The sequence below is a fragment of the Lytechinus pictus genome, chromosome 10, assembly GCF_037042905.1.
Source record: "Lytechinus pictus isolate F3 Inbred chromosome 10, Lp3.0, whole genome shotgun sequence".
NCBI lineage: Eukaryota > Metazoa > Echinodermata > Echinoidea > Temnopleuroida > Toxopneustidae > Lytechinus > Lytechinus pictus.
The window spans coordinates 22,507,701-22,796,058 of record NC_087254.1 but is presented as its reverse complement, the minus strand read 5'-3'; the positions used below and the strand labels follow the sequence as shown (position 1 = coordinate 22,796,058).

General features: G+C 35.5%; 16 protein-coding genes across 31 annotated transcripts in view; 9 read left to right on the top strand and 7 right to left on the bottom strand.

Moving 5' to 3' along the window:
- LOC135155684 (uncharacterized) overlaps positions 1–3,406 on the bottom strand; it is a 5,606-nt gene extending 2,200 nt beyond the window's left edge. The window contains exon 1 of the mRNA XM_064105591.1: positions 3,258–3,406. Coding sequence (XP_063961661.1) covers positions 3,258–3,309 — 52 coding nt within the window. The 5' untranslated portion in view covers positions 3,310–3,406. The remainder of the gene's footprint in view (positions 1–3,257) is intronic.
- Positions 3,407–14,054: 10,648 nt separating this feature from the next.
- On the top strand, positions 14,055–44,852 carry LOC135155683 (putative pyridoxal-dependent decarboxylase domain-containing protein 2). Of its 3 annotated transcripts, XM_064105588.1 has the most exons (23): positions 14,061–14,294; positions 21,983–22,059; positions 22,795–22,878; positions 23,456–23,536; positions 25,838–25,993; positions 26,604–26,793; positions 27,408–27,476; positions 27,967–28,130; positions 28,640–28,688; positions 29,101–29,172; positions 29,696–29,725; positions 30,129–30,254; positions 31,374–31,424; positions 32,255–32,338; positions 32,925–33,089; positions 33,533–33,638; positions 34,345–34,403; positions 34,758–34,870; positions 35,780–36,035; positions 36,638–36,730; positions 37,709–37,808; positions 38,225–38,447; positions 42,786–44,852. In XM_064105588.1, exons 1-23 carry the CDS (start codon positions 14,178–14,180, stop codon positions 42,862–42,864), a joined length of 2,544 nt encoding a protein of 847 aa, XP_063961658.1. In that variant the 5' UTR covers positions 14,061–14,177; the 3' UTR covers positions 42,865–44,852. The 3 variants fall into 3 exon arrangements, with proteins under 3 accessions (XP_063961659.1, XP_063961658.1, XP_063961660.1); XM_064105589.1 differs by lacking the exon at positions 22,795–22,878 and having other exon boundaries at positions 14,055–14,294; XM_064105590.1 differs by lacking the exons at positions 14,061–14,294; positions 21,983–22,059; positions 22,795–22,878; positions 23,456–23,536 and adding an exon at positions 24,934–25,458.
- A 4,468-nt stretch (positions 44,853–49,320) lies between these two features.
- LOC135155682 (small ribosomal subunit protein uS2) lies at positions 49,321–57,008 on the top strand. Its single transcript, XM_064105587.1, has 7 exons — positions 49,321–49,426; positions 51,860–52,026; positions 52,329–52,447; positions 53,333–53,578; positions 54,224–54,352; positions 55,100–55,237; positions 56,258–57,008. The coding sequence occupies exons 2-7, from the start codon at positions 51,894–51,896 to the stop codon at positions 56,477–56,479; spliced, it is 987 nt and encodes a 328-aa protein (XP_063961657.1). The 5' UTR covers positions 49,321–49,426; positions 51,860–51,893; the 3' UTR covers positions 56,480–57,008.
- Positions 57,009–65,761: 8,753 nt separating this feature from the next.
- Positions 65,762–70,549, bottom strand: LOC135155681 (uncharacterized). Its single transcript, XM_064105586.1, has 4 exons — positions 70,389–70,549; positions 67,885–68,038; positions 67,380–67,755; positions 65,762–66,766 (listed from the first exon to the last, which is right to left on the bottom strand). Exons 2-4 carry the CDS (start codon positions 67,994–67,996, stop codon positions 66,259–66,261), a joined length of 996 nt encoding a protein of 331 aa, XP_063961656.1. The 5' UTR covers positions 67,997–68,038; positions 70,389–70,549; the 3' UTR covers positions 65,762–66,258.
- A 2,206-nt stretch (positions 70,550–72,755) lies between these two features.
- LOC135155806 (uncharacterized protein DDB_G0290685-like) lies at positions 72,756–74,983 on the bottom strand. The gene is made up of 2 exons (XM_064106057.1): positions 74,975–74,983; positions 72,756–73,673 (listed from the first exon to the last, which is right to left on the bottom strand). The coding sequence occupies exons 1-2, from the start codon at positions 74,981–74,983 to the stop codon at positions 72,756–72,758; spliced, it is 927 nt and encodes a 308-aa protein (XP_063962127.1).
- A 4,682-nt stretch (positions 74,984–79,665) lies between these two features.
- LOC135155805 (uncharacterized protein DDB_G0290685-like) lies at positions 79,666–83,142 on the bottom strand. The gene is made up of 3 exons (XM_064106056.1): positions 81,733–83,142; positions 80,923–81,642; positions 79,666–80,832 (listed from the first exon to the last, which is right to left on the bottom strand). Exons 1-3 carry the CDS (start codon positions 83,140–83,142, stop codon positions 79,666–79,668), a joined length of 3,297 nt encoding a protein of 1,098 aa, XP_063962126.1.
- Positions 83,143–83,473: 331 nt separating this feature from the next.
- LOC135155680 (uncharacterized) lies at positions 83,474–87,953 on the bottom strand. 3 transcript variants are annotated; one of them, XM_064105583.1, is made up of 5 exons: positions 87,823–87,946; positions 87,006–87,131; positions 85,992–86,367; positions 85,417–85,539; positions 83,474–84,893 (listed from the first exon to the last, which is right to left on the bottom strand). In XM_064105583.1, exons 2-5 carry the CDS (start codon positions 87,109–87,111, stop codon positions 84,575–84,577), a joined length of 924 nt encoding a protein of 307 aa, XP_063961653.1. In that variant the 5' UTR covers positions 87,112–87,131; positions 87,823–87,946; the 3' UTR covers positions 83,474–84,574. The 3 variants fall into 3 exon arrangements, with proteins under 3 accessions (XP_063961653.1, XP_063961654.1, XP_063961655.1); XM_064105584.1 differs by having other exon boundaries at positions 84,304–84,893; positions 87,006–87,212; positions 87,823–87,943; XM_064105585.1 differs by having other exon boundaries at positions 84,316–84,893; positions 87,006–87,426; positions 87,823–87,953.
- A 2,759-nt stretch (positions 87,954–90,712) lies between these two features.
- LOC135155679 (uncharacterized) lies at positions 90,713–96,691 on the bottom strand. 4 transcript variants are annotated; one of them, XR_010294861.1, is made up of 6 exons: positions 96,428–96,690; positions 96,154–96,279; positions 94,910–95,285; positions 93,640–93,762; positions 91,297–91,892; positions 90,713–91,112 (listed from the first exon to the last, which is right to left on the bottom strand). XR_010294861.1 is itself a non-coding variant. In XM_064105582.1 (5 exons), exons 2-5 carry the CDS (start codon positions 96,257–96,259, stop codon positions 91,574–91,576), a joined length of 924 nt encoding a protein of 307 aa, XP_063961652.1. In that variant the 5' UTR covers positions 96,260–96,279; positions 96,428–96,691; the 3' UTR covers positions 90,713–91,573. The 4 variants fall into 4 exon arrangements, 1 of the variants encoding a protein (XP_063961652.1); XR_010294863.1 differs by having other exon boundaries at positions 91,361–91,892; positions 96,428–96,590; XR_010294862.1 differs by having other exon boundaries at positions 91,309–91,892; positions 96,428–96,558.
- Positions 96,692–97,983: 1,292 nt separating this feature from the next.
- LOC135155678 (uncharacterized) lies at positions 97,984–106,660 on the top strand. Of its 2 annotated transcripts, none has more exons than XM_064105581.1 (5): positions 97,984–98,084; positions 100,790–100,939; positions 101,743–102,118; positions 103,620–103,742; positions 104,338–106,660. In XM_064105581.1, the coding sequence occupies exons 2-5, from the start codon at positions 100,834–100,836 to the stop codon at positions 104,654–104,656; spliced, it is 924 nt and encodes a 307-aa protein (XP_063961651.1). In that variant the 5' UTR covers positions 97,984–98,084; positions 100,790–100,833; the 3' UTR covers positions 104,657–106,660. The 2 variants fall into 2 exon arrangements, with proteins under 2 accessions (XP_063961651.1, XP_063961650.1); XM_064105580.1 differs by lacking the exon at positions 97,984–98,084 and adding an exon at positions 98,261–98,445.
- A 957-nt stretch (positions 106,661–107,617) lies between these two features.
- Positions 107,618–112,766, top strand: LOC135155677 (uncharacterized). 2 transcript variants are annotated; one of them, XM_064105577.1, is made up of 5 exons: positions 107,618–107,910; positions 108,958–109,107; positions 109,399–109,774; positions 110,367–110,489; positions 111,380–112,766. In XM_064105577.1, exons 2-5 carry the CDS (start codon positions 109,002–109,004, stop codon positions 111,696–111,698), a joined length of 924 nt encoding a protein of 307 aa, XP_063961647.1. In that variant the 5' UTR covers positions 107,618–107,910; positions 108,958–109,001; the 3' UTR covers positions 111,699–112,766. The 2 variants fall into 2 exon arrangements, with proteins under 2 accessions (XP_063961647.1, XP_063961648.1); XM_064105578.1 differs by having other exon boundaries at positions 107,809–107,910; positions 108,991–109,107.
- Positions 112,767–115,034: 2,268 nt separating this feature from the next.
- On the top strand, positions 115,035–124,332 carry LOC135155676 (uncharacterized). Of its 2 annotated transcripts, XR_010294860.1 has the most exons (6): positions 115,035–115,152; positions 118,023–118,216; positions 118,975–119,350; positions 119,998–120,120; positions 120,927–122,591; positions 122,832–124,332. XR_010294860.1 is itself a non-coding variant. In XM_064105576.1 (5 exons), the coding sequence occupies exons 2-5, from the start codon at positions 118,108–118,110 to the stop codon at positions 121,234–121,236; spliced, it is 918 nt and encodes a 305-aa protein (XP_063961646.1). In that variant the 5' UTR covers positions 115,035–115,152; positions 118,023–118,107; the 3' UTR covers positions 121,237–124,332. The 2 variants fall into 2 exon arrangements, 1 of the variants encoding a protein (XP_063961646.1); XM_064105576.1 differs by having other exon boundaries at positions 120,927–124,332.
- A 4,541-nt stretch (positions 124,333–128,873) lies between these two features.
- LOC129269301 (neurogenic locus Notch protein-like) lies at positions 128,874–182,061 on the top strand. Of its 4 annotated transcripts, XM_054906788.2 has the most exons (53): positions 128,950–129,384; positions 136,123–136,236; positions 137,632–137,985; positions 139,308–139,421; positions 139,962–140,075; positions 141,533–141,646; positions 142,038–142,151; positions 143,136–143,249; positions 143,856–143,969; positions 144,478–144,588; positions 144,870–144,983; positions 145,766–145,879; positions 146,168–146,281; positions 146,974–147,087; positions 147,718–147,828; positions 148,249–148,362; positions 148,850–148,963; positions 149,456–149,569; positions 152,130–152,243; positions 152,888–153,001; positions 153,291–153,404; positions 153,679–153,792; positions 154,427–154,540; positions 155,114–155,227; positions 155,592–155,705; positions 156,269–156,382; positions 156,624–156,737; positions 157,079–157,192; positions 157,909–158,022; positions 158,592–158,705; positions 159,332–159,445; positions 159,746–159,859; positions 160,392–160,505; positions 160,792–160,905; positions 161,358–161,471; positions 162,164–162,277; positions 162,955–163,068; positions 164,011–164,124; positions 164,557–164,670; positions 164,969–165,082; positions 165,623–165,733; positions 166,419–166,775; positions 167,338–167,463; positions 168,543–168,659; positions 171,720–171,824; positions 172,262–172,369; positions 172,763–172,885; positions 173,491–173,607; positions 174,414–174,524; positions 175,551–175,664; positions 175,997–176,132; positions 176,697–176,873; positions 177,970–182,061. In XM_054906788.2, exons 1-53 carry the CDS (start codon positions 129,312–129,314, stop codon positions 178,052–178,054), a joined length of 6,540 nt encoding a protein of 2,179 aa, XP_054762763.2. In that variant the 5' UTR covers positions 128,950–129,311; the 3' UTR covers positions 178,055–182,061. The 4 variants fall into 4 exon arrangements, with proteins under 4 accessions (XP_063961645.1, XP_054762765.2, XP_054762763.2 ...); XM_054906789.2 differs by lacking the exon at positions 168,543–168,659; XM_054906790.2 differs by lacking the exons at positions 146,974–147,087; positions 147,718–147,828; positions 148,249–148,362; positions 148,850–148,963; positions 149,456–149,569 and having other exon boundaries at positions 128,876–129,384.
- A 3,361-nt stretch (positions 182,062–185,422) lies between these two features.
- Positions 185,423–189,670, bottom strand: LOC129261630 (uncharacterized). Its single transcript, XM_054899684.2, has one exon. It carries the CDS (start codon positions 189,668–189,670, stop codon positions 185,423–185,425), a length of 4,248 nt encoding a protein of 1,415 aa, XP_054755659.2.
- Positions 189,671–192,272: 2,602 nt separating this feature from the next.
- LOC129269300 (mitochondrial Rho GTPase 1-A-like) lies at positions 192,273–213,573 on the top strand. 2 transcript variants are annotated; one of them, XM_064105573.1, is made up of 17 exons: positions 192,273–192,322; positions 194,770–194,881; positions 196,837–196,898; positions 197,543–197,624; positions 197,971–198,014; positions 198,496–198,711; positions 199,321–199,521; positions 200,219–200,327; positions 201,186–201,306; positions 201,882–201,966; positions 202,436–202,581; positions 203,018–203,121; positions 205,756–205,967; positions 206,267–206,392; positions 207,642–207,838; positions 208,892–208,972; positions 211,371–213,573. In XM_064105573.1, exons 2-17 carry the CDS (start codon positions 194,839–194,841, stop codon positions 211,489–211,491), a joined length of 1,950 nt encoding a protein of 649 aa, XP_063961643.1. In that variant the 5' UTR covers positions 192,273–192,322; positions 194,770–194,838; the 3' UTR covers positions 211,492–213,573. The 2 variants fall into 2 exon arrangements, with proteins under 2 accessions (XP_063961643.1, XP_063961644.1); XM_064105574.1 differs by lacking the exon at positions 208,892–208,972.
- A 10,756-nt stretch (positions 213,574–224,329) lies between these two features.
- On the top strand, positions 224,330–242,579 carry LOC129269299 (uncharacterized). 2 transcript variants are annotated; one of them, XR_010294859.1, is made up of 5 exons: positions 224,330–225,658; positions 234,409–234,489; positions 236,744–236,887; positions 237,909–240,891; positions 241,129–242,579. XR_010294859.1 is itself a non-coding variant. In XM_054906786.2 (4 exons), exons 1-4 carry the CDS (start codon positions 225,406–225,408, stop codon positions 238,109–238,111), a joined length of 681 nt encoding a protein of 226 aa, XP_054762761.1. In that variant the 5' UTR covers positions 224,330–225,405; the 3' UTR covers positions 238,112–242,579. The 2 variants fall into 2 exon arrangements, 1 of the variants encoding a protein (XP_054762761.1); XM_054906786.2 differs by having other exon boundaries at positions 237,909–242,579.
- Positions 242,580–245,451: 2,872 nt separating this feature from the next.
- Positions 245,452–274,940, top strand: LOC129269298 (H(+)/Cl(-) exchange transporter 7-like). Its single transcript, XM_054906785.2, has 22 exons — positions 245,452–245,554; positions 247,450–247,573; positions 249,325–249,426; positions 250,174–250,233; positions 253,422–253,487; positions 254,169–254,307; positions 255,021–255,130; positions 256,322–256,465; positions 256,860–256,943; positions 258,784–258,942; positions 259,595–259,711; positions 261,161–261,282; positions 262,670–262,811; positions 263,740–263,833; positions 264,579–264,745; positions 265,308–265,365; positions 265,970–266,183; positions 267,782–267,896; positions 268,489–268,560; positions 269,964–270,140; positions 270,725–270,805; positions 273,441–274,940. The coding sequence occupies exons 2-22, from the start codon at positions 247,514–247,516 to the stop codon at positions 273,534–273,536; spliced, it is 2,379 nt and encodes a 792-aa protein (XP_054762760.2). The 5' UTR covers positions 245,452–245,554; positions 247,450–247,513; the 3' UTR covers positions 273,537–274,940.
- Positions 274,941–288,358: the final 13,418 nt, after the last annotated feature.

Genomic DNA, 288,358 nt, shown 5'->3' with positions numbered 1-288,358 from the left:
GATTGAATTGAACATTAAATTCTTTAGAAGTAATCTCTTATGATGATCCACTTTGAATTCTTAATTAAATAACATTGAGCAGAGTAAGTATGTATGTGTTAATACCTGTTTTAATTTAAGTTATCTGTTTTTGGAATATATATCATTTTTGTCTTATAGATGTTGGGTCAACGCTCAATAAGGCTATGTGCTCTTTTTTATTTCCCCCTCATTCTCATAAATATGTTTTTTGTATGTTGTGACAATGTTTTACTTATGTATGTTGTTCATGTTTTTATTGAGACTGTAAATAAAATTGAATTGAAGCTGTAAGATTAGACAAAAGTAAGTACTCGAGCCAAAGAATGCATGAGACGTGTTGCTTCCACAGACTTTGTTAGTACCCCCTCACCATTTCGTTCACTCTAACAAATTTTCGAGCTAATGTGTCAATATTTACAGACATGACAGAGTATATATTCTGCTTTCAAATGATACCAATTTCAATACCTCTGATTACACACTTGATATTGGACGTTATTGTTAATAACAAATTGGAAAACGCAACCAGTGTTTTGTGGGTCGGGTAACCTTGAGTTTAAAAAAACATGACCATGCTATTTAAACACTTGCATGGAAATGATTAGGAGCTGACATTGGCATGACAGGCACTGAGTGTCATAATAGTCCATGACTGTTTAGTGATTTCATCTTTTGTTTGGAATACAAACAACACAAAATGCACAACCTGCATGACCAGTACTTAGTGACTAAGCAGTAAGCTACATGCATTCTAATGAAATGCAACTGTCTCACATTAACACAAACTTACAAAGAGAAAATTAGAATACAGCTCTGTGATGAAAATATGATAGATCTATCATCTATTCTATTTCAACAACATCACAGTGCTAGTTATATTATAGCCATCATGACTTAGTAGTAGCTTATCCTGCAGCCCTGTCTACTACCATCGTGTCCTGGGGCCATATCCTGAAAATTGTCTTAAGAGGAATATTTTTGTATCTTCAGTTACAATAAAATCTGTATTCTGCAAATTCTAGTATCTTTTCTAGTGACTTTCGCTGAACACGTATGTCAGAGCTAGAATTATGCGTAAAGTTAAAAACGGCGCATAAATATCTCTGTGCACAAGATAACATATCGAGATAAAAGGTATTCTGGAAATTCTCTCATCAATGTGTTCTGTTAAATTCTTTGCAAAATACAAGAAAAATTACAAGAGGTAGGTGGCTATTGAATGTTGCATGCAATATTTGTCCATCTGCAATAATAATTTCTTGCTGCATCCCACAAGAAGAAGATCATGTTTTACAAAAGGAGACATTCCAAAGACTTGTTAGACTTTCCAGCAAATTAAAAAATTGGTATTCGGGATGATAAATCTTATTTTTAAGAGGCGCTTCTATTGGTTAACCTTTAAAGTTAAACATATAAAAAGGGCGCTAATGCAGTTTTGCACCGGCCGATTACCAGCATACCTCACCACCAATAATTGTTCACAAAAGTCATGACAAGTCTCTCAGTCATATTTCGAGGTCAATATATAATACACTCACCGCTTTTCCAAATATCGCGATCGGGAACGGCTGTATTTCGATCTCGACGTCGTCGTTTGAATCCTCAGTCAGACATCACTTCGCTTGGATTCACCGTGCGTGTAATGTTGATACGGACTGAGGTTAGCAACCAAATTATGCGAACATGCGGCAAACGAACTGCCGGCATGCCGCATGCAAATCTTTTGGTCGCTAACTTCAGTCCATATCAACATTACAGTGAGCAGCGAAGCCAAGCGAAACAATGTCTGAGCCTTTCAAACAATCGATGTCGTCGAGATCGCAGTCAAAATACAGCCGTTACCAATTGCGATATTTGAAAAGTGGTGCCGGTGGGTACATTGACCTCGAAATGTGACTGAGAGACTTGCTATGACATTTGTGAACAATTACAGGTAGTGAGGTACTATGCTGTTAATCGACCAGCGAAACTGCATTAGCGCCAATGTTTATTGATTGGTTCTTGGGGATGGGGGTGTCACTGTGTCAATACTGACAATAGCTTAGCCAGGGGTAGATCAAAAAGCTTCGGTCTCTGTTATGTTGGTTGTTCCGCTGAACTCCGTTGGCTCCACTCACCAAATACAGAGACCGAAGTTTTAGCTCGATCTGTACAGGGGACTCAATGGCCATATGTTTATGTGTTAAGTTCTGATAAAACAGGGAAGTGAAGTTGCGCGACAGCCGAAGTAACTCACTGTTTTTTCCCCCTTTTAAGTTTATTTTTCAGGCGAAAACGGAATAATTTTTATTTTGGTACAGTTCTTTTTGTATATTTTTATGAAATAAAGACAAAAATCGACAAGCCCTGTTGGGGGGATTTTGCATTGTTACCCCCTAATGGTGGCTGCACGATAGCGAGCTGTCTGTGTACGAGGAGAAATAAAAATTAAAAAATGTTAAAAAACTCCTCGAAATAAACGGCTGCCAGCTGCCTAAGGCTAAGCCAGGGGATGTCCTTACACTTTTACAGAGATAAGGCAATTTTCAATTTCAGAATAATATTAATAATAATATATAGCATTTATGAGGCGCCGATTTATCTAGTTTCATATTCAATGGCGCACTATAATACCCCGTACTAGCTCCAGCTGCTAAAGGCGCTTGGTGCATTCAAGGAATTAATCCTGCCGAGTACCCATTTACCTCACGTCACCTGGGTTGAGTGCAGCACAATGTGAATAAATTTCTTGCTGAAGGAAAACACGCCGTGACTGAGATTCGAACCCACGCCCCTTTCATTGAAAGACAAGATTCATAACCGCTGGCGCTAGACCACGATGCCCCCACTGGCATGGCACTGAATACCGATTTTGAGAACATTTTAGCGAGCTGTTAGTGTTATCTTGCTGAGTTACAAGAAAAGCTACAAGAATATTCAAGACAATTTTCAGAATACTACCCCTGCATTGCTGGTTTCTGTAAAAAAAAAAAACCAGCGGCCTTTTCCGCATGGTCCATGGAGGACCTCGGCCACGGGATCGGGAGGAGGGAGCGGAGCTCGGAGTCACCAAAGCTCCGGCTCCGCGGGATAGTCCGCAGCGCGCGCCTAGCTAATAATACGGTACTTGACTGAGTCCAAGACAAGTTGCAACTTGTGGCTCTTGTCTTGATTCAATGATTGACGTTGATCGACTGGACTTCATATATCTGTCGTCGTGCCATGCCCATGCTACTGGTCGCGTACAAAATAATTACCCGATTCATCTGCGAACAATTCAAGTCCTTTCCGCACTAATGAAGATGACATCTTCAATCTTTGTCAGAAAACAGGAAAAAATAGAAAATACAGCAGCAGACGAGCGCCCCGATCTAGGTAGGCACTTATGATCCAAGTTTGAAAGGAGACTCGTAAAATGACGTCAGTCTCGCCGATGAATATTCATTAGATCGTGGTCGTGCGTGTTCAATACACACTGCGTGCAGGCATGCAGATAGTTATATGCGAGGAACTTTGGCTCCAGAGACAAGTTGTCAAATAACGTGTGTGTGTGTGCGTGTGTGTACCATCGGCTGGTAGTATGCCATGCTGTCTAAGACTTCAAACGCGTCGGAGAGAGTGCATGGCAATTCGGTAAAACGAAGTTTCCGATATAAAGAGATAATAAAATAACACTATGTACAGTACGCCCGGGGGGGCCACTTACATTGACGAGTGGATACCATGCGCGACCAAAAAAACACGTAAAAAGGATGTCTTTTTCAAGAGAGGGCACGTTACGTACGTAATTAACGTGATAAGGGTGTCAAAAACACAAAAATATTGAAAAAAGGGTATCTATATTTCCAGTACGTTCAGAGGCAAATGTCAGATCAGGGGAGGCAGGAGTACAATCAGGTTTTTTTAAAGGGAAGAATAGTGTAGAATAAAAGGTATTATATATAGCCAAATGATCTAGGTGAGGGAAGTGAACAATGATGTTTTTAAAAAAAAAGAATGAATATACCTTACCTGAATATTATGGTGAAGCCAATATAAAAGGAGGTGAGACAAGTTTCAATGGAGGTTTTAAAAAAGAATAAACTGTATTATGGTGAAGCCAATTTAAAAGGAGGTGAGGCAAGTTTTAATGGAGGTTTTTTAAAAGAATAAACTGTATTATGGTGAAGCCAATTTAAAAGGAGGTGAGGCAAGTTTCAATGGAGGTTTTTAAAAAGAATAAACTGTACTACAAATTATGGTGAAGCCAATTTAAAAGGAGGTGAGGCAAGTTTCAATTGAGGTTTTTAAAAAGAATAAACTGTACTACAAATTTAAAAGGAGGCGAGGCAAGTTTCAATGGAGGTTTTTAAAAAAGAATAAACTGTACTACAAATTATGGTGAAGCCAATTTAAAAGGAGGTGAGGCAAGTTTTAATGGAGGTTTTAAAAAAGAATAAACTGTATTATGGTGAAGCCAATTTAAAAGGAGGTGAGGCAAGTTTCAATGGAGGTTTTTAAAAAGAATAAACTGTACTACAAATTATGGTGAAGCCAATTTAAAAGGAGGTGAGGCAAGTTTTAATGGAGGTTTTTAAAAAGAATAAACTGTATTGGTGAAGCCAATTTAAAAGGATGTGAGGCAAGTTTCAATGGAGGTTTTTAAAAAGAATAAACTATATATGGTGAAGCCAATTTAAAAGGAGGTGAGGCAAGTTTCAATGGAGGTTTTTAAAAAGAATAAACTGTATTATGGTGAAGCCAATTTAAAAGGAGGTGAGGCAAGTTTCAATGGAGGTTTTTAAAAAGAATAAACTGTATTATGGTGAAGCCAATTTAAAAGGAGGTGAGGCAAGTTTCAATGGAGGTTTTTAAAAAGAATAAACTGTATATATGGTGAAGCCAATTTAAAAGGAGGTGAGGCAAGTTTCGAATGGAGGTTTTTAAAAAGAATAAACTGTATTATGGTGAAGCCAATTTAAAAGGAGGTGAGGCAAGTTTCAATGGAGGTTTTAAAAAAAGAATAAACTGTACTACAAATTATGGTGAAGCCAATTTAAAAGGAGGTGAGGCAAGTTTCAATGGAGGTTTTTAAAAAAGAATAAACTGTACTACAAATTATGGTGAAGCCAATTCAAAAGGAGGTGAGGCTAGTTTCAATGGAGGTTTAAAAAAATAAACTGTATTATGGTGAAGCCAATTTAAAAGGAGGTGAGGCAAGTTTCAATTGAGGTTTTTTAAAAGAATAAACTGTACTACAAATTTGAAAGGAGGTGAGGCAAGTTTCAATGGAGGTTTTTAAAAAGAATAAACTGTATTACAAGTTATGGTGAAGCCAATTTAAAAGGAGGTGAGGCAAGCCTCAATGGAGGTTTTTGAAAAGAATAAACTGTATTATGGTGAAGCCAATTTAAAAGGACGTGAGACAAGTTTCAATGGAGGTTTTAAAAAAGAATAAACTGTATTATGGTGAAGCCAATTTAAAAGGAGGTGAGGCAAGTTTTAATGGAGGTTTTTAAAAAGAATAAACTGTATTATGGTGAAGCCAATTTAAAAGGAGGCGAGGCAAGTTTTAATGGAGGTTTTTAAAAAGAATAAACTGTATTATGGTGAAGCCAATTTAAAAGGAGGTGATCACATCCTACCCAGGACCAAAATCCAGTTAAAACCAATTAGGGCAAAACCAATTGAAACCAGTTGGCCAACTGGTTTCAATAGGGAAATTGGAACAACTGGTTCCAATTGAAAACCAATTGCCAATTGGTTCCAGTTAAAACCAACTGGTTCCAATTGAAAACCAGTTGCCAATTGGTTCCAGTTAAAACCAATTGGGCAACTGGAACCAGTTGGCAATCGGTGTCAATTGGTTCCAGTTGTTCCAATTTCCCTATTAACACCAATTGAATCCAATTGGAGGCAACTGGTTTCAATTGGTTCCAGTTGAAACCAATTGGAGGCAACTGGTTTCAACTGGAACCGGTTGAAACCAATTGGTTTCCAACTGGATCCAATTGGAACTAATTGGAATGAACTTAATTAGTTACAAATTAATTAGCATTTGCACTAACTATTGCTCATATGCCAACACAGAAGCAGTATTATATGTCTATTGATACCAATGTAAAGGGCATTGATAAAATACAGACTTTCATATGTATATATTATATGGAAGATCTTCAAATATATGTATTTTTATTTGATGTAATTTGGTAACAGTTAGTGGTGTACTAATTATCCTTTAATCTGTTTTAATTATAATCTATAACATTTATGAACATTTTCACTGCTAAGTATTCTAAATACTTATCTTTAAAAAGTGTGGCACTTGAAATTGAAAAGAATTAAATAGATACATTGTTAATGATGATGAATCTCATAAAACATTAATCTGTGCACACTGGCAGATAATATGCAAATTAACTGGTTTCAATTGGATCCAGTTGGGTAACTGGAAAATTTCCAATTGGAAACCAATTGGAAATCATTTCCAGTTACCCAACTGGTTCCAGTTTTATTTCCAGTTACCCAACTGGTTCCAATTAGAATTCATTTCAAATTACCCATCTTTCCAGTTAGAAGTCATCTCCAGTTACCCAATTGGTACCAGTTAGGATTTCCAGTTACACAACTGCATGGTTCAAGTTAGGATTTCCAGTTACCCAACTGGTTCCAGTTAGAAATCATTTCCAGTTGGAAGTCATTTCCAGTTACCCAACTGGTTCCAGTTAGGATTTCCAGTTGCCCAACTGGTTCCAGTTGGGATTTCCAGTTACTCAACTGGTTCCAGTTAGAAATCATTTCCAATTGGAAGTCATTTCCAGTTACCCAACTGGTTCCAGTTAGGATTTCCAGTTACCCAACTGGTTCCAGTTAGGATTTCCAGTTACCCAACTGGTTCCAGTTAGGATTTCCAGTTACCCAACTGGTTCCAGTTAGACATCATTTCCAGTTGGAAGTCATTTCCAGTTACCCAACTGGTTCCAGTTAGGATTTCCAGTTGCCCAACTGGTTCCAGTTAGGATTTCCAGTTGCCCAACTGGTTCCAGTTAGAAATCATTTCCAGTTGGAAGTCATTTCCAGTTACCCAACTGGTTCCAGTTAGGATTTCCAGTTGCCCAACTGGTTCCAGTTAGGATTTCCAGTTGCCCAACTGGTTTCAATTGGTTTCAACTGGAAATTGTTAAATTCCAGTTAAAACCAATTGAAACCAGTTAAAACCAATTGAAACCAATTGAAACCAGTTGGAAATCCAACTGGTTTCAATTGGATTTTGGTCCTGGGTAAGCTGTAAAATGATTTATCTTGTTAATATTGATCAATAATATCCCTCGCTAGTACTTCATTGAATGCAGAAGAAGTTTGGTGAGAGCTTCAACAAATAAGAGAACAAGATTTGGGGTTCACTTAAGCATGCGATGTGTAATATGTAGTTCAACTACTTAGCAGTGAGCAAAACACGGATATCAAAGTCTTGTATTTTGTCTCCAACTTTTACAACCTCACATTTTGACAGTATGAAGAAATTTCTTTTTTTTTTCGGATAAACCAATATTCTAAATATGCGTTTGGAAAACTGAATTACTATTTTGGTTATTTTCTACGAACCTTCCCTGGCAACTTATTGTTGATATTTGGGTGGCTGGCCACATTTGTTTTGAGAAAAAATATCAAAGAGTATATGAAAAAAATATTTATGTAAAAAAGCTTGCCTAGCTGTTGGTATTTTCTTCTATTGTACTTTGTCATGTAACTCTGGTAGATTTCATTTCGTTACACAAAATGGGGTTCAGTATTCAGAAAAACCATTAACCTTGCCTCAACCACAACAGTACTTGCCAAACTGGATAAATCAACATTTTATCAAGCTGTGTAGAAGAACTTAATGATCATGTAGATACCGTTAAGTGCATACATATATAATGTCTTTCAAGCTGTATGACAAAAATATTCTTTTCCATCCAACATCAGCTTCTACTATTTTTTAAGGTTAGTTTTTATTGTCATGTTGGCAAATTGTGAAATAGTTCATGTTGAAATATGTTGTATTACCTGTCATGCATTTATAATGTTATTTTTTTAGAATATATTCTGTCATCATTTTCAGTACATAAAAGTTTATTCAATGTATGCCTTTACCAAAGTTGGCCATAAGCACAGTGGGTACCAACTATCACTGAAGACAACACAACAATTACTCAAAATATATGCATAGCCTTATGAATGTACAAGTCAATAAAATCTACTATGACTACATAGCTTTTTTTTGTGCAACACAGTCATATTTCATTTGGATCAATTCAAAATTGAGTGATGTTTTGGGGGTAATGCTATGGTAACTGCAGTTATGTTGTCCTCTGACAGTTGGTGTTGTAAGGATGTGATTGGCAGTGTGTGGACGTCATGTTATAAGAGAAAAAAGAAAGTTAAAGTGAGAGTGTTGGCTTTGAAATGGACTCAACCTATGAAAGTTAAAGTTTGTGCTGCAGAAACTGGTGTGGTAGTGGGATGATAATGATGATGAGAAACAGGGCCGGTATTCAATGCTACTCTTAAAGCCACAATTTCAAGTATATTTTACTCAGTATTTTGCAAAAGTAAAATACTTATCCATCTTTGGTATTCAATTGCATTTTTTTTTGGCTAAATATTTTGCTTAAATGTAAGTCAGCCATCTACTAGACTTAAGTCTACATATACAAAAATGATACGCACAGAAATACATTCACACATTTGGCACTATTTGGCTCAAAATTTATAACATCACAATGGGTATTAGTATTTAGTTCAATTTGGATAAGGTAAATTCTGAGATCTGATCTGCATACAAGTTTAAGCATTTTGATAAGCCAGCCAAATTGCTAAGTAAAATACTTACAAAATCAAAACTTAGAATTTAATAGGCGGCCGAGGTATTATTTTCTTTCAGAGGACATGTACAGATTTCTTGTTGACAAAGGATGACATGATGATTATTTTGCAAATATGGCTTATTAAAAAATATATTATGTATATTCCATTTCAGTGACAATTGCATTTTTGGGGAGGGGATATTACGTATTTGGGAATGGAAAAGTTCAAAATTAATGCAAACTTAACCTATTTACGCAGGGGGGGGGGGGCTCTGAGCTCTGCGATTAAAAAAAAAAAGTCTTTTGCATGTTTTGAGACCAGTTTTGCGAAGCCCGGGTACTGGGTTCTGAAAATTACCAAACAATTTGTAAGTGCATATCAGACAAAAATGGCTCAAAATTGTGATATTTGTGTACCACGTCAATGGAATATGCGTTTTCAACCAAAATTCATGAATGCCTAATTGTTTTTAGTTTTGTTGAACTAAACTGATTTATTTTATGCTGTTACGAGAGTCCGAGCATCGTTGAAAAAAAACAATGCAATACAAAGGTAAAAACACAAGAAATACATTATCGAAGAACACCACAAAGAGTTTCTAAACCAAAAATTAGAACATTTGGAGCTTTATTTAGGGAGTTAGAGGAATAGGTATAGTATACTAATTATGCACAAATGAGCATAATCAATTAATAGCAATTTGCATGAAATAAATAACTACACAATTTTGTGGATTATTAAAAGCAATCTTTTTCTTCACTATTCATTGTTTTTAGAAACCTCATTGTAGACTTGCCTCATGCACCTCTCAAGATGGCTTCATCATTTGAATTATATTCTACACTTATCATTATTTAAAAAAAAATAATTGTAGACATGCCTCACCTCCTCTCAAATTGCCTTCACCATAACTTGTAATACAGTTTATTCTTTTTAAAAACCTCCATTAACTAATTGCCTCACCTCCTTTTAAATTGGCTTCACCATAATTTGTAATACAGTTTATTCTTTTTAAAAACCTCTATTGAAACTTGCGTCGCCTCCTTTTAAATTTGTAGTACAGTTTATTCTTTTTTAAAAACCTCCATTAAAACTTGCATCACCTCCTTTTAAATTGGCTTCACCATAATACAGTTTATTCTTTTTAAAAACCTCCATTGAAACTTGCCTCACCTCCTTTTAAATTGGCTTCACCATATACAGTTTATTCTTTTTAAAAACCTCCATTGAAACTTGCCTCACCTCCTTTTAAATTGGCTTCACCATAATACAGTTTATTCTTTTTAAAAACCTCCATTGAAACTTGCCTCACCTCCTTTTAAATTGGCTTCACCATAATTCTTAGTACAGTTTATTCTTTTTAAAAACCTCCATTAAAACTTGCCTCACCTCCTTTTAAATTGGCTTCACCATACACAGTTTATTCTTTTTAAAAACCTCCATTGAAACTTGCCTCACCTCCTTTTAAATTGGCTTCACCATAATACAGTTTATTCTTTTTAAAAACATCCATTGAAACTTGCCTCACCTCCTTTTAAATTGGCTTCACCATAATTCTTAGTACAGTTTATTCTTTTTAAAAACCTCCATTAAAACTTGCCTCACCTCCTTTTAAATTGGCTTCACCATAATTTGTAGTAAAGTTTATTCTTTTTAAAAACCTCTATTGAAACTTGCGTCGCCTCCTTTTAAATTTGTAGTACAGTTTATTCTTTTTTAAAAACCTCCATTGAAACTTGCCTCACCTCCTTTTAAACTGGCTTCACCATAATACAGTTTATTCTTTTTAAAAACCTCCATTAAAACTTGCATCACCTCCTTTTAAATTGGCTTCACCATAATACAGTTTATTCTTTTTTAAAACCTCCATTGAAACTTGTCTCACCTCCTTTTAAATTGGCTTCACCATAATATTCAGATAAGGTATATTCATTCTTTTTTTTAAAAACATCATTGTTCACTTCCCTCACCTAGATCATTTGGCTATATATAATACCTTTTATTCTACACTATTCTTCCCTTTAAAAAAACCTGATTGTACTCCTGCCTCCCCTGATCTGACATTTGCCTCTGAACGTACTGGAAATAGATACCCTTTTTTCAATATTTTTGTGTTTTTGACACCCTTATCACGTTAATTACGTACGTAACGTGCCCTCTCTTGAAAAAGACATCCTTTTTACGTGTTTTTTTGGTCGCGCATGGTATCCACTCGTCAATGTAAGTGGCCCCCCGGGCGTACTGTACATAGTGTTATTTTATTATCTCTTTATATCGGAAACTTCGTTTTACCGAATTGCCATGCACTCTCTCCGACGCGTTTGAAGTCTTAGACAGCATGGCATACTACCAGCCGATGGTACACACACGCACACACACACACGTTATTTGACAACTTGTCTCTGGAGCCAAAGTTCCTCGCATATAACTATATCTGCATGCCTGCACGCAGTGTGTATTGAACACGCACGACCACGATCTAATGAATATTCATCGGCGAGACTGACGTCATTTTACGAGTCTCCTTTCAAACTTGGATCATAAGTGCCTACCGGTCTAGCACGTGAGATCGAGACGATGGTTTTCTTCACAGGCGTTAAAAAAGCATACAAAAATATAATAGAAACTTTCGAAATATTTTCAAACCATGAAAGTTACTAATGAATTCTAAAAATGATTTAATATTCCTATTAATATATCTTATGTAAGGAAAATCCCTTTGGCGGCCTTTGTCCCATTTTTGAAGGAACATAAATGTTCTGTAAATTTACATGAGTCTATTTAATTTTAGACTACAAACAAGATTTGCTCATCGATTGCTGCCACGAAGCAATCTTTACTGAATATATCGACTAAGTTCTGGCAGAGGAAATGAAATTCCTCGAGCCAAGAGTTAGTGAAACAGGGGTGTCACCGTGTGGTGGGAATATAAACATTTACAGAAATGGGAGAAAGAGGGTGGAAGAAGAAAAGAAAAGAAGGCGGGAAAATAGAAAGAATGAAGCAAGGCAAAAGAAGAGGATAATGAAGGGTTTTCCTGTTTCTTCTTCCCTTTTCCGTTTTCTATCATGCTCTGCATGTTGTATTATTTTTCATTTCTTTCATTTTCTTTCTTTGCCAACTTTCCATTTTTTCTCGCAAATTAACGGCATTGGTAAAATTGTGGACAAGTTTTAAATTTAATTTAGACCATCATTGAAAAAAATCTTGAGCTCAGATGCCTGCCCCTATATAGCTCGTACGAAATTGATTATGTTTATAAAAAAGAGAAACATATGCACTTCCCAAAAAATGAAAAGTTCACCCGTATTAGTCTGATTTAATTTTAGAATAAACAAAGGCATATAATTGTTTGCGAATAAAACATAGGCATAGCAATAGCCTATAACTAGGCAGGCAGCAATCTCTCCAGCAAATAAAGATCGAGATGCACATATATCCCGCGGCCGCTCATTTTGCGCTCGTATATGATTTCCCTTTTCACCCTAGAAAAAATACCCCCTATAAATGTGTTCGTTTTATCATTGCTCATATTCTTGTATAAATTGTTTTTTCACTAATATATGCCCCATTAGCGGCGTCTTCCTTATTCAGCGCCCTGGGATTCAGCGTTAGCTGTTTCCTCCCGCAAGTTAATTGCATTTCTTAGTTGAATGAACGTCCTATATGGCGTTTCTTGCCCCTTTTATTAGCTCGAGTATCTTGATAGTGATCTTTTACAGTGTGCCTCCTGCCCCGTGTGCCCCATTTAAATATGCCTTATTTTCTTCCCTTTTCTTTTCTAGTTTTTTTTCTCAAAATTTCAAGTTCACGCTTTCTTTTTGGTGGGGGCTGACTCGCTGATTGGGGGCACTATAGTCCCTTTCCCATATAGGAAAAAAAAATCCCCTTTTTTGATATGGAATGTACGTGCCCTTTGGGAGGTAACGCATTTTTTTTTATGTTTCCATTTCAATATCTGAATTTATATTTCATTTTCTAAATTTTCTTTTTTCACGCTGTTGAAAAGTTTTGAAAATTAAACCACAAAAATATGTATTTCAAAACTATAAGAATTAATGAAGAGTATAACGCATCTAAATGCAAAAGAGAAATTAAAGAAAATGAAAGAGAGAAGTTATAGGGTGAAATATGATATTATTTTCTGAATTTCATATTTTAATCTATCACAAATTGTATTTTTATTAAAAATAAAAATGTTGACTTTGCTTGCTTGTTCACAAGAAAAAAAAAAATTCGCCCGATACGCCATACTTGGCCGTAAATTTGTTTGGCTCATCGGTAGGAATTAATGAACTTGACACTCTATATCACTAATTGACAAACAATGCAAATGCAAATCGCGAGATGTTTTTTTTTTTTAATATCCTGCATGATCTAAAAACGGCACATTTTAAGCGCTATTTGAATTCATGAGTTATAGGCCTGCCGTATGTTTAGGTATTGGTGTTTAAGTAATGTAAGTGCAAATTAAGCACGAACTGAAATTTCATGATCTAATGGTCGACCCATTAGGGATATTAATATGCCTAAATGAAATTTAATAAACGCAGTTTTTTCCCCAATAATATAGGCCTAATGATTTGAAAAACTAAGGGACATTAAGGACACTAGCTTAATTTGAAAAAGAAACTTGTATCTCACTATATACAAATAATATGAGCTGATTTTTTTTTTCTTTTCAGGATATTCAGATCTGAAAACAGAACATTTTCAGCACATTGTATGCCCCGGGCCATAAAACGAATGAGAATTTTATTTTTTTGCATGCTCATTTATCTTTTCTTTTTGTTTTTGATTTTTTTTTTCCTTTTGGGGGCTAGTTTTGTTTTCAGATGGATTTCATGTTTTAAAAATTATCTTAATTCCAGCTGGCAGTGTTCCCAGCGTTTAATATTTCATATGGATCTGACAAAGCCCAAACCTTTATGGTGACACGACATCTAGCTGCTCCTGCGACAAGTGCTCCGGTCTTAATATCTCAGAAGGCATATGATTAGAGTAAGGATTGTGATAGAGTTTTTGGTTCAGAATATTGTAATGATTACGATTAGGGTTTATTGGCATGCCGGTTTATTTATAGTTTTGGAGGTTAGGTTTTATGTTTTGCTTAATGTGTAGATTTTCCATCGGAGCAATTGTCGCCGGAGCAAATGTCATGGTATTCACTCTCCGGTATTTTCCTCAAAATCGTCTCCTTCTTCAGTTTGCCGGGACTCTGCGCTGCACTTATTGCCAGCGTGTAAATTTGACATGAAAGTCGTACGTAGCCGTAGGGTCGAATACGCGTCAACTACTTAGAGATCGAGACCCGTCGTAGCTCAATTCATCGCTGAAAAAGTGTAATTATGGCGGCTTCTGTGACAATCGGAGAAGGGGCCACAGTTCCTGCCTCGGGAAATATTACAGGAAAAGGACAAGGCGTTGAGAAATCAGGGGGAAAACGAAATGGTCGTACCAATAAGGTAAGCAATATTTGCCGAGCATGTAATGAATATATCCGGGGATTTAGCTCCTGTGCAATTCAAGTGGATTTATCACAGAATCGTGATGAGCTAATTGGATATATGTGCACAAGAATTGCATGCGTCCCTAAATGTAATGGCTTCATGTGTGGTCAAAGGGTAAAATTTATCCAGTGCACTCTGATACAAAGTTGGTAAAGTAAAAAAAAAGAAGAGAAACATTTTATTGAAGGTCTTTTTTTGTGAAAATCCATGGACATGGGATCAAAGAATTCATTAAAAATAAAATAGATTCTATTAATGATTAAAATTTAAAGTGTCCAAAAAAGCAACATTCAATATCAATTTTCATATTGGAGAGTTCCAAAATAAAGATCATGGAGTACTCAGTAACGTCAGTTTAGAACTGAGCCTACGTGCGCGGCCTAGGCCTAGCCCGCTCACACAACATGCGAGCTTAGTATACTAACCTCGCACAAGGCATGTGATTTCATTGTTCATTTTGACGTTTTCATTCATCACACGAATGTCAGGGAATGAAACACGCCAAAAAGTTCAACATATTTCCTAGACCAAAAGCTTCGGTCTCTGTTATGTTGGTTGTTCAGCTGGGGCCTGTTGCAGGAAAGGGTCTTTCGTAGAACCATTCTACGTAAGAACGAGATATCGCTCAACTGTTTCACAAAGCCGATTTGGGCGATACGAAGAATGGTCCTTGGAAAGACACCTCCAGACATGTCCTACGTAGGCATGATCTTCTTTGCGCACCGCCCGCCACCGTCGGCATTGAGAGAAAATGCATTTACGGCAAGCCACACTGACATATCACCTCTAAACATTTTTTTGGTTGCACTCTGATGCATTTTATCTGGGATGGCGCCAAGTTATTTTTTATATGGGGGCTAGTTGTAATAAATTTCATGTCGTCTTTTTGCACGGCAGGACGACCAAAAACGGATGTCATTTAAACTTCTCCGGGGTACATGTATTATTCCCGGGGGTAATGTATAGGGCCAAATATTTTTTTTAATATGTTTTCTTCTATTCTCCCTCCGTCTTATCCCCACCCCTTTTCTATTAAAAATATTAAAACTTGAAATACTTGAAATGGGCGGCACTATATCTCTTTAGCCGACCCCTCATGCTTTCTCATTATAGATAAACAACAAATTTCTTTAAAAGAAATTATGTAAGGTAAAAAACGTGTTCAATAACATTCAGCAAAAAAAAAAACAAGACAAACAAAACTAAAATGTTAAACATGCTAAATCATTTATTTATTTTCATTTTATTTTAATTACAATTATTTTTTTTTTTGCTGAGATTTATTTTAATCAATGAAAATTAATTGTTGGATTTTAAACAGTGAAACAAAACAAAAAACCTGCAGCTAATATTGAATTTAAGGTATAGATTAAGCCTATAGCTTACGAATCCATCACAATCATTACAAATGAAGATAAGTTCATTAAAGAAAAGATTATGGAAAGTCCATACGAAGAGGCGCATTTTAAATCTTAGGGTAGGCCCCTTTCGGCCCTTATGTCATAGCATATAGTCTCTATACTCCTTAACTTTGAAATGTTGAACATATATATTTTTTATGTTATTTCTTAAACCTTATATTTTTATATAAACTTCCATAAATTAAGTGATCATCGTTGTCATATTTAGCATTATTTCTGTAAAAGTATTTTTTCCATTGCGGATTGATTCACACCTTTTTCTATGTTCTAATTATTATTGCAAAGTACTACTTTATCCACTTGGACATGTTTACAGCAATTTTCATATTTTCATTTTCTTCTGTTACTCATCATGCAGCTGAGGTATGTTTATACTCTAAACACTCACATTTGTATTTCTTGCGTTATATCTGACAAATAAAATAAATAAATTAGATTTTTCACACGCAGCCTCTCATATTTTCCTTTTTAGTCTCATACAATCAGACACTGTTGATTTTGTTTACTCCATTCAAACCCTATATTTACCTCAACAAATAACATATTAACGCATAATTTGCAAAATTATCATTATATACAAGTATTCTATAAAAATACAGAATATTGAACTAATAAATGTCGAAATTACTTAGTTAAATCAATTTTATGTCGGACAAGGGTCTCTTTCGTTGAAATATCAATAACAGGTGTCTCTAAAAAGACACCGTGTTCTAAATAAGGGAAATAATGAAAATTTCGATTTTATTTAGTTATGTTTGTGAATCTTTAAAGTTTTTTCTCTTTTAACCTCATAAAGTAAGCTCCATACATCGATTCTACTATCAGTAATAAGTAAAACATTATTTGATCTCCTTTTATTGAAATATCGGATTTTATGTAAAGTCGTCATTCAGAAATAAAAGGTTCAGGTGAAGATGAAGACTAAATATTTTTCCGATACTATCGATATCAAACGATGTCGCGGACTTGGAAGACAAAATTGCCTTCGTGAAACGGAAAGCGCTGATTTGTCGCCAATCTTCCTATCTCGGAAGAATGGTCCTAGGACGTTCCTACGTATCGCTCATCTCGTCATGCAACAGGCCCCTGAACTCCGTTGGCTTCACTCACCAAATACAGAGACCGAAGTTCTAGCGCGATCTGTACAGGGGACTCAATGGCCATATGTTTATGTACTTAAGATCGGATAAAACGGGGAAGTGAATTTGCGCGACAGCCGAGGTAAGTCACTGTTTTTGTTCCTTTTAACTTGATTTTTCTCCGTTTTTTGGCAATTAATGCCAAGAGGGAATATTAATTTGCATTTTGGTCGCGTTAATTTTCAAATTTTTTATTCATTAAAGACAAAAGTTGAAGAGCCCCGACGGGGGGATTTTGCATTGCAAGTCCCCTAATGGTGGCTGCACGCTAGCGAGCCGTCTGTGTACGAGGAGAAATAAAAAAATAAAAAAAAGTTAAAAAACTCCTCGAAACAGACGGCTGCCAGCTGTCTACATATTTCCTATCAGTAATTTACAACAATCAAGTAGCTTTATTTTATAGATTTATTCGAAATTATTTGTAAAAATTATTTTTTAATGCTTACCTCCAAATTTTGGCCAAGATACTCCATCTGTCCGTCCAAGTACTGCGGTGGAATCACGCAAACAACAATTGAAATGCGATGTTGTTGTTGTTAAACTTAAAGGACAAGTCCACCCCAACAAAAAGTTGATTTGAAAAAAAGGAGAAAAATCCAACAAGCAAAACACTAAAAAATTTCTTCAAAATCGGATGTGAAATAAGAAAGTTACGACATTTTAAAGTTCACAAATCAGTTATATGCACATCCTGGTCGGTCTGCAAATTGGCAGACTGATGACGTCACCCACTCACTGTTTCTTTGTATTTTATTAAATGAAATATGAAATATTCTAATTTTTTCCTCGTCAAGTGAAACAAAGTTTTATTTCTCCCTGAACATGTGGAATTTCCATTATTATAACAGTTTATGCTTAAGTTAAGTTAGTCTTTATAGTCAAATCTGTAAAAATTGAAATATTGTGTTATTCAAACAATAAAAAACAAAAGAAATAGTGAGTGATGGACATCATCGACTCTCTCATTTGCATATCGCTGAGTTGTGCATTAACTGTTTTGTGAAAAATAAGCGAAACTTTGAAATGTCATAACTTTCTTATTTTACATCCGATTTCGATGAAATTTGCAGCGTTATGTTTGTTTGATTTTTCTCTATCGATTCAAATCAACAATTTTCTGGGGTGGACTTGACCTTTAAAAAGGTTTTAAGGCGCGTGTCATTCAGATATGAATATTTACGCGATTTTTCCTATCGAACAGTCTCGATTTAAGTCGTCGGCGCATAGGAAATTGTAGAGAAAAAAAATCAACAGGTTGCATTTCATGTATATACTTATAGGTAAAGTGCGCCATCTTTTGACAGATGATGAAAGTGGATTGAACGAGCAAGAAAATAATGCTGAGCGCCTAGAATGCAGCTAGCAGTATAAGCTGCAGACAAACTGTACAAACCGGCATATGAATAATATCGCGCGCCCTCTTAAGGCAAAAATTGATATCCACGCTGATCAGGAGGCATCTACGTGAAGATCAAGCAAAAATGCTTTTTTTTTATTGAAAAAAACAGCAAAGAGAATTCAACAAACGATCCATATGGTTCGGTAAGTGTCATAGCACAATTAGAAATCTTAGCTATAATGGTATGTCATAGTTATTTGAGCAAAAAGGGTGTGAAAGATTCGCGTGCACCAGGTGCATATGAATCCTTTGCACGCGAGATGAATTGAACCCATGGGTGGGCCTAGCCTTGACTCAAGGTCAGGCCACGCATGTACTCCATTTTTATTTTGGAACTCTCCGATATGAGGACTCCGTGATGATGTCTTTTGATAATATTTTTACATATACTTTCTCTCACATGACACGGAGCCTTGAATTATTTGAAATGGTCGCCATGCATGCATATCAACACGGATGGATTTCCCTAGGAAATCCATTTAGACTAGAGGATGAAATTGGTTTGTTTCCCCTGATTTTATTTATCTATGAACCTTCATACGCCTAATGCGTATGAAGGGGTAACAAATATGTTAGTATAAATGTGAAAAATGAGAGGTTTCTTACCAGACCGATCTCGTGTAGATTTCTCGATCCATTCGTAACTACCACAAATACAATAGGCTTGTAATGACCCTTGAACCGCTTCAATATGACGTAGCTTTGAGGAGCTATGTTACGAAAGTGCCGTTTTGAAGATCAGTTCATAGATTGAAATTATTATTTATTAAATAATGAAATTTAAATATTGATTGTAAATTTTTATTATTTGTCACTGGTTTTTGAGAGCGAGTATTTGTCGCCCGATGGTTCGGGTAGGTGTAGCGGAGGGTAGTGGTAGTGAAGTGTGGTGGAGCCTACAGTACACGAACCATCGAGGTACATCGATCCCAGGAGTTCTATTGATTTTGAGGTCAGAAGGTCAAAGGTGAAGTCGCCACCTTCCACTTATCTTGCTTGACCAATATCTACATTTTCTGCGTTATAGGCGAGCGTATTATGTGCTCGCCTTAGCGACACTCTTGTTTATTGTTGAAATTCCTTATTGTCTTATCTAATTTTCAGCAAAATATATCCAATTGTCATCAGTTTGTAACAGAAAATATTAGTAGAGTAGGATTCGAACCCATGTTATTGTTATTAATACAAAGTAGAACTTTTAGCACTCACCCATGAACACTTGATGGCAAATGCAAACTAAGGTTTCATACCTCTGCTCTAAATTGAATAAGCATGTCCCTCTGCTTTGCCTCATTTTGTCCATATTCTAGATAGGATTCTATGTGGGGACAGCGATTGAAATTTCTGCAAGCCATTAATCAGAATCATATTGCCTTTATGAATGACCAATTGTAGTCTGCAAGGAATTGGGTAGTCACTAAGTCAATTAGCTTAAAGGTCAAGTCCACCCCAGAAAAATGTTGATTTGAATAAATAGAGAAAAATCAAACCAGCATAACGCTGCAAATTTCATCAAAATCGGATGTAAAATAAGAAAGTTATGACATTCTAAAGTTTTGTTTATTTAAAAAAAACATTGATATGCACAACTCGTTGACATCCAAATGAGACAGTCGATGATGTCCCTCACTCACTATTTCTTTTGTTTTTTATTGTTTGAATGATATAATATCTCATTTTTTATAGATTTGACCTTAAGGACCAACTTGAACTTGACTGAACCATGTAGTATTGAACAATGCTTATTCCACATGTTCAGGGGAGAATAAATCGTTGTTTCACTTGACAATCATGAGAAAATTAGAATATTTCATACAATAAAATACAAAAGAAATAGTGAGTGGATGACGTCATCAGTCTCCTCATTTGCATACCGCTCAGGATGTATGTGCATATAACTGTTTTATGAAATTAAGCAAAACTTTAAAATGTCATAACTTTCTTATTTTATATCAAATTTTGATGAAATTTTCAATGTTATGTTTGTTGGATTTTTCTCTTTTTATTCAAATCAAATTTTTGTTGGAATGGACTTGTCCTTTAAGAAAGATTCAGCGAAGCATACTTATTACACTGCATATTTCTACTGTTGGCTTTGAACATATTATTTTCAAAGGTAATGTTGCTGTAACTCCATCCATTTAACTTGTTTTTTTCTCAAAAGAGGATTGCAAGTAACATGAAAGTATTTGATCCGTGATTAAGTTTGCTTCTCCCCTTCCTGCAAAGTTTTCATAAGCCTGTATTGAAAGGTTTACATACATGATATGTTATACTCTACCTGCAAGTTTAAGACTGGTGCCAAGTAGATAAGGTAGGAGGGGGAAAAAAGTAACCTTAGTTTGTGGCTTGGTCCAATAACCTTTGCAGCAGAGCCCTGAAAATCATAGTTTGCAAGAAAGAGAAACACTTTCTACCATTTCAATGTGCGGTTATTTATTTATGAAAATATTATTCATGAAAAAAAAATACTCACTAAAATGACACAAAGGTTGTTCTGGTGGAACCTCAGAATCACTGTTTACACAAGTCACATAGAAATTCACTAATTTTTACTTGTGAAGACATTCTCTTTTAATTTGTAGTACTTACATGATATTTATTTTGAAGAAATGTTGATAATTTGAAGCAAAATACTAATCTACCATGCAATTTAAAGAATATATCATGCATCATCTCAAAGAGATTAGAATAGGAACAATGGGGTTTATTGCCCAGTAAATTGTACCTGCAAGTGTAAGAGTGTCAAATTACTTGACAGTGACACCCAAGAAGACTATAAACTTCTATGAATACCTCACTGAGGTCCACACTTTCAAAGAATCAGAATACTTTGTATCTTGTCTGTGCTTCTGGAAATATCTTTTTGTTCAAGGCGTAGAGCTCTTGTACAAGTCACGTAGTACTTGTGTATGTCTATTTATTTGCCATTGAATTCCGTTCAGATTGTGGAAGATTTCTGTTCACACAAGTTTGTCAAGTCATTCAAGGGCAATCTCTTTATTACAATTTTTTTTTTTAATTTTGAAACTTGGTTAAATATGAATTTATAAATCAGTAAATGATCCTCTAAATGTGAATGAATTTACTTAAGAATAATATTATGTACCTTCAATTTTGCTTAATGTACCCCTTCTTTTCTTTTCTTTTCACACTTTTTTATGTTGTGATATTTGTGTTGATCCCACCACACCCCAAGGAGAGAAATAATAATAATAATATAGGGTATTTATATTGCGCACATATCCACCTTGTTAGGTGCTCAAGGCGCTCCTATATTACCCGGCTAAGCTAGGCGTTCATAGCGCACATAGCTTTTTAAGGAATTACTTCCTACCGGTACCCATTTACCTCACCTGGGTTGAGTGCAGCACACTGTGGATCAGTTTCTTGCTGAAGGAAATTACGCCACAAAAGTACTTGTAACATCATGTCACATTTTATGTGTAGCTTTCACTCATTTATTAGGTCATCCATACTCTTTTGTTTGGGCAGAACTGAATTTTATTGAAATTTAGCAGAAGTTACATTATATTTGTGGTCACTGCTTTGGTTTCTACTCAATGTAAAACAACTGACCTTTTAATGGTCATCATACATGTATATCTTCAACTTCTGTGGTAACAACATCTAATTATATGACTCACTGAATTTTTAATATTTGCTTAATTTTTTTTTTTTCAGCTAATGATTGAACCAAGTTTGCGAGAGATGTCAGAAGGACTGAAAGAAGTCATGGACCTAATGGATTCATACAGCAAGTAAGTATTCATTGTTTCAAGGACGTCTGCATTTTATGTATTGTTTTGGTCACAACAAGCTTCTTTTGGTAAAGATCTGAGGTAAGTGGATTTAAGCACTACATGTAAAAGAATAGAATATGAATAAAATCAAATAGATCATAAAAATGAAAATTATAAACACATTTTTTTTTTTTTCAATTTCTATAGTTGATCTAGAAAATTGAAGACTTATAACATTTTCATATTAGGAATGTGAGTACAGTATGCATTATACACCACAAATTTAACATAACATTCTTACATGTAAGTCTGTAGAAGATTATGTACTTCTGTAATTCAGTTGAGTTTATGTTTGATTTTCCTCATTTTATTAATGTCGAGAAAAATATTGAGCATTGCTTGTGTCAGGCACCAAGTCACATGACCCATTCCTATAATTTTCTCTCTGTGTTGCCATTTATTTTGTATGTATTTTTTAAAATACACTGTAATTGTTCCAGTATTGAAAATGTAATTTGTTTCTATCTCAAATAGTAACATGAAAAGGAGTAAGGAAAGTCTCAATGGACTTGGGGTTTAATTGGCTAGAAGGGGGGAGGGGCGATGTGGTGAGAATACTGTAATACAGTGTACGATGTTCCCAGGAAATAAATTTCAATGACAGGCTTATGTAGTCAATTCAACTCTTTGTTTGGGTCAACTTGGTCTATAATTGCAAATAGGTAACAATATCTAAATGTATACATGTAACAGGCAGCTTGACAAGGAGCGAGATGAGAGATTCAAAACATTTTTGAATAAAGTAAGAAGAAAGCTACCTGGACCAATATCTAACAGGTACATGTACAATTACAAAGCATGTTCATCCTCTCCATACCATCACTACCATACCCATGGGAATTAAGGTCTGTTGGAGTAGACTAGTCTGCATATATTATACATGTGTCATGAACATAGAATTTAAGTCTGTTTCACTAGACTAGTTAGTGTATTGCATGTTCTTTAACACTTCACTCTCCATTCATGTGTTTCAAATCGACATTTTTTCATCATCTCTGTAATAAGTTGTGTTGCTTATTTCCTTCATTACAAACATGTGTTGTACACCATTTATGTAGTCCCTTAAACATTCCTTCGAGAAGATTTTTTTATCATTTAAGTGTGACAATATGTGCACAATTGGACTGGCAGTACTTATCTCAACAGATGACACACATAATACTAATCACAGGAATTTATTTCATACTATGAATAATAAATATATACCATTAACATCTCTGACCTTATTAGTTCAATGACTCAGTCCTTTCCTTATACTCACCAAATGTAGTGTATTCTCTCTTTTTTTATCTTCTCTTTTTCCATTCTTTTATCTTTACCTCTTGTTTCTCTGGTCGTGTTTGGTACCGACCAGTGGTCAGAAATTGGATGCAATCATTGAGCAGCTTCAGAACATCATTGTTACATCAGATCAGGATGGTCCAGGAATACCAAGGTAATGAGAGGGTATATTGCCACTTGACCTACAACTGCTTTGTCTCTGTTTCATTTGGTCTAAGAATAGTCTACTTACCATTTGTTCTCATCCCACCTGGGCCCCGTCTTACAAAGAGTTGCAATTGATCCGATCAATCGCAACTGTGGACGGCCAGCAACTATGATGTATATTCATGCATTCATGATTTTCTTGAAAATTAACTGTGCTTCTCTATGTTAACAAAGGAAATTGTGCCAATTTCCAGTAGAAAAAATTATGACACTGATGGATTTCCATAGAGACACAATTGATCGGATCAATCGTAACTCTTTGTAAGATGGGGCCCTGGTCTAATAGTAGTTTGTCAACAACTACATGTAGTTTGTCTACTGGACTAACTTGGTCCAATTGCCATTTGGTCCATGTACCCTTTTGTCTAATTTCCACTTACGCTATACCTTCCCATCTCATATCTAAGCTTGGTGGATGTTAGCAGTCTACCAAAACTTAAGTCCGGATGATATGATGAGCTGTATTTGAACCAAATTTTCACATGTTAAAGTGCCCAATAATAAGAAGACAAAGTTGAAATTAGTCCATCTTGGCATTAGACTAAATGACATTTAGACCTAGTGAGTATAAGACAAATTGATGGTAGGACCAAACTGATAGTAGACCAAGAGGGATTAGCCATGATTATATTAAGAAACTCTGATAATGAGATGATCTGCTAGTAGACCAAGTGGGATTAGCCATGATTATATTAAGAAACTCTGAAAATGAGATGATCTGCTAGAAGACCAAGTTGATGCAAACCCATTGGATACAAATAAATGAGAGACAGTTGGATCAGTTTAAGGTTTTCTGGAACCAATTTTTGTTTAGTGTTGACGAATTATTACTTTTATAGCATTAGTCCACAGATCACATTCACAGATCATTTTAAAGTTTGAGTAATAAACCATTGCTATTCCCCTGTCTATCAAAGACTGCACAGAGCTTCCAAGTCTCCCGGATCCTGCGGGAGAATACTGGATTGCGATCCAATCTCCCGTTCTCCCGACCCCATGCCAAAATCTCCCGGATAATCAGGATTTTTAGCTGTTAAATTGTAAAATTCATACAAACGACTGTTTAACGAGTCTAGCATGTTCAATTCCCTAACACCCACGTGGAACCTCCTTATCACATTTTCATTTTACCCAGTAACTTCTACCAGTTTTTGTATAATCGTACATTGATTTCCCATGTAAATGAAGATAATTTTACTGAACGACTGGTGAAGTAGTCTAACAAGCCATTTTATTTCCGGGTTCTGCAATGTGTGATGAAAACTCTTAAGCGGTACTCTATGCACATGGCCCCCGATGCGCCCCGGCGGGGCTCCAGCCGGCCGCGCTGCGCCAGGAAGCTCCGAGAAGGAAAGTTCACGAGCACTGCGAGGCATTTCTCGTAAGCTTGCTTGCGCCTTATTCGAGCTGAAACTGTGGATCAACGATGGGATTAACAAGTGGATTACTTTTACACCTCGACTTTCAGTTTCAGGAATAATTTTATTGACAATCCTGAAAAATTAGAAGCAAAGTGGAGATTTTTTCGCCTACTTTCACTTGGGTTGATCGGATTCGAACATTTTCTCTTTCGTGAGTGAGCTAGCCTGGCGCTGGCTCAGTGGCTGGCTGAGCTGTGCGAAGCACGCCCCGTCCCGATTTATCCACACTACAATCGCATCGCCAGTGACCATGGAGATCATGGAGATGGAGTCATCCAAGACCAAGACGACAAAATACTTGTCGAAGTATAAAGATACTTTTCAAGCAGAATGGGACTGTGTGACAGTTTTCACAGGAATCCCTCAGAGACTTTAAACAGTCCACATATAAAGCTCATTTACCATGTTTACCACTACTGCAGCCCCTTCCCACTCTGGCCAATTAAAGGTATTTTCATGTTGAATGCATTCTTTTATGAATTATTTAAAAAATCTACTGTATTGCCTGAAGTGTATATTTAGTCAATGACAATTCATGAATTCTCTCTAATGTGCATTTCATCTATCAGAATTTTTTTTGATGGTTTAGACAGCTGTCGGTTACTATCAAATGTTGTTTCTTAATGTGTTTTGCTACCCAAAACTCCCATCCGTGGGACAACGTTCCGCCACTCCCTCACAAAATCATACCTCCGCGAAATCTACTGGATTCTATCATCCCAATGTTGGCAGCTCTGACTGCAGCATGACTGGTTGTAACAGCTGGAAAGTTTTATCAATTTTTCGAATGTTTACAAATCAATTTTTTTTCCTTCAATATATGAAAGGATAACATCACCAAGCATGCTAGATAAAGCAGCTCACATTGCAATGACAGGACAGAGTTTGATGGCATATATTTCGACCTTTGAACTCAACCACCTTCGTAGAATAGCAACAAGGATAGTCTCTGATACCACACTCTGGCTATCAAGGATATTCAGGTATATTTTATTTATAAATCATGATTTAGCATCAACCATTGAGCTATTTATAGATTTTTTATTCCAGTTTTGTAAATAATTTGTAGTGAAGCTCATTTTGGACTTCAGTGATCTTGAATAATTTGTGGTCATACTTTGTTGAATTGGACTATAAGGCACCTGGGTCTAGCAATTATGTTAACAATGTTGAATTGATATGAATCCATCATGTAAAGAAGTATTTTTCTGAGCAGGAATACATGTATGTGCCATGCTGGAGATTAATAGGAAAACTCTTTTGGTCAGATATCAGGGGCTTACAAAGCGTGTACTGGACAAATGAATCATTGCAACAAAAAAAAAACAAATTGTTTTGTCCGGAAGCATACAAATTATACAAATCATTAACTTTTTAGAAATAACCTGATTATTACATACTAGATAAAGGGATATAAGTCCCTTTCTGATGACTTTATTCTAATACAAAGCAAAGTAAAAAATAAAAGAAAGAAAAAAATTGATATTGCAAACTATTGTCAGGAGAGTCACAGTCTTTGGCTGAAATAGGCAGATAATAAGCCCCTTTACAGAAAATGATATTCATTATCCCTCTGATTTGTATTTGTATTAGATTTGATGAATCATCAGCATACTACCATGTGGATGATCGGGAAGGTCTAGCGAGGGTTTGTCGACTGGTTCTTAATAATAAATATGAGAAATATGGTACAGAGGGTTTCAACTGCCTCTACACCAAACCACCAATCATCTATATCAGTGCTGCATCACGACCTGGACTAGGACAATACATCTGTTCACAGGTAAATGTTAGAAAAAGTGCAACAATCAAAACCTGCCCTCCACCTCACCCTCGTTGATTAGGTTGATAAAATTGAGGTTGACTTCTTGCTTTGATATTTTTTCACCGTTTTACTCATTCTAAACTGAGTTGAGTAGTTAAAGCTTTCTATTGGTTTGTAGGTTTAAATCACATCTGTCACCTGAAATTCAATGCAATTCTAATCATTATCTGTGATATAGGATGTTTGTTTGAAATGGACCTACATTGATTTGAGAACTATTTTGACAAACTTCCCCCAATCAAAATTTGAAAAATAGCTTGTTTCAACAGCTATCTAAATTGTAATTATATTTATACCAGACTTAATTTTTGCTGTGACTCTGACTTTTACAGAAATGTATTAATCAGATGTGATTAGGTACATGTGTGGACACACCTTTACTATCACCATCAGAAAGATGTAACATAGGACTTGTACTCAAATGTATGGATCAGTTTGTTACTTCTACAAGTAACTGGGTCTCAGGAGCATACCTCAATACTGATATTTGCATTAGGCGTTCTGCAATAAGGTGATAAATCCATTGATTTGAAAAAGAAACAAGTTTTGATTTTTTTCTGTTTGTCTTTCAGCTTGGTCTTCCACAATCCAGTTTATGTACAGTACCATGTAACACAGTCTTTGGATCCCAACACACTATGGTAAGTCTTTTCAAACATTTATGTCAGTGCAGGTTGAGAATGATAGAAGGTATGTTGTAAGGTTTGTGTGTATAGAGAAAAGAGCATGAGTTCACTCATGAATAAAATGCATGGCCGTGGGATACAAGTACCACTTTTATGTGTGCAGTAAATTGCCTTATGTTAGACCATGTGGGAATATCACTGCCATATGTTTTTTTAGCCTAGAGATCGGTTTATAACCAAAATGGCTACCATGCCTCAAAAAAATCTTATCATTATTTTTGTTATTACTATTTTTTTGTTATAATTAATTAGTAGTTCACATTGTAATATATTATTTCTAGATAGATGGTGTTATATTAATGCCTATTATCATCATCACTATGATTTAAGATTCATCATCATAATCATTGTTTATTTCATTTACTGTTTATTATTGTGTTATTGTTAAAACTACTTTCATTGTACCACAGTTGTAACAACATTTCTTTTTATTTATTTTTTCCAGGATATTGCTACATTAGAGAGATTGATCAAAGACGACGAATCCTCTTCCAAGACACCTCTGATGGTGGTAGCGAATGCAGGCTCCCCCATGGCTGGTCATACTGATAATCTCAACAGACTAAGAACTATCTGTGATGATCACAATCTATGGCTTCATGTGGAAGGGTAAGGTTCATCACAATCACTCATATACCAAGATACCATTTCAGTCATGATTTACCGCCAAGATTTACTTCACTAGACAGACGTATCTATCCGTTGTACTAGATTTCCAAAATGTGGCTTTGATCAAAAGAAATTCCTTTCAAAGTTATTCGTTGCCCTCTGAAGTTGAGATAAAGCCTGAGATATGAAGTGCGATTAGATGTCCTTGATCGGTATCTGATTAGTGCCTTATGCCTGTCAGGTTAACTCTCCCTGTGATTCCTTATGAATTTAAACTCTAAGTGTCCCTATTTTACTCATTATCGCTGAATCATTTTCATTATTGGTCATATTAGTTTCCTTTTGATAAGTACCCCTTTATACTTGTATATTACATATTTATACTTCTTTCCTCATCACAAACTTTCCATTTCAATAAGTGCCTCATCTTATTGTGCCTTATAAAAGGGTCTTTGAAAGACTCCCAACTGACCCTGATGTCATTGATGTTTTTTCCTCCTTCCATGCAGGCATAATCTAGCCACCCTTGCTCTAAGCACTGTGCCTTCATCAATATTGGTAAGTCATAATAATCTCATTCTGCTACCCTGTGTTTCCAATATTTACCTTTCCTTGACAGGAGGTACTTTTTTTATACTCTTAAACAATAACAGAGGAGAATTATGTTAATGTGCAACTTGATAAGTGATACAAAGATGAAATAAAGTTTAATTATGGGAAATCGGAAGGAAAATCTTTCACACTTTTTCCTCTTTATCAATCTACCCCTGTATAAGTCCAGAGCAGCCCTTGTGTTAGCCTAAGGGGACAAGGAAATTGTATTAGGTACCCACTTCACCTGCCTGGCTGCTCTAAAATGTTCATTCTTAAAAAAAAAACTGCCTTACCATTCTGCAGGCTTACTGCAAGCACCTACTCTGACACTACTGAATCTAATCTTTGATCTTTGTCTATTCAACTGCAATTACAGGCTGCTAAGAGAGTGAACAGTATGACCATCCTGCCTGGCGTGTGGCTGGGTCTACCTGGTACTCCGGCCGTTGTATCCTTTCATTTCAAAACCTTGATCACAAAGGAGGGTTGGAATACACTTTCGTCGTATACTTTGTCTATCCTGAATTCATGCAGTCACTCATGGAATATGACCAGGAAGAGAAATCTACTTTTGGAAAAAAAATTATACCATATTCATTGCAGTATATTTATGCTGTTACTGTATAATAGCTGTTAATCTTCATTTAACCATTGCACTTTCAAAATTGGCAGAGCAATGAAGACATCAGAATATCTTTTTAAAAAGGCAAATCTAATATTTTTTGTATTCTATCCCATAAAATGTATGTTTTATTATAATTATACAATATAATATTATGTTGTAATTATGTTACATCTTTACACAAGGCCCTGTGGAGAAAAATACTTTGACATATTTACATAGTAAACCCACAGTAATGAATAAATAAATGACTTTACAAACAACTCTATATGAAAGAGTGAAATATCTTTTTTGTGGTGCTATGATAAAGCATAGTATTTTTTCTTAACGTATATTATTTTTTGTGAAGACATTGTACAAGACAGCCGATCCTGCTTTGGTAAGTAGGCCTATACATGTATTTATTTTTGTATTATTTTATCCTCTTGTAGGTGGAATCATCACTGAGTTGTAGCAATTTTTTTAGACCCAATAGGGCAAAGCAAGCAAAATATTATGTAAATTAAATAGATTTCTGTGGTCTCAAGAGATTTGACTTGTGTCTCTGTGTGGCCAAGACTGGATTGATATGACCTACCTGATGTTGAAATGTTGAACATAACCGTTTAAGTTATAAAAGAGCAGCTGTGTCTGACTGTCAGATGATAACTTGTTAGTGCTTCTCACATTCATGAACCAGCCCCCAGGTCTATATTGTAAAATAATCGTCTTCACCTGTATTTACATCAGTGTTGGAAAGCAGGGGTTGGTGATGGTGTTGTCTTATTCTTTCTTTTATACAGAGTCTAGCAGCAGGACTATGTTCATCTCAACCTCAAGAGAGATTAGGTGCCCTACCTCTCTGGCTTGCCCTTCAATGTATGGGTCATGATGGTATCGTTTCTAAGCTACACCATGCTGCAGAACTAGTAAGTCACTTGTCCTATAAGATTGGTTGATAGATTTATAGGTAGGTTTTAAGGAGAGGGGAAGGTTTGGAGGAGGGCGTAGGTGTCCAATCAAAGAGATCTCTTCCTGACTTGCCCTTCAATGTATGGATCATGATGGTATCGTTTCTAAGCTACACCATGCTGCAGAACTAGTAAGTCACTTTTCCTGAAAGATTGGTTGATAGATTGATAGGTGGGTTGGGGGGGGGGGTGGTGTCCAACCCAATAGATCTGTTTCTGGTTTGCCCTTCAATGTATGGGTCATGATGGTATCGTTTCTAAGCTACACCATGCTGCAGAACTAGTAGGTCACTTGTCCTATAAGATTGGTTGATAGATTGATAGGTAGGTTTTAAGGAGAGGGGGAGGTTTGGAGGAGGGTGTAGGTGTCCAATCGCAGAGATCTCTTCCAGACTTGCCCTTCAATGTATGGATCATGATGGTATCATTTACAAACTACACCATGCTGCAGAACTAGTAGGTCACTTGTCCTTAAAGATTGGTTGATAGATTGATAGGTGGGTTTGGAGGGGGGGGGGTAGGTGTCCAACCCAAGATATCTGCTTCTGGCTTGCCCTCCAATGTATGGGTCATGATGGTATCGTTTCTAAGCTACACGATGCTGCAGAACTAGTAAATCACTTATCATTGTTGAAGATTGGTTGATAGATTGATAGGTAGATTTGGAGAAGGGAATAGGTAGACCTGGTAATGAAAGTCACTTATTCTTTTTAATTTGTCTATCAGGTTCAAAGAATGTAAGTGTTTGACCCAAGAAAAGCTAGGTGCACTTACATGCACTTCGATACATGTTATCCTGGATTGACTTGATTCAGCAAATCTTCAAGCCCTTTTGATTGGTTAATTGATGCATCTGTCCAGTAGGTTTGGAGATTAGTATATCTCTCCTGTCTGGTTTGCCCCAAAAGTATAGATCTGAGATCATACTTGGATCCCTTTCAAGCAGCAACATGCTACAGACCTAGTTACCCAGTCATCCATGTGAATGGATTTCCCATTCATTGTCATTTCTTAGTTCAAACTGTTTTCGTATGATCTGTACATAACATTAACTTTCTATTTTTCTTTGTTTTACAGAGTCAACAGATGTCTCAGAGACTCAACTCCCTTGGTGCTATTAATCTGGCAGTAAGTATTCAAAAACATGCACAAGTGAGGACAGTAGTATGAATTTCATGCACTGTGTACCTTTGGAACAGTTCTAACACACCTGAAGCATAGATAGGGTCATTTGCACTGTTTCAAAGGTAACAAGTGTGAGTAATTAGGAATGCCCTTGCAAATTCATTTTTAAGATGGCTCCTTTTTGTTACTTGATAAAACATCGTCATCCATAAATCATGATGGGTCATTTTTACTTTACTTTGTATTGTAAGTATATTTACGCATAAGGCAAAATAAATATCTGGTGGGTGTTTCATAAAGCTGTTTGTAAGTTAAGAGCGACTTTCAGAACGACGGGTGATCCTTTTTATGGTGAATGGTAGATTCATTGGCGGTATTTTAGCGCGTAAGAAAGGATCACCAGTCGTTCTTAAAGTCGCTCTTAACTTACGTACAGTTTTATGAAACGGACCCCTGGTCAAATGCGTGTGTGTAACCAGTCATTGGATAAGGATCCACTTCTTCATCTTACAGTAAACACCATTCCATCATCATAGTGCTATGAATATCTCATTAAACACTCAGACCTTGAGGTAGTCTTTGATGATTCAAATAAATTCTGCGCTTGTTTGGAGTACAAATCTTTTCTTCTAGAAAATCTTGAATTCTCGTCTCCAGTCTAATGCTGTAAATTCATGCAGGTCTTAAGTGTGTTTGGTATAAGAAATTTCTCCACAAACCAAAATTCAAACACTTGGGTAAAACAAAATAAGCAAATCACATAAGTAATTGATGATTCCATCAAAGTCAAGTTTTTGAATAAATTTTGTTTTGTTTTGTTTTGTTTTCTGTAGGATAAGAAACGAGCACGACCAGACAAGGAAATCACGTTAGAAGGATCACTATCTGAAGTCATCAGCAAAACAATACAAGTCTTTGTAAGTATATAACTTTGCATCAGAATCCTCCACTCACATGGCATTGATTTTTGTAGCCTCTCTGAAGGGTTATTATAGTAACCCCATCTTTAAATAAAGAATTGTGAATGATCCAAATTTATGTAGTTTGGGTGTTTTAGAGCAATATTACTCTTAGTTTGATTTGAATATGTTGCATCTCTTTGTAAGATGGGTTCCAGGTAATCTTTTGGTTGTCGGCAACCAGTGTGTTGGACTGTACTGACTCAGAAAAGATATGCATTTTCAGTCATCAGAATACAGGTATTTATAAGGTTGACATTCTAGGGCCCTATAGAATAGAGGATACAAGCAATTACAATTAAGTGTGAATGTAAGTCTTTGGCACATCATGTCTCATTAGCTACAATCATTTGATTATGTTATGCAGTGTCTGCTGTTAAAGCAAATTTATAACTAAAGCGGCTCCCCTGAGTAAATATAACCTAATATTATTATTGCTTGTTCAGATTGATTTTGTTAGGGCCCCTGAATAAATCCTTTTCTGAGGACATGATATATTCCACGATCATGTAAAAGTAATCTATTTTCCTTTCTTCCCCATTAGTCTCAAGTGGATGTTGTGTCACCTGTGGTTGTCTTCAAATATGATGACAGTATGGAAGCTCCCGGTAAATCATTTGCTCAATACGCTACAGCACATGATGAATCAGATGAAGGGAAGCAGCAAAATACACTACCCAAGCCTACCCTTGATGCATTCAATGACTGGGTAAACTTACAATTATATTGAAATATTTTCAAACTGTTGGAAGCTCTTAAGAAAGCATTTGCTCAATATGCTACAACACAAATGAATCTTATACAGGGAAGCAGCAAAATGCATTATCAAAGCCAACACAAGACGCATTCATTTCCTGAGTAAACATACATTCAAAGAAAAATATTATCTCAGTTTTTAATATGCGGTGACTCTACCTCAAATTAGGTTGATAAAAGATGTCAAAGAAAAGGGAAACAGAGGAATAAATAGTCGAAGTTTGAAATGAATAATAAGAAAGCTGATAACTGTTTAAACTGATCAATTGCTCACTAATTAGTAAATTAGATGCATGTAATAATAGTGACAGTGAATTTTGAACTTGTGATATGAATGATCATCTGCCTTTCTCTAGACTAAGTAAACTGGATTTTATCTTTTTTTGTTTCTTGTAGCTTGGAGCTGAGCTGAATAACCTTGAGCCAAAAATTGGTCTAGACATCGTTGAAGGAGACCAAGAGGGCGTGTGCATTAGGTTCAGCCCAATGACTAGTGCCCCATGTAAGTCTATATTTCGTCTAAATTGGTGTTACTGACATTGGTCTAGACATTGATCACAAAGACTGATTAGGTGTGTATTTGGTACAAGATTAGTTAATGACATTACAGCACAAAATATGAATAGTGTGGTCAGTTCTAAACATAGATTATCAGAAGTAGGAATATTCAATATACCTAGAACTCCTCGATATTTTTCTGCAAATCATCCTTGTTGAAAGAACTGTTTAAAAAAAAAAGATGTTCACCATATCCTAGGACAGTCTCTAGGTGCAACTGTCTTCCAACCTACTTTAAGAACATCACCACCCTTGGGAATTGAAAAGATAATATATACAAAAACTAAGTCCACTTTTAGAATTAACCCATCAGCTCAGTTCTCTTTTTTGGAAATAGTCATTCTGCAGAACAGTTGACCTGTTGGCCAGCTGAAAAGTTTATGCAGTAGTCCTCTAGCCTCTGGATTATAACCATATTTTAAGTATCATAATGATAATTGTGCTTCTTGTTAGAATAATTCATAATCTAGTATTCATATTCTTTCTTTCTTTTTGTAAAAGAAATTGTGTGTGTATATTTTCTGAGAGGATGCAAATATGGACTACACAAATTTAAATATCCTCACTATATTAGCACACCAAATCTCTATTTGAAATGTTTGAGTTTTTTGCATCAACCATCTTAATTCATTTCTGTATATCACTTGCAGATAGAGGGACTACATCAGAACATATAGACTCATTTGTTGAAACCCTGAAATCACTCATTGTAAGTAAACAATTCAAGTTATTCATAAGTGTTTATATGAATAAATTTGATCATTAATTTTGATTATCAATTTTGCTTCCTTTTCATTTGAATATTGCTCTTTTGATAGCATTATTTCATTTCAACGAGATCCATTAACCTTTACACTTGGACATTTAGACAAACCTGTAAGAAAACTCCATGTTTAATAATGATAATAATGCTATTAAAAATATCTTTACCTGATGAAATATATTACCTTTCTTTGACTGGATTTGTTAATGTTTATACTCAGCTCCTTAGAATTTTCTTCTTGCGTATTAAGTACCTAGCCATTTTTATTTCCCTCTACTATCTATTTATTACTTTTTGTAGTCCAAGCTGAATGTAACGATAGAGCAGAGAGGACCATTCCATGAATTATCATCGGCCAAACAGAATCTGACGGTAATTGATGGTGAGAACCACGCCGGACTGGGTATTGTGCAGTAAGTCTACCAAGCATTTTTATATTTCCAATGCACCAGCTTGGGTGTGTGTTTAAGGACTAATGGGGTATTGCAAGAAACTTGTAATTGATTGCCAATTTAATTCCAGGGGCCTATCTTACAAAGAGTTGCGATTGATCCGATCAATAGTAACTCTATGGAAATCCATCCATGTCATAATTTTTTCTAGAGGAAATTTGCAAAATGTCCTTTGTACACAAAGGAGAACACACCAAATTGTCAAGAAATCAATGAATTTATGGATAGACATTTATATCTAGATTTTTTTTTTAACAAACATGCATTTTATATGTTGACTTTGTTGGCTTTCCATAGTTGCGATTGATTGGATCAATTGTAACTCTTTGTATGATGGGGCCCTGGTCCCCAAATCAATCATAATTCTTGTAATCGATTGCAAATTTTTAATAGATCATTGGTTTGCTTTTTGTATCAACAAATATGAATTTATCTGTGTTAGTTAAAATTGGTCTACCACTCGAAAATTTGCTAATGATTTTTGCAACTGATCGCAAATATATTTTTGCAACACCCCCCAAGGCTTGTGAACCGTGATGCCGATCTAAAAGACATGTGATGTGTATATTGAGGCCAAGTATGGCATGATACAATATATGTCTCAGTGTCACATAATGTTGCACCAATGCGCATTGTTGCTGCAATCTTCTCACATATGCATGATGTCACAGCTGCTATGATGTTTGTTAACGAATGTAGTGTTAGAGTTAAATATATTAAATATGTTTTCACTAGGCATTTGTTCAAGATCTGTCAATGGAACGTTTTTTATTGAGGTGGGAATGGGGTATTAGAAATTTGACACAGAGTGAAAGTAAGTTTTATATAGAGCAACTGTTTAATATTGTCATATAATTTTGCTTCCCATAGATTCATTCCAGATTATCTAGCTAACCAGGACCCCGAGTCCGAGCAGACCAAACGAGAGGTCACTAAAATCAACACAGAACTGGTACAAAGGCTACAGGCTGGTGAGGACGCCACCCAAAGGGGGCGCTATCAGGTGACACAGACGGGAGAGGAGACGGTGGCTGTAGCGATAGGTGTGGTGGATGGTGATGCCAATTTGGAGGAGGTCCTCGATATGATCTGTGACATTGGCAAAGAGCTGGAAGATTCATCTCAGGTAAAAAAAAAGTTTATTTTGCTTTGAAATCTTCATCTCCATAGACCATAATCGGGTCACAACTGACTGGGGATACAAGCTGTTGGCTTTTATTGAAAGTTTTTTTTTTCATAAGATTTAGGGGAATTTGAGATTTTTTGCAATGTTTCCTTTGGGTGAAAATCTGTATAACATCGGGTGCATTTGAGTGGTACATTTGATATATTGCTTTCTCCTTGCAGTATTTGTGCAAGTAATTCAATATTCCGCAAATGAACATCCATTCCATTATTATCAGAACCAAAAAATTAAAGTGCACTCATTTTATTGTAGAAATTAACATTAAATTTATCCCAGAACAGGAGATCATTAAGATGAATTGTGATGACATGGTTACCGAAATCTCGTGCTTGCGATGATCACAATTAATATATATTCAGCTTTTGTACTATCTTGCATCTAATTGAGTGTTCAACAAATTGCAGTATTGCAATGATAATTCACAAATATTGTCATTCTGATCTGTGAGGCTAACAATAATGAGCTAAATCAAAATAAGGGACTCAAATTCATGGTATTTTGTGTAATAGTTCCATGTATTTATCTTTCTTTCTTTCTTGCAGTTCTTAGAGACAATGTCAGAGCTAATCCTCAAAGGTATCATGGAGGCTGAGAAACAGCTTGAACAAGAAAATGAAAACAAGCTACTAGAGGAGGTCAGTATTTTATTTTGCTATTAAACATTATACTTTGTAGCTCTGCTATGTATAATTGAACAAGATAAGTTAAGATGCCAGGATATTTAGATGCAAGAAAATAAATTGCATTTATAGCAGCACAACATGTTCATATCAATGTAAAATTGTATCATATAGAGTGAGACAAACGATGCATGCGAGATAAAAAGAATTCATGGTTTTACTAAAACATAGAAGCATTGTGGTAAGTATATTGTGCTTAAAAGGACATGATGGAATCTGGTTAATTATAAATATGCCTGCTGAGAAATTTGAGTCTTACATACTCAATGGAGCAAACTTTTTATAACCTAAATAAAATATTGATAAAAAATAGCATAGTTCTCATTCAAATGCTTACAAATAAGAATTGTAATCTAAAAAGATTGCTTTTTAATATTAACTGATAGGAATACAAATGATTGAGAGTCTGATTTGGCACAAGAAAGGATCATTAGTCGTTCATAAATTGTTGCATATTTAATGAACAGCTTTATGAAACACCACCCCTGCCACATGTGTGGTTCTGACCAATCATTTGATTGAATCTACTTTATCATCTTATGAATATTCATATTCTTTTCAGGGTGTATTAATCATTTGATTGAGTTCTTATTATCATCTTATGAATATTCATATTCTTTTCAGGGTGTATTAATCATTTGATTGAATCCACATTATCATCTTATGAATATTCGTATTCTTTTTTAAGGGTGTATTAATCATTTGATTGAATTCACATTATCATCTTATGAATATTCATATTCTTTTCAGAGTGTATTAATCATTTGATTTAATCCACTTTAACAGCTTATGAATATTCATATTCTTTTCAGGGTGTATTAATCATTTGATTGAATCCACTTTATCTTATGAATATTCATATTCTTTTCAGGGTGTATTAATCATTTGATTGAATCCACTTTATCATCTTATGAATATTCATATTCTTTTCAGGGTGTGTTAAGACAAGTTCCTCTAGTGGGGTCTCTACTCAACTGGTTTTCACCTCCTCCAGAAGCTATCATCAAGGGAAGAACACTTAATCTTTCTTCAGGTAGTTAACATTATCTCAGTCAACAATATACAATGAGAGTAGATCATGTTAGATTCTATTCTATATGTGGATTAGATTAGGGAATGTTAAGGGAAACTAGATTGGATTAGATTGTATTGAATTTGTTTAGGTTGGATTATAATAGATTACGAGTATATCAGGTCAGGTCAGATTAGATAAGAAAACTTTTTTCTATCCATATATTAATGTATGTTGAAATAGGCCTCCACAGATATGATGACAAAATACAATTAAGTTTACAAATTGAACACAAAGAGCAAATAATATTGCATTGTTAGAAGTATTATATACCAAACCCAGTAGGCCTATACAAGAAAACATGAACACCAAAAAGGGAATACAAGATAAAATAAACATTGATATTGAAGATAACTAATATTGATTTTTTTTTATAGGTTCCCTGGAGAGTACAGAGAAGACCTACAAACTTCACATGCAGGTCCAGGAGGAGTCTGCCTCTCCTATCAAACAACGTCCTCCCAAGTCTACTCCTACCACACCAGCGGAAGAGAAACCTGTTCAGAAACGTGACTTAGAGGGCGCTCTTGATCCTGCTGCAACCTTGGAGACTGAGAGTCCAGTGGCGAACAGTGTCAGTGAAGGCAGCAATGCTACAAGGTAGGCATGAAGGTTGTGATGGACATAACGGGCAGAGAACCTGGGTGAAATTTCATAAAGCTGTTCTTGAATGTTGTGACTTGCTTTATATAACGACATCTCCTGGGCCCCGTTGCATAAAACTTATCATTATGGTACATTTGCCATCCAATGGTAACTACCATGGTACAATGATCAACAGCCAATCAGAATCAAGGATTTCAGAAGAGTTACCATAATGGTAACTTTTGTGCAATGGGACACCATGAAGCCAGAAATTGCAAAGGCAGTACACACCATGGCATGATTCTAGAAGTTCATTGATATTCATATAGTTCCGTTTGAAAATATGGAATTTATTGACAATTGTTTCAGATGAATGCCATAGAATATGCCAGTATTTTCAACTCTACTCTCTTTTCCTTTTCTCTGACTTCTTCATCGCATTCTTTCATGGGTGTAACCAGGATGCATAACGGCTTGAAGTTGAAGAAAGCTTTATCACCGAGAGAGATCTTTGCTAAGGTCGATCTCTCAAACTCGATTCTCTCTTCCATGGCTGGAGCTCAAAGTTTTGACTATGACAGTGATGATAGTGTCTTCATCAAATAGAAATAATTCTTATATTCTCATCTTGTCAGTAGTGTCTGAAGGTAATTGCTTGGTATGAGACTGTTTGCACCTAGTGTTATGCTTGTCATATGAACACCTAGTAGAGCCGCATTGCTTGTTTCTCCCTGACACTCCACCCCACTCACGTTTCAGTTGATTGTCTTTGGTTGGCACTCTGACATACACTTTTATCTTTTAGAATTATATGTGGCAATTCTCACCCTTTTGTGTTTACCAGTTACCGTTCGTAATTGTTCCATTGAGTTTTTACAGGAACACGTAGTAAACCATATCTTGTTTTCAGGTACACACACACATCATTCTTCCCCATGTCAGTTGATTGTCTTTTGTTGGCACTATCACTCTCTCATGCTTTGACGGCTTAGAACTACATGTAGTGATTAAACTCCTGTGTTTGCCATTTGTTGTCCATAATTGTCCAGTTGAATTTTTATTACAGGAACACATACATGTAGTAGAGCAAGATATCTCTTTTCCAGGGTAGAATTAAGGTTTCAAACTCATATCAGGGTACATATTGCAGTTGATAAACACAAGTGTGAAAAATCCTTTTCAAATTGTGCAAATCTGTGCGATGTGAAACATTGTTTGATCAGTAATGTGACAGAAACAAGTTAGCAGCCACATGCCAAAACAAAAAACATATGCCTTACATTAATCTAATCCATGATTCAAGTGGTGCACTGCAGCTGCACAGCCTCAATCCTGGTTTCTGAATGTGTGATGAGATGATAAATGCAGCTCTTTGAGAAGTTGCGGAACATAAATCTTTGTACCCCCTCTCACTTCATTCTACTCCCTGTCTCAGGTTGGCATTATAATTTCTCAGTTTAATGATTGAACTCTTGTTGCTGCTTTATTGTGTTTTAATACTTGAGTTTATTCTACATAAATACCATGTAGATCAGCATTTTATTTTCTTCCTATCACCTTGGACTACCTCCTCTCTTACTTTCTCACTCCCGATTGTTTGGCATATGATCTGTCTGCTGTAGCAATTGAACTCCATTTGTTACTGTAGTAACTTTATGTTCACTGAAGATTTTTACTGGAATACCTTATAGAACATTGTGATGTTGTTTTTCTCTTGTTTGGTCTTTCTGTGCCTCTGTCTAAGTTTAACAAGATCTCTAGCAATTGAACAATTGTCATGTTGTTTTTCTTGTGTTTGGTCTTTCTGTGCCCCTGTCTCAGTTTAACGAGATGTCTAGCAAGTGAACTCCTTGTTGCTTGGTGTCACTTTTTGTTTACTCGAGCTTTTTACTGGAGCACCTCATAGAACAATATGATATTGCCCCCCCCCCCCTGTTGCCAGGTCATTCTATATCCCTAACTCAATAGCAAGATCTCTAGCAATTGAAATCTGTTTGCTTATCGTCACTTTATGTTTACACAAGCTTTTTGCTGGATCACCTCATAGAACAATATAATATGAGGTGTCCTCCTGCCAGATCAGTCTATATTAAATAGACCTTAGTAGATCTCTAGTAATTGTACTCCTTTTGCTTATCGTCACTTAATGTTTACTCAAGCTTTTTACTGGAACACCTTAAAGAGCAATATGATATTTGTTTTTCCCCTTGCCAGGTCATTCTATATCCATGTCTCAGTTTAGCAAGATCTCTAGCATTTGAACTCCTTGTTGGTTGTCATCACTTTATGTGTACACAAGCATTTTACTGGAGCACCTTATAGAACAATATAACATTGTTTCTTCCCTGCCAGGTCATTCCATATCCCAAACTCAGTTTAGCAATATCTCTAGCAATTGAACTTGTTTGCTTGTCATCACTTATGTGTACACAAGCTTTTTACTGTGGCACCTTATAGAATAATATAACATTGTTTCTTCCCTGCCAGATCATTCCATATCCCAAACTCAGTTTAGCAATATCTCTAGCAATTGAACTTGTTTGCTTGTCATCACTTCATGTGTACACAAGCTTTTTACTGGAGCACCTTATAGAACAATATAACATTGTTTCTTCCCTGCCAGGTCATTCCATATCCCAAACTCAGTTTAGCAATATCTCTAGCAATTGAACTTGTTTGCTTGTCATCACTTCATGTGTACACAAGCTTTTTACTGTAGCACCTTATAGAACAATATAACATTGTTTCTTCCCTGCCAGGTCATTCCATATCCCAAACTCAGTTTAGCAATATCTCTAGCAATTGAACTTGTTTGCTTGTCATCACTTCATGTGTACACAAGCTTTTTACTGGAGCACCTTATAGAACAATATAACATTGTTTCTTCCCTGCCAGGTCATTCCATATCCCAAACTCAGTTTAGCAATATCTCTAGCGATTGAACTTGTTTGCTTGTCATCACTTCATGTGTACACAAGCTTTTTACTGGAGCACCTTATAGAATAATATAACATTGTTTCTTCCCTGCCAGGTCATTCCATATCCCAAACTCAGTTTAGCAATATCTCTAGCAATTGAACTTGTTTGCTTGTCATCACTTCATGTGTACACAAGCTTTTTACTGGAGCACCTTATAGAATAATATATATTCTTGTGGGTTTTTTTCCTGCCAGTTCATTCTGTACCCCTGTCTTTGTTTATCAATTATGATTTCTCAGCTCTAGCAATTGAACTCCTCTTTGTTTGTAGTCACTTTGGCCTGTATTATCAGAAGGGTTTCAATTGTATCATGGTACCAAATCATGGATTGTGCAGATTTCACGTATTACCGCTCTTCCCTTTTAGAGCCCTTGTCAAAAGCACACATTTCATTGGATTTCTCTTGTGTACGCAATGGAATGTGCGTAATAATGTACGAAAATCTGCACAGTCCATGTTTTTGTACCAGGGTACGCTTCAAACCTCTTCTGAGAATACAGGCCATTGTGTTTACTCAAGTTTGTCACAGAGCACCTAGTAGAAGAGCATAATTTTTTTATGATTTTCATGCCAAATTATGCCATTATGCTTTTGACCAGAATTATTATTATGCTTTTGAGGTAGAATAGGTATGTACACATTAAATACACCTAGTAATACATTGCGCAGTTGTAAAATTTACACGCCCGACTAGGCAAGCTAGTGCATCACATGAGTAATGTACATCTAGCACCCTGGATGAATATACATGATAACCCATCATGTAAGGTTGGCAAACTTGGCATTTATGAACATTGTGCATCTGTTCTATATACATATATATTACCTCTTCTAAGAAATTTATAGTACTGCATGGCACGTATGAAATTATGACTTTTTATCTTAAAATTGTGACTTTTGAGCTGCTGGATTACTACTTTTTACTTGTAAAGGTTGGCAACTGATGTTCAGTCAACATGTACAGGTACCCCCTGCCATGCTATATGATCTGTTAAATAGTCAGACCTAAGTAGATCCATTAGTTATTGAACATCCCCATTTCACGCTTTGATAATACATTCAGGAAAATTTGCAGTGACTTTTATTTAGAAAGTGTAGTTAAGTCTGCATAAAGTTGAATAGTCACCCAATTAAAAGTAGTTTTTCAGACCAGGTAATGAAAATTATGTATTAGTTATGTCTTCCAAGTCGAATTTCAAGCTAAGTTAAACAGATTTACTTGGTCCCAAAAGCATTTACTAAAGCAGACTTGCCTGGAATTCATTGTGCTTTATTTATTTCTTCTTAACTCAAAGCATTATGAAATTGTAATATGTCTATACTGTTGTCTAAAAGATTGTTCTTCTTCTTTTTCTAACACCCCTTTTCTTTTAGTGGTAGCAGCTTCCAGGAAGTTAGTGCAGTGGACATGAAGGAACTGACCACTGAGAGTGAAGGGGAGGATATAAAATGAGGGGCAGGTATCTCATGGTAATCTCAAGAGAAGGAAGTGCATCAGTCTCATACAGACCAAATCTTTTCTTCCTCAGTCCTTGCATCATTATCGGTTAAGTTTTGACAGTCACTTAGCACTGTATTTATTAAATATGTTTCAGCAACTTTTCTCTCTGACACTTTTTTTTCTTTAAGTGAAGTCTTGTGAGTTATCACCCTGCTATCCGCTGCTCATAGACTTTTAGTATATCATTTTGATTTTCTATGAGGATCTGGTGACATGGTACCCATCCAAGTACTCTTTTATCATGAAGTTGCACAATATTTTTCTCATACTTCAAAGAAAAAAGAAATTGTTGACTTGCAGGTTTTTGAAATTAGGTCACTTGTAGTATAATAATTGGTGGCAGATCAATTGTGAGACATTAATTCTGAGAGCAATGTTGAACCAATGTCCCCCCCCCCCCTCCCTTCACCTACCCCTATCTGGCTTGGCCTTCAGTGCTGTAAGACAGCAAAGTGAATTCCATTTGTTAGTATCTCTGTTATTTGATTTCAAAGTGTCACATTTAGCCACATTTTATTTGGGCACCTCTACATTAATTTCATAATGAATTAGTCTATTCATTAAGAAATAAGATTACTTGTATCAGTTGAGTTCATATTTTCATTTGTTCCTATGAATATGAATAAATAGATAAATAAATGATAAATCAATTTCAAATCTTAAAGGTATAGAACAATGACCAAGGAACACCCATACAAGTAAAGCAATGATATAGGCATCTGAGTTATAAAAAAAGGGAACAAGTGCTAGATTCAGCTAACAAACTAACAGAACAATTTGAACTTTGTGACTAGATTGTGACAAGTGGTAGGACCTACTTTCTTATTTGTCATGTACTTTATTATAAGTATAAGGAAATTCTAGTATTTTCCTTGAAGTATTACTCCCCCCCCCCCCCCCCCCCCGGCGATAATGAAGTGTAGCATAGATTACATAATGTATTGATGTAAATAATGAAAATAAAGGAACATATAATTTCAAGTAAGTTTTTAAAAAGATGACATTCTAGACATTTTGTGTATTAGATTAAATAAAGTAGTAGTCCTTACCCTACATCACAATGGCATCACCTTTGTGGCCAATTTAAGATCTCCATAGGTATACTTTATAGTGATTACAGTTTTTTTATTAACTTTAAGAAAGTAAACACTTTATTTTTCTTCTGATTTCATTCAAACTTACACCTGTGTACTTATCTGATGTTTTCTCATTGCTTTAAAGCAATTTTCTATGTAGGTTGGATTTTCTTTTAAGAAATTTGATAATATTTGCTGATGTAGCTATTTAAAATGATATAAATACCATTCCATGGAATATGTAACCAGAACTTAATGTTAGAAGAATTTATTATTTATATTTACAGTCTTTGATCAACATGTCCAAGTCTATTTTATTTTGTTTTTATTAAGTATGATTTTTTTTTTACTTATAATTTTAAATTGTCATAATATTGATATTGCCTTTAGGTTTAACAACTTTTTGATATGTATATTTGGTATTTGTTTTCTAGTAAGTTTTCTATACGAAGGAGTCTTATTTATGTTGCTTATCATTGTGTATAGCATTTGTATTAGTAAGTAATTGTTAAGTCATTCCATTATATCCCATCAAATCATTGTATTTAAGTTATTGGTTATAATGTTTTGAAGATATGTTTCATTGATGTGCTTGGAACAAAACTTTTTCATGTGCCAACAAAATGTTCTATCTATTAATTAAGATATAATACACACCATACATTTTATTTTTTTTAAACAAGCATGTTCATATGTTTCCAACCAGTTTTCAAGAAGCTGCAGTTTCATGCATTTGCACAAGTTTTCTTGTTTGCCAGCAATTGAAATTTTGCCTAGAATTTACATAATAGAAAGATATATTTGAAATGTAAATTTGAATCTATGAGAGCATTGTTGATATTCAAACTTACCTTATATTAAGAATAGTATTTATTTGGTCTGTTTCATAGAGTACTTATGATAATGGTAACTTCTTCAGTTACCAAATGCCAAATATAAATCATAAGACCTATTGAAATAGGCCTGGCATTTCTTTGTATCAAATTTGTAGACTTCCAACACATTCTTCCAATTTTGGAAATGACACGACTATAATTATACTCCCGCCAAACGGAAATTTGAAAGGGGTATATTGATTGAAATCAGTTTACGGATGGGCAGTTGGTTGGTCTGGCGGTCGGTCCGTTGCAAATCTTGTGCATCGAACTATCCTCAGATTTTAACCAATTCTCATGAAACTTGGCTGGCACTCATATTGGTTTTGGGGTAAAGATGTGCAAGACACTTTTTTTTGTATGTCTCAGATATTGGGTTGCCATGGTAACAGTATATGATGGGAAAAATTAAGTAAACATCTTGCAGTTCGAACTACTTCTTCAGTTTTTAACCAATTCTCATGAAACTTGCCTGACGCATTGATTTTGAGGTAAAGATATCTGAGACACATATTTTGTGTATGTCGAAAATCGAGTTGCCATGGTAACAACATTATATGCCCCAAATTATGTAAAAATCTTGTGGTTTGTACTACATCAGTTTTCAACCACTTCTCATGAAATTTGGCTCACACATTGGTCTTTAGGTAAACATGTGCAGGGCATATTTTTCATGTGTTGGAAATTGTGTTGCCATGGTAATAACATGTATGTCAAAAAATTAGGCAAAAATCTTGCAGTTGGAACTACTTCATCTGTTTTTAACCAATTCTCATATTCAGCTCACACATTGGTCCTGGGGTCATACTAGGCAAGACATATTTTCCATGTGTTGGAAACTGTTGCCATGGTAACCGCATACAGCCTTCAGTGATATTTCTAGTTTTTAAATTGTATTTGTTTAGGAGAAGAATGAGTGCTGAGAAAGTACACATTTCAAGTTGAATGAATTAAATTACATTTAGAAACTGAATCAAGTGCAAATGTTTAGAAAATTTATATACTCAGAAAAAATGTATGTTTTGAGTGTTGCATGTTATTCTAAATTAAAAGTTTAAGTTCTTTCGGGCAAGTGATGCGAATTTGATATTTTAAAATATTGTTTAAAAGTGATTTTGGTTCTTTGAAAATACCTTGTGGTCTGGAAGTTGTATTTTCATTGTTTTTAATAAATGATTTGTATGTCAGTTATGTGGGGGTTTTATGTTGAAGGTCTGACTTCAAACATCTGAATTGAATAAAGTTTCTGTTTTATTGTAATGATGGGTCTTTAATAAATTGTAAAGTACCGTAACCCTAAATTGTAATTCATAGATATGTAATATGCTAAAGTTCTCTATAACATGAATATATAACTGATGTAAAAAGTTTATTATGAATAAATAAATGAAAGATATGATATCCATGTATATTTCATAATGAACAATTCACATAGCATGTATGATAGGACGTTAATCAATGTATTAACTACATGAAGTGTAAATACATGTATTTACAAAAATGGTTATTTGTATCCCAGCCAACCTTGTAATCATGATTTCAAAGCCAAGCCAGCATTGAAATATGACTGATGAAAAAAAGCATTACAGTAATGTTTGCAGGTTACACTTCGTAATTCCGAAGGTTCTTTATTCTGAAGGTTCGTAATTCCGAAACACGTAAATTGCCTATACCTCGATGTACGTTAATCCGAAAACGTAAAAGGGTTTGTTAATCCGAACATTTGTGGCGTTATTCCGAAGGTTCGTTTTTCCGAAGGTTCGATAATCCGAAAACGAAATAAGGTTCGTTGTTCCGAAGGTTCGTTAATCCGAAAACGAAATAAGGTTCGTTGTTCCGAAGGTTCGTTAGTCCGAAAACGAAATAAGGTTCGTTAATCATTTCGTTTTCGGACTAACGAACCTTATTTCGTTTTTGGATTAACGAACCTTTGGAATTACGAACCTTTGGAAATACGAACCTTCGGAATAACCGAACCTTCGGAATAACGAAGCTTCTGAATTACGAATGTATGCGATGTTTGCAATATGATGAAATATCTGTTAAAAATTGTACAGCGAATTGTAAAGTACAATCATTGTATTCAGATATCTTTCATTTCAATAGCTACGATTAAATACACTTATTTATATATTTTGTATAATAATAATTTCTTCAACAATTATTTGTAGAAAAAGTATATGAGGGATCAATAAAAGTTCTATTCACTTGTAGAAAAAAAAACTCATGTAAATGATGTTCCTTTTGTCTCCCATTCCCATTTGGCCCGTTGCATAAATTGTAGTGTTTTAAAGGTCAAGTCCACCCCAGAAAAATGTTGATTTGAATAAATAGAGGAATATCAAATTAGTATAAAGCTTAAAATTTCATCAAAATCGGATGTAAAATAAGAAAGTTATGGCATTTTTAAGTATCTCTTATTTTTCACAAAACAGTGATATGCACAACTCAGTGGTTTGCAAATGAGTCATTCGATGATGTCCAACCACTCTTTTGTTTTTTATTTGATTTATACAATACATTTTTTTACATATTTGACAGTAAGGGCCAAGTTGACTGAACCGTAAAGTATTAAATAATGCTCCTTCCACATGTTCAGGGAGGAATTAATCGTTGTTCCACTTGACATTAAGGAGAAAATTAGAATATTATCTCATATATTGAAATACAACAGAAATAGTGAGTGGATGACGTCATATCAGTCTCGTCATTTGCATACAGACCAGGATGTGCATATAACTGTTATGTGAAATTAAGCGAAACTTTAAAATGTCATTTCTTATTTTACATCCGATTTTGATGAAATTTTCAGTGTTATGCTTGTTAGATTTTTCTCTTTATATTCAAATAAACTTTTTGTTGGGGTGGACCTGTCCTTTAAGTTATAGATGTTACTGGAAAACGAACAAAAGTAAACTAATGCAAATCCCTGATGCGTTTCTTTGATAGGTTGAACATCATGTTACTTTTGTTAGTGTTTTTTTCAGTAATATTGAAATGCAGCAAGTATTTGTGCAACTGGCCTTAAAGGACAAGTCCACCCCCCAAAAAAGTTGATTTGAATAAAAAGAGAAAAATCCAACAAACATAACACTGAAAATTTCATCAAATTCGGATGTAAAATAAGAAAGTTATGACATTTTAAAGTTTCTCTAAATTTCACAAAACAGTTATAAGCACATCCTGGCTGATATGCAAATGAGGAGACTATGACGTCATCCACTCACTATTTCTTTTGTATTCTATTATATGAAATATGAAATATTCTCATTTTCTCCTCATTGTCCAGTGATACAATGATTAATTCCTCCCTGAACATGTGGAATTAGCATTGTTTGATACTATATAGTTCAGTCAAGTTGGTCCTTATTGTCAAATCTATAAAAGAAATGAAATATTGTATAATTCAAACAATAAAAAACAAAAGAAATAGTGAGTGATGGACATCATCGACTGACTCACCTAGTTGTGCATATCACTGTTTTGTGAAAAATAAGCAAAACTTTAAAATGTCATAACTTTCTTATATCTTATTATACATCCGATTTTGATGAAATTTTCAGCACTATGCTAGTTTGATTTTTCTCTATTTATTCAAGTCAGCATTTTCCTGGGGTGGACTTGACCTTTAAATGTTTGGTTCTTACCCTCTTTGTTTGAATGTGCTTTTTATCAAGTCAAAAAAAAAGAGAGGAAGATCACATCTACATCTAGTTTGACCATCTATCATAACACTAAGGATTGCATCCGGGGATTGCATTCCAAAGATTGGGTGAAAAAAATGGAAATAATTGCTGTGAGCTATTTATTTATTTCTTGACATGATATCTAGGAATAATATGAAAAAATGGTACTCTGCTAGAAATTCAAATGACCTTGGCTTGCATTCAATATATAACAAACACCTTAGTGTACTCCAATACCTTACATGGTTATCTGTAAGCAGTAAATGTGACTCTCAGAATCGAGTCAAAATGCTTTGCTGCAAACACGAGTTTTCAGGTGCAAAGCACGGTGAGAAAAATTCCTGCATTCCCCAGTAGGCCTAAATGAATAATGGGAGCTTGTGATGAGCATGTGACGCTGCAAGAGTTAGAGCACAATTTTCATTTGTCAACTTTGCATTAAATTTGTACATTCTATCTATCTATCCATTCATCCCTATCTATCTATTTATCTTTTTGTCTGTCTGTCTCTCCCTCTCCCCATCCTCTCTCTATCAATATATCTATCTACCTATCTATCTATCTGTCTGTCTCTCCCCTCTATCAATCTTTCTATCTATCTATTTGTCTATCTGCCTGTCTGTCTCTCCCCCTCTCTATTAAAATAAATCTATCCATCCCTATCTATCTGTCCACCCATCCATCCCTATCTATCTATCTATCTATCTATCTCCCTATATCTACGGTACATGTATGTATTTTAGCACTTTTACAATTAGCATTGTAAATATTGCAGACGTTCGTTCAATTTCGACCCATGCACGTCGTCCGTCGCCGCGCGCTCGATCGATACATAGCACATCCTTTTCACCAAAGCTCCATACGGCTTGAACGAAGTGTAAGATTTTCTTCCTGAAATAATCCCAATTTTAGAAAAATGTATACTATTTTGTAATCAAGCAAGTTAATATCATGAAACAATAATATTTTCCCCATCTATTAAGAATGCAATTGTTGTTTTATTTGTATGCCTTGCAGAAATTAAGATTAATATTTTGCTCCGACAACTAATTAATTGACATTGCCATGAATTGTACAGGGAAGACGCGAGCAGTTGAGTGAGCGACACACGTGGCCGCGGTCGATGACGATGGCCTGTGGCTGTGGCGTGTGAGTTTGGCGCGGGGCCGATGTCTCTAAGTCTAATGACCAAAAATGTTATTCAAATTTGTAAAGCAAAATCATTCCCTGCCTGGGCTGTGAGTGTGGGAATCATCACTGTGTCTGTGTTGACTGTTAGTGTTGACAATTTGTGTGCACATGGCTAGGTTAGGTACCTACTCTCGGCATTGCATTGTGATGCTAAAGCCTAAAGTCTAACTTAATTACAATACAATTACAAAGATCTAGGCCTAACGTTAAATCATTCATTGCAAACTTAAGTAAATATGCACTGGCCGACTTTCCCCCAGGAAGGTAGGATATCCCTGCCACAATTCGCAAATGTCACTCATACTCATAGCAAGTCTCGGTCAGATTCGCTTATATTTTATATTTTGCCAAATATCGTGATCGGGAACAGTTGTAATTGTAGTCGACTTTATTTTGGCTCTTGCCGATCTCGATGCGATTATCGTATATCGTTCGAACTCAGTCTGTCGACTCAGACTCAGTCAGACTTGGCATCGCCGTAGTAACTTTGATATAGACTGAAGTTATCGACCAAAAGATTTGCCTGCTTCAGCTTACCTGTAGTGTTAGGCAGCATTATTTTGGTCGCTAACTTCAGTCCATAGCTAAATTAATGTGCAGCAAAGTGATGCGTGACTTTGATTTTGAACGATGACATCAAGATCAAAGCCGAAATATACAAACGTTCCTGATCGTGATATTCAGAAAAGTGCCAGTGGGCATATTGACCTTGAAATATGATAGAGGGACTTACTATGTCATTCATAAACAATACTGCTGGGAAATTTGCTCAAAGTTGGTTGGTGCGAAACTGCATTAGCGCCTGCATATCTTGTGCCCTGCATCATTAGTGGATCATATTTCTGAACTCTTCATTCAGTCATATTATCAAATGCATTCAACAAATTTGAATACAGAAATACTTCCAAATAATAAAGATTTAATTTTTGCGGAGAACAGTTTTTTCTCGATATCAGCTGCCAGTTGCACCCCTTTTCGCATGTGAAATATTTTGGTCACTTAAAACCAGACATGTTTTCTGTGGGAAAAGTTTTGAAATTCACAAAATGGCTGCCGGGGAATAGGGACTTTGAAAAGTGCATTTTGTCCTTTTCATCATCTTTCTATTCCATTTCCTTGGGAAGGATGTAAAGTGTTTAGAAACACAACCTATGAAGTGCTATTTAAGTGAACTATTTTTTGAAAATTTGAAAATTTCTCTTCATAAGGAAGTGTGAAATAATGTTTTCATTAATTAAACAAAACAGTTACAATATATGTTCAATTGTATATATTGGTATCTTAGTACGGTAGGTAAATGAGGGAACCTGTGATGTTGGCCACTTGCTCTTTGGTATTTATTTCATGAAATTTTTTTCATACCCAGAATGGAAAACAGATTCCTCCCTGAATATATCATCATTACCATAGATCTGATTTCATGCTAGTTAAATGATGAGTTTCGTTATTTTCACATCTGCAAAAAATGAAATATTGTTCAATTTAAGCCTGCAATACAATATAAAAGAAATAGAAAATGACTATTTTTACCACTGTGTTATGCATATAGGCCTAAAGCCTAGGGGATTTATTTTGGGAAAAAATAGTGAGATGTTTCAACGTTTTGTATTTGATATTAAAGTTTTTGATGAATTTTAAGTGTTATGCCATTTAATCAATAAGGAGAATGATGTTAAGATATTATCCATTATTATCTGTATCATCTACCAAGACTTCTGGAAGTGCCATATATTTTGCAAATATTACATACTGATGTTGCTTTGAAATTTACAAGCATATTTTTGTGATTTTATTTTTTATTTCCTTTTCATCCACTTTGCCTTCAATGCCTTACCAGAAAATGCAACAAAATATTCAAGGTATACGCTAACGGGAATATGTAATTAAAATTCCCATAAGAAATCTTGTCACAAATTAATGCAGGGCTTAAATGAATCTACACGTATGGGCTTGGATGCCTATTAATTGGCCTCAATGCTCCTCATTGGCCTTGATTGTGCCCTTTTGAATTATTCCCATTTGTGATTTGATGTAGAAATATTCTCGATTAGAAAATCTTGCCTTGTCGTAAAAAAAATATTGAAATTTATAAAGGGCTTTCTGATTGTTGATTTGACAGGTTGATCACCATCGTTAACTAGATCAGCAGAACCATGTCCGGAGGTTTGGATTGTCTCGCCCTCAAGGAGGAGGATGTGCAGAAGTTTCTTGCTAGCGGAGCTCACATTGGCTCTGGCAACCTGGATTACCAGATGGAGCAGTATGTCTACAAACGAAAACCAGATGGTAAGAATAAGCCATTCCACAATTTCATTGTAACTTTATTTGTTTTGTTTCACTGAATTCTCTTTTCAGAGTCATTATTGTATAATGAATTCATTTAGCCATTGGAAATATCAAATAAAAAGTATACTCTGTCAGATATTTTAATGATTTTTTTAACCTTTTTTTTATATAACCAAACTTCTTGCGTGAATCCATACAATTGGAAGGGAAATGGTTGCCAAGAAATGTGAAATTGTGGAAACGACTAACCACTTGTGTCATAGAACACTCTAAATAATTCAATATTTTTTCACTTTTGACAGGGAGTTACATCATCAACCTGAGGAAGACCTGGGAGAAGCTTGTGTTGGCTGCACGTATCATTGTAGCTGTTGAGAACCCAGCTGATGTCTGTGTCATCTCATCTAGACCATATGGTCAGGTAAGTCTACTCCCTCTCTATCATTCTTCATGTTAGATCTGTTCATTTGCATTGCGTTTGAGCATGCTTTAAATTGTGATTATTAAATTTTCGAAAAAGAGAAAATTTTGATGAGACGATGGGTCCGTAAGTTATATCCTTTGTTTTTCTTGTTACATTGGCGTTGAGTGCAAGAAATGGTCTTACATCCACAGATAGACATGAGGCTTTTTACTCAAGCAGAATGCAATTGGCATGCTCCCAAGCACAATGTGAAAGGAATTTATTTCATGCTTTTAACATGCCTTCTTTGGTTTATTTTCAAATGGTCTAATGCCAATTTGTCCAATTACCAACTTTTCTTCTATTTGGTCTACCATCAGTCTGTCCACTATTCATATGGTCTAATTGCCATTTCGTTTACTCACCAGTTCTAATAAACAGTTGGTCCAATAGCCATTTGGTCCATATACCATTTGGGCTAATTGGACATAGTGTTAATTGGGCAATATAAATGAAATTAAAATTGGTATTAGACCAACTGGTTTAGAGACAAAATGGTCATAGACGAACTGGTGATTAGACGAAGTGATGACTGGACGAAATGGTTATTGGGCCAAATGGTTGTTAAACGAAATGATGATGGACAGAATGGCAGACTAAATTAAGGTAGACAATAGACAAATTGGCAATTTACCCCTTTGTAAAAGCTCAAGATATGCTGCCCAATGAGATTCACAGCACCCTTGCCTTTGGTTTGGGAGAAATGGTGATATGTATATTAATCTGTGAAGGCCAAGGCCTTGCTAAATGTCACATTTCCAATCTGTGTTTTGATTTTTTTTACCAGATCTTTTGTAACTGTGGTGTCAAGTATTACACTTCTACTTTTTTGTCCCTTCTTAGCGTGCTGTGCTCAAGTTTGGTGCCCACACTGGTGCCACCCCTATCGCTGGCCGTTACACACCCGGTACATTCACCAATCAGATCCAAGCTGCTTTCCGTGAGCCTCGTATCTTGATTGTGACTGACCCACGCTCTGATCATCAGCCGGTCACTGAGGCATCCTACGTTAACATCCCAGTCATTGCTCTCTGCAACACTGACTCGCCTCTTCGCTACGTCGATATTGCTATCCCATGCAACAACAAGGTAAGTAGCACAATACTTCAGATCTTTCAAATTGTCTATTTTTTCCATGATTTTTTACCAAGTATCTGTGCTTCCAACTTCATTCTTGAAAGATGTGATCAATGTTTTCCAGGTCCAATGCATCAAATATCAAACATTCATCCTTCCATTTATCCCCCTTAATTTTAGATCAAAGACCCTACAAGTAAGATGATTTGAATTATTATTGATATCATTATCAATAAGTGCAATGCTGATTTCTTATTCTCCCATCCACTGTGCTCAGTATTCCACCTTGTAAAACAAAGATTACACTACAAGGTGACCATGCCTTTGTTAGTGCTGAACCCAAACTCTGGAATAGTCTTCATTGTTAAATACACTGTTCTAAGCCAACCTGAAAATGCATTTTTATAAAGAAGTAAGCTTCCTTGGTTTGCCTTTAGTGAAAACTATTTATCTATCTTGTTGCCATGTGAGTTTCTCATGGTTTTACTAACTTTGTATTTGGGGATGCCAGTCTTCATCATTGTACAGCACATATGTATGGGGCTGTAACATGTTTTAGCTTCTTTTCAGGACCAATGAGTAAAACTGACTGGCATTCCTGTGTGTTGTATTGTGCTTCATGAATTCACAATTATTATTATTATTAACTCCTACCAGAGCATCCATTCTATTGGTCTGATGTGGTGGATGTTGTCCCGTGAGGTACTCCGTCTCCGTGGAGCTATCAGCCGTGATGTCACTTGGGAGATCATGTGCGATCTTTACTTCTTCAGAGATCCAGAAGAGGTAAAAATTGAACCTCTTAAATCTTTAATGCTTTTGATGTCACCAATAGGGCTGCAAGATATGATATTAACAACATATTGTGATATCAAAATTTCAGTGAAGAAATGGATGAAGTTGGGTCCATGATATGTCACTTATCGCTATATTATAAATATATGAGGTTTTGATGTGCTTCTGACAAGAAATCTGCCTTGATATGCTATCATACACATGTTATCCCAGTTACCTCAATCCAAACCTACCAGGAACCTAAGAAAAGGGTAATGAAAATGTCATCCACATCCTATATTTTATTCCCCTATCTCCACATCTTTTTATGAAATAAAAATGGTTGTGAACCATTAACTCTAAGGACAATGTATTGCGATGTTTTTTTCACAGCTGGTTTATCATGTAGCTCCAATTTGCACCATGTAAGACACACATGGGTTCCTCATAGAGCTATGATTCTAAATCTATGCCAATGTGATGTGATTAAAATTAGTCCTTATTTCATGAAGCATATTATCAATGGTAAGTGGAAATGAATTGGTGAAAAATGCTATTTTCATTTTTAAATGTTTTTTCAAAAAAGAAGTTTGTGATACAGTAGGGGTATTTAATCACACCTAATCAATGACATTTCAGGTGTAGTCTTGTCTTTCAGACTGAGAAAGAAGAGCATAAAACTCCTGGTTGAATTCAGAACTTTGTCTGATTACTTTCCTTCTAGAAACTCAATGTATCTGTTTTTTTAATGTTTTTCAGGCTGAGAAGGAAGAACAAGAAGCCCGCGACCGTGCTACCGCCGTGAAGGAGGAGCCAGCTCAGCCCTACGCTGAACAATGGAGTGCTGAGCCTGTAGCTGTACCACCAGCAGGACAAGTTGTGGGAGAAGTAACTGATGTAAGTACCCTGGCATTGCACATCGTCAATCTACTCTCCCATGCATATATACATGCTTATCAAAGCATATACTTTGTAAAAGTGAACAGGGTGATGAACAGAGCTGGAATTTTTATAGGTTAATTTTAGTTGTCCTGACCTATCACCCAGGGAAGCATATTTCAATTTTTCTTTTGAGCCATCCATGTGTACAGGGGTCCGTTGCAGAAAGAGTTGCGTTTAAACGCAAGTCAAAAAATCAATCGCAAGTCCCAAATGCACGCTGTTGATTGGTTGAAAATCGAGTTGCGCATGATTTTTAAAGTTGCGATTGATTGCAACTCTTTCTGCAACGGGCCCCAGATCAACCTCAAACGAGGCTAGTGCATGTATATGTAGTGCCGATGATCTTGATTATTTCAGGGTCATTTGGTTAAAAGTCAAAGAATATGCAGTTTCCCCTCAATCAACCAGGGGGTCAATGTATATTATGAAGTATTATCAATGGTCTGAGCTCTGTCCAATTATATTAGGTATTTGATGTTATGTCTATTCAGAATTTATTGTTTCTTTTTATTCATGGCACAAACATCTCAAATGGTGGCAGACAGCGAGTGGTAATTGGTCACCAGTCGTGATAAAGGAACGTTCACACATGTGATCTATCACCACTGGTGACTGATAGTGCTATCATGAGTAGCAAAAATGTTTGAAAGATGGATAAAGTCTCTTTCCTCCACATGCTGGAAGAAAATTAGATACCAAACCAGACTAGATAACTAGTAAATGAAATTATTTTGAATTTATAGGTCCTACTTGACTTTTGAGATAAAAAAGTGACTGAGATTGAACTAAGAATTGATAAGTCTTGGAAAATATTGCAAGAAACCTATTACACATTTGGAATGATTTTAGCTCCAACAAATTGATTTGTTCATTTTCTTGTGAGGAGACCACTAATTGATACAAATTTTCCTCTTGATTGCATTTCATCTGATTGCAAGATGTAAGATTGATTCTTGGATATTTTCATTGTTACAGTGGGCCGCTGATTCCGCCAAGGTTCCTGTGGCTCCCGGAGGAATCGGCACCTATGGTGGCCCCTCAGAAGACTGGGCCGTTGCTGATGCAACCCCTGCTGCTCCAGCTGCTGCTGCTGCCGCTGCTGCTGCAGCTCCTGCTCCTGCTGCACCCAGCCAGGATTACACTGGTACTGATGACTGGGGTGGTGCTGCTTCTAATGACTGGGCCATCAGCTCATAAGATCAACATCACATCCCTTGCTGTTGGATGACCAGTATTGGGTAGAAGCTAATGTGATTCGAAAAACCAATCTGCGTTGTGGCAAATTGGAATATGATGAAGCATTTTTTCATGTCATTGGATCAATTCTTTCTACAGCTCACAAATATCAACTTTCATTATCAATATATCATGAATTACAAAAAAAAACACATAAGAAGGGTCAATTAGGAGGCCATTGCCATAAGCAGCACATGTAATTTCTTGTGCTTGCAAATGTCATAGGGAAACCCATGTTGCTGTGGTACAAGTATTGGCATTGCCTAGAACTTAATCACCATAATAAAGCATATCCATTGTTCAAGGTTAGTATAATACCCTGGTAATAATTGTGAGCTGAAAAAAAAATTACAAATGAAAAAATTATTAAAATTAATTATGATCCATTTGATACCTTAGTCCTTTTTGCCATAATGCTAGCTTGAATATCTGCACATCGTTCTCCAGTCAAAATAAATAACCCACGAAGAGGTTTCATGTGAAACTTAAATTATTTGTACTCTTGCCTCCTTTGAATGGTGTTGGTGATGCATAGATAGTGTTGAGAATTGATTTCAATTTGATGTACATGTATTTCTGTTCCAAAAATATATGGACATTGACATGAAACTTACACAGATGACTGCCTAAGTCAAATCTTTTCGCACCACAGAAATCTGTTTGATTTGGGCAAAATTTAACTTGATGTTATGAGCACTTACTTTGCATATTCTGTGCCCGCCGCACAGAAACGTTAGCCTAACAGAGCGCTAACATTAAGCCCAGTCACATCTTCAGTGTGCAAGTAATGCATTGTTGTAACGTTAGGCATCGCTGCCACATTGCCGGTTGTAACATGGCCTCTGTTAGTGCTAACAACGTTTCTGTGCGGTTAGTACAGGTTTCAAGTAATGCCTTGAGTCGCACAATTATTCAATAATATGCTTTTTAAATGTGGTTTCAGGCAAATGAAATACAAATGTTACTGATATATGACATTTAATGACAAAGTATTTTCATAATTTTGAAGTGGGGTAGTTATCGATTAATGCCCCCCACCCCCACAAAAATAAAAAATAAATAAATGTTCCAGAAGTAATCGGATTAGAGTTTAGACCATGGTAATATATGATTAAGCTGTCATACATTGCACACTGACTCCAGGACCTGTCCTTGTGTAAATGAGTGGGATTGAATTTCCTCTAACCCTAATAAAAAAAATGTGCGACTGTACGCTTATGATTGTGGAAGTAGATGATAAAATGCACATATAGGTATGATGATAACTGATGATGATAGTGATGGTTATTTTGATGGTTATAAATAGCTGCCAAGTAGTACTGGGGCCTGTCTTAAAAAGAGTTGCGATTGATCCAATCAATCGTAACTCAATGGAAATCCATCAGTGTCATAAATTTTTCTACAGGAAATTTGCACAATGTCCTTTGTAAACAAAGAGAAGCACAGTAAATTTAAGAGACAATGCATGAATATACATCATAACTAGAAAATATTTTGAACAAGCATGCATAATTACATGTTGATGTTGCTGTCCCTCCATAAAAGTGATCCAAACAAATCTCTACTCTTTGTACGACGGGCCCTGGTTTTCAGTCATTCCTAGAAATGAGAAGAATACTGTCGGTTTCTTGCAGAATACCGATTCCTGAAGGTCATTTTCATTAGTTGTATGGTATTTCTCTGAAAATACCGATATACTCAGAAAAAAATACTGATTTTCAGCTTTAAAAATACTGGAATGCTCTTGTACAGGTTGGTAGCTCTGGTTATGGAGATTATGGCGGTTATCATGATGGTGATGGACTGATGGTCATGGTCATGATATCGGGGATGTTGAAGATAAGGTTTGTGATGGTGATAACAGTGATGGTGGTTATGTTGATGGTGACCAAACTGTCAATGAAGCAGATACATCCTTTTCTACCTTATTCAAATGGTTAGGAATCCATGGTCGGGCCAAGGTTTGTAACCATCTTTTCCAATAGTATGTATTTCTTCATTCATTTGAACCTACGTCAAAAGCATGTCGGGTCATGTTACCACTTGGTTCAATCATAACCATTTCAATACACAGTCTAAATCAGAATCTAATCAAATCACCTTTATCACTTTAACATACAGGTTCCAGAAGTAATTGGATTAGACCATGGTTATATGTGATAAAGCTGTTCATACATTGCACACTTCAAGGGACCCGTTCTTGTGTAAATGAGTGGGGTTTAATTTCCTCCAACACTAATAAAAGTATTTTGATATATTTTCACTTTGCAATCAGATAGAATACAACCTACAAACCATCCGATTTTTACTTTAGCTGATGAATTTTAAAAAGATGGATAATCTAATTGAGCACGCAAGAAGAGTTTGCCAGTTGTGCATAAGGTGGTAATTTGTAAAATTGTCTTAACTTTAAATAACAGCATCATGAAACATCCCCTTTTCCCATCACAGTACGTTATGTGTAGAATGATACCAAACTAGCATGAGAAAGGATGCTATTACTAGACCAAATGACCAGTTACCATATGAGATTCGTTATCTCTGCAATGCCGAAATGCAAAAGCTCTGTTTCATCAGGGATGTGTCAGAAAGGATAGGAATGTACCAGCCTGCTTTAACCCCATGTGACGAGCCGACGACAAGATAATGTGTATCAAACAGATGTTTTAACAATGACATACAAATGTCAATAATACGAACATTTTTTTTTATTTCAGGCGACAGTTTCTCGGAGCAACAAGATAAAGTCAGATTCCATTTGGCTTGTCCAGTTCTGATGCATCATTACTTTTTGTGGGCATAATGGGCCGGTATCAGCGAACAGAAAGAACCATAATTCGAGTAATATTAAAAGTTAATTATCCCAGATTCACGCAAGAACACGCATAAATTACTGTACAAATTATGTTCATAATTATACATCTTTCATTATGAGTGAGCTCTGAAATAGCGCAAATTGTCGGAAGATGCTGATATTAGTCAATTTTATAAGCAGTTTAAAAATTGTATAAGTCTTCTTTTTTTTAACGAATCTTTTGTATTATTTTGGCATGCAAATATCACATGGGCTTTTCTTTTTGTTGTCCATAACTTATTTGAAATTTGCAAAAGAAATTGATCCAAACCAATGCTTCTAGAGACAAAAGTAGTAAATACTTATATTTTGCTTCTGCAGAAGCCAGTCGTCTCCGAAGGGTTAACATCGGCACGCCACATGGGGTATCAAACCCACGTGGAATGCTTTGTCAGTGATCGGAATTCCTTTGTATTCCGATAGATTTTCAAATGCATTGTGTCTGAGTTTCCTATCCTTTCTAACACATCCCTGGTTTCATCAACCAAGGCTAGGAGAAGGTGCCGAGTCCAAGTGGGTTAACCCTGAAAGGACTGGGGGCATCATGCCCCCCCCCTCAACGCTTCGCACGATATTTCGAAACGCAAAAAGACAGCGCCGCAAAATTTTATGACTTTCCTTTGAAGTCTTGCGCAACTTCCGAGACCAAATGCGCGACATACGGTTATAGTATCGCGACGCCACATGACTTTTTACAAGGCAATGTCATACCGAAAATTATACGTTTTTATAATTTGTGTACGAAGTCTATGAGGGATGAAATTCATAAAAAGGTGATTATTTTTGTTCTTATTAGTCTGCTTTATTACATTGGTTGTTAGATATGCAAATAATGTTTTTCATTAATAAATTTGCATATTTCATTCATAACAAAAAAAAAATTGTTTTTATACTGGCTTGTAGTTTATATGGTAAAAAAAATGTGAGTGCCGAATTTCGGCGCGAACGGCGGCCGAGATCAAAAGGGGCATGATGCCCCCCCCCCCCCACCCCTCCAGTCATCCATACATCTCAAATAGCCCAGTCCTTTTAGGGTTAAGCGATCGATCTCGTGGACTTCGGAGTTCGAATTCATTAATACTTTTTGACTTTAGAAAAAAAACTGCGTTTCCTCTTCCACTTTTAGACAGGGAGTTAGTTGACTGCTCCCCCCTTCCGCGCCCTTCTCTCTTGGCACCTATGTCATTTGAAATAATTGCCCCTTTTATCATACCACTTCCCCTTTTGGAAGGGTGGGTGAAACTATGTCCCTATATAAATGGCCATATTAATCATCATTATTATATGTTACTATTAGAATTATTATTGTTATTATTTTCATTGATTATCATTAATATTATTTTCATTATTATTATTGTTGTTATCAGAGTAAAGACCCAATAATTGGAACAAATTTCTGTGCCCCCCCCCACAATTCAGTAATTCTAGCTCCATCCCTGGATGTTCCAATGTGAAACGAGGATGTTTTTTTATTTTATTGTTTTATTGATCACCAATCATTGATCGCTCAGTAGCTTTTGTACCTTTCCATCGAACTGTATTTTATTGTCCATGACGTCAGTATCCAGTTGATAAGATGTCACGTGACGAGTCTATATTTGCGGCAGATGATATCAGACTCCAAAGTCCACACAAAATTTCCACTGAAAAAAACAACCAAGCAAAATAACTATATCTAAGAATGCTGCTTGCACAATATCCATTATCAAGGTCGTGAGTTTTCTTTGAGATATAATCATAGAATGAATCGTTTTTAAACACATTTTATGAACTTGTGTCTACTGCAATAATGACCTGTTGTAAAAATCGTTTACATTATGTGATCATTTACACTATTAGCTTTGGATTTATAGCGTTCAGCTTTCTTTTCGCGCTGCTTGCGATTTTCTTTCATTATCCAGTATATGTTTCAAGTAAAGGAGATCAAATAATGATGGAGAAACAAGAACCTTACATATTGTACAATCAGCGACCTGAAAATCTTCCTCATTTTTGCAGAGGATTCCGGGTGCTTCTTCTATTGGATGGTGCTTATGATGGCATCATCACTCATGCAACAACATCGCGTGAACGTCCAGTATACTCCAACCATACATCTACTTATTCTTTCACAGAAGACATTTACCTCCAAGGACCAAAACTCAGAAACCTGTCCTATTTTCTCCCAAGTTCATCACGTGTTGACGTCACAAGCTGTGGTCAGAGGTTGCGCGGTGAGGACGCAACGTTAACTATTCCTATTTTCAGTGATCACGGGAAAATGAAGAGATGGTCGAATTCGAAGGATCAAGATCCAGAATCTTCAGATGTCTTCCTCTACGCCCAGTTCCCTCCCTGCCCGTCAGTGACCACAGTCTCGTTCAATACGAGTGGATTCTTGGATCAAAGATGGTATTTCCTTTTGGGAGTTGGACGTCAAAACGATGAGGATGTCTTCTCGGCCTCCCTGGACCTCCAGTTCACCAAACGTCAATTAGAAATACCGAATCCGATAGGTAATTGCACGGCTTATACTGACACTTACTGTGAACTTGATGCACCTACAGGAAACGATGTCTATCTCGTATTACAGCATTCCATCAACTCAACTTATGCATATAGCTCTTGGACACGCGTGGTATGTTACAGATACGATCCCTATCTTAGTGTGATGTATTTTCTCGTTCTCCCGTTTGGGATGTCAATATGTTTTCTCCTCCTTTACTGCGTTCTTCTGAGTTTGGGATACTGTACTCCGGATGAGGAATCGAGCGATCGCGAACCAGAATTACCGGGTGTGATGTATTGTGATGCCGGTACATGGAGGGCATACCGAGAAAGCCCCCGTGAAGGTGATGAACACTCCAGCCAACCGAATATCTCGCCTCCAGAATACGATCGCGCTCTGGACTTTCCTAATGATCCCACGGACCATTCGCTCGTGGAAAATTTCTCGCCGGAGATAAATCAAGATGATTCCTTTCATGCCTATATTTTGAATGAGCATTACGACAGACCTACAGAAGATCCCATGGTAACCGACGTAGACAATCCGCCTGACTACAATTCGTTATCCCGATTCGATAGTCAGTCAGGACAAGGTCGGATCACAGCGGAGCCACCTCCTGGATATGACACAGTTCTTGAAGTCAACAGGATGGATGTTTCCAGCAGGGAAAGTGATAGTCCACCTGCATATGACACTGTACCTGTAAGCCATCCTCCTAATCAACTAGCAGACGTAGACTAGGAAGCGGAACCATGTATTGTAATTTATTTATCCTTTTCAATAACAGTATTTTATGTACAGTAAGTTACAATCTAACATACAGTGCGTCCCACAAAATGGAAACCCGTCTTTAGCGAAAGTTATCTCAATAATTGAATATTTTCGTTCATGAAATTAACATTAATCGTAAGAATGGAATCTCTTCTTTGATTCTAGACCAAATTACTTAGTGAACTGTTCACACATTGCTGAGTAAAGACAATATGTATTATGAGGTATACCAGAAATGATTTGCGCATGGACATACGTGTAAATCTAAATCCACTCTCTTTTCATAGATTAGTTAACATATTTAAAGGTCAAGTCCAACTCGAAAAATGTTGACTTGAATCAATAGAGAAAAATCAGACAAGCATGCTGAAAATTTCATCAAAATCAGATGTAAAATAAGGAAGTTATGACATTTTGAAGTTTCACTTATGACATAGTTATATGCACAATTTAGTCACATGCAAATGAGAGAATCGGATGATGTCCCTCACTCACTATTTCTTTTGTTTTTTATTGTTTGAATTATAAAATATTTCAATTTTTACAGATTTAAAAATAAGGACTTACAAAGTGACTGAACTATACCATGTTAAACAATGGTAATTCCACACATTCAGGGAGAAATAAAACTTTGTTGCACAGTATATTGAGGAGAAAATTCGAATATTTCATATTTCATATAATTAAATACAAAAGAAATAGTGAGTGAGTGATGTCATCATGATCAGTCCCCTCATCTGCATACCGACAAGGATGTGCATATAACTGTTTTGTGAAATTAAGCGAAACTTAAAAATGTGGACTTATCCCTTTAAGAAAGTGTGTAAAGAAACTTCTGTTTGTGGTAAACTCCCGTAGGAACTCGGCAGGACAGCATTTTTTGCTGGTAAACGCCAAGCTGGTATATAACCAATTACCTTGGAAACATTTTACGTCTAGGTTAATCAGTCATAGTGGCTGACGTAATAGACGACAGATATCACTCTTGGGCCTTTTTATCAAAGTGGAGACAATGGCAGAGTTGGGATTCAAACTCACAACCTTGCGATTATGAGTCCAATGCTCTAACCACTGGACCACACGACCCTTAACAAATGAAACAAAAGATATATGCTAACTAGCTTTCTTAGGTTGTAGCGTCATAGACAAATCTGGACCCACTTTTTTATGCAACTTGGTTTTGACATTAAATTTTCAAACTCTTTATTGGTATTAAAATTATTAAGAAAAATTGACTTTTATGACAATGTAATGAAAGACCATAAATAATTGGGAACCTCGGTCTCCTTTTTGTGGGACACATTGTGTCATAGATTACGGGAGGAGAAGAAATATGTGGTGACCAAGAGAAAATAAAGCTGCTTAATTAGGTCTCTCAGAAAAAAAAAAGTCGAACCACTCTTCAAACAACTTGTAGTGAAGATTAAACTCTAGTACTTGACCCACAGAAACGACATAATTATACCCTAGAAATCTCGAGCCCGTATCTCAAGTAGGCCTATATGCTCAAAGGTGACAATTACATGACATGTCGGAGAAGATCGATGTTCGGAATTATATTTACTTGCCCTTCCATTCTATACATCCCCTTGACAATGCGCCCTCTTTTGTCGATGACGCCACCGATAATAAAAAAAGCCCGCCCTGCTGGCATCTGCCACTAAATCTGGTAATTCATCATCCAAATTTCTAGCGATCAGGATGGCGTCTTTTTGTTGTTTCTCTGCAACCTGACATAGTATTAGCAGTTTTCTGAACCGAGGGAACCCCCTGTATTTTACATTGTTTGTCTTCGGGGGATGTCCAAAAGGAAAGGGATTTTTGGTCAGAAAATAATTGGTTTTCGTTCCATTTCCACAGAGTAGCATACCAACATGATTTTTTAGGGGGTGATGCCTATGCCATGGTGCATAACATACGCAGAACCCCCAGAAAATTTTGATGCACCCCCAGTACCCGCGATTCCTAGTGCTATGGCCATGGCTATCTGTTAAGAAAAGTCAATTAACTCGTGGCTTCGTACTTTGTACAGTATTTATTTTTGTACATGTTAAATATCGACGCTAAGAATTTGGTTGTTATGTTCCTTTTCCAAGAAAATGAAAAATTTTATATATACATATATATATATATATAGCATAATTTTAAATACATTGGCTTGTGCAATTTGGGAATGCATCGTAGATAAGTGGATATACTTGCATTGTGTTTTTAACAAAATATGTAAGAGCTGTCACATATATCAGATATCCAAGGTTCATATTCTGTTATATTTATTTGAAAGATTTATACTTTATTTTACATCGACATTCGTCAATTCTGAAAGAAGCACTGTTAATGCACAGATGCAAGTATATATTGCTTGAAATTATAACAACATAAGACATATGCCCTATGATTTTTTATACAAAAAATAAACATGCAGAGTTGATATGTAATTACAGATAATTATGAATAAGCGGATAATGATAAGAGAGATAAATGTCTGTGATGAACGCGCCGATGGTGATGCTGGTGATTGTTGATTACGAGTAATGATGATGATGATGAAAACGACGGCGACAAGTTACGATAATGATGATTTAAATGAAACCAATTAAAAGATTATATCATTATTAATATTGAATTTTACTCTAAAATTATTAAACCAATCGTGTGGTTTTGAACGGTATTTTCTTCTTCACATTGTTTTCGTAAAAAATATGAACTGGTGAATATTGAAACCATTGGCTTGTGCTATAGGGAACCTGATTCACATGCTATGCGTTTAGATGTTTCCTTCATTATAAGCTATTAAGTGACATAATTATTCTCATCATTTAATTTGAATTTATTTCTACTGATGATTTAAAAATGTGAAAAAACTTATTTATTTTGCTGTTATTATGAAGATAAATGAAATGAAAATAACTAAAACGAAAATGGTTTAAATATGACTATTTGTATAAAGTATATGGGACTCATGTATGCCTTCTTGTCTGTTGAAAGATAAAAGGTATCAACCATCGAATTTGTGGTTGATGAGAACGAAATTATGTGTGTGGAAAGAGAAAGAGGGGGGAGGGGGGAGAAAACTCATCGTTTCGCATCTAAAAAATAAAATGAAAATAAAGCAAAACAAATACACAAGTTTTAAAATTCATAATGAATCATTGATTATTTATGTTACATTTATTCATTTACAGAGGTTGTTTGTTATATAATATTTGACGTTGAGATTCTAGATTGGTGCGACGCTATATACAAGAGGCCAGAAACAAACGCCCCTATGATTTTTCTAGTAGTCACAACAAATAAATGAGCAAAAGGAAGAAGAGGATAGAAAGAAGAAAGAAGATTATCAAAAGAGATGTATGTGTCGTGCAATTCTATATTAACCCACTAATTAAATCTAATATATAGTACATATAAGAAAATGAAGACACGGATGAGGTCTTCTTCTGTTCCTCCTCTTCTTTTTCTTTTTCTTTCTTTTTCTTCTTCTTCTTCTTCCTCTTCTTTTCTTCTTATACACTTTTATCATTTGTAGGACAACAGCATCCCGACTCCTGCCCGGTCGCCCTGCGTACAACAATGTCCGCTTTGTACAAAGAAAAAAGAGTATTCCTTTCAATTACATGTCTCTGTTTAATTAACTGCATTATCGTAAAGCTTCTTATTTGTCATTGTGATACTCGGCACGTCACTTTCCTCGTCATTTAGCATGTACTTATTAACTTTCCCTGATGATTGTGGAAAAGGTTTGGAATCCAACTGGTCCCTAACAAACACCACCAAGACTATCTTAATGACGAAACATAGACATCCTACTGCCAGCAAAACGGCGTTGAAGATCGATGTCTTCGTGTCCTGGTCCCAATTCTCGGACAGGACCCCGGACAGGGCCCAAATGACGGTGGGGTAGACGGTGAATGTATAACGAAGGTATCGGTCCCAGTAGAACGTATCGATGACGAAATAGACGACGACCTCGGCGGTGAGGATTGAGAGAGAGATGAGACTAGCTGATATGTTCTTGACGTCAGCAAGGTAGGTGAGGGCGATGGAGAGATTGATCAGTGTTGCGATGGTGGTCCACGTTGCGTATACAGCTAAACCATTCTGAAGAAGGATTCGATTGCACCACAGATCTACCCTGAAAGATGAAAAATACAAAATAATTCATAGAATCACTTATAATTCATTTATGATATGGGAATGACTTCTCTCATTACACAGAATCAATGAATTCTGACCTGCCTACATAGACCTACAGTTTAAACACAATCTCCACTCTAGAGAACATTGTAACAATAAATCGTTAAGTCGCTCAAATAATCTAACAAAGTTAACGTACACATTTTAACGGGTATGTGACAAACACACAAATGACTACGCACACTTTACCATCACCCTACATAGTCACACTGTGCCCCCCCTCCCACACACACATATCATTACATCTTCCCATCTACTGCTGATGTGAGCATGGGCTAAAGCGATATAGTGGTGGATCCAAAGTGGCAAGCCGCACTCGTTCCATCTTCTAAAAATGTTGCCTCTGGTATCACATCAGACGATTGGCCTTCCTCTTTCTTGAGGATACTTTGGTTTTAAATACCTCTCTCTCTTCTTTTTTGTGCGCCCCAGAAAATATCGTCCACACACAAGTCCATCGTCATCCTCTAGATATGCCACTAGCAAGAGGGCGACACACTCAACAACTTCCACCTTAATATGAATACAAGTCATTATGATTATCATCTTACTTGTGATTAGTTTCCATGACGTCACGATATTTCTCCACGTTGCGATGACTGATCCAGAGACAGATATAGGCGGAGAACGCCAACAGGCACGAATCGGCCAACGACCAGGCGAACTCCCCCCTACTGAACAAGAACAACCAAACGATGTTGAAGGCGAGGTTCAGCGTGAAGAAGGCGAGGAAGTTTGCTGTGATGACGGGTGGGTTCATGTAGACCGGTCCGTTCTTGTTCCTTCGACAGATGGTGGTAAGGATGTAGATGACATAGATCAGCATCCAGATGTAGATGACAGCCCAGACTAGGAAGGTCCATCCTGCTGGGGTAACCAGGACCGGGTACGCATCGGACACTTCTTCGGTGGTGTTAGGAAACCAACCTGAAAGAAAAAAACGTAATTGGTTTTATGTTTGATGACTTTCTTGAAGGGATTAACAAACCTATAACAGATTTTAAGATAAGCATAGCCATTTGATAATGATGATGTATTGTTGCCATGGTTACTTACCAGCTGGATCCCCAGGTACAGTAGCTAGAGCACTGAGGACTTGTGTTAAAATAAACATGACGAGCGAGAAGAGCGCCAAGAATAAGAAGAGGAAATCATGCTCGGACGCCATGGTTGATTATCAAGCCGATTTGTCAACCTTCTAGTCAAAATACTGAAATAAGAAATGAAATAAAGAGCATTATAACAATTAAAGTGTTTTGGATTCTTTGCACTTATTTACTCATCAATTGATATTGAAGGCTATATTATAACCATTGGGCGTTAGGGTATTTTAATCTGGTACAAGGGGACCTAAGGGTCGCGTAGTTTTTTTTCTCTTAAAAGGAGTATTTGTTCTATGAAACAGTACCCTCTTTTCAGTAATGTTCTTCCCTTGCCTTCCCCTTTATAATAATTTTCTTCTCATTTTACTTTGACGACTTAAAAATCTATGGGGAGTTCACCCCTTGCCATCCTATGGCACTGGATCTGTTCGTATTTGAAATTGACATCTATTTACAATTATCATGATGACTGAAGGTGAAGAAGGGTTTATATACTTATTGCTTATACTATATATTTATTTAAGGACCTGCTTTTCCATAAATGATTTATGGGTATTTTATATGACGAAAGACAAATGCTTTCGAAAAGAAAACGTATTTACAGATAATTGTACCTTGTACCTTTCTTGGCTAATATATTTATTGAATCTGCCCGAACTTACGATGGAGATTGAAAAAAAAATAACTGAATTTTGATTAATCTCGAATCATGGAGCTATTATTATCTGTTAATAGCTCTATGCTCGAATGATGAATTTACAACCATGTTGAAGAATAAATGATTGACAGAGAAAAACTGTTTTAGCGTTTTTCCTGACTTTCTTTGATGGGTGCGCACTGGAAGGAGTGAGGACGAGGTAAAATATTGTTTAAAAACACAACATATTTCAAACGAAGAGGGCGACAACGACAGATCCTTCTATTCAATTTAAGCGAATGATCTGTTTCACACTAATTTAGGTAAGTATTTTTAATATCTATTTTAATGACTCATGCACACTTCACTTAACATGCTTAATTTTATTGTTTTATTGCTCTGGTTGATAATACAATCACCACTTAAACTCAAACGATGAATAATGCACATCATGTTAAATGAATTGTATCATTTGTTAATATCAAACTAGTGGTCTCCCTCTAGCCTGGACCTGCAGAGATCACCGGTCAGTCCGCGTGATAGTGTTGATTTAGTTTATGGATGATCGTCCTTAACGATAATTACATTCATGCGCAAGGACACGAGTGTAAACAAATTCAAAGCTGTTGTATTTGATATAAGGGAGGTATCCTATCAATATAAATCGAAATGTGGTAATGGCATGCAAGTTCCATGGCATCTTTGAATATTCATACATACCAAATTAAATGTACACTCCTTACAAAGACGTTATCTCACTAACAATTCACTGCTATAATATGGGCTATAATAAACAATGAAAATATATTTAATAAAAAATCAACGTGTTTCATTATCAATCCATGTCATTCAGGCGAATGGGAATGGAGCATAGAACACACCAATCAAAGTGACGTGCAGCTGCTTAACAAATTCAATAGTAGGCCTAAATTGCACATATTTATGCACGCTATGTGCTTGTTAACTAACTCTAAAAAGGTTTACCCAATATTGAATAAAATGGGAACATGCAAGTTGGTTAGGTAAAAAGATATGTTGTAAATTATTTTTTAAATTTGACTCAATGTTGCGTTGAAATTGGCCAATATTGGCTTTAAAACATGCCCAGCAAACATGCATGCTCCCTTTCTACCACTAGCGTACCTAAGGGGGGGGGGGGGCAGATTGCCCCCTGACGAGTCACAACTGATCCAGGGGACGTGCCCCCCCCCCCCTTGAGAAGCATAATTAATAATTTGTAATGTAAAAATGCAATGAGAACAAATGTGTGCCCCCTCTTTTGAACTTGAAGACCTTTTTTTTTTTGCTTGTCAAATTTTTTCGCGGACGAAATATCCTCCAAAAAATGTACCCCCCTTTGGGAAAATCCTGTGTACGCCGCTGCTTTCTACCCAATATTGGGTAAAATTTTACTTATTGTTTTTAGAGTGCTGGTTCTTTGAACGATTCTACACCTATACATTTAGCATTCCCCTTTATGTACAAAAATATATTTCTCCTTTAAAAGGCATATAAACATATATTCAGGGTGACGATATAAAAATAAATGATTTCCATATGCATCAATTGAGTGTAATCTATTCTATCAACTTATTTACAATGAACAAACCTCAAAGATTACTGACGAATGCATGTTTGCATTGTAAAAGAAAGGAAATGAAAATCCGAAATGAAACGGTACAAATCTCTTTCACATTTCATACACAAATGACGGAATAAATAATGACCATGCACTACACCATGGACATAATTAAAGATATGATTCTGTTTGAATTTAATCGTAAAAAAATATCAAAGCAATTAAAAAAACGATCTCTCACCTCTATCCAATTATTTCTATCCCGTCTGCTTCGGATGAATATCAATTCACAACTATTCCCAAAACCCTATTTTTATAGATCTTTGTTTACCAACTAGCCTTCTCAAATCTCAGTGGATCCATAAATGATTAAGCCGATTGATTGGTCGATAAACATGGAATGGGAGGTAGGCCTATACTAACTTGAGATAGATAAGGGACCAAGGCTTCCAAATTCGCTCATCGTGATTATGATTGGTTAAGTAATCAGGCTTTTGTTGATTTGTATTATCCAACTGTCTTGTTTCATAATTGCAATAATTTGGGATATGAATTTGCAAATTTGTTTAGGCTACTAGCGACGATTTAAATGATAAGGTTAGGAATATACACTAAGTGATAAAACACATGAGAACCCTATTAGATTAGAATTTTAAAAAATAGGACAATGAAAATCGTTTAGTATCATATCGAATGTGTTGCATTCTTGCATTCTATGTACTATAAAAACACAGTAAATTAGCAGTAAATCGTTAAAAACGAAATTGGCAATAAGATCATTGGTACATGCACAATTTGTTCAAAATTGATAACCAACCTGTAATGGCAATCAATCATAATCGCTTTGAATTTTCTAAGTTGTCGCAAAGATTGATGTGATACGGGGCCTTGTGTACATTATAGAAACATTGTTTAAAATTTTAAGCAACGCTGTTTTAGGTCGTCACTATAACAACTGTTGTTTAAACAAAAAGGTTTTTTTTTATAAGTTATTGGAGTAAAGGGCTTAAACAGCATTGTTTAAAATTCCAATCAGTGTATTTATACAGTGTATAAAAGAAGATCAGAAGCCCGTCTAAAACAGTTGGGAGACATCAATTTTATTTCAAACACAAAGTGCGATTGACCTGAAAGTCCCATCTCTTCACTACAGAAATTTTGATCAAAGATAATTTGAGTTTATCGCAACTCTTTGTAAGATAGGACACTGGAATCACAATTGACAAGACATATGATTTCATCTTATATGTAATATTTGTAATTTCATGAATTTGGAGTTAATTGGTTTTGGTTTTGTGGATAAATTGAGCAAATGTTGTCATAAACAACCTTTCCCCTATTTGACAATAGGGAAATTATGCAAAACCCGCAATGCTTGGATCTTTTATGAAATAAAGTAGGCCAGTATCGTTTGCCAATATTTGTTTTGGCAAGAGATAAAACAGCCGCAATGATGCTTTATTGCCATCATCATAATTATGAAATATTGGGATTTTGACCGTATACATAATAGCACTACACTAATTAGTTTATGTAAAGGTTATTCAATACCGATGGTTGTAAAAGTTTGTCCCCCAAACAAACATAAGTATGGTGTTACTTGGCTTATGCCAAAAGTTACGTCTTGAAATACATACCATTTATATGTACAGGACTCAATTTACTGCTAACATCCAGCTGTATATAGATATAACGTATACCAACGGACCAAGTAAATGTATGCATAATACAAACTGAATATTTATTGAAGCATTTTGAAATTTACGTATTCATTTAAGCACGGCTGACGTCATTATTCTCAATTGAATAACAAGGGTACTACTGATTTATCGTGGTTATATGACCAAAATCTTTGTGTTTGATACCCTTCTTATTCTTTCTTCTATTTCTTATTTTCTTTACCCCTACAACTTGGAAAACAAAGGGGATCACCCCATCCATGTATCACCTCCTCTAGTACAGACCCACGTCCAGTCATGTCATTGCAAAAGCCTTTGCGAACCGAATCCCGTGACAGTATGATAGTACAATTGGAATTAAATATTCGCCTATAATGTTGGAAAGAAAATGCTTACACATATCACTGGCGTACAAATGGGGCACTTGGATGTCCCCTAAAAAATAGAACGGACACAAAGAAGAAGGAAAGTAGAGGAAATTAAAGGGAAAGGGTAAAATGTGAAGTTAGTTTTGGGGTATTATTTCTCTCACAAAATTCAATTTCATTTTAAAAACGTCACATTTTCCTCGCTCACTTCGCTTCTGGCAACTTTACGCCATTTTGCCCCCGTACTAATTTTCAACGATATTGATAAGGAAGGAGACATGGAGGATATCGAATTGAATAAAAGGGATAATAGATAGGAATAAAGGAAGGAGATGATATGAAGAGGAAAACAAGAATTATAAGGAAGGAGCCAAGGAGGGTGACGAGCTGGATAATGAGTGTGATAAGGAGGGAATCGAGGAAATGTCAAGAAGAAGGATGGCTAGAAGAATGACATTTACGCAGAAATTGGCCTGGGTCCTGTCCTACTTCATAAGATTGGCCCCACGAGATGAATGGGAAAGAAATATTTTCATTAGAAAATGAGGGTGGCGAGTCCAATCACCATGAAAACATTGATGACGATGATAAGCAGGTTTGCGAACAGAATGTGATGAATGCAGGAAGGGGGAGAGGTGTATGACAGGGAGAAAATACAAAGATGATGACAAGGACGTCAGCGAAGTGGGTAGCGAGGGGGATAAGGAGAAAGATAAAACGGATGACAAAGAAGATAATAAGGATAATAAACAGGTAGAATATGAGGTTGACAGAGTGAATAACAAAGCAGATAAGAAGACAACAAAGTTGTGACGAACAAGATCCATAAACTCGTCGTCGTCCTTTCTTGCGCTCTCCCTTATTATCTCTTGTTTTCACCTCCTTGCCTCCCCGTTTATGATCATCTTCAGCACCCTTATTGTTACCCGTCTTATTACCCTCATAATCATCTTCGTCACCCTCGTTGTTGTCCTTCTTATAACCCTCATAATTATCTTCGTCACCCTCGTTGTTGTCCTTCCTATTACCCTCATAATCATCTTCGTCACCCTCGTTGTTGTCCTTTTTGTTACCCTCATAATCATCTTCGTCACCCTCGTTGTTGTCCTTCTTATTACCCTCATAATCATCTTCGTCACCCTTATGGTTGTCTTTCTTATAACCCTCATAATCATCTTCGTCACCTTCATTGTTGTTCTTCTTGTTATCCTCATAATCATCTTCGTCACCTTCATTGTTGTCCTTCTTGTTACCCTCATAATCATCTTTGTCACCCTCATTGTTGTCCTTCTTATAACCCTCATAATCATCTTTGTCACCCTTATTGTTGTCTTTCTTATAACCCTCATAATCATCTTCGTCACCTTCATTGTTGTCTTTCTTGTTACCCTCATAATCATCTTCGTCACCCTCATTGTCGACCTTCCTATTACCCTCATAATCATCTTCGTCACCCTCATTGTTGTCCTTCTTATAACCCTATACATTTTCTTTTCTTAGCAGAAGTATCCGATTAGCATAACAATGCTTGCGTGAGGAGTGTCTGAATTCCTAAACGATTCGGAATTCACTGACCGAGTTCGACACAGCACAGTACGGACGTCTTTTTATCAACGCTTCTTCCACGTGTTAAACTCTATAGGCCTTATCGTAATAGATCTACGTTTGGATTCGATGTTAAATATAAAATAATGGCGAATCAAGAAATTAACCTCGGGTTAGGCCACAAATTAAAGGCAGTTTCAGAAAATTCTACTCAATAATCTGGAGTCCCTTCGCCTTCTTGTAAGCAATGCTACAAAGGAAGCATTGGCTCGTTTAAAGATTGGGCTGGCTGTTTGATTATGTTGATTCTTGATACATTGCCCGGGTCAGCGGAGCTTCTACAACTAAAAAAGGGCGTCGGAGATGTCTTTCGAAAGGTAATAAGGTACAATATGAATATAATTCTAGACGCCAGGAGGAGTTGGATAAGAAATTGGCCTTATTAGAGTAAGGTAAGCAGCGGGCGCGGCTAGCCCTTGCTTTGCTGAAGGAAGGTATTGCAGATATAACAAAAAGGAAGAAACATATCAGAAAAGCAGATGAATCTGAAGCAGGTTAGTGAGATAAAGATGAATGAAAATTCCAAACTAGGCTATTGCTTTTGAAATTTATGAACGGTTGTACATAATAGATATGGCCTAATGTTGTTAATGGAAGCTGTTCGTTTTTCAGCGGAATTACTTTATATGACTTAATTATGGGAGATTAATCAAATAAATATAAAGAGATAATTTTTATATTTTAGGTTGGTCCGCAGTGGATGAATACTTGAGTGTTTTAATTAATAACATGCGACTCTGATGAGGGAGAAAAGAATGAGGCAAGCTCAGGCTTGTGTAAATAGAAAGCGTAAGGTATTTCGTTCAACAAACAAGGGTTATATTGGGCAAGAATGTTGAAAATTTTCAAGGTTCTCAAGAAATCGATATTCGCTTGGCAGTGTTGCCAACTTATATGTACAAAATAGTTGGCGCGGGTATGCAAGTGGCTTCAGACCACCGACGAATGTTTTGCCTGTGGTAGACACGGGCAGTGGAGAAGTTGCCCAGGTATCAGGAAGCAAGATTCATCCTTCAGAGATAACAATGCTCAACAGAGTTAAAGGATCCATTGATCATGGTCAAATGAGCAAGGTAAATGTCAGTTTTGTTCTGTATTTGACGAAGTGTGGTATTTGAAAACTAAAGAGTAGAATGATCAGAAGCGCGTAGCAAAGCAATCTATCTTGATCCTACCCAGTCCATAATTATATGTTAAGAAAAGATGTGTTATTTTGGTTAAATTCCACCTTTAACTAATGAACCTAGACATAGATATGACACAGATCAAACAATCTGGAATATATTGACTACTCCTGGTCCGTCAGCGGGCCCTTCTAAATTAAGAAATACAGAAACAGAGCATTGTTTCGGTTGGGAAACATCGAGTAACGTTAACTTATTGTTGATTTGACAAGATGTGCAGGGTAGGAGGAAGAATTTTATTTGATAAATTATGAGTATGATCAATGAAATTCAGAACCTTTGGTTAAAGGTAGACTGAATGCTTCCTTACAATTTGGAAATCAACTGATGCATCTCAAATTGCTGTAGATGTCACTGAACACGGTTACAAGTGTACCTTATAATAAGATGATAAGTCAGCATTGACATCGATCCCGATTTCGTTTCTGAAGCCATTAACGAATTATTATTAAAAATGGTTTGGTTGTTGAATCCACCACTGCGCCCCATGATGTTAACCCCCTTTCAGATTCAATTCAGAGTTCAGATATAAAAAGAGACTGATTCTTGGTTTACGTTATGTCAACTAACACTTGTGGAAGAACACTATTATGGAATGTAGTCATGTCTTATTTAAAAAAGGGAGATTTTATGCTTTCCTTTGAACTTAAGCAAGGTTATCATCATTATTACATTTTTCAAGTGCATGGACAATTGTAGGATTTAGTTGGGATTTTGGTAGTGGTACAAGGTTTTTCTCTTTTTAGGTTTTGCCATTGGGTTGGCAACAGCTACCTTTGTTTTCATTACATGATTCAAGCCTATTGTTAATCATTGGCGTAGAAATGGTATTTTCATTGCTTTGTATATAGATGATTGGGTCGTGCTGCTTCCTTTGATTCATATGATACTATGGTCAAGACGGTGAAAAATGACATACTTGAAGCAGGTTTGATACCAGATGTTGAGAAATATCTCAATGGACTCCTGTCCAGTGTTTGGATTGGTTAGGATTACCACGGGAAAGCAGAGTAGCTTATATAAAGATTACTGAAAGAAGGATGAAGGATCTTGAGTTATGTTTAGATTCATTTCAAGCAGAATTGCCCGAGGTTTCAGCACGAAAGATCGTAGTTATAGTTGGAAAGATACATTGTATCCAGTGTTTGGCAAAGTTACTCATTTTAAAACCAGATTTATGCATCACGAAATCATCCGGAGGGTACATTGGGATAGGACATAATGTGATCAATAGTGATGATTTAATATTCGTGTTCTTCTTCTGGAGAAGAATGTGCATATTCTTAACGTAAACATTATTTCTGCTTATTCAGTTCCACAGACTTTCATCTATTCTGATGCAAGTCCATCAGGCTGCGGGGTCTGGGTTTCTGAGTGCGCAGGCATGAAATGGGATGAGATTGGATTGAGTTTGAAATGGTTAAAAGCTCCACTTGGAGAGAACTCAAGTCAGTAACTATGGCACTTCGAACATTTGCATCTCACTTGAGACATAAAACTGTCAAGGTCTTCTGTGATAATAAAGGAGTAGAATCGATTGTAAATAAAGGAAATATGATTGCAGAATCGCATGAGATGAGTTTACACATCTTTGATTTGTGTAAAAGAAACCACATTAGTCTTCACGTTCATTGGGTTCCCAGAGAGGAGAACCGTTTTGCAGATGCACTAAGTCGCATCATAGATTTTGATGATTGGGGTGTGTCAGATGAATTTTTCGGATTTTTGGACAAAATCTGGGGCCCTCACACTGTGGAAAGATTTGCGGACGATTTTAATTTCAAAATTAAGAAGTTCAATTCTAAATATTGGTGTCCCCTAACAGGTCATGTTGATTCCTTCTCATGTGATTGGTCGGGCGAGAATAATTGGTTGGTTCCACCTATCGAATGTATAGGACAAGTACTTAAGCATCTGAAGGTTCGTTCTGCTAGGGGGACTTTGGTTGTTCCCTTCTGGCCGTCTGCACCCTTCTGGCCGATTCTTTTCTCTGAACAAAGTGATTTTCGTTCCTTAATCTCTGAATACTTCAAAATTGATAATCCTCAAGGAATTTTCGTTCAAGGCAGAAATAAACAAAACAAAAAAAAAAATCCATTTTTGGGACAAAGAAATTCCAAAGCCCGGTCTTATGTCTACGCCTTAACGGTTTGTGAGAGATGGCTGACATGAATGTTGGTATGTAATAAATCCATTTGATGGAGGTTAATTCAAAATTATACTGTTGGAATGCAACATGTAATTTTTACACGGCCGCATGGCAGATAGCTGCATAGCTAGGATCCACTTATGCTGCAGAGCAAAGAAGTGGTGATGGAAATTGGAGAATGTTGTGATTATGTAAAAGGATAACCATCGTAAAGGTTGATAAGGAATTGATATGAGATTTCATTCTCAAATTAGTTATAATTTACTGGCAGCGGAGCTCAGAATGAAGAAATTGGTGATGATTGAAAACATTCAAAGTCTCAAAATTACATAATTCTTGAGAATAAAATGTTTCAGAAAGTTTTTTGCGAGTGTTTTTAAGGCAAAATAAATATTTTCGCAAAGGAAATGAATCCCAAAGCTATTGTTTTGCTAAGCCTTCAAGACGATTGGAACGAATTCTGATATGGAATTGTGATCTAATGAATTTCATACTGAAATTTTAGTGAAAATATAAAACCATCTGGTTTGAGGATAGCTGCATAGCTAATATTTAATTTTGCTGTCATGGCTGTAAAACGTATTAGAAGTGATTAAATTTTGAGAATTTGATAAGAATGACTGAACTTTAGAATTTATCACAAATTGAATATATTGTATTGAGATAAATATATATACAAGCTTAAGTTTTCTTTAATTTTTCTTAAATCCAGAAATTCTCTTCATGAAGGATATGATATAACTTTGAACAAGGTCTTGACAGCTTCGAGAGCTGATACACTATGAGTAAATACAACAGAGCGTTGAATATCTGGAGAGATTGGTGTAAGCAAAATAAGGTAAATTCTGACACAGCAGAACCAGAAGATATTAGTCGCTATCTTATTCATTTGTATCAAAGAGAAGCTCCTTATTCGAGGATAGAGTCGGCTTTTTTACGCCATTAAGTGGCATTTTGACTGCAAGTCAAGGATGAATGTTAATCCCTGTGATCGCAAGTTCATACATATTGTTTTACAAGGTTTAAATAAATTACTAAACAAACCGATCGTTAAGAAAGAAGTTATAACCCCAGACATTTTGAAAGCAGTTGTTGAGAAGTATGGATCTTCAACGAGTCTATTAGATATTCGATTATGTGCTATGATTTTGATTTCATACGCAGGCTTTCTACGATTTGATGAAATGATACATATTCATAGATGTGATTTAGACTTGTATTTTGTCTCATGTGAATATTTTCATCATGAAAAGTAAAACCGATATTTACGGGCAAGGAGCATGGGTTTCTATAGGTGCTATATACAGATTCCCCCACCTGCCCAGTATTAGCTTTGAGGAAATATTTGATTGCAGCGGGGCTTAACGATGCCTCTGATGAAGAATTTCATTTTAGGCCTCTAAATTACTGTAAATCCAGTAATAGTTACAAGTTAAGACGTGGACAGTTGTCTTATACTAGATGTTTATAATTATTGAGAGAGGCGTTGGTGAAAGTAGGGTTGAATCCAAAGAGTTTTGGCATGCATAGCCTCCGAAGGGGCGGAGCCACAGCAGCAGCGAACTTTGGTGTTCCAGACAGGTTGTTTAAGAAACATGGTAGGTGGAGGTCGGAGACTGCTAAGGATGGATATATGAAAGACAATATGACGGATTGTCTTTCAGTTTCTATGACTTTGGGGCTTTAGAATTATTTTTATACCGGGTAAATTAGCCTCAGTATGATTATACGTATAACTTTGTTAAAGATGGATTGTAGGTGTACGATGAGATTGTTGAATGAGACATGTATTATTCTCATTATACTTTAAAGTTGGTTAAATTGAAATGATTGCGTTGTGTAACTAATTTTCTTGTTTACCCGTTCTTTGATTGACTGAGAGGGGGAGCTATATGTTTAGCTTGTCTTGCCGTCGAAGCTTGGTGCTCCCCTCGAAACAGGTATGTTTTTTGTAAAGTATATATAAATGTTTTCTATTTCAGGTGTTGATGTTGTTGCACTGGTTGTGCTTAAGGATAGTGAGGCGTGACTGAAAATAATTTATTCACGATTGAGAGTCGAATTAGGGAATAAATACATTTTCTTTTCTTAGCAGAAGTATCCGATTAGCATAACAATGCTTGCGTGAGGAGTGTCTGAATTCCTAAACGATTCGGAATTCACTGACCGAGTTCGACACTGCACAGTACGGACGTCTTATTCGGGATGGATATGTGGACGATTGACTGGATGCAAGAAGATAGAGCAAAGAGAATTCTGATGGATGGATAGGCCTTACAGCATATACAGTACATTGATGAGTTCTACGAGATCTGAACTCAGTGGGAGGCCTCAGAGTGAGCAAGTACATTCGTCAGTAAGTACCGTTCGTGCTGTCTTGCCGTCGAAGCTTGGTGCTCCCCTCGAAACAGGTATGTTTTTTGTAAAGTATATATAAATGTTTTCTATTTCAGGTGTTGATGTTGTTGCACTGGTTGTGCTTAAGGATAGTGAGGCGTGACTGAAAATAATTTATTCACGATTGAGAGTCGAATTAGGGAATAACATAATCATCTTCGTCACCCTTATTGGTGTCCTTCTTATTACCCTCATAATCATCTTCGTCACTCTCATTGTCGACCTTCTTATAACCCTCATGATCATTTTTGTCACCCTCATTGTTGTCCTTCTTATAACCCTCATGATCATCTTTGTCACCCTCATTGTTGTCTTTCTTATAACCCTCATAATCATCTTTGTCACCCTGATTGTTGTCCTTCTTATAACCCTCATGATCATCTTTGTCACCCTCATTGTTGTCCTTCTTATAACCCTCATAATCATCTTTGTCACCCTTATTGTTGTCTTTCTTATAACCCTCATAATCATCTTCGTCACCTTCATTGTTGTCTTTCTTGTTACCCTCATAATCATCTTCGTCACCCTCATTGTCGACCTTCTTATTACCCTCATAATCATCTTCGTCACCCTCATTGTTGTCCTTCTTATAACCCTCATAATCATCTTCGTCACCCTTATTGGTGTCCTTCTTATTACCCTCATAATCATCTTCGTCACTTTCATTGTCGACCTTCTTATAACCCTCATTATCATCTTTGTCACCCTCATTGTTGTCCTTCTTATAACCCTCATGATCATCTTTGTCACCCTCATTGTTGTCTTTCTTACTACCCTCATAATCATCTTTGTCACCCTCATTGTTGTCCTTCTTATAACCCTCATAATCATCTTTGTCACCCTCATTGTTGTCCTTCTTATAACCCTCATAATCATCTTTGTCACCCTCATTGTTGTCCTTCTTATAACCCTCATGATCATCTTTGTCACCCTCATTGTTGTCCTTCTTATAACCCTCATAATCATCTTTGTCACCCTGATTGTTGTCCTTCTTATAACCCTCATGATCATCTTTGTCACTCTCATTGTTGTCCTTCTTATAACCCTCATAATCATCTTTGTCACCCTCATTGTTGTCCTTCTTATAACCCTCATAATCATCTTCGTCACCCTCATTGTTGTCTTTCTTACTACCCTCATAATAATCTTCGTCACTCTCATTGTCGACCTTCTTATTACCCTCATAATCATCTTCGTCACCCTTGTTGTTTGCCGTCTTATTATCCTCATAATCATCTCCGTCACCCTCATTGTTGTCCTTCTTATTACCCTCATAATCATCTTCGTCACTCTTATTGTTGACCTACTTATTACCCTCACAATCATCTTCGTCACCCTCATTGTTGACCTTCTTGTTACCTTAATAATCGTCTTCGTCACCCTTGTTGTTTGCCGTCTTAATACCCTCATAATCATCTTCGTCACCCTTATTGGTGTCCTTCTTATTACCCTCATAATCATCTTCGTCACTTTCATTGTCGACCTTCTTATAACCCTCATTATCATCTTTGTCACCCTCATTGTTGTCCTTCTTATAACCCTCATGATCATCTTTGTCACCCTCATTGTTGTCTTTCTTACTACCCTCATAATCATCTTTGTCACCCTCATTGTTGTCCTTCTTATAACCCTCATAATCATCTTTGTCACCCTCATTGTTGTCCTTCTTATAACCCTCATAATCATCTTTGTCACCCTCATTGTTGTCCTTCTTATAACCCTCATGATCATCTTTGTCACCCTCATTGTTGTCCTTCTTATAACCCTCATAATCATCTTTGTCACCCTGATTGTTGTCCTTCTTATAACCCTCATGATCATCTTTGTCACTCTCATTGTTGTCCTTCTTATAACCCTCATAATCATCTTTGTCACCCTCATTGTTGTCCTTCTTATAACCCTCATAATCATCTTCGTCACCCTCATTGTTGTCTTTCTTACTACCCTCATAATAATCTTCGTCACTCTCATTGTCGACCTTCTTATTACCCTCATAATCATCTTCGTCACCCTTGTTGTTTGCCGTCTTATTATCCTCATAATCATCTCCGTCACCCTCATTGTTGTCCTTCTTATTACCCTCATAATCATCTTCGTCACTCTTATTGTTGACCTACTTATTACCCTCACAATCATCTTCGTCACCCTCATTGTTGACCTTCTTGTTACCTTAATAATCGTCTTCGTCACCCTTGTTGTTTGCCGTCTTAATACCCTCATAATGATCTTCGTCACCCTCGCTGTTGCCTTTCTTACTACCCACATATTCATCTTCGTCACCCTCATTGTTGACCTTCTTGTTACCCTCATAATCATCTTCGTCACCCTTGTTGTTTGCCGTCTTAATACCCTCATAATTATCTTCGTCACCCTTGTTGTTTCCCGTCTTATAACCCTCATAATCATTTTCGTCACCCTCATTGTTGTCTTTCTTACTACCCTTATAATCATCTTCGTCACCCTCATTATTGTCCTCCTTATTACCCTCATAATCATCTTCGTCACACTTATTGTTGTCCTCCTTATTACGCTCATAATCATCTTCGTCACCCTCATTGTTGTCCTTCTTATTACCCTCATAATCATCTTCGTCACCCTCATTGTTGACCTTCTTATTACCCTCATAATTATCTTCGTCACCCTCAATGTTGTCCTTCTTATTAGCCTCATAATCATCTTCGTCACCCTCATTGTTGTCCTTCTTATTACCCTCATAATCATCTTCGTCACCCTTATTGTTGTATTCCTTATTACCCACATAATCATCTTCGTCACCCTCATTGTTGACCTTATTGTTACCTTCATAATCGTCTTCGTCACCCTTGTTGTTTGCCGTCTTATAAACCTCATAATCATCTTCGTCACCCTCGCTGTTGCCTTTCTTACAACCCACATATTCATCTTCGATACCCTCATTGTTGACCTTCTTGTTACCCTCATAATAATCTTCGTCACCCTTGTTGTTTGCCGTCTTAATACCCTCATAATTATCTTCGTCACCCTTGTTGCTTCCCGTCTTATAACCCTCATAATCATTTTGGTCGCCCTCATTGTTGACCTTCTTGTTACCCTCATAATCATCTTCGTCACCCTCATTGTTGTCCTTCTTATTACCCTCATAATCATCTTCGTCACCCTCATTGTTGACCTCCTTGTTACCCTCATAATCATCTTCGTCACCCTCATTGTTGTCCTCCTTATTACCCTCATAATCATCTTCGTCACCCTCATTGTTGACCTTCTTATGACCCTCATAATTATCTTCGTCACCCTCAATGTTGTCCTTCTTATTACCCTCATAATCATCTTCGTCACCCTCATTGTTGTCCTTCTTATCACCCTCATAATCATCTTCGTCACCCTTATTGTTGTCTTCCTTATTACCCACATAATCATCTTCGTCACCCTCATTGTTGACCTTCTTGTTACCTTCATAATCGTCTTCGTCACCCTTGTTGTTTGCCGTCTTATAAACCTCATAATCATCTTCGTCACCCTCGCTGTTGCCTTTCTTACTACCCACATATTCATCTTCGTCCCCCTCGTTGTTTCCCTTCGTATTACTCTCATAATCACCCTTGTCATTCTTCTTGTTGCCCTTGTTGTTATCCATGTCTTCATCAACTTGGCGCTCTTCTTACTATTCTCGTTTTCCATTTTGTCACTCTTTTTGTTAAATAACCCTACATATCAACCTCGTAATCCAACCCGTTACCCTCGAAAAATAACTATATGGCATAATTACTACCAAGTTTACAATTTGCAAACGGTTTGCTCCTACCATGTTGAATAGTTCATCTGCAGGTTTTCTGTTTGGTTTGAGAATTAGTAATTTATCTCATTACTAGATGGGATTATTCTATATGGATCTAGCATGGTCTTCGGCATATATCAACACACCTAATCCAAACTTGATTTCAAAATATTGACAATCAACACGGCAATTTAACTTGACCACCACTGTTGTATTTATATGTGTTATTGATAAATTTTATCTGACAAAACATATGTATTCTTTATTTCCTCATTTTGCTGAAAGAAAACTGGTGTAAAATATGCATAGAAAAATGTATTAAAAACAATTATTATCTTACCGCACTGATGCATTGAATATTTATTTGTTTATGGGCTGTGCTATTTCTTCTTGACAGATAAAACAAAGATGTTAGATCTACATGCAGGATCATCACCATCGTCGTCGTCATCATCATCATCACCATAATCACCACCATCATGTTGTCTGCAAGCACAGATCAAAATTTGACTCTTAAAAAAATTATACCTTCCTACAGGTAAAACTACGTTCCAGACTCTGTCTGTAATTTGGTAGATGCAGCCACAATACATAATGAATCTAGTCTCACTACATCAGACTCTGCATTGTAAACTATGTGAATTGTGAGAAAAAAGTCTGTGCTTACAGACTAATCATCGTCGTCGTCATTATCATCATCATCAACAAGAACAATATTGTTGGTATCATCAACGGCAGGAAAATATCAAAATAGTCATCATCACTATCATCATCATCATCATCATCACCATCATCACCATCACCATCATCATGATCAACTACAAAATCATCGTCATCAACAGCAGTAGAAAAGACATTAACATCGTTGCCACCATCATTACCATTACTCTAATCCTCATCATTCCCCGCCTCCTTCTCCTCCTCATCATCATCGCTGTCGCATGATAATCATTATCATCATCATTATCATCACCACCACCACAATCAACAAAAACAACACAAAAGACAACGAATAATATACACTACGTGAATAAAAATAATTTCCTTTTTTTTTTAAACTTAGTGTTCTCTAAATTGACCAAATGAATTACGAAATTATAATCCCGACAAAAAATTAATATTATGTGTAATGCCATTGATTAAAAAAGACACAGACATGAAAAGGCAAAATATTATAGATTATATCATTACTCAGAGCATTATTTAATTATTTTTACTATGTCGGAGTTTAGAGCAATTAAGCTCTGTTAGTATCTAAAATAATATCTTCAGATCACGAAACATGTTATAACTAAGTGAGTTGCGTGTAAGCGGCCTTATCAGCCTTTCTCTGTTTAGCGATGACGTATACGGGGTCGCGAATGATAACCAAGATGGTTTTGATGACGAAAAAGACGAAGACGAGTGCAAAGAGTGTCGATCCGATGACCGCTTGAGGACTGGTTGGATCACGAACGTTAGCGACAAGGATTCCGCCCAAATTCCACATAACTGTCGGGTAGACGATAAGAATGTATCGGAAGTATCGATCGTAAACGAAACAGTCCAGGAAGAAATAAGTGATAAGTTGGGTAGCGAGGACCGCATAACAAATGTAGGTTGTAGTGTCCCTATAATAAACACACCAAAAATATATTCATAAAACGAGCATTTAGCAATGTAAAAAATGACTTGAAAAATATTATGTGGTAGCCTTATCCCATGGCCCTGGGAAGCGGGGGTGCTAAAATTTTCCTTTGGGGTGCGGTGTATATTCCTCCATAGGCAGGTCCCCCGGTATTCTGGAACATGTTTAAGAAATGAAAAAGATTACCAAAATGACCCTCATTTTGTAGTGAAACCCTCTTTTTTTTTTTTTTTTGCTTTTCATATTTGTTGGAGACCAAGTTCACCTTAATGTTGTAGTAACCCCCTCCTTTTTTTTTGCCTTTCAGATTTTTCTCGGGGCTAATTTGACTTCCATTTTGTAGTGAAAACTTTTTTTTTCTTTTCAAGTTTACATCGGCACCCCCACAAATAAAATCGTTCCCAGGGCCATGCCTTATCCCTACATGAATATCATTCAATTGTTTTATGTCACCATGGTTACTCCTTCTTTAATATTGTTAAATACTCCATGTACATTCTACTTACTCGTCTATTCCAAACGTATATATTAGAATAATGGCGAACTGGACTCTTGTTGCTTCTGTAATATAAGTAGCATATATAGCAAGTCCATTCTGTATCAAAATACGGTTGGCCCACAAATCGAATCTGGAATGAATCACAGAAAAAAGATAATGAGACCATGCTCCATCGTCATTGAAAATATTGACCATAACATGCCAGTCTTATTTTTGGGGCCCTATTTCAGACCCTAGAACATCAAATGTCAGTCTTTCTCAAGATTTACATTTCCCAGAACTAATGAGGGTCTGATATATTTTGCCAAGTTTCAGGCCCAGTGCTGACTGGCAACCATGATTTTTAACGGATGATAATTATGATAATGATGATTCTGAAAATGATTATGATAACGTACATAATTATAATATTAATGATACTGATAATAATAACAATATCATCACCATCATCATTATCATCATCAATATTATTATTATTAATTTTAATTATCATTGTTGTTGTTATTGTTACAAAAATAAACAAATCCAAATGACAATAAAGATTATGTGGCAACGGCAGGAGTAAAAACAAAGAACTCTTACATTCCATATTCCTTGAAGACAAAGAGATATTGATAAACCCTGGTCGTTGCTATGGATATTGCTACGTAGAGCGTCGTTGCCATTCCAGACAAGGTCGCTAAGCCCAGAAAAAAGGCCCTTCTATCGATGGCAAATAACCATGTCACACTGAGTGTAAGATTCAGCCATACTGCAATGAGAAACTCGGGACTGGTTGTAGGAGGGTTAAGATATACAGGACCCTTATCATTGGTCCTGAAGAGAGTTGTGATGACGTAGATCAACCAAGCACCAAACCAGGGGTATATCAGACCCCAGATTGAGAAGGTGTAACCGGCCGGAGTTATGGGAGTCGGGACGTTGTTAGAGAGGTTGAAAATTGAGTTTCGAAAAAATCCTGTGATCATAAATTTACATGACAAGACCAATAATTTCACTGTAAATTTTAACATATGCCACATCGCAAGATATAAATGGCTTTATATATTTCTGATTCAACTTATAAATCATAAAAATAAAAAAGGTAGATATAAACATAATAATACATTTTAAATGGGAACAGCCACTTTCGATTGACATGATTGAGGCATGAATAATTTAATACATAAATGTCGCAAGTCTTACGACAACATAATAATGTCAAAATTTGTGTGAATACAATACTAAACTTTAACATTTTTCTACATTCCTTGGACACGACTTATTTCAATTTTTCCTCTGGTTGTCTCGATCTTTTGAAAGTCATCAAGGAAAAATCTATATCAAAATGACACCGAAGAAACATGGCATGGTAAAGTTTAAGTTTAAAATGATAAAATCAAAGAGGAAGAAAAAGAGGTGGATAGAAAAAAGATCATGAACTCGAGAGGTTTGGTCGTGGAACTATCATATACCCACAATCATTTTCAGTGAGACCAAGTGACATAACAATGAGGGCGTCTTGGCCCCCAAATGAATGAATGAATGAATAGATGATAAATACATGAATAAATACACTGGCGCAACACACGACTCTTTGGTTGTATAGTTGATTACCTAATGAATACTCGGAATCTGGACCAACACCAGCTTGAAAGGTGAAGAAGATACTTAAGATGAATGCAGTAGTTACTAGGAGGGTCAACGGAGGCACCACATCCATCTTACTCGATATGTTAAAACCTGGAGGAAGGGGAATCGAATGAGAAGGGGGTGGAGAGGATGAGGGAATGGAAAGGAGGAGGGAAGGTTGAGGAGAAAGGTCTGGATAAGGAGAAAATAATATGGAAAGAAAGGTAGAAAAATAGAGGTATGTTAAGTGAAAAAGATTTAATCGAATAAGTGAGGAGAAAGAGGGATTGGTAGCAAAATTATAAAAAGGAGATGGAGAAGATTGCGGAGAAGGAAATGTGAAAGATAAATGGTGAAGGTATGAAAGGGAGGATAACAAAGGGGAATTGAGGAAAAAAGGTTTCGACTGTGAGAAATGTGGAAAGAATATGAGATTGGTTGGCAAAAGAAGTTGGGGAAGAAAATAGAGAGAAGGAGGGATGTGATGAGGGGAAGATGAGTAGGAAGAGGAGGATAATGGAAAGGTTTTCATCAGGAGAAGGGTGAAAAAAGAGGAAAAGGAAAATCGATCATCCAAAAATCCAAAAATATAAATGATAAATATCCGTACGTGTGTCGGTATGTGTCGGTACTGCCTAAATTAGTGAGCTACTAGTCTGCATTGCAAGGTAACTTATTTCAAAATAGGCTTTGTCAGGTGAAAAATGGTGACTGGTTAAATGATCAGTGATGATGTAGTTCAAGAAATATAACCCGTTTGAAGATGAATTTTCAGATTAGAAAAACAATAATGATTACTCACGCCAAATATGCACCAGAACTACCCCACAACGTTGTCAGGTATAGGCACAGGTTACCACAAACGCTACAAAAGATCGGAGGAAAACTAATTTGTTTCGCCGCGCTCTAATACTGTAAAAGGTAATATCGTCTGAGTTTGAAGATTAACTTTGGGTTAATTCTTTTATCTAATTAAGCTGGGTGTTTAAGATAAAAATACTGTTGAATACAAAGACAGAATTAAGATTAATTACTTTAAAACAATCCATGCTTTTAATGCAGTGACACAGAGTAACCCGTCTAATTCCAAGTACTTTTATTTCGATGGGGTCATATATAAATTGGAATCGAAGATGAGGTCTGACTATAATAGTACTATTTTGCTATCACATTGTCGTTATTTTTGTTTTGTTTCATACACTCTTTTTATTAATTTCCCCTTCCATAGGGGTCAAGATGAACTTATTAAATATTGCATATAAAAATTGTGGAGAACAAAATAGTGAATTAATGATTCTTGACGTTAAATCACCTTAAATTAATATATAAATATTCCAAACATTCAAACATTTATCGTTTTGCTTCAAGGACCATACATTACTGATTATCATGATAAAAACAATTTAGTTCACTTTTATTGCTCATAAAAAGGTGTGCCAATTCATTGCCATTGCACCAAGAACAGTTTTTCTTGTAGTTTAATTGGAATTCCCTCAAGTTGAGAGTAGGATGTTTTACAGGTGAAATGCACCCAGCGTAATTTTAAATATAGAGAGAAAAACCACACAAATATAATCAAGACAATGCCTAACATTTCCCCTTTTTTAGATTTGCAAATTAAAGAGTTTGTAATCGAATGATTTAATTTTTAATAATGGTGCTTACAAAAGCGAATCATTGACATATTTTATATTTCATATTTATAAGGATTAGAATCCCACCAGGTGCAAATTTCATTGGGCAAGCACTTATCCACGTTTATCACTCTCCACCCAGGTGTTAAATGAGTACCCGTGTGCATCGTTAAACGGTTGCCTGGTCAGGATACTCCCCAGGGAGTGGATATGGCGCATTTTATGTGTGGAACAGTAATGGATCCTATGACCGGGAAAATAATAATTGCAGTGTAAAACGCTTAGAACCAGTAATATGAGGCGCTATGTATAAGTGTAACTATTATCATAAATAATATCACACGTGTGTTACGTCATCGCCTCTCTAATTTTACATACCGACCATGATTTGCATGTCACTGTTTTGTAAAATTACCCGAAATTTTAAGATGTCATTGCTATATCCGGCATTTTAATTACATTTGCAGTAATAAAAAAAACATTTATTTGAATAAAAAGAGAAAAATCAAACAAGCATACCATAAAAGTTTCATCATAATTTGATGTAAAATTAGAAAATTTATCACTATTTAAAGTTTCGCTTAATTTCACAAAAGTTATATTCATATTATGGTCATTAGAAAAATTAGGAGACTGATGACATCACCCACTCACTATTACTTTTGCATTTGATTATATCAAACATTATCTCCTTATTGTCATGCGAAATAAAAAAAAAACATTCCACCCTGAGCATAATGAATTATCATTGGTTTAACAATTTGTGGTTCAGTCAAGTTGGTCCTAATTGTCAAATGTATGAAAATTGAAATATTTTATGATTCAAATAATAAAAAAGAAAGAAAAAGTGAGTGAGGGACATCATCGACTTTCTCATTTGAATATCACTCACTTGTCCATTTAACTGTTTTGTGGAAAAATTAGCAAAACCTTTTTTATTTTACATCTGACTTTGATGAAATTTTTCAGCATTATGGTTTATGATTTTGTTGTTGATTCTTATCAACATTTTTTCTTGAGTGGACTTGAACTTTAAGTTCGTTTGATGTCCAAATAAACTTTTGTTGGGGTTGATATTGCCTTTAGAGAAAACAAAAATATTCAAATGAACTAATACTGAGATTCTTATATTCTTTTTTTTTTCATTTTTGAATGATGATTATCATGGTTGTTGAGAGTGAACTCATGTAATGCTGCATAGTGCTCTCAGAATGATGGTATTCAGGTGTTAAATTATGCATGGGTCGAGAATAGATAGATATAACGGGGAAAATACTGTCATTATTCATTATTTTTCTCATTAAAAAAATTACCATCCTTGTTTTTCACCAGTTTAGCATACATAGATATATTTTCTAATTACTATCAATGTTATTGTATCACATTGTAACTTGATTTGCTATATCTGTATAGAGACATTACTTGAAGAAAAGAAAAAAAAACGTGCAAGAATTCCTGAATGGGAAATTAATTTTCATGCTTTTTATTCTTGACGAAGAATAAATTCCACTCGAATGTCACGTAATCAATACAAGCGATTTTTCTTTTTATTACAGCAATTGGTTACTTTTTACCATGTGGTACTGACATCTGCTGAATAATTTGATCATTTTTAAGGACAGTAACTTGTCATTTAAAAAGAGAGATAATTGTTATGTTTAAATAAACCTAGGTAAATGATTATTTGAATTTTGATTTGATATCACATGAATTCTATATTGTTTATTTTCTTCTCCAATTGATTTTTATCTCAAGTGATTTTATAGCCTATAACCATTTGCATACGGATGGTAGTTTTCATAAAGCCACTCTCTCCTATTCATCTTGCCTATTTGTCCTCTTATTACAAAATTGACTTTTTCAAGTCAACTTTCCAACTTTATCTCGTCGTTTTCTCGTATCACTCTAAGAAATCATGCCCTACATGTAAATTTAATATGATAAGGAAATTTAAATCCAAGTTGCTCGAATGTAATATCAACTCAGATGATGTCACTCATGCGTAAATCTTATTTTAACTCTGAAAGAAAAAAATGGTATAATCAAAATTGTCATTGTTTTTAAAAACACTAATTTATATTTTAAGAAGGGTAAATACCGGTGATAACAGATATAAAATAAAGAAGTCCAGATTTATTTTCTTTAAACTTAGTCTTTTCTAAATTCTCAAAATAAAGTAAAAAATTATCATTTCCTGGAGCAAAATACATCAGTAATTTATATTGCCGTAAATGAAATAATAAAACAGGTTGCCTCACAGATCTCTTCATAAAATGAATGAACATGCCAGGAAAAATATATCTATATTAAAAAGAAAGAAACAAACGTCAAAACAATTCTTAGAAGTACAATCATTAGTAACAATTTGTTTGGTATCCCAAAGTACTAGTGAGAGACCATTGGTAAATGAAATACATTCTAAAAAATATTGGGTAAAATGCTCCATGAGGGTAATTATGTGTCCAACCACCATTAGGCATTTCTTTGGGGAGTTTTATTTATCCAGTGTGATGAAAATGTTGCCCATTCTAAAGTAACTGCTGCTTATTTATTAACCTTACTGGACAATATGCTTGCCCGAATTGGGTAAAATACTGCTCAAGATTGGTTGGACACATAATTACCCTCGTGCTGGTTAAAATTTTACCCAATATTTTTTACAGTGTACAGTAATGAACACTATTTGAAAGGTATCTAAAATAATATTTACAAACCATAAAAGTGCTATATATTCACAGGGAAAGTGATTATCAAACCTAGCCATTATCATTATTTCAAGATAATCTGAAATCTAAATCAAAATGTAATAACTTCATTGGCAGATATCATTAACAAAAATTATGTTATTATTATCCTATATAATGGGGCATTAACAATACTATCATTATCCTTTTTCAATTTTTTCACTTTCACTAAACACTAAACCAGTTGCGTGTAAGCGGCTTTATCAGCCTTTCTCTGTTTTGCAATGACGTATACGGGGTCGCGAACGATGACCAAGATGGTTTTGATGACAAAGAAGACGAAGACGAGGGCAAAAAGTGTCGACCCGATAACAGCCTGTGGACTGGTGGGATCACGAACGTTAGCGACAAGGATTCCTCCCAACGACCACATCGCCGCTGGGTAGACGATGAGAATATATCGAAAGTATCGATCGTAAACAAAACAGTCCAGGAGGAAATAAGTGATGAGTTGGGCAGCGAGGACCGCAAAACAAATGTAGGTCGTAGTTTCCCTGTAATGGCACAAAAGAATGGAAAATTAATATCCATGTATGTCATGAACTATTGATAACTCAAAGAACATACACTGGCGTACAGATGGGGGCTTGGGGCTCTTGCCCCCCCCCCCAAAAAAAAAAAAATTTTTGCTGACCAAGATTTAAAAAAAGGAGAACAGGAAAGAGAGAGGATGAAATATGATATTATTTTATGAATATCATTTCAAAATCTTTTACATAATTGGATTTTGTAATAAGTCGCTCGCAACTTGTTTTTAAAATAAATTTTACGCGATACGCCATATCTAGCCCCCTCAAATTTTTGGCTCATAACGCCACTGAGAACATTATGTAGAATCCTCGTCGCTACATGAAGATCGTTCAATTGTTCCTTTGTACAAAATATTCTGCTCGTTCGTAATTTCAATGTAGAATTCACTTGTAGAAGACACTCTTTCCCTAAACATGTCAAATTAAGTCTTTATAATTCACAATTTATGTTTTAGGATTTGAAAAATGGTGCGTAGAGTGATAATAATTTATTGAAGCAAAGAAAGGGTACAGTCACTAGCGTACCTACCTGACGAGTCACAACCAATGCAAAAGACGTATCTTTGCCCCACCTGACGGGCTTGAAAAACCTTTTTTGCCCCCCCTGACGAGCTCGAAGACCTTTATTGCCCCCCTGACGAGCTTGAAGACCTTTTTTTTTTTTTTTTTTTTTTTTTGCTTGTCAATTTTTTTTCTGGTACGGAATCCTTTATTTGTGTGATCGAAGACCTTTTTTTTTTTTTTTTTTTTTTTTTTTTTTTTTTTGCTTGTCATTTTTTTTCTGGTACGGAATCCTTTATTTGTGTGATCGAAGACCTTTTTTTTTTTTTTTTTTTTGCTTGTCAATTTTTTTCTGGTACGGAATCCTTTATTTGAAATCCTTTATTTGAAAATTAAAAGGAAAAATGGAGGTTTCAGGATAAACCTGCACCGAGCTAGTATAGGCCCCTAACTATAAATATCGGTACCTTTTCTAACACAGGTAAGTGACAAAGTAAAGTCTAATATTTGATGTTAAAGAAAAGCTGTCAGGGACCGTTTATTAAAAAGTTAATGTAAAACATTATCGTGATCATAATACTCATATTTGCTTAAATGAATTGAATTATGTACAATCCGAAAAGAGATTGGCAGGAATAACCATTCTCTTGGTTACACTCTAAAAAAATATTGGGTAAAAGTGCTCCATGTGGGTAATTATGTGTCCAACCAACACTGGGCATTTCTTTTGGGCATTTTTATCTATCCAATGTGATGAAAATTTTGCCAATTCTTAAGTAATTGCTGCTTATTTTTTTAACTTAATACTGGACTACCCTAAATTGGTTGGACACATGATTACCCCCGTGGTGGTAAAAATTTTATCCCATATTTTTTGACAGTGTAATATGTGCCCGACTGAGAAAAATCGTCAAAATCGAGAAAATGTTGTTGGTAAAATGTACCAGGAACTGGGTTGATTTTGACCAATTTAATCAGTCGGACAAATTTGACCAACCTTTTTAAGGTGTCAATAATTCAGTAAAGTAAACACTCCGGCATTTTTAAAAGTATAGGCCTACCTCTTCTTTCAATTCTAATGTCATCATAATGCAATTTTTATTAACATAAAATAAACATCAAATGTATTGTTCACTAATTAAACTGCAATTAAAGAAGACCATGTTTTTTAACAGGATAAAGTATCTCACAAAAGTGCGTGTGTACTCACTCGTCTAGTCCAAGCCTGTAGAGCAGAACAATAGAAAGCTGTACTTTAGTTGCGACCGTCGTCCAAGTAGCGTATAAGGCAAGTCCATTCTGTATGAGAACACGGTTGGCCCACAGATCGAATCTAAAATCAATCAAATTGAGACCCCAAAAAAGATGACAATATGACCATTTATTTACAGTAAATGAGAGCATTTGTGGTATATAGATTTCACAATTAAAGACTGTCGGCTTATTGACAGGAATTATAATAATAACAATGTAAAGCGCTTAGAGACACAAAGTATAAGCGCTATATAAGTGTAACTATATAATTATCATTATCTGTATCATCATCATCATCATTATTATTATTATATCATTGAGGAGGAGAGGAAAATGTGTTAGTTTAATCGGCTAACAGCTTATGATAAAACAGAATTGGTCTATTAATGGAGCCTTGTGTCACACCAGGAGTAGCGTACTAATCCTATCCGATTTTACTCTTTATCAGAGTTACCAATCTGAGATGAAATAAAACAAGCCCAACGTGCTGTTTGCCTCAAATTCCACATTGTACTTGTTGAATATATAATGATTAACATTGTCAATGTTTGGCGGAAACAGTCCCCAAAAATTACAAAAATTGCTTGGACTGGGCTAAAGCTTTTGCCAAATTGGAAAAAACAGGGAAAACTTTTGTTTTACATGGACATTGTGAGAAAGCCATATTGAAATTCAGGAATGTTATAACTGTGCGCTTTGTGGGTAAACATGGTAAATAGGAGCTCCACCACATTTTACGTTCAGGCACTGAAAATTGAAATGGGTTTTCAATGCTCTGAAGATCACCACTCTTGTGGAGAGGAGTCATGGAAGCTAAGGCCTCCAAAACCTGGGTACCGAACTAAGCTTCATGTTTAGATTGAAACAATTTGTTAGGATTGGAGTGATAGCCGTATCAGCAATTTGTTTTTAAACAAAGATTCCGTCAGGGCGAATGTGCTTATTAATTTTCAATGTCATAACCGTCACTCTGACTAGTCAATCTTTATAGAGTTGAGAGGGGTCATTCCCAACTGGGACATACAAGATTATAAAATCATAATTCCCCGCTTCTTACTAGTATGGTGTGGAAATATTCTATACAAGGTGATGATTGCAAGCCTCAGTAATAATAATTAGAAAAAATTAAACCCAACAGAAACAATTACTACAAGCAAACAAACTAACAAAACCCCAAAATAACCAATGAAAGATGATTAGAGGAAACATAATCAAAGGAAACTTACACTCCATATTCTTTGAAAACAAAAAGATAATCATAAACCCTGCTTATATGTATGGAGATCGCTATGTAGAGCGTTGTTGTTATGCCAGCCAGGGCTGCAAAACTAAGGTAAAAAGTGGTCCTGTCGAATGCGAATAACCAGGTAACATTTAGGGTAAGATTCAGCCATACTGCAATGAGAAACTCAGGACTGGTTGTAGGAGGGTTAAGATATACAGGACCCTTATCATTGGTCCTGAAGAGAGTTGTGATGACATAGATCACCCAAGCGCCAAACCAGGAGTAGATCAGACCCCAGATTGCGAAGGTGTAACCGGCCGGGGTGACGGGCGTCGGGTAGAAGTTGGACAGGTTCCCGATCGAGTTTCGAAAAATTCCTATTTGTAATAAAAATATAATGAAAAGGGAAAATTCTTTCATCAACATGATAAAGAATGTAGAATCTTTAGAAAATAAGGTGTTTTATTAAAGGAACAAAATGGGTCACATTTTATTTTTTAAAGGCTTAATAATCATTATTAGATAGACCACTGGGTCGTATGGTCTAGTGCATAGAGCATTGGACTCATGATCATAAGGTTGTGAATTCGATTACTCGCTCGGTATTGCCTCCTCTTTGATGAGAGTAGTTTTTTCGTCACCCACTATACCTGATTAACTTTACCAGTCATCTTAAAAAAAAATGATATTGAATTTGATGGCAACATGTTAAACCGATGACTACGAGATGGTTTCTAGTAATAAAATCAAATTTTGACAGAAATCTTTTTTTTAGGAAAATGTGGAAAAAGAATAATGAAAAGAGGGATCTGGTCGTGGAACTAACATGTCTCAGAACGTGTCTTACTTGTAGCAAGTAGGTTGCAGCAATTATTATCATACATATTAAATCAATATTAAATTTCCATGTCTACATTCTTGGACGACAAAGTTAGAATAATTTTGATTTCATGTAATAAAATAAAAACATGGCAAAATAATAAGTTGGGGGATGATATCATCAGCTCGTTCATTGCATATTCATCAAGATCGAAATGTTTTACCGAAGAAATGCAAAACTCGAAAATGTAATAACTTTGTTATTCCTTGTCCGATTTTGTAATGAAATCTTCTATGCTCTGTTTGTCTGATTTTGAATATGTTCAAATTATATCATATCCAGCCTCTACCCATTTAAGTTCTTCCCAGTCCCTCCTAAAACACCCTTGCATAGCCTCTGACTTATATTATTGTAAAGCTCCTTACCTAATGATAAGTCGGAATTTGGGCCAATACCGGCTTGAAAGTTGAAGAAGAGAGTTAAAAGGAATCCAATAAGTACTAGGACGGTCAACTGTGGTACGACATCCATCTTACTCGATATGTTATTACCTGGAGGAAAAGGAAAGGAGATAAATTTAAAATAGTGGCTGATTCATGCATGATAACGCTGATGATGATGTTCAAGAAAAAATTTCTTATTTGAAGACGATTTTTTATTATTTATATATATTTCAAAAATCTACATCAATATACTCACGCTATAACATGCACCAGAACTATTCCACAGCTTTATCAGAGGTAGGCAAAGGTATTTACTGCAGACGCTGCAAAGACGGTAGAAAAACTAACTTGTTTCAAATTATGCTTCGATCTCCTTCTGTACAAGGTAGTGCCTTAACTCCGAGTTAATTCCTTTATCTTAAGCTTGGTGCTTAGCCGCGATTAAACATGGAGTTGTATCTACAAAATTAAAGAATTAAGTCTGATTGCTTGACAATAACTTATGTGTATCAATGACTCAGAAGAAACCATCGAAAACAACATACTATAAGAGAAGTACAGAGATCGGGAAAGCAAGAAGTATACAGGGAGAGCAGTCATATTTTATATAAATGTTTAATATTTGCTTAATTGCACTTTTTGTTGGTTGATGCTGTTGTTTTTGTTAGAATTACTTTCAAACTTTCCACAAGACAATGAATAAATCTTTGAGATACTACATCCTATAAAAGAAAGGAAAGAGAGATTTTTAACAAAAATATTTGAAAGCGCAGGCAATTATCACCTTTATAATGACCTTGAAGCACAAAGTTCCAAAGACACTTTGATTCGGATTCAAGGACCACTGTAGTTTGCATATCATGTTCTAAAAGAATAGCTAGTTGGTCGGTAACCTTCTCGGGACACGAATATGCTCGGCTAATGAAAATATATAAAAAAACTCTTTATTGAAATGTGTGTTTAATGAAATATATAATCAATATGTTCTTTAAAAAAAAGGCTCTTAACTAGAAAAATACATTCCAATGAACAAGTGCTCATAATTCTTATTATTTATTCATTTTCTGATTTATCTTATTTCTGAACTGACATTTGTTCTCTATGCAAGGTGAACTTTCCAAAATAGTGTTCAGAACAATGATATTTAGTGATGAGTGGTTCTGCAATGCTATAATTTACATGCAAAAAGCATTAGACTGACAAAAAAAAGAAGTATCGAATTTAATATTTCTGTCCCAAAATGTGACTTTTCGGATTCCTTTTTAACAACCAGTATATTACATCCATGCGTATTTGTTAATTTTTTTGCTTCCGACGAAGATTCTGCTAGGATCGAAAGCTTAGGCCCCTTTTGACTTTCTAATTTACTCCATTGGCTCTCTTTTATTAGATAAGCAGTTTTCAGCAGCTTCTTTTTGCCATCAATTTTTTTTTAGTATTAAATTCATACTTAGTGTGATATATAATGATAATAATAAAAATTAATCCTCCTAAATCGGAAGAGAAAGTTCTTATACTTCTGAAGTTTACTTCGAAGTTTATTTTCGTATTTACAAGTAGGCATACGTAATCAATAAAAATTAAAAAAAACAATAATAATAGACGGGGGCTTTGATACAGAATTTAACTCCGAACCAAAGCTGGATTGTAAATTTTTATTTTACCCGACGAACGGCAGTTCATTTAATTTCACAAGTCCATAAAATTTAATTCAATGACTAGGTGCAAGGCTAACGTTTTGCAAATCGTTATGAAACTAATTTATTAAAGACATTTATTTTAATGAAATAATTATTCGCCGTTACATCCAGTACTGTGGTATAGATCGGCGGGATAAGAAGGACCAAAGTTCATCTTATAGCGATTGAGGTGTAAAAAAGGGAAATTGGAGGACTTACCTAAGAAAAATAAAGGTATGGATATGCACAGAAAAGAAACGTAGTTTAATGAGAGAGAGAGGGGGAGGGGGAGAGAAAGTGTAGGATGAGATTGGGGGTGGGGCACGTATTCACCTAGACATGGGACAATCACGTTGCGAGGGGGAGCGGGGTCCGGAAACATTGTTGTTTGGTCTTCGCCCTCTTTCATCATTCTCGATCAGTCGATCACTTGAGAGTAAATGATTAGCCACGTTTGTCGACAGTCACGTGCGGTCATTGTCTATTAGCAAACAAAGGATCAAGAATATTAGTTCTCGATATACTGTTCATGCACCAAGTCAAAGATTAACGGCATTGTAATCCTGTTGTCTGCCCCGAGTCAATCAATAAACAGGTAAGATTTTTTTCAGCTCTTGACTGGTACCATCACCATAGTAATCATCACCTTTTGCACACGAAATACAGTAGTTGTTTGTTCTGTATACAGTGAGTCCCATCCGGGGTCCTAAAAAATTTAACTGAAATGTGAAATTCAGACAAATTTGTTTTCTAAACTCGATTGTTGTCCCTGATTACAATAGCAGTGAACTATGTGCCGCATCGTACCATGCTCTATGGCTAACTTTGTTTAATATATTGCACGATAGGCAGCAAATTCATATAGATACGTCAACTTGAACTCATGGCTGCCATAACTTGGGATTTCTAAAGAAGAACAAAACCACTTTCAAAGGGTTATTTGCCTATCCAAATATTTTATGGGGGCGGTTATTCCCCATGATTGACACCTCTGTCTCCAGGAAAGAAATAATGAAAGCGCGAAGCGCGAGCTGAAATTTGAAATACACTGAAATAAAAATTGACATTTTTAGGACTATTACCGAAATTTATTAAAATGGTACGTATCTCACTAAATGGGTTCGAATCCCAGCCATGGCGTAATTTCCTTCGGCAAGAAACTGATCCACAATGTGCTGCACTCAACCCAGGTGAGGTAAATGGGTACCGGTAGGAAGTAATTCCTTAAAAAGCTGTGTGCGCTATGAACGCCTAGCTTAGCCGGGTAATATAGGAGCGCCTTGAGCACCTAACAAGGTGGATATGTGCGCAATATAAATACCCTATATTATTATTATTATTATTAAATGAAAAATGTGAGAACGAAACCCGAGCTGAAGTTTTTTGGATACATTAACTTGAAAACGGAAAATTTTGTAATCGTGAACATGGAACGAATCTCCAGAACATTAAACATTAGAATAATAAATAATGTGTGCGCCAAGCGCGAACTCAAATTTATATTTAACCTGAAAAATAAAAATTAGGTACATTTTGTAGCCGTAAACATGTCTCATTCAGCAAATAAGGTGCGGCAGCTGAAATTTGTGCTATATTGACTTGAAAAGTGATATTTGAAGCACAATTTATAATCGTTAACATAAAACATATCCCCGGGACGTAATTCGTAAAATAATTGATGCAAGTCCGAATCGCGAGCTGAATATTTTGATATATTGACCCGAAAATTGAATATTTTTCAGGAGTATTTTGATAACAATTATGAACATGTTTTGTATTTCACTAACGGTTGTTTTACAATCTGTGTATATATACAAGGCTTTCTCTTCATCATTAAAAAGAAATATAAAAAGATGCAAATCTAAGATGGCGAGCTATTGACACTGTTAGAGCAACATTTCAAGGAAACAACTTTGAAATACAAGCGCTCTTCTAGAAATATGACCGTGTCTGGCATAATAAGCCAACATTACTGTCTCATTTCGTCTTTTTGTAGCAAGTTTGAGCCCACACATCTTTATCAGAGTTTATCATTGAAATGCGATTTAATGAAAACTGCAGAAGTACAGATAATTCCTGGGGGGGGGGGGATGTTAACAAAAAATGGGCTGCTAATTCTCTCCAGAAGTATTGTCTCTGAATCGGTATCTTAACGCATAATTACATATTACTTGATTTGATAATAAATGTCTAAAAGAACACATGTTTATCCACCCATTTCGAAGACAATTAATGTTCTATTTTGTCCTCTCCGAAACTTTTTTTTTACAGAAAACTGTAATGGAAGATTAAAACCATCCCAGCTACTATTTCACACCATCCGCACATCAAAGCATGATACCCTTTGTACATAGAGCAATATATCTTGCTCGCAATTTAACGGTACTCAATTATCAGTAACCATCATTTTGACACTATGGAAATGTTGTGCCTTACCAAAAAATAATTGGATGAAATCATGCCTCGCAAATTTAAAAAAAATGTCGTTCACTCTAAAAAAAATATTTGGTAAAAATGCTCCATGATGGTAATTATGTGTCCAACCAACATCAGGCATTTCTTTTGGGCTTTTTTATTTATCCGGTGTGATGAAAATCTTGCCAATTCTAAAGTAATTGCTGCTTATTTTTTAAACCTTATTGGACAATATGCTTCCCGCATTGGTAAACTTCTGCCCCAAATTGGTTGGACACATAATTACCCTCGTTTTGGTTAAATTTTTACCCAATAATTTTTTACAGTGTTGATTTGTTCCAGTGAGACAGGTGCGTATACCCCTATATAAGAACAACAGTAGTACTGCTTTAATTATGGCAAATTTGTTAATTTTCGATAATGATAAATCTACTCGGTTCGCCCATTATAACACAGTAAGTCATCCATCAGAAGTTGCTTTCTATTAATCGTTTTCCCCTCTTTCGTTCTCTTTTTTTGTATAGGACCTTGACTTTTCTTTCTCCTTTTGTAACGAGCTGAGTTCAAGATGGAATCCGTGGTGGTAGCATCGGTTTGCACCCTCATTCTCTTCCTGTTTCTTCAGTTTGTCACCTTTCAGGCATCTATTGGACCTGAGAGTCCGTTGTCAATTGGTAAAGATTCGTTCAATGTTTTCAAAGCGTTTCTGTCTAATCATAATTCCGCCCAATCGATTTTTCTCAGTTGTATAAATAAATGTTTTTCGAAACGTAAACGCGAAACGTTGAAAAAAGAGGCGTTTTGAAAAGCAATTTACCAACGACGTTAGTTTAGAACGCAACTGAAAACTTAATCAGGGCTTTAAGTTTCCAGGACGGGGCCTTTCCCGAGAGCATTAAATACTATAATAGAAGTTAATTACTATACACATACAAGTAATGAATAAAGTGCTAATTTCCCGCATGCAATCTTGGCAATCAAGGTAGACTAGATTTGTGTTGCCTCGTCACCTCTATCGAATTTGTCTCAAAATTCAACAGGCAGAGAGAAGTATTACATCGTTGCTGCAGCAACAGAGCCTAAGAGAATAGACTGAACGCATACCAAAATCAGCAATATCCTCTTTTTACAGCGTTACAGTTGATCAAATCGAACACAACTACGGAAAGCAACAGGCGTAATCATGGTAATATTCAAGGTGTATACACTGACTTTTGTAAGCAATCAGAAGCACGTTGGTTGGCCAAAGCAACGGTAATTATTGTGAAGTTATTGCTTCCAAAGAGATAAATCCATATGCTTATAGACAGAGTTATGGCGATGCATGCTTGCCTAGCTCAGACTGGTTGGGCGAATCAGACTGGACAATCAGGGAAATCATGTGAAGTAAAGGCAACCATCATACTTTCGTGTTGTTGATTAACCTAAGCAAATAAGAATGTGTTTCGATATTTCCCCCTTTATCTTCACCACTAAGGATGGTTCAAGAGCACTCATGAGGTAATCTCGAGCAAGTACCCCACCCCGGTCACCCCCGCCGGGTACACCTTCAGCATATGGGGTCTCATCTACCTCTGGAACTTTGCCTGGATCATCTACATCCTGACGACCTTATGTCGATCAAACAGCCGTGGACCAGTCTACCTCAACCCACCTGCGACAACGGTCATGTTCCTCAACAGCTACATGATCAACAATGTTGCCAACATCCTGTGGCTATTCTTGTGGGATCGGGAGTACCTAACTAGATCTACGTTAGCTCTCTTTCTGATCGCACTAACCATCTACGTAGGGTTGTACATCAGCCTCACCAATGTCTACCAGTATCTGACCGACTTCAAAGACTATGCAGAGTAGGTTTGCTGTATCTTATAAACCATAAATGATGCGGTTCGATAGTCTCTGAGAATAACCTCAGAGTAACTTTAAACTTAACTTCATGTTTTTTATGTTTTATTTTAGTGAACGTGAAGAAGATTGGTTTCAATAATCGTAAAAGACACAAAAAGATTGCCAAAATAACTTATGATCTACAGTACTAACAGAGGGTAATGGGGTTGGGGAAAGTGACAAACCACGAATTTCATAACAGGAAGGACCAAAGGAAAAACCCCTGTTCATTTTGTTTGGCAATTTTCAAAAAGCAATGCATGTTCTACAACTTGCAAAAAATGATGTAATAGTCGCCAACAAAATTGACAATAGAAAATAAATGACTGACTATCACTACTAAAATGTTTATTTATTATTTTTTTGTTCAAACAAAACAAAAAGAGGAAAACTGTGCCACCTTGCGGTAAAAATAAGAAAAGCAGATTAGTAGGAGTTGAGGTACCAACCGAAATGTCACAATTTGACAAATGAATTAAAACGATAAAAGTTAGCAACCGAAATGTATGGAAAACGTATTATACCTAATACAATGGAAAAGTAACGAAATGAGTACTAAAAAAAATAATGAAGCACTTATAGATTCTAAAGTAAACGCCTTTATTGAAAACGACAAAAATAAATATGAAACAGAAAATATTAAAGAGGGCACTATTAACTTTAAGACTAATCAACTTTAATTTTACAAGTCCATAAAATTTAATTCAATGACTAGGTGCAAGGCTAACGTTTTGCAAATCGTTATGAAACTAATTTATTAAAGACATTTATTTTAATGAATAATTATTCGCCGTTACATCCATTACTGTGGTATAGATCGGCGGGATAAGAAGGACCAAAGTTCATCTTATAGCGATTGATGTGTAAAAAGGGGAAATTGGAGGACTTACCTAAGAAAAATAAAGGTATGGATATGCACAGAAAAGAAACGTAGTTTAATGAGAGAGAGAGAGGGGGAGGGGGAGAGAAAGTGTAGGATGAGATTGAGGGTGGGGCACGTATTCACCTAGACATGGGACAATCACGTTGCGGGGGGGGGGGGGAGTGGGGTCCGGAAACATTGTCGTTTGGTCTTCGCCCTCTTTCATCATTCTCGATCAGTCGATCACTTGAGAGTAAATGATTAGCCACGTTTGTCGACAGTTTACCCAGTTGTATTTTCGGACGGAAATTTCAATGATTAGCATGCAATATTTCATAAATTGTTTGGAAGTAAATTTAAGATAATAAAACAAGTCACAAACATTCACGATTATTTGTGATATTTAATGCATATATTATGAGATAATCAGAGCGAAAGACAACGTTTTCATCTGCTTAAGTGTCCCGAGTCTCTGGACATTGGAACTCCCCTCCTACTCTTTCCTTTCCATGATTACAATAAACCACAAATTTATTTCCGATATATAAATATATTCTTATTTCATTTTCAATTATTTTAATAATTTCATTTTTGGTGGTTAGATCTGATCTTTGGGCCTATAGAGTCTTGGTGCATAACGGCCTAGCTATCTATGCTACCTGGGCTACAGCTGCAGCCCTCATCAATCTATCAGTAGCACTCATATACGAAGCCATGCTACCAAGGTAATTACAATCTTTAACATTTCTTTTCAGAGGCGTATCCAGGGGTGGGGGATGGGGGTAAGGGTGCCCGTGTGCAATTTCAAGGGGCGTATAACAGGGCAATTGACCGTATATATGTTTTTAAGTTTTTTTTTATGAACAGAAACTTAAGATGCAACAAGGGACATTTGGACTGGGTACATTTCCAGCACTAGACAAGGTGTCAGATTTTGAAAAGGCCCAGATTTTCTCCTCCCGGATGCCCCCCCCCCCAAAAAAAAAGAAGATATTCCACTGCTACATTATATCAACATTCTTACTTGGGTGTGGTCGAACGTTGGGCTATAATCAATGCCATTTGAATTGTCTTTTTTTTTTTTACATGGAGCATTGTTTTGCTATGATCGGCTCATTGGGGGAAAATTTGCCGTGGAATGTGTAATCTTTATATAAAGAAATGTGTTTGCAAGCATCTTTCAAGAGGCGAAAATTCGCTAATACAATTTCATACCTTGCAAATCAAAGTTTCTGCAACAGATTAAAAAAAAATTAATCCTTATTTCATCTATTGTAATAGCTGTTCATTTACTTCATCGATATATTCTTCCTAATATAGCGATGTCGCCACCTACATCACCCTGACCACTCTTGCCGTTATCGTCATCGTCTACTTTGTCTTTGAGTTGTTTGTCTTCGATGCCTACACTCGATACGTCTTCATGGTGTATCCGACCTTGATCTGGGCATTGGCTGGTATCATGGTCGCTAACGATGATGACACTAACAGTCCAGTGTTTGTCTACAGCGCCATTCTCGTCTCAGTCTGTTTCATCTTCTTCATCGTCAAGACCGTTCTTATGATCATCCGCAGTCCTGTCTACCTGATCGTCAAGATGACCAGAGTCAATTCGACCACGTATAAGCATATAATGTAGAAAAAGTGCCGACAGAGTACTTGTTGACCTTTTTTCCCTTTTTATATTCTCTATTTTCTATACTGCTTTTCATCCTCCTTTATCCTCCTCCTCCTTCTTTCCTTCTTCTTCTTCCTCTTCTTTTTCCCTTTTCTTCTTCTTCTTCTTTCTTCTTCTTCTACTTCTACTTTCGTTATAGATCAAACGCAACCCTAGTTCCACTGTTCTAACTATTCGTTTAATTTCAGGAATTTTTTATTTTTCCAAGAAATGTTTAGGGTATTGCATAATTCATTATTTCAGGAAATGTGATGATTTTGGGAATGCTTAGTGCTTTATGAAATACACAAGGATTATTTTTAGAAGATTTTCGTTGAATTTCCTTGATTATCAAGCAGATTATAAAACTTTCTTCACGCTCGCTTCACTCTATTTTAACTGTCAAAATAATGTCCACTTTTATGTCACATTATAGATATTAATATACCACAATAATCTGTAATTTTACTTATAAAAAAAAAAAGGAATATTTCATGAAATCATTCTAATAAAATTACACAATTACAAAATTAATGCTCATATTATTGCAGCATAGAAAACCCACTTAAAGTACATGAATGACCTTATAATCCGATTTAACCACATATAAATATCAAGAGATGAAATGCTTAAATTTCTGAATATCAAAGCAACCAATGTACAAGTAATTTGTTAACAAATTTTCGGCATTACTCCTATTTGTTTCAGATCAGTATGCTCGATCTGTAAATGAAAATCATAAGATCAGTATGCTCGATCTGTAATGAAAATCATAAGATCATAAGTCAGAAAAAATTGGAACCAGTGGGATTCGAACCTGCCATCTACTGCTTTCCGGGCAGCGACTCAACCACCAGGCTATTCTGGTTCACGGCTAAGCCACGATGAACTGGAATTCAAATACCCTCGATCCTCTTCTTTCTGACTCATTAATATTCAAATACCGTCCGCCGTGGACAATAGATAGTAAATTAAGAGGCTTTTATAGGAGGAAATTATAATTTGTTAACAAATTTTCGGCATTACTCCTATTTGTTTCAGATCAGTATGCTCGATCTGTAAATGAAAATCATAAGATCAGTATGCTCGATCTGTAATGAAAATCATAAGATCATAAGTCAGAAAAAATTGGAACCAGTGGGATTCGAACCTGCCATCTACTGCTTTCCGGGCAGCGACTCAACCACCAGGCTATTCTGGTTCACGGCTAAGCCACGATGAACTGGAATTCAAATACCCTCGATCCTCTTCTTTCTGACTCATTAATATTCAAATACCGTCCGCCGTGGACAATAGATAGTAAATTAAGAGGCTTTTATAGGAGGAAATTATAATTTGTTAACAAATTTTCGGCATTACTCCTATTTGTTTCAGATCAGTATGCTCGATCTGTAAATGAAAATCATAAGATCAGTATGCTCGATCTGTAATGAAAATCATAAGATCATAAGTCAGAAAAAATTGGAACCAGTGGGATTCGAACCTGCCATCTACTGCTTTCCGGGCAGCGACTCAACCACCAGGCTATTCTGGTTCACGGCTAAGCCACGATGAACTGGAATTCAAATACCCTCGATCCTCTTCTTTCTGACTCATTAATATTCAAATACCGTCCGCCGTGGACAATAGATAGTAAATTAAGAGGCTTTTATAGGAGGAAATTATAATTTGTTAACAAATTTTCGGCATTACTCCTATTTGTTTCAGATCAGTATGCTCGATCTGTAAATGAAAATCATAAGATCAGTATGCTCGATCTGTAATGAAAATCATAAGATCATAAGTCAGAAAAAATTGGAACCAGTGGGATTCGAACCTGCCATCTACTGCTTTCCGGGCAGCGACTCAACCACCAGGCTATTCTGGTTCACGGCTAAGCCACGATGAACTGGAATTCAAATACTGGAATTCAATGTACAAGTAATTATATAAACGTGATGGTGATACTGAGATTAATGAATAAAATGTGCATTAATTTCGAATTGTACATTTTTTTTCAAGAGGTTTTCTTTCGACTTTCATTTTGTCCTTTCATAAAGATTCATACCCACTAACAAAAACAAAGATGATATATATAGAGTGAGTTAGTGAGTGTGTGGGTGTGTATAGGTGTGTGGGTGTGTATAGGCGTGTGTGCGTGGGGGCATGCGTCTGAATGTGTGGAGGTGCCGTGGCCGAGTAGTCTAAGGCGCCTGGCTATACATAAAAAGTCCGGGGTTCGATCCCCGGCCGCGGCACCTATGCCTGTGAGCAAGGCATTAAATGTGCAATGCTCTTTTATCCTGCTTTCAAATAAATCGAAATGCTATAGGCATTTAAAAAATAAAAATAAAATAAAAATAAAGAAGTGTGTGAGAGAGAGGGATAGAGAGGGAAAGAGAGACAGTGAAGGGCATATAAGGAGTTTCATTTATTTTAACTCATTCAAATTTGTAGTATTAAAAAAAAAATCCACACATTGGTATTCATAATGCTTATAGCATTTTTCATTGATTTTATGTAGATAAAAGAGCAATGTGGATAAAATGTCTTGCTCAAGGGCATAAGTGCGGTACCGAGAATCGAACCCCCGATCCTCAGATCTCCAAACAAGCGCCTTAAACCACTCGGCCACGATACCTGTACTATTTATGTTTATTTTTGTATTTATTTCAGATCACAAAATACAAAGTAACATAACGTCAAATGTATCACAAAGCATGTCATTCATCATAAATCGTATAAAAATTGAAGAAATGATAAACTTGAACATAGCTAAGTAGCAGTCGCGTTGTCAAAGTTAAAATAAAAAAACACACAAATAAATTCAGTCGAGGATAAAGACTGTTATTCTTTATATTTATTATTTCGTTGACTATTCCATTTCTTCCGTGTTCGTCTCGACGCACACTGCATGCAAACAATATTTTCTATTTCTCTCTTTCGATTCTCCGGACACCTGAGTGTCATATAAGTAATACCTCGGTCACATTTACTCTACGGCGGCCGTACGGCAAGTCGAAAACAGCCGTTTTAATTTTTTTGTACCAGCTACATATAGTGGGGTTTGAATAAAAATTAATAAAGCGGCTGATTTCGACTCGCCGTACGGCCGTCGTAGAACAAATGTGACCGAGGTATAACCTCCATCGAATGTCACGTGCTTGGCATAGCAAACAATAAATCAGGCTCTCAAGACCAAGTCAAAGATTAACAGCACTATAATCCTGTTGTCTGCCCTGAGTCACGCATAAAAGGTAAGATATATTTATATATATATATATGTATATAAGTTATTTTTCCAGTTCTTGTCGTATATTATTAAATTACGTAGTAATCACTAACTGATGCAAATGATATAGGCCTACGGCTGTTGTGAATTCCAACATACTGTGGAACATAATAAATGTGAAATATAGACGAGGGAAGTTTTCTTTCCTCCGCTCGATTGATTGACCCCGAATACAATAACAATGAACCGTAAAGACACACCGTACAGAATTGATATGCGCTCTTGTTTATTTCGTTAATATTTCACACTATCGAATTCGTATTATACAGGTCAATACCTATATCATATTATGAAACCTCTTAACATAAAGAGGTTTGGGGGCTGTTTTCTTACCACAAAATCATAAACGGTAATCATAATGGAGGGAATAAGACCTAAATAAGTGGTATCATTACAAAAATTATCTGGTATTAATGTGTTTTACTTATTTGTAAATTTAGCACTTTTTAAAATTCATGATGGTTATTATTATTCTAATTGTTCTTATTAGGCCTATAATTATTACAGTATTATTATTATTATAGTTGTTATGTTATCAATTTTAGTGCAGAAGGTTTCACAGTACACCATGCATATTTCTTGGGCAAGTGTTGGTCCTGAAAAGGACCTTCCAATCTCGATGTTTCGACAAGTGTGTTCTTGTCGTCTTCAGAAGACGGCAGACGACAAGAAGACTCTTGTCGAAACGTCGAGATTGGGTGGTCCTTTTCAGGACCAACACTTGCCCAAGAAATATACATGGTGTACCGTGAAACCTACTACACTATTCTTCTTCGCCTTGGAAACCTTCAGAAGTTACGTTATCATTTTTTCTTTTTATTTCATTATTTTTTATTATTATTATGATTATCGTTATGATGACCAGCATTAATATTAATGTTAACATTATTATTATAATCATTATCATCATTATTTATTACATGATGTAGTATGTGTCAGTATGGCTTACTAAATTTATAGAATATACTCTTTCTTATATTATTTTCCCTCTTTTTATCATTATCTTGTACAGGATCTTGACTTTTCTTTTTCATTTTCTAACAAGTTGAGTTGAAGATGGAATCCGTGGTGGTAGCATCGTTTTGCACCCTTGCAGTTTTCCTGTTTCTCCAGTTTGTCAACTACCAGGCAGCTATTGGACCTGATAGTCCGTTGTCCATTGGTAAGGCTTTGTTCAATCGACAATTTATTATGTAAGAAAAGGGTAAAAGGGAGAGAATGTTTTAGTATTGAAATCCAAATAGGATCTTGTGAAAATTGTAAATGAGCTCTTGAATTTCAATTATCCAAAATACCATGTGAAGCAAATACGACCACAATGTCTGGCATTATATATTTTCTTGTCGTTGATTAAGGCCTAGCAAGTAAAGTAGTATTTTTTTATTTTCTTATTACAAATTCAAATGAAATTGTATTTTGATCGGTATTTCCCTCCGTTATTCACCTTACAAAGGATGGTTTAAGAGCACTGTCAGTGCCATCTCGAGCAAGTACCCCACCCCGGTCACCCCAGCCGGGTACACCTTCAGCATATGGGGTCTAATCTACCTCTGGAACTTTGCCTGGATCATCTATATCCTGACGACCTTATGTCGATCAAACAGCCGTGGACCAGTCTACCGCAACCCACCTGCGACAACGGTCATGTTCCTCAACAGCTTCATAATCAACAATGTTGCCAACATCCTGTGGCTATTCTTGTGGGATCGGGAGTACCTGACGAGATCTACGTTAGCTCTCTTTCTGATCGCACTAACCCTCTACGTAGGGTTGTACATCAGCCTGACCAATGTCTACCAGTATCTCACCGATTTCAAAGAATATGCAGAGTAGGTTTGACGTTTCTTAGAATTAATGACATGAATTATGCAGTTCAGTAGTGTTTGAGCATAACTCTTGTTCAAATTAAAACTTTTGATTGTCCACAAATAATTTTTCTATATTGTATTTTCGTGAGGAACAGGCAGGTGTTACGTATGATTATTATTCTTCAACAATGTCAAATGAACTTGGTACTAAGTCCGAAAAACATTTGAGGGCAGCATTGTATGGGCTATTCCCACCTCTGCAATAATTTTAAAACATGCCTTATCTCAAATGATCTCAAAACTGAAGTGTGTAAGTTGGAACCTTCATCGTCATATACATTTTTAAAAAATGAGATCTCTTCGCTCCTACATTTCAATAATGTTCTTGAAACATTTACCTATTCTCGTCCCAAGAATGAAAATCAGGTGTACGTTCATGTAATCATTATCTTTAGAAATATTAGTGCGATTATTTTAGCACATTTAAATTCTAGCTAATGTACGTGTTAAATGCTATGTATCTCCCCATGAAAATTATCCACAAATAAATTTGTTTCCGATTCAACTAAACATTTTTATTTCAGTTTTCAATTATTTTATTTTTGGTTGTTAGATCTGATCTTTGGGCCTATAGAGTCTTGGTGCATAACGGTCTAGCTATCTATGCTACCTGGGCTACAGCTGCAGCCCTCATCAATCTCTCAGTAGCACTCATATACGAAGCCATGCTACCAAGGTAATTACAATCATTAACATTTGTTTTCAGAGGCGTATCCAGGGGGTGGGGGATGGGGGTAAGGGTGCCCCAGGTGCAATTTCAAGGGGCACAATATTCACTGTAAAAAATACTGAACGGAATAGAAAGAAACAACTTCTTTGTTAAAGACTACTGATATTTCACCTCACGGTTAAAATAATTGCATAGTCATTCTTTGAATTGTTATAACAGGGATTTTCCTGCAATGTAACAGAACAGACTTATTTAAAAAAAAGGAAAAGCACGTTTAAGTACAGGAAATGTATAAGATATCACATAGCATATACACTCTAAAAACTGGAGTGCTAATTTAGCTCTTAAGGAGCGTGTATAGTGACTGCACTTCGGAGTGCTGATTTTCTCGTTCAAATTTGAACTAAAAAATCAGCACTCCGAAGTGCAGTCACTATACACGCTCTTTAAGAGCTGAATTAGCACTTCGTTTTTTAGAGTGTACCAATTTCCTGTAATTTTACACGATGTTTAAAATTACAGGTGTTCTCGAAGCTCTGCTGCAGGAACCTTTCCTAAAGGAGAATAAAAGTATATTTAATAATAAAAAAGTATAATTGAATGGTCTAAGAAGGAACCAGAAACATTTGAATGGGGTGCAATCAGTAGCCAATGTGTCAGATTATTGAACTCCTCAAATTTCCACCTTACTCCTGTATGGGTGCCTCCCCGCTAGATTCTCCATTCCTATTATCTACATCTTCAATTGGGTATACGGTCGAAGTTCGTTCTATCAATCCCCTATTTAATAGAATCAGTGTAACTTGAATGGGCAAATGACTCCCCTATCACAACAACTCTGGCAAATTAAATTTATAGTGTTTTTAAATAATAGTTCTGTCATTCTTTCTAAACAGCGACGTCGCCACTTACGTTTCACTGACCTCTCTTGCCGTTATCGTCATCGTCTACTTTGTCTTTGAGTTGTTTGTCTTCGATGCCTACACTCGATACGTCTTCATGGTGTATCCGACCTTGATCTGGGCATTGGCTGGTATCATGGTCGCTAACGGTGATGACACTAACAGCCCAGTGTTTGTCTACAGCGCCATTCTCGTCTCAGTCTGTTTCATCTTCTTCATCGTCAAGACCGTTCTTATGATCATCCGCAGCCCCGTCTACCTGATCGTCAAGATGACCAGGGTCAATTCGACCACGTACAAGCACATGATGTAGAAAAAAAGACCGACGGATTACGGTTTTAACGATTTCTCTTCTCTTTTTTCCTCTTCTCCTCCTCCCCTTCTTCTTCTTCTTCTTCTTCTTCTTATCCTTATCCTTCTTCTTCTTCCACCTCCTCTTCTTCTTTTTCTCTTTTGATATGATAATGTTGTAATGATGACTCATACTAGAATCCCTTATTTCCTAATTGCACGAGTCATGTATTTTTATATCAGTATGACCCCTGTTACCGAAGGTTATTATGTTGTGTTTTTGTGATTTCCATGTATTATTATATTTTATTGTGTAGGAATATGTAATTCGGCCTTTGAGTCGCAATTTAATTTGTTTGAAAAATCAAATTCATTAATATTATATTCTTTTCTATTCTACATGTATATAAAAACGCAACCATATCCACACATCCAGCATTCAGGAAATTCCAGGAAAATAATGATTTCAGAGAATGCTGAGTAGCTAATGAAATTCACGAGGATTTTTTTGAAAATAAGATTTTTGTTGACTTTTCTTGAATATCAAGCAGATGATTACTTTAAAACATCTACCTCGCTCGCTTTGCTCTCTTCCTAAATTTCAAAATAATGTAAATTTTATGTCAATCATTATTAATAGAATATTACTTCTAATAGTAATAGATCTTATAAATCTCGGAGTCGCAATTACAGTTACTTAATTTCATCTGCAGCAAAGCAAACGCATTTAAAACGCTTGTATGCTTTTATAATCTGATTTAACAAAGTTTAGACAAAATAAGGAATATTTAATGGTTTATTTTCCTAATGGTAAGCAACGAATGTATACATTCTTTTAGGATTAAAGAATCAGGATCAAATATATTTATTTCATTTCAATCACAAATATACATCAAATATAATTAAAAATGAAGTTATACCAAAAGCTTGTACAAAATAATTTTTAAATATGTATGGAAATGAGGGGATCCACTACGAATCACTGCTTGTCATGATTGTAGAGCTAATTACATAATAAACAAGTACATGTACAAGTGTGATATACAGCAGTGATTGACGAATAACAATGTGCAATAATTTCAAATTGTAATTTGGTGTTTAAGATCTATTCTTTCTATTTTACCTTGTCTTTCATGACAAAAAAACATACCCATGAACAGAAAAAAAATGCTGATATAGATAAAGATTGAAAGAGAGAGAAGAGGAGATAAGGAGGGAGAGAGATAGAACGAGGGAGAGAGAAAGAAAGAGAGGGGGAGATGGGTAGTGGAGAGGTGTAGGGATTTTTATCTGTTTATACTATTGAAGTTGGGACTTAGTCTGCAGGAACAGACCCTGATTGAAACTTTGACCAACAAGTGGGTCTCCATGCAACGACTAGCAACTAAAAAACTTGTCGTTTCAACGATTGAGTTGGCCGTCAGTTCAAACGGCATTATTAGGCTACACATTCAGACCCTTCGAGTGAAAGGTTTGCACTGCAGACGGGACTGCTATCTCAATGGATCTTTAACCGTAGGATTGAGTGATTTATTTTCATTTGGTCTAATGTCAATACGTCCAATTGCCAACTCGTTTACTATCAATTGGTCTACCACATTTTCCTCCGATTTGCACATGGTCTAATTGCCATTCGCAAACTCACCATTTCGTCTAATAATGCAAATAAAATGGGTATTAGACCAACTGGTTATGAGACGAAATGGTGATAGACGAACTGTTTATTAGACGAAGTGATATGATTAGACCAAATGGCTATTGGACCAAACGGTTGTTAGACGAAATGTTGATGTACGGAATGGCATTAGACTTGGCAATTGGCAATTTACCTTTAACGTCGTGGCTAAAAAGAAAAAAAATCCCGACGACGTTTACTAGTAGGGATGGGGTAGGAGGTTCTTGCTCCTTTATACATACATTACACACACACACCCACACACGCACTCCCCCCCCCCCCCCCCCGCCGGCCCGCGCTACGCGACACACCAAATCGTGCACCTTGAGTGATTTACCTCTCAATCGGCTCGGCCGCCACCCTCACTCGGGCTCTGCGGACTCTCTCCTCCCCTCTCCTCTCCCATTTACCCCCTCTCCTCCCCCTCTCTCCCCCTCTTTCTCTCTCTCTTTCACACCCTCTCTCTTTTCAAATACACATTTCATTAATTTCATTGACAATGCCATTACTTCCGTGTACGTGTAGACACACACTGCATACAGGCAGTAGAGGTTTAGTAGATTCAATGCAAACAGCAGGGGCCCGTGGCTAAGACTAATGTTTGCGTGACCTCGTACCTGGCCTAGTTATAAAGTTACATCAGGATACATTTATTGTATGATAATTATGAAATTTTCATGTGTGATGTAAGTTGAATTTAAAGGCACAAACTGGATCTGGTTATATGTATGAAAAGAAAATTTCATATCTATATAGAACGGTCAAAATGTAACTATAAAGGGAAAACTGAGGTGGGTAGAAAAGAGAGAGAGGGAAAGATATATTCTAGTTGTAGAGTATAAAGCACAATTAAGATTATACCCCACCGGCATGAATAATATTTTTTTTAAATCATCCCTGCCGACAATTGGCGGGGGAGGGGTGCCGGTGCGTACGTGTCCCTCTCGATTTGCAAATTTTGTACAGCAGTGTATGGGAGAGGGTCGTCTGCCCCCTTGAAAGATCCCGGGCAAAAATCTCACGAATCACCGCTAATTAATGCTGCCGGCAAACTTGACACATAACGCATATCTCATTAAAGCTATTATTATTTTGATCTTAAAAATATGAATATACTTGTGGAATGAAGAGGACGGACAGAGTGGCGTAGGTGGCATATATGTGTTTGCAGAAGTCTCCCCCCCCCCCTATTCCCCCTATTGCCCGTCGGCATGTGAACCCTTAATATGCCAATGAATGATATAAGTTATATTGCATAATAAACATTAACATAAAGGAAAATATATAAGAAAAATAAGTATATTATAAATAACTATATGTTAAATAAATAACTATATAAATAAATAAATAAATATATGTAGCAATAAACTGCAGAATAGCAAAATTCAATTCACGGTCCGTAGGGACCTTTTTTTTTCCTTTAACATTTCTTGTGAAGGTTAAAAAAATATACATTTAAAAAATCGGTGATTGTTCATATTCGTATTCTCCCTTTTCCTGTATTTTCTGGATCAGAACTGGTAAGTTGTACTGATTTCAAAAGTTAGCACTGAAAAAATGAGACGAATATACACACACTCTCACATATATCTTCAGACAATACGAGAGAAAGGGAGAAAATGCACCCCCAATCCCCTGATATGCCTTTGGCTCACATGTGACCCGATCCGATCTTCACGCTTCAATCATTTCACCGCCATGCACAGACTGATTGAACTGAGATAATGTGATATACATGATATACGTATTGTTCTCTGCATGCACCATCACTGTCTGAGCTGTGTAATTTGGAAATTTAATGGTAAGTGCTGAAGTCATTCTCATTTTAAAGCCCATTCAGATGATATTTTACATGTTACTAATCTCTTCCAATATTTCTAATTTTCTCATTAATTTCATGGATCATGGATGGTGCTTTATATCGAAAATGCAATACTGATTGTCGTAGTGTATTTATATTTAACTGAACATGCTCAATGCTGGGAAGAGTGTACAATACAGTATACTAGCACGATCTTTTGGCTATGTGTACAATTTTGCGAATTGCCAGACGTAAGTTCAGTATCGTATGTCCAACAAGATGAGCTATTTAAACACACTCGCTATCATTCAAGATTCTAACTAATATATTCATGATACTATACGGTAGAGAAGTCCATTGCAATTTAGCCCAGTTAGAGTTTAGTTGTGAATGTTTAGCTTACAGTAATGTTTGTATAGTTAGTACGGTTATAGTAATAGTAGTAGTAATAGTAGTAGTAGTAGTAGTAGTAGTAGTAGTAGTAGTAGTATTGTAGTAGTAGTAGTAGTAGTAGTAGTAGTAGTAGTAGTAGTAGTATAGTAGTAGTAGTAGTAGTAGTAGTATAGTAGTAGTAGTAGCTGTAGTAGTAGTAGTAGTAGTAGAAGAAGAAGAAGTACATACATAGTAGTAGTAGTAGTACTAGTAGAAGTAGTAGTAGCAGCAGCAGTAGTAGTAGTAGTAGTAGTCGTCGTAGTAGTAGTAGTAGTAGTCGAAGTAGTAGAAGTAGTACTAGTAGTAGTAGTAGTAGTAGTAGTAGTAGTAGTAGTACTCTGTAGTAGTAGTAGTAGTAGTAGTAGTAGTAGTAGTAGTAGTAGTAGTAAAAGTAGTGGTAGTAGCAGCAGCAGCAGCGCAGCAGTAGTAGTAGTAGTAGTACTAGTAGTAGTAGTAGTGGTAGTAGTAGTAGTTGGGGAAGGTGGAGCATAATGGAATACTTAATTTCATACTTACATTAAGACGTCATCACCGGCACAAAGACAATGACACTGACAATTTCAGATAAATGTTTTTTGTACTTTTTTATATCAACGACAATTCAGGAATTTCCGGGTGCAAAATCCCCCCCCCCCCTTTTTTGTGGCACTCTTCATTGCCTCTTCATTCCATGTCTGTCATGTTGTTTTCCGCTTGTAGTTCCTGACCATCTTAAAGGAGAATGAAACCCTTGAAACCAGCTGAATCCATATCAAAGAGAAAAATCAAAGAAACATATTGTTGAAAGTTTGAGGAAGATTGAATGAATAATAAGAAAGTTATGAGCATTTGAATATTGAGATCACTAATGCCATGTAGATCCTCCCATTGGCAATGCGACCAAGATCTGTGATGTCACACAGGTACAACTCCCTCATTACTTTAGTACTTATTTCACTTATATTCTCACTTTTATAGAGTCTATCACAGGGTGAGGTGTTCTCTTTATGAGAGGACAAGTACAGAGGTTTCACAACATTATATCATTGATGAATCGTTTGTCGTAATTATGATTAGAATGAGCAAAAAGATGTGTTTTGGGGTATATTTTCATCTGTGACATCATAGATCTTGGTCGCATTGCCATTGGGAGGATCTCCATAGCATTAGTGATCTCGACATTCAAATGCTCATAACTATTGCTAGTCCTATTTTACTCAAACTTTTGTTGATCTTATTCTTTGATTTTTCTGCTTTCACAAAAGCTAACTTGCTCCAAGAGTTTCATTCTCCTTTAATGACGACCTGCAAACAATACACAAGCATGAACGCTATTATTGAGGTTATCCAGCTACCACAAACAATGCAACTGATCCTAAAGCGCGTGATAAAAAAATATAATTTTCAACTGGGGCAAAATGGAACATACTTGGAGCAAAATTGTTCCATTTTCCCCTTATGTTTATAGTCCATTGTGTCCCATTTGTGTATTTTCTTATAAAAGGTTTACATGCAAAAATCCCTGCAGCAATGAAGGCATGCACAAACGTATGTCTCATGTTGATATCTTTATGATTAATGTATACGAATATTTTATCAAAGTTGATGCAGCCACTTCAAATTTACAGCTCTATAATCATCCCCTTATCTTAGATCATGGGGTGCAATTTTTTGGAAGAGACATTACTCGGATGTGCTCAGATGTTGCTGGATGAAAGTTCATGTTGATGTTATGCCGAAATGTGTGCTTCAAAGAATTTGTAAAGAAGGCGTAGGCCTACTTTATGAACTTATGCAAATTTCATAATTCCATTTTGCCTGCCCCTAGGGTCCGTTATGCCCCACCTTCCCCTCGCAGTCACTAGCGTATCCAGCATCGACTATGACAAAGAAATGTATTGCAAATGCACAAGCATAATAGAGTCACTATTGTCCCCAAACAATTGGGCCCATGAAATGTTTGTAGGATCTGATGCTGGATACGCACCTGGTAGTAGAATCGTAGTCGTAGTAGTAGTTGTGGTAGTAGTAGTAATAGTAGTAGTAGTAGTAGTAGTAGTAGCAGTCGTAGTAGTGTAGTAGTAGTAGTAGTAGTAGTAGTAGTAGTAGTAGTAGTAGTAGTAGTAGTAGTAGTAGTAATAGTGGTAGTAGCGGTAGTAGTGGTAGTAGTAGTGGTAGTAGTGGTAGTAGTGGAAGTAGTGGAAGTAGTAGTAGTAGTAGTAGTTGTAGTAGTAGAAGTAGTAGTAGTAGTGGTGGTAGAAGTGGTAGTAGTGGTAGTAGTAGTAGTAGTAGTAGTAGTAGTAGTAGTAGTAGTAGTAGTAGTAGTGGTGGTGGTGGTGGTGGTGATGGTGGACTGGTGGTAGTAGTGGTGGCAGGTAAGAAATCAGCGTGAATGTATATAGACTATATATGAGTCAAACTGAATCAGTGACTATTATATTATCATCTTCTCTTTGCAGTGCTATTCAAGAATTTAATTACATCTAAACACAACTAAATACACACACACACACACCCGCACACCCTCACACACACGAATCAGCAATGGATGTGTCAGTCATACTGGGTACGGCTCTATTAGCATTCGGATTTGCGTTCACACTCTTCTGTAACTTCCAGGCTGCTATTGGACCAGACTCTGAATATTCATTGGGTGAGTGAATATTTTATGTAGTGTTAGCTCATTGGAGCGGCAAGTATGTTTCTTTGTCGGTCTCTCTTACTCTGTACCTGTCTTCCTCTTTCTGCCCCCATCTCTCTCTCTCTCTCTCTCTCTCATTCAATTACCAAACATATCCCACCGAGAAGTAAAACATCATTGGTCGTTTGCACAGTACAGAGGAATTCATCTTTTGGTTTCATGCAGTGACACTCAACTGTCATAACTCCTTTAGCATCTGAAAGTCTGTACGCTAATTTTCCTCGAACAAAGTTCAGATCTTGAAGGAAGCAAGGTGTACGTGGTTGGGGCACGCTTGCCTCTTTCCTCAACTTTGGTTTGGAAAGGAGCCAGAATGAGGCTAAATTCCTCAGAAGTGCGAACATGTTCGGGCTTTTATATCAATACTGCTGATTTGCTGAATATCTCTGAAATAAAGTACCTAGATCTAATTCATTCAAAATAATGATATTATCCCAATCTTAAAACTCCCCAGGGAGAGTACCAAGAGCATACATTGTATGCGGATGCGGGTAAGCAAGGATCATGTGACCTGGATAAAATTCCATCTTGGTTGCTTACCAGGGAGTGGAGGAAGTACATATCTTGTTTGGTGGCAAGCCAAACTCCGGGGACCAGTGTAATGATTTAAAGCTGTCAGCCTGAGTCTCAGGTTGTTCTAATGTTTTGAATGTTATTTAACAATGGAATATTAATATTATCATTATTATTATCACCATCGTTATTTCCAGGCTGGTTCAACTCGACTGTTGGAGACCTCTCCAAGAAATATCCCAGCCCCATCACCCCTGCCGGTTATGCTTTCAGTATCTGGAGTCTCATCTACCTGTGGAGTGCTGCATTGATTCTCTACATCATCTCAACCATCTTCCGGACCAACATCCTTGGACCAGTTTACTTGAACCCTCCTGTGATCTCCTTGCCGTTTCTCCTCTCTGTATTTCTTGGTAACGCTACCAGTGTCGTGTGGTTGTTTGTATGGGATCGAGAGCTGTTGACTGTGTCCGCTATCGTTCTGGTGGCAAATGCTCTTCCTCTCTATGTGGCCTTGATGATCATCCTGACTAGGACCTACAACTTCTTGCAAGAATTTCTTCAAGTATCAAGGTAACCATGCTTGCAAGACTGAACATTCAATCTCTCTGATTTTATTAATCACATGTATTCAGCTGGTGGCTGAATCGACAAATGAGAGTATACCAAAAAGGATTTAGTATACAATGGATTAATTTATGTTGGAGCTGATTATATTGGATCATACTTTATTTGTAATAAATTAAGGATGCATACTGGAGTGGTATTTCGTGGTGGGTTACATTGTAACTTTGGTTTTGATGACCACTGGTACTTCTTGAGGCCAAAAATGAATCATATACGAATGAGAGTTGGCACATACAGTTTAATCATATGGGTACACAATCTTCTTACTAGAGTCAATGTCATGATATCTTTTTCTCTTTATGCTTTTCAGGCTAGACTTTATGGGGCAGCTGACTTGCTAAGTACAGGCTACAGATCTCAGTATTCTTGTCTTGTGAAATATATTTTGTTTTGCTATTTTGATGTAGGTTTTACCTATTGGACAGTTGAGTACTGATTGGCAATAAAATTTCAGCCGATTTTCTTTCATGAAATGTCCTTCTTTCCTAGTTTTGAGTGGATCTACAAATACTTACCAAGTACTGTTCTGCAATGAAATAAATCCAATTAGATTTTCCCCAATGAAACAATGTCAATTCTCTTTTGTTGATCAGGTTTGACCTATGGGCCTCTAGAGTACTTGTTGGTAACGGAGTGGCCATCTATACTGCCTGGGTTACAATTGCTTCTCAAGTAGGTCTCTCAGTCTGTCTTCTCTACGCTGGAGGACTTCCCAGGTGAGCTCCAAAACTATTATCACTATAGACATGAAGAGGTTAAACTCATTAATTGGGTACTATTAAGATTTTTTTTTTCTTTATGCAATCAAGATGAATGTCGTAATACAGCAGAAATGTTATTTTCAATGGCAGTATTGTTTTAGAATTTGTTTGCTCATTTATCTGACATACTTCCAATTAGCAACACCGGTGTGTTTTCATTTCAATGCTGCATATTTCATAACAAATTTCATTTACATGAAATGAATATGAGTTTATATTTTGTTTAAGTTCATGAGTTTGTATTTTGTTGAAGTTCAAAAGTTACCGATCTGCATGAGAATTAATCTGATTTTGTCTATAGATTCTATCACAACCTCAATATGAACATTTTAGTTTTTATTGTGCCTTAAAAAAGTGTTGCGGGGTCCAATCCAAGTCATGACGTTACTTTTCTTGATCAAGAGATTCATCCACATTGTACGGGACTTAAACCTTGGTCCCATTTTATACAGACTTGTTATTTAACAAGCTTACCATCAGCCAATCAAATTAAATGATTTCAGTAGCTTTTAACTGTTATTGCAAATTTGTTTTCATAACAAGTTTTAAAAAACGGACCCCAGATTTTGGTATCCAGCAGGATTTACTTTGAATGCACTTGGCGCTAAAAGTGGCTTGAGCTGAAACAGGGGTAATGAAAGTGTGTCTTGGAATAGATTATTCCTAGATAGCCAGCGCTATATGAATGACTATTATTGCCATTTATCCATCTGGGCGAGTTCTCCCATATATACAATACAATTGTTCTTTTGTACTTCCAGTGACACTGTTGTGTACATCTGTTTGGGTATCTTGTCGGCTGAGCTGATTGTCTTCTTTGCCTTGGATGTATCCATCCTGTACCCATACACTCGTCCTGTCTTCATGATATACCCCGTCTTTATCTGGGCACTCTCTGCGCTCCTGGTCGACAATGCCGATGAAACAGACTCTCCACAGTTCATCGTCGGTGCCATACTCCTGGGAATTAGCTGTGTCTTCTTTGTGACCAAGACACTGCTTTCCATCTTCCGACCAGTCCCTGAGGAAGCAGAAAATAGTTCTCCAATCAAGTTTAAACAACTTGTTTAAGAATGATAGGTTGGTATATGTACCCCCACCCCTCCCTCTCCTGTCACCTTAAGGCTATTTCATTAAGAAGGCCAAAGAAAAGGTCTACAATCACAAATTTGAACAACTCATTAGCATAAACATACGTCCCCCTTCACCTTTTGGCCATCCCCTGGAAAGTTGACTCTTCACTAAAATAACAGTTATTGGAAAGTGAAATGGTTTTCCTGAAATCGCAAAAAAATATCACTGCGACGTTTCGTTTTTGCTTTCTTTCAAATTTCAGCCATGCATCTGTTGAGACCAAATTCGTGACGCCCGGGCAAGCGGTTCTACATGTATTACATTTTTTGTACGTACACATTAGACCCAATATGGCTCATAACCGCTGTATGATCTACCGAAATAACCCGATCTAGTTTGGTAGTAATAGTGACAAGAGTTACACTCTTTTACACCTTGGTTTTAAGAATCAAAGACATATTTTTTCATTTCAATTAGCTGAAAATAAAACAGTACTGTGTGGTAAAGTTTTCGTACCAAAACATATGGAAAGATTTTGCTAAATATTTTGTTTACCCTATACTATAGTGTTAATGCAAAGTATAATTGTTAAAGAATAATAAACCCAACATATTTACCTTTTTTCTTAAGCAGTTGGAGTCCAATGGTATATAGTGATAGTTGACTAGAATGGCCAGATAATAAATATGGTGCGATGAAGATTTAAAGACCGAATACTAGAAACGAAAATTGGCAACATACATGCGTATATTGCGAATTCAGTGCACTGGCGTTTTTTTCACATTCTACCATTGCATTGTAATGTACATACATCTATCATAATGTATATATCGGCATGTCATTAGCATAATGTGGACATTGCCAATTTTCAATATCTCCATGCATGTAGAGATTTTGTGATTTCAAATACTTGCATGTACAATTTTATCAATTATTTTCTTTTATTGTAAAGCTCTCACTAAATTGATGTTGATAAGCAAAGAAGCAGTTTGAGTTTTATTGTCCTTTAATTTTGAATAGCACTTTGGAAATATTATCATGTTGTATAAAATGAAAGAATGAGCTTAGCAAAGTGTGTAGTATATGCATGATGAACACTGTCTTGCTGAATTATTTCAGTTAAAAAGTGCTTGAATTTCATTTTCACCATGTTATATGTGTTATAAGTGTCAAACATAAATGTTTTCTGGACTTCCGTAGGTGGAAGCTGTATAATATAGTAGGGCTATATGCGGATATTTCTATAGTCTCATGCGATATAGATTTAAGAAATTCATTGATTTATATTTTTACTTTCACTTTCGATATCTGCTTAGCAGGGTATATTTATAACAGCCTTTTATGTCGTAGTTGTTTTCATGGATACACTGCAAAAACTCCGGTGTTGATTTAACACCAGACCGGAATCTATATATGTCCACACCAGAGAAGTATTGAAACAACATCAGTTTGGAATCAAATCGATGCTGTTTTAAAACTAATTGGTGTTGTATAAACACCTATCTGGTGTTAGACCAAAACCAAACTGGTGTTAACACTTCTCTGGTGTGGACATATATAGATTCCAGGCTGGTGTTAAATCAACACCGGAGTTTTTGCAGTGTATATGGTGCTTGGCAGATTGATTACCTCCAATTCACTGAGCGCTCAAAACTTAGGCTGAGTATATAATCCAGGGTCGTTTTCTAATAAACCTTGGGTGTTTCAATAATTCTAAAACGTTACGTCCGACGCTACAGCAACTTGAATATGACAAGCCCAAAATAATTGATATTTATGTACGTTGAGATAAACAACAATACTCTTTTTTTATTCGAAAGATGTTTTTTGCAAAAAAAAATTGTATGAGATTTCAAGGTTTAAAACGAGGAAAGGCTTCATATGCATCCCATTTAGCTCTTCATAGTTAAGTTCGTAAAGTCATGCGTAAATTTATTACTAAAGGGAAAGCTTTGAAACAGCAACACATTTGAAGAAAAAAAAGTAAGTTATATTTTTTTCTTTCACCAAAATAAACTGTGTTTATGGCAATGTGGTAAATGTATCATTTGTCAAACATTATGTATTTCATATATATTTATAGTATATTCTTTATTTCTCTTAGAATAAAAATATACTCTTAATGTGAACTGGAGAATTATATTTTACATCAAAATAAAGTTTAAGATGCTGTAGCATAATTCATCCTCTTATATGTTGATTATGTCGCCATTGCTAGCTAATACACCCTACTTTTGTTTTGAAGTTAAAGGTGCTCCGGGCTGAAGATATTTATATCTAAATAAATAGAGTAAAATTCACAGAGCAAAATTCTGTAAAATTTATCAAAATTTGATAAAAAATAACGAAGTTATTGAATTTTAAAGATTTGCATTATTCTGGTGAAACAGTTCTAGGCATGACTTCATGAATATTCATTAGGATGACTGATGATGTCACATCCCCACTTATGTTATTACATGAATTCATAATGTTTCATTTTTTCATAAATGTGTTAATGATGTGTCTCAATTATGATGAAATAAATTGCAGCAAGAAATAACTAATGCACTTAATCACTTGTCAATCCAATTGTTTAAGTTCTTGGTCGAAAAATGTTGAATAAACCCCGGAATAAACCTAATTTCAATTCAAAAGAACAAGTAGGGATATGACATCATCAGTCCACCTTATGAATATTCACGAAGACATGCCTCGAACGGTTTCCCCGGAATAATGCAAATCTTTAAATTTCATTAACTTCGTTATTTGTTATCCAATTTTGATAAAAAATTATTTTCATCATTGTGCTCTGTGAATTTTACTCTATTTATGGGGATTAAGAATATTCAGCCCGGAGCATCCCTTTAATGGTAAAATGACGTGCAACTAATTATCGCCTTCTACCTTCAGTACTAAGGGAAGTCTCGCGACACTGACGAACTATGATAATGATATAAGGACCCAATTTGTATCATTACAGCTGAAACACAAAATGTTGTTAATATTTACTTCAGTCATAGTATCGACAGTGGTATGATGTAAAACGATGTACATATTAATTCAATTGGAGCACATTAGTGGAAATATATTATTAAAGAGTCTAAACTAGAACTTAGTTGTCTACCTGATACTTTTTGTTGCCGTGTTTTGCCAGAGTAAGGGAGCTATCGGCTTGGCATGTTTGCTGTAATTGTAAAGAACTGTATCATATCATGGAGGTAAAAAGTATGGAGTGAAAACGGAATGCAAAGTGATTATTGTAGCTTCCAATTTCTAAAGAAGTACAAAAGGATACACAGGTGTATTGTAACCTTTGATGGCGACCTGTGATGCCGCAAGTTTCATGGGAAAACTGGAAAATGATTTGGGTTTAGTATTAATGGGAATATTTCCAACTTTATTTGATTACGGAATGTGGATATTAAACACATGACGAAATGCCGACACGACATTTTTTTCCAGCGACAATTGCTCTGGGCTTTATTTCGTCGAAGATGTAAGGTTAGGGTTGCAGTCGGGTTTTATGTTATGTTTAGGATAGGGTATAGCGTTAAATCGAGGGTTGGGGTTGTTCATTCCATTTGTGTGTGGAATTAATAGCGGAGCAACTGACGTCGGAGCAAATGGCATGGAACTGACGAAATCCCAAAGCCTTATTAGGTCCTGAAATTGGGCGATATATTATATGTTAACAGTTTCAAAATGTGGAAACCCCTCAGAATTTCGCAACTTTTAAATCAATCTTATGACAAATTTCCATATACTTTCACATTACACAAAATAATAAGATTGCTTTGATGGAATATATCTATTTGTGATGTTATGTGGTACAGTTGCGGCTATTCGAGTGATTTCAAATCATGCTTTAATCAATATTGCAACATTTATTTTTGCTTTCCCCCTCTAAAAGTTAGCATTGTGACGGCTCATTATATCCGACCAGAGGCACCGAAAAGTAACTTTCATTACAAAAGAATATTTCGTATTGTATCTGGCCAGTAAGTCCGTAGTAAGGTAGGAAAATTTTGTCCACAATCTGCAAGAAAAATCGAATGAAGCATATGCCTTACATATTTTACCCCAGGCCTGCCGCATCATACGTGTCTTAAAGGGGAATCCAGCCTCGGCAATAAAATGTTGTGGTGGGAAGGAGAAAAATAAATCAAACAGAATTGTGAAAGTTTGAAAGAAATCGGACAAGCAATTAGAAAGTTATAGCTGCTTTAAAATTGAGATCACTAATAATATGTAGATTTCAAATTGGCAACTGTGTAAGTAAATTATGGCAAGGGGCAAGGACAACTTTCCCATAGGCCATGTACTTTATTATCAGGGATTTGTGGTTTTCTCCTAAGTACCCATTCCCCTGGGGCATTAATCTAAATATAACCCAGGTAGTATATTTTGTTATGTCCTCATGAAAGAAAAATATAATTTGAAATAAAACTTTTGGGAAAAATGACATTTTAGCCATAATATGTATTGGAGTACATGGAAGAGTAGTCCTTGCCTTACATCACTATGACATCCCATATGCGGCCAATTTGAAGTCTCCATGGGTATAGTGATTACCAATATTTACAACTTTTAAAAATCCATAACTTTCTTGTTGTTTGTCCAATATTGTTCAAACTTTCACCCATCAACTTATCTGATTTTTCTTTTCCTTATAAAAACAAGTTTTTATTTGGGTTGGATTCCCCTTTAAACAGAAATAAGTGAGATGGTACTCCATCACTGTGATCCATGATCCATGATCGTACTGCTGTATATATTGGGGTGTGGGCACTTGCCCACCCCCCCCCCTCAAAAATTAAAACAGTTCTACGACCAAGCAAAAAAGGATATGAGATGAGAGAAAAAGATAAGGAAAGAAAGAAAGGTGAACTGATGATTCAATTTTCTGAATATACGTCATAAAGTATCACAAATTTTCGCTCGCTTCCGATATTTTTTTATTTTTTTATTTTGAGCCATACCCAATATTCCGCCCCTCAACTTTTTGGTTCATTACGCCACTGTATACGCGTGGGTGTTGTGTTATCATTTCGTTTTTTGGTAGAATGTGACTGAATTGTCAATTTTCTGACTTTTTCTTGGGGGAGAAAGGATTTTACAGAATTCATGGAATTGGAGGAGACACTCAGTGTCTCGCTCCTGACAATGATTTATAGGTCGTTAAAAAATGTCAAATAATCATGTGTGGTACCTGCATACAAAATTATATATAATTTTGCCCTATTTCTGTATAGCTTAAAGGGAAATATTTATATCTAAATAAAAAGAGTAAAATTCACAAAGCAAAATGCTGAAAATTTCATCAAAATCGGATAACAAATAGCGAAGTTATTGAATTTTACATTTTATCAATAATTTTGGAAAACAGTTGAATGCACATCATCATGAATATTCATTAGGTGGGCTGATGATGTCACATCCCCTCTTTCCTTTCATATCTTATTACATGAAATCATAAATGTTTCATTTTTTCATACATGTGTAAATGATGTGTCTCCATTATGATGAAATAAGTTGCGCAATATTTAACTAATGCACTTAATCAGATATCAATCCGATTGTTTTAGTTCTTGGTAGAACAATTATATATATACCTAATTTCATATAATGAAATACAAAAGAAAAAATGGGGATATGACATCATCAACCCACCTAATGAATATTCATAAAGACGTGCCAAGAACTGTTTCACCGGAATCTTTAAAATTCAATAACTTCGTCATATTTTGTTGTCCGATTTTGATCAAATTTTCAGCATTTTGCTCTGTGAATTTTACTCTAACTACCATCCCTTTATTGAGATGTTCATTTATATGTGGTTCATCAACCCATTTACTATTATAATTCTTATAATTGCAATATCGCCCCCGTCGTTCTATCACTCTATAATGCTCAAGCTCTCTCTATCCCATCACTTTCCGATTCTCTTTCCCTACACCACCCCCTCTCTATTACATCGTTTCCCCTATCTCTATCCTTGTAGCTTTGTTATACACTGGCATACAGATTGGGGTGGTCTTGGGGACCGTGTTCCACCAAAAAGTTTCAAGACCAAGAAAACTAGTATAAAGAAAGGGAAAAGGAAAAGGAAAAAATATGTCATATTCTTAATATTATGTCTAAATCTGTCACCGAAAATACGTTTTTGGAATAAAAAGTTAAAAATGTTTGCTCACTGGCTTCGCTTGCTTGCAACTTTTAGGACCTTTTTTTCCATACGTCACGCTTTCCCCAATTGTATTTTTGTATCGTTTTGGCTCATTACGCTACTGTTATTATATGTATATCATAACACTGATTTGATTTTAAATCCATACGGATTAGAATTTTTTTAATGTATGCATATTGCATTCATCAATGCCGGTAATTTTACGAGAGTCATCCACATCATACTGAATCTCCGACCACTCTATTTCAAGACCTAAAATGAAATGTATTAAAGTGACCTTATTATTTTCTTATCAAGGTTTGCCACAGACATAAGATATTTTCCTGCCTTCTCTTCATAGCCCTTTATTTCTCCTTTCCCTTTGTAAATCAATCAATGCCAAAGATAGAACAATCATACAAAATACTTTATTATCATGAGCCTTTTTTGCTTCGGATTTGTCAAGCAAAGTAATTAATAGATAGTTTCATGCCGCGTTATCCTTGCTACATGTTTGAAATGATGTGAGTGTATGTGTATATTTGCTGAGTGGAGCCCTTTTATTTCTAGAATAATGATTTAAGTAAATTACAATTAAAATCAATTATCAGTATACTAATGGATTTTGACGAATGTGTGTGGTGTCAGATATCTGAGCTCCCATCCATTAGCCATCATTGCGTTCATTGGAAGACAGAAACGAAAGGCTACGCATCAAGTTGTAGAAATTATTACCGATGTGATAAACCACAAGAATCTCACTCCTGTAAACGTCTTCCGTATTATTTGTTTTAATGTATTTAATTGTCTTTAATATGTTTTCTTCTTAATAATTGAAAAATGATTTATTATAAAACACACAACAAGTATTTGATGATTTCGTTTTGTAATACCACAGTGTATAATTTCTGAGAAATTATTGACAGTTTAATAAGAGGAATAAGATAAGATGGGAGGATAAGGCCAAAATCGATTTATGAACCGCTATACAGACTTGGTATTGAGGTCGGTAACAATAAGCAATATGACTAATCACAAGGGCGTGTGTCGGTGCTTTATGGCTGCTCGTAGCTCACACACACCTAACGATGAATGCATCAAAACATACCCACCCATCCGAAATTATCTATACCAATAATCATCTCTTTCAGCTATTGGACATCCAATGATATATTTCAACCCAATATATAGAACGAACATAATTATCACGGTACCTGTGAGTGAGATAGGTTTAATGTTTTTTAAGTAATTATTACATTTTAGTTTAAAAGCCTCTCCATCCATATGAACATTCCGAGCCTATGAGCTTGTCTCTTGCCTTAATGACCACAATGGCCGGCATTACCATAAGAATAGATTTCTCTCAGCTGAGTTTTATTTACATCTCCATTAGAATCGATGCAGTCGAATCTATTGGTTGCTTTGTCGCTACGGTTCATGGCGCCTCAATAGCCCCCTACCGTGCTGCATGCTCTATCGGTTCTGCATACACCAAGCTCTGAGTCCCGTTGCTAATGCACGGCCGTTATAGCGTCCTTAGTGAGAGACTTTTGAATCTCATTACGAGCCCCCTGCCTGCGCCACGCTGAATTGAAGCCATCACGCTACAGGTTGTATTATACTATGCAATTCTCCCACCACTCATTATCGGGGGACCAATTACTCAACCTATGTTACGAGAGCAGCTAACTGGTGAATTATTACAAAACAGAATGAGCTTGTGAACCATGCGGATTATGGATCTCTAAATTTTTTTTGCATTTTGTGATTTTCATCTCGTTTGGAAGTACAATACTGATTAAAACAGAAGTCGTCTCAATATTTTGATTGCGATTCGGCTTGCCAGCCAATTAACATTCGGATTGTTGTTTTTTCCAATCCAATTAGACTTGTCATCAGCAGATTAAACAGTTCGAAGGACAACATGGATTTTAGGATTTTACTTGCTCTATGCATATTGGTCGCCATTTATTCTCCTAGCTCAGAAGCAGTAGAAGGTTCGTATTTTCTTGCTGATGTTTATGTTGCATCATTTAAACACCTGTTACTGCTATTTGTTTTGAATGCACCCTATTGTCGTCCATTTAAATCCTTCTAAAGCTCTCAATACTAAAATGCAGTCAAGTCTACTAGCACACTCGATTAACCTGCTGAGAGCTGCTTTGCTCTCGTAAAATGATCTCTTTTCATATACCAGTTTACTGTTAGATTATTTCTTATCTGCAATTACCTCATACCCTGATGGATGTTAATTTCAAAATACAAAAGATAATGTGTATGGTAATATTATATTTTGTGAATATACATTTTCACCATCATCATCATCCGTGAAAGTACAGTCCACCAGGTTGGTGTATCATCGTAATTTTATCTTGATTTGTTGTAGGTCACGTAGTTCGATTCAGTTGCCGAATTCATAATGAATGAGATTGTAGAATCTACAGTTCCTAAAATTGATAACACCCTTTTATAACATTCATTATTTTTACAACAAGAATATAATTTTTACAACAAGAATATCTTAAGTGTACCATGGAACTTAAGACTGAAATTACATGTATCCTTGTGAAAAATATTGCGTTTATTTACTCTTTAATATACTTTACATACTGCGTTTTGAAAAGTGTTTTTTTTTTCTTTCAAAATAATTCCATAACTATTATAGAAAGTCATTCAAGTTATATTTAGAAAAGGAAAGAGTGTAAAACTTTGACATTATTATTTATACAGAAGAAGAAAAGTATCTTATGCATATTTTTTTGGGGAAACACATGGGCTTAAACGTGTATGACAGTCGAAGTAGAAGTATTAGTTGCAGTAATATAAGTAGAAGTGGTTAGGAGTAAAAGTAGTAGTCATGTTAGTAGTAGTGAAAAGAGTAGTAGAATTAGTGGTAGTAGTAGTAGTAATAGTAGTAGTAATAGTAGTAGTAGTAGTAGTAGTAGTAGTAGTAGTAGTCATAGTATCACTAATTGTGATAGTAGTAGTAATAGAAATAATGAAAATAATTGTTAAGGTGAAGATGATGATGGTAATAATGAAAAACTATGATAACCATGATAATAGTGAAATATAATGATAAAGATAATGATGATGATGATGATTACAATAATATAAAACTTAATAATACAGGGTTAATAATGATAAAACGATAAAATCAGTAAGGAATATGATAATAATGATAATCATCATCATCAGTGGATGATGTCCTCTTCGTTTTTTTGAGAGAGGCTCAAGGGGGATAGGGTATATGTAGCAAATAATTATGACATTTCATAGGGCGCTCCATTAAAAAAATGACAACACATTCATAACACAGTAAAAAATAACCGTATTTTGTACTAGTGGAATTTTAAAAAAGATGTCAAAATAAACAATGTGTTTCGAAGTGTATGTCTGACCATTTTTTTCTTAAGAGAGTAGGAAATGTTATCTAAATTAGTTGATTTAATATACCCGGACATAAAGTATTTTTTCGAAGAGATCAATCAGGTGATTAAAGTGGTATTGTTGAATTAAAACTAAAACACATAGGCGACTCGCCTGTCCGGGATTGACATACAATATACCTGAAAGAGGAAAGGTTTGCATAAACCTGAGACGACATTGCCTGGCTGATCGATTTTTCATCTGGGCGTCGCCCTTTAATATCTATAAGAGGGACAAAGAGGTTCCGGGTACGATAGGACTCATTAAACCATTCTTCCCAAATGTTAGAAAATACCAAGATGGAAATGCCCCCAACTTAAACATTACTAATTGATGATGAAAACTCATGACGATGAATTATAGGTAATCATGGCAGTGATGTTTAGGGTATACTCTTATAGTTTATATGCTACATGTATATAGGTTATATACTATTTGTGTTATAATACAACATATTGACAGTAGGGGAGACCGGGGTTAGTTGGAACATGGGGTAAGTTGAAACATTGTAATTTTCTCTAACGTCTTTAAATAAATTTCTGCAATACTGCCCTCAATTTATTGTCATCATCAAAAGCCATCCACCATATTACATACAACACATATGCAACAAGCCTGGTGAAGTTAGAAACAAATTTTTGTTTTTTGACCTTCTGAGTAATTTTTTTCTTGTTCAGAAATGTTCGATTATCTCTGAGAAGTTTATAGATCAAGTTGGCCAGTTTGGGGGTATAATAGACACTTATACCAAGCTACAAAATGAGGTTATTGATATGCCATGGTGAAGTCCCTTTTTTGTGCTGTAGGCTTATAAACGTCAAATGGGCCTCCGGGGTTAGTTGGAACAAAGTTGAAGGGGCTAGTTGGAACATGTTCCAACTTACCCCAAACATAATTATGAATAAGAATATTGGATTTGATGAAAAAAAATATATAAAGTATTTCACACTCTTTTGAACATGTATTGTATACCATGCTTGTTTTGTTTATCAGTTAGGTCTGAGTGTGCATTTAAGGCCTATTGTAGGCACCTAATGCAATATTAATCCTTATCAAAATGGGGGGGGGGTGTCAATTTGAGCCCCCCCCTCGTGAAATTTCGTCACTACGCTGTCCCACAAAATTTTTTACTACACTGCTCGCTGACTTTTTACTTTCAAGTCTTGCGCATCATTTGAGACCAAATTTGCGATGCCTGTGTGCGCGATTTCAAAATTACATAACAAATTGTACGTGCATGTTCGGACCCAAAATTGTTCAAAAACGTGATTCCATGTACAAGGTCAATGCAAATTGTGTTTTTCAACCAATAGTCATAAATGTATGATTAATTTTTTTACTTTTGCTGGTTCAAATAGATTAATTTTATGCTATTTATGATCGCAAAAGACTCCTGACAAAGTCCATCGGAAAAAACAAAGGTTTGAAAAAACAAAAATACAAATAAAAGACAAAAAATACATAAGAAATTGTATTTTTTGCATTTTTTGGTGGATATTTGTTTTGTGAAAATTGATACTCTCACCAAAAATTAGCATTCTACTAGCTTAATAATTATAGAGTTAAAGGTAAAAAATAAAAAAAAATAAAGGGAAAATTGTATATGCTTATTTGCATAATTAATTATGAAAACAATATAAACAATTAATTTTTGTCTTATAAATTTGATGCAGAAGTACATGAAATTGCTGATAGTATACACTTAATTGTATGTAAACTCAGATGCACCCAAATATTCGGAATTCTACTACACAGTCTGCTTGTGTGAGTGGCTGTATAAAAGAAAACATAAAGTTCAACGAACCCACACTTTAATATTTTGAACTTGAATAAGATAAAGCAAATAGGCTAAAACCATGTAATATTACATTTTTAAGTAGGTTTAGTATAATTCTTAATTGACCATCCAGTGTTCCAACTTACCCCATACCATGTTCCAACTTACCCCGATATGGGGGTAAGTTGGAACGTTTGCGATGGTCTTGTTAAAGGTGGATTTTTTCAGTAACCATAATAGAGTTAAAAATTTTATGGGGTACATTTGAAGCCCTACGATATATGCTTCAAGCTGATATACTGATTGTTTCTCGAGTAAAGTCTATTTGGATTTTACCGCTATTTTTGTCAAAAATGTTCCAACTAACCCCGGTCTCCCCTACTGTCTGTGGGTTCTGACTGTGTAAAGTCTTTGCGACGAAAAGAGCTATAAATAATTGGTTTAACATGAAACCAAGGTCTTACCTTAAAGCAAGAAACAAAAGCCGTTATGCTGTAACCAACAACTTGGCATATTTCATAATTATGAACAGATACAATATTGAAATTTAACATATGAAAACTTGATATTTCAGAGACCTTATTACAATCATGTAAGATCCTGAAGATGAAATATATATTTGTTTTCGTCCGTTAAGTTGTTTTTTGCAGGAAGGATACTGATAAACAATATGTATATTATATACTTTATATAGATATATATATATATATATACATTATATATATATATATATATACATTATATATATATATATATACTGTTTACACCCTTTTATAGGAAATATATCTTTCCCTTTTTAATTCTTGGTTGTTCTTGGTTTAGAAGTTTTGTATCTCTTATGTTTCATACAGTTTACTCCTTTTACATAAAAATATACATGTATATTCAATTGATAATTCTCTATCATATTGGTTTTAAATTCATATTTTCTCGAAAACCAGAATAACGTAAACGTATTGAATAAAATCATTAAAATTATTTGAATAAAAATCCATAGCCACTTCCAATGTTCCTCACGGGCACTGATCCTCTCATGGTTAGTTGTCGATAACTCTATACTATCATGACCATGGATTTCACAAGACTGACCTAATTCTTAACCGCTTGGAAAAGTGACCGAAATGGATACGTTAACTATCTATTATCATAAAATTCGGGATGGTGTCAGCGTAATATTTTTTTTTACCTACAGGTAAACCATAGAAGTAGGATTTCACTATCATTGAACCACCATGGACCCTACCTTGAACACTACCATAGATACAAATCACCAAAAGGGGCAGTGGTAAAAGTCCTCACTCCTTCGAATTTGAATTCCTCCAAAAAATTAATTAGGACCAATAAATACCATCTGTGGATTATGTTTGTCTTGTTATTACAAAACAAATAATATTGTTGGCAAGCTGTGATTTTACCCGCTATTTTAGTGTTTACCGCAAGCTAATATCACCAGCAGATGAACTTGATTGATTTCCGTCGGCCTACGGCTTTTTCTTTCTCCATTGAATAACTTTCACTTCATATTTCTACAGCACTCAACAATTCGAGCATGCATGGTAACACTTCTTGCAGCATACACTTTACATTCTATGTAGTTCATGTATAAAGTATTAAAGTATTAAATGTAAAAAAAGATTTGCTTCATACTGCAATATTTGATATTGACTGTCAACAAGATTCCTTTTTAAAAAATTGTCCTTCTGTTTGTTCTTTAAACCTAATTTGTGTTATAGTCGAGAGAACCAATTAGTTGATTACATCTGTGAAATTAATGTAATATATTAAGTTTTAATAAGAACTTATCGTAGCAAAATATCAGCGTTTTCAGTCGAATTGCTGTAGGACAAGGTGCACTGTATAGGCAAAAATGCAATTTTTTCTGTCTAATGTAAAAAACAAAGTGATAACTGATGCACTCGTTTTTTCAAATGCATTCTTGATAAATAACCAGAGTACAAAAATCACTGAGGAAATGTTTTCTTCTACTGATCGATACAGACGTTTTAAAATTGTAACATTTAATTACAAACGATAGTGCATAATGATGTTTTAAACATTCGAAGGATAGTATTTGCATGTTCTCGGGGGGAGGGGGTGGATCATAATACGTGTACTATTTAAGGCTCTCGTCAAAATTCTGTCTTTACCTTAATGACAAACAATACTGGGTCAATAAAAACATCAATCAAACACGACATTGAAGTACATACAGACTGAATACATCTTTCTTTAAAGAAGCCATAACAATAGTCAAGATCAATATTAAGAATTCCAAGCTTTGTTCTCATCTTACCTTTGGCTTCATGTATGTATAGATTATTTACAACGGGCAATATCAATTTCAGAAGAAAAAGAAAATGCTTGCTATCACACAATGGTAATTGGTAACGATAGGGGTATATGATATCAATATTGTATTCAAAATCATATGTGATTTTTATCATGATGGTGATGATAATAATATTAAATCATTGTAATGGCGCGCTGATAGCTTGCAAAGAAAATTTCGCGTAAAACGAATACATACACGTCGATTGATTGTGAGAGCAAATGCTTCAATTACTGAGACGATATTTTTTTTTAACTATTGAGCAAAATTTAATTTAATTCTTTAAATATATACATGTATGCCTTTGTGAAGTATGTAGAAAATGCTGATAGAAATATATTCTGCATTTGACTAATATGACTGGCTCTTCTAAGAACCAGATAATGACGGCCTGTGTCATCACGGCATTTGACTTCTCAATAATTGATTGGCAGACACTGCTTCGTATACGATGAAAGCAGCTGTTCGACAATGGCTGACAATTATTATTAAAAACCTCGTGTAGGGATGTTCCTTAGCAACGGTTATATTCGTTGCTATGGCAGCTAAAGAATGGATGCAGTCATGCATGGGTTATAAATGCAATGAAATGATTGTTCAGAAGTGTGCTAGATTTTGTCTCATTGTGTCGTACATGTAGACCAAACTATGTTTTTGTGAGTCATCATAAAAGCCTCTCGTGTTTGAGTTGAGTTAAATCTGTCTTTATTCGGAGGTTTATGATGATCATAATAACAATAATAATAGTGATATATTGATAATGTACTTAAAAACTAATAGGTATAATATTGATGATAATATCAGCAACAACAGATTAACCACGTTAACGATGTTGATTATTATGATGACGATGGGGATGATGATGATGATAGTAATAATAATAATTATTATTATTAGTAGTAGTAGTAGTATTATCATTATTGTTATTATTGTTATTACTGTTATCATTATTATCATGATAATACCAATACAAATGATGATGATGATGATGAGAGCGTTAGTAGATAGTATAAGTATGGTAGCAGTTGCAGAAAATTAATAGAAGTAGAAGAAGAAGTATCATCATTATTATCATAAGAAGCAGAATAAGAATATACAATATGCATGATAATGACTACTGTTATTTGCTGATGCTTATCATATACATGTATTCATTATTTAGGAGTAAATGTTTCTCTGTATTCTTTCGTTTTTGTACAGAATGCAACAGCTTTCCTTGTAGCAATGGAGCAACTTGTTTGGAGGGCGAAGATCACTTCATCTGCGTTTGTGTTCCGCGCTACATCGGGCCTACCTGCGATACTCTATTGGATGGTAAGGATATCAATATCAATGTCAAAGGGTGTAAAAAGGCAATACATAAGCGGTAATACGGAGGGGTGGTGGCTGTTTTTTTTAATGATTTCAATTGATCCAAAGTTGAAGAGATAAAATAGAAGAGGATAACGAGGAAAGGGGAAGAAAACGGTTGTTTTGGGCTGTATAGCTGATACCTATACTATGATGTTTGTTTATATGGACCTCTGCTTATGCAGCTGTGTCTGGAATAATGTCTTGAATTGATTCGAATTGCCTCTATATTGAAATATGCAGACATTTTCCCAAATAAAAGACAAAGAACCGCACACGAACTGCACATCGATTTTCCATGATTTCAGTTATTCATTATCTACTGCGCATACAATTTGTGAAATATCAATGTCCAATCACGAACTGCTTCAGACCTTATTCAAGGTGACGATCATAGAATCAAAGTAGACAAATATGAAGATAATGTTATTCTGATGAAAATAACAGTCACCTTTTAGTGAATTCATGATATATTCAATGAATGCCCATCTCTTCATAGGTCCATTATCTAATGTAGCTGTTTTCAATGTTTGAAATATTTAATAAATCTCTTCATTGTATACATAACCGATGCATCCTTTGGGTTGCAACTCGTGTTTTTAATAAACTTTGGATTGAGGATGGAAAATAACGGAAGAAAGAACCGGTACAAAACCGATGACTGTCGAGACTTTCATGGTGCATTATCTTTATTTAAATTTTTGAGCTACGATCATTATAATGTTGAAAATTGTTCGCTGAAGGGTTTCGTACAGTCATGTTAAGCAGAACAATTTACAAATGCTATTATGCCTTCTCTGATGCCAATGTAAGCACTCAATTCACACCCCCTTCCTTATTTTGACGCGAATGTCTCCTTTGGTTGTCTATCTTACCCAGGTGTGACAAGTGAAGACTTGGAAAAAAGGGATTAAAAAATATAGACTATGAGCAGCTAAGCTTGGGTAAAATAGGAGCTCCTAACAAGGCGGATGTGTGCACAATTTAAATGATAATGGGGCGTCGTAGTCTAGTGCTTACGATTCCTGTCTTTCAATCAGAGGGACGTGGGTTCGAATCCCAACCATGGCGCAAGAAAATTACCCATATCGTGCTGCACTCAACCCAGGTGAGGTGAATGGTTACCCAACAGAATAAATTCCTTGATTGCTTAAGCGCCTTTTATAGCAGCTGGAGCTAAATCCGGGGTAATACATGTATATAGTGCGCCATTGAATAGGTAACTAGATAATCGGCGCCTCATAAATGCTATATATTATTATTATTACCCTGTATGATATAACTGTCTTGGAAGTCTTTTTAGTTTTGTTTTAAAAAGTTTGTTACAATTATGTTCTGATTAAACTCTTCCCACTCCAGTATCAGTTTATGACGGAACATGTGGTGGAAGCTTCTTTGGTTCAGCAGGAGTTCTCACCTCTCCTGGTTTCCCGGGGGTATACTCACCCAACGTACGATGTCTTTATCTAATCGGAATCCCCAACGCTCAGAACATCCAGATCACCATTACTGCCTTTAACCTCGAATTCAACAAGGATTACTTAGAAATTGGCAGTGGCGATTTCGGGCCATTATCGGGTCGCCTCCAGCAGCTCACAGGAAATAGCTTATCATTGCCATACGATGTAACGGTCAGCAACCGGCATGCTTGGCTCTACTTCTACAGTGATGTAAACAACGAAGAACAGGGCTTTCAAGTCCAGTACATCGCAGGTTAGAACGAATAAAAAGATTAAAATGCAAAGTTTCATTTGATCTTTTGGCTCCAAACTTTGATATACATAACTGAGGAAGGGTTCTAAAATTGCAATGTACGGTTATATGTACAGCTGTAGATTTGTACTCAAGTCCAAGAGTACGATCACGATACTTCCTCATTCGAATCCGAAAAAGGTCATAATTGTTCTGTATCGCTTTTTCCGACGGCGTCCTCAACCTCTAATCTTAACCAAGGTGAAAATATCATATCTTATAAGGACTTACTCATGAAACCTGATCGCAAAGACGGTCAAGTGTTAAGTATCATTCGCTGTGGGCTTTAGTTCACATGGTCAATGTCATGGGTTATTGAACTTTGACCTTGATGTGGTATCATCATCAAAACGTAACCAAGTTTAAGTTTTAGAATATTCAATATAATATAAAACTTACATAAAATCATAATCATTGTGAGGTATTGTGGTTAATGTGTAATTTCGGGTTGCCAGGAGAAGATCAAATGTTATTTGGGATCAATAAACTTAAATCAACAGCAGTCTTATCCAAAGGTTTAGATTTTGAATTGAACATGTTGAAGTTATTAGTCTGTACTATGTTAAACTTAAATATAATGGTTTACAGCTATCATGAATTAAATGAGTATATTCAGGTTACTGGGTAAATATAAATCAACTTGGATAAGAAATTGTATTTTGTTCCTTGTCTTAAAAATATTAAATAAAAATGAATAAATCTTGTATGAGATGATTGTTGGATATCATCAATGATACGGAATGAATAATAGATTTCATAGTTCATTTTAAGGTCAACGAACTTAGGGTTTATAATCAAATTCATATTTTTCTATTTTTGTAAAATTATCATTCTAAGTTGTTTGAATAGCCAGCATTGCTGATATATTGAATTTGGTAATGCAGGTGAGACTGCAGGATGCGTTATAAATACTCGTTTATGTTGGGCATTTATATCAGTGTAATTTACCCTTTTAAAAGTGTTTATATGTTTTCTTGATCTTTTATTTCTATAATATTTTGTTACACTTGTAGACTTTCTTGAAAATAAGAACAACCAGAAGGGCAATTTGTCCTATGACACGAAGGTTGAAGAATGGAATACACGAATTTCGTGAACCTGTATTTTTTTTAATTCATACGTTTTTTTTTTAATTCAAGGATGTTTACGGTACTACGGGAAAAAATTTCTAAGTTCTGAAATCTATATAAGAGTCTCTAATGGTGGACATTTGTCTTAGTTTGTATGAGATTATAATCATTACTTTTTTAATCACAAATTGCTTTTATCTGTGTCCTGTATAGATCTGGATGCATGCGCTTCGTCTCCATGTCAAAACTCGGGCACGTGTGTTGATGAAAATTTTTCATTCAGCTGTGTATGTACATCTGGTTGGACTGGGGATACATGTAACACGAGTAAGTTCTGCATAAGTACATACCTATCTATTCGTTAATATCACCACCATCACCATTAACATCATTAGCATTTGTCTTGTTAGAACATATCAATCGTTATCATAATTACTTTTGTCGTCATGATTATTATCACCATCATTATCATCATCATCATCATCAATATCATAATTATCATCATTGTCATGAACATTTTTTAGAACTATTATTATTATTATCATTATTGTTATTGCTATTATAGTTATCATTATTATTGTTGTTATTATTATTGTAAATTCTATTATAATCATCGTGATTATGAAAATCGTAGTTATCATTTTTACTTCAATTAGTATAGATATTGTGATGAAAATCATATCACCTAGAATGTCTGATATGAATCACAAAATAAAATAAAAAATATTCAAGATATCACTTTGATATTGTAAGAGTAGTATATAAGACTTATGATAATTCCATGAAGAAGTGAATAATGTTGTTTGTTACAAAGAAATTAACCTTCAAAGAATATATAAAAGCACTGGTGTCATTATATTTGTTTAGATATTGATGAGTGTGACAGTGATCCTTGTCTAAACGGAGCGACTTGCAGTGATCAGATCAATGAATATATCTGCTCTTGTGATTCTGGCTGGACGGGTACAGACTGCGACATTAGTAAGTCATATCATTGCTGACATACATTGGGGAAGATTTTGCAATTTTAATGTATATTTTTACTGTTGCTAGTTAATGATAAGTTGAAAATATGGACTAAATCCGGGGTATTCATTATGATTACAATTTTCTAGCTTTTGATGGGGACAAAAACACTATATAGATGGGTAATGGTTCCCCAGAAAATTGTCAGAATGTATGTGTGTGTGTTTGTGTGTAAATTGAAAATATAAGTTGAAGGTTTGTTGTTCTCCGATTATAGGGTACTCTCATATCAGTAATTTTAGTTATTGTTGAAGTTTTACTGTTTCTGGTTAAGGCTCGATCCGTTTATTATTTCCGTGTGTTTATTCCTATTACTCCCAATGAGCTCAAATTGTATTGTATAATTATATTTTTATTCGTTTGATTTAGTAGATTTGTTACACCATTATGTCGATTGTATCTTTCATGGTCTTGTAATTTGGATTGATTTTGTCGTATCTTGTATCTTTTCTGTGTTTTCGTTTTTTTTTAATTAGGCTGGTATTTGCCATGTACATCTAAAAATATGTTAGTCACTTAAGTCATGTAAAGCCATATGCACGTGTGTAATATCTGGTGTGTCTGAAAACATTAGATCTGCAAGATAGATAGAGTAATGGTCAGATTTGTAAAATTTTAAAGGAGATGCATATCAATGAAATATTACAAATTCAATTGGCAGATCAGCAAATTTCTTTTAGTTTTCTTTTGTAGGTAAACTGGACCAAAAATTACAATAAATCCTTGGACTGCAACATGTTAATCTATAGTTAAGCCATTTTGAAAGTGGGCATTTTAAATTATAGGATTATAGAAAATATTCCTAATGTCTCACACAAAATAATTGTGAAGTCATTGTGGGTGGCGGTAAATGACTCCAATCATTCTCTTTCTATTGGTTTTTATTGTAATCTCTCTATACAAAAGTGATTCAAGGGTGCCAGTCATGTGAGTCAGATTATTTAGACAAGAGCATTCTAGTCGGCTCGGTTCGTTAATTTACCAACGCTGCCACCCCCCCCTGTTTTCTTGTCTGTTATTAGTGAGTTAATGGACAATATCTGAAAGAGAGTTGGTAGAATGATGGAGCCATGTTTCAGCAAGACCAATTACATGGCTGTTATGTAAATTCGAATGTTCTAGAAGTAGATTTTCTTGTCAAACCTCTTGTCAGGCGCTTGATTTATGATTGTAAAAAGAAAGTGCTTCAGGCATTTCGCATAGAATATTTGATGCATATTTTGCCATCATAGATTATTTAAGGATACAATAATGCTGCGCTTGATCATTGCCATCAAAGCGAAGCTAATCTCTAACGATTTCTCAACCCGAAAGAAAAAGAGTTGCATTAGAAGTAGCCATCAAAAGTGGTATTATATCAGTTATTCTGTTACATTTTTCAAAGACTGAGGTAATCTCTTCTCTTTTTACAGACATTGATGAATGTTCTAGCGACCCATGCGCCAATGGAGGATCTTGTGTTGATGGTGTCAACAGCTTTGCGTGTACATGTCTGTCGGGATACACCGGTACACTTTGCGGAACAGGTGGGATATGAGAGAATTGTCATTAGATTTAGATGTGATCTTACAACTTTCTTTGTAATGCCCGTGGCTCTTAATTTGGTAAATCATTTTGCAGGCTCCAGCATAATTATAAGGCTATATCATCAAAAGAATTCGAAAGTGTGTGTTTGTGAGAGAGAGAGGGGGGGGGTATGTGTGTGTGTTTTGTTTGGTTTTCTAGTTCCTATTATTTTTAATGTACGATAAAAGAAGTGACAAATGAAAAAAAAAACGAAATTTAATGATGATGTTCATGACAGCGATGATATTGATAACTTAAGCTTATTTATAAGCACCTCTTGTCACGTAATGATCTTTTTTTTTCTTCTTAATGCCAAGATTCACCTTCATTTTCGATACATTTCACTTACAGAGATTGATGAGTGCGCCAGCAATCCTTGTTTCAATGGAGCGACCTGTGAGGATCAGGTCAACCAATACACATGCTCATGTGCTTCGGGGTGGACAGGTGTACACTGTGAAAACGGTAAGTATCAGTATGATGGTATTCACATATTGACGGTTCATGGTCTTGGTGGTGGGAATTCACTCTAAATAGGCCTAGTCAAAAGTGCTGTCCATATTTGGATTTTTTTTTCAAACTGAAGCGTGATTTGGTCAAGGGGTTATAGAACTGCACGTATTGGAAACACAGGTGTGATGATACCCACCATACATCTTATCCAAATACTCTACCTGTACGTTGAAAACTTGACCATGGTGGCATCAAAAACGAGCCCTTGCTGGTAGCTGTTGAATCATCTGTCAAACACGCAAGTGGTGATAAGGGATCTTTGGATAATGTGGCCTTCCAGTATATTGTGTACGACCTAGGTGTCTCACAGGTGCCAATGTTACACCAAGTATGCCAGTGATGATGAAGTCAGCTACAAAGTCGTCCATGTATTTATGTTTCATTGCAGGATATCTGGATCTTGCAAATCCAGAGACATTTGTTCTAATGGCAACTCCGTTTTGTTGATATCATGCTGTTGATGAGCAATTTGTTTCTATGAGATGGTTAACTTTGTTTTCCTAATCCTCGAGGATTTTCAGAATGTCAAATATTCCTCCTCAATTTTATTAATATCAGTAAGACCTATTCCGTTCTCTTATTACAGTGTATTACTTGCTTTCGTGACAATGGAATCTAGGAGGGCGGTCCACTATATGGTAACTGCTATTGCCCATCAATGAAAAGTTTCACGCATCATCAGTCAAGTAGTACAGAGTTTGAATTCGGAGTTGTTCCCATTAAACGGGTCTGTCCGAATTCAACCTCATATTCATGGCAACCACCGTTACTCACCAAGGATCGCCTTGAACGATTAATTGCATCATTAACCTGCTCATTCCATGTCTTTTTTAGTTGTCTCCATTATGATTTTGGTTCCTCAAGAAATTTCCTACTGTAATTAAATCTACTGATACCTAAAGATACATGTATAAACTTAGAAAATTATCTTCATAGATATCGATGAATGTAACAGCAACCCCTGTAGGAATGGAGCTACGTGTTTTGATAGCAACAATGGATATAACTGCAGATGTGCACCTGGGTATACAGGAACTAATTGCGAATCAGGTAAATATATCATCTTAAGTAGTGACGACATTCGTCATTTTATGACCAGAAAAGCAAAATATATAAACATTTCATGAAAATCTATCGTAAATGGGACAATAGTGTCACTTCACGTTTCATATTGTTTCATATAAGAGTGTTGTGTGGTGTGTAGGTTAAAGGGGAGGGGTCAATAATGTCCACAATTCATTATCCTTATGTGATTATTAATTGGGATACTGCTCTCTAAAATAAGTTAAGATTGGGCTGAGCTATAATGTTGATTTATCTCAAGATTTAGAAGGTAACACGCTCAATCGATTTTGTAATAGTTTGATTGATTGATTTATGTATTAATGATATTGTTTGGTTAGTTGGTTGGTTTGATTATTGTTTAATTCTATTTATGAAGGCATCAGAAGTAGAAGAAGTAAGGATTAATGACCGCTTGATCAGAATAACTCACGAAAGCTGGAATATCAAATATTTCCTCTTCAATATTACTGTTGCACCAGCAGCATGCCGACAAGTATTAAATAACAGTCATGCTTTTATCATGTGTATAAACTAAATTCAGTGATTTAAGAAAATAAACCATGATAACGCTACAATGTTGTTGTTTTTCAGATATCAACGAGTGTGCAAGCCAGCCTTGCCTGAATTTGGGTGTATGTCAAGATGCAGTTAATGGATACACCTGCGTCTGTAGCGACGGATACACGGGAACAAACTGTGACCAAAGTTAGTATTAGTTTTTTTTTTAATTAACACAATTTGATTTTCAACCAATCAGAAGCGTATATTTTGGACTCACATTTGATTGCTCGAGATGTATTAAAACTTTACTATTTCTGAAAGGGGCCGAAGATGCTAAATAAACCACAATAACTCGTTCCATTCTCCAAGTATTGTATAATCTCAACAAGATGTAAAGAGAATCGGTCAACTATAGTTTCTGAAGAGTTTTTCGAAACGTTATTGTGAAAGGCAGTTGTATAAAAGATAAGTGTGTACTACTTGATTTGAAATTAGTTATTACACATGTACAACTACCGAAAATATCTCTGTTTTATTATACTCTTTTGAATTTGTTGAATTGCCTGCGTTGGGTATTTATTTTAATGAAGTCTTTTTATAGAATATATTGTAGGCCTATCATCAACAATGCTACAATAGCCAACCCACATCCATTCGATTTTCTTTAGTTTACCTTCTCATGAATTACATGAAATGTAATGTATTTTTTCAGATATCGATGAGTGTATAAGTTCACCATGCATAAACGGTAATTGTGTTGATGGAATCGACCGTTACTCCTGTAATTGTGACCCTGGCTGGCATGGAATCAATTGTGATCTGGGTAAGTTGATATGAAAACGTTTGTGCATTAATTCTGTGGGGATCTTGATTTTGATTTGATCTTTAAGATGAGTCCATGGTTGTTAACCAACGATAGCAGAATTAAATTTTATGCAACGGATCGATGTTCCGTGGTTTCAAATGGAAGGATATCAGAGTTAATAATTCCATATTTTGATCAAAGAGATTTTCTTACATACTATATTTCGTATTTTTTTAATATGAGAGACGGCTTTTATAATTTGTCTTATTATATCTCTCTTAACATTTTGCCCCTCGTAGATTATGATGAATGTGGAGTTTCGCCGTGTCATAATGGAGGCGGTTGTATCAATGGACTTAACATGTTCACGTGTGTTTGTACTGCTGGCTGGACGGGTACAACATGTCTGGAAGGTACTGTATATACCCCTCTATACGGGAGGGAGAAGGGTGGTGTGCTTTTATCTACCGATATTTGAAGGTTGTGTAAAATCGTTAAACATGTGGACAAGTCTATGTCCTATGGCTTGGCAGATCGTATTAAATTGAAGGGAGAAAGGAAATTTAAAAATGGAATTAATTAAATTGATGTTTGAAAAGGGGAAAATGAAAATGAAATGAATAAAATAATGATAATAATAGGCATTTATATAGCGCAATCTATCTATCATTATTACCCCGGCTTTAGCTCGAGCTGCCTTTCAGCGCTCATCCATTCAAGGAATTAATCCTGCCGGGTTCCCATTCACATCACATGGGTTGAGTGCAGCACAATGTGGATACATTTTTTGCTGAAGGAAATTACGCCATGGCTGGGATTCGAACCCACGACCCTCTGTTTCAAAGTTAGAAGACTAATCCACTGGGCCACAACGGTCCACATTGGTACGAAATATAAAGAAACTTAATTCAATATCATGAAATGACATGGAATGGAAGAAAAATAATGATATCTAATAGAAGGGAATGTACTGAAAATAAAACGAAATGAAATAAACAAAATGATGCGAAAATTAATTAGATTGAAAGAAATAATTCATTCATTCAATTCTTAATTCCATTTCCTTTCCAAACATAATACAAAGAAATATAAAGTAATACAAATCAAGTACAATTTTACAGACGAGCATTCTTACTTCGTAATAATGAAATAAATTTACTGATATCTCAATATTGAACGTCATTTCTTCCATCAGATGTGGACGAATGTGAAAGCAGTCCCTGTGTGAATGCTATTGGGTGTACCAACGGTCGGAATTTATATACTTGTACGTGTCGTAATGGATGGACCGGAACAAACTGCGATGTTGGTGGGTATTTTTAATAATGTTCCAGATAACCTTAATGTAATTGGAATGCTGCTTCTAAATTTGATTTTAATGAAGAACTCTTAGGTGAGGGGATTCATGGTGTGTTTTGCAAACATTCGATTTATCTTCACGAGACATGTTTTATTGTCTAACGTTTATACTGAGATAAGATCCTGAAATTACTACAAACGATGAAGGATTAATATCGATTATAAAATGATATAATATAGGCGATTTCCTCTTAATAATTCATTGTGTCTTTTTGTCCTCTTTTTGCCTTTGATTCAGACATCAACGAATGTATCAGCAACCCGTGCAACAATAGTGGTCTATGTATCAATGGAGATAACATGTATACATGTGACTGTCAAAACGGCTTCGAGGGAGTTCATTGTGAAATAGGTATGAATTACATAAATGTAGCCTAAAACATAAAATCTTAGTTTTAAAAAATGCCATCAGCGTGTTCTTGACTTATTATCTTTGTTTGTAGTTTATATGAAATGGATATAATTGCATGAGTATCATAAGCTAATAGCTCCAAAACAATTTCAATGGAATGATTTCGCATCGCCTATGCAAGTATAATTAGATCGATCGACAACGAATCTTGGAGAATCGATTTCCAACATCAACGATTATCTATGGAGTCTCCGACTACAAGAAAACTGCAGTAAGGTAAGAAATTTCTCTCAATTTCATTAGAAAACTAATCATGTGCTACTAACCCAGGGAACAAGGCAAGTGATTTTGAAATGATTCCAAATTGTAAATAAGCCATATATGGATGATATATATATCTTCGCTCAATGATAAATGATGTTATAATGAACTCTGTAACTTATTGCACGAAAGACCTTTTGTAAAAGAATTGAATGGAAATGATAACCATGCGAAAAGCCGTTCACCTAACACATCGAACAGGAGAGTTAATTAAAGGGAACATTTGGTCTCGATGAATTCCCCGTATCAGATATGACAAGTAAACACTGGCAAAATAAAAATCATGTATGTCACGTTGATTGTTATTTACTTTGTGCGTCATTTTATGAAATGACTATTTTTTATTCTAACAATATTATTATTGATTTCAGAGATTGATGAATGTTTAAGTCAGCCATGTCAGAATAACGGAGAATGCACAGATCAGATCAATGGGTATATATGTACCTGTTTACTTGGATTTCAAGGACCCGAATGTCAATTTGGTATATAGTCTTCTTTCTTTTATAAGTGTTTCAAAGATTTAATTGAAATATTTATTTTTCAAGTCACTTTGCTGCAATTTGTATATTTCATATAATTTTGTAATTGAAAAACACTATATCATTTGTCTTCCGCTTGATTTTTTTCAATTTTGATGACAATTTATTTCTATTTCATATGTTTTGCAACTTAGAAATTTTGTTTACATTACGTATTCAAAATAAGATTAGTAGCAGAAATATATGAAAATGATATGCAACTACAACGCTATAAGGATAATAAATTCCTTTAAACAGTGAGCGCTTTAATGTAGACGTACTGAAAATGGGAAAACAATTTTTTTCTTTGATATTATTGTGTGAAATGTAGACGTACAGAAAATCAGAAAACAAAACTCTGTTAATTGATATGAGGGTCTATGCTATTATTTAAGATCCATTTATTTTTACAGAGATTAGCACTAGCAGTATGGTTCATCATAGAAACAACAAAAGAATAACAAAAACAAGACAACGTGGCATTACCAAATATATAATTTATTTCTTAAAAGAACGATTGAAACAACTTGAAATGTATGTTTCCTTTTATATTTTTAATTGTTAATTCCAAACACGATTCCTTGCTTCTAACAGAGATCGACGAGTGCGCAAGTAACCCTTGCTTCTTTGGTGATTGTATTGATATGATTGCCCGCTATTCATGTGTCTGTGCGGTCGGCTACACTGGAATAACATGCAGAGAAAGTAAGTTCGAACATTTTCTGACAAATGTTCATGAAGATTGAGAGCTTGTCAAACTTCATTAAACCTTGTGATATTTGAGATGAAATTTCTTCTCGACAAAATCAAGAATATTAGACCATCTCCTTGTTAAACGTTCTCCCACTCCGTGGCTATATGCCTCTTAAGCCAGAGTTTGCTGTGAAGGTTTTGGTCTTACGATATGTTTTGACAAAATATGAAGCTGTACAGTTCTGTAGAGAATACAAAATATATTGTCATTAAGGGAAACAATGCAGTCTAGAAATTAGCCAATTGTCCAAACTTCGTTTGATCTAAGAACTTCAGTATCAGGATAATTGACATTACCTTTTTTCAAATTATTTTTTAGAATGAAATGAGTTGATAATTAATATTCCATTGTCATTGTTATTTTCACTTCAGATATTAATGAATGTGATAGTAACCCGTGTCGCAACGGAGGGAGCTGTGACGATCTGCTGGCGGCGTATCAGTGCGCATGCGCTTCAGGATGGACTGGTGATACATGCCAGCAAAGTGAGTAGACAAATAACTATTCATTAGTTTGAAGAAGTGGTTGTCCTTCATGAAGCGCTTTATTGCAATAGCTTCAGACCGTTTCACTCGTGATGATGGTAGATTGAGTTTTTATTTACAGTTATAAAGAACACCGGGTCATAAAAATACAGGGAAAAACACGCCAAAATTATATACTTTTAGAACAAAAAGGCTACTTTTCAAAATTGGAAAAAAAAACGTTGTACAGACCAAGAGTTGAGGGGTAGAAGTGAATTGATTATTTCAACAAATGAGTATGATAAAGCTTTAAATGTATTATACTGGATATAATCTTTTAATTTTCAATTTCTATTTCCCCTCTCCAGAGAGAGACAGACAGAGAGAGAGATATATATAAAGTGGAAGAGATTGATAAGTGTGCAGTTTCATTTCCATTGGAAGTAATGTAAATTGAAAGTGTTAACTACCTTTATAAAGCGTACTATTTATGTAATCTTCTTCGCAGACATCAATGAATGTGAAAGCTCACCGTGTCAAAATGGTGGAAACTGTGCGGATTCGGTCAATGGTTACATCTGCTCTTGTATGGCAGGCTACACGGGAACATTCTGCCAAACAGGTATAGTGCACTTTCCCCGTCATAAACATTTGTTTCTAAGTTCTGTCTAAATATTCTCAGGGACGGTGCTACAGAGGCAGGGGGCAATCATCATAATTATTTTTTTCAAGTATAAGTAGTAAAAGACAGAATAGGGAAGGAAGTGTGAGAAACAATGGGAAAAAGTACAGTTATAATAATAATATAGTTTTTCAGATTGCAATGGACAAAAATTAGAAAGGAATCGAAGGAAGACGGAGATTTTCTTTTTAAATGATGACTTTCTGGTGTAAAAACCCAGACCCCGAATTTTTTAGTGAATCGAGTTTTTATGTTCCTGTATACCCATATTGTCACTGGAGGCGAATTAAAATGATTCAAAGTCCACCAGAAGAAAAAAAGCATTATCAGTTAAGGTGCTTCATACCATTAACACATATGAATTATTCACGAAAGCTAATTATTCATTGTTTTTTATTCAAGAACTTTTTTGTCTGTATTTCTTTACAACAGAAATCAACGAATGTGCCTCGACTCCTTGCCAGAATGGTGCACAGTGCACGAATTTGATAAATGCTTATTCTTGCATTTGTACTTCTGGGTATACGGGTGCCCAGTGCCAAACAGGTAGAATGGCATTCAGTTGCATGCATGCATCTATTAAAAGATAATCAGGATCATTAGTATCATCATCCATACACGTAGTCAGAAATACATTCAAAATATCATTCCAATCATCTTATTGTTTACGCTATATAGATAGCCTTGGTAGATCTAAAGTTGTTTCTTTGCTGTGTTTCACTCTCTTAGTAGAAGTAAAGTTAAATCGAATTTTAGTCTATCAAAGACATGTAGCCTAGCTTTCATTAGAATTGAAGCAAATATTTACGCCATGTTCACACTGCTTGTATATTTATCATTTTATTTCATGTGTAAATGTAGAACAGGTGTAGTATATGCATATCTTCTGCTTATTAGATTTTTGCTATAAAATTAATTATAGAGAAACAATATCTTATTATTATCAAATTATCTCACTTTTGCTGAATTAAACACCCCTTATTACTTTTTCGTGAAAACATTTTGCAGAATAAAGTATAGTTGCATGTATTCTGTTTCAGTGATAGTTATCATGATCTTATGATTGTTTTCTTTACGCTTTAACTTTGCTTTCACTGAATGCACGTTTTTGTTGCAATATCTTCTTTCAATGTGATTTGCAGTAAATATGTCGGGCTTTCTTTTGTCGTTTGGGTTGACACATTGAGGTGAGTTTCTCGGAATAAATCCAGGGGCCCCGTTGCATAAAACTTTTGCCATAAAGAAACTCTGGCAAATAAACAAAATTATGCTATTGGAAATTACACTTTAACTCTGGCAAAAACAATGCCAGAGTTTTTATGGCAAAAGTTTTATACAACGGTCCCCAGGGGTGTTTCATAAATCTATCTGTAATGTTACGCACGACTCTATAAAGAATTGATGTATGGTATGCGAAATGACTTGTTCATCTGCTAAATACAATATAGATTAATAGTCTCTACAACATCAACTTCAAAATAAGCTTCGAACATTCTCAAATATTTCAATACAGTTAATTTCATAAGAAATACAATCAAAATATGTTATATTTGGTACCGAATTAGGCGTGCTCTATAGCATACGTCTGTAAAATCACACATGACTTGACATTGACAAACTGCACCATGAACGCCCAGTTTGTTTGTTCACGGATCAGGGATATTTTTGTTTACTGTTATTACACTTTATATTAGGGACGCACCATTAGATGCCCGGGGGTGGAAGTTTGGGTTGATGCAAACAAAAATCCTTTCTTCTTTGAGCATTTTTTTTCCTTACTCCATTGAGAGAAGTTTTTTGGGTTTTTTGCTGCACATTTCAGATGATTTGTTAGTGGACCAATTTTTTTTTTTACTCTGATGGTGAGTCAATTTTTTTGCTCATATAGCAAGTCAAGGGGTTTAAAAAAAAACTTCCAGCCCCCTGGATATATAATGGTGCGTCCCTTATGATATGTTACAACCACGTTTTAGAGTGGATGCAATAAAATAAACTTCAAACAATCCATTTAACATGTTTGTCTCTGAGTTATTTCTATTTTCTAGCTTTATATTACCATCTAGTTACAGCTAGATTACAGAATCCAGTTCACATTCTATCATTTCTCATGTAAGGTATATGGTGTGCTTTGAATGTTTTATGGGTGATATGATTTTGACTTTAGGACATATTCTGAATGTTATTCCTTTTCCGAATTTAACAGGACATTTAATTTCTTACATTTACTTCATTCGTAATCATATACTTTATTCTATGATTTAGTCTTTATTTTTCCATCATGTATACTATCTATGATGATATGCTTGCTGTTTTATGATGCTGTTTAGTGCTATATTTCAACGATTTTTTTTAATTCACTATTTCGCTTAGATTCTATGTTGACTACATTGACTACATTGTAAAGCGTTTTACATTTTTATCATAGTTTGTTTACCACTACATTTATTTTGTTCAAAGTTCCTTTTCATTAACTATATTATACCTTGGTGCAATATAAGTTCTTGTGATCTTTCTTATCATATGGCTTCACTCTTATTGTCTGCCTTTTGGAGCTATTGGTCACACGATCAATTTTGGACAGTATACGATACGGACATTTTAAATTTCATACCAAATTATTGTTTGAAAGAGAATATTGCAATGAATAGAAATAGTGTTTACTAATCATGCTGATACTCCCTAAAGATTCTGTTGTTGTTCGGTAGGCATAAAAAGTGTAAGGCGGACTTTGAAATATGAACGATTGCCTTTGTAAAGATTGAATTATACAAGTTAGGGCCCCATTGCATTAAAAACGTACTATTATTATTTCCAAATTCGAACACCACCATTATAGAGGGTTTAACAGCACGTCATGGAAAAGTTGACTTACACACAAGTGTTTGGTTATGCCTGGATCCAAGGTAGTTGGTCATAGTCTCAGTTCCTTAGAAATAATTTGAGTCAGTATACAATGAAATTTATGTAAAATCTAAGCAAAGTCGTGTATTCGCGGGCAGGTTTTGTTCATATAGTATCCAACTTCGGACATCGACATTACAGCTGGGAGTTGTATTATCATCACTGTTTTTTTTTATATTGTTTCAATTATCATAACCTATTACAGATATCAATGAGTGTGGCAGTAGTCCATGTCAGAACAGTGGGAACTGCATTGACCAAGTCAATGGATATCTCTGTAACTGTCTGGATGGGTTCACTGGAACACATTGCGAAACTAGTAAGTTATTCAGTTTTAATCTATTCAGTAATTGATAATGATAATGAGTTTTATCATAAAATGGATGCAGATGTATTCCTCAACCATAAGACAAAAAGTCTGATAGTGATGGCAATATAATGATTATCACATTATTATGACTATTGTTGCGATTATTATTGTCATTAATATATTACTATATTATTATTATTATCATTATCATCATCATCACTGCTACCTCCACTACTACTACAACCACTACTACTATTTCTACGACTTCTACTTCTACTACTACTACTACTACTACTACTACTACTACTACTACTACTACTACTACTACTACTACTATTACTACTACTAATTCTACTACTACTACTACTTCTACTACTACTACTTCTTCTTCTTCTTCTTCTACTTCTACTACTACTACTACTTCTACTACTACTACTACTACTACTACTACTACTACTGCTACTATTACTACTACTTCTACTACTACTATTACTACTAATTCTACTACTACTTCTTCTTCTACTACTATTTCTACTACTACTACTACTACGGCTACTGCTTCTACTACTACTACTACTACTACTACTACTACTTCTACCACTAGATTTTATTGGTAATCAGCATCTTTCCTCTCTTTTGCCTATTTCTTCCAGACATTTTGGAATGTGCCAGTAACCCTTGTCAGAATGGTGCGTCGTGCGTGGATAGAGTGAATGGCTATCAATGTAACTGTGCCAATGGTTGGGTTGGTACACGCTGTGAAACTAGTAAGTACCAATATTTTATCACGACTGCAAAATAGTCACAAATGGATGTGTAACTAAACAAAATAATTGGTTGATCGTCATAGAATAGAGAACATGTTTTGAGGTCGGCAGATATAATTGTTAAAAGTCTGTCTTTGACCATATAATTGTTTAATTTTTTTTAAAATCTTTTTCCTATTTTGATATTCTTAATGATGGATAGACATTATGAACCTGGTATTCAGTTCGTTTATATTAATTATAATTACATGTTAATATTCTTTCTCATTTTCTTTTTGCGTGTGTGTAGACTTCAATGAATGCGCCAGCAACCCTTGTCTTAATGGAGCGTCTTGCGTGGATGGTCTGAATCAGTTCACATGTACATGCCCTGGTGGTTGGACCGGAACAACCTGTGATATAGGTAACGTTAATTTCTGACAAGGGCTCGTCCCTCAATTCCTTACTGTGCTCAACATATTCCAATGCTAGTGATTTTTTTATATTTAAGACTCCCATGATTGTTTTTTACATATGACTGTCTTCTAAGCAGGCAAATCAATTAATATATATATATATATTACTTGTTAGGTATACATTCAAAACATTGACATAATTATGTCATCGTGAAAACAGCTTTATCATTTTAGTAATTCTCAAGCAATTCCAATCCTTGATTTCTTTTATTTTTGTTTCAGATATTGATGAGTGCAACAGTTCACCATGTCGTAATGGTGCTCAGTGTCAAAACTCATTAAATCGCTATCAGTGTGAATGTGCTTCTGGATGGCAGTCTACCAATTGTGACGTGGGTAAGCAATCAATCAATGACATTTATCTCACAATATATTCCAGACATGAATGTATTTTTTTTTTCATTCATAATAATATTGTTAAAACGAATTTTTTTCAAACGTGGAGGGGGGTATTACCTAGAAAAGCACATAAGTAAAAAGAAGTGTGTATTGATATAGGGATGTTTTTTTAAAATGTGATCACAAAAGGACAGTGATAATATAGCCGATAGAAAACAAGTGTACTAACTTACTCGACTAAAAATCATATTGGTCAGCTGCTTAAAGATTTTTAAAACTGATACTCATTATTTATTCAATTCATTCATTTTTTTTTGTGACCTTTATTTGAATTCTTACTTTTGGGGCATCTTGACCTGAAATATTTGCTGTTTTCTTTTAATTCATAATACTTATACTTCATACACTCAAATCCAACCTAATTCAAATTAACTTTAATTTGAATGACTTGACAAATATGGTTTAAGTGAGAGTGACTAATTTTTAACTGATTGAGCTGTAGAATTCGGATCTCATTTCAGATTATGATGAGCTTACTTCAAACTCTTCGATTCAACTCATGTCAAGTTGACTTGAATTCGATTGACTTAAGATAATCTTCTTTACTGATAACATTTTCGGTCTATTTCAGATTTTAATGAATGTGCTTCAAACCCTTGTCAAAACGCTGGTACCTGTATCAATGAACAAAACAGATATACATGTACATGTCAACCAGGATGGGACGGAATTAACTGCCAACTAAGTAAGTAAATTCTCAAAGTGGTGTCTCACAAAATCATTTAGTATGATTTGAAGTCATGCTTAATTTTCAGTGGTATCGTATTAAAACACGTCTGCAGTTTCTAGTCAGCAGAATATATAAACTTTACCTATATTCAAAATAAGTTGACATTGTTTAAAGAATTCAAACATTTTTGTTCAAAAAAATTTCAAACATTTCAAGAATATAATGATCACTTTCATGGCTTTTTTCAAATGTGTTACGGAATGTTTTTCATATTTCTCATTCAATGTTCATGATACTTATATCTTTTATCATTTCGTTGATGATTTTAATGTTTAAGTCGGACAGTTTCACAGCAGGATAAGAAATATCCCCTACCTGCTGTATGAGGTAACAACTAGCAACTCATACAAGTAAAGCCTGAGTCAATGCTTTTCAGAATTCGTCAGTTTTATGCTTAACTCCCGTACAGAATTTAGCAAAGAAAAGAATTGGACAGCATTAAAAAGCTAAATTTGTCATCCCCTATAAGCATTAACTTTAAACATGGATTGAAATCACCATTCTCATAATATTTAAATCGTTATGCAGATATCGATGAGTGTTTCAGTGGACCCTGTTTTAATGGAGCAACTTGTAACGATCTGATTAACGGATATGAGTGCGAATGTGCCCCAGGGTGGAATGGCACTACGTGTGGAGACGGTAAGAATACTTATCTATCTTAAGGCTGTTTCAAAATCTTGCAGGATCGATCGCAAAAATCATTTTTAAATTTTCGACTGATAGAACAGTTTCAAATTAATTTATTCCCCTAGTTTGCAGATAGACCATTACTGAATGATCACAGTTTATTTCACGAGCAATAATTGATTGTTGGAAATGAAGTCGACTTGCAATTGATTTTCGTTTTGGGTAAAGTTATTATTCAAGATTATTTCCATTTTAGATTTAAAGAAAATATTCACAAATTAAGATTAAACAGTATCCAGATAGTGAGCGAAAGAAGATAAGATAAGATTTGTGAACTCTTTCAATCCTATGTTTTAACGTTTTATTCCTGGCTTAGATATCGATGAATGTCTTTCGAACCCATGTCAAAACGGTGCACCATGCTCCAACCAAGAAAATAAATTTGTCTGCACCTGTCCCCCAGGGTATGACGGAGATATGTGTGAGAATGGTGAGTACAGTTTGGGTGATCTTTATCGTTACAAATAATAATGTCACCGAGAGAGGGCGATTGTGTAACATAACAGTCGTCTTATGAAAGAGTCCAATGATCTCGGTTTCAATATTAGAATATGATTTTAATCATAGTAAGTCGAGTTAAATTGAATCAAATTAAATATGTTCCACTGTCACACTGCTAGTGTTACTATTCTTCAAAGCGTCATCAGGATAAAGTAATTAAATATATTTGCCATATGGAAGTGATATTTGTGTCACTCTTGCCATAAAACTTTGATCATAATTGATACTTATACACATCCGAGAGACATTGACATCATTTCATCGCTTAAAAAGACGTACAGTATGTTACAATCTCCACTTATTCCTACCTGTTTACATTAACTTGATAATTAATTTTGAAACATAAATATTTCCATTTGTAATAATTAAAATGCTCTGCTATAACTAAACGTGCCTGGGATTTTTTAGTTACATAATAAAAACAATTTGCAAGGGGGTTCCAGTAATTATTCAGTTGTGAATTTCTAAGTTTAATGTTACTTTTCAACTCAGATATCAACGAATGCAACAGTTCTCCCTGTGAGAATGGGGCTACATGTACAAACCTCATCGATGGATTCACTTGTGATTGTCGGAATGGTTACGGAGGAGTCAGATGTGAAATCGGTAAGTTTGAATAAATCAAATTTTTATTCAGTTATCTGTAAGTTATGTCTACTTGATTACAGATAAAACTTTTTTTTACACATTCTTTAGTTAAAATAATATTTAGATATAATAAGCTCTATGCATTCCCCTGATGTATAATGACACGTTCAGACTGCTCGTTAACGAGATTGGCGATATGAATTGATGTCCTTTTGCTTTTATTTTCTTGTTTATATCAAACTTTCATTTTTCATTGCAGAAATCAATGAGTGTGACAGTGACCCATGTTTGAATGGAGCTGATTGTAATAATAATCTTGGTGCCTGGGAGTGTTTCTGCGCCCCAGGATTTACCGGAATCATGTGTCAATCAGGTAAGTATATCATTCCAGACTCTACAACAAATAGACATTCATACGAGACCTTTTATTAAGACATGGGAATATAATAATCAAAGTAATGTCTACATCCATTTGGGAATTGTTAAAAAGGTATGAAATATGCAATTAAACATTTCTTATTTAAAAGTGAATTTATCAACACACTGTACATCTATGTCAAATTTGCTATTAGATTTTTGAAAGTTTTGTTCTTGGATATATGGATGTAGAGATCGTATGTGTGTGCAGGTTTTTACTGATACAGTGGATCACCTTTGTTTATAGTTTCCTCGAAGAAATGAAATTGAATTATTATTTTCCATTTTTTCGTCCAGATATTGATGAGTGTGTGTCTTCTCCGTGCCAGAATAATGGAACTTGTCTAAATGAAAGGAACCATTACACATGTGAATGCATGGACGGCTACCAGGGCTATAACTGCGAAACTGGTAAAAGATGAATTTCAAACATTATTTTATCATTATATTCAATGTCAGATTGTATATGTGTTCGATCCGAAATAATAAGTACAGTTTTTAGAAACATTCATATTAAGCCCTGTATAGATAGTGTTTAAAAGATTTTTTATCATAACTATTTCATTATTAATTAATGAATTACCCATTTAATCTGAAAAATCAACACATCTATCACTTTGTGTTGAAGTATGAGGAGAAGATATTGGGTTGAACGGATCATTGACTAATATGTAATCTGTTACCATCGAGATCCTAGTAGATCCATGCTATCTCTTTATTCTATTAACACTCTGATATTCAATTCAAATTAATGATTAATGAACGATCTTCTCGTTGGAAATTTCACGCGGAAGTTGATTACAATAGTTTACACCAGAATTCTGAAAGAAGTGGAAATACCTGTGTAAAAGTAACATAAGTGGCCAAGAAAGAGACATTCTGCAACTCCTTTCGACTACATAGAATAACATATGCCTTAATCAAAATGAGGCGTTGTGTGGCATATACTGTGTATTCTATAATGGTTGTTGGTTTCTCAAACTTGGTGGATAAGAGCCCAAATGGTATCGAAACCTGAGGAATATTGCTCAAAATTTGAGGTAGTCACATATAGACCCATGTGTCCCACTAATTGATTGATATAATAGGTAATGTTTTTAATATAATGTACCTTTCTTTCTTCTCAGAAACCAACGAATGCTACAGCAACCCATGTACCAATGGCGGAACATGTACCAATCTCATAAATGAGTTTACGTGTGCTTGTCTTTCCGGTTTTACTGGAGATCGATGCCAAATAGGTGTGTTGTCTTGATAGACCTTATCCCAATTTTCAGCCTGTGTTCAGTGATCCTGACTTACGCTTTGATGAAAATATAAACCTATATATACATTTTATGTCATTTACATCACCATAAACACCATCACAAGTTTCTCTTTTTGAGCATTTTTGTTTGTGCTTTTCCCTTCTTTCATAATTATTGACAATATTATTCAGAAGATTTTCCTTTACAAATATGCCGAATAATCACAGGTATTTTGTGTAAAAAACATTTTCCCCATATTGAACAACTTCTGATTAGAATTACTGCTAAATGGTTTGTTTATTTGTTTAGTTATTGTGTAAAAACACCCCCCAAAGGAATCAAGTAATTCATCACTGATTATGACTACGCCCATTTATCAAAAAGTAACATTACTCATGAACACCTCTTATCATTTCATAACAACATACATTCAGTGGTTTCTTTTCCATCACATTCATTTCATGGTTTTAACTTCTAAGATTTTAATTCAATCTTGTGTTGTTGCAGTTTTTGTTAATCAAACTTTTATTCTTTTAAAACTATGTAAAAATCTTTATCTGTAGAAATTGATGAATGCAGTAGTGCACCATGCTTAAATTCTGCCACCTGTGTGGATCTTGTGAACGGATATAGATGTGATTGCCCTCCAGGCTGGACAGGAAACACTTGTAATACGGGTCAGTTATCATACCTTGATCAATGTAACAATCATTCCAAGGAATTACAATGAGGATATGATGATGAGGAGGATGACGATTAGGATGATGATGTTGATGATGAAGATGATGATGATGATGGTGGTGGTGATGATGATGATGATTATGATGATACGACGACGACGATGATAATAGTGAAGATAATGATAATAAAAATAATGATAACAAGAAGAAAGGGAAGAAGAAGATGACGATGAAGAAGAAAGAGAAGAAGAAAGGTATTAATGATAAATATGATGATATATATATAATGATACAATCAGTGGAACATTATAAAATCATCATTAATGATGAATGTAATGATAACAGTGATGTATGATAACGATGATGAGGATAACGATGATAACGATTTTCAAAATAGATGTTCTCTAGTATTAATAATACCTGGTATTTATCATATGTTAGCTTGGGTTCTCTAAGAAGCAATTCAGCTGTTGAAGTTGTAATTTCTATTTTGCCAAGTCGTCAACTGATGTAAGTCTCGTAAATTGTATTTTTCTCGCTTTAATATTTTTTCCAAATTATCTATGAATGCTAGTCTATGCGTTAAAACTTCAACTATTATGTGCACTTTTATTTTCACATAGATATTGATGAATGCGCAAGTTCGCCTTGTCAAAATAGTGGTGTTTGCAACAACGGTCAAAATGAATACACTTGTAGGTGCATCAACGGATGGCAAGGAAAAAACTGCAATGATGGTGAGTATTAATGTATTATAAGACAAGCACATGGATTCTCGTCATATATTTTTAGTGGAGCATGCACACTTGACCATGCATTAGTTTTGCCTAATACAAAATTTGGATGAAACAGAGTACTTTAACCAATTAACGTTTGAGAATCGATGGATTAATCAAGCCAGGATCCACATAATTAAAACACACCATTATGTTCTATAAATGATACACTGTTCCGATGAAGCCATTTTGCTTAACTTAATTTAATTTATTTTTGCAATACAATAGCATCTTTTAATATCTTCTCTACTTTTTATCTAGATATAAATGAGTGTCTAAGTAACCCGTGCGAGAATGGTGCCGAGTGTATCAATCTTAATGACGCCTTCAATTGCAGATGCCCAACAGGCTACATCGGAAACACATGCGAGACAGGTATGTCTTCTGATCACGGGTTCTTGGGTTTGTTGAAGAAAGGATTGCTTTCAATGTAACCTACTTTAATAATCTATTGCTGATTATCACTAGGTTCATTATTTGCACATTACATAAACTTGTGATTTTAACAATAATAATTAGAAGTGTAGTAGGTTTCACGTTACACCATGTATCTTTCTCGGGCAAGTGTTGGTTCTCAAAAGGACTACCCAATCTCGACGTTTCGACAAGTGTGTTCTTGTCGTCTTTACTCTCCTGAAGACGACAAGAACACACTTGTCGAAACGTCGAGATTGTGTGGTCCTCTTCAGGACAAACACTTGGCCAAGAAAGATACATGGTGTACCGTGAAACCTACTACACTTTTCTTCGCCATGGAAATCTTCAGAAGTAGAAACGAACAGTCTTGACCAGAGGATAAACATCAAACGGTACAAAATGTCAAATAAATTTCGCTCTGCGTTTACCAGAATATTGATGCATTCAGTATCGTTTTAATATGATCTCACACTATTTCATTTTCTTTTAGACTACAATGAGTGTAACAGCCAACCATGTCTAAATGGAGGTTCGTGCTATGATCAGATCGGATCGTTTTTATGTGTCTGTGATAGAGGTTGGACTGGAACTAACTGTAACACGGGTAAGTATTACCGAAAATCAGATAATCAAACATTTTCATTTATGTGTGGCAGAGCGCCTTTCAAAATGGAGGAGGGTTATTCACGGGAACGTTTAGATCTAGTCACATAACAACACTTTTAAAGGCAGTATTATAGTACCACTCCAATTGATTTAATATAGTTTTTAGGATTATCTTAATTTGATGCATTGATATTATTGCATTGACAGAGCTTGTTGTATAATGATTATTTTGCTTTTGCTTTTATGATAAAGTTATATTTAACTATCTTTTCTTTCCAATCCAGACATCGATGATTGTGCAAGCGATCCTTGTCAAAATGGTGGTGAATGTAATGATTATCTCAACCGATATGAATGTGTATGCGCAAGTGGATATGATGGAACCAATTGTCAAATAGGTAATTATAACTTGTATTCCATTGTGATGCAATTTAGTGCAACCACCCCCTTTTACACTACTTTACCGCTGCGCCATAAAGGATGAGTCCGCCCTGATTGGAGCTAAATGGTCTCATGATCCCAGTTAGAGTCTTGTTTTTTAATTTTTTGAAGTTAATTATTAAAATTTAAGTTGATTACCGTAGTTTATATCGGTACATCTATACACAAGTATTATTGACAATATCAGTATTCAGAAAATATTCTAATGACGTCACAGAGATGATTCTATTCTTAATATTGTGTATATTAGATGAATATAAATACATTTTGTCTTGTATTTTTCATCGATTTCTCTAAAAATGATGTTGGTAATTTAATATAATTAAGAACCATTCTTACATTTAATTTTGGTCTTTAGATGTAAATGGGAATGAATGGATTTTATTAATATATGTGTTGCCCTATTTAGATCAAGATGAGTGCGCCAGCAACCCTTGTATCAATGGAGGAGTATGTACAGATGGACCAAACCTGTTTACTTGCGCATGCCCAAGTGGCTGGACTGGGCAGACATGTCAAACAGGTACATATTTCGATCTATCAATTTCATTCCCTTAACCTGTTGACTACTGAATTATGTAATTCCCACAGACTTTGAATAGGATACATCTGGTTCCGATAGGCAATGGGTTAAAGTTACAAAACCGTTCATTTGCATTTTCATCACCCGTGTCTTCCCTACTTATTACATGATGTTGACGCATGCAATCTATGTTAGTTGTATAAATTTCTGCAACATTTTTATTTATATTTCGGTTATTTATTCACGATTTGGTTTTTTATTGACATCCCTGGATTTACAAAATAGTGTCACTTGAACGAGGTAGTGCAAATCGACTCAGCGTCTTTGATTAGTCAACTAGATAATGGCGATGTACAAAGTTTCAGATGAGATTGAAGTGGAAATTGGAAATACCTGAATATAGAAGACTTCATTGTTAATTTACACCTTGCAGTATTTTCTCACTTTAAATTATAATTATTTTTTTCTAGAATATCTGAATTGACCAAGAATATGTGTGATTTATCTTTAATGCAGTTTTAATCAATCGCACTCACACCTTTTTCGTAAGTAACAAAAGAACAACAAAGAATAAAGCCAAGACATGTGAGTCAGTCTGACTTCACATGAACAAATGTTCTATATACATCTGTAGTGTCGTACCGAATTAATGTTTACACTTTGTTTAAATTCTCTATTTCTTTTAAAAACAGATTTTGACGAGTGCGCAAGCATGCCTTGTGGAAATAATGGTGTCTGTCAGAATGAATTTAATCTCTACACTTGTGAATGCCAAGCTGGTTTTGCCGGAAGCAACTGTGAAATAAGTAAGTATAGAACCAGGGGCAGACCTATGAGATTTTATTGATAAGTGAGCTCAGTAATGTCTGAAAATCATGATGTTGTCTTTATAATCCAGGAATGTTTCTTGTTAACTAAAAAAGCGGGTTGATTATTTAGGAATGTTTTACTAGGAAAAATAAAAATGAAAAAGATGTCACTATAAAGAAAATATTTTTTAATAAGGTCCAGTGTCAAAAAGGGGCACATAGACACTGTATCCCAGTATTTGGTCATTATTATTTTGTTCTCGACTGATTTTTTTCTAATAGACAAAAGCAAAATGATTGCCCTTTATTATACTCCTACTTAAGTGTAAATATGATGAATGAATTGATTGTAATTACGTGAACATAATATAATATGTATTTTGATGCATAAACCCATAACTTTATACTATAATATACTATTTAGACTTATAAGTGTATCGTTTTATTTATGATAAAAAAGCGGCTTTTACTGCTGGTAAATCCTCATTTACCAATAAATAACTCATTATAATTAATAGTAACATTGTAAGGGATAAGAACCACCTGTTGTTTTAAGGTGTTAAAAATTAATCATTAGCCCTAAAATTACACAGACAGGTATTCGAAAAGTGATTAATGATTCACTTTTTGTCAAACTCGTGTCATCTAGCTCTGTTTACATGTTTTCATTTCAGATATTGATGAATGTGCAAGTGCACCGTGTATGTTCCTTGGCTCATGTATCGACCAGGCTAATGGGTATACCTGTAACTGCAGACGAGGGTTTTCTGGAACAAATTGCGAAATTGGTAAGTCAGACCATTGTGAAATTGAAGGGGTTCTCAATCAAAAACATCTGAATTTTGTTTTATCTTTAAAAAATGGTTGTTGTAAACATGTCCGCTTCATGATTTTTCGGTAAATTGAATTGCTTTCGTGTAAAAAAGTCAGACTATCTACACTATCAATATCATTAACAAATGATAAAATATCTCATATCTACACTTCTCGTCACAATATCATTCCAGTCATATCATCAATTAGTTTGGCCCGGATAAAATGTATGCATATTCTCTACTCTGAGGAGAATTCCTACAAAATACGCTCTAAGTATGAGAATAAAATTCAAGAAATCTACACCTTTAAAACTATTGCTGTAACTGGATGCTCATTAAGGTATTTGAACGCTAGATCTAGTAACTTTTGCCATCACACCCTGTTTTCAAAGCTTTGTGATGCATTATTTCTTTAATCTTTTTCGTGCTTTAAGAAAATTGGAACAGCTAAAAAAGGGGGGTCTAAACTTCCACACAAACAACTTTTTACCTTTCAAATAAGAAATTTAGCTAAATATTTGTTTCTGCACAAATGATACATGTCATCCTGATGACGTTTGATATTCATTCTAAACTGTTTATCATTTCAAATTACTTTGAGCACACAAAGATGTTTTCATTACGAAATTGCTTCCATCTTCAAAACTGACAGGTTCGTGAAATAGAAACCTGTGTTTTAGTTTATTTTTAGGACAAGTTGGCGCGTTACTGTCAGTGCGTTTACTCAAATTCTTAGAGAAAATACTGATAAATATCCTGTTGTTGTATAACGTTATTTGCTCTTATTCACAAACTTCATTCTTCGTTATATTCTAATACATATTTCCTCTTTACAATTTTTTAAATTTTTGTTTTACCTATCTGAAGTACTTTTACGTCGCAACTAATATTACTTTATTGCATTTGTTTTTCTAGACGAGAATGAATGTCTCAGCAACCCTTGCCACAACGGAGGAACATGTAGGGATCAGCCGGGTTTCTTTTTCTGCACCTGTCCTCTTGGTTATAGTGGAATATTCTGCCAAATAAGTAATACAACTAATCTCAATTGATTATAGTATACCATGTTCATGTTTTTTTTTACAATGGAATGTGTTTTAATGAATAAATAAAGGGTTACTCGAGGCCGCAGATAATTCGATTTGAAGCAGACAAATAAAACAATTACATTTTCATCAAAATTAGACAAGGAATAACAAAGTTATGACAATTCAGAGCTTTGCATTTTTTTTTTTGGGGGGGGGCGTTCTATGCATTTCTACATGAATATTATGGACATGCTGATGATGTCATATCCCCACATATTCTTTTGTATTTCATTTTACGAGTTAGAATTTATCAAAGTTTTGTAATTTATTTAACATCAACGAACTATCAAAAGTGAATTTATATTTGTAGAAAATATTGTATATATCTGGTCTTGTCTAAAGCTTGATGTTTCAATGATTCTCTCAATTTCAGATGATGATGATTGCGACTCCTCTCCTTGTATGAATGGTGGTTCGTGTTTTGATCGTGTAAATGAATTCCTTTGTGTATGTACACCCGGATGGACGGGGAACCAATGCCAGTCAGGTAGGTTATTAATCAATAATATATGATGAATGTTTGTTTAACATAACTATTGGTGTATCTTCTAACTGATTGCGTGTTCGGGTATGGCCACATCTCGTTTTAATTTTCATATTCCCGATTTATTTATATTTTGCAGGTGAAAAAAAAATTGAATCTTCTCTAGCCAAATGGAAATTCGAATATAAAGAAATATCTGGGCTAGGGTATTAAACTATATCACAATGAATGTCACAGTTGATTCATGTAATATTAATCACTGTTAATTACTAATTACTATTTCACTCTCGCTCGCTCGTAGGTGTCGATGAATGTTCTAGCGATCCGTGTCTGAATGGAGCCGCCTGTTTGGATGGGATCAATTCATATACATGCATATGTCCCCAAGGATTTGAAGGCAATATATGCCAAACCAGTAAGAAACCATCTCTTATTCTAAAAAAATAAAAATAAAAATCATTTGAATATGTAGTATTAGTGATAAAGCTCTGCTTAAAAGTACAATATATGATTTAAGGAACCAGCTTAGAATATCAAATATTTACGCAATCATAATCGTATTTCCCAGTTGTATGATATACCAGGGAAGTTGAACATCAGAGTATAAGCTGGAGTTAAATTAATTTGGTACTTTATTGGAACAAATGGTACATTACCTTATTTATGAATATGAAAATAGACAGATGAAATACATGTATAACATTTCAAAGAAGCATAAGTTAAAGTTCTTGTTCCGTTTAGACTTGTATTGAATTATGAGAATAAGACTACTTAATGTGAGTAAGCGGTTGTAGGAGTAAACTCCAGACAAGGAGTCATAACAATTTTATAGAATTAAAAACTTTCCTTTGGGAACCACAAAAAGAAACAAAATTTTCAAATCTTCTGAAGGCTCGTTTTGCATATCTTCTAATCGGTGATTGATTTTGGGGGTACTAAATTGCGTTTTCTGCAGATATCAATGAGTGCACCCCGGATTCCTGTGTGAATGGCGTCTGTCAAGATGGAATAAACTCTGTCACATGCTTATGTCCAGAGGGATATACAGGCGCACAGTGTGAAACATGTGAGTATACAATGTGATCCATGACATTATGTTAACTAACATGGTAAGGCTTGGAAGATACTGTACATGTATGGTAGGGTAATGACAATGACCGTGATGGCAATTGTGGTGGTAATGATGATGATGATGATGGTGGTGGTGGTGGTAGTGGTGTTGATGAAGGTGATGATGATCATGATGATGGCAGTAATGATAATGACGATGGTGGTGGTGGTGGTGATGATGATGATGATGATGGTGGTGGTGATGATGATGATTTTGATGATGATGATGATGATGGTGATAATGATGATGGTGATGCATATGACGATGGTGATGAAGATGGTGTTATTGATGTTGATGGTGATGTTGACACTATTTTTAATGCAATAATTGTGAACGACGACAACAATCATCTTGATATACGCAAGGGGGTGTTGGGGAAGACAACGTTCCGTACTGATAATTGTATTTATACCAACGAATTTATGAAAGCATTCTCTTCTTCAAAATTAAATCTACATTCATAAAAAAAAATGCATTGGCGAACTTACACAACATTTTTTAAGAACATTAAGGGCAGTATTGAGGCATTCCTTGTTGGGGTATTCTACTGTCCACAAAGAAATGTATCTCCCTTCCCAAAGTTAAAAATAGAATACCAGTATTCCATCGCTTTTAATATTGTTATTTCTCATCATCTTAGATATCGCAACATCATGCGAAGATATCGTGACTGTGTCGTCATGTTGGTTTGTCGAGATACAATCACCTGGTTATCCATCTTCTTACGAAAACAACGCTGACTGTTTTTGGTTCTTGAAGTCTCCTGAAAACACCCGGATGCGAATCGTCTTCATCGCCTTCTCCCTGGAAGGGGAGTACGACTACGTTCAGATCGGAGATGGAACGGACTTCGACAATCCTGTTTGGCAGTTTTCGGGCGATGAGCGTCCAAATCCGCCGATGTACACACAGTCAGATCGGGCTTGGATTCGCTTCACGACTGACGATTCCAAAGGTGATATCGGATTTTCCCTGGAGGTTCAGGACGAATGCTACCGTGAGTTTCAAACTATTCATCATATTTCCTTACCCTTTTCTTGTCTTATATATTTCCATATTAATTTTGTAAGAGTACAAAGTAAAACAATAACTTTGAATTGTACATTAAAATTTAGTTTTAAAAAGGGAAGATATTCCCATCTAACATCTTGTCGATGTATGATTCTGACAATGGATTTCCTATGATTTTAGATGGCCCCATTTTAATTAGTAGAATTAACATGAAATAGAAACATATGAATATTGATTAATTGAACTCATGATAAACATATCTCTTCAATTTCTCTTCTAGATTGTTTTTATGTTCTAATACATTTCCCTGATATTGCAATACTTCTTAGAAGGATTAAATTATTGCATGCTGTATGCTAATCTTGCTTTGAAAATAATTTCCTCTAATAATGAAGAGAAATATACTTTGCATTTAAAGTAATTACATTTTATATATACATACAGTACTACCACGTTTCGTTGAAATATTAAAGGTTACTTCTTTGGTAAAAATATATGCAAATAAACATTTTAATTTTCAATTTTTTAAAATTTCAATGGACTTTCAGCGGGTAGCCAGTACGCCTGTCTTAGTAATCCCTGTATGAATGGAGGACAGTGTACGGACCAAGGAGCCGACTACGTCTGCACATGCGAATCGGGATTCACTGGAACAAACTGTGAAATCGATATTGGTAAATATGAGAAAATATACACAATTATTTGAATCACGCTTCATAAACGCTTTCATCAATAACAAATAATGGCAGCTGTGAGAGGTACTGATCTCGTGAAATTAAATTGGCTGATACACGTTTAATAATAGTATTACAAATCACACCAGTCTGTGTGAGAGGAGTACATCCTCAGGTGTTGTACCTTTCCTGTGCAGTTTGAATATAACACTAACAGTGCCGTTGAACAAATTAAATGTGTTTGGATGTATAAAAAACACCAATAGGAATTGATCTAACACCAAATATTGTACACCCATGTGAAATATTTGGTGTAGTCCTTTCACAAATACCCCATTGTTTTTGCAGTATATTGAAATTATGTTATTGTGATTGAGGTTTTATGAAGTGTATGCCAATTGTGTTCCGACAAGAATTTAAAAATTTGCAGAGTTTACTGACAAGTTTCCTGTTTTGTTTGTTTTCAAGTATTTGCTTAATGGAATGTGCACTTTGTCATTAAAAGTCCAACTGCTTCTCTCAAGAATAAGTTACGAGTGATGACATCTATCAATTTTATTGTAATTCCAGTGAAGCTGGATGTCCATCATTTTCGCCTACTTAAATATGAGAGGCATTATAATTACTCGATTTTGCATATCAGGAACTTTTTTATAATTAGATTATATCTTGTTGATAGCAGTCATTACCTATCCTTTTTAGCACCTGCTCTATATTTCAATATCATTTTATGATGTAAAATTATACATTTTGCTGAAATTAAAAATTTCTATGCATAGCTAATGTTCTGCTGTAGGAGACTAAGCGGATATTTGCACCATTAATCTTTAACACTATTTTCATTTTGTCATCATTTGGACATTTTAGAAAATGACTTTTTAATGTTTTTTAAATATATTGCTATGAAACCTGTTCTTTTGTATCTTTTAACTAGCTAGGCTGCCTTCCACCCCCCCCCCCCTTGAATTTCAAGTGAAGCTTGTTGCCTTATTGCTTTTACGCTCTTTTACAAACTTTTGAAGCACATGTAGTTATTCCCACCTTTCGTCTGCTTTCTCAAATGACTTTCATATCTCTAGCCAACGTGCCATGTATCATCAACCCGTGTTATAATAATGGTGTTTGCAGTAATATCGTAAATGGTTTTTCGTGCACGTGTATGCCCGCCTGGACTGGTCGACAGTGTCTTACACCTGGTATGTGATACCTACGTACGAGGCGTAATAAAATCAGACATACCAAACGTTTACTAAACTAAGCATTTTTTTTTTCATTTTTGCACTAAAATGTATTATACGTCATCATCTGAATGTATTGCATTGGGTTTGAATTATAGATTAGCCATTCTTAACTTTTTTAGTCTTCTTTTGTATTTCTTGCTGTATAAAGTATGTACTTTTGTTCTTTCATCAATTGCACCCTTCTTCTTTTCCATAAACGTTGTGGGATTAGTTTTTTTTCTATGCTTGATAGCACAAAGTTTTAATTATCCATTCTTTTAATTTGATTTGTACTTCTTTATCTTCATCTTTCTAAGCATGCATTAGTGCTAGAATTTTTAATTTAAGTATTCCATTACTGTCAATTTATGTGCATCACCACAATGTAGTTATATTGAATGTTTTATTAAAAAGTGCTATTATCATAATCGGTATGATCATAACCCCATCTAAAACGAGAAAAGGTGATTTAACCAATATTACTAGTTTCATTTCTATCATTGTCCTCATCTTTGACACCATCTTCATCACAAATGTTCTTCTTTTTGGTGATTATCGGGATTGGGTAACAAGTAGTTAAAGAAAGAGAAAGAGAGAAGAAAAGGTTAACAAAAGTAGGATCTGAGTGGGCTAACTTTCTCTATACTCCCTATCTTTTATCTTTAATTGAAGGAAAATGATGTCACATTTAGATCAGGCTGGCCCTCGATTAAAATATCGTCGCTTCTTATGTTGGTGGTGGTGGTGTTGGTGTTTACTTTTGATTAGATCAGTTCTAAAGACAGTCTAATTTCACATTGGATATAATACGTTTTTGTTTTTAATAAAACCGTAGTAAGATTATTTCTTTACACTGAATCTTATACATACTAATTTTTATACATACCCCCGTTGAATTCGAGAGTAGTGTAAAAGATGTTAGTGTTAGATGTACATAGAGAGTGCGTATCAATAAAAAGTTTACACTTTGCAAAAGGCCCTAGGAATTGAAATATAAACAATACGGGGATATTTTTTTCACATATATTTTTTAATTTGGGTCTCATCTGTCACATGAAAGTAAAAATTTTGACAAAATGTTACACTTGAGTGAGCACTGTCCATTTTTGTAAAGCTCGCAGAAATCGGTTTGCGTAGAATGCTCATTTTCACGCTGTGTCAAAGAAAAAAAGCGAAAACAAACTGACAGTACGATACGTCTCTCATGCATTTCTTTTTCGTTTTAAGCCAATTGAAATAAAAACAGAAACATTGAAACATTCTGTAACAACTTTGCAACCCAAATTCAAATTTTAACCCTAGGCACAGTCTTTACCATTTTTTTTGTGCCAGCTGGATCTGAGGACATAACCGAATGTAAACAAAAGTTTTTTTCGGACATCTCCAGCATTTTTACTTAGTTTTTATCATTTAAAGTGGGTTTATACATTTCATATTTCATTTAACACTTGTTTCTCCACACCTTTTCCAAGTTTGACGATGATTAACAAAAGGAAAATCTAGCCTAAGCCATTTCATGTGAATCACAGCTTCGTAAAGCAGGTATCATCACCATGGCCTCGGTGTGTGTAGGGGGGAGGCGCTCTATGAAGTGTTTTGGGCAAGGAAACAAATGAAAAGGGTAAAAGATATCTTCAAATCAATCTTCATAGATAGAGTCAATGTGTTCTTTATGATTAATGTCGACTTTTATTCATACAACTATTTCCAAGTTCTACGCAAATCTTATTTCAAGAACTTTTCAAAAGTAAGTGGTGCTCACTCAAGCGGAAAGATTTTTCGACAGTTATATCGTTATTTGCTTAAAAAGATCTGTACCAATGTTTAAATGTGTAAAAGCTTCAGGACATTACAAATATATAATTCTACAGGATTATTTCTAGGTGTAAAATTTTGTTGATACGCACTGTATAAAGGGGATAGAGTAGATGCTGGGATTTATGATTGACGAGGTTGTTCCCGTTGGAGAATACTTTCTAGAGTAGACTTTTTAAGAGTGACTAGGCCCAAGGGTAAGGCCTGCAAAATCTGACATAAGTTCTGGCCTCGACTCCATCCCTTCTATTTAAACACTACATGTATATAATTACATATTTTTCTGCCTCGGTCTGTCATCAATGATGTGAAGAAAATTGTATCTCTCTTCTATTTATATATGTTTCCAAATTGTATGCAAGGTAGTCATTTACAAAAAAATCTTTAACACTAACCTCAGCAGTATTATGTGTAACTTGTAAAAATGGTTATGAGACCCGTTATAAGGGGCTTATGATATATAATACATATCAATAATTTATGTCATCCAAGACAGTGGCGGATCCAGGGGGGCACAGCCGGCCCTTGCCCCCCCCCCCCTTTGAGAGACACAATTAAATTTGTAATGTAAAAATGCCGTTAAACAGAAGTGTGCCCCCTTTTGGAAGTGAAGACCTTTTTTTTTTTTGCTTGCCAATTTTTTCGTGGACGAAATCCCCTTAAATTTTGGTTAAAACCTTTTTATTTTTTTTTGCCTGTCAAATTTGTCCTCGGGGAAAATGTTCCCACCCTATCCGAAAATCCTGGATTCGTCCCTGATCCCAGAGATAAGTAATACTAGTTGAAAGTTACTTCCTATTAGACTTGATCAACTCAATATTATATCTTGATCACAACCCATTACATTTGGAACGCTTTTAAATTCAAATTTTGAGCAATATATTGTATTTTTATAAAGGAAATATTGTGTTGCACCGTATTATGATTACTCATTTCTATAAATTCAACAATGAATAAACATTAATTTAAATTGTCGTGTTTTAGATAACGACTTTAAGTTTATAAAACGTAAAAAACAACAGTAATGATTGTGATGTATCAACAACACTAATTGTGATAATGTTAATGTCACTCGCTCCAGAAGAAACAGCATCGTGGAATCTACCTGGAAGTATTTGACAATTGATTAAATTTTTCCCAAAGTAATTGCCAAAGTGTTCTATGTATATTTTCATTTTTACAGTTAAATAACAGATATATTTTCACTAATTTGTATTGTAGTTAACCCATGCGACCCGTTCCCTTGTGTGAATGGAGGGACTTGTCTGGCAGATGGATCATGTAATTGCCCACCAGGATTTGTTGGAGACAACTGTGGGACTATAGGTATGAATTCAAATATCTAGAGGGGTAGAATCTATAGGATTTACGTGATTGCCTATGGGAATAATTATGATGGAGACATCTTTGAGACTATATATAGGTATGAATTCCACTCAATTCAATTCAATCTAGTGAGTGTTTTTAAATTTAGAATGTTCTAGTCGGCTTTGTATGGCGTCAGGGCTCAGACTTAAGAATACTCCATCTTTCTGCATAGTGTAAAGTCCTAGATATTAATAGTTGAGTTTCATTACCTTGAAGAACCTACAGCGTGTCGTCAGTTAGCGAATTGATAAAGAAAGATGACGTTTGTTAATTGTTACTGGTTCATGCCATTAAAGTAAGCATGCATTAAAAAGCTGATTGGATCATTGGTTGAATACTGTCTTGATTAAAGGAGTATTATTTGTGTTCGTATATACCTTTCTTTTATCCACCAGATGCTTGCAATTCAAACCCATGTTTGAATAACGGAGGCTGTGAGACTACCTTAACTGGATTCAACTGCACATGCGCAGTAGGGTTTGCAGGTGACCGATGTGACAGACGTAAGTACCCTTGGCAGGATTCATAAAATGACAACCAATAGGAAATTGAAAGCTACAGTTCTCAACTCTAGATGTCGTGCAATTACATCATCTGAAAACAAATTTTGCTATAAAAATTTAAGCATGAATTATGTTCTGAATCATCAAGTCTTGTAAAACAAGGTCATAACATGAAGTGTTTTTTTATCCATGACCACTGTCCCTGACTTTTAAACTACATGCAATGAGAAGGAGTGAGATTCTAGAAATTAACACACAAGCAGAGTTTCAGATTTGTTTTTTTGATATTTAATCAAAGAATCGATTTAATAGAACAACCTATTGTCAACCTCAAATCATATTTTGATGATAAGTTAATGTTTTCTTTTCCTCTGATTTTCTGTAATTTTACAGGATCATGTAGTGTTCCTCCAGAGAAGGATTGTTTCAATGATGGCACATGCTACGTAAACACAGTAACTACTGAAGCTTTTTGTGATTGCCCACCAACTTGGACCGGTGATATATGCCAAACAGGTAACCCTCTTGGGTTTTGTTGTCACTTTTTTATTTATCACTTTATAGAGCCATGAGATATTCTTTGGAAGTATATATTTTTTTCCTTTTAATTTGATAGAATCCCATACCTCATAAATTAAAACACTTTTCATCTTCATAGAATACTATCATGAGATATGAAATATAAAAGTTTTTATTTTTTTCAGTTTATTTTCGATATCATCAATACATGAAAATTCCAACTTTACCATTGTCTTTTTTTTCCTTAAAACTGTTGACAACAGCCAATCAAATTGAAGGGTTCCATAAAAGTTATAATCACCTGACAAAGTTACCGACCCTCAAGCAATATGGCCTTGAAAGGGATATGTAATTGTGTTTTTTTATTTTCGTACACAGTATTCTTAATCAAATACAACCGTTATGAATCTGTCACTAATTTTGTTAATCAGGTACTAATTTCTTTTTAAATTAACACTTTTGACGTACCAATAATGATGTACATAATAATAAACTTTTCTTTTATAGCCCATAATGCCATAAAATAACGTTTCTATCCACATTAGAGAAAAGGCTAGAATTGTATAAAGAATTTCTGTATTTTTTCTGTTTATTTTGTACAGATACAGATGAATGCCTTACAAGCAACCCATGTCAATCCTTCCAGGAATGTACCAATACGGTCGGTGGTTTCACTTGTGCATGCCGCAGTGGAAGGACTGGTCTTCAGTGCTTAGACGGTAGGGCATTTTCTTTTCACCAATTGCTGCTGTTGCTATTACTACTGCTGTTACGTCTACTATTACTTCTACTATTGTTGTTACTATTACTTTTCTCATTGTTTCTGCTTCTACTACTACTACTACTAATATTACTATACTCCTCCTACCAGGGGCGGATCCAGGATTTTCCAAAAGGGGGGCACATTTTTCCGAGAATAAATTTCACAAGCAAAAAAAGGGTTTTAACCAAAAATGTATGATATTTCGTCCCCGAAATATTTTGACAAGCAAAAAAAGGGGCACGGGCCGGCTGTGCCCCCCCCCCTGGATCCGCCAGTGCCTCCTACTACTACTCTTACTACTACTTTTACTTCTACTACTACTACTACTACTACTACTACTTCTACTACTACTACTACTACTACTACTACTACTACTACTACTACTACTACTACTATAACCACTACAACTACCCTACTACTTCTACTACTACTACTACTACTACTATTACCATTATCATGATTATTGCTGCTGCTGCTGCTTCTTCTTCTCCTTCTACTACTACTACTACTACTACTGCTGCTGCTTTATGTAACTAATATCATATTTTACTTTCTCTCCATCCGCTCTCCCTCTCTCTTTCTCTTTTTCTTGTTTACTAGTACATTTGTTTTCATTGTGTGGTTTGAACACTAGGTCAACGTGTTGTTGTTAACTGTCCATGCTATTTTCTTCATAGAAAAGAAAATGATACATCAATAATTAATTCCTACAAGCCAAAGAAACCTAATGTACATTCGAAATTTATCTTATTTCCTTTCCAGATATTGATGAGTGTGCAAGCAGCCCTTGTCAGAATAGCAGACCGTGTATTAATGGTGACAATCAATATACATGCGTTTGTACACCAGACTATTTGGGCACTAATTGCGAAGGTAAGATGACAATACCAATATATTAAGGGTACACAAATGCAAATCGTGTGTATTTAGGATAAAATTTAAGTTTAAAATAATGAAATGAATTTATGTTACAAAAATCATATTCTAAAGATAGGCCTACATATATTTTGTGCATAACTTATTTAAGTCCATTGTATTTTTATGTAAAAAAAATAGGAAAGTGGTTAAGAAAATAAAGGGAAAAGGTAATATGGTAAAAGTGTTTAGGGATTAGGACTTGGGTGTGGATCTGGATATATGAGTAGGGGTAATGATTATATACAGTGCAATGTTCAGGGAATAGGGAATGGTAATAGGGTACATAAAAAAAAATATTGGCATGTTTAATGATTACTTCACATGAACCAAGGAAAAGGTTAATAGTTAAGGAATTTTGAGTCGGATTTTATTTGAAGAATTAAAAAGATGAGGTTTACGGTACACCATGTAAAGTGTTATAGAAACAGTGGATAGAAGAAGAGAAGAAATGGATAGGCGAGAAAGTGGAGATTTGAGAGTAGAGTATTCTTTCTTTAAAGTAGTCCTGAAAAGGACTGTAAACCAGGAAAGATTGATGAGTTGAGAACAGCTTGAGTAGTAGAGCTATTGAGGAGATGCTGGCTTGAGTCGGCGAGTAGAGATGATGAGTAGTAGAGAGACTCGACGTTTCGGGCAGGTTGACTGTCCGTCTTCAAGAAAGAATACTCTACTATCAAATCTCCACTTTCTCGCCTATCCATTTCTTCTCTTCTTCTATCCACTGTTTCTATAACACTTTACATGGTGTACCGTAAACCACATCAGCGATTGTACATACCACCATGCAAACCTTCAAACAACATCTAAAAAGATGAGGTTTAGACAAAAATAATGGGTTAGGGCTGAACATTTTTTTTTATTAACAGATAGGGTGAGGTTCAGAAATTAGGTGCAGATATAATAATTATGTGGAAGGAGGTTCTTAGAATTCCTATCAGTCATTAATAACTATTACATTTTTCTTCTTTTCCACCCTACCAGTACAAGCTGGTTGTACAAGTAACCCTTGTCTGAATGGAGCAGCTTGTATCCCTAATGGAGCATCTTATACCTGTCAGTGTGAGGCAGGCTTCGAGGGAGATAACTGTCAAACAGGTATGTTGTCCTATCTGTCATGACGATGTGGTTTCGGGTACTGGAAGTTGCTGTTTTTTTTACTTGAATTCCAACAAAGCGCAAGTAAGCTCGAACCCTTATTCTCTATTTTATACAAACTCTCTAAAATAAATGAGCTAGATTTGATAAAATGAGATGTTTTTTGCCATTATCTTATGGAACACTGCTTTTGACAGAGCACATTTTGTTGACGCAATTGGAGGTTTAACAACAGTAGATACTCTGTCATTTTTTGTGATATTTTGTGCATTTAGACAAACAAATCGATGTATAAATCCCTCATTAAATCATATTGTCTATATCCGTTTTAGTTACAGACTCATCATCGAACAGTGTCCTGGAAGTCTTACAAGAGCCTAAATGGATCGCAACTATCGTTGGTGCTGTCTTGGGTATCATATTTATTATCGTCGTCTGCACTGTCATCGTCAAGAATTGCCAATCAAAGTAAGATCGTCAACACAAAAATATATGATGCTTATTGATGTACTGTATACTATAACAATATAGCAAAGTATGAAAACTAGTTTGAATACAGGAACTGATATTAAAGTTATTATAATTTCCAAAATGCATGGCCACACATTAAAAGTTAAAGAACAATTGAGGTCATATTTATCAGTTACCCGTCCATATCAAAGATGTTAGCTTCTGTCATGCAGTGTTTCTGCTATATTTTCATGTGTAAAAACGACCGGGATCGATCAAAAAAAGTAGGAAAATGACTTGATGGAGCCTGATCTAGTTTATAAATCACAGTGGGAACCTTGCATATATAAGAAGAAAACTTGCATAATGATATAAGAAGAATTATAGAGATCTCCAATCCATATTCACGAGCCTTGTTCCCTGGATTTAATTTTAACCTACTGTTTTGATGATATTCAATCAGCTTTAATTTCTTATGTATAACAATCATAAAATTCATTTACATGTATATGCAAATCAATATTCTCTCAATCTTGCTTCCTTATTTTGTCATGTATTCATGTATCGATCTCCTTACTGCAGTAAAAATCGTCGAATCCGTTATGATGCTGAGCAGGCGGCTCGTCACCATGGCGACGGTGCTTTAGATGACGGGAGATTATCAGCAATGTCTCGTCAGCATGGTATTCCCTCATCAGCTAGTAAGAATCATGCTGATGAGAATCTCTATGGCTTTCTTCCTCCAGATAATGGCGCTCAGTAAGTTACTAAATACATATTATTATTTTATAATAATAATAATATAGGATATTTATATTGCGCACATATCCACCTTGTTAGGTGCTCAAGGCGCTCCTATATTACCCGGCTAAGCTAGGCGTTCATAGCGCACACAGCTTTTTAAGGAATTACTTCCTACCGGTACCCATTTACCTCACCTGGGTTGAGTGCAGCACATTGTGGATCAGTTTCTTGCTGAAGGAAATTACGCCATGGCTGGGATTCGAACCCATGACCCTCTGTTTCAAAGTCCGAAGACTAATCCACTGGGCCACAACGCTCCACATTTTATGTCAATATGTACTCATCAATTATATATGAATATATTTGTTTCTAATAGATACAATTGGGCATAACGTATTTCTTTGTCCAGTTTGAATCATTTATTTTACATACTTATTCAGATAATATTACTTTATGTGAATATATTTTTTAATGTCTTCTTTAATATGAACCATATAAGAGTATATTACTTCCAAATGGATTTACCTGACTCAATTCCTTCAAATTTCATAAGAACATGCCTTTCTTATGGATTTAATTATGCAACATATGAACATAATGCTTTTCATAATTACATGTGAGTGTTTCATAAGGATATAGAAAGTCTATTGCATTACATAATGGATTAACCCTCCCCCTGATGTTGATACATGAACAAGTAAACCTAGTTTCTTTATAATTCATGTTTTTATGAAGAATAGTTACCATTTGAAAATGCAAAAAAATATATAGTGGCTAAAATCTTAATCAAATAACCAAAAAGTCTAAGCCACGTTGCTTCTTTTCATGACATGAAATCCGCTCAGTGTCTTTCAAACCACAAATATTGTGTGTGTATAATTAATTATGATGGGATGATTGGAATTAAACGATGATAGGAAAAAAAAGTTGGGTCGAATCTTCCTTAAAGGTCAGGCAGTCTTATGGAAATCAATACACTTCTGATTGCAATAAGTGATTTATGATGATCATGATTATAAGTGATCTGAATGAAACCATGTTACATATTATGTTACTAGACAATGTTTGTTTCAGAGTGGTTAACCGTTAACTCTCATTTTTTATTCAACAGTGCAACGGTTGCTGAGGTTAATAGTTATGAAGCACCTTGGCCAATCACAACAGACGAATTTGAGCCACCAAGGACGGTATTATAGACTACTCAAGCAATGTATATTGTAAAAAAAATAAAAATGAAAAGTGATATATATGTGTGCGTGTGTATTTCAGTTGTGTGTTATTTCATTTTTTTTGTGTTTACTTCTGAAATTGTAAATATGAAAGATGCATTGGATTGCGTTATATGGTTTCAAATACAATAACAACATTGATGTTACCTTACCTGCATATTGTGATAGATAGTGTATGATGACATGGATATTTTAATTTGGTGATCACATGGTGATGAAAAATCAGAATAATCACACAGAAAACAGTCATGAGTGCATGAATGAAGATAGTGTGCATACAATAATGATTTGTGTATTCTTTGTTCAAAGTAAACCATTCGGTTAGCATTCTCACATGATTGCTTAAATTAATCCTGGGTTAACTCAAACTGCAATTTATACATTGAGTGCTAGTTGCAAATTAATCAACAAATGCAGTGAAAGTGTGAAATGAACTAATCCTGCAATGAAATGCAACGGAAAGGGAAGAGTATAAAATGGACTTTGACTTTGGATATTTTGGGGGGCATTATCTTTCTTGTAATGAGTCAGGAAACCGAGCATGCAATTGTGGAATTTTTGTTACTGAACAATTACACTTGTGATCTTTGTAAAACATTCACTAGATAATCTAGATGATTAAAACAACCTCATTTCGATAGTACTATATATACAATTGTCTTTTTTTATAGACAGTGTGCATTTTATACTTACTATTTCTTTCAAAAAATGTGTTGAAACATGATGATAATCCGGTATGGCGCCTTGGACTTGATATATCTTTGCGCTCGATGTAAATGGGTTTTCAAAATTTCAAAAAAAATTTCAGTGAAGTACTTAATTTTGGATAGTTTTCTTTTATTGTATCACCTTGAATTTATCACCTTGAATTTATATCAGTATCTAACCAATGTGCTAAAAATTTTAATGAAAGTATTAAGTTCTTTAAGGTCACTGTGATATGGGCTTTCAGATTAACCATCCATGTCTTTCATACTGAATCCCTGGGGAGCTTTCGAAATCAGAACTGAATGCCAATACAAGGGGAAGGTTTCGGATTGATAAAACCAATCTGCGCATGCTCCAAACCCTTCCGTAAGTCTAAGCATGCGCATATAAGTTAATCTGAATCTGCCACCATCCTCTGGGCGTTGTGGCGTGCGCCTGTAATCCAAGCTGTGGGGAAGTTACAAATTGATGCAGAGGTTCGAGGTTCGAGCCCTGGTCACGTCTTTCGGATGGTGACGTTAAAGGCCGGTCCCAGACGTAAATAATCATATCGGATTGATACACGTCTGACAAAACTCAAATACACACACACCATCCTCTCATTCAGTTCTATTTGCGGAAGCTTCTTATTAAAACGATAGTATTTTCTACAGTATTATATTCTTTACAGGGTTTCTTGTAACTACCATTGTGCACCATTTCTCTGCCTCATTTGATTGGTTATTGTCTTTCATGTATTATAGAATTACAAACTGATTTACAGACATCTGCCATATATTATCTACAATGCTTAAGAGCACATTAAGACGAATAATTCATATGCAGTTGTATATTCCTGTTTGACACGAAGAGTCTGTAAATTTTATGATGAAATTATCTATTTCATTTTTATAAAAGGAGAACGGTTGTTGAATATCATATTATAAAGTAGGAGAAAATATATAAGTTTAAAAGACATATAAAAATATTAATTGTGAGTTAAAACTAAGTTACATGCAATTTCATTATCATGGACTTTTTTAAACCAAAAGTTATGAGTGTTGTTCTGATCAATCAGCATCGAATGTTAAAGCAATGTTTAAAAATGAAATTAAAACAAAAACAGATAAACTTTGGTTTCCTGATAAAATAAAGATTAAATCTCCCTTCAATTCAATATTCATTTACGTATTGTCTTTCTCCTTTATTGAAAAAATAAAATCAGATATATCTCCTTTATAGGTAGGTAATCACATTTAATGATAAGTATAATACTGATATTCTCCTGAATAACAGTTGATCATTAGCAGATTTAAAATTCATGACTTGGCAACTTAATATTAATATTACATTTTTCACTTTACCACTTCTCAATTTATAAAGATATTGGACCCTGTGTTAATTTGTATTAATGTAACGATTGATTTGATTATCCCTTGCGTGCTGGCACGCATTTAGATAACTGATTGAAACTTAGTTTGAATATTTAGTGTGTGAGAGAGTAAAATATATTTGTATATTTCGATATTTCCACGCTTTGATATGGAATAATATACAAACTCCTGATTGCAAGTATATTCCAATAATGATATTTCTGTTGTATATATTGTGAATATATTGAATGAATGAACTTATTGTTAAATCGAGAATTATGATGACGCAATAATGACAGATAAAAAAAAAGACGCTATTCGATTCTAATAGTTATGTTATACAGGTTTTTATAACATCTTGCAACCTTCTCAAATCAGTGGTTATAACAAAAAAAAGAATAAAAGTAATCAAATCAAAAATACAAAATTCTATTTAAATTAAGTAAGATATTATTTAATCGTGTGCAACTAGTTTCTTTAACTATACCGGTAGAATGATGGATTCTCGTATTCTGTTTTCAATCCGTCGTCGTGCATTTTATGTTTCGGATATGTTATCCAAGTTTCACCAATGCCTTCTCTCGTTTTTAAGGAACAATATGCCTAATTCTTTATCGTCAACAGGAAAGAAAATGTTGAAACCAAGTAAACTACCTTGTAAATTATATTTTACGTTTGATAAACTGCCAATTTTCTATAAAAAATGTGTACTCATATAAATTTGTGTAATTGGAAGCAAATCGCCATAATTGATGATAAATATTCACCATGTCCATATGAGCTTTAATATTAAATGTAACTTCGTATTTTTAAACTTCATTGATGATAAAAGACCAATCTATAATTGTTGATTATTGGTTTTAAAACTAGGAACATTGCTTTTTTTAAATACGACGTACTTTTGTATCGACGATAATGCTGCTTCCATTTTTAGTCAATTTTCTTAATAGTTTTTTTTAATCAATCTTCATGAAGAACCTTAATCTTTGGAAATAATTATTGCTCATGTATACTTTATCACTCAATTATATAAGGTAAAGATTAGTCTCGAAATCTTGTTAAAGGGATGCTCCGGGCTGAAAATAATATGATATAAACAGATAAAGAAAAATCAGACAAGCAAAACGCTAATGATTTGATCATAATCGGACAAGGAATAACAAAGTTATGGCATTTTAAAGATTTGCATTATTCCGGTGAAACAGTTCTAAGTATGTCTTCATGAATATTCAATGAGCAAATTAATGATGTCATATCCCCACTTGTTATTTTGTATTTTATTGTATGAAATTAGGTTTATTCAAATTTTGTCTACCAAGAACCGAAAAATTGGATTGACAACTGATTTAATGCATTATATATTCATTGCTGCAATTTATTTCATTATAAAGGAGGCACATTGTTCACACATTATGAAACAATCAAGCAATTATAATTTCATGTAATAACATAAGAAAAGGGAAAGTGGGGATGTGACATCATCAGCCCACCGAATGAATATTCATGATGATGTGCATATAACTATTTTTACAAAATATTGCTAATTTTTAAAATTCAATGACTTCGTTATTTGTTATCCGATTTGGATGAAATTTTACTCTATTTATTTAGCTATAAATATTTTTAGCCCGGATCATTCCTTTTAAATGCATACTTGATAATAGATCAGGCAAAATGAAAATAAAAGTATAATTGATCACATGAATCTTTAAAAAGAGGTAAAACTCTTTGAAAAGTTAAATTAGCACTCTGGAATTATAATGAATAATAATAAAAAAGTAATTTATGGTGACATGACCAACTATAATTTTGCTGCTCTTTTTAGCCATTAAGGATTATGTTTTGATAACAGAATTATTGTGATATGCATATGTGTATGTGAATACAATAAATGATTTTGCAATGTCCTCAAAACGGTTTCGGACTGTTTGTTTTTCATTCGTTGTGGATAAGGGTCGAGTTGATTTCTTTTTTATCTTAAATAGAATGGGTTGTTTTGTATGCATTTAAACATTGGCGGCACCAGTTGCCAGTTGGGGGCACGGGGGCATTTAAATTAACCCCCCCCCCCGTCTGGATCGTTGCCCCCTCCCAGAAAGTTTCAAAAACTAAAAAAATGTATTGTTGTCAGATGCATCTTACTTAAGCTGTAAAGTGCTCCAAAATAGCATATTTTTTCCACTCTTCAAATTTTAAAAATTTCCCATTTAGTCACTGTTAGCTCCCAACAATATTACCTATTAGTCACTGACATGAATCTTTCAGTTCCTTATCAAAATAAAATTCGAAATTTTGCTAGCTCTTCGCGCTCGCAATGGCTGTTGCTTAAGATAAATACATGATCTTATCAATATGATAACATGGGGCTAAAAAATCCAATGTTTTATTTATTTATGTATTTATTTATGTATTTATTAATTTATTTATTTTCTTTATTTCACACTGAAGGGTAGGCCTGTTCAGTTATGCAAAACTGCTTTCCAAAGGCGCCCTGCAGTTTAACAAATAACTCTACATCAATAGCAATTCAATGTATGTAACATAACAGAGTAAAAACAAAATACATTATATACATATAGAGTGATTCAATAAGTATCATGGAATCATTACATCAAGTTAGTCAGTGTATTAAAAATCAGAATTTTAATGATTCCAGTGTTCTTTTAATGCATGGAGGGACGTCGTGCATTTTTGTATATCACAATGGAGCAAATTAAATAAGACGGCAGCAACATATTTTCTTTTATAATCCGTCATTGGGCAGGGTATTTGAAGGGGACATTGTTCAGAATATCGTGTCTTATATTACGTTTGCAGATAAGTGGTTCCAGATAGACTGGTGCTAAATCGTTTGTATATTGAAAGCAAAAACATAACATTGATATTTGATACGTTTCTCCACTGTTTGCCATTTGAGTGTAGATAACAATTCATGTTGTAGAGTATGATGATGGTGATGTTGACGGTGATGATGACGATGATGGTGATGATGATGATGATTATGATGATGATGATGATAATGGTGATGATTATGATGATGATGACAGGGCGTAACAGGGGTCGGTGGCCGGGGGGGGGGGGGGGCGGAGGCAAGAGCAAAAAATTTCCCGTTCATAATCATGGTATGAACAGGCAGTGGTGTAATGAGGCAACATTTTTTAGGGGGTCAGACATGGCGTATCGGGCAGAATTTATTTTTTTTAAAGTTGCGATCGAGCGAAGCGAGCGATAAAATTTGTTGACATTTTTATCACATTTTGTGACAGATTTTGACATAGCATTCAAAAAATGATATCACTTTCACCCTTCTCCCTTTCCTTTTCTTTCCTTGCTTTTTTTGTCTGTACGCCACTGTGAACAGGATTTTTTTTTTAATAATTGTGCGCAAAGATTTATGCGGCGGTAGCATGAAGAGTAAACAAAAAAAGAGCTATATAGGTGCACAGTATAGCGTGGTAAATTGCCAATTCGTCTACTGCCAACTCGTCCATAACCACATGGTCTAATTTCATTTAGTCTTACGCCATGGTGTAGTGTACGTGTAGTGGTTCTGACTCTCACCTTGTAAACAGAAGGTCGTGTGTTCGAATCCCACCGCGGTCTACACTGTTAGAAAATTTATCCTTAAAATAAAAGAAGTTCCTGCAGCAGAATATCGAGAACACCAGCCTCTAATCTTACCAGATTGCGTAATCTTACATGAAATTGGTATTTGGTGTATGGAATCTTACAAATTTCCTTAGATAAAACACCCTTTTCCCCTTTTTAAACAGACATTGGATCACCGGAGAAAGGGGACTTTTAAGCTCAGAAGTTAGAAGTACCGATAATTAGATTCAGTTAATCGAACCGTACAACAAACGAGTCAAATAATGTTTTTTGACAAAATAAGTGTATTTTGCACTTGCAGTATACTTATGATGTTTTTTCATTTGTTTTTCTGATTATGCAGATTGAATAAAATCTACCTATACAATTATCGGTACTTCTAACTTCTGAACTTAAAAGTCCCCTTTCTCCGGTGATCCATCAAATTCAATTTCTTGTTCGGCATTCTAACTGCTTCAGTTTGGGGTAATTCATGGTTATTCTGACATATCGTCGAAGAGAAACCTTCACGTTTTCTAGCTTTCGGCAAGTGCGCTGACCTCATGCGGTCGATTTAAAAAACCAAATCTAAAAGGAAAAATCTAAAGAAAAAGGTTTGCTCGGCAAACCATCCTCCCCCGCCAGAAAAGAAGTAAGTATACATATGTCATGAACATCTTATTCCTCTACGTAACCTTCCGAAGGGTATATAACTACTATCTTCGTGATGGGTCTCTTATATTCAGAGTCTTTAGTTTTGACTTTGACTGATCTGACCTTCCCGTCATCTCCAGGGTACACTTGAGTTATACGACCTAAAGTCCATTTACCCCGGATGGCATTTGGATCCGCTACTATCACAACATCGTCGACCCTGAGATTGCGTCTGTCAACGTTCCACTTCTTTCTTGGTACAAGCAAAGGGAAGACATCACGAATCCAAGATTTCCAGAATGAATCGACGATCTTCTGGACGAATTCGACTCGGTGACGGGGATTCTTGGTATCACGGAAAGGTCCTTGAGGAACGTGGCTAGATGCCCTACCCAACAAGATATCATTAGGGCATAGGTAAGAATCATCATCTGGGTCTGTGGGAATCCTCCCGATGGGGCGTTGATTAACTAGATTGGCCACTTCTTGAAGGTATGTGTACAACTCGAAAGGAAAAAGGCAATGATCCTTGATAGCCTTCTTCAATGCTAATTTACAGCTTTTGACCAGGGCTTCTGCGCACCCGTTATGATGAGGTGCTAATGGCGTCACAAACCTCCAGTCGGTGCCCCTCTCAGCACAGAACTCCTTTAGCTCATCTGCATTCCAGCCCTCTAACATTTCTCGCAGCTCTCTCTCGGCTCCAACAAACTGCTTCCCATTGTCACTGATTAAGCAAGAAGGTTGGCCACGGATTGCGAAAAAACGTCGTAAAGCCTGCAGGAACTCCATAGTCGAGCAATCAGGTGCAACCTCTAAGTGGACTGATCTGGTGTTCAGACATGTGAAGATGATGCCATAGTACTTCGCAGTCTTGTTACGCCCTATTCTCACTGGTATCGGTCCGAAGTAATCACAAGATGTAGCGTAGAATGGTGGCGTAAAAGGCATCATCCTTTCAGCAGGTAGCTCAGACATAAACTGAGTTTCCGCTCTTTTCTCCATCTCTCGACATGTTACACATCTGTACTTCTCAGATTTGGCTAGACGTTGAACTCCTGGAATCCAGTATCTCGTCCGGACTTGATGTTGATGTTGTAGCTGATGTTGTAGCTACTCCCGCATGACCTTGCTGATGATAGTAGCGAGTGATAAGCTTAGCTACATGATGGCCATTAGGGATAAGAGTTGGGTGCCTTGCTTCATACGATCGTTTGATCTTATCTACCCTTCCTCCAACTCTGATGATACCTTCACTGAGAAATGGACTTAGAACCTTGAATTCACCAGACCTCAAGCGTTCATGAAGTGGTTTCTGTACCTCCTTGATCCAGTACAGTTCAGCAACACTTAACTCGGATGCAGTGAGTGGACCATCTTCTCTTGTCAGTCCTTCGTCAACTTTCGTCTTGCATCTGGCCTTCATATTCTTGACAAATCGATGCACATAAGCTGTGACTCTGAGGAGTCTTCTCCAAGACGAATACTTCTCACAGCCAATGACACCAGAACAGGTTGTATGTAGAACTTGCTTTACCTTTCTCCTCTCCTTGTCATCATCACCTTGTTGTACAGGGAGCGATTTGTCCTCTGGCCAGTCATCTATAGGCTTGAATAGGAATTCAGGACCATGTTCCCATTCTTTACTCAGATCTCTGACTGCTAAGCCTCTGGAGATTTTATCAGCAGGGTTCATATTTCCGGGAACATATCTCCAGTTCTCTGGATTGGAGGCACTCTGGATCTCTCCCACTCTGGATGAGACGAATGACTTGTACATTCTGGACTGACTGTGGATCCATGCTAGAGTAATGAGACTGTCTGTCATGAAGATTGTCTCTAGCAACTTCAAAGTTGTCTCTTCCTTTATTGCCGTAAACAGCCTTGCCGCCATCAGAGCAGCTTGTAGCTCTAATCGGGGAATGGTCAGCTTCTTTAAAGGGGCCACTCTTGACCTTGCTGCTACAAATCTTGTAGTAAAACTGCCATCTGCTATCTGCCATCTAAGGTAGGCGCAGCACCCGAAGGCAGCTTCTGATGCATCTGAGAACACACATAATATTGGATTGTCAATAGCTCCTGGTGGTGTGAGGCTTCGGTCAAGTTTAGCCTCGCTCAGCTCTTTCATTTCATTGAAGAAACCTGTCCACCATTTCTGTTGTTCCTCTGGCAGTCTTTCATCCCATTTGTATCCCTTCTCCCAAAGCCTTTGCATTCCCATCTTGGCTCGAACAAGGAAGGGTGATACAAATCCAATTAGGTCGAAGATTCTTGCTATTTGGCTCAGGATTTTTCGTTTTGTCCGTTTTCCTTCATTATTGGCTGATTTCTCTTCTCTACTGGACCTGTCCAAGGTTGACTTGTACGAGAATGAATCGTTATGTTGGTTCCAAACAACTCCTAAAACCTTCTCATTGGACAACTTACTCAGCAATTCCATCTCGTTCTGGCTACCGGGTCTTATATTTTTGTTCGACACCCAGCCCTTGACGTTGAAGCCTCCATCCCCCAAAGCTTTGTCGATTTCATCAGTTAGCTGAATGGCTTCTTCTTCAGTTGGTGTCGAGAAACAAATGTCATCCATGTATGTACTTTCCTTCAGGATCTGTGCTGCTTTAGGACTTTCTTTCTCTGCTACTTCAGCTGTTTTTCTCAAGGCAATTTGGGCCATTGCCGGGGAAGGCTTGTCGCCAAAGGTGACAACCAACTTGATGTAGACATCAGGCTTCCTCTCAACTTCAAGATCACGCCAGAGATACCTGTGTACATGTTGATCAATTACTGGTACCTTGACACGGTGATACATCTTGGATATGTCACCACTGACCGCAACAGAGTGATCGCGGAACTTCATCAGAACTCCAAAAAGTGAATTTAACATGTCAGGACCCTTGTGCCAGTATTCATTGAGAGAATGTCCTTGATAGCTTGCTGACGAGTTGAATACAATACGCACTGGGGTACTTTTCTTTTCAGGTCTAACTACTGCATGGTGACCAATATAGTGTACCGGTCCTGAATATCCACTGACTTCATTATCAGACAACTTCCGTGCGAATCCCATCTCTACCAGCTGGGTCATCTGTTCTTGGTAAGCTTTTGCATGATCAGGATTCTTTAGAAGCCTCCTTTCCGTAGCTTCCAACATCTTCTCAGCTAACCATCTGTTATCAGGAAGTTTGTTTGGGTCTCGTTTCCATGGATACGAAACTTGCCACTGATTACCTTCTTTGACACAAGACCGTTCAATCATATCATACTCCTCTTTGTCTGCCTTGGTCATCCCTGTAGGTTGGCATTGGCAGTCGATGTCCTTGACTCCCATCGACTCCGTCGTCCAGAACTCAGTCAGATCCACTGGCTTGGCTAACTGCACATGCAAAACTTTACTTGATTCCATCCTTCTATGCGGCAATGTTCCTAGTATCACCCATCCAACAGGTGAATGACGAGCAGTAAAGTTGTGGGTCTCCTTTGACTCACCTCCATGGAACTTGGGATGATCACTGCCAACTAGTAAGTCAATCTCTCCACCATGCCTGTTGAACATCTTTCGATCAATCTTAAGTTGTTTGGCTGCTGACTGTAGATATTCTTCTGGTACACTGTCTGTGGTACTGATATGAGGCAGGCTAATCACCGTAACTGGCAAGGAATTTCGTCCTCCTAACTCCTTTACGCTGACCTTATATTCATTCGTGATCACCTCCTCTTCCACTCCTCCCAACTTTGATATTACAATAGTGACTTCTTTGCCTTTTAACTTTAACTTGTCTGCAAGTGACTGTTTTATTATTGACAATTGGGCTCCACAGTCTAGTAACATATTGCACTTTTTCCAGGTTTTCTTTTCAGCCACTTCCACTGTCACCACTGGTAGGAGAGCTTCCTTTGCACCAACACAGGCTACACCAACTTCTCTAACATCTGATGAATTGTGTAGAAGAGGATGATGGTAGTACTTGCACTGTTCTCCATTCACGCTCTCGGTACAGCGCCGTCGTCTTTTGCAAGTAGACATTTTGTGACCATAGGTAGCCTTTTTCAGACAAGCAAAGCATGCCTTATTTTCCTTGACAAGCTGCATTCTCTCCTTGAACGACTTGGACAGAAATGACTTGCATTGGTCAGTCCAGTGGGAATCATCTCTACAGAGCCAGCATCTGTCGAACTTCCTTTCCTGGTTATTGGTACTTGGGCTGGACTTCTTGGTCACAAAGTTGACGCTTGGTTTTACTTCACCTCTTACCGGAGCTGCTGATCTCATCCTTGCCTTCAACTCTAGGGTGAGGAATTCAAGAAATTTCTCAAATGTTGCAGAAGCTTCATCCAATTCTTGATTCCTGAACCAGATCTTTCTATCTTCAGGGGTGAGTTTCTTCTCCATGATAGCCAGCATGTGACTGTTATTCATGTCGTTCTCCTTCCCAATTTCTTTGAGCACATTGTAACTTCTGCGTACTATGTTCACAAATTCACAGAAGCGATCATCTTCACCTGGTTTCAAGGAGCGAAATTTGGTGATGTCATGAATAATTGCGTCTGCAACTAACCTTGGGTCTCCATACACCATATCTAACTGCTCCCAAGCTGCTTTGAAGTCTCGTCCTATTCCTTGAATCATCTGTAGGGGTTTACCTTGCAGACATGATCGCAATATCATTAGAGCATCTCTTTCATCAAAAACTTCTCCCAGAGCATGTTGAAAGTCAGCCTTGAATATGCAATAATCTCGCACATTTCCGTTAAATGTGGGCATCTTTGGCTTTTCCATTTTGAACATGGATCCCACTCTCTTCTGTACATTTCTTATCTGCAGACTCTGGGTATGACTTCCATCTTGCTGTGCGTTTGATGCTGTTTCATCAGAACTAGCTTCTGAATTATCATCACTTGGCTGTTCATTCGTCATCTGTTTTCGTAGTTTCTGCCTTGAAACAATTTTCTCTGTCTCTCCCTTACAGTAATCTCTGAAAGAAATTTGATGGCTAAGGAAAGACTGCTGACATTCATCCATCCATCTTTCTTCCATGTCGTATTCATCGTCATCTTCAATAAGCTCTGAAAATGATTCATGCCTATTCTGCAATTCTTCATAAGCAAGAAGATACCTTTCATAGATCTCCTGCACCTCTGAAATAGGCCGTCTTTCTTCTATCAAGCTCTTCAAGGCATGTCCTATTCTTGTAAGCTTGCCATTCGCACCTCGGCGTTGGTGGCGTTGACTCTTAAGAATATCAGTCTTGGACACAGGAGCCTCTTTCGCAGTAGATTCATCCATATCTCCTTCATTCCAGATCCCAGATAAAGACGTTACAGCTTCTGATCCGTCTCCCCACAAGAAATTGAATTTGTGGATCACCGGAGAAAGGGGAATTTTAAGCTCAGAAGTTAGAAGTACCGATAATTAGATTCAGTTAATCGAACCGTACAACAAACGAGTCAAATAATGTTTTTTGACAAAATAAGTGTATTTTGCACTTGCAGTATACTTATGATGTTTTTTCATTTGTTTTTCTGATTATGCAGATTGAATAAAATCTACCTATACAATTATCGGTACTTCTAACTTCTGAACTTAAAAGTCCCCTTTCTCCGGTGATCCATCAAATTCAATTTCTTGTTCGGCATTCTAACTGCTTCAGTTTGGGGTAATTCATGGTTATTCTGACATATCGTCGAAGAGAAACCTTCACGTTTTCTAGCTTTCGGCAAGTGCGCTGACCTCATGCGGTCGATTTAAAAAGCCAAATCTAAAAGGAAAAATCTAAAGAAAAAGGTTTGCTCGGCAAACCAGACATGTTCTGTTAAATTGCAGAAAAATTCCTGTTTTATGAATTTACAGAATGATTCTGTTATTGCTTTCTGCAAAATCTTCTTTTTCCGTAAAATCAGGGGATTTTTTTAACAGTGTAGCGTCCTTTGGCAAGGCGTTAATCCACACTTTGCCACTCTCGACCAAGGTGCTAAATGGGTACCCGGTAGGATGCGAAAGATATTGTATGTTTGAATTTGCTAGCGCCATAATGAGGCTGTGATGAATGCAAGGTATGCTCCCCAGGGAGTGGAAATTTTGCACTTTTCGTGCGGGATTGAAATGAATCCAATGACCGGGGTAATAATATGCTGTACAGCGCTTTGAGCCATTCTGGGAAAAGCGCTATATAAAAATTGGCTATTATTATTATTATCATTATTTCGTCCATTAACATTTCGTCTTACAACCATTTGGTCCAATAACCATTTAGTCCAATCATCACTTCGCCGATCTAATCACCATTTCGTTTATTACCATTTCGTCTCATAACCAGTTGGTCTAATATTCATTTATTTTCATTCATTTTGCACATTAACAATTGGCAATTAGACCAAGTGGATAATGGACGAACTGATGGTAGACCAAAAGATAGGAGACGAGTTGGCAATTGGACGAATTGGCATTGGACCAATTGGAAATAAACCTATGGCGCATGTGCCAAAAAGCTGCGTAATACAAGTCCCGAGTTAGCGAAGCAAGCGAGAGAAAAATAAACCTTTTCATGAGAATATAACTTTGAGACATTTTTGTTCTTGGTTGTATAACTTTTTGGGGCCATTGCCAAACCGCCAGTGCTCCGGTAGTTTTGGACATGTTGGGGATTTAGCCAAAGTAAACAATGTAAGAGACTTTTTGGTGGTAACTCTTGCCAGCGTAAAGCTTTGCCTAGGTAGGGCATATAACAAATAACAGGAGGATTTGGCTAGGGACATTTTTGTCCTGATTGCGACCATTATTGCATTAAACTTAGCAAGTTTATAGTCCATCTTACTTCCTGTTCCTTATTTTCAATCCTCGGCATCCCGGCCGTGTTATTAAATTCTTTTTTTGTCCATCTTCTTCGTTATCCAAATTAGCTCTTGCCTCATTCCATTCTACCTTATTCCCGCTTTTGTTTGCTAGTTTGTCATCTTTTAATATTTATTTCCCTTTCTTACTAATCATCATGATCATGCTAATGTTTAGTAGGCCTATTTCGTTATGATTTGTTCTTTCTCACACGTTCTTCTTTCGTTCATTTCCTTTTCCCGCTTCCCTTCCGTTTTCCATTTTTTATGTCTTTTTTCTTAATAATTCTTTTCACTTTTCCCTTTCCCTATTTCTTTCTCCCTCCCTTTTGTCTTTTCCCCGTTTTTTCCCCCGGTGAAATGAGGCAGCCTGCCCCCCGCCTGTTACGCCACTGGATGATGAAAATGGTGGTGTGATGATGATGGTGATGGTAATGGTGATAATGATGATGATGATGATGATGATGATGGTGGTTATTCAAGTTGAAGATGATGATGACTATGACGATGATGAAGATGATGATGGTTATATGATGATGGTGATGCTGGTGGTGATGATGATGGCGATGATGATGGTAAGGGCTAAGGCGCTGCATATATGTTTACGGCGACACACATTTCTTTGAGAATATGCCAATTATTATTTAAACAAATGAATGTTCCTCAAGTTCATATGTATTCTGCTAACAATAACAAAATGTGCTTAAAATTTTCGGTTTCCAAACCAGCTCGCTTTGTGCTCACATTTTGAGCGCTGTTCACTGACATCTAACAGTAGGCCTATATATACCAAGGAATTTCAGCTCGCTTAGTGCTCGAAAATTTTATTCTTTGATAATATGCATGTAATATAAAAGATGAGCTTATTAACAAAGCATACGACAAATAAATAGATAGTCAAATAATGCATGTAATGTATGTCAAATTAATATTGGATAGCAGGTGATTTTTTTTTTATCAGGTAGGTATAGGCCTATGACCGTTTTGTGAGCACTTTCGCGTTTGTTTTCTTCTCTCTCTTTTTTTTCTGAAACATGCCAAACTTCATTTTGCAATTTGTAATCTGCGCATGCTCATTGAACTCTGTTCCGGTTTTGCGCGGAGTCACGTAAGTTTATATTCGATATAAATTTTCTTGTAAAATTAGGAATTCATGTAATAAAATTAGCGATTAGTGTACATTTCTGAATATTTTACATATTTCCTGTCACAACTTTAAATCATGTATTGCATAAATACTTCATATAACCGAATTTGTGGGGAAGGTGTGTGTGCATGCCATTATTGCATTACGTGCCTGGTCGCGATAGCCGTAACGGTAGGCGTACGGAGACGTAGGCCGTTGGACCAGCGTGCAACGTGAGTGAATGAATGGAGAGGGAAATTGCGGGGGAAATTACATTGGCTTATGCATGATGCGCCATGGGCATGGCATAGGTAACCGGCAATACATGTCATCACCCCAGTGCAGTGCAGTGGACTCATGCACTGACTCTACACCCAGATCGTCATTATCTTAACATTTTCTCTATTATGTGGCTGCGCTTTTGGGGAATGGTCAGCAGTAGAGCCGGTGCAGTGCACGGCCAACATTGGAGACTGTCTCCAATGTGGGAGATTATCTCCAATATCAGAGACTTTTGTAAAGAATTTGGGTATCCAATTTCAGAGACAGTCTCCAGTTTAGTTTTGGAGACCAATTTCCTTTGTTTACATTTGCTGCAAAAGGATTACCTTGGCGGCAAATAAAAATGTGATAAGCAGATTCCTCATGAAAAATTACTCCTTTTCACTGTCTACTTTAAAAATTCACCGTCTACTTTTGTTTTGATAAGGATTTTTGTTGTCAATCACACACAAAACAAATGGGCTTCTGGCCTCAGTGAGACCAAATTTTTGGTGAAAAAAAATCATGCTTTTGTTGGTGTTGTTTCTTTTGTCCTTTTGCAAAGCAAGTCTCCAATGTGGGAGATTGTCTCCCCTATTGGAGAGAGTCTCCCATATTGGCCGTGTGCCTCTACTGCAGTACTGGTCAGTGTGTCGCCAAACCCTCCAAAGCTAATTTGTATTACTTAGTTAGGAATAGGATGGGGGGTCGGGTGTCCGGACACTTGATATTGATTATTGTTGAAGCCTTCTTTTTTGTCTTTGCCTTTGGATCACACTAAAAATATGAATTCAATAGTTGCAATCATCTTCTATTTTCTTCTCTATAATATTTCTTAACATTTTGTACTAAAAATTGATGAAACTTCACTTGTAAATTTTTCCAAATGACTTTCTAAAATTGATCGTCCAGACACACAACACCTTGAATGGATATACTGCAATATAGACAGGTGGCAGCCGTCTGTTTCGAGGAGTTTTTTAACATTTTTAATTTTTTATAATTTCTCCTCGTACACAGACGGCTCGCTATCGTGCAGCCACCATTAGGGGGTTAACAATGCAAAATCCCCCCGACGGGGCTCATCGATTTTTGTCTATATTTCCATAAAATAATATATAAAAAGAACTGTACCAAAATAGGGATTATTATGCTGTTTTGGCCTGAAATGCACCAAAACAGGGAAAAATAAACTTAAAAGGGGAAAAAACAGTGACTCACTTCGGCTGTCGCGCAACTTCTCTTCCCTGTTTCATCCGAACTTAATACATAAACATATGGCCATTGAGTCCCTGTACAGATCAAGCAACAACTTCGGTCTCTGTATTTGGTGAGTGGAGCCTACGCAGTTTAGAGGAACAACCAGCATAACAGAGACTGAAGCTTTTGGTCTAAAGTAACTGCAATAAGGAGTAGATCGTTTAATGAATCATGGCCGTACGCAGAAATTTCAGGTTACTCGCGTAAACTTTTTCGAAAAAAGCGAGGAGTGAGCGAAGCGACCAAGCTTGTCATTTGGACGTTATGCATTTTGTCAAGTTAAATTGAAGGATTTGGCACACACTTTTGATGACTTCAGTTTTTCAGTAAAAAAAATGTACATTTTCATAATTTCTGCCCCCCCCCCCCCCCCCCCCCCCCCCGCACTGCGTACGACCATGGATCGTTTTATTTTAGGATTTGTGTGATCGGCACAAAAAATGGAGCTCTTTTTTAACATTAGTCTTTTCTGTGACAGATCGGACGGTCAATTCTGTGATGATTTTGGCTAATTAAAGGTTGTTGTGTTCTTACTACCTGTCTGATTTTCTACTCATTGATGTTTGAAGTTGGATCCCCTTTCAATATGTGAAGACTTCTTTCTTTGAAATACTTTGGATCTAGGGATTATCAGAAAAAATTGATGCAAAGTTATGAATATGGATTATGAATCCAGCCTTCCCTCTAACTTAAGCTTCAGTCTCTGTTTCATCATTGAATGTGCTAGTTCCCATTTTGAAGAGTAAATAAAGACTGCTAAAATTTACTAGTGAGATTGATTTGGTCAGAATGAAATTCTTCAAATTTATTTTGTACGGAGGGTGATTTAGTCTCTTATATATCCTGGCATAAGTATGAAATTGAAGAGCATGTCCTACTAGCTACATGTAACCAATTTTTTTTTCCAGGTCATGTGCATTTCCATGTATATCGAGCAGTAATTCTAAGTGTCATAAGTCGAGTGTGACAGTGATACCATGTATGGCAGAAGAGATGTCCGCATTCTCCTTTTGGGAGATGGTAAGTATCTAGAAATGATTGATTATAACTTGCTCTCTTTAAATCTATCATGGATGCCACTTCTCAGATAAAAGACTGTATTCCTGCTTTTTCAATATATTTCAGGCATACAAAGGGTCAGTTCTAAATTATTTTCATATTTACTATCAGTTTTAATCAAGTCCCAATTGAATAGATCAATGCAGTTTCCAGAACTTTTGGGGAAAATATTGAGGTTTCTTTCATACTGAATAAGAACCACTTAATCCTTGTGCTAGGAGTCCCATACAGGCTCATTGCTCTGCATGAATAAACTTGAATACTTTCATATTATTTGCTTCCTTTTGGGGGAGAAGGTAAACCTTGGGCAAGTTTAAGGTTGTCAAGACCAGAAATATTCATCATGTGCTTAAATTTGAATGTTTCATGTAAGTATACAGTGTTCTTTGACTTGGTTTTGTTACATGGTTTTTGTGAATTTTGAAATAATTTTTGTCATTTTACTTCCACTCGGGTTTTCATGCAGTTCAATTGATCTCGAGCATTTGTACCCTTTTACATATTTGTTCAAAGTATACCGGTAGTCAGATTTGTTTAGTGGAGTTGGGAAATTTATGTACATGTACTGTTATTACTGTATGATGAAGAAAATGAATTCAAGTCAGTTCCATTTTTATTGTCTCACCTGCATAGCAGAGTGAGACTATAGGCGCCGCTTTTCCGACGGCGACGGCGGCGTCAACACCAAATCTTAACCTGAGGTTAAGTTTTTGAAATGACAGCATAACTTAGAAAGTATATGGACCTAGTTCATGAAACTTGGCCATAAGGTTAATCAAGTATTACTGAACATCCTGCCTGAGTTTCATGTCACATGACCAAGGTCAAAGGTCATTTAGGGTCAATGAACTTAGACCATGTTGGGGGAATCAACATCAAAATCTTAACCTAAGGTTAAGTTTTTGAAATGTCATCATAACTTAGAAAATATATGGACCTAGTTCATGAAACTTATACATAAGGTTAATCAAGTATCAATGAACATCCTGCTTGAGTTTCACATCACATGACCAAGGTCAAAGGTCATTTAGGGTCAATGAACTTTGGCCGAATTGGGGGTATCTGTTGAATTACCATCATAACTTTGAAAGTTTATGGATCTGATTCATGAAACTTGGACATAATAGTAATCAAGTATTACTGAACATCCTGTGCAAGTTTCAGGTCACATGATCAAGGTCAAAGGTCATTTAGGGTCAATGAACTTTGGCCAAATTGGGGTATTTGTTGAATTACAGCCATAAATTTGAAAGTGTGTTGGTCTAGTTCATAAAACTTGGACATAATAGTAATCAAGTATCACTGAACATCCTGTGCAAGTTTCAGGTCACATGATCAAGGTCAAAGGTCATGTTAAGGTCAAAGAACTTTGGCCACGTTGGGGGTATTTGTTGAATTGCCATCATATCTCTATAAGTGTATTGGTCTAGTTCATAAAACGTGGAAATAAGAGTAACCAAGTATCACTGAACATCTTGTGCGAGTTATAGTAGTTTTCAAAATCAGCACTGCTGCTATATTGAATCGCGTGATGCAGGTGAGACGGCCAGAGGCATTCCACTTGTTTTCAATCTCGACGGATGTGAGAATTGAGATTACAAAATTTCATTCATAAAAATAACAACATATAAAAGTAAAGAAAAAAAAGGAATAGTACTGGAAATGGCAAGAGATAGCCAAGAAATCTGAATTTTAGGATTCTGATATATCCTGATAATTTAAATGAAGTGAAATATATGAACTTTAGGCTAGAATTTCAAGATTTACAATATAATGAGTATCAGATAGTATTTTATAATGGGAAAACAATACTGCTCGATAAAGACCTACATGTACCAGAATTGGCCAAAAGAATTGAGCTGTGTTTGATATTAACATTCAATACATTTTTTGTATCTGCATCGTTTATTTTGTAGCTGGTGTCGGCAAGACATCTCTGATTTTGACACTTGTCAGTGATGAATTCCCTGAAGAAGAGGTAAGAAAGTTTCCATCATGAATTTGGGGACTTAATATTCAGATAATGGGAATATGTTTCTTTACATGGCTTTTTTTTCTCTCTTTGTGTTCATTCCAATTTTCACTTTGTTTCAAAACTTATAGTAACTTGAGGATTCTTTTGAAAATTGCAATATTTGGAATATGAAGTGCTAAGATGTAAGCACATACATGTAGATGGGCTTGAATTAACCAAAGGCCCTGGATTTGGATACCCTATTGATTGGTTTCAATGCCTCTCGCATTGGCCTTGGATATCTTTTGTCCCCTTTTATATTGTTTTCATTAGCGCTGTAAGTAGAAATGTGCTCTACGAAAAGTGTCCTTTCCCTAAAAAAATGAGAAAAGCCTGTTTTTTTTCTTTCGCATGGTTTAATGAAATGTAACTGTAATACAGTATAAAGAATATCTTTTTAAGTTTGGCAAGAAATATTTTTTGCTCTGAAATGTACATAAGCATTATCTTGCATAAGTTCTTATCACTTTAACTTATATATGCTAAAAGATGATCTAGTCCACTTTGCTTGCCTTGTTCCAGTCATTTTATAATCTCATCGTAACTATAGATGGAAACAGTTTTCTGAGAGAGAGTCCCCTGTACTATTTGTATGCTATTGGTTACAGGTCCCAGCAAGAGCAGAGGAGATCACAATACCACCGGATGTTACTCCTGAGAAAGTTCCAACCCACATTGTAGATTTCTCAGGTAAAAGAACTCTTTATGATTTGATTTGAAGGGATTTATTTATGTACAACATTTCATGTATACTAATTTTCTTTCAATTTGATTTTTTTTTATTTGATCAATAGGGAAACATGAAAACAATCTATGAGAAAATTAATGAACATACCCAAGTACTTCGCTAAATAAATATCCATAGAGCCTCAAGTGTTATAATACATGTATATCTAGGAAATGTTTTTTCTTGTCGAGTGTTTACCTTTTTTGCAATTGAGACCATGAGCTCTACAGTTCCATATTTATATGTTTTGTTTTGTATGTTGTCTTTTAATACCTTTTTAATTCAAATGCATTGCTTTCATTACTATAGCTCGTGAGCAAAGTGATGAGATTCTCCTTGAAGAAATAGACAGGGTAAGTTGGAATTAATTTTCATCATTTCAAATTGTATATGACATACTCATTTCATTTCATTTGAGAATCGGTATGAATGTGTTTATAACATAATTGGAACAATTAGTTGTTTTTTATCTACACTTATTCTTCAAATTAGCAACATTGGTATTATCGTTTTCAAATTTATTCACCAGGTAGTAGAGATTGATATAAAATGTATTAATAATTTGAATTCTCAAAAATGTGTGTAAAAAAATAACAATTTTGACATTTGATTTGGTTCAATTCAAAAGTAATAATATGGAGTGAACAGCAGGAAAAAAAAAATCACCCCTTGAAAAAAAAGAAAACAAACTTCCCTTGTTCTACAATTCTCACTAGGCCGATGTGATACACCTTATGTGTGATTTATGCAGCGAACACGAAAGAGACAATTAGTAGATAGTATCACAGATATTTACATTCCCTCTCTTATTATTCTATGATTCTTTTTCAAAAGGCCGATGTGATATGTGTGGTGTATGCAGTGAGCAATAAAGACACGATAGATAGTATCACAGATTACTGGTTACCTCTGGTACGGAACACCTTAGGGTCGGATCACCTGACACCGGTCATTATTGTTGGTAACAAATCCGATCAAGCCGACGCCAACAGCTTGGAGACGGTGGTTCCAATCATGAACGACTATGCAGAGATTGAGACATGTGTAGAGGTGAGTGGCAGCATTCCCCGGGGAGTGGAGTAGGTGTATACATTATCTGTGAGCATGAGTGAGTGAATCCTGTCACAGGGATAATGGCGATTAGTGAACACCCCTGTGAACCACTGAAATCACAGGGGTGGACACCAGATGGGCTTCATGCTCATGCAAGACCAAGTAAAAATTGCTTTCTTTTTGGTGGTGTAAAAGGGTATTAAATGGCAAAAATCAGGGGGGATATGTTCAATATATATTACACTATTAGGAATGAAAATTCAGTGTTTGAAGCATTGATTAGGTACTTTAGGGTATTCTGAAATGATGATTGATTGGATGAAGAATTGTGTAGGGTACATTTTAATGTGCTCGCATGGGCGTGGTGTTTCGTTGTAAGCCTGGTAGTGATTGGATACTCGTGTCTAAAAATCCATAAAAATAGCCAGAATGTTGTTGTTGTCATTTTGACCTTTATTTTGTTAACAGAGGCAGTATGTTTTGGGTTGTGTTCATCCATCTATCTAAATGCGCATTTCGCTGTACACTATTTCAATATTAATTCCATGTCATGCAACTTTAATCCAGCTTGTTTCTGGTATTCACATTTTTATTCCCCTATATCAGTGTTCAGCAAGGAATCTGAAGAACATCTCTGAAGTATTCTACTATGCACAGAAAGCAGTCCTCCATCCAACAGGACCATTGTATTCAGCAGAAGACAAAGAACTTAAACCAGAGTGTAAGAGGGCGCTGTGCAGAATATTCAACATCTGCGACCTGGACAATGACGGTATTCTCAATGATTATGAACTCAACTTGTTCCAGGTTAGCCAAGCTTTATGAATATCTTGCTGTACCTACTATATTGATTTGCCCTACCCACTATTTGATGTCATTGTGGAATTGATAAGGTCATATGTCAACAGCATCGCTGCCACTGAGTGTGCTGCATGTGGCAGGCATGAACCAAAGGCCATAGTAATCAGATGGGCTGTTATGATTTGTCTTGCTATGGTTCGATTGTTGCCAATTGTCAATCCGGCTCAAATGGGTTAATCTGCAAGTTTATTTTCTATTGTCTTGAGGATGATTTAACTTCCTAAGACCACATTTGGAGGAGCTCTATACATGTGGTAGATTTCAGGCCTAGAGTGGGAATATGAAAATATTATGAATGCTAGTTAATGGACACTTATCAATGGAGGGAGCTAATGAAAATATGTCATTCCATTTCTCCACTCAAGGTTCATCTTTTCACTTATCTCAACGTATTTCATAGAGAATAACGATCATCTTAATATAAATTTGTAAATAAAATATTTTGCTTTTTTTTTTAGTTTGCAGAGGTTATAAAATGTAAGGACTTTTTCAAAAATTGTTTTAATCATTGTCAATGGAGCGAAGTTGGTGAAAAATTTTCGTTTACATCGCTTCTTTTATCCTGTTTATCCATTGATATGATTTATCTCCCATAGATTATTTTGGAGATAATAATGATTATATTTCTTTTTTTTAATTACAGAGGAGATGTTTCAATGCACCTCTTCAGCCTCAGGCTTTAGACGATGTAAAAGCAGTAGTTAGGAAAAATATACCAGAAGGCGTTATGAACAATGGACTCACTCAAATAGGTAATTGAACATCATAGACCAGTCATTCTCAATTACTTTTGTTGAAGCTCCACATTTCTTGTTGAGAATCTGTACTGCTTCACTATAGCGCTAACGAGCAAAATATTGCTGACGGGCCCCTGGTGGGATCGAGGGGGCGGAGCCCTTTGAAGCTTTGGAATATGAGGCTTTTTGAATGGCCAAGAGGGGATCTAATTAATATCAATACGAGAAACACAAATGCAAACAAACTACACAATTTATTATTTTTCAAATTAGTGACTTTTCACAACATACCAGTGATACCGCTAGTTCACTAGGGCATGCACACATGCACAACAGGCAATACCTTGCAGCATTTCTCTTTCACAACCTTGGATTTTAAATAATCGGCTTTGGAAACAAAGTTTCTGATTTTCAACATGTCTAAAACTCCTTACTTCTAGCTGTGAAAATAATTTGATGGTTAAAACTTACCCGACTTACTTTTCGTGATGCCACACTAATATGCCAACTAAGAACTTTATTTTATATCTGTATAATATGTCACCACATTTTCTGATATGATGTGCTTTGCCAGGAGTCCAAGTTGTTGATTAAAAGCATGGCTTGTCAAGTATAAGAGTGTTAAATCATGGATTTATTGTCATTTCAAATGCTGCATCTGAGCAATTCCATCAATTTTCAATGTATAATCTGGAAATGCGAAATTACTAGCTGTAGAAATAGTTGAAAACGTGATAGATATCCAAAGAACGGGGCTATCAGATCACTTGTGATCATAGAGATTATTTGTCTACCTCTATCGTGATGCAAATACTATTGAAAGTTATTTTTGCTTTCACTAGTGAATGATTTCCTATTCCCTTTTTTCTGCAGGTTTTCTCTTCCTTCATACACTGTTCATTCAACGAGGGAGACACGAGACAACATGGACTGTCCTTAGGAAGTTTGGTTACAGTGATTCACTCAAACTCAACTCAGAATACTTACAACCAAGGTCAGTTCACTCGTACAGTGATCAAAGTCAGTTATGGGCCCAGTAAACACAAAGCTAGGCATTTGATTGTAGGACTGATTGTTACGTTTGGTTACATTGATGATCACGTGCAATCAATCTTTACAAATCAACTGTTTAATTAATTGTTAAGTTTGGTGTAACAGGCCCATGGTCTGTGGCACAGGTTGCGGAAGATAGTGTCTTTATTAACCCCAACCAAAGCTATAAGTGAAATTTACAAATCAGAACCCTGTAAGCTGCAAAATATAACAATGCAAGGATTGTGTGTATTCACTGCTTGACAGCTGAGTATTTTGCTAGAGAAAATTCAAATTAGCAGGTTCTGAAAATAGTGAATAATGATTGTACTTATTACTGGTCTGAATTATGTGATGTTATATTGTGTCAGGGTTGAGAATACATAGTTTTGTACATAGAAAAGATTAATTGATTTGCAGATTTTTAATTGGCAATAGTTACCAAAGCAAATGTTAGAGAATCCAATTTGACCAATACCCAACACCGAGCAACAAATGTCATCTCTATGAATGTGATATTCTTTTTTTATATATTAGGTTGAGAGTTGGTAGAGGTTGCTCGACAGAAATGAGTCATTTAGGCTACCAGTTCCTCACATCTCACTTTGAGAAATATGACAAGGTAAGAACCATTTTCTTCCATGTATTTCATTTTCACTGAGGCACTGGAGTATGAAATAATTTATTTTTGTGGCAACACTCGTGAAATTGATTATAAGTGTTTAAATATTTCTTGTTATATTGAAGTCTGTGTTAAAACATACTTGTTCATTAAAAAGTTGTTTTAGCAAATGCAGCTCCCTCAACGGTCAACTATACAAGTGTAAATTAATTGTTGGCTGAAATTTCTTTCTTTTTCTCTCTATTTTCTTAGGTGCTTAGAGACGTTTTTGTGATAAGCTCTGTATACCTATTATCATTTATTGTTATTATGGTACAAGGCCATTTTGAAAGCAATTTTTATCATCATTGGATCATTTTGATCCTGATATTCTGCTTGGATTTAATTTTTCACCTTTTTTCCCCAGAACTCAACTTTCCCTTTTTATTCAAATCTTTTTATTAATTAATCATTCATTTTTTTTTCAAAGGATCGTGATGGTGCCTTATCACCAGCGGAGTTACAGACGTTATTCCAGACATGTCCCATGATGCCTTGGGGTCCTGACGTCAACATGACGGTATGCACCAACGAGAAGGGTTGGATCACGTTACATGGTTACCTATCGCAATGGACGTAAGTACATCTAGTGCAGGATGAATCAGTTTTCTCTTCAAAAGGACCATCCTAACGTTGAGTTTGTAGAGTCCGGGCCAGAAACAAAAACATGTCCAAGAAATATACACAGTTTACCATGAAACCTCGACTCTACATTCTTTCACAGGGTTTCAAGATTTCCCAACAAAGGATGATTAATGCATTAATGTAGCATTGCAATCTGACTCATTGCATTATCAAATGGTTGGTCTTCTTTCAGAGTTTGCAAGCCCATAGCTATGATGGACATGCATTTCTGGGTTTTTAAATTGAATTAAGTCTATAGATTACCATTTCGTGACAACACATATCATGAATAACCAAAGATCTTAGAGAGTTATAGAAACTGGTGAAGTTCCTGATGGTTGTCATCCTACACAATAATGCAGATTGTTTTCTCATATTTCATCTGCAGGTTGACCACATTACTGGACATTCAGAGAACGTTGGAATTCTTAGCTTACTTTGGATACAGATATGTAATGGCAGATCATGAAAACCAGCTCTCAGCAATTATTGGTAAGGATAAATATTTCACTGACATAACCCTTAGTGATTTCTAAAATTGGTTGCTTTGATTATTGTGCATGATCATTAGTAAAATTATCACTACAATCAATCCCTAAGCTTTATGTTATGGGGACCAGTGTATTAGGTATTGTAGTAATTTGTAATGTACAGTTAAAATAGGAAATGTGAATATGGCAGAATGGTCCACAATTTAATGTTCAACTTATCAAAACTGTGTTGATTTGTAATCTGAATCATGTACGCATGTCAGATTATTCTTCCCTTTAAAGGAGAAATATATTGATTATGAATATGGCCTTATTATATATCAGTGGAAAGGTCATGATGTGGGGATTATCATTTGGTCATTCAAAAATAACGAAAGTAATACATAAGGTGGAAATCGCCAATTAAAAAGCGCTAAAATGCCTCTCCGAAATACGCCTCCCAGCGGTCTCTGAATTGACTCGAATTTGATGACGTGTGTGAGTGTACGAGAGACGCGATTGGCTCTCCTACGTCAAGCTCCATTGCATGCAAAACCTGTTGCGAGGGTACGTTTTCTCCACACTGTCACTGAATACTTCGATCACGAAATGAAAGAAAACCCAGAAGTTTATCTAGATTTTGGATTTTCAAATTTATGATTTTGAAGATGAAGAGAATGATGATGAAGTTTCTAGCTCTAGTGACGTGGATGGAGGTAAATTAGGGGAATTACGCCTATGATGATGAGTCGGACAATTCAACTTGCATGCCGATTCGCTACCAACTCATGCAGCTGCTACTGCTAGTGCTAGCTGCACGTACCGCTGGCCAAAATAAATCCATGAAAATTAATTCCAGCCTGACGATCTAGACAGAGTCTCTTCCCTCATTTACTCTAAAGAAGGAAAATGATGATATAACTGTACTTACAAACAAGTGAATATATCCGAATCTGAAGGCAAATCAACTCAACGAATAGCAGCAGACGATATGCACCGACGATAATATTCACGTGGCTGGGATAAATTGTCACTCATTCTGTTAGATATAATTTCTATCTCATTATTTAGACAAAATTACGAAACTCTGGAAATATTTATCCATATGAAAATATAGTAACACCTCGTACTATTTTTAAATTACGATAAAACCTTTTTTGTAGCAAAAAGTTGTGGTAAATTAAAATTAGATGTAAAAGATCATCCCCAACATGCGTAGCTCGTTCCGTATGTGATTGTAAACAAACCATCCAAAATGCCGGTTGAGAGCTGTGCAACAGGTGCATCTACCATACTCTCTGAGCAGCTCAGCCAAGGCGAGCAAGCAATGTGTGTTTGTGATGGTTTGTTTACATACGAGCTACGCATGTTGGGGGTGATCTTTTACATCTAATTTTAATCTACCTCAACTTTTTGCTTAAAAAAAGGTTTTATCGTAAATTAAAAATAGTACAAGGTGTTACTATATTTTTATATAGATAAATAATTCCCTGAGTTTCGTAATTTTGTCTAAATAATGAGGTAGAAATTATATCTAACAGAACGAGTGACAATTTATCCCAGCCACGTGAATATTATCGTCGGTGCATATCGTCTGCTGCTATTCGTTGAGTTGATTTGCCTTCAGATTCGGATATATTCACTTGTTTGTAAGTACAGTTATATCATTATTTTCCTTCTTTAGAGTAAATGAGGGAAGAGTCTCTGTCTAGATTGTCAGGCTGGAATTAATTTTCATGGATTTATTTTGGCCCGCGGTACGTGCAGCCTAGCACTAGCAGTAGCAGCTGCATGAGTTGGTAGCGAATCGGCATGCAAGTTGAATTGTCCGACTCATCATCAAAGGCGTAATTCCCCTAATTTACCTCCATCCACGTCACTAGAGCTAGAAACTTCATCAATTTTCTCTTCATCTTCAAACTCATCAATTTAAAAATCCAAAATCTAGATAAACTTCTGGGTTTTCTTTCATTTCGTGATCGAAGTATTCAGTGACAGTGTGGAGAAAACGTACCCTCGCAACAGGTTTTGTATGCAAGTGGAGCTTGACGTGGGAGAGCCAATCACATCTCTCGTACACTTATACACGTCATTTAAAAAAACCAATTTCGCGGACGTAATTGTGCGTGTTTGAAGCATTCAGAGAGAGAACTTCAAACTATCAATTAAGTGAGTTTCATCGGTCTCCATGATAAATGATGTACACCATCGTGTTCTTCTTATTTTCCCCTTTAATTTGATATATAATTCTTTATTTTTATGATTTTCAATATATTTTCTACTTTAAAAGTAATCTTTTAAAAATGTTTGAAATGTGCCTGCCGTCGGTCATACTGGTACTTCATGGTTTCAGTTTGCAGTACTTACAAGTAAAGAGAAGGATGAATATGCTAGGTGAAAAAATTTATCCAGTAAAGGAAAGTGGTTCAGTGGTATGCCAATGAATTTCTAAATTTACACAATGTGGATAAATTTCTAGCTGAAGGAAATTACGCCATGGCTGGGATTCGAACCCACGATCCTCTGTTTCAAAGTCAGAAGACTAATCCACTGGGCCACAACACATAATTTATAAAACTTTTCATTGAGATTATTGTAGAAGTTTACCACCTTCAAACCATTGTTTCATTATCCCTTTCTTGTATTCTATTCATAGTAACAAGAGACAAAAAGGTAGATCTTCAAAAGCGCCAAACATCCCGTAATGTCTTCCGTTGTAACGTGATCGGTCCTAGAGGAGCTGGCAAGTCGGCATTCCTTCAGGGTTTAACTGAGCGTAGTCTTGACTCACCAGTAATCATGAGAGATAACCTATCAGCATATGCTATTAACACTGTACATGTCTATGGACAAGAGAAATATATACTGGTATGTGCATCCTTACGAGCTTTCATGTTTTTTTAGTGCATGTCCAATTTCCATTCATTCTTGTATCTTAGATAATATCAATCTTCTTTGTTCTCCGTACCAACCCTACTTTTAATATTAATCTTGGTTTGATATTTATTTGATGTTTTTATTTTCTTGTATGTCTTCTTTATGATATTCCTTAAACCTGGTTTAATGCTGAATTCAGTGAATTGAATATAAATAAATACCCCCCCCCCCCCGAGCTTGAATCGCCCCACATTATAAATTACAAGTATATTCATTTTTTCTCCCTTTAGCTCCGTGAAATTGATGTTGGTCTCTCAGATGAGCTTTCTTCAGAAGAGCTTGAATGTGATGTTGCATGTTTGATGTATGATATCTCAGATCCAAGGACCTTTGAATACTGTGCTAAGATTTACAAGGTAGGGCTGCTAAATACTATTTCAATTTGATTTGCACTTGTAGAAAAGAGCAATTTTTTAATGAACAATTTGTCAAAAAGAATCGGAGGGGTTGATTCAGCCCACCCCCCCCCCTCCTATGATCTCGGACTTCGATCACATGATCATAGATGTTACCCATGGCATAATCTACAAAACTATACGATCAAATTCTGTGGAAAATCTCATTGCTAATTGATTATGCTAATTTATGCGTAAAACCAAAAAAAATATCATATTAACTAAATAATGCCCCTTAAATGCTAATTTGGGGTTCACAGACTCTTTATAGGAATCTTATCAATTCAACATCACATTTATTTTCTTATGTCGTTTTTATTTTCTAAATATTTTATGTATTTTTTTTTCTTTCTTTTTTTTTCACTGAAAATTGTTGGGGACTTTATTTTGACCATAAACAAGTTGAAATTGATTGATTTTAATCAGTAAAAGGAAGAATAATGATGCATTTATGAATTTTTGCTAAAAACACTATTTGCATTGGATTTGTACACAAATTTACGTTTTTGAGCAATTTTGGGTGTGCATGCACTTACAAAATGTTGCGTAATTTCGGATCCGCATACCCGGGGGTCGCAATTTTGGTCTTACATGTTGCGCGAGACTTGAAAGCAAGAAGTCAGTGAACGAAGTGGTAAACAAAAAATCAAGAAAAATTTCTTATTAGGGTTAAACATGTCCAGCCTGACACCAGGATGGTTCTGATAAAAGCAAAAAATTGAAATTCCATCTTAACAGAATATTGATTTTTTTTTTTTAGTTTGGTATTTTTTATGTCACCTGTACTACATTTTGAAAAAGTTTAAAAGCTCTAAAATTTATATTGGTCTTGTTATCCTTTGAATTTTCAAGCGAATGGCATGCAGTTATGAGTTAATAGTAAATTTTAACCGGTTACCAGGAATTGTGCTTACACTTTGATTGTGGTTATGGTGTATTTGTTCTGACCCTGATTTCTTAACCAGAGGGCCCTTCTGCAAGAATTTATCAATACTGTGCTGCACCCACCCTAGTTGAGATAAACAGGGACTTGGCAGTAATTCATTAATTGAAGCTCAGAGTGCATAAAAGGTTCTCTGGGTGCTTTTCATAATGCCTTTCATAATGCTGCATTATGAAAGGGTGCTTGAGAGATGTCTGATAAAGAGAGTGTTAAGTGCTATGTCAGTATGTGTACTGATACCAATAATTACTATTATATTACTTGTAGCAACACTTTGAGAGGAACAGTGTACCGTGTTTACTGGTAGCTGGTAAGAGTGATAAACACCCGGCACGACAGGACTACCCTCTACAACCGGCTCAGTTCTGTACCCACTACGGTCTCCCTCCACCCCAGACATTCAGCAGTGTAGGAAGACCAAACAAGGATATCTACATCAAACTGGCTACTCTTGCCGCTTATCCGTGAGTACTCTCTGCCCCCCCCCAAAAAAAAAAAAAAAAACATTTATCTCTGTATCTCTGTGTTTCAGGTGTGTGGAAATCACAAGGACATGAGTGAATTGCCTAAAGAATATGATGCTCCCCTCCCCCAGTATTAACAAGAATCAATATACCTTGGGATTATTAGTTGAGAAGAAAGATTAGCCTCATCTTCTAGTGCAAACCATTCTAGGCATTTATGCTCAGGAGATTATTTTTATTTGATTTGATTTCTCTTTCACTTTCCATTCCTCTTCTGATTTTCTTCAGGATTACAAGCCAAATTTCTTTGTTTAAAGCAGCGTCTTTTTATTTCAAGTTGTTGATTCATATATAATTGGACTATTTTGTGCGTCATTCTGACATTCAAAAGACAACACTTTTTACAACTGTGGAGTTCATTATAAATTGCATGTGCTTGATAATGATTGCTCTATGATTCCATACACTCTGTATGCCACCATTGTCTCATTGTGCATTAAGAAGAGTAGTAAAGTAGTACTTCAGAATGAGTAGATGGAAGATCCTTTCTTTTTTAATTTTACCCGTGAACACTTGTCAACTCACTGAAGAACTTTGGGAAGTTTGAAATATTTTGAACACAAGTTAAAACTCCATTAACAAATGTCTCTATATCTTTTCCTTCGTTTTCTCCATCAATCCTCATTTCCTGATTATTGGTCACATCTTTCTTTATTTACTTCCTTTAATTTGATTTAAATTTCTTGTTCCCTCTACCTCGACTGAACTCTCTCCCCCCTTCCTCTCTCTCTCTCTGTCTACCTGTCTTTCCCACTTTCTCTTTCTCTCTCTCTCTCCCCTACCCGCCCCCTCATTCACCCCTCTCTCTCTATCTCCAACTGACTACTTCTTTCTCTCCTTTTTCTCACTCTCACTTGTTATTTCATTCTCTACTTTCTCTCTACTCTGTTTGTTGTCTATCCATAAATGTTTACATTTTCTACCTCCCTCCTGCTTCCTTTTTTCTCTCTAAACCTTTACACCCTATCGTATCGTTTGGTGAATCATAAGCAGCGTGGTGAAAGGGATGTCTGTTCTAGTCGACCACCCAGCCATATTCTGGGTGCGAGAGAAATTCTGGGGCTCAAGTTTCAGGTTATCTTGCCTTGCCTCTACTAGTTTGTCATGTTGTTTTACTGGTCTTGCTCCCTCTATTACCTAGTTTGAGACATGTCATGTGATGTCCTGTCAATCCACCATTATTGCTGCAGAACTTGCCCTTGTATAATTCGCTTTGTAGCAATTTGTTTTGTTTTCTTTAGTTATTTTTAGGCGCATGAACTATCATTGTCATAGAAGGGTTTTTAATTTGCTCTTTTTTCTCAGCATCAATAATCTAATAAACAAATATTCAGTATTCTGTTTGGTGTTTCTTGCAGTCATATGCTCCCAAATTTTTATGATACTTTTCCCTTGTCCTAGCCTTTTCTGTTTAACATTACCACATGCTCTTGTGAAGATGTGATCTTCATGTAGGGATACAATTAAATTTTATAATCACAAAACATAAATGAAACTAACTTGTACAGATTGCTAGATATAAGACAGGGAGATTGTTGAAATTATCTATAAATAGAAATAAGGATTATGAAAACACTTATGTATCATATGCCATCCCATCATTCATTCATGAGCTTATCATTAAAATAAATTTTTATTATCAAGCAAGGAGAAGGGGTACAAATTTTAATATGTGGAGACTCAAAAGTGAAAATGCCTCTTTCTTTTAGGCTATATAAGATGTCAATTATTGTCAGTTTCCCATTAATTTTCTCTGCTATTTCTTTGTTAAGGTGATATACCACCCTCCCACACCCTTTTGGATCCTATTAGTACATAACAAGCTGCATGGTTATTGTATTGAGATTATATATTCTTTGTCTTATTGAAACTTATAGTATGAACATGTCATCCGAGTTCTAAACCCATAACATGCATGTGACATTTGAGGACACCATATCCACCATTATGATGTACTTTCAATAACACTTCTAATATCATCGACTGATCTTGAATATTTTGACATTTAGAGATAATTAAAAAAGAAAGTTGCCTCTTGCTTGCATGCTCTGAGATGAACTCCCATATTCTGAATACAAATACCGGACATGCCTTTGACTATCTGATTTTAAAAATAGATATCAAAGTGTCCATTTGGCATGATGTTTATCCTTGAAAGGTGTTTGAGAGTCAGAAATAATTTTGAGATGATGATATATCTTTCCATTTGGTAACTTCCTTGATATGTGGTACATTCATGTATTTTATTTATACTCTTTATGAATGAAGTTGTTTGGTAGCCAGAAGTGTCAGTTTTGTGTGTGAACTTTCTCAGATGTGTACATGGACATGTATGATATACACTGTAGTAAGCCCTGGTTTTACATTCTTGTAGAGTTTTCTTTTGATTATAATTCCTGAATAGAATCTTGTTCCTACCTGGAAACTTCCTTTGATTGTGACACCTGAAAATGCTTTGTGTGCTCAACCGTATTATCATTTATAGTTATTTATATCAGTGTTAGGCTAGCATGTATGAAAAAGTTATATTTTATTGGTTCTCTAACTATGATTCAATATCTTTGCAAAGTTTTCCTGAAAAGGGAATCATACGAATTTTACCCATGAAAGATGTTTTTTCTGTTTTTTGGCAGTGAGAGGAATTTGCAATCAAAATACTAGTACATGTATGTTGTATCTTCTGTCAAATTCTCAAATAATTTCTGTTATCTCATTCACTAATATGATTTATATACCTGTACCCTGTTTGTGTTGGACCTTACCATCATGAATTCTTATACAAAATGCATAAATTGGGATGTCTTTGGGAATATGAATCATTCATATAGGATATGCATGTACCGGTATGTAATGATGAGATGTTAGTCCTTATTAACAGACTTAATTAAGATATTAATGCATGATACATGTGTTGATATGGTGATGTGCTGCGTTTGAATCCATTCCCGTGTACATGTAGGTCACATATAAAAGAATCGTGTATTAATGATATATTGTCTTTAATGCAAACCTGATAGCATATATATATTATATGACACCTAGATAGATCCTTGGCATTTGATTGGTTGTTTGATATCGATCATTCGGACCATTTTACAATGATGTCATCGACCGTGCAATTTAGGATCCATACGATTTTGTCCATTGCACGCGCGCATTGTACGCGACAATCAACAGACCGAGCTCGCACTGCATGATCATATTTTGCATCAAAATTGATAAATTTCCTATGAAAAATAATTTAGTTTTCAGTGTCATATAAACCAATTAATGAAAGTTCCTTCATTCGTGCAATGGACAGAATACTTCATTCAGTGAAAGATGAAATGAATGATCCATTCAACTTGGCTACACCTTTTTGAATGGATCTTTCACCTCATTATTCTGTCCATTGCACTCATAAACATTCATTATTTGTATACTGTTATATACATGTATTGATGAGATAATATTTTGTATTGTTTTCCATCAGGCATCTGAAGGGAATCCCAGAAGAAGGGACCAATCGCTGGATCAAGGTTGGTCTAGGTCTCGGAGCCTTTGCAGCGAGTCTCTTTCTTGTCTACAGATTCATCAAGCATCAGAGGTCATAACCCTAACCCTTCCCTCCATAGATATGTAGCATTGAGTAACATGCAGTATTTCAGAATATAGATATGATGCCATATGAATGGCAGATGTTCATACTACTTTATAAGTGAGGAAAAAGCTGTAAGTTACCCGCTAACCTAAGCCTTCCACTAGGTAGGAAATGGGAGGACTTTTCTATTCCTCTCTGATTTGCTCTTCTGGCAATACCATCAATGGGAATATGCAAGTTTTCTGTGGGTGGAGTTCAAGATATGGTGTGGATGTGATGCAATCCAGAGTTTAATTTTGATTCAGATGTTATTATGCTCCACTCTAACCTGTATTCTGGTTTTATATTCCATCAAAGAGAATTTACACTTGTGGAACATAACACTGAAATTTTCAGGTGAATATTTTATTATTCATTTAAATTGCCCCATCTTTGGAAGAAAACGTAACTATGGAAAGCCAAAGATACCATAATTAGTTATCTGTGGATGTTGTAAGGAACTGTCACCAAACATTACAATTGGTCATGTGACAGTTTGTGACCTTTTGGTTACTATATATTTTTGCGTGAAAGCAGCGATTGCAACCTACATGTATAGTGACCCCTGCTTGATCACAGAATTCATAAGAGATTGCAGAAGATGTACATGTACACGTCATTGATCTGACCAATCGGCTTGTTTGTATGACGGATAATGGGTGATTTCAAGTCCGGTGTTGGCCTTGGTGTTCGTGTTTGTGTTGAAATTTTGATTGTTTCCCCTAGCTCCAAAACTTATTCGGAGTTTGCAAAACTGATCCCGATCACATTATTGACATCTCAACAACTAGTGAGTGACTTTTCGGGATCGGGACCATCTTCGTCTTATGTTTGGACGGTGTTATAATCGTGTCAAAATTGACCTAACACCAACACCAAAAGGTCAACACTGAACTTGAAATCACCCAGTGTATGTGCCTTCTAGGCTTTCCATATATAAGATTAATTCATTTAAATCACAATCATTTCCATGACAGGACCTGGATTCAATAGACTCTTCACCAAACAGATGTTCTCATCTTTGTGATAAGAGTGTTGATTTTGCATATATTCTAGATTTGAAGGTCATGTGATGTTTGAAAGACATGTGTAATGTTTTTATTGATCTGAGCAATGCAGAGCAAACATAATATTGAAGTATTTATATATAAAGAAAACAAATAAAGCTGCAATGTAAACTGATAGTGATTGCTTTTCAATCCCTCTTGAATATCTGAAATGATTGGAATTCTTCTAGCTTCAAGCAAGGGTTACTAGAAAAACTTTCAGCTGTGTGTTGGACCAATTTTACGATTCTATGATCAGTTTCAATTTTGCAGTTGATGCTACTCAAACGTTTCATTTTTGAATTACACTTTTGAATTCAAAATTGAATTACACTTTTGAATTCAAAATTGAATTTGAAACTCTAATCACTTGCCGCTTATCTATGTAGGATTAAACTATATGTGCCTATATTTATATTAGGCAGAGAAATAAAATGACGCACATCATTGCTGTAATATTTCAACAGCAATAAGAAGAAAAATATGATCTGCTCACTGATTGCTTAATTTTTTCTTTTTGGCTATTTACTGTTCGGGTTGAAATATTGCTACAAGACAAAAAAGTGAGGTAAATAAAGTAACACCATGCTCACTGCTTGTTTGACAATTATCTAGTCGATGACTGATGTATTGCAATATACTGTAAAGGTTCAGGTGCTGAATTCAAATACATATTTTGTATTTTTCATACGATCTTGATAATTCCTTAATACAGAGAATGGGTAGAAAAGTCATAGAATTATTAGCTATATCTATATTAAAGGTCGACGTTGCAGCTTATTACCATCATTGACATTGTTTTGAACATGGAAGAATTTTCAGATGACTAATGCTGCAGTCACATTTCCCCTACAGCAGCTGCACTGTGAGTCGAAGGGGAAAAGTGACTGCGCCATTAAGATCATGACATACTATCTCTCTTTTAAAAAGAATTGTAAAAATTTTACATATATTGAATTAATGTTATATGCCTGAAACTAAAATAAAAAACAGTCAATGCTTTAAACATTAATTAATGTTTGCATTATGAATCATTTACTTTTCAGAGTAACAAATAAATGGCAGGTAAGCAGGATGGGGGGGGGGGGGAATAATTGCAGTATGAAAGTCATGGCTGATAATAATTTGAATTTATGAAATTTGACGAGATGAAAACATTTTATAGCTTACTGATGAGATGAAATATATTCCATAGTATTTACCTCTAAGGAAAGTGAATGTTTGTTTATATGCAAATCCTGAAAGAAGTTAATGTTAAGATGAGTCATGAGGCAAAGAAACGATTGTGTTTAATAATATCATCCATTTGGTGCCAGAAGGGCTTTAAAGGGATGGTCCGGGCTGAAATAGAGAAGAATTCACTGAGCAAAATGCCGAAAATTTCATCAAAATCGGATAACAAATAACAAAGTTATTGAATTTTAAAGTTTAGCAATATTTTGTGAAAAATGTCTTCATGAATATTCATTAGGTGGGCTGATGATGTCACATCCCCACTTGTTCTTTTGTATTTTATTATATGAAATTAGATTTATTCAAATTTTTCCTCCAAGAACTAGAAAAATTGGATTGACAACTGATTTAGTGCATTTGATATTTATTGCTGCAACTTATTTCATTATAAGGGAGACATATTATTCACACAAGTATGAAATAATGGAAAAATTATGATTTTATGTAATAACATAAGAAAACGGAAAGTGGGGATGTGACATCATCAGCCCACCTAATGAATATTCATGACGACTGTTTTCACAAAATATTGCTAAACTTTAAACTTCAATAACTTTATTATTTGTTATCCAATTTTGATGAAATTTTTGGCATTTGCTCAGTGAATTCTACTCTATGTATTAAGATATAAATATTTTCAGCCCGGACCATCCCTTTAAATACAGTAAATGAATTCAATGTCCTTCTAGCTCCAAACATATATTGCTGTCTGTTCATTTGGAGATCAAAAGAAGATAATCATGTGGTCCTTGTTATGTTTTTATTTGTTGGTAAAATATTTCATGACCGTCTTTCCTCAAAGGAGATGTTGGAATTTATACACATCTTTTGGGGTGGTGTTTCACAAAAAATAAGGTGCTGCATTACTTGTAATTTATTGCAAATACATGCATCAGTTCCTACTTTTCAGACTCGCTATATAGCAAATGAATTTCTACTTCCTGTTACAAAAAGCAGACCATCAATTGATTGTACATTTTAGATCGATAGCAATATGTGGGACTTGAATTTTACTTGCAATTGATTGCATGTTTCTTGCAATGCCTCCTAAGATTGACTGAAATTGCAGTCAGAGTTCAATCAATCATACATTTTGTGGAACATGATCCTGTAAACCCTAGACCATTTGAAGAAAAATTGTGTTGTATGTATTCATTGTAACTTAATGTAACCATTTTGTGCTTATGATTATACTAGTAATAAAATGTGAATGGCACACATATATGCTTGGGGATGTTTCACTTAGAGGAAAGTCTCTCTTAAATTCCTAGTTACTTTTATACTGCACATCACCATATTGATGACATAGGGGGATGAATGCTTTATCGTGCAATCTATCAATGATATTGTATTTGGATTATTGTGCATGTTACTTACATTAATTTGAGACTTCACATTTCACTCTTTGTGAAACACCCAGCATTGTCATCTTCCAATCTCGGTTTTAGAATTTCAAATACTCTCCACATCATAACTTTTCAACTCATTGTTTGAAGACAGGTATTAGAATGCTATCATAGACCCGGGGAGTGTTTCACTGGGCTTTCCGTCAGTGATTTTCACACACAAATCTGCTCTTAGCCAATCATTTGTGTTGACTTCAGTAGCTTGTAACACTTAGCAGTGAGAATCATTGACAGATTGCTTGTTGAAATGTTCCCTTGATTATTCCTAAGATGTGTGCTTGTATTCTTCCATTCAATTTATTTGTTTACCAGTTACTATGAGTAGATTTATATTATAGAGTGCTACACATGAGTTCTGACCAAAAATAAAGTAGAACTGGATTTGAAAAATATAGAGGTGTTATAGACCTCAGGAAAAAGCACTAATCCTCATCAACATGTCCCTCTGAGAGGACTAAGAAGGATCTGGTTGCCTCATTGCAAGCTTCAATGATAATGTCCAAGTAGTCAGGTAAAAATTAACCTGCCAAAGATAAAAAGAGCTTGATTAGAAACAGAAACTATGTGTTCGTAATAGGTCAAACACATAGTTTCTGTTTGTTCTTACAGCTTATGTCATTCTAGTTTTGTTAGAATTATGACATGACTGTAATTGAGGACTTTTGAAGCTCCCCCCCCCCCCCATATAGTAGTTTTTCACAATGATTATTTTCTTCATGGGGTGCAGTTTCCTTAGAATTCATGTAACTGTTATATTGACAATGATATTGAGATATTAGCACAAATCATTTATCACAGTACATGTATGCTTTGGTTTTATTCATAATTTATTGAATGAGTAATTTTTTAAAAATTTAACTCATTTTCCTTAAGATGGCAAAAACATTGTGTCCATGTTTTAAGGACCAAAGCATGCCCTAGATTTAGAGGTAACCTCCATGCTTGAGAAAAGAATCATGATGTACCACGAAGCCTCTACATTGAGTAAGTAAGAAACCAAACAAATTATTGTCATTGGTACATGTATGAGACTGCAGTACATATATAAGGTTGTCATTAAAAGAAACAGTTGCTTCAGGTAGCATGATTAGCATTTCTTATCAAGACAAGACCTTATATTTGAGATCGAAGACATTGTTGGTCCTTCATACTCTATTGACCCTTGACCTTTGGTGTAACAAATACAGCACAGTCACATGTAGAGATTGTGTTTGTAGAAATATATTGAAGATCTTGGTTCCAGAGGGTACAAAATCCACTTTTAATGAAGAAAAAAAAGTTATTCATATCAGGTTGTTATTATTTAGGGAGTGAAATATCACAAAAGAATTAACATTAAGTTTTATAGTAATCATGAGGAACACATGATTTGATGATCATCTTCCATGAATGTGTGTACAAAATCTGGTCAAGAAATGCATATTTTGTATGAAGTAAAGATTTTTTTTTTACCTTTTGGAACCAAGGTCTGTATTATGGTATGTCAATGTAATGTATGAACCTTTAATTCATATTGGGTACATGGCAAAACCCAGGTGGTATTCTGATTGCAATGGTTTTGATGATAACCCCTGGTTAACTTAGAGCACACTTTTATGGAGTGCCATTTGCCAACTCACTCGCCAGTTACAACGTCAGAAAGTTGTCAAAACATCGATTTGAGTCGTGAAAGGGGAAGAATAGGAAATATTGTGAAATTTAATGAATTAATTTTTGTATTTGTAATAAGGAGTGAAGAAGTATCATGAAACCCAGCAGCATTCCATAGAAGTGTGGTCTAAAGTTCTAGTTCAGACTAGGTTTGATTTTCAGAATACCACTCAATGGCCCGTATTCTGAAGTTGGGTTTAACTTTAACTCAGGTTTAAAGTTGTGGTTTAAGTATGGATAGCCAATTGTTACATAAATCACTAACAGTAGAGATATCATATTTCAGATCATTTGGCTCTCAAATCATTCATAATGGTCTAGGAGGTATAAATAGATGATTGTCTTCACCATCGAATCAGGAAAGTGCACAGTAAACATAAGAAATATACAACTTAATATAAATTTTGACACTTATGGCTTCCCGTAATTTTAGCACAGAGTTAGACCATGGTCTAAGTTAAACCTGACTTCAGAATACGGGTCATTGTGTCTCATGTTTCAGGGCCTGTAACACCAAGGAGATACAATCATTATTTACATCGATTGTAACTATGGTTTGTCACAGACTTAGAGTCATGCTTACTTGTAAAATTGATTCCATCTCTTTATGTAACAGGGCCTAATTTTGTCCATGTTCAATAATTCATGGTAACTTGTATACTTGTATATGAGTCTGATTTTAAACAATACCAAGAAAATCTATTTTGCATACTTGGTATTATGCATAAATATATTTGTTTGTGTTATATGATGTCTTCTTTTGTATTATTTTCTTTGAAGAAGTGGGATATAACAATCGAATGCATGAGAATGCATGTAAGGGATTGGAGAGAAGGAAGGCAATAAAAAAATGTTCTATCAACATTTAGCACTCTTGCTTACTTTTTATTTGTGTTGTGGTTTCATGGGGTATTGAAATGCATTTCTTATTGCAATGTGGTGATAACAGTCCCGGTTCCATGACAATTGCGACATTTGCTCCACTCTAAATTCCACACATTAATGGAATGACCACCTTAAATCCTGGGTTTAACACTAAACCTATACATAGAACCCTATTCTAGCCCTTACCCTATATCTTAGACAAAATGTCATGTCACCAACAGCCCCCCCCCCCCCCACCAAGAAAAATCCCCACCCAATGCAATACATTTCCTTTAAGCATGGACCTATTACAATAATAGGTCCATGCTTTAAGATTGGGTGTGAATGGTGCAGTGATATTTCATGGGGGGACAAATTACTATACTATACTATATATTTAAAACAAATGCCTCCATCCCACTATGCACTTCAATCGGGTGAAAATAGTTTGTATGAAAAGTCAGTTCTAATTATTGAGATAGTGATGTCTTGGGTCACAGAATGCTTTCGACTATTTTGAAGATCAGACCCCTCGTCAAAAATAAATGATTGATAACATACTGGGAGCTGCATAGCTCCTTAATTTAAGTAATTTTAGATCTCATGTTGAATGCATAAATCATCTGTTCAATGAGCAAAACTACCATCTGAATTGATTCATCAAATTCAGTCCGCTAAATTTAATTTCTGATTGAATGCAAGCTGTTGTTTAAATACCAAATTCTTATTTAAAATGATAATTCGGATACTGTTGACTGTGTAGATTGGTTTTATATTTCATGCTTTAATGCTAATGGGGAAAAACATATATCCCCAAGAACAATATTGTCGATCAATAACTCTACATGCTTTCTCATGAAAAATACAGGGGTTATTGATTTTGATATTTCTGCTTCCTAAAAATTAATCGCGTTGCATCTTTTAGGCTGAAATCAAGTATAAAATTTGATAATTTTAGAAAGCCTCGACATATCAAAATATTTTGCAGAAATCAAACGATTATTTGGTTTAAAGGCCACCGCACACCTTCACTGCAAAAACGCCGGTGTTCATTTTACACCAACCTGGGGCCCGTAACACAAAACTTAGCAATGATCGTAGAACATTTTTCTACGATTGATTCCATAGACTACAATGTACAATCAATCGTAGAAATCAAGCGTACGATCAATCGCTAACCTTTGTGTTACGGGACCCAGGCAGGGGCGTAGACAACGGGGGGGGGATGAGGGGGATGCATCCCCCCACCTCACAAGGTGGGGGGGATGGCATGTACAATCATCCCCCCAGGTTTTGGGGAATGATATTTGGTTACTTAATAAGTCATAATGATGATAATAATAGTAATAATACTAATGATAACAATTATAATATTAATAATAATAATAATTATGATGATGATAATAATAATCCTCATCATTATTGTAATTGTGTTTATTGTTATTAGCCGTTATGGTTCCGATTTCTTCACAAACTTACAAAGCAGTATTGTTACTCCATGGATCATAGTGATACTGTTTATGTTTTTTGTATCTGTATGTTAATGAGCCGCCAGCCAATATCCATCTATGGATACCATGCCTGTTTCTTTGAGGTAAAAAAAAGCATAGTATGTACGTATTCATTATGCTTTATAATGAACAAACATATTGTTATTTGTTTGTTGTTTATGTGTTCTATTCACAAATGGCCACAGAGGCTGTTTTCATTCATAACCACATACCCATATCAAGACAACAAAGACTATACCTGCGTGTACACAGTTGACATTGGTTTTTTTTCTGAAGAGGTGTAACAGCAAAATTCACAGAGATAAATAAATACGTAGTGTGGTTCAATATGCAATACTATGTGTCAGTCCATTCTGTATTCGTATGCCACGGTGTGTAGATCTTGTCGATGTATGTCTGTCCATTCAAGGCGTAGTATGTGTGTGGTGCGCGCACCCGTGTGTGTGTGTGTGTGTGTGTGTGAGTATGTGTGTGTGTGCGTGCGCGCTTGTGTGTGTTATTTTACCTCATTAAGTATGCATCAGATTGCACGATTTCAAGTTCAAAATTGCAACACATCAGAGGTGTTGAAACAACACCGGTTTGGCATTAGACTATAACATCAATTTGGCATTTTAAGCAACACCAATTAGTGTTAAACCAATATCGGTTTTATTCTTAACTGGTGTTTTATCAACACCTCTCTGGTGTGGACCGACATAGATAAATGCAGGCTGGTGCTAAATTGACCCCGGCGTTTTTGCAGTGTGCGAGTGGTCTGCGAACCAATCATTTGGAGTAAAACAGAGAAGAATTTGATGCTGATATTGAGACATGGAATATCTTCCTGCGTAATGTTGTAATTCATCGTACGAATACCTATATTCAAATGTGTGACTATACCTATGCTATCAAGTGAATTTAATACTTATATCGACCGTCATAGCAATCGTACGATTGACTACGATTTGAAACTGATTTGGCCTTTACTCCGAAATAAAGGCTTACAATCATCCAAAATTGTTATATTGGGTATTCTGTTTCAATTAATTCAATTAATTTAAACAAGGGGCGGCGGAGCAAAGTTGAAAGTGGGGGGGGGGGGGGCACAGGGAAAAGGGGCACTTTTTCTTTCGAAAACAAAGAAAAATGACTCATTAACAGTGGCGTAATGGGCCAAAATTTTGAGGGGGCTAGATATGTCGTATCACGTAAATTTTATAACGAAAATCCAAATTTTGTGATAGATTTTGACAACTATCGGAAAATAATACCATATTTCACCCTTCTTTCTTTCCTTTTTCTATTTATTTTTTTTTGTTGTGAAAAATTTGGGGAGGGGGCAAGAGCCCCCCCCCCCCCCACCTGTACGCCTCTGCTTATCTACCCCACTCACATGATCCTTTTACTTTTCATTCACATTTTCAGAAAATGAGCAAAATGCGGTTTATTCCAAAATCGGGTCGCAGACGTGTATGCGGCGGCCTTTTTTATAGCTCAGATTTCGTTCGGAGTAATAGTTCTTCTTTCTTTCTTTCTTTCTTTCTTTCTTTCTTTCTTCCTTCCTTCCTTTTTTTTCTTTCTTTCTTTCTTTGTCTTAAAAAAACCCACTGTATTTCCCGGGTGTATTTCGTCTTACTTGTTTACTGCTTACTAAACTTTCGCTTAGCTGTAGATTTTCTCCATTTGAGATTATTATTCTCAATCTCATGTGGTACGGGGTCTTGATTGAGCGACTGAATAAATCTGGAAAACGACGTACTCCATCAAATTAGTGAGAAGTTAGCACAGCAACCGAATCCAAATCCTGACTCTGGGCGAAACAAAAATTGAATCTTGGCGCAGATGTGGCTAATCGTGATGAGGAATGCTACTACAAGGAAGCCTCAAGGTCTCCATATACCTGCTCGCTCGCCATCCACTCCAAAATCAGTTTGAGCTAATTAATGAAAAATTGATTGATGATTGGACGCAGAACGTGACACCGCAGCAAGTTATTTAATTTATTTCTCGGTGACTGGATGGGAAATTGTGCTTGAGGCTACAGCAGTGACTTCCAAAATGGTGTTTTCTTCATGGCGCGTTAACATCCACAAAAGTAAAAATTATATGTATGTGACTCTTTCTGAAACACAAAATCATTGTTATTTTACTTAATCACTTCAGACTATATCTCGTCCATATCAAGTTGGATCGGATGTAATTATATCAATCATACAACGCAGCCACTACAGACCCTATGCCTTAGATTCTATATATATACGAATGATACACTATACAGATATGAAATGCAAGAAAATGATTCTCCAAGATCCCTCATAGAAAATGCAAAACTTTATTTTTATCGAGAGGCTTTTTCGAGAGCAGTGTGGTGAACTACCGTTCTCACAATGATCATACTTTTTATAAATCTAAGACATCTCTCCAAAAAATGGAAGCTATTTTTAACAAGTATCGCGCGTAAAATGAGAAGATATCGCACTCACTTGCTTCGCTTACTCGCATTTTCAAAGTAAGGGGATATTCGGGAACGGATATGTCGCCCTTGCAGCGGCGCTTCAGGAAAGTTGGGTGATTGCCCCCAGTGTTTTTTTTTTAAGAAGTAAAACAGAGAAACGAGAAAAAAAGAGGAAGGAAAAAAAAAAGAAGAAAGATATCTAAAAATTGATGCATTGGTGGTGTAACCTTATTATCATGATTTAATTGAAGAAAATTACATCTGGGTACCAAAAAGCCGCCCTTGATACTCGTTATGGTACACTCGTAGAGTGATTGGTCAAAATAAACTAATGTGGTCAGATGCCGACTGGAAAATACATGTCAAATTCTATTATAATATACCTGCTGTCAGGGGCGGATCCTGGATTTTCAAAAAGGGGGGGGGCACACATTTTCCCGGGTAAAAAGTGACAAGCAAAAAAAAAAGGGGGGGTTTCACCAATAATTTAAAGTCATTTCGTCCATGGGTAATTTGACAAGCAAAACGAAAAAAAAGGTCCTCACTTGTGTATGAACGACGTATTCCTTTAAAAATGTATGCTGTTATTTTCAAAAGGGGCACATTACTGTAAAAACGGCATATTTACATTAAAAATTTTGATCATTGCTCTCAAGGGGGTTACGTACACCCCCCCCCCCCCCCCTCCCCTCTTCTGGATCCGCCAGTGCCTGCTGTCATGTATCTTGGATTTTTGTTGATTTTAAACATCTCTCCTTGTTTTTGGTCAGACCTCATATTCTCCAATATATTGGATAGTTTTACAAATCATTTTGATTGTGTACCTCTCACAGTCATTAGAATCTACCCGGTTGTGTTTGGAAAGTAGTTGATTCCTTCATGGACCTACTAGGTCCATGATTCCTTGAATGTATTTTTATCGGGAATTATTGCGGCTATCCCCGATCACTCCCGGTAGCCGTGGTAGCATGGGAATAGCAGGGCATTGGGAGTTTTCTACTACCCTGGGTATAGTGTTAACCTAACGGTACCTACCCCCCCCCCCCCCTTTGAGAGCCATGATCAAACATTTTAATGTAAATATGCCGTTTTTACAGTAATGTGCCCCCTTTTGAAAATAACAGCATACATTTTAATGGGAATACGTCGTTCATACACAAGTGAGGACCTTTTTTTGCTTGAAAAGATGATTGAGTTTTCTAGGTCAGCCAGCAATATTTTTTTCTGAATCAGGCAGATATCTCTCCGTTTCGAAAATTGTGTTCTCTTCGATCAGCTTTTAATTTTTAAGGTGAAAACGCTTCTTCCAACCCAGCGTCCGTCCAATACCTTAATTTGAGTTGGCACTCAATTCTCGTGGTGATACAGCCTGTAATAGAGTTAACAAGGTTTTAAGTTTTAAGGCATATATACAGACAGATGGAGCAGATAGGAGTGAAAAGAGAAAGGATATTAGAAACAAAAGGAAAACAACAACAACAACTGAAAAGAGTGCGGGATATTAGAAACAGAGCGAGAGAGAACGAGGGAAGATGGATTGGGGATGAGTAAAATAGAACAGAGGAGAGGGGGAGAGGGGAGATGGAAAGATTAGAAGTGAGGATCGAAAGAGAGAAAAAAGAGGGAGGGTGCATGGTGGTGAGATCGAGGGAGAATTGTATGGATAATTGGCCATGGAAAGAGAAAAAAAGAATATACACTCGAAGAGTACAACAGTAATGACCGCTGACTATTGCATTTGGAGCAAACATGCCATATGGCCAAGAGTTTATTATCATCAATGATGATGATCTAGATTGACTGCGGAGATTTGAAGATTTCACCATATTTTTGTATTCTAAAGAGACAATTAAAATTGGAAGTGTGAAATTGTTTTTCAGTAGGTCTATATACAAGTCCAAGCAGAAGCTTGTGCTTTCTCCACTAATCGTCTCTCAAGATAGATTTTGTTTGGCAAAAAATAAACTGATTTATCACCAGACATGGCGTTTGCTAGCAATGCTGCTCCGTAAAAAATATATCACAGAGAAAAGTCGATAGAATAAACATAATAGGGGAAGAGGATTCATTAAAATCGTAATCGGGATTATCGTTGTTAGTTCGCCAGGGTTGTCGATTTACAAAAGTGATCAATTCCCTTTATCATCGACTTGAATAGCCTGCACGGCCCAGTCCTATATCATGATTTCTCGAGCACTGCAACATTCAATTTTTTACTCATAATTTTCATGCCAGGTGAAAATAATCCGGTAAAAAATAATCCTGAAAATATCTAGATGTCGAATTAGTGTGTTTTCCGTCATCACTACATTGTTTCACGTGTCTGAAGGTCTATCTACATAGTTATTAACCCACCATTGTGTCTCAACGTTTTTTCTCCCCGCTCTACCCCTTCCAATAGGACCTATTCACCCCCCCCCCCCCCGCTCAAATTCGCTATCCTTCTCTTTCCAAGTTTTCACTATCATATTCGCTCTGAAAATTGAAGCCAAGTACCATGCAGTAATAGCCTATACAGGGGGAAAACATCACCTTTTTATACGGTTGTTATTACGATATAATAATCTCATCGATTGTCTGATTGAGTTTGTTCAGCTTCACCGTTTGTTCTCGTCAACAGCTAATGGTTACGATGAGAGCAAGGCTTGCCAAATCACAATAGGTCATTGTAATCACGCCAAGATAGCGACAGGTGTTAAACTGGTATCCGACCGCTTTAAACAAAAGCCATTTCACGCCACATAGCCATGATAGAAGACATTATCCCTGTATTGCCACTCAAAACTTGAATTTGGAACTCAAAAGATGGTGATGCGACGATAGGATTGAACGAGAGAATATATAGGCCAGTGAAAGGGATCATCCCACAGTTGCAACTGGATTTACTTTTTTGTTGGATTTTACTCGAAAGAGCTAATCAATATGACTTTTGTTGGCTGTATAGGGGATAGGGCCATGCCTCTGACTTGAAGTGTTTGTTTATCAGGGTCTTTGTTCTCCCCGGTGCTGCGCCGTAAGCAGAGAATCGGCACACGTCAAGCCCGCTTAGCACGTGTCATCCTAAACCGCAAACAAGGAAAACAGACCAGCGCGCCGAATACCAAACCATCAAAATCTCGGCCTAGAATTATTTCCCAGCGGTGTACACATCTATATCTGCATTAACGGAATTTAATCCATCTTTATTAGCAATTTAAACTGTTTGTTGTGGCGTCTGTTTGAGACTCAGATGAAAAATTGGAAGAACAGAGGAGTAATTGAGGTGGAAGACAACCCGTGCGCTGTATGATATATCACTTTGCACGTGCATGGTTACACACTCACGGCGTGTGCCGACTGAGAAAATGCAAATGAAATGAGTAACGGGGGAGACAAGAGGGAAAAAATGTGAGAGGGGAAAAAAGCGACCCATCGAGTTTGTGAGAGAGTCACTGGGGCGTGCCACAGACCTCCAAATCTGTTCGCTTCGGCTGGGAGAGACCGTGGGAAACTTTGTCATCTCGTCTCACACAATGTGCTTTGCTGCTTGTTGGCTTCAAGATCAGAACCGAATTTCTACCTTGATGTTCTCACATATTACATCTTGTGTCCAGCTCGTGTCCAGCCTGTATAATTGATACCGGGAATTGATATCGACGAAGATGTCTTGATATTTCAGAAATCGGATGATCTGAAGATATTGCCTATGCACTTGGAAGAATCACATGTTTTTGGTTGAAGTTTCTACATCAGAGTAACATCATGGCAATGGGGTGCGCAGCGGGGTCACATGTATCAAAATCACAACTTATTGTATGCATTATCGGATTTTTCGGCTTTACATTGCTTGCCCTTGGAGCTGTGTCGGACTATTGGGTCACTTACGGGATTAACACGGCCGTTTCTTCTGGGGGAAGCAACGGGACCTCACCTCTACCAACTACCCTACTCCAAAGGGAAGGATTATGGAGAATATGCCTTCAGTACATTGCTAACGAGTCAACCGATATAACAGGTAGGGGGTATAATACACCATTCCTCTATAACAAGAGTACAATGAATGTATCTCATGCATATCTGTTGTTTTGTTTGCATGATAACCTTTTATCGAAAAGGAAGGTTCGGAGTTCAGAAGCCAACTTATTCATAGTTTTTACTTCCGAAGGCATGAAGGCACAGAGGATCAAAGTCTATATATTTTAGTGATAAAACATGTGCTCACCAGCATGGAGCACTCTGATGTCACATGTAGTTAATGTTTTGTTTTAATCAATAGTAGAGTTTTTATTAATCTTGCTAATGGTAGAATGTATCCCAATGTATATTCTCTGCAGCAGCACAAAGCACTTACTCGTACCATTCCCTGTCATTATCATGTCGATATATAAACCATAACAACAGTTTTATTACTCCTGATGTCAGGAGCTTTATAAGTGCAATTGTTTATATTACACATAAGTGTAATTGTTTTGAGATTTATAAGTGTAATTGCTTTGATTTTCTTTGTAAGTGTAATGTTCTGAGATTTATAAGTGTGAATGTAGGATGCAGGAATGGCAACATTTCAGAGGATTTTTCAACGATCGTATAGGAATTCTAGAAATATAAGTCTGGACTGATCGAAATATATACTTGCACAAAATGTTGAATATCATAAAGAAGATCTGTTTATCCTGCATTTTTGATCGCCCGCAAAATTAGGCCTACAGTGTATGCTAAGTGAAAACTTGAAAGTTGAACGAGAGCAAGTACAACTCCCCCGTTTATTCATACCGTGGACCTGTCAGAGTAGTAGGTCATACGCAAAGCTGCAGAAAAGTGCAGATACATGTTGCATGCTGTTACTTTTCATTAGCCTGTTTGAATAATTCAAAGATATTGACGAATCCTCATAGATTTGATCGTAATATTTCAGGATTATTCATTTAAAAAAGGAGTATATATATATATATATATTTATTCTGAAATGAGATAGACCATGTGTATATGACTATGTGTACATTAAATTGTTACCTTTGATTCAAATCATGTAAAATTGATTTACATTGAAGTCATGTCAAGTAAAGTCAAGGTTCAAATTGCATATTTGATATATATCCTCTCGTTATATCTTGGCAATTAAATTATACAATCTGCTCTATCCTTGGTAGCTATTTTCCGAATGCAGCGTGCAGTATTTAGCAGCTGAATATCCCTTGTTTGCTTATGGACCCTTTCTCGTGTGTGCTTTTCTTGACAAATCACTTGGTAAACAAATTGGGTTCTCAAACAAAAATATTGCCGACCTTACAGTAGTCCGTATTGTATTCTGTGTATGGCAGCCTCTGGGGATGATCCCAGCTATAGGATGACAAGTCGAAAATATAACAGCGTACCGGACTCTCGGTAATTCCAGAAGAAGATATCTGAAACATAATATATTTATTTTTTGCATAATACATGTAGCTATATTATGAGCCATAGTCTATGCCTACACGTTTATATCTCCTGGAAACGCTTCATGGGTTTATCGGAAGTTTATTCAAGACTCCAACAGCGTTTGTATTTGACAGTTACCCTAAAAGCAAACCAAAGCCAAACCATAAGCCAATCATCCAAAAACAAGTTGCCCAAGTTGTCGGTCGACAAAATGTTGATGAAGCGCCTATCTGCAGGCACAGACCCTGATTGAAACTTTGATCAACAAAGACTAGCACATACAAAACTTTCAGTACACAAGGCATTATAGGCTGCACATTCAGACCTTTAACTCGAATGAATTTGCACAGCAGATTACCTACAGTACTAGTATTTCCCTGCTGTTGGACACTCATCCCGCATGCAGGTTGTCGTGCTTGGCGACCGAGTTTCATGTAACTCATAATGCAATTCAATCCTCTTTTAGTGATATTACAGAGAAGTTAGAAGTATGAAGAGAACTTCTCGAGGTTGTGTGTTTGTGATTTGATGAAATATGTGTAAGTCTACATGTAGGTCCCAGGGACTGTTTTTTATCGAATTTCCCTGCAAATTCTAAAAAAAAAAAAGATGCTAACATTGTCCTTATTGCATTGTTTGTGGTCTAAAGATAACAAGGGACTTTGAGCGACCAAGGTGAAGGACAGGGACATCGTCAATAACCCTTCTCTTCACACGTACGTTTAGAAATTAGAAACCATAGCATGTACATGTACGATCCCATGGAGCTTGTATACCTTATGTTGACAAGTTAATGAAGTTATGGTATGATTGTATTTGTAGCAATTTTGTTTACAGACTAATTTTGCTCAAAGACGACTTGGCGGCAGATAGTTAGGATATTGAAACCAAAAGTTAAATGTTTATTCAAATAAAGGTCTATTTCGATTCTTTTTATTTGTTGATGGTTGTATTTGATTCTGGAGGGGGGGGGGGCTTTTTTTTTTGCTAATAGCATTGTCATATAGACTTACACATTTACACAAATTCATAGGAATACAGTAGTGCCTACAATCGATGAGTGGTGAATAATTCGTATCCCATCAGTAAAATACATGTAGGCAAAATAAATTATGGTACACTTTGCCCAATAATGTAGTACATGTAGCACTGATCATCATAATTATTTAGTCTAACGCATCAGTTATTTTAATTATAAATAGTAAAGGAGCAAATATAGAGAGCGCTCATGTAGGCTTAAATGATACAGGAGTAATTATTTAATATTTTAGCTTGTTTACGTCGGGGGCTTTTGAAATGGAATGTCCCCAGAAGGTAATCACATATATATATAAAAATTCAGAATAGGGGATATCGAGCGATTCTTTATTTTCTGGCAATTCTTTTGTCATCTTTTGGAGCAACAATAATTCGGAAAATCGCCAACTGATGCGGGAAGTATTAGGCCTTTCTAAGTCGTGATATTGAATTGATATTGGTTTGTTTTTGTTTTTGTAAGATAATTACGCGCAAAGGTGTGGAAAAGGTCGCCAAAGCTATACCTAGCAGGTATTTTTCTCACTCTAATAGACTGCTCGGCACATCATGTATGAGGTTTATTGAATACACCATAATTATAGAAGGTATTGTAAATTATGTGTCGGCCCCCACCCATCGTCAAAATCAACCAAAATTTGGCATGTTTTATTAACAATTTGGTAACAACTAACATCCTATTAGTCAATCTAATCATAATTATGATGTATATACCATAAGCTACCAACACAATGTGAGTTCCACCCAGTTTTGGTTTTGCAGGAAACGGAACATTATTATATTTTTTCAAAGAAAAAAAAACATTCACCTAGGGCTCTGTTTCGAAAAATTTAATACAATAAGACAGCACTTTCTTTCAAATCTAAACCACATTCCAAGTACGTTTCTTGCAATTTTTTTTTACTTATTTTAATGGCACATCCCGTAATATAGGCTTAGGCCTTTAAGTTTCCCAGTTCGATACGCCTTTTCTATTTAAAAGGCAATTACCAATTTCAAAATGGTATATGAACACCCTGAACTGATGAGAGTAGATCTGGAATCAGCCTTGGTATTTCGAATGATTATGTTGCAAAAAAAAGCTTTCAGTATTTGAGATGGATGGATGAATTGGCTTCCGAAACGAACATTGAATTTATGAATCATTTCCAGGAATGGGGATGGAGACAAATTGATTCAGTGCCGCAGTCACATTTATGAAGTAACTGCAGACCGATCACATCAATTGCATTTCGTGAATGATGCAGGGGAACGGTGGCGGTGACGTTGATGTGACAGGCGATGTGACAATGAACGACTGATGACCAATGTCGCTTGTTTCAACAGAGGGAAACCGTAGATGAGGACTTATACCTGACGTCACGTTTCACAGAATTTCTTGATTAATTTTTTTTCACAGACAATCGATATCAAGGATAGACTATTAATTTCGTCCTCGTCTTTCTCTGGAATTCTCCTAAACGACCATGGTAACATGTATATAGCATTGGACAGGCTCTTGTATCATGGAGCTATAGCTTCATGCTCCTATCTTCCTGGTTTTATAACCCTGTGCAGTATTACACCTACAGCCGACATATAAGGGATTCTCTCCTTTTTTTTTGGGGGGGGGGGGGGGTCCCTGAAGTTAATAATTTCGATATTTGTCGGTTTCTCAGTTATCAGGAATTCAGAGTTAGCTTCGAATCTCTACGATCATACTCACTCAAAACAATATTGCATGCATGCCATAGGCCTGCATCAATTAAAAATTGTTTAACCAACTTCATGAATTATCGTTGATATTCTCGTGATATATGTATGTATTTTAGCCCGATATAATAATCTTCATTGTGAATTATGCCATGTATACTGAATTTTGTAAAATTTGTAAAAATGGGTTGTCGGATAATACTGATACCCTTTTTACACACGCTAAAATTTCCTTAACCCCGTACTATAGGTGGGGCTAAATTGCCATTTAGCCCCACCTATAGTACGGGGTTAAGCTTAGCCCACTTTCTTTTTACACAGCATTTTTGCAAAGTGGGCTAACCCCACCTTTAGTACGGGATTAATTGGCCCTGCAAAAAAGCAGGGTTATCCCAGCAATTGCGGTGCTAAGAGCGATAGTACGGGGTTAAGATCGCTAGTGTAAAACGAAAGTGGGCTAAGCTTAACCCCGTACTATAGGTGGGGCTAAATTGCCATTTAGCCCCACCTATAGTACGGGGTTAATTTAGCCCCACCTATAGTACGGGGTTAAGCTTAGCCCACTTTCTTTTTACACAGCATTTTTGCAAAGTGGGCTAACCCCACCTTTAGTACGGGATTAATTGGCCCTGCAAAAAAGCAGGGTTATCCCAGCAATTGCGGTGCTAAGAGCGATAGTACGGGGTTAAGATCGCTAGTGTAAAACGAAAGTGGGCTAAGCTTAACCCCGTACTATAGGTGGGGCTAAATTGCCATTTAGCCCCACCTATAGTACGGGGTTAAGGAAATTTTAGCGTGTGTAAAAAGGTACGAGTGAAGTACTTGTACTACGAATGATCGACAAAAACCACTAGTCCGGGGTTAGCAAGTTTCGTGTGTGAAAAGCAAGCATTCCTTATCCGGGGTTAGCGATAACAATTTGGCATGTGTGAAAAGGAAATAAAATAGTACGGGGTTAAGGATAGTACGGGGTTAGCGATAGTCCGGGGTTAAGAAAATCCTGTGTAAAAAGGGTATATATGTATATGATTCTCTGGATCAGGTGTATGTTGAAGTTAATCACCTTTCTGATTACGTAATGTGTGTGTGTCATTGTGTAACGGGTCCCAGGTGCCCTTATCCCCAACAAGCACTTGAGATTCAACGATGTCCATGATGAACAACCACCTCAACGACGAACGTTTTCATTTTGTACGCTGCACTAACAGTTACAACATTAATCTTATGTCATCATAGGCGGCTATACATTAAACCTTAGTTTATGTCACCATAGAAACCAAACGCAAAGAGAAGGCGGTGGTCCTTGTAAATCATTAAATGTTTTATGACTCCCTCGTGAACATGCGAGACTTGATGATGAGAACGGGAGGGGTGTGGTAGGTGAGGGATGAAAGGGAGGCGATGGAGAGGAAGGAGGGGACAGTAATACTTCTTCATTCATAATCGTAATGACTTGATATAGTATTTCGTTTGTTAATGTTAGTGCATGAGTTTGTAGAAGTATAGTGTAAAGACTAAAGACAAATAATCGCTATTTCGCTTCAGCGTTTTAAGTGATGAAAAAAAGTTTATTCTAAAGTCAAACCCCGAACAATAAAGCCAACTGGCATTCTATTCTCTATTTTATTTGTCATACCTTCTGGTCATGTCAAGAAGGTACTTCACCATTGAATGATCTTGTCAACCATAATGTAATTGAAAACTGAGTGCAATGAATGGAGTACAAGGATGACGAAAGTACAATTTGTCTTTAATTTGATGACTGTTTCCAATCACCAAAAATTCTTGATCATGCACAATGAACAAAAACAAATAGCGAAAAGTATATTAACGGTCAATCCAATCAAGGAGCTTCAATATAGGTTTATAATATAGTAGACACAAGGGTTAGAGACCAAGGGGTTCTTTCAGGCGTACATGTAATCCATTGCGAGGATGATACGCCCAAGTATCACCCATCAACGTCAAGGCCATCTAGCCCCATCATCATAATCATTATCCTTATCATAATCACCATTGTCATCATCATTATCCTCCTCCTCGTCACCATCATCGTCAAACCCATCATCACTACCACAACTTCTATCTCCACCACCGCCATCACCGCTACAACGATCATTATCATAATCGCCATCATCATAATCGTCATCACCATCGTCATCATTATCATCATCAATCATCATCAAACCCATTATCGTCATGATCGTCATTATCAACATTATCATAACCATCCTCATCATCATCAATTGCCTATCAGTCAATTATAAATCCATATTCTTTCAAACGAAATATGTTGGCCTGCTCCGGGGGCAGTTGTGAATCAGTTGGATGCTCTAAGACAATACAAACATGGATATTGAACCGTTCATATTTCATGTTGAAGTCCTTTTCATCGTTTATCATCGAACCGGCAACATCTGCTCCTCTTTTTTTTATGACAAGTACGAGGGCGATTTTGGCATCACCACGCTTTGTGGAAGATTGCCTCGAATTGGGCGCGCGTCATAAAAGTGATTGTAATGAAGCCAATATCGAATTGCTCGTAGCTCCGTTCCTTGGAGCTTCGGGAATGAACGATGAGAGAAAACAAAAGAAACGTCTCTCTGAGATCAATTAAGAAGATTAATGAGTGACACGGCTATGGTTTTATACCCTTTTATCCCAAGTGGCTTCAGTTTTTTGTGCTGTTCCATCGACAGGCTTTGCCAGGGCATTTATCATTTTCGGCGACGGCGGGAGGGGGGGTGACCAGAGTTTCCAATAAACATAATGTTCGGTGGCATTTAAGAATGGAGGAAAAATGTCGTGGAAGAAGAAAACGTTTTTATTTATTGAAATAAGCTTATTATTGTAATGAGTCATTCCAATTTGTTGCAGTCTTCGCAAGAAGTCGTCTTTCGTGAAAGGAGTGTGCATGTAGATGAGAACTTTCCTTGACGTCTGAACTGCTTTATTCTGAAACTCTCCAAGCCATTGTTGTGTATTAAAGCTACATGTAGTAGGAAAAAGCTAGATTTATTCGATATACCCCCTCCCATTTCATTTCTAGCTTTTCATGTCATTATTTCTAAATTTTGAACGCATCTTGCTTGAGCGTACGTGTAAAATGTCTGAAGATGAAGCATGTCTCCGGCATAAAGATCATCACAATTTAGGTCTCTTTGGAGGGCAACATCCATCAAACCTTTTAACAACAATCACAATGAAACTTGTAAAATTGCAAAGAAAATTATCCCACTGCTTTCTCGTCGACGTCCTTTATCTTTCCATCATTTTTGCTGTATCTATTACTGGGTGAAAGGCATTAAAAGGGTAGATTGAGTATGAATGGGCTAACAAATCTACTTACTATCGTAAATTGACCGTAGCTCTTTATATCATGATGCATTGATGATTCACAGGATTGAATAATTTAATCCATTCAGTATCAAACTAATTTACCCCTGTCGCATTTTCGCCCCGAATTTCTCACGATGATTTCGTTTTTGTGTTGGATTCTCACGCAGATTAATAACTTTCGAGTGATTATCGCTTGTTTTTGTGATATTTTGTGCAGAATGATTTAGTCAATGTGATATAGCTCTGATGTGATTCAATATTTTGCTCTTTCACAAATTATCTACTACACGTAAATAGGAAAACAACCCATTATTCTCAAGGATTTATATATGTACATGTAGGTACACATTAGGCCTAGTTCACCTTCACCCTGGGCTTCCTGTCCTCTTCGTCCATGCCCCCCCCCTTCCCCTCTCTTCTCACAGGGGTTGATCATGACATTTTCATCATTTGGGGATACACACAGAATAGACTATATTGTTTAGGGGAAAAAGTCCCGATTATCTCAAAAATGACAAGCAAAGTAAATCGGCTATACAACAATACTAATTATTTCCAGAGCCCCCCCCCCCTCCCTTCAAACAGAATAGGAAAACAAGATATTAACTCCATCTTTCTCCTCTCTCTCTTTCTCTTTTCATTCTCCCTTTCCTAATTCCATCCTTGTTCTTATCCCTCCTCCTTCCTCTCATCTACTTCTTCACCATCCCATTATCAAACCGAATTGTGCAGCGGTACTTGAGTCTGCCCCTCGATCAATTCCCACGTATCGAATACTCATTGTCATTTTCGCTCATCGAATGTTTGAATAAAGTTACTCCGTACTATACGTATATACAGTACATTTTCTCCTTCATTGCATTACTATAGAATGCTGATCTTGAAACATTGCATCTGAATTAACTTATTTAGATTCGTTTCAAACGCAAGAATGGGAGATACATTATACAAAAAAATGGCTACCCCTTCGAACTTGATCGATCTTGGTTATCGGCCTATATTTCATTTGAAAAGTATAATTGTCATCGGCGTAATTGCCAACAAGTCGTATTTCTGACAACACATGAGTGATAACAAACCATGAAGAATGCAAGATAATTGCAGTATTGCACTTAGTGGCTCCTTCAACAACTCTCCAATCTTTATAACACGCAAATGAGTGACCATGTACGGTTCAAATTGGACTCTTGTGATGCAATAGTCAAGGTAGTTGCTTGTGTATACTGTATAGTGTTCTTCAGCTGACCAATTCATATTCTTTCTTTTTGTATGTTTCCACAGGACACATGTGTTTCTTCGGTCTTTCTGCACCTGAATCGGTGTCCATGCCACAAGGTCTTAACACACAGACAAGATATGAAGGTTTGTATCTCACTTTGATAAATCGGGGAATTTTAAAATGTTATCAGGGGTCAGATTGTAATGACTGTTAAAAAATAAAAATATTAAATATTAAAAGAAGAATTGGGAAGGGAGAAGGAGTATAGAAAGAGATGGTTAGGTGCTTATATCATTTGTCAGTGATTAGCATTCATTATTAATTCACATTATAATATCGGCCACTGGTTATACACTGTAGGTTGAATAGCTTTAACCGTGGAAACTTGTTGAACAATAATAATTACCTATCCATGTTATCAGTGAAAGTCAAGCAACGGTCATGTGTCAGCTTTCGAAAACAATAACATGTTTATCATACTTACATTGTAAATAAAGATTTGTTGATCAAAACAATACATACAGTATAAAGTTACGTGGCCATATCGGGTAGGGGTGGGTAATGTTCACTCGTCCCTACCCGAGAAATTTTCATCTCAAATTTTCACCACGTTCAAATGAACATGGGCGTCATCTCGGATCTCTATCAATTTTGATGCACACAAAAAAGGAAACAGAAATCAGCTCGGGGATTTCGGTTCCTCGCTGACATTGTGTTTTTGATTAGGCCTATGCTCATTTTTATCCCACGGAGGAGGGAGGGTGGGTCGAACAAAGTGATAATTCACGATCCTTGGCATGTCTCAATTGTTAATTACATGTAGCTCCAGTGCCTGGCTGAGATTCGAACCTTGCATCTCCCACCCACTTGAGATCTGCAACAGAGTTGGGTTTAAATCTCTTTTTTTGTGTGTCACGTATCATTGTAATAAGTACTATGAACGCACAATGACCTTTACATCAAATTGATAACAGAAAGAATTAGATACATTTCCCAACTAATTAGCAGTACAGTGTATATACCCTGACTATTGTCTGACTCACAGAGCCTTACCATGTTTCTCCCACACTCCCCATAAGCCTGACAAACATTGTCGTAATATGTTATGACATCCAGCTCATTATCCCATCTCACTCCATACCCCTCCAGTTATTGCCGTTAGATCATTGTGTGATACACGAACTGGGGGTTCTAATTAGTTTCGTACATTGATGATAACGAGTTGGGATTGTTTTGGAATCGGATGCCAATTAAATTCGTTCGCATGCTAATAATGGAATGAAACGTTGACCTGTAGTCACTTGCTATGTGCCACGGACTTCAACATCTACTGCAAAGACCTTAATATTTATGTTTCAAAAGTACTTTATCCATTTTGTTGCTTTGACTTCAGAGAGAGAAAGAATGTTCATGGTTCTCTTTATAAGATATTTTAGAAAGCTATGATATTGCTTTAGTTTTGCGATTAAAATGTAAGACATGTACATAATATTCTGGATAATTTTCATCACAAGTTGATGCACTACCTGTAAAAAACCCCGAGCTTTTTATATCTGCGTAGTCTTACTTTAAGTCATTCTTTTTACTTGTTTTTGTCCGTTGTTATTTGTGATATCGTGTTAATATTCTGAATACCCTTTATACGAAGATGATCTGGAATGATAGCATTTAAGATGATCTTATCATTTTTTAAATATGTTTTATCATGGTTTTATTGAAACAGAATGAAATCTCTATAGAAGAAAAGTCCCAATATAATTTCATATCCAGTGTTTTAATGATTGTTCAATAGATCACTGACACTTTTTCTTCGAAGCCAAGTATTCAAAGCTATTAAGTTCAATGGAAAATCGAAACAAATTTCTTATCTTTCAAATCATGAGCCTTTATTGATCTCCATCAATTGTTAACCAGCCGTTCATTCATCATTCAAACTATTTCGTCTGTGCTTCTAGATATCAGCATAATTTTATGTTTCGCATAATTTTCAGGTTATTAATTTACATCTCTATTATAATTATTGTGCCAATACACGTCCCTTTTCTCTTTTTGTCAATATTATATAGGCCTATTCTTTAGGCGTTCTATTATAATTTTCATCTCCTGGACATTCTTCTATATGCTTTTTGCTATTAATAATATCCCAATATAAAAATGTATGTTATTGTCTGTCTAGTTTATCTATTTTGGTAATGCCAAATGCATTGCATATATTGTTAGTTGATTTATGTTATTGATTTTTTTTCTTCCCAAATATTTCAGAAATGTCCTGTTGGAGAATAAGATTAAAACTGAAACTGAAATCGATTTTAGAGCGATCGCAAATACATTAACCATATTTTGGTTAACAATTATTCGTTTATCTTAATTGATCTATCTCTCTGTCTTCCATTTCAGTGAGTTTTCTGATCGCTACATGGGTGCTGTATGGTGTAGGTGTGGTTTTGTCATTAATTGCCGTTGTCATGGCAATAGCTGCGCTGAGACACAAGAAGAATCAAACGCTCTTGAGAGGTGTGTCAGCAATGTTTATTTTAGCAGGTGAGTCACAAAGAGAAAATGATGACAGACAAAAATGGATTTATTATGATTGTTCTTTCCACAGGAGAGTTTCATAAAGAAGGTACGATTGTAGAAACTTTGCCATTATATTGTGATACTGCTGAATCCTAGATTTTCATTCAAGTGTTGAGCCCTTATTTTATAAATGAGTTGGGACAGAAAATGGGTTGATTTCGTCAGAATTTAAAGATTTTCGAGTTCTTACTTGGAAAGTAAGGAAAAGCACCAAACAGCTTATGGCGAAATGGATAAGACAATCTGCCCCCCCCCCATCCAACATAGATCCACCTTAAAGGGATGGTCCGGGCTGGAAGTATTGAAAGCTTAATAAATAAAGTAGAATTCACTGAGCAAAATGCCGAAAATTTCATCAAAATCGGATAACAAATAACAAAGTTATTGAATTTTAAAGTTAAGCAATATTTGGGGAAAACAGTCGTCATGAATATTCATTAGATGGGCTGATGATGTCACATCTCCACTTGTTCTTTTGTATTTTATTATATGAATGAGGTTTATTCAAATTTTTTCCTCCAAGAAGTAGACAAATTGGAATGACAACTGAATAGTGCATTGATATTTATTGCTGCAACTTATTTCATTATAAGGGAGACATATTATTCACACAAGTATGACATAACGAAAAAATTATGATTTTATGTAATGACATAAGAAAACGGAAAGTGAGATGTGACATCATCAGCCCACCTAATGAATATTCATGACGACTGTTTTCACAAAATATTGCTCAACTTTAAACTTCAATAACTTTATTATTTGTTATCCGATTTTGATGAAATTTTCGGCATTTTGCTCAGTGAATTATATTCTATGTAATAAAATATAAATATTTTCAGCCCGGACCATCCCTTTAAAAGACTTTCATAGCACAATGGGCAACACAATCTTGATACGATGTGTCAATATTTATTCCGAGATTGCTCTTTTTTATTCTTCATAATTAATGTTATCATTTTAAAATTCTCTGTCTTTCTTGTAGCTCTGTTGGCCTTCGTGGGCCTGGTGATCTACGCAGTGCGGACATCCAGGTTTCCCGACCAATGGCCAGAGGGGGACTCCCCATACTCATCTGCGTCCCTCGGATGGGCGTACAGTATCTCATGGGTGGGGCTACTTCTCAGCGTCATTGCAGGGGCGGGGCACCTCTGGGTCCTAAGGCGATATGAAGACAGTATGATTTGAAACTTCCAAGGATCGAAATCACAAACATTTTTTTTTTTTGGTATGAAAGGACCAGTGAATGAGAGCTTGACCCATTCCTTCACACACATACATGCAGTCTGCAATGTGGAGCTGTTCACACAAGGATTAAGACTCAGTGCATAAGATTTATTGACGACAGAGTGAGTTGTGTTTGCTGCACATACACAGGATGTCAGACCAATGCATTATGGAACGCTGATGGACTTTTGCTGCATATGATGTGGGTGCCGGCGTCAGGGCAAACGGGGTGTGTCTGACCCATGCGTACGTACCTCTTTTTAAAACACGATCTTGCAGGATCAGAAGAGGTGCATTAATGCATAATGCTATGTACTATATAAAAATGAGAATGTTTAAGTCTTATTCAGATGTCTGTTTTACTAAGATTTTGCAGAAGGCAAAGCTATATCATGCGTTTTAAAATTCTCCAAATTGACAATATCTAAATATGTCGTTTAAATGATTACATAAAAAAATTATGAACATGATCTTTCAATGCATGTCATGAAAAGGTGCATAAAAGGTTATATATGCAGTTATGATGAGTATTCAGGATTGTGGAAATAATTTTTCCAAAATAAGATACTGTTAGACAGTAAATTATATTTAAAAATCAGTCATTCAAGAAGTTTGAAAATTGGATTATGATCGCATGCCCATTAAAACTTCAAATTTTGTTTTTATGCCAAAGTAAAACTAAAAGCATCCCATTCCCCAGTCTCCAAGCACACTGTGTTTTGTTTTCGATTATTTGATGTTTAAATTTTATTGAGAAAAAAAAATGAAAATATATACAAAAGATTAGATCACCAAATGTGTTGTCTTCCCTAAATATATTCTGTATTTGCTGTACAAAAGCATTGATGTGATTGAAATAATTGATACAAAACACTATTGAAGCCATTCTGGAACCATTCTAGTCTGGAGGTGAACTGACAGATTTAGCACTCCTACCAATAAGCGAAACGATCATTTCCCTTCATAACTTTGAAAAAAGAGGGTAATATTTGAGTGTATATAATAATGATTAGGTCAAATGGGAGAAAATTGATAGTACAAATTTAACATTTTTAAGGATTGTTTGTAAATCATGTATATAAGATTTCTAATGCAAATTACTATACTATGCCTTTTTCATAAAATGCTTTATATCGTTTACTATTGCTTTGTTTGCTTTTGATATTTTCAAAACCGTACTATTCTTTTTTGTGTGGAGTGCATACGCCTTTAGCTGCTTTGAAGTTTGCCCTAACGTATAATCTCATACGTTTTATTCAAATTGACCAGAATTAGATTTCAAGTTAATTTAGTTCAGGTTAATATTTATATTTTGATCAGGTTTGTCATGGAAGGAATATGTGAATATGCTTCAGACGATATATTTTAGATTGCCCCGTTTTGTAAAGGTTTTATTATTTTTATTAATTCCTTTTCATTCCATATACCATGTAGTTCAACAACCTTGCTTATGATTATAAAGCCGATTGACACCTCAAGTTTAAGCCTTGATAATCGCAAACCTTGATTTTTAATTTTCTTTGTATTCATTTTTACCATATTGTGACTTTTTGAGAACAAAATTTGTACTTGAGAACAAAGTCAATTGTATTTTTCATATCATTTGTTTTAGTTTTAGAAATTGATGGATCTTTTAATGCAAAAACATGCTTTACTTCTTGATATAGAGAACAGTATGTTTTTTATTACAATTTGTTCTGTTCATAATTGAAAGAAGAATCTCTGCAGTACTAAAGCCATTACCATATCCATTTTCAAGAGTCATTCCGATATTGTATTTCAAATAGTTTGCCGTCGCGATAACTCAAAACTTATTGTTGCACACAGTTGATAATTATTGTGTCTTTTATCACATTTCTTTACTCGATTGGGATAAGATGTCCATAGCAAGTCAATATACCGACCCGTAAACTATACATGTACAGTGTGTCCCGGAAAAAAACACAAACTCGACAACATCGATGCTTTATTATAACTTGTGGAGGTGCCGTGGCCGAGTGGTCTAAGGCGCCTGGCTATTCATTAAAAAGTCCGGGTTCGATCGGATCCCCGGCCGCGGCAGCTATGCCCGTGAGCAAGGCATTTAATCTACAATGCTCTTTTATCCTGCTTTAAAATAAATGGAAATGCTATATGCATTATTGGTAACTAGGTGTGAACTTGTTAAAAAAAAAACTTAATCGCAATTATATTTCATGAATGACACATAGTTTGTAGAGCCGAAATCCTCTTGATAAATGAATGTTTCTCTTATCGTTTTATTCTATTTCTTTCGTAAGTAAAAACAATATGACGAGAGTCTACAGTTCGGTGTCTTTTTTTTATGGGACGCACATTATTCAAAATACCAAATGATGCGACAAGTATTGAATTCATGTATCTCATCCTTTGTGCCAACATTCATCTTGATAAAAGTGGTTGAAATGCAAGTTTTGATTAAAACACATCTTTTACCGTTACGTTTTGTAATTATTTTTTTTCAAATGAGTGAAGTATTTCGATGATTGTAATTGTATAGCTCTATGATACCGTAAATCTGGTTAACAGTCTTATGCATATTACAGACCTCATGACTGTTATAGAGATAATGTTTTTAACGCAAAAATATTCAAACGATTTTTCTTCAAAATTTGGCAGAAGGCATTTTTTCTACTCTATTCCATTTTCAGAAAGATATTAATCTAATGATCATTGCAAACCACATTCCACAATTATTCCAAAGCTTATGTGTATAACTTTTGGTATTGCTACACTGTAAAAACTGTGGTGTTAAAACTAACACCAGTTGGTGTTGATAGAGGACCACACCCTGAGGTGTTAAAATTACACCCTCGAGATTTACCATAACACCAAATAGTGTAAATGTAACAACCAATGGTGTTACAATAACACCTATAGGTGTTAAAATAACACTGTCAATTTAACACCGGTGTAAAATAACTGGTGTGGTCCTCTATGTACACCGGTTAACACCACAGTTTTTGCTGTGTATTCTTTCTGCACAGAATGTTATGTAGGTTACTTGTTGTCAAAGTAATTAGGTAGCACCCTTCTTGCAAGGACACCATTATTTTATTCATATGTTTTCATGTAAAAAAAAGGGCAATTCCTTAAAATGATCGACCTTTTTTGTACATCCGACCCCCATTTTTCTCAAGTTTTACTTCACTTCATAAACTGACCAAGTCATGGTCATTTGGCAGCATTACAGACTGTCATAAGAATTAGAAATCAGAGACAGAAAATTTCATTAAGGTCTCACATATAGCGTGTCGGTGTACATATTTTATGGAATTGCCCATAAGAAATAAGGACCTCACAAAAATCATTTACAATAATGAAGGGATTCTAATTCGGGCTACTCAGAATACAAGTTTGTTTGATTGGACGAAGTTGTTGACACATGAAAATATTGGACTTTTGAGGTTCTATAAATCATTAATTCAATTTGGTGTATAGAAAATATATTTGTTCGTAAAAAGGATGGAATTTATGAATTTTTATTGCACAAAATAATATCCCAGGTAAAGTCTCTGAATGGATAATTTGTATTGTGACTGGTCACGTTTGCAGTTTCATGGCAACTGAAAAAAGGGCAAATCTCTGCTGTTTTCAAGAGATGGGGTTTTTTCAAAATTTTCCAAGCTCCAAGAGAAAGATGTTTTATAACAATATTCACGTGCCAAAAATGTTTTATTTATTTTGCAAAATGTGTGGTATTTTGAATTCACACATAATTGTATATAATGTGTATGTCTGGATGTGGACCACTTGCACACCTTCTATAGTAAAGCTAAATGATGATCGTCGTGTTATGAGCCCCAGTCATCCAGATTGTAAATTATGCACCGCTGTGTAAATGAAAGCAATTAATCATGAAGATGCATGCATTTTGTTCCATGCATGCAAAGCACCACGGAATAGAAGCATCCAGGGGCGCCCTGGCTTGCCTTCATTCCGGGAGAACAAAACAGGGAACGTTCCCATTGGTTAAATTTTGTAGATCTCTACAATCTTCCCCTCATCCGTTTCTTTTCTTTTAATTTTCCCCATTTTTATGCGGTTGGGTTTCCCTGCCACCCCTTTTTTTTTCTTTAATTTGCTCACTGCATTTTTATCTGTTTTTCCTCTTTTCTTCCCCCTAACACGCAGCTCTTCTCTTCCTTCTCTCCCTCTCTCTCTCTCTCCATCTCTTCTACACCCTCCCCTTACTACTCTCCCCTCTTCTCTCTCTTCAACTCTCTCCCTCTTCTCTACAACTCTTCTCCCCTCCCACCATCATCTACCCACTCGTCACTCCATTTATGTAAGTCAATTCACAATACCAGATACCATCTGAGGTCGTTCGTGAAAATTATTAACATCGACTGAAATCGATTCTCTTCCCAAGGACCCTCACACGGAATATCCCGCTATGAAATACACAAAATATATATATTCATCAAAATTGACAACACCTCGACAAATACATCAATTTTAGAAGGAAAAATCCCAGGGAAAATAAAAAGATGGGAACAGAAGAAAGACACAAATTATGTATGCATGTTGTCTGTGGATTAGCAATTTTATGCATATACACTTTATCTCGATACATTTCATAATTATTTTGTATCTCTTTTGGCCTCCCTTTTTCTTCATATTTCTTAAATTTCATTGTTTCGTAATACTGATTACCCCATTAGCCTATTTGTACTTATGCAGACTATATTTGTACATGTGCTTAGCGAGTTATATTTGTATTCAATCTTTAATACAAGTTTTGTGTTCTGCTTTTGTGACAGACAAGATTCGAATGACGATCATGATGATCATGTGGAATAAAGATCAAAGCAAAATTTCTAAACTGTTCTTGTTTCCTGGCACATTATCAGTGAGATTTGATATTTTGTGTTGGTTACCGAGTCGGCGTGAAAACTGAACGCGCTCCCCTCCCCCCCCCCCCCCCCCCATAATGAATGAGATGAGAAAATGGTACATTGTTTCTGTTAGAAGGAGGCTGAGAATCGTTATAGAGATGGCGAATTGAGAGCTAGAGGGAGCTCGATTATGGAATGAGATTAGATGGAAATGAAGAAGGATCGAGAGACCGAAATACACAAAATGAATCATTGTGGACAGTTTAAGCGAGAGGGGGGGGGGGTCGTAAGGGAAATCAGATAGAGATGGGGGGAGGGGAGGGGTACACAGAATGTAGAATGAGGAAGAATGGGTATAAAAAGAAAATGGTAATAGAAATGATGAGGGAGAAAGAAGAAGATAACTACATTGAAAGGGGTGAAATGTAGACGGTCACGAGGAGGGAATGGAACTTTGTGATAGTTATAGAGAGATTCAGAGAAGAGAAAATGAACATAAGGGAGGGGGTCGAATTAAGAGAGAGAGGGGGAGGGAGGAAGAGAAGGGGTCAAAAGAGAGAAGATGGAGATAGAGCGTAGAGGAGATTAGAGAAGGAGAGATGAAATGGAGAAGGAAATACATAGGTAGTTTTGATAGGCGGTAACGTAGCTATGAATTTTTAACGGGGGCGGCAAGTCGAGGGAGCGAAGCAATCCCATCGAAGATAGAATTTGAAACATTTTTTTTGCTAGAATTATTGGAGTTCCGCGTATGAGAATAATTAGGGAGACGAGAATCGATGGAAACCAGATCGGAGCTTTGATATAGCAACGCTGAAAACATGCAAGAAGCAAAGCGACCCATGCAAAAAAAATAATTTTCACCATGAGTGCTGAACAACTAGACCCTAAGGTGACTCAACATTCCTGCGACATTTATATCATAGAGTTATAGAGTTAGGATTGTAATATAATTTTTGGTTAAGAACTTTTATAATAATGTTAAGATAAGGATAGGGTTCATTTAGTTTTGGCATAATGTGGAGATTTTCCATCGGAGCAATATTATTGTCGCCGGAGCAAATGTCATGACATGAACACTCACAACAAGACACCTTTCGGTGCAGCAAGATCGTCCCCGAACAAAATTGAAACTCACATACAGATGGCGCTATACCAAACTTTAATTGTGAAACTTGGAGGGAACCACTGACCTCTGCTAAATCAAATTCTGTCATATCGGTAACTGGTCGTTCACAGTATAGGGGCCGCGGAACGGTTTTCAAAATGGGGGGGGGGGGAGGCTGAGCCAAAAGTGTGGGGGGGGGGGGCTGACCATGCAAAAAATCACAATCATATGGTCATTTTAACATTTTTGTACACGGTTTTGGAAAATAGTGGGGGGGGGGGGCAAGCCCCCCGCTTCCACGCCCCCTGCAGTGCAATATTTATCTATTTAGCCTCCTTCTTCTAACAAAAACAATTTTTCGTGTTTTTCTGAAAAAAAATAGCCACTAATAGGTAATCCGGGCGGGGGGGGGGGCACATCCGTCCCTCCTTTTCTAAGAGCGATACAAATATTGACGGTCGTTTTGGAGTGAATACTTTTTTTTTGTCTGATTCTGATCGTGAAACTTGACTCGCTGAAGATTTCATCAAAATTGGATGTAAAATAAGAAATTTATGACACTTTCAAATATCGCTTATGTTTTTAAAATAATTAATGGACAATGAAATAGTCGATGCTGTGACTTTCTTTTGTATTTTATGAATTATAGGGCCTAATATACTTTCATGTTTTTTATAGACTGAATTTTGATAATTAAACTTTGTTTCTCATTATGATAGAGAAAATATATAATGTTTCATGTATCATCAAGTACAATACAAAATACATTGTTAGTGGATGGCATATCAATGCTTTTAGCTCCTGACCAGAATATAACTGTTTTGAGAAATTTATCTGAAACTCTTAAGTGCCATTACTTTCTAATTGTAATGACATTGGGCCGCCGAAATATAAGCGGCATTTCTTTGATTTAGGCCTACATCTGATGAAAATTTCAGCATTGCACTTGTTTGATATTTCTCTATTTATTTAAATCAATTTTTTGTTGTGGCCTGGACTTGAACTTTAATGATTTTTATTTAGAACAAAATCGTTGTGTGACTTGTATCAATTTCTACATTTAAGTACTGCAATAGGCCTACTTAAATTTGTTGTATTTTTTTTTTCAAATTTAGGCAAGTTTGAGACATTATACTTGAAAGAATCGATTCTATAAAAAAAAAAGATGTCGATGATATAAGACCTTCAGAGAAGAGAAATTTCGAAGAAAATTATTTGGGGGAGGCCCTATTTTTTCCGGATAAACACCAACAAAATAAAAACTCAGCTTAATGCACAGACTACGTACATGGAGAAAGGGTGTCAGGTGACATTGTTAGCTTGTCACGTGTTCCTTCATGTAGTTTTTGATCTGATCATTCTGATGCACTCTTGCTGGACTTGTCTCGGATGCGGCTTGGTCTTGGTCTTGGATGTTTTTCAATTTGGCTCTTCACCTGGGTAAAAACAATTTATATCCTTCTTCTTTTGAATATAGGAGATTTGAAGGTATTAATAATTGATATCTGGTTTAATCTAATGTACTTTTTAGCCTAGTCGCCGCTCAGCTCAGAGATCAAGCTGCACCAGGCTTGTTGATGTTGGTGCCGGTCAACCCAAGACAGGGCTACCGACCGTATCGCCGCGCCGATCGGGACGGCGGCAGCAGCACCGAGCGGAGTTGAGCCTCATGGACCAGGGGCCCGTTTCTCAACACCGTCATAAGTCTAACTTCTTGACTAAATCCAAGATAGATAGTGAGCTACTTCACTAGTACTTGTCCTCTAACCGTTTCACAAAGCCATCTTTACCAAGATCGGGTACAACAACCTCAATAAATATTTATGACACCTCCGAACCTGTCATAACTTCTTTCTTAATCAATGACGTAGACGGAGTGGCATCACCTGATCACGTGGCCGTGGGTAGACTATGATATGACATGCAAAAATTTCAACCTCTATGAAGTATGATTGATTACGTAAGATTATAATTTTAAAATTTCTAGGCACTTTTGGCAAAAACTGCCTTGAAATTTTAAAATTATAATCTTACGTAATCAATCATAGAGGTTGAAATTACATCACAAAAACAAGTGGGATAATGCATTCAATGATAATTGTGATACAGTGAAACTTCAAAAACTCTTGGTAAAACGCCACAAAACCATTTATTTTGAAATAGTAAAATAATTTAATCGATTAAGATTCTACCACGTCAGGCCATCTATAACTGGACTCGTATTTGTTGTTTTCAGACCCCTAATAACAGTTGGATAAATTCTATCTCTAATTTATGCATATAATTTGTCAAATATCGAAGGTTTCTGTATCAGAGATTTAAAAATGTTTCGTTAAACTATATTTTGATGACGTTTGGAATCGTAAAAGACCGTATAATTATCATCATTTTCCAAAGAAAACTGTTATATGGTTTACTTTCGTAAACTATTAAAATTTGATATCCCGGGGGTACCCATCTCAACGTCCACAAGTGATCTTTTTTGTCATGAAAAGAACTATTCATAATTTAATTTTCTCAGCAATTGAATGCTCCAGTCTTAATGGACTACATGTAAGTGTGTATGATGCATAGTTCACCTGTGCTATTATTTTGAAAAGATGTATTTCCAAATTCATCACAATATTTGCAATTTTGTTATAATTTTTCTTTTTGAAAATTATGCTATTTTGTGACTAAGGCTACGTCTCGTCTGCTCTTTATACCGATAGTATCGATATCAAGGTATTCTAGTGAGGAAGCCTTTCGTCATGTTTGTGAAACAGGTTTAGTAAGAATGGAACTAACTCCGTGGTTGGTGGATAAATGTATGACTAACTTGTCCAGGTGTTGAGAAACGGGCCCCATGAAAGTGCAAGGTTTCTCACTAGACCAATCTCCTGATGACCATTGCAAAATCTTCCGATACTCTGTCCCTGTACATATGCTTTACCCTTGACTCTCTTTGTTATGACATAGCTAAAATGAACTACATTAAGCAGCGCTGTTTTGAGAACAATTTATTGAAAAATTATTATTTAACAAATATTATTATTATTTATTTATGAAATTTACATTTTTGGTTGTAAATAATACCGGTAATAAAAAGAAACATGACTTTCCACTTACACGTAAACCATTTCCTTAGTTAATCATCTACCGGGGTCTCTGGTCAAATTTGATTCAAATGCATGCTTTTTCTGAATCTGATCATTCAATCGATTCATTGATCAATTGTAAATCCTATTTGTTTTTAGTTGTATTCATGTGGGAATGACATTTTTACTCTCATGAAGCTGAATTTATAGATGTCACACTGTAAATTCATGCTTGTACATGTACTTTTCTCAAAACAGTTGAATTTCTGACTGTAAAAAGCACTAAATAGGATCCTGCCCTCGAGGCAGTGTAACAGTACAAATGGAAAGGCAACCTCTTATATCCGGTCAATCTCACCCAAGATCATACAGTGATATCGATGTAAGTATATTATTTTTTTCTTTTAAAAAATGAACAGACTTTCTAAGTAATACATGTATAATTTCCAGATAGCATGATCCTCATCAATCAATAAATTTTGTCATAGTTTTTCTTTTAGTTTTAGTAAAGATTTTTAAAATGAAATAAGTGGACTCTACTTTTTTACTATAGTTTTCAGATTGCATCTTTCATACTTATGGTTTTATGTGTGTCTTCTATTATTTTTATTTCATATTTGTCAGACAATGAATTAAAAGTTATAAAGTGAATTTCACCTTTGCCAGAACTTAACGCTGGCTACACCCTACATGAAGCAACATCAGAAATTCTGGTGAGATGAATACAGGCTACAATGTCAACCCAAAATTATAATGAAAATCAGGAATAGACCAACAGGGTAAATACTAGAGCTTGATTTTAAGTGCAGTGGTTGCTAACCCGAAAAAAAAATGACAAGGAATCTCAAAGATATGATTGATTTTGTAAATCCATAAACACAATTAGATGTATATGCTGCCTAGTCCTAGTCATGTGCAAACAACTGATATTGAAAATCAGCTTCTAATGGTTAACAACAAACCAGGGTTGGGCTCAATTACAGGGTAATCAATTACATTTTTTGAGTAATTTTATTTGTAATTGTATTTGAAATCGTGAAAGGAAAAGTAATTGTAATTGAAAAATATATAATTGACCTCAATTACTGTCAATTACTTTGAATTGCATTCAATTTCTTTACCAAGTGCTTACTTGATTTATGATTTCATTTCATGACTTTTTTCATGTCAACTGCTTCAGCATCAAGGAGTGCAAAAGGCAGAATCTGTGCTCTTTAACATAACCCTTCATTTTTGTAGTTTCTCAGTGTAACTTAGAATTATGTTGAAATAGGTGGTGCTAGTACATGAAGAATACAAATTGATTTCATTTATGACTCTTATAGAAAGTGATTGAAATTGAATTGTAATTGACAAAAGTAATAGGTAATTGTAATTGAAAAAATGTAACTTAATTGAAAAGTAATTGTAATTGAACATTTCTTCAATTACGTAAATAATTCTATAATTGAAGAAAGTATTTGAGCCCAACCCTGCAAGAAGCATCTTTATTTTGCATTCTGTAATTTATGTTGTTCATTTATCTGCTGTAACTAATTATGTATCATTAAACTTCAATGAATTGCTCTTGGTCAGTCTCTGTATGAATTATTCATATATGTACAGTGGTGCTTAAAGTTTAGTGAACCCCACCAGAAAATGAACATATTTTAAGTATTCAAGTTCTCCCATGTTTTAGATATTTAATTGTGAAGTCAAGTGATAAGATATTACATTCAACATTGTAGTGTTGTTATCTCAATTCAATAGTCAGCATGAAGGAGCATGGCCCTGGGAAGTGGGGGTGCTGTGTGTGTGTTATTCTCCATAGGCAGCAACCCCAAGTATTCTGGAAGATGTGTAAAAATGTATCTAAAATTACCTTCATTTTGTAGTGAAACCTTTTTCTTTCTTTCTTTTTTTTTTTGCTTTTACAATTTATCTGGACCAAATTGAGCTCCATTTTGTAGTTAAACCTTTCTTTTTTTCAAATTTTTTTTAGCACCCCCAGTAAAAAATAATCATTCCAAGGGCCATGTGAAGGGAGGGGGGTGGTCACTAACTTTTTAGCACAACTGTATGTATTTTATTTGTATTTTATGATATAGTAATCAATTGAAATTGATTTTCTCTGTTGTCTAAATTCCCGTCTAGGTTGGACACTCCCTCCAGAATGATGTAGACCAATCAGAAGATGACAGACAATTCTCTACTCTCAGTACATCTGTGAGGAGGAGGTTGCCATGGAAACAAAAGGTGTGTGAATTAGTGCATGGTAGTGTTCCTTGAGGAATGGTATACATGTATACATGTAGAAACATTTCTATGTTCTTGAATCATTACATTGTCCTTATTTAAGATGCCTTTTTTCACACAACATGTTTTATGAAAATATACACTCTTTTCTGACTGTTAATTCAACTCTGAAAACAAATAATCTTTAGGATTTACCGATACTCAGGGAAGGCTTTGATATGATCAACAGAAATGTATGAGATGATTATGAAACGTGTAAATACTGTAGTAGTGGTGGTGGGGGTGGGGGTGGTAGTGGTGGTGGTGGTGGTGGTGGTGTTGATGATGATAATGATGACGATGATGATGATGATAATGATGATGATGATAATGATGATGATGATGATGATGATGATGTTGATAATGATGACAATGATGATGATGATGATGATGATGATGATGATGATGATGATGATGATGATGATGATGATGTTGATGATGACGATGATGATGATGACGACGATGATGATGATGATGATGATGATGATGATGATGATGATGATGATGATGATGATGATGATGATGATGATGATGATGATGATGATGATGATGATGATGATGATGATGATGATGATGGTGGTGGTGGTGGTGGTGGTGGTGATAGAAGTAGCAGCAGCAGTAACAGTAGCAGAAGCATCTTTGTGGCATTGTAATCATGATTCATCATATTCTTAATACCATCATTGTTTTTAATTTTACAATTTTTAGGCTTCTGGGAAGGAAAGTGATGAGATAGACAGGATGAACGTGCTATCTGCAAAATATGAGGTATGCCGATAACATCAAAATATAATTTCATTTTCATTTATTTCCACAATAATAAGCAAGTTAAATACATTTTGTACATCTCAACATCATTATGGAAAGGATACAATTTCAATTACATTGAAAAAAAGCAATACAATACATTCATGAAAGCAGTTAAATAATTGTTAATGATCATGTTGACATGATCATTATTAAGTTATTAAGTTATATATTTCATGTGGAGGAAACCTAGTGAAAGCAAAGCTTGTGAAACAGGTTCCCTTAACATGACAATTAAATCGTAAATGCATTAGTTACGCATTTACTAAATATATCACCTCACACAAATTTGAGGAATGAGGAATCATAAAGGAGGAAACTAAGCTCTACAATGATTGCTCATTGGTCTATTATATTTGTGATTATGTCATTATATATTATTTAGGTGCGGATCCAGGATTTTCCAAAGGGGGGGCACATTTTCCCGAGGAAAAATTTGACAAGCAAAAAAAAAAGGTTTTCAACCAAAAAATAAGGACATTTTGTTATTGATGAAAAAATTAGACCAGAAAAAAGCTGTTGTATATGAATTGGATATTAGTTTCTAAAAATGATTCAATGTTTATAAGAGTAACATCACTATAACTGCCATGTCACTGTATCCAATTGAACAGTCTTCCCTTAGATCTGGCATAAATATTCCAAGATTAAGAACTCAGATTTAGACAGGGTATCACTCGATAGATTATATTGAGTCACATAAAGTTTTAAAAAATGTGTTGGGGGTGCCTTTAATAAATATGATTTCTTGTCACCCAGTAATGATAGTTTATTCATAGCCTAATATCACATTTTCTCTGACACAATATTTGTCTTCCTCGTACAATCATTACTGTGTAAAAAAAAATGAACATACTTCATGAAAACTCAAACAAAGTTGCAGCATTTATTTTTAGTTACAGTAGTCATGAGACAACTCTCATATACTTTCACTTTCTGTCACTTTAGATTAATCTCTTCTCTAATGAAAGGGGTCATGTTGGATTCAATTCAGTCTAAGTGTATCATGTGATCAATGTGTTTTGAGAGTTGAATGGAATAGGAAACTAACATGTAATAGGAAACTTTTTAGAGGGGAAAATCCACTCTCTAAGTTTTTGTTTTCTCCAACTTTTATCCTTGAAGCTAAGATATTGCCTTGTTTGGGTATAAATGTCAATATATTGAACTATTATTCTACATCTTACAGATGTGTAATGGACATAATACAGTTAAAAGTATGTTTATTAAAAAAATCAAATTAGATTATTAAAGACATAGTCTATATTAACTTTGTAGCACACAATGAACAAAAAATCCAATGGATTCAAGATGAGATATGTCTGTGAATAGCTACATATCAACTAACACAAACCCTGACAGTATCACATAGTTTGCATAAAATGTTTTAGACCTAGGCCACGTTACAATCATGAATTTTGGGTATATTAATACACAAGTACAGACATGCAAATGGACCACTTTCCTGGAAGTTAAAAAATGCATACATCATTGTTAGATCACATGCTACGCCTGTGTTTTTTATTAAAAAATATTTAATTTTGTCTGAAAAATAAAAAGACAATAGATCTTTAGAGTTATAAAACTGTAAAGGCATTGAATATGGCTTGAATAGTAGCAAGTTCACATAGAAAACAGAAAAATGTTGATAAGTTATTGATAAAAAAAAAAGTAATATAACAATATGCAACATCTATAAAGCGCTTCATACAATGTATCTATGCGCTGCATGCTATACAGTATAACCCGGACTTGAGCATGGCTACTCTGATAGGGCGCTTGAGCATTCCAGTAATCTCTTCCTACTAGCTATCCAGAGTGGCAAATATAGATGAATGCCTTGCCAAAGGATGTGAGTGCTGCAGTGGGATTTGAACCCCAGATCTTGAATTGTGAGAAGTTTTCCCAAGTTAATCCAAATTTAATAATCCACTGTCCTCCAATTAAATCACTTCATATTAGTGAAGCAGTTTCTGAATTATAGTTTATACACTCATATCAAAGTTGAATGCTTGTAATGAAATTCAGTTTAAAAAAAATTTGTTTACTCTTTACCTTGGCATACTGATCATTCCAACAAATATCAAGTAGATTTTGAGTATTTCTATTCTTAATTGTTGAATTGTGAATGAACGTCATCACATAAAACATTGCCTTTATCTGTCAATAAATTTGTTTTGATTTTCATGAAAGACTATATTTTTAGCTCTGTAATTTCCCTCAAACTTTCCCTGAATGATTCTGTACACTGTCTGTATATGTAAAAAATCACTGTAGATCTATTCTATAGAGTGTGGACTTTGTCTCTCAATTGGCTTGATTATGTAGCTTATCTAGTACATGTATCATGGTTCCATGACATTTGCTCCAGTGACAACTGCTCCGCTGCAAATTCCACACATTAATGGAATGACCAACTTCAACCCTGGATTTAACACTTTTCCCCTATCCTAAACATAACCATAAACCTATCTAAAACCCTATTGCAACCCTAACCCTATTTCTTAGACGAAATAAAGCCCAGAGCAATTGTCGCCGAAGCAAATGTCATGGCACCTGTATCATAAAGCTTAGTGATTGATTTTGGGGTTGTTTTTTACAATTGATCATACACAATTATCAATCTAATTAATTATAAAACTCAGCCTTACAATCAATTTATGTTATAGGGATGTACTGGGATAGTCATGACAAATACACTTTTACAAACATATCAGAAATATAGCATGGCATATTTTTATTGTTTTAAAAATTATGAAGTTAATATAATCATTATTTTGAAACAAGGAATGCTTGTAAGCATAATATAATTATATAAACATTTTATTTATTGGCAAATATTGTGATATAATTGTTATAAGTAGCAGAAAATTATTCATTTTTGGCAAGTATATACTATAAAGACTCCATTTCAATATGTTGCATCCTGGGTAAGGATTCGGGAACACTCTGATTAGTTTGGGTCTTGAGATGGTGCTGTTGATAGTGGCTGTGGTATATTGACCTTTTAAGGAAAGGACTACGCAGTCCTAAATATGAATGAATATTTTGTTATTGTTTTGTAACCTTTTCATCACCGACTGACATTGTAATAATATTACTACTTGTATTATATTCAGAATAAGAAATGTTGATTCATTGTTTTTCAGAGTTTGGATTATGATGAAATTGAGAACTTCCTGTACTTGAAAGAAGAGAAAAAATTCAGTTCTAAGGTATTTATAATTTATATTACCACCATGTTATTCATAGCATTTGTTTCATTCATTAATTCCTTTTTGTGCTATCAAGAGATTACATGTATAAAGACATTTCTTACCAACTTGTTAGGTAAGCAATTATACTTTACCCATAGTGGAAAAGGGTATATTTAGGACAATAGATATTAAATCATACATTAAAGTTCAATTTTGTTTTGTCAAGGCAAGAAGCTGTAAAAAGTGAAAGACTTTTTAGTTGTTGCTGTGGCTGAAATTCACATGCACAATGTGCATGGGGAGTGGTGGGGATTGACATCAAATTTAATTCATTTATTTTATTTTTTCAACTTTCCATGTTTACGGTGAATGTACAGTCAATATACATGTATCTACAAGATATGTACACACATAATTATATGATATTGAAAGGGGATAATGCACATATCAAATACCGCGTTCTTACAAAAGAAAATGATGATATGTTTGAATTTTCACTGGTAAAAAGAATTACAATCAAGTTTGATTTTTTTCTCAAAAAGAGTTTGATATTAGTTTTATTTGTTTTCCAATATACAATGTAGTCATCCGCCAATACTGAATTAATTCAGCAAAATTCAAACATGCTTAGACAGAGAGAGAGAGAACAGAGAGTAAGCAAAGAATTTCAATTCAAAATGTCTTTTTGTTTCTTTTCAGAGTGTCCATGTTCTTCGTAAGGAGTTATCACGATGGTTTGTGATGCTATTGACTGGTATAATAACTGGTCTTATCGCTGTGATCATTGATGTCACCATAAGAAGACTCTCACAACTGAAATACCATACTGTTAGAACCTGTATCCTTAACTATAATACATTATCCTCCAGCTCAAAAGCACCACAGTAGTCAGAATTTTAATGATTTTATATTTAATATTTAAAACTATAAGCAGATCCTAAGCTTTGAAATGTTATTATTTGACCACCCTATTCCAGACCTACAATATGTTGCAAGACAGCTTGAACTTCAGTTGGTCAAATGAATTAGGTTCAACCTCAAAATTGGGAAATTTTAAAATAAGTACTTGAAAGAGTAACTCTTGTTCTACCTACTGTAAAAAGAAGTTTAGTAATTAAATTCATCCAAACACGAGATACAATAATTTTATAAGACCATTTCTCTTTTGGGAGATAAGTTGCTTAAAATCTATATTTTTGTTTTGTTTTGGCACGCATCATTGCTTTCTTATTGTCTTAGCTGCTGTCTTTACTCGGCCTCCCTTTAGAAAGAAACCTACCTGTACTTCCAGATCCTATCCAAATCAGTTTGCTAAAAGAATTTTACATATAAAATGTTAAGAAACATTCTTGGATTGAACTCTACATAAATCCAAATACTCTCAATATTGTTTCATTTTCACTTCAAGTTAACAACTTTTTGACAAGCTCACTTCTATTCCAGGCAATCCTGATGTTATCTCTTTTAGTGGGATATATGATAAGCTTTGAATCTGATCATGTGAAATTAATTTACTTGAAAAATCATAGTTGCCTTAATCATACTTCACAGTATTCATAAAAGACAACTATAGTACTGATATCATCAAACCGTTTGGTGTATGGCTGGCCATGTGCATTGCTCTGGTGTTTGTAGCGGTCATGCTAGTTGCTTATGTGGAGGTACGTATTGATTGATACTTCTTTTTGTGAGAATCTAAATTTTACTATTAAAGTGATTGGTTAACATTGGTTTGACTTTTAAAAAATCTGAGCTAGAAGGTCACACTTGTCACCTGTGTCTGTGATATGTTACAAAAATGAAGCCCAGAAAAAATTGCGTTCAAAAATAATTATTTAGTGCTTCAAAAATTGAAATATAAAGTGACCGGAAACACCATCTTAATTTCATCCCATACACTTATGTGTACTATTTAGGCGTCTATAAGACGCCTATTTACATAATTGGGGTTTGCCTTGTAGTTTTAGCTTTTCATTCTCAATAATGGTTGTTTTCAGGGTTTATTAGTTCTAATACATGCACTTGTACACATGTTTCATCTTGGTTTGAGAATTTTTTTAATCTGCTGCTTACAAAGTTAAACAATACCTTTAAACTTTGGGTGTGGATTCTTTGCACAAGCAACAGTGTTGGAGGACCACAAATGAAAACTGATTTATCCAGCTAGGGTAAATCATTGTTTTATAGCCTAATGCACAGGTGTCCTATCATTTAATAATACTCCATGACATCATCCGGGAATCCTCTTTACTCCCCAGTATTAAATTCACCCTTGTTTCAAATTTCAGTCTATAGCAATAAGAAATGGTTTACCATGAATATATATTGTACTTGTTTCATACTTTTGTCAGCCTATCAGGAATAGTGGTATATACCACAAATATTGTATTATCACTTTATTGTAGCTCCAGTTAGAAAGGGTAGACCACAAATACCTTCCTTCTTTCAAACATTTTTAGCATTAAGAAATATGAAGCATTATACAACAAATACCTCTTTCCCCTTTGTTCAGTTTTCAGCTTATATGATTTAGAAGCAGTTAAATACAGATACAATTAGCATTTTTTGCACTTTTTCGAAACATTGTCCAGCCTATAGTTATGGTGAATGGTATACCATAAGCAACACCTCCCCAACCTTAGATACATGTATGCTTTCTTGTAGCAAGTACATTGGTTTACAACAAGTATCATCAGTTGTGCTTATTTAATAAATTGTTAATTGTATTACAATTCTGGTTTTTCAAGAATATAACTTATCATTTCATAAAGTTTTCTTCAATCTATGGTCATCGATAGTGGTCTCCTTCCAACACCGTCTCTCTTATTTTTGTTGAATATCCTATCTTTCAGCCTATAGCGATGGGTAGTGGTATACCACAAATCAAGTGTTATCTGAACGGTGTGAAGATCCCACATGTAGTACGCTTCAAGACATTGGTCTGTAAGGTCACAGGTGTCATATTTGCAGTTGCAGGAGGTCTCACTGTAGGCAAGGTACGTGGTGAGGATATCATGGTGTCCAGATAAATTGATAGTTGTTCATTTGGCCCATCTCATTATTTGATAAATGAAATCTGTGCTGAAATGCCTGTAAACTTATGATTGCCAACACAAATAAGCTGATGTTGGAATGTGTATTTTTAGTGCTTTGAAAAAGAAAAAAAAATGTCACCTGGTAGGAATGTGTTTCTTGTTTTGCTCATTTTTCAGCAGTCATGCATTTTCTACCAGAATAATTAAGCACATAAATTGTATTCATACTATCAAACACTTGGGTGGTCACGGTATTGAATTTTATTCTTACTCATTTTGAAATAATTACCAGAGCTAGAATTCAATGTTTTTAAGACCTTTGCTGTTTATTTCCCAACAATGTTGTAATGAACAGGAAGGTCCTATGATACATGCCGGAGCTGTTGTGGCAGCAGGAGTATCTCAAGGAAGATCAACAACCTTCAAAAAAGATTTTAAGGTATGAAGTAGGGCGTCTTTCACAAGGGGTTAAGGTCTGACTAAACGCTTAAGTGCCAACACACACCTGCGACCCATTTCGTAAAACTTGTTGCAATAACAAATTTGCGATAACAGTTTAAAGCTACTGAAAACATATCTTTATGAAAGGAGTCCATGGTTTTGAATCTTAATAAATGAGCGGTATAGTGTGTCCCATGAGTGGGATCGGATCAGCGTGGTGTTATATACCAAATACAACCGGGAATGAAACTACAATTTAGTCAGACTTCAATCTTTTCTCAAACTAGAGATACTAGCTAGGGAGCACTTTATAAGCCATCTCTTTGCTGATTTCTTTCTTGCAAATTTGATTTCATCAAATCATTTACAAATACCATATAACAGTTGTCTGTGGAAATCACAGACAAAAAGTTTTATGAGACACTTCTTTAAAAAGTAAATCGGATTTCCTTTTTTGCCATCTCCCCTGCAAAATATTCCTGGAAAATTTGTACATCCTCTGATATGGTCTACATGTAACATGCCTACTGTAGAAACGTGGATAAAGCTTGAATTAACCACACAATCTAAATTACCTCTTATCTGCCATCAGAATACTACAGTGTTGTTCACAAGTTTGATATCATTTCAATAGTACTATTCATCACTTGAATTGCACAACTACAACTACTGCAGTTGTGCTTTTATGCATTACCACCAAGTACCCCTTGCTCAATACCAGTTCTTTTCATTAACATGATAATGTCTATTTGAAACTATTGAAATTATTTTAGATCAAAGTAGCTCATCAACCTTTTAAAAGATTTCAAGATTTGTTGAAGTGATCAGATGAAAAGCACTAGAAAATGATGTTTTTGTGGACCATCTTAGACTAATTCCCTAGTATCACTTCTGTATCACTTGATCATTACCAAACAATAAGTGATCAGTAGGCCTTCAATATTCTTATTGAATATTTAAAACAATGATTTAAGTACCGGTACTAAGGGTAATTGTCATGAAGATACAAAGCTTTTAAAAACATTTCAGGTATGGTGAAAAGGAATGATATGATGTACTTCAAAAATACTTCATACGACATCTTGAAGTAATATCACCTATGCAATAACAAAACATATTGTCTGTCTGTGCCACTGTAATTGTTTGTTGATGGTTATAAGGGGTATGGTAGTAAGACACTTAGAAGGTATTACACAAGTAGACTAGTGAAAGTTTGAAATCACTTGTAGAAAGGACCAATCCTCATTCATTTTAAATTGTACAATTTTAAGGACACCTTAGATAACATAGATCTGTTTCCACATTTCTTTTGTGAAGTTACATATGACTTGTAAAGGAGATCGGAATATGGAGAGCCAAATTAAATTCTCAATAGTTAGATATGAATATTTAGTGCTGGATGAGGCACAAATTGATTAATCCTGGTTAAATTTGGTACAAAATTTACACGTGCTTTACATCAAAATAATTATTTCATATACTTGAAAATTTTAGTCTATTTAGATCATCCTCACCCTTAGCAGCTGGTTTTAAGTGATTGAGAATTACATTTGATATGCCAGTTGCTTTTAAAGTCAATTATAACTGTATCATGCCATGATTTTTCTTCTATTGGAAACATAATGAAGGAAAATATTTACAAGTGAATTTAACTTTATTTGTCATAACGATAAGTTAGTTTTTCTCTTCCACTATTTTAATGTTTTGTAAACTTTACAAATTGTTACTAACGTGGTGTATAAAAACACACACTTTGGGTATACACTTAAGCTTTATTTCAATATGAATATGAAATTTGGTATTGATATGAACGATTCTCTAATCTTGTGACATTATAGCTATTCCAGTACTTTCGTTCTGATCATGAGAAACGAGACTTTGTGTCTGGGGGAGCTGCGGCAGGCGTAGCAGCTGCCTTTGGAGCACCTGTAGGGGGCGTCCTATTTAGCTTGGAAGAAGGAGCTAGTTTCTGGAACCAATCCTTAACATGGAGAATAGTAAGTATTCTCTTCTGTGAGAGCATGTTGTATTAATCAATTTCTTTGATAAATCACCCATATCATAGCCTATGGCCTGGATATGAATAATTACTTTTGAAAATGTAGTTAATCTAAATCTAAGTCATTTAGTCAAGTTGAAACAGGCACTATTGTTAATCAGTTTCTTTGATAAATCACCCATATCATAGCCTATGGCCTGAATATGAATAATTACTTTTGAAAATGTAGTTAATATAAGTCATTTAGTCAAGTTGAAACAAGCGATATTAGAAGGAATGGCCGGAAGTCTCGACAGGCTCTGTACAATTGATGATGATGATGAAATCATTTGAAATATGAATTTCTTTTATTTCTTACATTATATAAACTGTAAAAACGAAATGTGCCATTAAACCTTTATCAAAAGGTGTCTTCAAGTCTTTCAGTATTTTGCACTTTTATTCTTCTATTTTTTTTTCTCTCTCTCTCCTACACTCCTCAACTCCACTCATTCTTTTTATATCTTCTTTCTCTGTTTCATCCCATCCTTGCTTCACTCACCCTTCGTTCTCCTTTTTCTGTATGAAAGACAATAAATTCAATACAACTTGCATTATACAAATACTTCAAGATAATCTTTTTTTAAATCTTAATCTTTCTCTCTTGACAGTTCTTTTGTTCAATGATGAGCACATTCAGTCTCAATGTCATAATGAGTGCTGTCAATGGGGATGCACTGAGTCTCTCCAGCCCAGGTCTCATCAACTTTGGAGAATTTACAGTCCCGGTAAGATTTCTCCTAGCCATAAAAACTATCATCATAACTATTCTTTAAAGGCATAGCCTATCTCTGATTTGACTTTGAAAAATCGCAGCTCTAACGTTCCACTTTTCACATGTGTGTGATATGTTACAGAATTGAAGCCCAGAACAATTCATGTCTGAAAATCATTTTAGTGCTTTCAAAAAGTGAAATATAAAGTAACCGGAAAAACAATCTTAATTTCATCACATACACTATGTGTGTTCTTTTAATGACTCAAAGATGCAGAATTATAAAATTGTGGTTTTCATTGTACTTTAATCGTTTTTCAGTCCCAATAATAGCTGTTTTCAGGGTTTTTTTTAGTTCTGATACATGTACTCATACACATTTTCATCTTGGTCTGAGAATTTTTCAAATCTGCTGTTTGCAAAGCTAGCCAATTCCTGTAAGTTCCTAGACTCCAGAAGAAAGTGACCACATTTTGTGGTTTGCTTGATTCTTGTCTATACAGAGTGCTAAAGAGCTATACATAACAAATGAGTGTGGCTGCAGCAGTTGACTGAGGTTGGCAATTTGCTAAGCTTCAGGCTCTGTTCAATTCAATTCAGTATTTATTTCCAAATTCATTAAAAAGAACACAATGAGAACAAAATTATATATACACAAAAAATATAAATATCAACAAACAATTAAAGCAATGGTATCAACAGAACTTAACTGGAACAAAGAGTGGTAATGATGAAATAATTGTTGGCACATAATTATAAAAATATAGATGAACAAAATGATGAATGGAAATGCGGAATGCACAAGAAAGTCAGTGATAGTGTCATTGTCATAGCATGTTGGTCAGTTAGTCTGTCTGTTGTAAATCAATTTCTGTATGTCACAAAGCATGACAAGTTGGTTTGTCATTTATGTATAAAAGCTCCCTATCTTGAATCACTGGGAATGTATCCGTCTGTCCTTCCATCTGCTGTACTAAGATCTATTTTGCTGATGTGGTTTACGGTACACCATGTGGAGTATTATAGAAACAGTGTATAGAAGAAAAAAAATGGATAGGCGAGAAAGTGGAAATTAGAGAGTAGAGTAATGTTTCTTAAATGTAGTCCTGATAAGGACTGTAAACCAAAAGAGATTGATGAGTTGAAACAGCTTGAGTAGTAGGATGGATGAGGAGGTGCTGGCTTGAGTCGGCGAGTAGAGATGATGAGCAGAAGCAGTAGAGAGACTCGACGTTTCGGGCAGGTTGACTGTCCGTTTTCAGGGGGGCGTTTCATGAAAGGACTTGTCGGACGTTTTATCCGACAAGTCCCATTTTATCCGACGGTTATTATAGGAACAGTGCCTCTCTGCCAATCAAAATCATGGAAAGATGTCAGATCTGACAACTTGTCGGATGAAAATATTGATGAAACGCTCCCCAGGAGTCAGACAACATCTAAGATGTATTTGTTTATGTTTTAGCATGACAAGGTAGCTTACCAAGCCTGGGAGATACCTATCTTCATGGTGATGGGACTTGTAGGAGGACTTCTAGGGGCACTCTTCAATGCTATCAACTTTCGTCTAACCATCTTCAGAATGAAGTAAGTGGCCCGTTTTCTGAAGTCGGGTTTAACTTAAAGTCAGGTTTAAAGATGTGGTTTAAGTATGGGAAGCCAAAAGTATCAAAATTTTTATTAAGTTGTATGTTTCTTATGTTTACTGTGCCCTTTCCTGAATCATTGATGGGGAAGACAATCATCTATTTATACTTCCTACACAATTATGAATGATTTGAGAGCCGAATGAGCTGAAAGTATGATATCTCTACTTTTAGTGATTATGTAACAATTGGCTGTCCATACTTAAACCACAACTTTAAACCTGAGTTTAAGTTAAACCCGACTTCAGAATACGGGCCAGTAACTCCTTTCTCAATATTTTTCTTACTCTGTCTTTATTGGTGTACAAAAAATGTATATGTAGTGACATTTGTACATGAAAAAAGACAGCCTTGAATATTCATGTTCAAATGTTTATCAGCTTAATTGTTTTAATGTGTATGTAGGCAATTCCATGTAGCATACAAGACAATTCAGACAGTTTCAGAGCAACACGCTTAAATTGTCAGTATTCAACCACCTATTGCTGAGTTTATCAGACAAGTTTAACATTTAAGAAGTACAATACACAATGTGTTTATGCAATGGACATGACAATGTGTTATGTCTGTTAAGCAAAACTCAGCATAAACTGTTTAAATACTGTATATCTTGAATAGGGCTGAAACTGTCTGAATGCCATTTTCCACAACCTGGCATTGCCCTCAAGTGAAATGTAGCAATGTGTATAAATTAAAATTACATAAGCTACCTGTGTTGTGTCCGAGGCTGGCTTGTCCAAAGCCATAGCCAATACCGGATTGCCCGAGCCAAGGACAAGGCCAAGGCTGACCCACATGAGGACAAGATCAATGCCGGGAGGGTCGAGGCCAGACCGAGGCCGAACTTTTTTTGACAGAACTACTAGCATGCGCACGTGCATTGCAATGTCGAATCTCCGTCACGTCATAGTCAGTGCTGCATGAATTGGTTTTGACATCAAGAACAAAATAGAAAGACAAAAGAAAGAAAGAAACAAGTGCATACTAATACAGGTGGATGGGCGTACTCGACAGTCGACTCTCTCTCTTTTAGTTTCAATAATATTTTAAAGAAACTGACAACATTCGGCATTTGCACACCCTGAAATTCTCCCAACCTCGACCGGCCTTGACCCGAAGATTGCATCCGAAGATTAACTTCCCTCCTCTAGAACGAGGCCCAGCCTCGAGACCCACAACACTGTAAGCTACATATATTCAACAAAAGCTTATATTTACTCAATTGTACTGGTTTTAAGCGCACCTTAAATCAATGAATTTGTTACTTGAGTTAGTTTCTGCCTCTGAAAAATGTACATCGTTTCGCATAATATCATATTTTTGTGCAGGTACCTGTATTACCCATGGTCCCAGGTATTAGAAGCTATGTTAGTAGCTGCTGTGACTGTAACTGTTTCCTTCTTGGTGATCTATATCAGTTCTGGTTCTGACTGCAGACCTTTAGATGACACCATTCAGTTCCCGCTACAGGTATATAGTGATTTAGTTTTGGTGTATATATTTTATGTTATATCCACATATATTCAATACTGTATATTGATTCTTTCAAATACCATCATGTGACCAAATATATTTTAATTATGATGTTGCGTGACATAATCGTCGCGCAGACACTAATCCTCGTTCCGCTGACCACAGTGGCTTTGTCAGAAGTAGGTCATTCAATGCAAGTAACCAGACTCTGCAAGCTAAGCGCATAGATTTTGATTCTAATTTTTAAAGGAGCATATAAAACAAATACATCAGGCATTACCTTCTAAAGCTTAGTGGAAAAATAGTAATTTCTAGACCAACTTCAGATAAATAATTCCACTATACTTTTTCGAAGCCTGATATATCTGTATAGTATATCCCTCATAATTAGTTTGTTGCTTTAAGATTGTGTAGTTTTTACCGTAGTTACCGTAAAATCTGAGAATGGGTAAGATTGACTATGGTCAATTTATTATTCCCTTTCTCTTAAAGCCTAGCACACATTGTGTGATTCGTTGTGATCTGAATTTCAAAGAAAATGTATTAACGTTTGAGATGACATTCCAGCCAATAAAATCTTAGTGATCAGAGTTTAGAATAGTTGTAAGGACTACTCAAATCAAAATTCAGTCTAGTTAGAGCCTCCCCGTAGAAATAAAAGCAAAATTCAGTTTCTAATTGTAATGACGTCATTATCGGCTGCGACTTGAAGCCGATTTGGAATTTACTCCAACCACATAGCTAGCCGCAAAGCAAACTTATGATTTATTATTCCCAACATAATACCGAACTTCAACTGAAATAATTTTACTTCTTGGAATCTTCACATTCAATGCAAAATACGATTTGTTACAAAATCATATCGCATGGGATCTCATAGTGTGCGCTGGGTTTATGTTTTTATGTGTTTGTGTTTTATTTTCAGTTGTTCTGTGGGGATGGAGAATACAGTGCCTCTAGTACTCTCTTCTTCAACACTCCAGAAGAATCAGTCAAACTTCTCTTCCATAAAGAGCCAGGTATTTGACAAATCCTGCTCTCTGATTGGTTTAAAGTATCAATTATGTGATAAATTGTAGTTTTACCCATTGACAACCAGATAGGTCCATATTCTGAACTCTGATGTAACTGAAACCATGATCAAAGTCTTTTCTAATTATGGGAAGCTAAATTGGTTAACGCTAAGTTTTACATATTCTTTTTGCCATTTTCCACCACTTTAAATAATGAAGAAGGCAATTCTATGTATACATTTTGAATAGGTTGGAATCATATGAGTTTCAAATGTGATGGTAAATCGATCTCTTTTTAAAAATGATTGTTAACATCACATGTTACCACCCATACATAAAACAGAGATTTAAACCATGGTTTAAGTTACAGAATACGGGACAGAAAATTCTGCTGCTCTCTCATATCACAAGCGGTTCTCCTTAAAGCCACAGTCTGGATAACAATATTTGGAGTGTTAGCGAAATGAGAGTGCATTGCACTGTGTCTCATGAAGAAGTAAATTAGATGAGAGAAGTCATTATACTAGTACTCTTGCTTAAAAAAAACTTTAATGCACTCTCTCTAAACAGTGGTGCACACAAATTTTGCTTCTATTAGTAATTTATTCTTGGTATATGAATCTTTTTCTAATCTGACTTTTAAGTCCTCTCACTTCTGAAGTTAAGTCATTTTCGATAATCACCTTTTGGTTTACAGGCAATGTTTATTGGGTATACTGATACATATACCGGTATGTAATATTCATTTCAGGTTCATATGATTTGCCTATTCTATCTGTATTTATCCTGACGTACTTCATCCTTGCGTGCTGGACGTATGGTTTGAGTGTACCTAGTGGTTTATTCATTCCATCATTATTAGTGGGAGCTGCTTGGGGGCGAATGTGTGGCATACTTATCAATATGATCCCAGGAGCGGTAAGTTCTTTTTTACCCATCCATTTTTTTTCTATTTGGTACATCCTACAATGTGCGTGTAGATATATGTATTCATTTATTTGTTATGGAACCTACATTTTATATTTAATTTTATTAGTTTTCTTTTGAATGCATTAAAATGCATGACTTTGCATTATGCTTTATAGCAAGATAAATCTATGAATATCACACATTCTTTTCAAAACCTATCTTTTAGTAGGTTACATTGTACTCAATTTACTTTGCTATTTTATTCATGGATATTGATCCAGTTTGAAATCTTGTACATCTTATGAGATAGTTTCAAACATTCATCAGGGCCCTGTGACACCAATGTTTGCAATCGAATCGTAAATTGCAACAGCCAATCAATATCTTGCACTTCGCAAACCTTTCTTTTATGAGGTCGAGATGCCTTAATCATTTAATACAATCAATTTTGAAATATGATCTTTCCCCCTTTTGTCATTTGTACTCTTTCAATTTATTCAAAGATGTTACAAGAATTTGCTTACCCTTTTTTTAATGTCATGTTGTATTTTTTATGTATGTTTTTTAATAGACCAAGTACGTATCTGCGCCTGGCATCTATGCATTGATAGGGGCAGCTGCACAGCTTGGTAAATATACATTCCCTGTTTTGTCATCAACATTTGAAGCACATCAACTTGAGTAGTCTAAGTGAATGCCATGAAATGATAATTGACCTTTGAGCAATAATGTGATGGCAGATAATGTAATGCAAATAAGTATGATCTATGTACTGTCTTGATAGTTTGAACAGAGCCTAATTACAAGTTCAGATTGATTGTATAATTAAGTCATGACAATGTAAACATTCAAATGAGTACATTTGAGCGTTGAGGTGGAGCGTTGTGGCCCAGTGGATTAGTCTTCTGACTTTGAAACGTGGGTTCGAATCCCAGCCATGGCGTAATTTCCTTCAGCAAGAAATTTATCCACATTGTGCCGCACTCAACCCAGGTGAGGTGAATGGGTACCCGGCAGGATTAATTCCTTGAATGCATGAGCGCTGAAAGGCAGCTCGAGCTAAAGCCGGGGTAATAACATCGTGCCTTGGAATAGAATATTTCTAGATAGATGGCGCTATATAAATGCCTATTATTATTATTATTACTACATATATATGAAATATTTTCCCCTTACTATCTCATTATAGAATAATTTCCCCATAATTCAGCAATATCGATTTCTTTTTATCAGGTGGTGTTGTGCGTATGACAATCAGTTTAACTGTCATCCTTATGGAAGCCACCGGTAATATCTCCTATGCCTTGCCTATCATGGTGGTTCTAATGATAGCTAAGTGGATCGGTGATATCTTCAATCATGGTCTCTATGACATCCACATCCAGGTCCAAAGCATTCCATTGTTACCATGGGAACCACCTCCATTGGGATCAACCATCCGTGCAACGTAAGCAAAATTCTGAGATTTAAAATCAAATTATTTAGGACATGACACTTACTATTTGTAGTGTCTGTTTATAAACAAGAGCTGGAAGCTGCCATTTTTATTTCAATTTCTCAAATCATATTGTCCATTAATTGTTTTTTTGCTTATTTCTGATAGTTAAAAGATATACATATTTGAATTTGAAAGAGATTCTTGCAGTAGTAAGTAATTTCATGTAACAGCATCATTTCACTCAAAAGCCAAATTTCACTCCCATACTGCTCTAGCCTGTAATCTAGGCAGAGGCTGAAGCTAATGGCCCGTATTCTGATAGTAGGTTTAACTTAAACTCAGGTTTAAAGTTGTGGTTTAAGTATGGAGAGCCAATTGTTACATAATCACTAACAGTAGAGATATCATACTTCAGCTCACTTGGCTCTCAAATCATTCATGATTGTCTAGGAAGTATAAATAGATGATTGTCTTCACCATCGATGAATCAGGAAAGAGCACAGTAAACACAAGAAACATACAACTTTATAAAAATTTTGATACTTTTGGCTTCCCATACTTAAACTACAACTTTAAACCAGACTTCAGAATACGAGCCATTGTCTTTGCTGTTACGAGTCTGATGCTGATACGCGGAATGTAAGTGATATCTTATTATAAGGCGAGACTACATTTGCAGTCACTGCCTATACCCTCCTGTATTGCTTCAGTTTATTTTATCCTCTTAACAATAATGGCAGTGTAGTCAATAAAAAGAAAACACTGACTTAAGTGACTTAAGTGGTTGCGTTGTGGTCTAGTGGTTCTGACTCTCGCCTTTCAAACAGAGGGTCGTGGGTTCGAATCCTAGCCATGGCGTGTTTTCCTAAATTTGACCACACTGTGCTGCACTCGACCCAGGTGAGGTAAATGGGTACCGGCCGGAAGTAAGCCGGAAGTAATTCCTCAAAAAGATGTGCGCACCAGAATCGGTAGACTAGCTTAGCCATGGTAATATAGGAGCACCTAGCAAGGTGGATACGTGCGCTATACAAATCCTATATTATTATTATCAAGCAACACAAGAGGGTTTAGGAAGTTGTTGCTTCGCATCCACTTTAGTCTCGCCGCATCATACGCATAGCTTATATTTGGCATAACAGCAAAGATATAGCTGCCTACGTTGTAGGCTATTATTACCTATACAAGGCATTTTGGCAGATAAATAAGCCCATAGGAATCCTGTACAAAAACAGAGGGCAACATTGGCCATACTTCTGCTAGTGCGCTTGAGCAGTAGGAGCCAATTTTGATCACTGATTTCTACAATTTCTACGCGATAAGTGTATGTGTGGCCATGCATGATACGCAACTTATTTCTTCTACTCAATAATGATATTGACTGGCTCTTCTTTTGGGAAACATCAAATATATTTCCCTTAAAAGAACTATATTGCCCTTATCTAGAGACTCGGGCCAATATGATTCTGTTGTGGGTGACGTATTTGATATATTCCCTTCAAGGCCAGTCAATATTATATAAATACTGCACCACTGATCTACCACAACTCTTACACACCATTCCTTTCATATTCAAAACACACCCTTTTTTTTCTTATTTATTACAGAGAAGTAATGAGTGACCATGTCATTACATTCAACACAGTGGAGAGGGTCTCCCATATCTTTGAAGTTTTGAAAGATTCTAGTCACAATCATAATGGATTCCCTGTCGTTGATCCCGTAAGTAATTGAAAGTGATCCAAATATATTGGACATTTCTTTGTTCATGTCATTTGCTTGTCAGCATAATCAGTGGTTTCAGGGCTGTTAAGTGGCATGAGAGGCTCTTTAGTTGATACTTTTAGAAATGCTCTGAACTCACTCCTTATTTGTTTTTGAAAGCAAATGGATGTAGGAAATCGCTGTAGAAAAACATTAATATAAATGATATATTGTGGTCATTTTAACCCATGTTGCATTTTGGGGTTTTTTTTCTTCATTTTTTTATAATTTATTACATGGTGAATTTAATCTCCCCTCTTCTTTTGATTTATTGTATAAAAATTGTTTTAAAAATAAACATTGATATAATTTTATTATTATTGTAAGTCCTGTTGAATTTTGTATTTTCTTTCTTTTTACATTGTGAACTTGCAATCACACCTTCTAAGTCAATTTTGTAAGTATATTTGGATGTAGATGTGAAAAAAATTCTATATAAAAAAACTAATATGATTTGTTATGGTTATTTTAACGCATGTTTATTATTTTCTTTTTTTCTTTAAACATGATGAAGTTGACAAAGTTCACTCTCTCTCATATTTCATATTAGGATGGTGAAACACATAGGACTTTCAGGGGCCTAATATTACGAAGCCAGCTAATTGTACTTCTAAAAGAAAAGGTAAGAATTCACTTAAAGGAGAATGAAACTCTTGGAGCAAGTTAGCTTTTGTGAAAGCAGAAAAATCAAAGAATAAGATCAACAAAAGTTTGAGTAAAATAGGACTAGCAATAAAAGAGTTATGAGCATTTGAATGTCGAGATCACTAATGCTATGGAGATCCTCCCATTGGCAATGCGACCAAGATCTATGATGTCACAGATGAACAACTCTCCCCTTTTGGACACTGAAAATATACCCCAAAACATCTCTTTTTGCTCATTCTAATCATATGACAAACGATTCATCAATGATATAATGTTGTGAAACCTCTGTACTTGTCCTCTCATAAAGAGAACACATTACCTTGTGATAGACTCTATAAAAGTGAGAATATAAGTGAAATAAGTACTAAAGTAATGAGGGAGTTGTACGTTTGTGACATCACAGATCTTGGTCGCATTGCCAATGGGAAGATCTACATGGCATTAGTGATCTCAATATTCAAATGCTCATAACTTTCTTATTATTCATTCAATCTTCCTCAAACTTTCAACAATATGTTTCTTTTATTTTTCTCTTTGATATGGATTCAGCTGGTTTCAAGGGTTTCATTCTCCTTTAAAGATTCCTATGTATCTATGCATTAAACATTTTAAGAATAGCAAGCTTGCATAAGGAATATATATAAAAGAAATGCAGTTAGCATTATTAATAGTGCACCATAGAAAGTCAAATGATAAGAATGGTCATCATGAACATCATATGTGACCTACCACCCCAAAACCATCAATAAGTCGCCAGGTAAGGTTCTCTGTAAATAGCCAAAATAGTAATTTAGTCTCCAAAAGCCAAAAAATTTAAAAAATAGCTCATCTGAAAGAAGAATCTTCTTCTTCATACTGTGAAAATTTGAAGTCATGAAGTTGAATAAAAGAAAAGATACAAGAGTTTATTGGACACTATTTTTTCGGACTGCTTTGAAGTTTCACTGAGATCACACAGTATGCACATCTCATGCTTGAGTGAACCCCAACTTTAAACCTTGTTTTCTCCTTATTTTTTTTAAGCTCTTGGTGAATTTCCTCTGGATTCAATCAAGCACTTGTAATGGTTATTGTTGGTAAATTTTAACATATTATATATCATTTTAAAGCTTAGGAAGTGAATTTTCAAGCTCAATGAAAATCTCAATAATTGGTTGACTTATTTTTGGTTTTGGGGTGGCAGGTCTTATATAGTCTTTATTTTGGGGGTCGGGCATTTTATTTTCGTAAGGCCTAAAAAAATGTTTGTTTTCCATATTAAACAGAGGATAATTTTTTAATCAGTTGGTTAAAAATTCATTTTTTCGAGATCAAGGGTTTGTCAGGCACATGATAGTAGGATGCTTTACTGAGCCATTGCTTCATTTCTTCTTACAGGCATTCAGTTCATGGCCTTCTTGTCAAGATCCGCGAGTGCTTCTCCAGATTGAAGACTTCCGGGATGCTTATCCACGCTTTCCTGACATCCGAGATATCAATATCTCAGAGCTTGAGGGAGACTGTACTGTAGACCTGAGACCATTCATGAATCCATCTCCTTATACTGTTCGTAAGGTAAGAGACTGTAGAAGCTCATTCTTATCTTGCTTTTGTATTGTGCTTAATATATCAGAATGATATCTAAGTGGGTTTTTTTTATGAATATGTTAGCCCAGTAATCAGATTCTTGCGTCATCCAATGAATGCACTTACTCCACTCACTGTGGAGCTTTCAAGCAAGCATTTCCAAACTCAAGTCGTTTATAGTGTCATGTGTAATTTTCAGTTTCATATAACACTGTCCGGACCTATTATATTTTATATAACTTATATCCTTGTAAACACAGAAAAAGTTGGTATTCTGATTTTTGGATATTGCATGATAAACTACCAAACTTATGTTAACCTTATATAGCCATGGGGGAGGGGGGGGGGGCTATTTAGCCCCCTCAATATTTTTCACAATATATCCATTACATAAGGAGCTGCCGTTTCAACTTTTTTTGTTGCCTCATATATTTACTGTTAACACAATAATGCTGCAGGGATTTGATGCGGATGAGGGTAGTTGCTCTGGCAGAAAAAAGCCCTTGTATGCCTTCTTTTTTATTATTATTGTAAACAGTTCTTTTTTCATTTTTTTTTAAAATCACTTGCAGGACACATCTTTGCCAAGGATATTCCGTTTATTCAGAGCTCTCGGCCTAAGGCATGTCGTTGTCACAGATGATTCTAATAGGGTATGAATACATCTATTTATTATATTTCATTCTAGATTCAAGTTCTTATTCCATTTTCCATAAAAGCATATTAATACAATAATACTAGTAAGGTTTTTAAATGACATCAAAATATTTTGTTCTTTTTTTACTACATTGAATATTACTTTACAAGTCAATACGTATTACCAGAGAAGCATTTCATCAACATTTTTTGTCTGACGTGATGCCAGATCTGATATTTTTCTTTGATTTTTAATTGGCCTCTTGGATAAAGTCAACTTTGTTGGATGAAATGTCAGGCAAATCCTTTCAGGGAATGTTCCCCTGTTAGCCAAAAAACATAACCAAGTAAAAGCAGTACTTTGGTTAATATTGCAGAGGTCTCATTAGAAGAAATCCTGAGCTTTGATATGTGTTGTATTTAACTCTTTGTGTGTTGACCAGGGGGCCATTTCATAAAGCTGACTGTAAGTTAAGAGCAACTTTAAGAACGACTGGTGATCCTTTCTTGTGGTACATGATATTGACCATTAAATGTTCATTGGTGATCATTAGAGAGTAAGAAAGGTTGACCAGTCATTCTTAAAGTCACTCTTAACTTACGAATAGCTTTATGAAACACCCACCTGTATCCCTCTTTTGTGTTGCATTGTAGCAGCTCGCAGTGAACCCTTCTAAGTGGTAATACTCTCTGGTATTTAATAGCTCTTATCTAAACATTTTGAAAGGAAATGCTGTGTTTTATGGGCTTTCTTGTCATGTAGTTGTATTAAAGCAATGTAAATTAGTTTTTCTAAAGATTTACTTCTTACCTTACCAACTTAACTTTGGCCCTTTTATTTTGATTCTTATGTCAGTGGCCTGATATGTTTGTATTCATACCAAAATCCTGATAATCTGACATAAATTGCTTATACAGTCATGTACTATCCTGATAAGGAAAAAAGGGAGTAAATCTCTGCCTGGTCAAATTATCTCTGACAAAAGCACCTCTTTCAAATAGGTACCATGCATCATAACTTGTAACAATGAACCTGACCATATTGTTTATGAGGAGGGTTTTATTTATCTTCTCCTCTTTTTTCTAATGAACTTCCTGGATCTGCATGAGGTTGTATTGATTTTTTTTTTAGTGTAAAAAAAGGTACAAAAACCCTCCTACGTAGTGGTTTTGAAAGTGAATGTATCCAAAACAAAAGTACAAAAACTCCAAACTTCAGGACGAAAGAGCATTAATATGGAAGTACGTGGTTGTGCAATAATGCAAACGAAACAAGTCTACAGGTGTTTATTGATGGGAACAAGACACACAAAGAGTTAAATCATTGTTCATATGGATGGAAAATCTTTGCTGAGGACAATAATTATCGCAGTGCATGTAGTATTTGGAATGAAATTAGTATTCCCAGCCCAGCCACTTGTACATTTTTATATTTTTTTAAAGCAATGAAGAGCGATTTTAAATGATAATAGTTACATTTATATAGTGCTTGTTCATTCTGTTTCTAAGCGCCTTACATTGCAATTATAATTACCCTGGTCACTGGATCCTGGCATGCCTGTATACAATGTATGCACTTTCTCCACTCCCTGGGGAGCATTCAGACAAGAGTTCTTGGACTCAATAGGCTCAATTGCTAGGCATACTAGTACTACATTTTCAGCTGCAATTTTGTCAGGGCTTCAATTTTACAACATATCAGAAGACTCTGGTAACAATTGGGGCTTACAGCTTGGATTTTGAAAAGCCAAATCAAATCAATTTACTGAACGACCAACTAGTACTAATTTTCTGTATTTAGTACTGATAAGTGAGAAGAATGGTGGTTTCTTGCAAAATACTGATTTCTGAAGTTTCTGTTTATGTGTTGTCCTATGGTTGTTTGTTTTTTAGTTTTTATATAAAAAATACTGAAATATTCTTGTTCAGGTTGGCAGCTCTGCTTTAAATGCAAATATTGATTTTAGCAGAATAAAAGTGATTACTTGTAATGTCTTGATATTGATTACAATGGACAATTGTTGAATTCAAATCAGAATATCTTAATATCAGTTATAATGGAATATTTAATTTGAATTGATCATAATAGCCTATAAATATCAGGAAAATTTTGAAAAGCTAATCAAATGAAAGTAGATAACATGGGAAATTGTATTTTTGTATCGGTAGGCCCTATAACGAGTTAAGCGGTGAAGAGAATTCTTTATGTAATTGTGTATGCCAAACCTCTAAGATTTTTTTCATAATCATTCAATTACGTAAATTAAATTTACCTTTCTCTTGCATATAACGAGCTATGTTTCTCGCTCTTCAGTTTTCCCCTTTGTTTAAATCAGTATTTCTGCTCTTCTTCCACTCTGTCCTGCCCTTCTTATCTTCCCCACCCTCCCTTATCTACCTCATCCCCTATCAATTGAATCTTCTTACCCCTCTTCTTTATGCTCTGATCATCTTTTCCCTAATCTGCCAGGTTACCCAATGTGTTTGTCTTTTTATTTGTAAATAGTACATTTGTAATGTTTGATTTGCTATATCATTTTATCATCTTAATACTTTTTAGATCCATTGCAATTCAGCCGAATTGGCTGCGATATGTGGATATTTAAATAAAACTTTAAACCTTAAAACCGTATTACATTCTTGTGCACCCAGGTTGTTGGCATGGTAACAAGGAAAGATCTGGCGAAGTATCGATACTGGAGCCATAAAGGCACATGTGGCATTGAAGAGCTTCACATAGCAAGGTGAGAAGATACATACTGTCTAGATCCTGTAGTAGTTATAAAGGTAACGCGATGCTGCAGGCCTTGCCAGAGCCATCAAACTCTCCTGATGCTGACTACCTGGGTATGTAATATTGGTCAGATTTTCTTCAGTCTTATTGGTAAATGTCTGCTCTGATGACAAGGTGTGTCTGGGTTAGATTGGTTATGTGCCGCCTTATTTTGTCGTAGTTAATCTAAAGACTATTTTTTCAAGTTTGAATTCATTGTCAGGTAAAGGAAAGGGTATTTCATAAATCTCATATCTAAATATGAGAGATTTGACCTGTAATATAGTATATAAGTATGATTTCCAATCTGTCAAATTTTGAGAAATCTGAGACAATTTTTCCAGGTTTTACACTACTCCATTATATCTGTAACCATGTATGTACAATTATATGCAGTATTATACACACATTGTTGATTATCCAACATATTTTGACGTTTGTCCAACAGCTGCTATGTGAACTATGCTGCATCATTGTTGATGCATTTTCTGATTAAACATTTTTAGGTGCGTTATCAGAACATACTGTATAGTAGTGTACATCAATACTTTTATTTATTTATCAAAGGTCAAGTCCACCCCCGACAAAAAGTTGATTTAAATAAATATTGAAAAATCAAATGAGCATAACACTGAAAATTTCATCAGAATCAAATGTAAAATAAGAAAGTTTTAACATTTTGAATTTTACTTATTTTCATAAACAGTTATATGCAAACAATGTCACACACTCTTCATTTTTGTATGATATTACATGAAATATATGATATTTCAGTTTTTGCAGATTTGACATAACGAAGCTCTTTATTGAATCACAATATGTTAAGTTTACAGGAATCAAAACTTATTTCACATTATTATGAGGCAAAAGTTAAGATATTTCATTTATCACACAATGAAATACACAAGAAATATTGAGTGGGTGATGTCATTGGCACCCTCATTTGCATATTGACCAAGATGTGTGTTTAAGTGGTTTGGGAATTAAAGCAAAAATTTTTAAAGGACAAGTCCACCCCAACAAAAAGTTGATTTAAATAAAAAGAGAAAAATCCAACAAGCATCACACTGAAAATTTCATCAAAATCGGATGTAAGATAAGAAAGTTATGACATTTTAAAGTTTCGCTTAATTTCACAAAACAGTTATATGCACATCCTGGCTGGTATGCAAATGAGGAGACTATGACATCATCCACTCACTATTTCTTTTGTATTTTATTGTATGAAATATTCTAATTTTCTCCTCATTGTTTTTTTTATACAACGATTAATTCCTCACTGAACATGTGGAATTAGCATTGTTTAATATTATAAGGTTCAGTCAAGTTGGTCTTTATTTCCAAATCTATTTTTAAAAAAATGAAATATTGTATAATTCAAACAATAAAAAACAAAAGAAATAGTGAGTGATGGATATCATCGACTGACTCACCTAGTTGTGCATATCACTGTTTTGCGAAAAATTATCAAAACTTTAAAATGTCATAACTTTCTTATTTTACATCCAATTTTGATGAAATTTTCAGCACTATGCTAGTTTGATTTTTCTCTATTTATTCAAGTCAGCATGTTCCTGGGGTGGACTTGACCTTTAAACTTTATAACTTTCTAATTTTACATCCAATTTTGATGAATATTTCCGGGTAATATTTATTTAAGTTTTCTATATTTTATCCAAAGCAACTTTTTCTAGGGGTGAACTAAAAATGCAACCACATATAATAATCAATATCCTTCACATTTTGAGAGATACTGATGTCAACTGACAAAAGGACGCAACTCTGTTGAATGAGTTTCTTTGTAAATGAGTGTCTCATTTTATTTTGTGGAAATAATACAGTGCTTTTAAAAAAACGGGACAGTTTTGAAAAGTCTATAAAAAATTTGTTTCAAATTATGATATCTATATTTTGATGTTAATAGATGCACTGAAATCATATCTTTGAAATGCAATTTTAAAAAATAAATTTTGTTCATGCTTGAGCAAGCACGGGACGTTTTTGTCGGGGGCTCAAAAAGAGGCTTGCGCCAGAATGGCAGAATATGATGATCAGAGTTCTTGCTAATCAGCAGACTTCCTCTTAACCTTTTCATTATCTGTGCCATAATTTTCAAATTATGCTGTCAAATTTTATTTACAAATTTATTTATTTACTTGAATTATTATTTTATTTTTATTTTTTTAAACTTCTTTTACCTTTTAATTTTCCTTCATAAGTAAGAAAAGAAGACTTTTTGTCAACCCAAGCAAGAAGCTTTGCATTATTAATTGGGAAAACTTCTAATTATTCAAATCCTTTTATTATGTGAAACAAATTATGTTATGGTACCTGTAAAAGACATAAATCCATTTTTCAAGGGGTTATTGATTCCTTGACCAAGTTATGCTTGACAGGACAAACAGGAAGGGATTCATATCTTTCAATGGCAATGGTGTATTGAGTCAATTTTTTAGTCCTGTGAGCTAGATATGGCAGATCGGGTAAAATGTATTAAAAGGTTGTGAGCGAGCGAAGCGAGCATGCAAATATTCCCATTTTTTATTACAATATCAAATTTTGTGATAGATTTTGACATAATATTCAGAAACTAATATCATATTTTACTTTCTGTCTTTCCTTTTATTTCCTTTCCACCTTTTTTCTTGGTCATGATTTTTTGTCTCACCTGCATAGCAGAGTGAGACTATAGGCGCCGCTTTTCCGACGGCGGCGTCGACACCAAATCTTAACCGAAGGATAAGTTTTTGAAATGACAGCATAACTTAAAAAAAAGTATATGGACCTAGTTCTTGAAACTTTGCCATAAGGTTAATCAGGTATTACTGAACATCCTGCCTGAGTTTCAGGTCACATGACCAAGGCCAAAGGTCATTTAGGGTCAATGAACTTAGACCATGTTGGGGAATCAACATCAAAATCTTAACGTAAGGTTAAGTTTTTTAAATGACAGCATAACTTAGAAAGTATATGGACCTAGTTCATGAAACTTGGCCATAAGGTTAATCAAGTATTACTGAATATCCTGCTTGATTTTCAGGTCACATGACCAAGGTCAAAGGTCATTTAGGGTCAATGAACTTTGGCCAAGTTGGGGGTATTTGTTGAATTACCATCATAACTTTGAAAGTTTATGGATCTGATCATGAAACTAAGACATAAGAGTAATAAAGTATCATTGAACATCCTGTGCGAGTTTCAGGTCACATGACCAAGGTCAAAGGTCAATGAACTTTGGCCACGTTGGGGGTATCTGTTGCATTACAATTGTAACTTTGAAAGTTTATGGATCTGATTCATGAAACTTGGACATAAGAGTAATCAAGTATCACTGAACATCCTTTGCAAGTTTCAGATCACATGACCAAAGTCAAAGGTCATTTAAGGTCATTGAACTTCGGCCATTTTGGAGGTAGTTATTAGATTGCTGTCATAACTTTCAAAGTTTATAGAAATAGTTTATCAAATGTGGATATAGGGGTAATCAAGTATCACTGACAAGTCTTAGGTTGCATGATCAAGGTCAAATGTCATTTATTGTCAATGAACGTAGTATTGTACCTTTATATAAATGGTGTTTTTTGTGAATAATTATTTTATAGTAGTTTTCAAAATCAGCACTGCTGCTATATTGAATCGCATGATGCAGGTGAGACTGCCAGAGGCGCTCCACTAGTTTTTTAATTGAGGGGGGAGCATCTCTGAGCCCCTGCCCATCTGTATGGCACTGTTCAAAAGGCACCATAACCTTTGTAGCACACAATGAAAGGATTTGAAAAAATACACGCTCTCCCATACTTCGGTTGAAAAAAATTGTTTTTGCTTGAAGGAGGAATATTCAAAGCTAAAAGAGAACATATTAAAAAGAAACAACAACAGAACAATTCAAGCAAATAAATAGAGTTGAAAATGAATTTTGACTGCATAATTTGAAAATCATGGCAAAGATAATTAAAAGGTTAAGAGGAAGTCTACTGATTAGCGAGAAGTCCGATCATCATATTTATCATTTTATGCCATTTTGGCGCAAGCCTTCTTTTTAACCCCAGACAAAAACAATCTGTGTTCGCTCAAGCCTGAACGAAACTAAAAAAAAAATTTAATGGCATTTGAAAGATAAGACTTCAGTGCACCTATTAACACCAAAATATAGACATCATAATTTGAAACAAAAATTTTATAGACTTCAAATCTGTCCCTTTTTTTATACGCACTGTATAGAGTTACTTGCTTTTAAAATGTCTATATTTCGAAAATTTGGGCCTATGTGGCTCAAATTCTTTGAGCATCATGTAGAGCATACAGAAAATATCCCAAGTCAAGAAAAAATGGGAAAGGAAAATCAGAGTTTCTTTTTGTCAGTGGAGAGGACAGCAGTATGTCTGCAAGCAAAGGATATTATACTGCATTATTGTAGAACACAGAGATTTATATTGAAGTGAGCATTAGATACTATGAAGGAAAAAAAGATAATAAGTTTGCTTGTTTTATATTTTTGGTAAATGAAATGATATTCCATGACTATGCATTTAGTAATGGTTAATGTATTTCATTATGTTTATAAATATATTTATGTATCCAAAGACAGTACAGTGCTAATATTATAAACTAGAAATTTATGATTAGTAAAAGGAATGAAATTTGATGTAGATATGTTTGTTGGCGCTGGATATTATAACTGAATTAAGAGTGTATTTTCATAATATGTAGACAAGCTCATCAGTGAAGGTGAATCAATTACTCTCATTGCTTTAAAATACAGTCTGCAATCTATTTGATTTCAAAATATTATATATGCACTTTTCAAGTTTCAAATAATTATGTTTATATATGGAATAACTGATATGAAATTTAATCTGGCCCCATATTAAAAGTTATTCATGTTTTGAATTCTGGCCTGTTCAGACATTTTATAGCCATTTGTGGGAAGTTGGTGGCATTTTTTGTCCAAAAAATTGGTACTTTTGCAGGATCAGTAAGTCATTGTAAGAAGGTCTTTATGTCATGTTCTTAATATGTTTTCATTGCTGAATGTTCGTTGTAAAGGTTTACTGGATATTTCTTTCCTGAAACCTGGTAACAAGGTATTCCTTTATCCCATTGGCGATTTTAATAAACTACAATACTTCAGTCTTCATTTATATTACTTATTGCCATGTCTGACAAGCATCTCGCAAGTTTCAGGTCGTTGGCATTCTCAAGAACCTTTGTTTGAGAGCTTTGCATTAAATTTGACTATGTTAGTATACAAGCCTGTTATTTGATTTCTTTTACGATGATTACTTTTCTATGAATGTGAGGTTGATGTTAATTTGTATGAATAGTATTACTGTCTAAATGTACTTTGGTTTAAATGTGATTTATCTTACCTACCTGTATGTGTTTCACTGATCTAGAATTTTGTTAATACAAATTTTTTATCTCTTTTTTTTGGGGGGGGGGGTGGTTACTTGAGGGATCTTATTGTTTTGTTCTTTGTCCATCGGAAATATTATACCAGTGAATTATTAGAAACTTTGACATTTCCCATGCATGAATTTGCGCTGATTTTTGTTTATCATGATTATTTGACTATATGCATTTTATAGGGAGAGAGTGGGGGGGGGGGGTAGATGTTGTGTAGGTCAATGGTACTGAGCCCCACCCCCCCCCTCTTCCATTCCCTTATCTGCAGCCTTATTTTGTAAATGATGTAACCTTGTATGTGTACTATCTATGGTGTTTTTTTCTGTACATTTCTAGATAAATTTATTCAGATTAAATCTGACATGTAGATAGATTATAGCTCTAAATATCACAATGAATACATTAGAATTATAGGCATGATAAAGTGCAATGGTACATCACATCACTCAATTCTAAAGAGGCATTTTCTATGAATTTATATATATATATATATTTGCATTTCATTGTTCTAAATGATTTGATAGAAGTACTTAAATTGATTAAAAAAATAATGAGCACAATATTTTTTTAAGTCTTGGTATTTTAGGTTAATGAAACAAAAAAATAACATGGATTACAAAAGAACCAGCTGGTCTTTACCAGAGCATTATATTGTCTGAAAACAGTCTCCTTATTACTATATAGAATTCTTTGTAGGCAAAAGAAGGTTGCTACCTATCTCATAATTCAGAAAAAAAAAATCTGGGTTTTTTACATTGATGTGTGAAATTTTGAGATTCGAGGTTTACCAGCCTACCAAAGATCAGCAAAAGGGACAAATGCGTGAGGGCTGAGGGTGGTTTGACTCCTAAGGTCTAGAATAAAAATATAATGTAAACATATTGCATCTTTCTCCTGATATATTTTGAAATGTAATAAATTAATAATCCTTCACATTTAAACCGCCATTTTAATTGACTGATAATTATTTTCATTTGTCATTGTAATTGGTTCTTGAGTAGGATTTATATACTGGTTGTATAAAATTAATTAAAAATTTATATTTTTCTTCCAGATTTCTAGACCATTATGTATATATTTTGTGTCTTTGTATGGCATCTTTTTTATGTTATTGAGTCTTAAACAATTGATTGAGAACATAAATTCTTTAGAAATAGAGGTCTAAATTGTCTTCTTCCTCATCAACCTCCTCCTTTCCTCCTTCCTCTTCCTTCTCCTCATCTTTCTCCTCTCTTTCCTCCTCCTCTCCTTCCTCTTGCTCCTCTTCCTCCTCCTCTCCTTCCTCCTCTTTTCCTCTTCCTCTTGCTCCTCTTCCTTCTCCTCCCTCCTCCCCATATTCCTCCTCTTGTACACTTTCTTTTTCAAAATATAAAGACAAACAATTTGATGTGTCACTCGACACAATTTCGGGCATTAAAAAAAAAACTGGCCCCATTTTGACCAATCGTGTGGTCAAGATGACCATTAGAAATATGATAACAAGTTGAGAAATGTTCCTTGGGATGTCACCGAACTTACGAAAGTGAAATATCAAACTTGGCCAATTTGATGAAGTAGATGGCATATGCTGTCTGACTAATGCAGCCGTCCTTTGGACATTCTTATCTACTCTCTGTAAATATTGTTGAATAGAAAACCCGTGACACATGTAAATAATGACATAGGCAAGGGCACGAGGTGCAGGGTTACAAACAGAAATACGAATTCCATGTGTAATTCAAATAGATAAACTGAGGTTATCGACTAATTCAGATATCTGAGCAGTGGCGTAACTACAGGGGGCACGTGGAAAAGGAGAAAAAGAGGGAGAAAGAAAGAGAAACGTAGTGGGGAAGAATAAATTATTGTATATTATTATCATATTATTATTAAAGCTGGGGGCCCGGGTTCGATTCCCGGCAGAGACATTTTTTCGGCATCACCAATTTTTCCAAAGGGTAGATAGCTCTGGGGAACCTTGATTTGAGCTACGCCTACCATTGTTCTCTTCATCCATTTTTTCAAACAATATTTAAATAAAAGAGTTGCCAAAGCTGTTGTACATGAATAACTTCACATATTTATATATATATATATATATTACAATATAGATATAAATATGACAATATATATATATATTGTAACGGAATGAAAGGTTTATTTAATGTTCAGCATGGTTTTTAAAATGTATTTAAGCACTGTTTGCTGAGAAATAACGGTGTTTACAACTGTATGATTATGTTAGATATTTATATTTAATCGTTCTTCACTGTTCGGGTATAAAAAGAAGTGACAATTACCATTGTCGTTGCTGAAAAGTTTTATTTCATGACTGTTTTTAGAACAATAATAAATTTTACGGCCTGACAAGCAAAATGAATTTAATATATCACCCCCATTTTGATATATCATACTGTGCCCCTATTCTGAAATTACCGCTATTCTTTTCACTTCCCTTTCAAATATCTAATAGCCAAAATACATTTTCATAAATTTTCACTAAAATAGACGATTCAATGACTACGATAACCTTCCTATAATTTGTTAAGATCTACTTTAGATCGTGATATAATGATATGTGTTTCTATCCCTGCGCTCCGGGTTATAACACCAATGTGATGGTGAAAAAAAAAAAAGGTTGACACATCTAGAAATATTTATTGTATTCGTTACTAGAGATCACCGGCGTACAGATGGGGGGCTCTTGCCCCCCCCCCCCCCAAAAATAAAAAATAAAATCACGATTAAGAAAAAAAGAGAGAAGGAAAAAAGGAAAAGGATAAGGGTGAAATCTGATATTATTTTCTTAATTTTATGTCAAAATCTATAACAGACTTAGATATCCTTATAAAAATGTCGGAATTTTTGCTCGCTCGCAAATTGTGTTAATTCATGCGATACTCCATAATAGAGCCCCCTCAAAATTTTTGGCTCATAACGTCACTGCTAGCGATCGAGAGCAAGCCAAATATTCTCAATCACTTAAGGACGTGTATGCATTATACATTTCCCAAAGGGGGGGGCACATTTTCATGAGGAAAAATTCGACAAGCAAAAAAAAAGAGGTCCTCACCTGCAAAAAGTGGGGCACAGTTGTGTTTTAACGGCATTTTTACATTACAAATTTTAATTGTGCCTCTCAAAGGGGGTATGAGGGGAGGGGGGGGGGTCACGATCAATCAAAGCTAGTAAATTATTGCACTGCATATGGTTACTTATGTAGGACATATTTATCTGACTTGTCACGGTAGAATATGTGTTGTCAGAAAGTACTTTATGCTCAGTATCTACATTTTGCCTTAATTATTATAATCAGTGTGGTAGATAACATGTAATGTATAGGCCTTCAACATTTAAAGGAGAATGAAACCCTTGAAACCGGCTGAATCCATATCAAAGAGAAAAATCAAAGAAACATATTGTTGAAAGTTTGAGGAAGATTGAATGAATAATAAGAAAGTTATGAGCATTTGAATATTGAGATCACTAATGCCATGTAGATCCTCCCATTGGCAATGCGACCAAGATCTGTGATGTCACACACGTACAACTCCCTCATTGCTTTAGTACTTATTTCACTTATATTCTCACTTTTATAGAGTCTATCACAAGGTGAGGCGTTCTCTTTATGAGAGGACAAGTACAGAGGTTTCACAACATTATATCATTGATGAATCGTTTGTCATATGATTAGAATGAGCAAAAAGAGATGTTTTGGGGTATATTTTCAGTGTCCAAAAGGGGAGAGTTGTTCATCTGTGACATCATAGATCTTGGTCGCATTGCCAATGGGAGGATCTCCATAGCATTAGTGATCTCGACATTCAACTGCTCATAACTCTTATATTGCTAGTCCTATTTTACTCAAAATTTTGTTGATCTTATTCTTTGATTTTTCTGCTTTCACAAAAGCTAACTTGCTCCAAGAGTTTCATTCTCCTTTAAGTACCTGATAACATGACAGTAATTCGTCCGATGCATGTACTTTTGACATGCTTTTTAGGGCACATCCGACCACAGTTTTGAAGCTAAATATTCTTTTCTGTGCTATAATGAAAATCTAAAAATTTAATTCACAATTTCATTCACAGATAATTCGCCAGAATGAATAATAAATGTACTTTAGCTGAGAATTATCCCAGTTGAAATTAAATATATAAAATTTGGCATGCGACTAATTTTGTTTTCAGTTGAAATAATTCCGGTAATTTTAGAGAACCATACACAGAAAGTATATTTTGAAGGCCGGTATAATTAACAAAATGTAAAAAGACAAACACCTTCTTCGAAACGCCAAAATGATTGTTTATATTTTGAGAAATGACTATTTCATTGATCACTATTATGATCCAACCATTAAATGCCTGCCGAAAAAATGTACACTTACATCATCATGATTATACTTTTACATTTAATTGAGAACTGGCAGTGCTTTAAAGATGTATTTGTTTCAAAATTTGCAAGTTCTCTAGCCCTTGAAAGGGGCAAGATCTCCCCCAGAGCCACCCCCCCCCCCCCCATCCCACTCGGTCACTCCGTTCGCTCGCCGCCACCGAGTCTACTGCTTTTGCAGTCTTCCATTAATGTGTATTATCTTATCTACTCTATGTACATATTGGTGAATTGATACAATCAATCAATCAAACAATATCGAAGCAAACGTGACAAGACCCACGTAGCAAGGGAACTAGGGGAAAGGCTCACAAACTATTATACAGAGTGCATCTGTAATTGAGATCTGAGGTTCAATCTCGAGTCAGACCTTTAGATGGGAACTGCTAAAGAATGATGTTCGCCCCAAAGGCTTTCTACTCACATTCGTCCAAAACAACGTTGAAAAGGAAACCAGTTTGGAAAAAAAACATCACAAGGGGAGAAAAGCTCTGGGGAACTTTTAATTATGATATTCTAATTATTATACTCTGTTCAAATTTCTTTCACAACATATTTTTTTATACGCTTTCGATTTATTACTGATGTTCGAGCTTTGTCTGTCTAGGAAAGTCTAAATAGACATCTGTATGTCTGCGAGGGTGTGCATATGGCTGTATGTGTGTGTATGCGGGAAAGGTGTGTATATACCGTGACCATTGGACTATATGAGTGATCCTCTCTCAGGTGTAAGCACCTGTATACGACACATCATTGTTTTGAGGATGATGATGATGATGATGATGATAATGATAACGATGATGATGATGATGACGATGATGATGATGATGATGATAATAATAATAATGATGATAGTGTTGACGATGATGATGATGGTGAATTTGACGATGTTGAAGATGATGACGATGATGATGATAATAATGATGATGATAATGTTGACGATGATGATGATGATGTTGACGATGATGATGGTGGTGGTGGTGATGATGATGTTGATGGTGATGGTGGTGATGATGATGTTTACGATGATGATGATGATGGTGGTGGTGATGATGATGTTGACGTTGACGATGATGATGGTGGTGGTGGTGGAGGTGATCCATATCGGTTGCCTAATTCATTTTTTCATTTGTATATTCAGAGCATTCCGGGCGATTTAATGCAACAATTAACGGACCCAACAAACATCAAAACCAAAGGTGACGATGCTACTATTTAGCGAGTGGAAACTTTTGACTAGAATGGATAAAAAATGGTAAATAATATTATGTAAGAAACATTGAACTCCAAAAGTTTTTAGCGTGAGAATTTGGAAAGGTGTTGTGAAGACAAACAACTCACTGACTTATTCATTTCATCAACGCGAAGATAAATTTGTTTCTCTTTGCATTTTTTGTTTCATTTCATATTTCATATCACAATAACAGATAACCAAATAGTGATAATGTTATTTTGATGGATGGACATGTGTTCAATGTTCCATAGTGTTATGTCTATGGAGACATCATGTATAAATACAGGATGATTCTTCCATTCCTCATCAAGTTCGTCACTCTTCAGCTGTACGGTAAGAGCAGACAAGGCATCGGAAGGAGTCACCCATGCATCATTCGACCAGACAAGATTCGAAGAGACATTGGCGCTGGAACGTTCTCATCGCACAAAGGATTGGATGGGTAAGCAATTGCTAATTTTACAGTCACACCAATGATACTGACTCCAAACCGACCGATGGTATGTCATTGAAAATAACTTAATAGGTTTGATCGGTCTGGAGTCGGTTTCGTTGGTGTGGATGTGACATAACCAAGTGGTTTGTTTGCCTCTCCAATCCTTGTTTGCTCTCATGGGCGGAAATCCCAGGGGGGACAGGGGGGACGTGTCCCCCCTACTCAAAATAGTAGGGGGGACACAATATCAAATGTCCCCCCTACTATTTTTTGTCTTTTATGATGGTAAGAAATACATCATTCTAAATCGAAATAAAACATGTATTTTGGGACGAGTTGGGACGAGATGACCGTACTTTGGGATGATAACCTTTTTTTTTTTCATGTCAAATTTTCCCGCCCCTTGTCCCCATAGGCGGATCCATTGGCGGAGCAAAAAAAGAAAAAAAGGGAAAGAAAGAAGGAAAAAGGAAAAAAGGAGGGAAAAGAGAGGAGAAAATGAAGAGGACGACGAGTGCATAAAATAAGATGAGGGGAAGACTTGGAAAATAAAAAGAATCTTTCGTGCCACTATATAAAATTTTCGCTCGCGCTTCGCGCTCGCATTGCCTGTTAGGTGATTTACATATCTTGTTCAATATGGAACTCAAATATCAAGTTTGGAAGTCAATATACAAAACATATTTCACCTCGGAAATCGAACTTTCATTATTTTGTGTGATTTACAAGTTTATTTTTAAAAAGTGCTCTGTAAAAATGTCAGTTTTATGGTCTGAATAATTTTATCAACATTTGCTGCTTGCGCTGCGTGCTCGCAAATTTTGATTTATCAGGTACCTATTATTTTCGTGTATTCCATAAAGTTTTCAAAATATCCGTTTTCAGGTATGATTGTCAAGACGTATCAGCTAGCGATGCACGCTGGCATTTTGATTGGCGAGTTATGTATGTTTCAATATTGATTATACAACAAACTACTTAAAATCCCCTTTTCATGACAGTTTATCCAAAATTTTAGCTCGCGATTTGCGCTCGCATTAATGGTTAAAAATATATTAACTGATGCATCCTATTCATAATTACAAAAGTGAAATGTCCAGTTTTAATGCCATAATATCATCAGATTTCGCGCCCTCATTAGGCATTAATAAATATGATATTAATTCAATAATTAAATTGTCCCTTTTGTTTCATCTCGCGCTTAGCAAGAGGAATAGGATGTCCCGGTCCTATGTCAAAACTCAAAGTAATAATAATGAAAATTTTAACTCTTCTTTCTAAGTGCGATCCATATCCACCTTACAATTTTCCTACAAAGTTCTTGAAATATAAAGCTGTAATTGACTCTTTTTTCAGATCGGAATATCAAAGTTTCATGATTTTCATGATTAAAGAAGTATTTAGAATGCCAAGATTCTAGGTCTAAATATGAAACACGCGCGCGCATGTTTATTCAAATACTCAACTTGTTCTCTATGTAAATCATTATCCAGTTTCAGATCACAATATCAAAAATTTTCTGCTCGCGCTTTGTGCTCGCATTATTAATGTAGGAAGCCCCCTATTACTCATCCTTTTCATGATTTACAAAACATTGATTTTGATTGATTTATTTCATTAAAACACGGTAAAAAGCCCTCGATCAGCCTATGGCTGTTTACAAAACATGAACAGAGCGGCCAATTTTTAGGTCTAAATCTCGATTTTTTTTTCTGCTCGCGCTTCGCGCTCGCATCAATTGTTGAATTATATAGCTATCCTGTTCACGATTACAAAAATTGATTAAAATTTTCCATTCTTTCTTTAGAAATTTTCAATTCTTTCTCTAGAAAATTTTTAATTCTTTCTTTAGAAATTTTCAAAAATTTTCAGCTCGCTGCGCACTCGCATTTTTTTATTGTTGAAATATGTAACGCCTTCATGGCTAAGTGCAAGCAGTCCTTAACAGGTACCTTTTCATCAGGTACCAGTTCAAAACGTATATAAAAATTTTATGCTCGCGCTTTGCGCTCGCATTATTGATACTCATCCTTTTCATGATTTACAAAACATGAATAGAGTGTCTCGTTCAGTAAATATTATAGGACTAAATCTCGAAATTTTCCGCTTCGCGCTCGCATCAATTGTCCACGTATATACCTATTCTGCTTGAGTTACAAAAAGTGCTTAGAATTTCCATTCTGTAGGTGAAAATGTCCCCAAAAAAATCAGCTCGCGCTTCGCGCTCGCATTATTTGATTGTTAAATGCTAACTGCACGAAGTCTTTAACAGGTATCTTTTCCAACAGTTCATTTCTGCTCGCGCTTTGCGTTTGTAGTAATTAGTAAGTTGCATACACATTTTTTTTCAGGATAACAAACATTGCCCAGAATGTTCAAATTTTAGGAAAAAATACATAAAATTTCCAAAAAATTAGCTCGCGCTTCGCACTCGCATCAAATAAATAAGGATTATGATATTATATATAAATTTATAAGAATAAAGCTAAGAAGTGACTAATGAGGACTACCCCATCAAAGAAACAAACACAAGTCATCGTCGAGCTGCCGATCGGGGAAAATATGGCTGACACCAAATTTCCGCCCCCCCCCCCTATTGGCGAAGGCTGGATCCGCCCCTGTGTCCCCCCTACCTTTTGGGAGAGATTTCCGCCCCTGTTTGCTCTGAACCTTCCAAGGCCAATGCAGGAAGACCTGAGAATTTCGAAAGGCGAATCATCCTTCCGGAAAGTCGTTTCGATAAAGTGAACATCGAAGTAGATAAAGTTAGGTGAGCACTTCGATTTCAGTAAGACTGAAACCAAATATCTCTCAATATAATGGTTGTTCAGTCTCCAAAACTTTGAATATTGAATTTATTTTTAAATGATTTTCCATACTTAAAAAAGGAAGGATGCTATATGTTTCTTTATATCTTGCAACTATTACGATCACAAGGTCTTGTCTTCTCGAAACATGCAATCAGCCTGGGTGAACTCCGGACGATTTCCTTGGTGTTTTGCATTTAGACGGTAATCAATTCAAATTCTTTCTATCCTTTCCACATTTTCTGTCCTCATTTCAATCTCATGTTGTTGGTCTAAGCTGTTTGATATAAAAACATTTCATCATATATAGTTGTACATATAATATATATGGGGTGAGTGTGTGAGGATGTGTGTGTATATACACACCCAACAAAGGGGATCTTCATAATTTCTGAGAGCTTGAAAAAAGGAGATAAAATTGCACAAGTTGTATTCAATGTTTCAACCAAACAAGCAATGATGCAATAAACAAAGATATATATGGACCATTTAATTGCAAATTATAGCATATTTCCAGATGATTTTAGTGACATATACCTCTAT

Bases quoted from the DNA above. Each gene is read 5' to 3' on its own strand.
- LOC135155683 (XM_064105588.1), top strand. From the start codon at position 14,178: ATGGCGGCTTCTGTGACAATCGGAGAAGGGGCCACAGTTCCTGCCTCG. The intron at 26,794-27,407 runs GTAAATGTTAGA...TTTGTCTTTCAG, and splicing joins GACAATACATCTGTTCACAG to CTTGGTCTTCCACAATCCAG. The intron at 28,131-28,639 runs GTAAGGTTCATC...CCTTCCATGCAG, and splicing joins CTATGGCTTCATGTGGAAGG to GCATAATCTAGCCACCCTTG.
- LOC135155682 (XM_064105587.1), top strand. From the start codon at position 51,894: ATGTCCGGAGGTTTGGATTGTCTCGCCCTCAAGGAGGAGGATGTGCAG. The intron at 54,353-55,099 runs GTAAAAATTGAA...AATGTTTTTCAG, and splicing joins TCTTCAGAGATCCAGAAGAG to GCTGAGAAGGAAGAACAAGA. The intron at 55,238-56,257 runs GTAAGTACCCTG...TCATTGTTACAG, and splicing joins TTGTGGGAGAAGTAACTGAT to TGGGCCGCTGATTCCGCCAA.
- LOC135155681 (XM_064105586.1), bottom strand. From the start codon at position 67,996: ATGGCGTCCGAGCATGATTTCCTCTTCTTATTCTTGGCGCTCTTCTCG. The intron at 67,756-67,884 runs GTAAGTAACCAT...TTTTTCTTTCAG, and splicing joins TGTACCTGGGGATCCAGCTG to GTTGGTTTCCTAACACCACC. The intron at 66,767-67,379 runs GTAAGATGATAA...TTCATCTTTCAG, and splicing joins GTCATGGAAACTAATCACAA to GGTAGATCTGTGGTGCAATC.
- LOC135155805 (XM_064106056.1), bottom strand. From the start codon at position 83,142: ATGGATAACAACAAGGGCAACAAGAAGAATGACAAGGGTGATTATGAG. The intron at 81,643-81,732 runs GCAAACAACAAG...GGTAATAAGTAG, and splicing joins ATTATGAGGGTATTAAGACG to GTCAACAATAAGAGTGACGA. The intron at 80,833-80,922 runs GCAAACAACAAG...GGTAATAAGTAG, and splicing joins ATTATGAGGGTATTAAGACG to GTCAACAATAAGAGTGACGA.
- LOC135155680 (XM_064105585.1), bottom strand. From the start codon at position 87,111: ATGGATGTGGTGCCTCCGTTGACCCTCCTAGTAACTACTGCATTCATC. The intron at 86,368-87,005 runs GTAATCAACTAT...TTATGATCACAG, and splicing joins AGATTCCGAGTATTCATTAG to GATTTTTTCGAAACTCAATT. The intron at 85,540-85,991 runs GTAAGAGTTCTT...GATTCATTCCAG, and splicing joins GTCTTCAAGGAATATGGAAT to ATTCGATTTGTGGGCCAACC.
- LOC135155679 (XM_064105582.1), bottom strand. From the start codon at position 96,259: ATGGATGTCGTACCACAGTTGACCGTCCTAGTACTTATTGGATTCCTT. The intron at 93,763-94,909 runs GTAAGTTTCCTT...GATTGATTTTAG, and splicing joins GTTTTCAAAGAATATGGAGT to ATTCGATCTGTGGGCCAACC. The intron at 91,893-93,639 runs GTGAGTACACAC...GTGCCATTACAG, and splicing joins TACAGGCTTGGACTAGACGA to GGAAACTACGACCTACATTT.
- LOC135155678 (XM_064105581.1), top strand. From the start codon at position 100,834: ATGGAATCCGTGGTGGTAGCATCGGTTTGCACCCTCATTCTCTTCCTG. The intron at 100,940-101,742 runs GTAAAGATTCGT...TTCACCACTAAG, and splicing joins TGAGAGTCCGTTGTCAATTG to GATGGTTCAAGAGCACTCAT. The intron at 102,119-103,619 runs GTAGGTTTGCTG...TTTGGTGGTTAG, and splicing joins GACTTCAAAGACTATGCAGA to ATCTGATCTTTGGGCCTATA.
- LOC135155677 (XM_064105577.1), top strand. From the start codon at position 109,002: ATGGAATCCGTGGTGGTAGCATCGTTTTGCACCCTTGCAGTTTTCCTG. The intron at 109,775-110,366 runs GTAGGTTTGACG...TTTGGTTGTTAG, and splicing joins GATTTCAAAGAATATGCAGA to ATCTGATCTTTGGGCCTATA. The intron at 110,490-111,379 runs GTAATTACAATC...CTTTCTAAACAG, and splicing joins TACGAAGCCATGCTACCAAG to CGACGTCGCCACTTACGTTT.
- LOC135155676 (XM_064105576.1), top strand. From the start codon at position 118,108: ATGGATGTGTCAGTCATACTGGGTACGGCTCTATTAGCATTCGGATTT. The intron at 119,351-119,997 runs GTAACCATGCTT...TTTGTTGATCAG, and splicing joins GAATTTCTTCAAGTATCAAG to GTTTGACCTATGGGCCTCTA. The intron at 120,121-120,926 runs GTGAGCTCCAAA...TTGTACTTCCAG, and splicing joins TACGCTGGAGGACTTCCCAG to TGACACTGTTGTGTACATCT.
- LOC129269301 (XM_054906788.2), top strand. From the start codon at position 129,312: ATGGATTTTAGGATTTTACTTGCTCTATGCATATTGGTCGCCATTTAT. The intron at 168,660-171,719 runs GTATGTGATACC...TTTGTATTGTAG, and splicing joins TCGACAGTGTCTTACACCTG to TTAACCCATGCGACCCGTTC. The intron at 172,886-173,490 runs GTAACCCTCTTG...TATTTTGTACAG, and splicing joins CGGTGATATATGCCAAACAG to ATACAGATGAATGCCTTACA.
- LOC129261630 (XM_054899684.2), bottom strand. From the start codon at position 189,670: ATGGATGAATCTACTGCGAAAGAGGCTCCTGTGTCCAAGACTGATATT.
- LOC129269300 (XM_064105573.1), top strand. From the start codon at position 194,839: ATGTATGGCAGAAGAGATGTCCGCATTCTCCTTTTGGGAGATG. The intron at 196,899-197,542 runs GTAAGAAAGTTT...TATTGGTTACAG, and splicing joins ATGAATTCCCTGAAGAAGAG to GTCCCAGCAAGAGCAGAGGA. The intron at 203,122-205,755 runs GTAAGGATAAAT...TTCTATTCATAG, and splicing joins CCAGCTCTCAGCAATTATTG to TAACAAGAGACAAAAAGGTA.
- LOC129269299 (XM_054906786.2), top strand. From the start codon at position 225,406: ATGGCAATGGGGTGCGCAGCGGGGTCACATGTATCAAAATCACAACTT. The intron at 234,490-236,743 runs GTTTGTATCTCA...CTTCCATTTCAG, and splicing joins CACACAGACAAGATATGAAG to TGAGTTTTCTGATCGCTACA. The intron at 236,888-237,908 runs GTGAGTCACAAA...TCTTTCTTGTAG, and splicing joins AGCAATGTTTATTTTAGCAG to CTCTGTTGGCCTTCGTGGGC.
- LOC129269298 (XM_054906785.2), top strand. From the start codon at position 247,514: ATGGAAAGGCAACCTCTTATATCCGGTCAATCTCACCCAAGATCATAC. The intron at 250,234-253,421 runs GTATGCCGATAA...ATTGTTTTTCAG, and splicing joins TGCTATCTGCAAAATATGAG to AGTTTGGATTATGATGAAAT. The intron at 270,141-270,724 runs GTAAGAGACTGT...AATCACTTGCAG, and splicing joins CTCCTTATACTGTTCGTAAG to GACACATCTTTGCCAAGGAT.